This window comes from Lontra canadensis, unplaced genomic scaffold (genome assembly GCF_010015895.1).
Source record: "Lontra canadensis isolate GAN:19392208 unplaced genomic scaffold, GSC_riverotter_1.0 scaffold94, whole genome shotgun sequence".
Taxonomy (NCBI): domain Eukaryota; kingdom Metazoa; phylum Chordata; class Mammalia; order Carnivora; family Mustelidae; genus Lontra; species Lontra canadensis.
In genome coordinates, this window is record NW_022631088.1 from 5,099,133 (window position 1) to 5,383,559 (window position 284,427).

General features: G+C 49.7%; 4 protein-coding genes across 5 annotated transcripts in view; 3 read left to right on the top strand and 1 right to left on the bottom strand.

The window, feature by feature from the left end:
- The window catches only part of ADAMTSL3 (ADAMTS like 3), a 333,555-nt gene extending 256,602 nt beyond the window's left edge, over positions 1 to 76,953 (top strand). The window contains exons 20-30 of the mRNA XM_032836843.1: positions 1,491 to 1,644; positions 13,532 to 14,603; positions 19,442 to 19,569; positions 21,665 to 21,793; positions 53,740 to 53,922; positions 56,143 to 56,259; positions 62,769 to 62,952; positions 65,924 to 66,128; positions 70,726 to 70,826; positions 75,556 to 75,770; positions 76,757 to 76,953. Of these exons, the coding sequence (XP_032692734.1) occupies positions 1,491 to 1,644; positions 13,532 to 14,603; positions 19,442 to 19,569; positions 21,665 to 21,793; positions 53,740 to 53,922; positions 56,143 to 56,259; positions 62,769 to 62,952; positions 65,924 to 66,128; positions 70,726 to 70,826; positions 75,556 to 75,770; positions 76,757 to 76,863 (2,595 nt within the window). The 3' untranslated portion in view covers positions 76,864 to 76,953. The remainder of the gene's footprint in view (positions 1 to 1,490; positions 1,645 to 13,531; positions 14,604 to 19,441; positions 19,570 to 21,664; positions 21,794 to 53,739; positions 53,923 to 56,142; positions 56,260 to 62,768; positions 62,953 to 65,923; positions 66,129 to 70,725; positions 70,827 to 75,555; positions 75,771 to 76,756) is intronic.
- Positions 76,954 to 86,871: 9,918 nt separating this feature from the next.
- On the bottom strand, positions 86,872 to 102,317 carry SAXO2 (stabilizer of axonemal microtubules 2). Of its 2 annotated transcripts, XM_032836889.1 has the most exons (4): positions 102,199 to 102,317; positions 99,554 to 99,733; positions 94,159 to 94,361; positions 86,872 to 87,868 (listed from the first exon to the last, which is right to left on the bottom strand). In XM_032836889.1, exons 1-4 carry the CDS (start codon positions 102,234 to 102,236, stop codon positions 86,925 to 86,927), a joined length of 1,365 nt encoding a protein of 454 aa, XP_032692780.1. In that variant the 5' UTR covers positions 102,237 to 102,317; the 3' UTR covers positions 86,872 to 86,924. The 2 variants fall into 2 exon arrangements, with proteins under 2 accessions (XP_032692780.1, XP_032692781.1); XM_032836890.1 differs by lacking the exons at positions 99,554 to 99,733; positions 102,199 to 102,317 and adding an exon at positions 92,892 to 93,027 and having other exon boundaries at positions 94,159 to 94,195.
- Positions 102,318 to 102,486: 169 nt separating this feature from the next.
- On the top strand, positions 102,487 to 217,851 carry EFL1 (elongation factor like GTPase 1). Its single transcript, XM_032836777.1, has 20 exons — positions 102,487 to 102,532; positions 103,303 to 103,412; positions 106,283 to 106,350; positions 111,674 to 111,758; positions 122,482 to 122,615; positions 123,787 to 123,924; positions 125,366 to 125,580; positions 132,255 to 132,369; positions 133,752 to 133,828; positions 134,495 to 134,631; positions 135,582 to 135,704; positions 137,644 to 137,743; positions 143,328 to 143,479; positions 143,713 to 143,879; positions 148,385 to 148,523; positions 187,022 to 187,153; positions 190,823 to 190,970; positions 199,453 to 200,435; positions 209,640 to 209,824; positions 217,640 to 217,851. The coding sequence occupies exons 2-20, from the start codon at positions 103,322 to 103,324 to the stop codon at positions 217,826 to 217,828; spliced, it is 3,378 nt and encodes a 1,125-aa protein (XP_032692668.1). The 5' UTR covers positions 102,487 to 102,532; positions 103,303 to 103,321; the 3' UTR covers positions 217,829 to 217,851.
- A 59,159-nt stretch (positions 217,852 to 277,010) lies between these two features.
- On the top strand, positions 277,011 to 280,770 carry MEX3B (mex-3 RNA binding family member B). Its single transcript, XM_032836907.1, has 2 exons — positions 277,011 to 278,423; positions 279,251 to 280,770. Exons 1-2 carry the CDS (start codon positions 278,141 to 278,143, stop codon positions 280,699 to 280,701), a joined length of 1,734 nt encoding a protein of 577 aa, XP_032692798.1. The 5' UTR covers positions 277,011 to 278,140; the 3' UTR covers positions 280,702 to 280,770.
- Positions 280,771 to 284,427: the final 3,657 nt, after the last annotated feature.

The following is a 284,427-nucleotide window of genomic DNA, read 5'->3' on the forward strand; positions in this document are numbered from 1 at the left end:
ATGCCTGGGTAGCTCAGTCGTTAAGCGTCTGCCTTCGGCTCAGGTCATGATCTCAGGGTTCTGGGATCGAGTGCCGCATCAGGCTTCCTGCTCAGGGGAAGCCTGCTTCTCCCCCTCCTGCTCCCCCTGGTTGTGTTCCCCCACCCCCATCTCTCTTCTCTGTCAAACAAATACATTAAATCTTTAAAAGAAAGAAAGAAAGAAAGACAGAAAGAAAGAGAAAGAAAGAAAGAAGGAAGGAAGGAAGGAAGGAAGGAAGGAAAGAAAGAAAGAAAGAAAGAAAGAAAGAAAGAAAGAAAGAAAGAAAGAGAAAAGAAAAGAAAATATGTGTCCATAAGCCCACGCCACAATCCTGCAGGACCAAGATGACTCAGCATAAATGCAGAGACGCTGATGAAAACAGTGGAGAAAGAGTAATGGATGCATTTGTGCACAGGGTTAACAGTAATCAGAATAGCACCTCAGAACAGACCGCAAACATCAGAAACCCTGACCTCACCTAAATGGTATCACGGAGGCTAACTGGAGGGTTGGGCGGTGGGGGACTGAATGGTCTTATGTCTGTGTCCCTCTTAGCAGGGGGCCAGTAGCTACTCCCCTAAGTCAAAACAGGTCATTAAAAACAACCATCTAAATCTGCTCTTGGTTTCTTCATTAACATTACAGGGTTCTTTAGGGAATTAATTGTTAGGGCGGAAAAAAAAAAACCTCAGCTATTCAACAACTCCTTTAATTCTACTTCAGTTCCCTTTTTTCTGATATACCTAATAAAACTGCATTATGTTTTTAAAATTAAAACTGCATGTACACAAAATGATTATCAAATACCAACATTATGCACACATTGAAGATCAAATATTAGTGTTATTTTATGTAGTTCGAGTGGTTTTTAAAACTTTCCTAATACTTTTCTGTTTCTTGAAGTCTTGGTTGTGGGTGTGTATCTTTTTTTAATGCAATTATTTTAGTATATAAATACACAACTAAAAAATCAGATATCAGTTACACTGCCAAAAAAATCCCATGACAGTAAATTACTGGAAATTAATTACTGTCTCAGAAAGGGGGAAGGAAGGGAGAGAGGCAGGGAGGGAAGAAGGAAACTCCCTGTATTATAAAAGATAAGTAAAAAAAAAAAAAAAAGACAGGTCACAGGGATGAAAAGTACAGGGTGGGGATACAATCAGTAATACTGTAATGATGTTGGTTGGTGACCGGTGGTGACAGTGACCGCGGTGAGCACTGGGTACTGTGTAGACCTGGCCAATCACGGTGTTGTACACCTGAAGCTAATGTCACATTGTGTGTCCTGTATACTTGAAATAAAGACATAAGTTATCAATAAGAAGTAAGAGGGGTTCAAGCCTAGGAAATGGCTTCCGAACGGGCACAGCCACACGTGCGACCCCTCTCTGCGCCATCAGGGACTTGGCTGTTGGCTGCGTTGTCTGCGGAAGCCCCGTGTGACGGGCGCACGATTCTCATTGCAGTGTTCCGTCAGTTGTGGTGTTGGAACCCAGCGGAGAAAGCAGGTGTGTCAGAGGCTGACAGCCAAAGGCCGGCGCGTTCCCCTCGGTGAGATGATGTGCCGAGACCTTCCAGGGCCCCCTCTCGTAAGACCTTGCCAGATGCCTACGTGCACTAGTAAGTATGTCCAGGCCGTTCTCCAGCGGAAACACTCATTCGGTTCCTCTCGTCCCAATGGCTTTACCTCCCATGAAGCAGCACGTTCCTAACCTGGGCAAATGCATCTGTTCAGGCCCCTTGCTTCCGTTTGTACTTCCTTCTACCCTTCCCGTGGCCGTGATTTCTTCCACTAACAATTCGGGAGTGTTTCTTGTAGAAGTTAAGCCAGACTGCTTTCCGGCTTACTTTGCCCGTGATACATTTGGATGTACAGTAAGAGTAGAAGAGCTGAGTATTTTAAAATATTCAGGTATCTGTTCTTGTGTAAAATCTAAAACCAGCAAGGATGAAAACATAAATTGTCGTTCTTTTTAATGGTAGTTCGGGCACTTTTTCCATTAATTCTAAATAACAAGCTTAGTATAGAGAGTTAAGAGTATGACTTCATTATATCTAAAAGCTAGTATGCATGTCGGACTCCTCTGTATTTTCAGTGTACATTAACAGAATGTATGTTTGCACATATATATGTGTGTTTTACGTAGGAAGGTGGGTGACAATGCATGAAAATAAGGCAGCAGAGGGCCACCTGGGTGGCTCAGTTGGTTAAGCATCTGCCTTTAGCTCAGGTTATGATCCTGGGATCCTGGGTCAAACCCTGCATTGGGCTCCCTGCTCTGTGGGGAGTTTGCTTTTCCCTCTCCCTGTACCCTGCTCATGCTCTCTCTCTCTGTCTCTCAAATGAATAAATAAAATCTTTAAAAGAAAAAAAGAATAAGGCAGCAGAGTAGTGGGGGGAGGTGGGGTTTGGAGCAAGAGGAAAGGCATACTAGGACTGCACAGCTTCTTGGTCTGTCCCCTGCTTTCTTTTTCACGGTCTTTATTCACCTGTAAAGTGAATTCACCTATTAAGTACTTCAGGTACCCTCCTGAGCTTATGGTAAGAAAACAAAAATCAGAAATTTATTATGTTAATGCTGCTTAAGAAAAAAAACCCGAGATATAAAATCCAAAAATACCAACAACTTTCCTGGAGAAACTCATAAAACAAAGCAAAGCAAACAAACCGTTATAAGTTGAAAAAAAAAAAGTAGTAGCTTTTTTTTTTTTTTACTATTTATTGCATTCATTATGTGGTTTCCTTGCCTGCATTAAGTCCTTTAGTCCCCAGCAACTCGTGAGACAGACATTACCCCCATTTAGAGACAAGAACCCCAAGACTAGAGAATGTACGAGACTTGACCAGAGATCCGCAGTGCCAGTTGCACGCCGTGGCCTGTGTGATCACGGGTCCGTCTGACTCTTGAGTCCACGCTTCAGTCCCCTCTTTATGCTGATTCATGGACAACGTCAACTTTTCTCCTTGGGAATTCTTCGAGAACACTTTTCCAAAATCTTGAGATTCCAAAACTTTGAGATTCCAAGTTTCCTTGTGTCCTGGAACTCAAGAAAGCCTGTGGCACATGGCACCGTGTCATGCTTCAAAATGCTTATCTGTCTGATTTTTATTAATTGCGGATGGCTGCGTAGCAATGCAGTTAGGCTGTGAACTGCCTTCCAGGGGTGGGAGATTAAAGCGTGCGGGAACTTCCTCTAAGATAACCACAGAACGGCGTGCGGAAGTATATCGTGGTTGTTAGGTATACAGCATGGTGCAGATTAAATGATAAACCATTACCGCACAAAGCAGAGAACAGAATTATAAGCTTTAGGGAGGCCCAAGGAACAAGAAAAAAATCCAGTAATATTTCTTCTTTCCCCACCCCATTCCCTAGCTTGCCAAACATGTGGGTCATGGAAACAGAGAAGAGAGGGGAACGCCTGCTCCCAGCCCTGCCAGATCACCCTGAGCTGGGCCTCCATTCCCGCTGTAGCCTGGCTCATGCCCTCACCTTTGCTCAGTGGCCCTGGCGTGCTGAAATGCAGCTTCTCCCTTTGCGCCGTGTTGTGGCATCCTCTTTTCCCCACCACCATCTCCCAGAGCCGAGTGATGCACTTGGCGTTCCTCTGTCCTCCCGACCCCTGCTGTCTCGCACCGGTTCCCCACTGCCGTCATGCACTCAGCGCTAACACTGGCCCTCGCACACCTTTGGGTATCACACGGGGACCTACAGCCACCAACTCCCTTTTCCCAGCACACACTACCACCAGGCCCATTCTTCCTCGCTGGTGACCAACATCCATGTCCATGACCTTTCTAACACCTCGATCCCTATCTCCTTCCATCATTGACCTCCCTGACCCCTGCCCCATCACCCTGGCGTGGTCACACTTGCTCAGACGTGGCCCTCAGAAGTGGCTTCCTGCTGTCCCTCCCCCACCCCATGCCGCTCCTGCTTGTGCGGTGAGAGCCTCACTGTAGACACTCTTGCCTTTCCTTCCACCCCTGCCTTGACCACCTGCTCTCTTCAAACCTGGGGTCACTTTTCAGGTGATAAAGATTCAGGTTGTTTGCCTTTTGGTTCCCTGGCCTGAGCTACTGGGATTCACTGAAGGAAATCATGTCACCATCCTTCGTGTTCATGCTCTCTGATTTACCTGCGCATCGCGTGTTTTTCCCTAGTTCCTAAGAATCCCCTAAAAATTCACCATCATAGCTCTCTACCCCGCAGGAGCTCCGATTCCCTTTCTCTGTGGCTGCTCGTGACTTTCCTTCCACTGGGACTGTTAAGGCCTGTATGGCATAATGTCCTCTGACTTTCCTCGCCTCTTCACCCCACTTCTGCCTGCCCCGTGTGAGCCCCAGACTGGACATGTGTGGTCTTCATTGTAGGCCTGGCCCTTGCGTCGTTGCAGGGGGTCTGAACACAAGAAAGACCAAGCCCACTTGTGCTGTGACCGTTAGTCCCTCTCAAGCCTCCACTTCTAGATAAGTCTTCTGACGGGTGCCTTGGGTTGAAGTAAGACCCATCCTTGTTGGAGGAGTGAGTTTTGCTGGTCTTCATTCTGACCATTTTGACATGCAGGGGTGGAGGGCGGGTGGGAGAGATGTCTTGAGCACCCCTCGGTCCAGTTCTGCCCCTGCCTGCGTCCCCCCCTCCATGCCCTGCCTTGCCCCACGAAGACATTGACCCCTTGCTTGAATTCTTTCTGCTGCCATATCTAGTGACTGGCATTCTTATTCCTGAAAGACCATTGCTAGCCCTGCCTTCCCCAGTCACCTTTTTGGTTATACTAATCTCTGGAAGATAATCCGACATTGCGGCTAAACTAATGACTTGAGTTACAATCCCAGTGTTCCAATCCCTTGTCCTACTCTCTGCCAGCCTCAGTTTCCTCCTCTGTAAAATGGGAATAGTGGTTGTATCTACCTCACAGGAATGTCCTGAGAAATAATACCTACAACGTGCTTAGAAACAATGCCAGCCCTGTGAAAAAGCCTCAAAAAAGTTGGTTATTTTTAATGCCATCCTTTTAATTCCTATTATAGCTTTAAGAAAGGATAAAATGCCGTAGAGCAACTTGTGCTGTGTCTTGTGTCCCCTGAGGGTGAGAGCTTGTATGGGGTGGGTTCTCAGTAGCCCTGGAGTCTTCTCCACATAGGCCCCCGGAAGTGCTTATCACGATGACTTAGACCCACAGAAATGCTTTTGAAATATGTCAGACTTGAATTGTCCTCATATTGCTGTTAGAAGTCTGCCTGGCTTGGTTACTTTTTGTTGTTGTTGTTTTTAAGATTTATTTGAGTGAGGGAGAGCAAGCGTGCGCATGGCGGGGGGAGGGGCAGAGGGAGAGAGAGGGGAACACAGGCACATTCCGTGCTGAGAACAGAGTCCGACGTAGGGCTTGGTCTCATGACCCTGAGATCAGACCTGATCCTAAACCAAGAGTAGGACATTCATCCGACTCTGCCACTCAGGTGTCCCTCCCTGTCTTGGTGTCTAATTAGGGATCTGAAGAAAAAAAAGTAACAGAAAGTAATGTTTGATTTTAGGTTTTTTAAATGATAGCTCTAGGCTTTTAGGTTTCCTGAGATTTGGTGAAGAATTCTTATTTTTTGTCAAAGTACTGAGATCAAGGGGCACCTGGGTGGCTCAGTGGGTTAAGCCTCTGCCTTCAGCTCGGGTCATGATCTCAGGGTCCTGGAATCAAGTCCTGTATCAGGCTCCCTTCTCAGTGGGGAGCCTGCTTCCCCTCTCCCTCTGCCTCCCTCTCTGCCTGCTTGTGATCTCTCTCTCTGTCAAATAAATAAATAAAATCTTTAAAAAAAAAAAAAGTACTGAGATCAAGATGGTTGAGGGAAGGGAGGCACCCAGGTAGGCACTAGGTTATTGAAATGTCAAAAAAAAAGATATGCCTTGCCAGGGGTTATCTCGAACACACTCACTTCTCTGGTGAAGTGAGCTCTTGGTGTGCAGCTCTTGGTCTGCCTTTTGGTTCCAACCCCGTATCTGCCTCGTTAGCTCTCCCACCTCCTACACACGCCTTGCTCTTCAGAACCCGCCTCCACTCTCCCTGTAGCTTCTCAGTTCCAGTGACGCGCACCCCGCCTGACATAGCTGCAGCCTTTGGAAACCGGGGGCGGGGGGCACAGGCCCACCGTGGCACACCCCCTCGGGGTTGGCTCATCTGTCCTGCAGCATCCAAGGGCGCACACTCAGTCATTCATTCATTCGATAAAGAGTAAGACCTTAGTCTGTACCCGGCGCTCTGCTGTGCCCTCAGGGTAGAGACGATCACTCGTCCTGGACATCTGTGGTCTGCAGTGTCAGGCGATACGATTTCCTTATTAATTCTTTCTGCGGTCCTTTACCGGTGCTACCGTGTTTTAGGTGTTTGGACACAAAACGGAAAAGATGCATTCTCTTGTCTTAAGCTCTCAGAGTCCAGTGGGGGAGAAATACACACACAGAAATGAGAATAGTGCATGCCACAGGTGCCATGACGGGATGCAGAGGGCAGCGGTCAAAGCCCCTGGGGGAGGGGGAGGTGAGGAAAATTTCACAGGGAGGTTTCCTTGGGCAGAGTTCTGGAAGATCAGTGTCCATTCTCCAGGCTCATGTGGAGGAGGACGCAGTAGAATCTGGAGAGCAGTGTGGACAAAGGTAGAGGGTGTCCAATGGAGTCCTGTGTCCGGAGAAACCGCCAGAAATGCCACAGGCTTAGAACATAGGTTCAAAGTTATGACAAAAGAGAAAGCTTGAGAATTTAGTTGTAGAGGATATTAACTCCAGGTTAAGGAGTTTAGGTTTTATCCAAGAAGGAGATGACACAGTCAGATTTTATTTTGGTCTATTTACTCTGACAGCTCTGTGGACACATCAGACTGTGGCAGTATCTAGGTGAGAGAGCATCGCAGTGGACTCTCAGAATGTTTCAAATATCCCACCTAAGTACCTCAAGCTGGGAGCTAAGGTATAGGGACGGGGTGTGCTTATCAGTGTTTAACAACCAGCTCTGGGGTCTACGGATGGTGAGGAGGGAGGGTAGCTACTATTTGCTTCTTTTGCTGATTTCTGTGGTGTAAGTTCGCCTATCATGGCCAGCTTTGGGTGACCGATGTGACATGGTTGAATGCAAGGTTGGGGACAGGTACTAACAACCTCAGTGATCCAAGAGCTGGTGAGAGGTAGGGCCAGATGCCAGACACCACTGAACAAGGAGGAATCATGATGACTTTCTGCTTTCTGGCTTGGGGTAATTGGGAGAAAGTGATGCCATTAACTCGGGGAATACAGGAAGAGGAGGATACTTGGGATGGGATGGGAGGCAAACATAATGTGTTTAGAGTATAATATTTTTAATTTGAAGTACCAGGAAGAGATTTCTGATAACCAGTGGATAATTAGATCTGGAGCCCCAGAGAGAGGTCCAGGCTAGACAGATAAAGTAGACTAGATAAACTAGACCAGATAATCTAGACAGATAAACTAGACCTGATAAACTAGGCCAGATAAACTAGGTCTAGATAAACTGGACCAGGTAAACTAGACCAGGTAAACTAGGATGACAGACTAGTCTAGGTAAACTAGGCCAAGTAACCTAGACAGATAAACAGACTAGATAAACTAGGCAGATGAACTAGACAGATAAACTAGACTAGATAAACTAGTCTAGATAAACTAGATCTGATAAACTAAACCTGAGGAACTAGACCAGATAAACTAGATAAACTAGACCCGATAAAGTAGACTGATAAACTAGACTAGATAAACTAGACTTGATAAATTCAATTAAATTAGACTAGGTAAACAAGACAGATAAATTAGACTTCATAAACTAGAGCAGGTAAACTAGAAAGATAAACTACACTAGATAAACTAGACCAAATAAACTAGACCAGAAAATCTAGATAGATAAACTAGACTAGATAAACTAGGCCAGATAAACTGGACCAGGTAAACTAGACCTGATAAACCAGATCAGATAAACTACACAGATAAGCTAGATCAGGTAAACTAGAATGATAAACTATACTGATAAACTAGACCAGATATTCTAGACAGATAAACTAGGCCAGATAATCTAGATAAACTAGACTAGATAAATTAGACCAGGTAAACTAAACAATGTAAACTAGGCCAGGTAAACTAGAACAATAAACTAGGCCAAGTAACCCACACAGATAAAGAGACTAGACAAACTAGGCAGATAAACTAGACCAGATAGACTAGACCAGATAAACTAGATAAACTAGACCTAGTAAACTAGACTGGTAAACTAGACTAGGTAAACTAGACTTGATAAATTCAATTAAACTAGACTAGGTAACTAGACAGATAAATTAGGCTTCATGAACTAGACCAGGTAAACTAGACCAGATAAACTAGGCTAGATGAACTAGACTGATAGACCAGAACTGATAGCCGGGACAAGATCAAGCAGGTCAGATACGTTAGCCGGCCGCGAGGCGCTCAGGACACCTGCAGGGTCGCCCAATGGGAAGGGCAGAGTGCAAAGTGACACCAGGGGCCCCGGAGTGCGCGGAGCAGCGTCAATGAGCTGCGGTCGGAAAGGCCCCCGTGAGGCTGAGAACGTGAGCGGAGGGACTTTCCGGAGAAGCGAGTGATTCAGGGGGCCGTGTGGCCTAGAACGGCTACTATGAACGTGGAAGGGAGACTTTGCATGTGTCACTGGCCGGACGGACCGCGGTGGCCTTTCCCAGGGATCGTTGAGCGGGGAGCTTCGAGCGAGGCCAGACGGCATCTGGCTGGAAAGCGCCGAGCGGCAGTAAACAGAAGCCACTGTCAGGCTGACGTGGCAGCTGCGGCAGCGGCCTCCCGGGGCCACTGGGCCGTCCTGGCTCCTTTAGCAAGTCTGACCCGAGGCGCCCCCCTGCCCCCCTCAGCTCCCATGCCTCTACCGTCAGCGGAGTCTGGCAAGAGTCCAGCGTGCGCAGGTCCTTGCCTGGGCTCCAGGGAGCCTGCCAGCTCTTCTGTGCTCGAGGAGGGACCCGGAGCCAGCGCCAGCCCCGCGGCCACACTTGGGGGCCTCCAATGGTGCTGGGTGGTTCTAGAAGGCTAAGAGGCAGCATCGCAGCTGAAGCCCCCTTGGGCGTGGCCAGAGGCCTCTGCTGGCCAGAGCAAGTGTACATACCCAACCCCGATGGCTTGGGGCAGGAAGCTGGCCTGGCACCAAGGCTTTGAGTTCTGGCAGGGACAGGACTGGAATTAGGGCAGGATGCAGGCAAGCAAGGAGCTGAGACACAGTTGCTGTGGGCAGTCTCGTGTTCCCAGGCTGGGTAGGGCAGGCTGGCACAGGACCAGAAGGAAGACCTCTAGAAGAAGACCTTTTCTAGAAAAGCCAGAAGATGTGGCATTTCTCACATCCCGCACAGCGGAGAGGTGGGGGGAGGGGCAGGACCCTGCACAGGCCACAGCCGCTCCAGGAGGAAGCCGCGGGCTCCTGGCCACTCTCTGCTGAGTAGATGATGGCCTCCCGGGTCAGGCTGAGCCGTGCGGCCGTCCAGGGGCAGGAGGAGGCGGTCACCCAAAAACAGACTGGTTCTTGCCTAACTGTGTCCAGCGAGGTCATGCTCCGGGCACTTCTCCAAAGGAACCCAGAGGCGTCCCAAGAGAAGAACGGCCCACGCTGTGGAACCCGGCAGCCTGGCAGAGCCCGCACCCTGGATCACGCCCCAGGCACGCCTGCCAACTCACCTGCTCTACCCAGCACGGGCGCTTGTGAAAGCCGGGCTGGGAAGGGAGCCTGCCGGGCTGACCTTCCAGCGACTGGGCATGCGGCCAGAGGGAGCAGACGCCCGCTCATGTGGCTCACCCAGCCCGTGGGCAGCTTCCTCGCCGAGGCTCCACACTGCCCCTCCCCTTTAGACTCCCCAGCTGCCTTGGAAGGAGTCAAGGCCCCGTCTGGTTTAAGCCTCAGCCTTAACTGAGGAACATCTGGCTACCGTCGGACCAACAGGTAATTAGAACCCACGTCCCTGGTCACGTCTAGGGCACCAAGATGCTGTGTGGACCTCTTCCGGCCTCAGGTCATCCCCTGCTGGAAACATTCAGCTAGAGCCGTGTGCTGCATTGCCCACATGGGCTTCTGTCTCCCAGTAAGTAGAGGAATGTTCCAGCGACGGCCTCATCCTTCGCAGCATGCTGACCCCGAAGTAGCCCATCTCCTCACGTGCCTCAGTTGCACAAATTCAAAAGCCGGAGTTTCGCCCAGTTTGTGTCGTGACCTTGAAGCTGTCCATGTGCACATCCGTCCTTCCACTGTCGGCCGCCAAGGGACCCATGACCAGACGGGGCGTTCACCGAGATCCTTGTGCGTAACCGGGAGGGCTCTGTCCAGGGAGGGAGGCACGCGTCTGTGTAGATGCTCAGGTGTGTGCATGGACACACGGGCGCACGCATCATGCCTTGACACAATGATAGGCCACTTGGAACTAGTTATACGATGCAACTAGGTGAGTAAAATTAGAAGTAGGTGGGGAACGAGAAAGGAAAACAAATGAGGTGAATACATGGTTCGGTCTGAAATTGTGTCCTCCTCTCGCGTGTGGGCACAGGTTTGGCTCCGAACTTGCCAACACGGCTGCGATCTTGAAGAGGCAGCTGGGTCAGTGACACAGTTCGGCGTGCACTGGCTGGGAAACGAGCTCATTACTCAGGGTAAGATGATCCCTGAGGCCGAGCCCAGAAAGAAATCCTCCTTCGGTCTTCTTCCAGAAGACACCACATGCCACACAGACTTTGGGCGGGTTCGCACCAGAATGCAGATGCTGATTCCTTATTCTCCCTTCTCTCTTGACCAGTGACATCCCATCACATTGCCTTTCAGTAAAATAAATGGGGTCACGAACACCTTTCTCTGCTGCTTTGGTTTAATCCGGCGGTACGCTTGGTCGGGGGGAGGCAAGTGCTCTCAAACTTGGCTGCAGGTTTTGGACACCCTGAGAACTTAACCAAATTCTGACACCCAGGCCGCACCCCATAAGTCAGAATTTCTGGGAATGGGACCCAGGACATTGAGATGAACAAATAGTGATTCAGTAATACCTTCTAACAGGCAGCACAGTTGGAGAGCCGCGGCTTTAGTTGGTACTGAATCCCCCCATACCAGTCATTAACATCTGGACATATTGGAGCCCTGGTGGCTCCTTGATTAAGCATCTGACTTTGACTGCAGCTCAGGTCATGATCTCAGAGTCGTGAGATGGAACCCTGCATCAGAGCAGAGCCTGCCTAAGATTCTCTCTCTCTCTCAAAAAGAGAAAAAATGTGGACATACTTCCCAAATAGTTGGTAACTAGCCTCTGTCTGCACACCACATGGCAGAGCCCGCACCCTGGATCACGCCCCAGGCACACCTGCCAACTCACCTGCTCTACCCAGCACGGGCACTTGTGCTCGTGCCGTGCATGCTGCAAAGTCTTTCAGATGGCATCGCGGCCTGTAACAACGGATAAACTACACACAGGCCGGGGAATCCCAAAGTTTTCTTCCTGCCTTTGAACGTGTGACCGTACGTTCCATGTCCTGTGCTGCTGAGCGAGAGACCATCTGTACGCCTCAGCCGGCGGCGTGAACTTGACCTCCGCGGAGACTGAACCCCGCAGGCAAGTGCGTGTGTGTGGCACGTCACCCAGCTCCTCTTGGAGATGGGCCGAGGAACATCGCGGGCAGAACCCCACACAGGAGTCGGACCTACCAATCGCGACTCTGCAGACTCACGCGGGTCCTTCACCGAGAACATCTACTGTGAACCTTATGGGTTCAGCCCTGTGGTTTTCCTGGATGCACTGGTACCGCCCCACCCCAGCAAGCAGCTCCACCCTATGGGAATCATAGCCACACAAGAGGTCTCCTGGAGTTGTTCTGGAAAAACAGGGTCTTGGTAGACCCACCATAGCTACTGCCGCAGGCTGGAGAGGGCCGTCTAAGTGGGGACTCAGTCTGATTCTTCCCCTGGTGTGTCCTTGCACGCGCCTGAGCTGGAGGGCCTATAACCAGGATCCTCCAAGCTAGTGAGGCCCCCGATGCCATGACCTCCTGAGTCTAGCAATACCTCAGATAGGCGTCCATTTCCCCTCTGTCACCCCGTGCTTCTTCTAGTCCTCCAGGTCCGTATGGACCTGGACCTAAGGACCAGGTTTCCACCCAGGCCATGCCTCCCCCTACCTTCGGAATCACTCCGGGGCTCAGCAAGGCCTTCCCGCAGGTTCCTCTTCCAAAAGAGAGACCTAAGGTGCGTCCTCTTTGGGCCGAGGCCATCTACTGGAGCCCATGTCCCGGAACCAGCTAGAGCCAGCCGCACCTCTCCGGGGTAAGGGGGTCCTCTCGGACCTCCCTTTTTCACTTCTTGGGGTCTTGGAGGTTGTGTGTATCAAGTGCTCACTGCTGGGCTGTACACTTGGTATAAACGTCCAACCAGGCTTTTACACTCCCCCGATGAAGGCACTAGCATTCCCCGCATTTCCTAGGCAGGAATCCGGAGGCTCAGAGAGATCAGGTGACTTGTCCGAGGGGCAGAGCTAAGGTCCAAACTCAGGTCTGTCTGGCTGGCTTCAGCAGGCCTGTTCTCCCTTTTCTTCTGGGATCACATGCCCCTTCAGGCCCTGCTGCTTTGACTGACTTGCTCTGGTTACCGGCACCCTCTGGCACCTCGTCCTCACCTCCAGGTCCTTCGAATGCTTGTGCTCACACCCCTGCTTCTGCTTTCCCCCCGAGAGCTGCTGTGCCTCCAACTGAGTCGTATCAGCAAGGGGGCGTCTGGTATTGGGGGCGTCCGCCAACGTCAGACACCCCTTACTGATATAAACATGTCACCTCACCTCCCCTCTAAACCAGGGCTTTGCAAAATAATTCACACACGTTATGCCCTTCATTCAGATTTCCATTCTTCACTGCTAATGTTCTAGGCAGGTGTGAGAGGTACCTCAATCTACAGATATACGGCATACTGTTGTTTATCTTGTCATTGTCGGCTAGTTTTTTTTTTTTTAATTTAAATTCAATTAGCCAACATACAGTACATCATTAATTTCAGATGCAGTGTTCAGTGATTCATTACTGGCCATAACACCCAGTGCTCCTCACCTCACGTGGCCTCAATGCCCATCCCCCAGTTACCCCATCCTCCCACCCACCTCCCTTTCCACAACCCTCCATTTGTTTCCCGGAGCCCAGAGTCTCTCATGGTTTGGCTTCCTCTCTGATTTCTTCCCATTCAGTTTCCCCTCCATGCCCCCACGATCCCCTGTGTTATTTCTTATATCCTACATATGAGTGAACCATATAATTGTCTTTCTCTGATTTATTTCATTCGGCACAGCACCCTCCAGTTCCATCTGCACTGATGTAAGTCGGTTTGGTGGCTGAGTAATATTCCGTTATATATGGGGAGCTGTTTTAAAAGATACATTTGTTGACTCGCATCGGCCTTGGAAGACTACTGTCAGAAAGCTTATATTATGGAGATATTTGTTCACATTTTCTTTCCTTCCCCCCTGCAGAAGCGAAACCAGAGACGAAGACACGGTCTGGGGAGCAGGGGCCCCAGATCCTCGGGGTCCAGAGAGTCTACATCCAGACGAGGGAGGAGAAGCGCATTAACCTGACTGTGGGGGGCAGAGCCTATTTGCTGCCTAACACTTCGGTGATCATTAAATGCCCAGTACGCCGATTCCAGAAATCCCTGATCCAGTGGGAGAAGGATGGCCATTGTCTGCAGAACTCCAAGCGGCTTGGCGTCACCAAGTCAGGTTCCCTAAAAATCCACAGCCTGGCGGCCCCAGATATCGGCACATACCGCTGCGTGGCTGGCCCCGCGTGGGAGACCGCGGTTCTCAAGCTCATCGGCACGGACAACCGGCTCATTGCGCCCCCAGCGCTCTCGGAGAGTGCGACGCCATATCTGGGGATGGACCACAAGGACGCCAACGGCTTGGGAGCCACGTGGCAGAAAATGAGGCAGCTGTGGGGTAACAAAAATGAGCTGTATCCGGAGGACGGCCAAGTGGCTAAGCAGCCTTTCTGGAGGGCTCTGTTGGGTCCCTGCAGTAATTCTGCAGGAAACCCTCACTCCTGGGAGTTTAAGAATAAGCAGTTTGAAGCAGCACTTAAACACGGAGCGTACAGCATGGAGACGGCCCAGTTTGAGGAGCTGATCAGAAACATGAGTCAGCTCATGGAGACCGGAGAGGTCAGTGATGACCTGGCGTCCCAGGTGATCTACCAGCTGGTGGCCGAGTTAGCCAGGGTGCAGCCAGCACTGGCCCCCTGGAGGGGTGCCCAGGAAGGGGTGCCTCTTGCCGCCCAGCTGAGGGGGGAAGCAAGAAGGAGGCCTCAAGCCTCGGAGGTGGAGAACTCAGGCAAGCTGACCTTCAGGCCCAGGGGACCTGTTCTCAGAAGGCAAAGCGAGCCCACCTTGATTTCATTTAACAAAACAATAAATTCAAGAATTGGAAATACAGTGTACATCACGAAAAGGACGGAGGTCATCAATATACTGTGTGAGCTCATTACCCCCAGTCAGGCCACCTACACGTGGACCAAGGATGGGACTTCGTTACAACCCTCAGAAAAGTAAGTAAAAGAAGGATACAGTGTTCCCTATGTCATACCTTCTTAATGGGCATTCCAGTTTTCTTGAAAAGACTTTCAAATTCTTTCTTCTGAGAATGTGTTTCCAACAGGATTCTTTAGGGAAAAAAAAAAAGGTTAGGATGTGTTTTTCACATACGCACTGGAATTTTAAAAATTAAACCCTTACCATCCCCATCATTACCAAGACTGGGTACAGTCAGACTGAGCTTAAGCATGCATAGCCTTTCTCTTTGCAGAGCACTTAACATTCACAAATAAAATCTACAGAAGGCCTCAAAAAAAGCAATCATCTTTGCAGTAATCCCACACCAGGTGGGAACTGCAAATCAGAATTTATCTATGGTGCGCTTCTATATCTGGGAGACATGGTATCTCCTTGGTGTTCACGTTGGCCCCGAGAGTTAGTAGCTTTCTGATGAAGTCACCAAGAGACAGAATCCCAAGACTAATTCACAGGCCATCCAGAACCAGGGACCCTATCTCCTGAACACCACCAGGGATGTGTGGACGTCACACAAATGACAGCCTCAGTAGAAAGACCAAGTATCTGAACCACTTTTCTGTATCATCCCAAGTGTTAGGTCATGAGATACTAGAATAAGGATCAAAATTTTTGAGATGTTCACAACACAATATTAAGCCAGAGTTTTATCATGATCTGCGTGTCCGTACGAAAATAGTGCATTTCATTTACTTCACATGAAACAGCAGGGAATAACAAGTAGTAATTCATTTTTGTATCTTTCCATGTCTCTAAGTCTTGCTGTTTGTACACACAGGACTGGAGATGGTCTGCTTCCCTTTAGCTTGCCTTCAGAGAGTCCAAGCTGCCTCCTGGGATTGTTAAGAGGAACAGAGCAGCAGATGTTAAATTGCTTTGCAGACCTTATTGTACTTAAAAAATGCAAATTTTATTTTTACCACGTCTGTTAGTGCATTTGAGCCTAATGCGTGAAACAGTGGAAGAAATCTAGGTAAAACTCAATTTTTTTGTGATACATGATTAGGCTGTACCTTAGAGTGAGAAGATAGAACAAATCTAACTTCTTCATTTTTTGCCCTGGAACTCTGAACACAAGGGTCGAAAGAAGTTTTCCCAGTGAAATAAACCTTCCAGATCAACTAGCTTAGCAGTTCGCAAATCTTTTGGCCTTGGGACCCTTTTGAACCTTAAAAAAAAAAAAACAAAAAACAAAAAACAAAAACCCACCCCAAAACTTTAAAAGCTTCTCCAAGAAGCCTAAAGAGCTTTTGTTCATGTGAGTTATAGCTATCGATATTTACCATATTAGAAATTGAAACAAAACATTGAACATGTCTATTTACTAATCCATTTAGAAATAACAGTAAGAAGCCCATCACATATTCGCATAAATAACGCTTTTTGAAAAAGCCATCTTTAAAGAAAAGGACTGATAACCATGGCACTGTTTTATATCTTTGCAAATCTCTTTAATGTCTGGCTTAATAAAACACAGCTGCATTCTCATAAATGCTTCTCCGTTAAGTACGTTGTGATATGCTGTTGTAAGTAAGTTCATAGGGAAAGTTCGGCCTCACCCAGATATGAGAGTTGGAAAAAGGAGGACATTTTTCACAGCCTCTTCAGATAATCATGGCTATTTTTTACGACTACAGTAGCTTCTGAAATTCCAGTCAGCTGGAATGTGGACTCTTAAGCCATATTCATGACATTTTATTCTTCCCTTATGGAAAAGTATTGCCTTATCTTGTGCTCGGAATGGATCTTTTACCTACAAGTGATTTTGTAATATCACACAGTGCTCGTTTGCAAAATACTGGCTCCCCAAGTTACAGCGATCTTCCCGCTGTTGGCCCGTTTCCTTGGACAATGTAAAGAACACACACATTCTGAAACGTCACTACCCAGCGCATCAGGAAAGTCTTTGAGTTTTGGAACGCTGTCAGGCTCACCATGGAGGATACTAATTTTCCTAAAATTTTAATTTTCATGTGAAAGTCTGTGAAAATTCAACACCATCAGTTGCTCTCCTTGAATGGGTCTGCTCCTTTCAGTTAATTTTTTAAAACAGCTGCCACATACCCCAGGCTGAATAATTATAATTTAGCCATTCTTTCGAGTAAAAATGGTGTTCCATGGAAAAAACGGGGGCGTGGGGCGCTCATTCAGCTTGCAGATCAGACATGTGGGGCTTTGGGTGTGTTTCCCGTTCTGTATACAGAACATGAAAAATATACATGCTTGAAGGTTAAAATTTGATAAAAAAAAAAAAACAGTTAAGTCGCATGGCTGTGTGAAGGACATTCCTAAGGGAAACTGGCATTTTTGCTTTCATAGCAAGTGCGTGATAGCCGAGAAACAGGGACACCTGGTGCACATGGGCTATCCATGCAAATGTCAACTCAGCAAGAAAGGCAGATAATGGCTTAGCGTCATTATGAAAATGGTTTGAGCTCAGGAACCTCTGGGGTCCTTGGACTGCCCCTTGAGGACGGCTCAGCAATTTTTCATTTTATAAGAAGCAGAGGCTGAGTGAGTGACTGATTGATTCACCTGTGGCCGTGTCCACAGGGCGGGGGTCATGGGAGAGCGTGGTCAGTTTACGTAAGTGTTTGTGGGGTTGGTTTCAAATAGCTTGCGTTGACCGCGTGGAATTAACAGGAGCTCCTGAGCCTGAGACTCGTGGAGGTCATATGAAGACAGGTTTTGACTCAGTACATCCGGCTCAAGTGGGTTTTTCTGCACTTTAAGGTTCAACCGTTGGATGCCGAAGCGATTCCGTATGGCTATTAAAAGTTTTCGCTTTTCCATTGTTAAGAGAATAAAAAAATAAGATCCTTTCTTACTTCCATTTTCTTCCTCAAACTTACCTAATGAGTTTGTTCTCCGTACATTTCATTTCCTTGATGCAAAAAAGGTTCTCACCTGTAGATACATTTTTCTGAATCTCACATGTCTTTTCAGTCCAGGTAACTCCAAAATGCAATGACGTTTCTGAGAGCTTCTACCCAAGGGGAGGAAAGTGCGTAGGGGTGTAAGGGTTTAGATGCTATCTGGGTAAGAATTGTCAGCCAGAAAGGGCAGACAGTGGTAGATTTGCTGGGGCTGATGCCTGTGGAAAGATCGGCTTTGTCACAAGTAAGGCTGTCCAGCAGAGACCAAGGTCACATCCCTTATGGAGCCTTACCCGCTGCTCCCCAGTCCAGGGACTGACCCAGGCCGGATGCCGTGATTTCTCACTGTGCTGCTGAGACCTACAGAACCAAGGGATGCTTTGAAGATCTCCGAACCCTATGAACATGTATATGGAATAATTGAGGAAAACATTTTAGTGTATTTGTTTTTCAAATGTAGTTACTCATTCTGTTGTTGTTCTTAATCGACGATTCCGTAATAGGGATTTTAGATTTTAGATGCAGATGTTAGCATGAAGTCTGGCCCTACTAGTAACTAGGTCTGTCGTGCTCCTGATTCTGGTCCGGGCAACTCCGAGGTTGTGTTTCTGCCCGCTTTTGTGGATTTCACATGTGTGTTGTGGGGGGCTTTGTGTCCTGCTGCTACGCACACTCTGGCCATGGTTCTCTTGTATTCTGACCTTTTGCCCATTTAGTCGTCGGAGGATTCTGAGAACTTTCTCTACGAAAGTTGCGGTGTTCGGCACTGTCGATGCGCAGCTGTGAGTAGGATTTGGTCCCTGCTTTTGAAAAGATCACAATCTGGCGGGAAGAAATAGATATTTCATCAAACAAATACACAAACCAGAGCAGAAGGAGCCCAGAGGGGGAGAAGATAACTCTAGGAGGATTGGGGAGAGCTTTACAGGGAAAATTATATTTGATCCAGGGTTCAGTGGGTAAGTCAGAGTTTGCCAGAATGGGGGCTGGGGGGGAAGGGCATTCCAAACGCAGTGAACGACATATGCACACGCTCGGGGTTATGAAAGATCATGGAATGTTCTGGAAACTGTTAGAGGCTCATTATGGCTGGAGCACAGTGAGAGCACCATGAAGTGACAGGAAATGGAGAAGTGGCCCCAGCTCAGTTCACGAAGAAACACACAGCCTTTAGTGGTCAGAATCGTCCCTGTTGCTGGGATCTGGAAAGTGGGAGGCAGCCGGGGGAAAAAAAAAACAGTATACGGACCACTGATGCAGGTGATCAAGAAGCAGCTTCAAATTGTTAGGAAAAAATTAAAATAAAAGCAGAACAAGCACCTTTTTCTCTTCCCCGAGTCATTACGTCATCTGCCAGGATACACCTGACCAGCTCTGGTTCTCAGGGTCACGTACCTGCTGGCGGTGACAGCTGTCCATAGCCGGGAAACCGTACGGAGCTCATTCGGGTCAGCCCAGATTCTCAGCAGGCTGCTACGAGGCCAGTATAATGCAGTCTTGGCACCACTGACTCCTCTGACTTCTTCCTACAGTCACAGTGAGGTGACAGCCAGAGCCAAGTCCCTTTGACTGATGGCCCGCTCACTTCCCGTGTGAAAACCCGAACCGAAAAATCCATTCCTGCTGTCTGTGAGGAAGGATTTGGCCACAAAATGGGGGGTTAACATCCTTCCAGCCAACGCTTCCTAGCTTGTCTTTGTGAGACAAGCATCGAGTCCATCCACAAAAGTCTCCTCTCGTGCAAAGGGAGGCAGGAAGCCTGGCTCTCCAGGCACCGTCCAGGAACCCGGTCTCTGAACTCAAGCCCAGGAGGAAGACTTTTCCACCCTCCCATCTTCCGGGCGGGACCCTTGCCAGCCCAGGGTCTGATTCTGCAGTCCTCTCACCTGGGACGTGCCGTGGGCCCAGGCAGTGAATCACCCTTTCTCTCTGTCCCACAGAATCATCTTGGCTGGAAGGGGGAAAATGCAGATACGGAACCCCACAAAGAAGGAACAAGGAACATATGGATGCTCGGTAGCTAACGATCTCGGCTCGGACGTGGGGAGTTCTCCGGTGCTCTATGCAGGTAATGCCCGTTGCTGACACCCGGAATGCCCGGAATGTCTTCCAGGAGTTGCCCCTGTGGGGCGGGGCCACCGGGCCAGCCTTTCTCTTCAGTCACATCATGTGGATGCAAGGAAGCCAGGAGTACAGGACAGGTTTTCTTGATGATTAGGGTTTTAATTTCGTTTTTATTGCGCCTGACAAAATACAGTTATCTGATGGTTCTTCAATTATGTTATTTTAATAAAATAAATTAAATGTAGAAAAAAAAAAAAGTCTGGGGTTCTCTAGAGCAGCCGTTCCCAGAGGTCAGCACAAAGCAGCGGAAACCCCCGAGGGGAAGGTCAGAACACAGATTTCTAGACCCCATTCCTGGAGCTTCTGACTCAGTGGGTCTGGGATGGACCAAATTCCGAGTTTGCGCTTTTAACCCGGTCCCAAGTCACACCGACGCTGCCGGCCTGCGGACCCGATCTTGGAAACGCCTGCCTTAGAGCTCGCTTTCCAAGAACCGGGAGGGAATGAGACAGTTTCACCGCAGCTTTGACAGGGCGGACTTCTCCTTTTTTAAGGGCCACCAGCCGATGCCAGAGAATAATTCTCCTCTAAAGGGGGCTCTCTGCCTCCCAAGGCATACCCACCCATCCTTAGAAACACTTTCAGGAGGTTGTAACTGTGAATTAGCATCTGTCTTCCCAGGAGGCAGATGGTGTCATTTTCATAAGGAAAATGGGCTTAATTACGAAGGAACAGTTTTAGGTGGTGAGTCGTAAGCAGCGCTTCGTCGTGGCGAGCTCCGGCTCTGGGATGAAAAATAAACCACGCGCTCCCTCCTCCAGTTCTCCACTCTGTGGTTTCTGGTGTCCGTGGCTCACAGGGACTGAGAGGAGGGGAGGAACCATACCGGGGGTTAGAATCCAGCATTTGGACAACTGAGCGTTGAGCTTGGTGCCAGGGATCCCCTATCCACATGCTCTGAGCAGGTTGGACCGGGGGATTATGAAAGCTCCCCAAGCTTGTCCCCTCACCGCATTCCCAAGGTAGGGCTTTCAGGCCTTGATTTTCTGTGCTTTGACCCTCCTGTGAGCATCAACCCTTTCCCCGAAAATGCCAGTCCCCAGGTTTGGACATTCCTGGGGGGAATGGGGTCATCGAGGACCATCCAGATTCCTGGAAGGGCTGGAACACCATGTCCCCTGGTCCCTGAGTACGTGGATACAGAGTGGTCGGCCGACACGCCTTAGTTCTGCGTGGCCGGTGCATAGACGAAACAGGCCTCACTCTCCAGCTGCTCACGAGCTAATGGTGGAGTAAATGCCATCACGGCAGTCGCCCTCCATGAAGGGACGCCCTGCCAACACCCTTAATGGGATGTTGCCTCCCCTGACCCTCACAGGCTACTGGCAGACTCCTGGGCAACCAGCACCTTCTTCTGTCCCAGCGGCCACCAGCCCCTGGGAGACGGTGTCCCCCACCAGTCGGAGTGGCTTGAGGGCAACGATGGCCGTTTTCCCCTCACTGAGCCCAGGCACACAGTGTATTTCCTGACTGAGTGAACGAATGAATCCATTGAAAGTCCACGTTTCTCAAAATCCAGGGAAAGAAAAGTCCCTGATTAGGTTCTCGATCCTCCGTGACTTTGTTGTTATGGTCATTTTTCTGTGCAAGGTTTAGGTGGGTTTGTTTCAAGGCCTCCTTGCAGGGAAAGAGTCAGTGGCTCCCAAGCCCCCGGTGTGTTGGATCCCTCTTCAGTTCCTCCAAGGGGACGCCTGGCCCCGCTTCTTGGCTTCTCGTGAGCTTTGGTAATCCTTCTTTTTCGATTTATCAAAGAAGGATTTATCCTCGGTTTTGGTTATAAAACCAGAATAACCTCAGAGCCTAGCTCTGCTTTGTGCAGACCACCCCGTGGGTGTCTCTCTGAACGCGTACATCCATCTGTCCACCCGCCTGTGCGTCCAGGCACTAAAGAGCCCCTGGCTGTGTATGTGTCAGCCCTAAGGGGGGCACCGTGAGGGATGCAGAGACAGCCACTTGCTGCGCCAAGTTTACCAAATGCGGCTGGTTTCCCAGAGCAAAAGCCCGAACCTAACATCGTTTCCTGTTCCTTTTCCATGAAGAGGCGCCGGCCATCTTGTCCACTGAGAGAAATATCAGCCGACTGGGACACAGTCACCTGTCCGTCGTGGTTGGAAGTGTCGTGGAGGCAGCCTTGGGAGCCAACGTGACGATCCGATGTCCTGTAAAAGGCAAGTCTGGCGTTTCTGGGGTCAGGGTGGGGGACCGTGTCGTGCCCGGTGTTGCCAGGAAGTGGCAGCTCTCAGACCTCAGCCTGACCAGCTTAACCATCTGAGTTTCCAGCCCTCTGACGGTGGCTGTCCCTCTCAAGGATGAGACTGACTCATGGGACCAGGGTGTAAAACAAAATGCCCATGTCTCCATTTCCCGTGAGGACTGGGACGGCCTCGCACACTTGCGTGCTCAGGCATGACCAGGATACCGTGTCGCTGTGGGCAGACCGACATGACAGGCCACCTTCTAGTCCTGTGGTTGCCTGATGAGCAGAGCATCAGGGAGGGGGTTTGTTGGAAATTCTTGGAGGTGTGCTCCAGCTGGGCAAAGCCCGGTCCGGGAGTGGGAATCTCGGGGTCTCCCCGGCCCACGCTGTCTCCATCCTGGACTGTCCCAAACCAGCATGACCAGTCTGTGCCTCAGTGGATCGCTCTGCTTCGTTCGCCCTGAGAGAGAAGCCTTCTTTCTAACGGCTCCTTCCGTTAATAGGAATAACACTTCCAGTTCGACCTCACCTTAATGTCAGGCCATTCTTGCTCTTGAAATCACAGATTTTTCCATCTTACCCAGGGCCCGCGCATCCCTCCACTGGATCAACATTATAGCCGGCACACGTGTCCGTTGGGGGTTAGGTGTGCCGTATGAATGACTTTGATCAGTTTCTCAGGGAGCCTTGGGACCTCGTCATGGTTCAGATCTGTTTTAAGGGGACGGAGCGTGCGCCCGTGATTTACCGTGCATTGATTGACGGTGGGGATGACGGCGTCTCTCTCGTTTCCAGCTAATGGGGCCCCTGTAAGTGGCAGCCGCTTGGGACGAATCTCACCTGGGCCTCGGCCCGGAGGAGCAGGGGACCCAGGGAGTCCTTGCGCTGCCATCGGTAACACAGTGACCATGCGTGTAGCAAAGGGAGCCCAGGACAGCGCTGTCCACCTTCCAGGCACTCCCTCCCTGTAGTGGTCGCTTTCTTGCCGTGTTTCCAGAGCTGCACCTTTGGCTCCCCAGGCCGTGGAAATTTGCTAACCCCCAAGGTATTATTTTTCACCCCTTGGACGTCCCTGCAGCGTTTGGCCTACACAGACTTGCAGACTCCCTCCAGCCTCCCAACGTCTCCACCCACAAGAATGTGAGTTTTCTGGCAAAGTGCTATACCCACCCTTACAGAACAGGCCACGTTCCCTGGCCCAGCCGAGCAGAAAAGCAGAACGGAACTTGGCGGCCGCCAAGCCCCAAGTGGCTGGAGTTTCTAGAGCCCTACACCTGCAGGCGATTCTGCAAAACAGATCTGCCTTCTACGAGGACAAACCTCAACTTCTAACGTTAGTCCTGCGTTTCTTGCTTCCACAAGAGTTTAAAACCAGGCGTTTGGGGAGTGGGGATGACCCCCTGAAAGGCTCGTGGTGTATTATTTGCTGTCATAAGTCAGCGGCTGGATTCGGTGGCAAATGGTTCAGTGGGGGAAGCCTCCAGCAAAGACCGTTAAATGCGTCTGGGTTTTATTCTCTGGGCCAGGCCCTGCTGGCACGTGGGCCATCTCTGGCCTGGGCCTGACTCCCACAGCCCCCGTGCCCCTGCTCCCCTGGGCCCTGGAGGGAGCTCAGTGTTGGGGGCGTTTCTCCTCCTTCTCATCCCTCCATCCTCCCACCAGACGCTGCCCCACAGGCTTCTGTCTCCTTACCTGGCCTCCATCCCCTGTGGACAAGCCCACGGGGACTCATCGGGACCTTTTCTTCTCACAAATAACCCCGTCTCATTTTGAGTTATGTGTCGTTTTAAATAAACCTGGCGTGAACTTACTGTGTTTTCGTATAGGCAGAATCTATACGGACGTAGCTTTTTCTGGAGATCTGTCTTTTTAAAGACAGTTAGGGAAGTTGGGGAAGGGTCAGCAAACTTGGGTTTTAGACACGGTTCTGTCACGAGCTCGTGTGGGACCTTCCTGCCCGCGTCTCGGCAGTGGGAAGTATACCACTTAAACACCAGGGGAAGGAGGGACTTTGGATGTTCAGCTAATCCGGCCCCTCACTTATGGACGGGGATGGCAGATCATTTATAGACTTGAACGCCGTGTCGCAAAATTATATTTTCATGTTGCACACGGAGCTTATGTCTGTGAATCGGTGGCATGTGTAAATTTGTTTTTTACTTTTCAGTTGCCCTTAAAATATTTTCCAGTAACTATAATGAGCTCATCTATTCATACCTTTTAGACAGATTCATACTTTCTTGGTATGGCCAAATATGTTTTATTTAATGCAGATATCAAAAGTGATTGTCTCTGGTCTCCCTTAGGTGATATTTCTCATGACTGTATTACCTAATAAAACCTCCAAATCTGTATGTTTAAAAGTTAGAAGCTTTAAGTTGCAAGAGACTTTTGCTTTGCTCTTTAAAAAATAATTTTATTTTCTTTTAAAAATGGGGGAAGAAGAGTTTCAGCTGTATCCTCTCTGCCACCTTCTGGTGAGAAAGGAAAGCTCATCTGAGAGGAATGACCGATACATCTTAACAGCTGTGTGTTTTGTTTGATTTATTTATTTTTTGTAGTGTTAATGCTTAGTAAGGTCATCATTTATTTTATAATTTCCTGCTACAGGTGTATTCTGTGTTGCTTGTGTTCCTTCCTCAAGCTCATTAGAAGCGCAGCTAACCTGAGTGTCTGTCATGACCTGGTCTTGCGTGGGGCTCCTCTGGATGCCCCAACCCAGAAATTCGACTTACGGGGGTTGCCCTTTGCGCAAGGCAAAGAGACAGTGCATACTTGCTTGTGCACTGGGGGTGGCGGTGGTGGGGGTGGTAATAAATGAAGAGAGAAAGAAAAAAAAAGATGCACAAGAAACAGCCTCAATCTCTGTGAGCAAGAGAAGGCACGCACGGAGATCTGCTCATCTCCTGGAATCCTGCGTGGTCGTCAGAGGAGTAAATTAGAGACACCAGCATCAGCGCAGGTCCATCTTGAAAACATCATCTTTCAAGAAGGGCACTACGGAGACTCGAGGTCGGGGAGAGCGTCGTCTCTTCCACAGATGGTGCTGGTCCCAGCGCATATCCACCCGTAAGAGAGTAAAGTGGAACTCCAGCCTCACGTCATATACAAAACGTGATGCACAGTGAGCCAAAAGCCTACATTTAAAAGTCTGTTAGCTTTCATGACGCCCTTAAAAGAAAACAGGCACAATTCTTTGTCACCTTGGGTTAAGCAATAATTTCTTTCTTTGTTTAAAAAGATATTTATTTGGGGCGCCTGGGTGGCTCAGTGGGTTGGGCTGCTGCCTTCGGCTCAGGTCATGATCTCAGGGTCCTGGGATCGAGCCCCGCATCGGGCTCTCTGCTCAGCAGGGAGCCTGCTTCCCTCTCTCTCTGCCTGCCTCTCTGCCTGCTTTGTGATCTCTGTCTGTCAAATAAATAAATAAAATCTTTAAAAAATAAATAAATAAAAATAAAAAATAAAAAATAAAAAGAATTTATTTAAAGATTGTAGTTATTTATTTGTCAGAAAGAGAGAGAGAGCACAAGCAGGGAGAGCAGCAGCAGAGGGGGAAGCAGGCTCCCCGCTGAGCAGGGAGCCCGATGTGGGGCTGGATCCCAGGACCCCGAGATCATGACCTGAGCCGAAGGCAGAGGCTTAACTAACTGAGCCACCCAGGTGCCCCGTCTTTCTTCTTTGAAAAAAAAAAAAAAGATTTATTTATTTGTTTGAGAGAGAGAGCATGAGTGCGAGCAGGAGGGGGGCAGAGGGAGAAAGAGAGAAACAATCTTAGGCAGGCTTCACGCTCATCACAGAGCCTGATGTGAGGGTTGATCTCACGACCCTGAAACTGTGACCTGAGTCAAAATCAGGAGTCCGAGGTTTACCTGACTGAGCCACCCGGGCACCCCAGGCAATAATTTCTTAGCTGGGGCACAAGCGCCAAAAGGAACAGTGGATGAACGAGCTTCTTCAAACTGAAAAATTTTTGTTCTGCCAAGGACACTGTCAGGAAAGTCTAAGAAAAACTCACAGAACAGGTGAACATTTTCTGGAAATCATATATTCGGTAAGAGAGTGTCCAAAATATAAAAGGACCTCTTAGAACTCAGCAATAAAAGGACAAGCTCATTTAAAACAGACAAATGATCTGAGTGGACATCTCTCCAAAAAAATGGTACAAGTGACTAATGAGCCCATAAAAAGATGCTCAACATCGTTAGTCATCAGGAAAGTGTAAGTCAGAACCACAATGAGATGACTCTTTTTTCTTTTTTTGTTTATTTTATTAAAATCAGTTGGTTAGCATTTGGTGAACTATTAGTTTCAGAGGTATAGTTTAGTGATTCATCGGTTGCCTACAGCGCCCAGGACCAAGATGCCACTTCCCACACTGGGACGGCTGTAATCAGAGAGACGGAGGACAGAAGCGTGGAGAATGTAGAGAAGTCAGAAAACCGTCTTGCACTGCGGGTGGGAATTTAAAATCGCGCCGCTGATTTGGAAGACAGTCTGATGGTTCCCCCAGAAGTGAAACCCAGCCATCCCACTCCTAGGTATATATACCTAAGACGAATGAAAACACACGTCCCCTCAAAAACGTATACAGAGAGGCCCACAGCAAAGAGTAGGACGACTTCCATGTCCGTCCGCTGACGAGTGGATAAAGAAAATGTGGGATATCCGTGCCATAGAATTTTCTTTGGCCATAAAAAGGAAGGAAGGACTGTTTCCACGCTGAGACACGGATGGATCTTGAAAAATTACAGTGAGTGAACGAAGCCAGATGCAGCAGGTCACAGATTGTGTGATTACATTTCCATGAAATGTCTAGGACAGGCAAATCCGCAGAGACAGATAAGAGGCTGCGGGTGACTAAGAGACTGGAAAACCGGTGGGATGACTAACGGGTACACATTTCTTGGGGGGGATGAGAATGTTCCGGAATTACAGTCGGGATGGTTGCACGGCTTTATGAGTGTGCTAAAGAAATCACAGAACTGTACCCTCAGAAGAGTGAATTGTACTGTGTATACAGTGTATCTCATTAAAAAATCATAATCCTAATACCCACAATAGGACAATGCTGCAAAGTTTTTTTTTTCTTTAAGATCTTCTATTTATCTATTTGACAGATGGAGGTCACAAGAAGGCAGAAAGGCAGACAGAGAGAGAGGAAGGGAAGCAGCCTCCTTGCTGAGCAGAGAGCCCGATGTAGGGCTCGATCCCAGGACCCTGAGATCATGACCTGAGCCGAAGGCAGAGGCTTAACCCACTGAGCCACCCAGGCGTCCCGCTACAAAGTTTTAAAACCTACAATGCAACCATAGATATTACTTGTCAGCATATAATTATATGGCAAAAATACACAGATATTCACAGGAAGGTTGGACCCCAGTGACAGGATGGTCACTACTCCCGGGAGAAAAGGAGGGGGAGTGGGGAAGGAATGTCAACCTAGATGTGATGCTTCATTGCTTAACCAAGATCTAAAGCAAATAGAGTCCAGTGTGAATGGGCACTAATTCTGCATGACAGACCTGTGGTTATCTGCTACACTGGTTTTTTCAGTTCCCATCTCAGCCCTGCTTCTGCTGTGCTATGAGACACTGGGCCTGTAGCGGACCCACCTTGACCTGTGGTTTTCTACTACAGAATAAGGGATTAGAGGTGGATGACCAGCCCTAAAATTCTGTCCTGGAGCCCTGGTCTTTTGTAGGAATCTGGGACAAATGGAAGTAAAAGTAGGAAGAATGCTTGAGCTAAGGCATCTGCCCAGTCTGGGTTAGAACTGAGTGCCAGCAATGTTCTCACGTAAGATCGGGGAGACTGAGAGGGAACCCAGAGAGAAAATCTCTCTCTAGATGGCTGGAGGGGATATGGATTGGGGGATGGGGATGTGGGTGGAGGGGATGAAGAGATACCAACTTCCAGTTACAGAGTAAAGAAGTCACGGGGATGATAAGTTCAGCACAGGGAATTGGAGTCAATAATATCGTAATGCGTTTGTTGTAGCGAGCAATTTGTGATGTGCGTAATTGAATCCTTGTGATATACACTTGAAACTAAATATTATATATCAACTCTACTTCGGTGAAAAAATGTTTAATGGGGGAAGAAAATGTCGATACGATGTCCTTCTCAAGGAGCTACTTGGAGCCCATGAAACCCCCAGCCCATGAAAAACCCACTTACCTATATTAAGACCCAGGCACTAGCGTTGTAATGAAAAAGAAGGAACCAGATTTGAAAAATGTCTTTCCTTGATTTAAAAGCTGATGTTTAAGGCAAATCAGGTTAACTGGAGGGCAGCACATTCAGAAGGTTATTTGAAGTAATGTGCGTGGAAACTATCCAGGTGTGGTCTTGGGAGTTGAACACGGAGGGACCTTTGACATCCATGCGTCCTGCCCTTACGTTTTGAAAATAAGACTGGGAGAGGAGAGACCTGACCAAAGCGATGAACACAGTCCACAGAAGGGCTGAGTTCACTGCCTCTGAATCTGGCAGTCCTTCGCTCCCAAGGCATCCCCTTTGTTCTGTTTTCTTGTCTCATTATAAAAAGTAATGCATCTCATTATAAAATCATTAGAAAGCATAGCAAAGTATTACGAAGCAAAGAAACTCCCATAATCTCACCACCAAGACACAGCCAGCGTTTCCACTTTGTTACATCCTGTGACCTTTTCTCATTAAGCCAAAGAATTTTCTCATGGTGCTAAAAAATAATCATAAATAACATTTAATTGCTGTATAGATTCTATGAATGTAGCACAACTAAGCCATTCCCTTATTTAGGGAAACTTAAGCTGCTTGTTTTCTACAGTTACATCTAGCAGTGTAAGGGACATTTTTGTGCATAGAACTTTTTTGTGTTGTTGGGATTAGGTTTTTTTTTAAAGATTAACAGGATTGGAATGACTAGGTCACAGATCAGTCAATGTTGTTATAACGTCGTAAGGCATTACAATTTCTGTAAGTCAGAATATGTATCACAAATTGCCTTCTTGGAAGTGAAACCTGCCTGTGGTGTGTGTTTAAGCCCTCCATCCCTCTCCCTGTTATGCTGCCCAATGATAGGAGAGGATAGGGAGACAAGGAGAAATAAGTTATGGGATTAATACCCCACGGAGTATGGACAAGCAGTTGACAGGAAGCAAGTGTGACCGGGGGGCAGGTGGGGTGCTTCGTCCTCCAAATAAGTGTAGAGGGAAGGAGAGCCTTCTATGTCTAAGGGATTGGTGGTCAGGACATAGGACAGGATTTGGAAAGTATTTTCTTCATCATGGGATTTTTTTAAGGATTAAAAGTCTGTGGCGTACACCTAAAGTTTTATCAATGTCTAATGGAATTACTAGCTTTTATTTTTTTTAACTGGGTTTAATAATTTCCCTTACAGGGAGGATTTTGAGGACATTTTTGTGGTGCAGCAAGATTATGTGGTTAAATTCCTATACGGAGTTCATCTCTCTGACAAGTATTTTCCCCTATCAACCATCGGTTTATATTACATAGTATGGAGTCCGATGGTAGTGATGTAACATCTTTAAATCACAAATCTCTTTGAACCTCTCCAAAAAAAAAAAAAAAAGAAAGAAAGAAAGGAAGGAAGGAAGGAAAGAAGAACCCTTGCCCCAGAAAAATACATTTACCCACAAAATGTTGCATGTAATTTTCAGAATACTTACAAAGAAAACCTGGGGATCATCTCCTTGCTCCTATTTTATGAACTAAACATTGTGTTGCTTTTGGCCATATTAAAGCTAATTTTTGTGTTTTTTGAAATGTATTCCCTCTTCTATATTATGCTTGCCTCTCTTTGAAACCATATACAATCTTTAAACTTGTTAAAATTATTTTTAAGTATATTGAAAACCTTTGCTCCCACTCAGAAAGGCTACCCATCCCTCGTTTTTCCTACTTCTGCCTGTGATACAGAAATCTTCCCAGCATCCTCCTCCCTTAAGGCCATATTCAACCGAACAGTCAATCATGAGTGACTGGAAGTTCCACTCTTTGTTCTATCCATTCAGCAAGCATTCGCTCAGCATCTGCTAAGCCCAGTCTAGTTCTTCAGTGCACAGAGACAAATTAGCCCTGGTACCTGCAGCTTGATAGACAAGGAAACTATGATACCACAGATGCAGAAATCTAAGTGTGGTTGAGTGCGTCCAACGCAGGAGAGGAGAGTTAAGGCTTCTCAAGGCTTAGAGGTTTGCCAAACAGATGACGTTACAACCAGGCCACTTGGAACGAAAAGGAAGCCATTGGAAGCAAGAAACCGCATATATGCAAAAGCACAGAAACGCAAAAGTCCCTGGCTTATTTGCAAAACCACAGTCAGATCCGTGTGACTTAAAGCAGAGGGTGTGAAGGAGAGTGGGAAGAGGGGGCTTTGGAAGTTTCAGTTGGGACCAGGTTGTAAAGGGTGTTTAATGTCAGGCTAAAACCCTTGGACTTCATTGCCTTGGCATGGGAGGCAAGAAAAGCTTTAAGTAGAGTAGTGGTGTGAGCTGCTCTGTGTTTTAGAAAGAGCCTTCTGCCTACGGTGTGGAAGAAATGTTAGAGGGGAAAGAAAGTCAGAGCCAGAATCTGAAACCAGTGGAATTGTAATATGGTCACTGATTGGTCATTGATTGTTGGATGAGTTACTCAAGACATTACATGGTTCTGCTTCATCCAAGAGGTAGAGAAGGCATATGTAGCCTTCAGCAACCCACGTGTTGTTAACTGGGGATCTGGGACATAGGTGTCCCTGGCCCAGCCCAGAGCGCCGGCACACAGCCGTAGAGTCGAACATGGAGAGACAGTACGTTGCAAACCACAAAGGACACGGATGGGAGCATCCCATATGGTGCGCGTTGACAGTCCATCAAAACCCATCATCAAACATAAGAATAACTTGGGGTGCCTGGGTGGCTCAGTGGGTTAAGCCTCTGCCTTCGGCTCAGGTCATGATCTCAGGGTCCTGGGATCGAGCCCCGCATCGGGCTCTCTGCTCAGCAGGGAGCCTGCTTCCCCCTCTCTCTCTGCCTGCCTCTCTGCCTACTTGTGATCTCTCTCCGTCAAATAAATAAATAGAATCTTAAAAAAATAAGAATAACTTGATGGGTCCGAGTTGTAACAGCCTACAAGGCGGGTCTGATTATTGTCTTTGTTTTGTTAATGTGTAAACGGCTCCGGCACCTGTAATTACAGGCCGTGTCCGTATACCTACTGAGGGGTGAGTTAAGATTTAATCCCAAATCTGGGTGACCCCAAAGGAACTGGATGGAGAAGGAGCATCTGGACTTGCGACAGAAGAATGGGAACCCCAGAGTGCTGACCAGAGAGAATGGTGTCAAAACAGAGGCCTGACAGGGGAATTAGGAAGCACCACAGCTTGGGGACAGGGGTCAGAGGCTTAGGTATAGGCAACAAGCAGGCCCCAGCATCATCTGTGGAAGTGTCCCATGGTATGAGATGAAGGGTCCAGGGTGCGTACACAGAAAGGCTGGCTCTTGCTCACTGGCGAGATGCCAGCCGGCGTTAGTTAGGTCAGGGGTCTGCCGGAGCGAGCTGGGTCAGTGCCCAGGTTGGTGGAATCCCTACCCAGACATGTGTTCCCCCCATTCCTGCAGCAACGGGAAAGGGATGTGGCAAATCATGGGCTGTCTGACCCCCCACTCCCTCACCTGAACCTTCATAGGCTTGCCCCAGACCTCTTTGCATTCATATTTGGATTATTGAGTTAGTGGATTAAAAAGCCTCGTTTGTGGGCACCTGGGTGGCTCAGTTGGTTAAGCAACTGCCTTCTGCTCAGGTCATGATCCCGGGGTACCAGGATCGAGTCCCACATCGGTTCCCAGCTCCACAGGGAGTCTGCTTCTCCCTCTGACCTTCTCTTCTCTCTTGTTGTCTCTCACTGCCTCTCTCTCAAATAGATAAATAAAATCTTTAAAAAAAAAAAAGCCTCATTTGCAAAACCATTTTCTGTTCTTTAGCGATCTGCTGAAGCTCTATTCTCAGAGCTCCTTGAGCGGTGATTTTCCTCCTCATCTCTGATCCACACCAGTTTCCCAAGTGGAGAAAACACGAGTCTACCCAATCAAGAAGTAGCGAGAAATGCTAGGATAATGGAATTATTGCCGAATATGGAAGATGAAACACAGAAAGGGCTATTCAGGAACCTATCAAATTTCATACTTATTGGGAAAAGCCTCGTGCTTGGGTGTGTATGTCTGTGGGTACTGAGTCATGCCGTGTCTTCTGGCTGCTAGACCACAGCTGTTGTGTTGGTCCTGTCATCAACAACACCTGTTGGTCCTGTTATCAACAACACCACTTTCATCCTCAAGTGTCTACACCCCACTTCTGTCTTCAGTCCTACCAGTATGTCTGTCTGTCCCCCAAACCTCACAGACATCCAGCTCCACTTTAATCTTTGTCCTTGTCAAGGACCCCAGTCTTACTTTTCTACACTACCTATCCTCTCCCCCAAATACAGTTCAACTAAAAGACCTCCATGTTTTATAGTTTTATAAATTGGACTTTCTTCTACCAAAAAAAAATTTAAATTGGTTCTGCTACTAACAGTGTTTGAGAGCCACTGGTTGGAACACTGAAGTGGGGTCAAGACCCATGTCAAGTTTCTGCTCCCAAAATAACATATAACCTTTCCACAATTATATCTTATTTCAGATTTAAAATAACTTTTACCTCATTTTTTTTTTCATCATCATGTTTCTGATGTGAAGATTGATTAATCCCACCTAACTTTTAAGGTTAATAAAATGGCCCTGGCTTGGTCCTGTTTGAGCCTGTTGATCTGTTGTTGACAGACCTGAGGTGATCCAGAAAGGCAGGAACTGGGATCGTCCTCTCTGCTTCCAGACTTCAGGTGTTCTCTTGGTGGTTTTCTGAAGCTCAGGTTTCTAAAGAAATAAGTTGCTTCAATTCCATGAGTGCCTGTGTGGTGGCTTTAGGCTGGCCCTGTGTTCTCCTGGTTCCTCAGAAGGCTGCGGGGACAGGAGCCAGAGCAGCAAGCAGAGTTCTCCCGACTTCTATGAGATGCACTTGTAAACCATTGGGAGGCTTTCCTTAAAAGGCAGTAAGAGCCAGCATCCAACCTCTCACATCTACTTATCCTACGAGAAAGGATCTCACTTGTTCTGTATCCCCCAAGAGACTCGGCTTCTCACTGTGAATGCTGTGAGACCCACATAGATGGTGACAGAGGGCACAGGATAGCCTTGCAGGTTGGAGGAATACCTATGGTGTAAAACACATGGAATTAGGGAAAGCCCTCCAACCACCCGTACATCTGCTCTCTCTCCTTTGCCCCAGCTGTGCCTTCCTACAGTAGGCCCTGCGGGACCCACACAGGGTACAGACTGAGAGAGAGAAAATCTTGTTGGAATTCAACTCCCAGAAATAATAAAGCATGAGGGCTTCTTGGTATAGTCTGCAAAAGGCATTCAGGACCCGGTGATGGAAAAAAAATACCCCCCGTGGGGAACACACCATGGAATCTGAAGAGAATTTCAGCATTTGCACTAACATCCAGGCCTCGGTGTCCCTCTGTCTTTTCTTATCTTTTCACTGATTTCCTTTATCTTTTCATTTATCTCCCCTGTTATATATTTGCAAATGCTACCCCCATGTATTCATTTTCATGACTGACGTGAGGTATACTAAAGTCTTTTTATTACAGACAGGCCTTGACATCACCTCCCACCCACCCACCCTACCCCAGAGAGTCCGACTCAATTTATCTCTAGTCCAGCCAGAGAACGTTGGGTGGTTTAAGTCCCCCAGGCAATTCTAATGTGTATCCAAGGTTAATAACTAATGCATTAGCCAGTAAATGGAGCCAAAGATTTTCCTGGGACTTAGACTCACCTCAAATGTTATTTCAAAATGAGAGACATCCTCAGGAAACGGTGGGTAGCAAGGAGTGAAGGGGAAGCTGGGCTATATGGGGCAGGGCCTGTGTCCACACTCTGGGCTCATTCTGAAGGTGGAGTCAGGCCTGTCAACAGCTGAGAGCTCAGTGTTTGAAGGTCCACAGAGGAGGAATCAGCTTCAGCGTCAGAGAGAGTCAGTGAAGAGAGGGCCAACAATGGATCTTTAAGAAGGAGCAGAAACTGGGGCGCCCGGGTGGCTCAGTCTGTTAAGTGTCTGCCTTTGGCTCAGGTCATGACCCGGAGGTCCTGGGATCAGGCCCCGTGTCAGGTTCCCTGCTCAGCAGGGAATCTGCTTCTCTCTGTCTCTCTCTCCCTCAGCCCCTCCATACCAGTCATTCTCTCTCTCTCTCTCAAATAAATAAAATCTTAAAAAAAAGAATGAGCAGAAAATTTCCAAGTGGTACAAGAGAATAGCAAATAATCTGCAGAAGAGAGAAGAGCACATGGAAAATCTTAGCATTTCACAGTTTGGAAAGCAGTGAGGTCCCCAACACTGGAGGGTGAGCTCTTGTTAGCAGTTGGTACCCACAGATTAAAAGGGCTTTTGTGCCCTAATCCTCCAAGAAGAGTATAAGCTTTGGAGCTAGGAAAACTGAATCTTACTCCCCCCCATTTCTAGGGATAAAGGAGCCATTTTATAGGGTAAGTGGGGGCAACTTGGAAAAGCAAGAAAGAGCCAGAACCTTGAGGGAGGTGGAAAGGGAGCCTTGGGGTGTCATTCCAGCCTTGAGATGTCACCTCAGGAGCTCCACTGATGGTTCAGGTTTGCTGGTGACGGCAACAAGACCAACTTGAAGATCATGGGGCATGACTTCCAAATAGGCAATATTTTCAGTGCAGCCTTTGAGGACCATATCATAGCTATTTGTTCCTCCAAATCCCGATGTTACATCGATCAATGATCAAAATTGCTGTTGATCAGAAAGGGTCTCCAGAAAGTCCAAAGCTGTCCACATTTGAGCCGCTGTTCCAGATTTCTCTGTACCGGAGTGAGAGGCTTACGCCGCTTGGCTAGCTCCAGCCTGTGTGCGCCATGCTTGATTTATATCAGATTTGACGTTGAGTCTTATTCTCCAAGGAACTACTGGGGGTTTTGGTGTGGAGACAATACGTGGAATAACTCTCATGGGCCCTTTCTAGCCTCTGAGCAAGGCCCTGGAGGACAGTACCCATAGTGCACTCCCTAGCGCTCATGAGATCTGACCGGTGGACTTACCGAGAACTGTCCAGTCCTGAGCAAAGCAGAAGTCAGGGATGACCACGCCAGCAGGAGACTTATCAACACCATTCCTCCATGTCAGAAGAAACACATTTTGAAAGACTCTTGAATATAGAACTGGGGATAGATGCTGTGACCCAGATTATCTCTAGTTCCTCAGATCAAACTACTGGGGACCTGATTATTCAATCTGTTAACATCATTTTGTTTGAGAAGAGAAAGTACTTTAGCAGCTGTTCAAGGGAGCTCTGTGGTTGGTTAAAGCCATAGCCTGATATTTGGAGGAAGTTCTGGCTATGGCATCGTTGATGGAGAGTCCTTTATAGCCAAAAGGCATAGATTATGTATTGCCAAAAAGAGCAGAAGGGTATGCAGTTAACTCGAAATGAGAGTGTTTCGTACAATATTTCCTACCTTGTGAAGATTGACCCCGCTGTCAAGAAGAGTTTAGCTACTCTTTGCTCTGATACTGTTGAGGATTTTTTTTTTCTCTGACTCTGAAACTGTGGGCTCTTGTTTGTTTATTAGTAATGACTCCCCTTGTGGTTTGTCTACACTGTGTTCAATTTGCCTCTTATCCTGTAAATGGACACCACCATTTCTTCAGAGCCCCTGGAACTAACTAATGGTAGCTTCAGCTTTCAATTGTCATGTGTGGAAAAAAAAAAAAAGCAGAATATTGTATGAGTGTTGAGTAGTTGGAGGAAACAAAGAAATGAACAAGAACCTACAGGTATAATATATGTGACACAGTGATATAAGAAAACCAACTTTCCGAGCAGTCTGGAATTGGCCAAGGATTCTGCAATGTGGAATGTTTCATGGGCCTTTCAAGGATGAAGGATGTTTGTTTTTAAAACAGTGACTGTTCTAAAGACGTCCAGAGGTGCTGGCTTTCTGCAACACATGCTTTACAACCCTCCAGATCTGAACTTTTTTCCCACAACATTTGCCTTCCAAAAACCATTTCAGCATTGTGGAAGCAGAACGTTGAATATTTCAGAGCTCTGTGTCTTAGGGGAAATAGCCTGTCTTTGAGGTTAGATAAATAAGTTTAAAGTCTTTCTGACATATTGTAGCTGTTTGAACAGAGCAAACATTTGTTATTTTGAAAGACCATAAAGAACAGGAGTATAAGAATCCCATCTGAATTTCCTCTGGCTTCTTCTGTTCTTTGAAAATGTCCACATGCGTAGCGATGCTTCTAGGTGCCGAGTTGCGGTGGAGACCTTCCCTCCTCTTCCCTCCACAGGGGAGCCCTTCGTGTCTCCTTTCGCATCTCCAGAACTTGCCAAGTTCTGTTTTTATCTCCGAACTTTCTGGTATACGTGGAATATCACTGTGTGTATAAACTCGCTGTCATACCCTTGCCCTTCTGAGGTGGTGGTTTAAGTGAAGTTATCTCTGACCCCTCTCCGTTCCAGAGACTGGAAATTCAGAGAACTTGTGGAACTGACTTCTGACAGTTCTTGGGGTCTTACCCTGGTGTGGACACTCTGCCTCTGGCTCCCTCTTGCACTGGCCTCGTATGCTCTCTTGCCCTCCATCGACCGGGATACAAAACTCACTTCCTTGACTGGTTTCTACTCCCAGCAAGACACCCATTAATACCAGGCATTTGGCAGCTTTTCAAAGCAAAGCTGAAGGTTGAGGACTTGTGGCAAAGGCATCCTGGCACCTGGCTCCTCTTCTCCCTATTCTCTCTCCCATCCTTCCTCTGCTTACTCCAACCCCGAGGACTGTCGCAGGAACCCCAAATTCTTCTCTCCCTGTCATGTGGCTCTTGTCTACAAATGCATACATGGAAATCTGGCAAAATGTCCCTAAGAAAAGCATCCAGCTTCTTTAGAAGACAGCTGGAGTTGTAGAGAACAAAACCACTTCTCCAACCTGTATGTTCTGTTGAGTTTACTTCGATAAGCCTGCTGTGTGTAATGCACTGCTGGGGGCTCCCGAGGTGTGGCCGCTTGTCTCAGCACAGAGGGAGCTCAGGAGGGAAAGAGGCTGCCTCCTGAGGGATGTCGTCCCTTTCCTTCCCTCCTGAAAGCCTAAAGGCTGCAGAAGTTGATGTGTCAGAAAGGCTAGGCTCTCAGGAGCTGGCAGAGTCCTGGCACACAGCAGGCACTTACAGAATACTCACTCGATGAATAAATTTGTGACGAATCGAAGGTGTAGGGGATTTGGGGGGAAGGGAGGAGGATGGTCTGAGTTGCATTTATATTGTCCCCTACACCAAGTGATGTAAGCAAAGGCGTGGGGGACTTAATGCATCTAGGGCGTAACCATACCTCAGAATAACTAATCACCCAAATGGACTAAAAAAAAATCGTGTGGGAGAGCCTTTCTTTTTTTAAACAAAAATGTGTACCACAAGGCACTGCGGGCAGGTGAGTCCTATGACAGGCAACAGGCCCAAAGCCAAATCCTCCCCTGATAAGGCTCAGACTGATAAAATACCATAGAGAGGGGCTTTAACAACAAACATCTGTTTCTCAGTTACAGTGGCTAAGATGTCCAAGATCAAGGTGCCAGGAGCCTTGATGTGTGGGAAGGGCCCCTCTCTGGCTCACAAAGGGCATCTTCTTACTGCTTCTGCACAGGGAAAGAGGGGATGGGGCAGGGGAGGGGAGGGGAGGGGAGGGAGAAGGAGGCAAAGAGAGAGAGAGGGAGAGAGGGAGGAGAGGGAGAGAGCCGCTCTGGTTTCTTCTTCTTCTTATAAAGGGCATTAATCCCGTCACAAGGTCTCCACCCTCCTCACCTCCGCTGGACCTGATTACCTTCCAAAAGCCCTTGCTCCAAATACCACCACACTGGGGGTGAGGGCTTCTGCATACAGATTTGGTAGTGGGGAGCAGGGGAGGGACATACACATCCATGCAAGAACCACAAACACTTTCAACTCAGCCGACTGGATGAGCACCTGCTGCGTGCCCAGCTGACGACAAGGAGCTCCCAGGAGGCTGTAGTACTGACCGTGAGACAATGTTGCAAACATGATAGTGTCTGAATGAGTCTCTGTAGGAACTGGGAGGGGAGTACAAGCACCTCAGTGGCAGAGGCACCCCCAGGGCTATCCGTGAAGAGGAGTGGACCAAGGCCAGAAGGTGGGAACACTGCAGAGGAGTGGAGGGCGTGAGTGAGTAAGGGCGGACCTGTGGACAGAGCACTGAACTGACCACAGTGCATGGTCTGCGGCAGGAGGGACGTGGCTGGACGGTTAGGAGGTGGGACTGGGAGTGTGGTTAGAGCCAGGCTTCCCAGGCGGGCCATGTGCTTCTGGAGGCGGGCAGGGGCCAGCGCTCTGTTCCCTCTGACCTCACATGAAGAGACGGTTTGAGAGTAGGGAAGCCAGCCGAGAGGTTGTTTCCGCCATTAAGGGAAGAATTATGGTCCTGAGCTACAGCAGTGACATGGCCATGGGCGAGAGGAGACAGGATCCAAAGGAGTTCTGAGTTAGAAATGATTTTTACAAACTTGGTGGCAAATTACCCGTGGAGAGTAAGAAGGCAGGAGCCAGGAGTGGCTCTGAGGTCCAAGGTGGGCGACCAGTTGGATGGGGTGCTGTGATGATGATGGGAGGCGGAGAAGGCATTGGTCTAGGATGTGTGGGATTTGAGCAACGTGGGGTCCATGCTGATGGCAAAGGTCCAGGAAGACCATCAGTTTTTGTTTTTTTTTTAACAGTGCTGTATTAGTTTCAGGTGTACAATATAGTGACTCAACAATTCTGCTCATTACTCAGTGCTCATCGTGACGAGTGTGCTCTGCATCCCCTTCACCTTTTCCCGATCTCTCCCCCCACCCCCTCACCTCCACTCTGGTGACCACCAGCTTGTTCTCTAGCTCAGAGTCTGCTTTTTGGTTTCTATCTCTTTCTCCCTCTCTGTCTTCTTTTAAAGCTTTGTTCATTTGTTTCTTAAATTCCACATATGACTGAGAGCATATACATTTGTCTTTCTCCAGCTGACTTACTTCACTGAGCATGATACGGACTAGCTCCATCCATGTTGTTACAAATGGCACAATGTCATTCTTTTCCGTGGCTGAGCAATAACCATATGTAAACCACATCTTTATCCAGTCCTTTACTGATGGGCACTTGGGCTGCCTCCATAGTTTGGCTGTTGTAGAGAATGTTGCTATGAACATCGGGGTGCATGTATTCCTTTGAATTAGTTTTTTTTTTTAAATTCTTTGGGTAAATTCCCAGTAGTGTGATTGCTGGATCCTATGGCAGTTCTATTTTTAATTTTTTGAGAGACCTCCATACTGTTTTTCAGAGTGGCTGCACCAGCTTGCGTTCCCACCCACAGCGCACAAGGGTTCTCCGTCCTCCACGTCCTCGCCAACAACTGCTGTTGCTTGTCTTTGTGATTTTAGCCCTTCTGACAGTGATTGCATTTCCACCAGCATTTATTCCCTCCTTCTGGAAATACTTTCTTCTTGGTTTCTGGGAAACCACTCTCCATTCTACTCTCCACGCTGTGTCACCTGTTTCTTTTCAGTCTCCTGTGCTGGTTTCCCCTCATCTCTCTGGTCTGTACGATGAAGTGCCCCAGGGCTAGTCCCAGACATTTTCCGTTCTCCATCTGTCCTCACTCCCTTATCAACCTCAACCGCGCTCAGGGACTCACACGACATCGATACGCCGGCAACTCCCAAGTTTGTGTTTCCAGCCCAGACCTCTCCTCTAAGCTCTAGCTGAACAGATCCAAGTGCCTCCCCAGCGTCTCTCTATGACTATCAGATGTTGCAGACCTAACAAATTTAAATTGAATTCCTGAGTTTTGCTCCCAAATGGGCTGCTGTCATAGACTTTCTTACCTTAGAGAATGCCAACGCCCTTATATCAGGTGCTCGGACCATTCTTGATGTGTGTTTCTCTCTCACATACCCCTCTATCTGTCAGCAACCCCCATTCCTTTGTCAGCTTCTTCAAAATATTTCCACCTTCAAAGTGTATCTAGAATCTGACCATTTCTAACCACCTCCATTGCGACCACACTGGTCCATGCCGCCATCATCTCTCGGCTGGATTGTGATAACAGCCTCCTCCGTGGTCCCCCCCACCTCTGTCCTTGTGCAATCAAAGCAGTTCCTCGAAAGACTTCCTGTCATTCCTCAAAGCCTTTAGAATAAAAGCCAAATCTTCCCAGTGACCTGCAGAGCTGAGATCATCTGAGCCCTCTCCCCAACCTGCCTCTTCTCTGCCCTTGTCTCCTAGTGCACCTCCCTCACTCCAACCTCTGCAGCCCCAGTGTTCTTTCTTGCCCCTCCGAAGTAGCAGGAGAGTGCTGAGGAAGCCTACAGAGCTGCCTCTCAGAAGAGTATTTCCAAATGCAGAAAATAAAATACATCCTGTTATAAAGAAAACCAACTATCAAATTCCAGACATGAAAATGTTGATTTATCAAAAGTATGATCTAATATTATAAATACTTCTTTCCAGTGATGCACTCAACTCAAAATCTAGCATCAGGTCCAATAACTACCATAATCTCGAAGTAGTGGTGGCATAAAAGATATTTTGAGGTATCCATACAATGGTCACGTGGAATGGAAATATTTATCCGTGGTTTCCATTAGCAGCAGAATCAAAAGTACTGCTGCCTTGGTTTGTTGCTTATGTTCATAGTTGATGGAAATGCTTAATGTCAGCTAGAGTTAGCGGGAAGGTCATGGAACCTTGACTTCCATCTGTGAACCCGGCTGAGGTTAATGGACCCCACGGGAAGAACGTGCTTCTGGGCCGAGGCACCTGCTGTCCCCTCCTCCTGAGTGAGAGCCCCACGTGACCTCCTCAGCCTGGCTAAAGGCCTCGAGTAAACATCCTTTCAAGTTAGAATTGACAGCACTGTTGCTTCCATGCTTTTTACCATAGAGGCGTAATGAAGAAGCCAATGTATCCGAAATGCTTCAGGATCTCTCCCTGGAAGAGGTTTTATAACTTGAGAAAAACCTCATTTACTTAAACTAATTAATTACAGGAGGTAAGTCTGAATTAAGATCCTTGAATTATAATATTTTCAAACTTCTGTATTGCTTTCAAAAATGCTTAGTCACGAATTACTCAATAGGAGTTCTTAAAGGAATCTCCTTGAATTAGTAAATAATTTAAATTCACATATATGGAGGCTGGTGAAGGGTTTGAAGAGATTTTTTTGAAATGATTTTCGCTTTTTTAATCAAAATATTTAAGGAGGTTATTTTCTTCTTAGCTAGTACAACCCTTCACTAAATTACCATGGATCCCAAAATAGTTGTGCGTGAAGGTATGAAGATCTCACCACAGAGTCCGTATTTTATTACCTTCTCTGTTTGGGAGAGAACATTGCCTAATAACCAAAAAGTATCTTGGAGATATAATGATTTTCATCTGGTGGATCCATTCCCTTGTTCAACTCATTTCTGCATTTGGCAAATATTCCTGTATTTATTTACTCTGCCAGACGCTGTCCTCATAGCCTGCTGGGGAGGCCTGAGATTAATGCAGTAATGATGTTCTGAAAGAGTGCTGCTTGTAGACGGCCCCTAAAAAACATGAGTTGAGTAAGTATATAGAAGGAAGGGTGAGTGGACAAATGAATGAATGGATCTCATGAGTATCTGAGAGCTGGGGGGGATCCCAAGAGATAGTGTAACCCAGTCTCTTGCCCTCAGTCTTGTCAGTTTTGAGCAATATGGTCTAAGACCTTCAGGAGACCACAAATCCACTACTGTGGTCTTTAGGCAGAAAATTGGTCCCTCCTAATGTTACCATTTGAAATAATAATAAAGCGTGCAAAAGACGCCAAACATTGACAGCATTGGGAGCCCAAGCGTCCATTTGGACCTGGATGAGGCAACGAGGAATTTCTGCTCATTAGAGCTCGGAGTCAGAATGACGAGGTTGTGCAGCAAAAATGATGTTGCACACTCGAGAGACACACGAAGCATATCCACTGTATGAAAAGAGTAAATGTTAGGTTGCACATGTGTTGTGTCTCCCCCAAACTCTAGAAAGGCAAGATGAAAACAAAGAGAAATTAAAAAAAAAATAAAACTGTTGGTTTATTTGCTAGTTTATTTAACTGAAATTTGCTAAGAGAGGGGATCTTAAAGGTACCTACCTCAAAAAATTAATGGTAACCATGTGACATGATTCAGGTGTTAGCTAATGAAGAGGTGGTATCAGTCATTTTGCAACATACAAGTGTATCAAAGCAACATGTTGCGCACGCCAGATATGCAAAGTGTTCTGTGTCCACCATAGTTCAGTAGAGTGACGGGGGCAGGGGGGGACCAGCTAGGAGAGAGACAGAAATAAAAATAGGGCTAGAAAGCATTTTAAAAATCAATGAGAAGTAAAGCCAGAATTAGAAGCAGAAAATAAAACACTCAAAATAAAATGAAAGGGGGCGCCTGGGTGGCTCAGTGAGTTAAGCCTCTGCCTTCGGCTCGGGTCATGATCTCAGGGTCCTGGGATTGAGCCCCGAGTCATGCTCTCTGCTCAGCAGGGAGCCTGCTTCCTCCTCTCTCTCTGCCTCTCTGCCTACTTGTGGTGTCTGTCAAATAAATAAATAAAATCTTTAAAAAATATAAAATGAAAGGAGTGAAGTAGGAGCAAGGTCGGGCTTGCTTGCAGAAAGCCAAGGGAAGGAGCAGGGAGCTAAAAACCATGGTGCCTGGTGACGGATTGGAGGAGAGAGAGTTACCACCTAATTGGTGTTCCTGAGCAAGAGATGGAGCCAAAGGAACAGACATAGAGCTTAGAGAGAGGAGAGAGAGGGGGAGAGGAGAGAAGAGGAGAGGAGAGGAGAAGGTTTTACTGAGTGGAAACAAGGACTGTTTTACAGACAGAATGCCCCAGAGTGTTCTAGGCAAAATTGGTGAACGAGTAATACTATCTCCTGATCATATCCAGGGAAAAGTTTTGAAAATTTTGGTCATAGAAAGAATCCTGAAGGAATCCAAAAAGAAAGAAGGAACCAACAACAGATTGCTGTATTTATTTATTTTTTTAAAGATTTTATTTATTTGACAGAGATCACAAGTAGGCAGAGAGGCAGGCAGAGAGAGAGGGCGAAGCAGGCTCCCTGCTGAGCAGGGAGCCCGACGCGGGCCTCGATCCCAGGACCCTGAGATCATGACCTGAGCCAAAGGCAGTGGCTTAACCCACTGAGCCACCCAGGCATCCCCAGATTCCTTTAAGAATAATAAAAAGTCGGCTTGCCTCAGACTCCCTTCCCAGTGAAACCCCAGATGACAAAGGGCAGCAGGAGCAGTGAGGAGGAAAGTGTGCTGTGACACTCCAGTTCTGTTGGAAGCTAAGCTGATCTTAGTGAGGAGAAGAGAGAACGTTCTCGCCCACTCAAGGCTTCATAATCCATCCTACCCGCTGACCTACCTTTGTGGGGAAACATACTCCTAAGATGCAGCCTTGTCAAGCAAGAAATGCATCTTAATTATGATCGTGGAAACACTGCAGTATAAAAACAACTGTAACAAAACACTGGAACAGTTTAAATACAGAATTTAAGAGTTTATTTTAGTGACTTGAAAATCAGTTGCAAATCTCAAAAAAAATCTTTAAAAGAAGATATATAATGATAAGAAGATATATATATAATGAGAAGATTATATAATATAATAATATAAAATGACCTGAATTTCAAATCCCATTTTATGTTAGAAGAAAGGAAAAGGATGGGGGAAAGATGCGGGAAGGAAAACTTCACCTCTCCTCATCCTAGAAGGAAAATTAGGGATCTAGGAGATGTCATTTGTGTTGTTTAATTAACTTTTTAAAATTTGGGGCTAGGTAAGGCATTCAAAGGACTCATACAATGAAAAGTCCCTTGTTCCCACTCCCTTGTTCACCCCGCCCCCCGCTTGCACCAGTACCCCACACACCCAGGTGAGCACCCGCATTAGATTTTTACGTCTCCTTGCAGAGCTTTTCTACGTGAGTATGAGTACATTTTTTTCTCTGTCTTGTAGAAAAGTTAGTACATTCAACATCCCATTCTATACCTTGTATATTTCAACTGAGAACACTTCTTTTTTCTAAACAGTGTCATTGAAATGTGATCGAGTACAAAAAATTGCATATACTTCATATATACAATTTGATGAGGTTGGATACATGCATATGCTCATTCACCATCCCCACAGGGAAGTCGATACACATATCCATCACCTTCAAAACTTAACTGTGTAGTCCTTTTTTTGTGGTAAGAACTCTTAACATGAGGTCTACTCTCAATACATTTTTAAGTGCATAATTCAGTACTGGTGACAATAGCCACTATGCTGTGCAGTAGAATGAATTAGAACTAATTCCTTCTGCTTTCATTGAAACTTCATAGAATTGAACATTTCTCCTTTCTCCTGGCCCGTGGTAACCACTATTCCGTGCTTCTGTGAACTTGACTATTTTGGTCATTTGAGTGGACCATGCCCTGTTTGCCCCTCTGTGACTGGCTTGTTACAGTTACCATGTTCTCCAGGTTCATCCATACTGTCACAAATGGCAGGGCGTCATTTTTCAAGGCTGTAGAGTAGTCCACTGTGTGTATACACCATGTTTTCGTTATCCCTTCACCTGTCAATACATACGTGGGTTGTTTTCTTATCTTGGCTCTTGGGAACAATGCCGCAGTGAATGTGGGAGCGCAGAGACCATTGGCAATCCAATTTCAATTCTGTTCGATATATACTATATCCAGAAGTAGGATTGCTGGATCACGTGGTAGTTCAATTTTTTTTCAATTTTTTTAGGAAACTCCATACTGCTTTCCAAAACTGCTATACCATTTTACATTTCTGCCAACAGTGTAGGAGGGTTCCAGTTTCTCCACAATCTCACCAACACTTGTTATCTTTTGTATTTTTGAGAACAGACATCATAACCTGTATGAGGTTCTATCTCCTCATGCTTTTGATTTCCCTGGTGATGATCCCTGATGATGAGTGAGGTTGGGCATCTTTTCACATACCTATTGGCCGTCTTTACTGGAGAAATGTCTGTTCAAGTCCTTTGCCCATTTTTAAATTGGGTTATTTGTTTATTTGTCATTGAGTTCTAGGACTTCCTCATATATTCTGGATATGGACCTCTCATTAGATAATTGGCCTACAAATATTTTCTCAGATTTTGTAGGTTGCCTTTACATTTTGTGGTTTCCTTTGCTGTGCAGAAACTTTTTAGTTTGATATAATCCCACTTGTCTGTTTTTGCTTCTGTTTCCTTGCTTTTGGTGATCCAGGAAATCATTGCCAGACCAATCTCAAGAAGAATCTATTCTCCTGTATTTTCTTCTAAGAGTTTTACAGTTTCAAGTCTTAAGTTTGCCTTTAATCCATTTTATTTTAAATATATATACATGTGTATATATATATATATATATTTTAAATGACTATGTGGTTTTTATTATTCATTCTGATAATGTGGTTTGTCACATTAATTAATTTGCATGTGTCCCAGGGATAAATCCCAATTGGTGATGTTAGATGATCCTTTTCATGTGTTGCTGAATTCAGTTTGCTATTTTTTTTAGGTTTTTTTTTTTGTTGTTTTGTTTTGTTTTAGTATTTTTACATCTGTTTTCATCAGAGATATTGACCTATAGTTCTCTTTTCTTATAGAGCTTTTTCCGGCTTTGGTGTCAGAGCAATGCTGGCCTCATAAAATGAGTTTAGAAGTATTTCTTCCTCCAAATGTTTTGGAGGAATTTAGGAAGGATTGTATTAATTCATCTTTAAAAGTTTGGTGTAATTCTCCAGTGAAGTCATCTGATCCTGGATTTTGGTTTGTTGGAAGGTTTTGGATTACTGATTCAATTTTCTTGTACATTATTCACATCCATTGAACTTCTCTTTATGATTCGGTCTTGGTAGTTTGTATGTTTCTGTGAATATATCCATTTCTTCTAGGTTTGGTGTATAATTATCCAGAATAGTTTCTTGTGATCCTTTTGGTTTCTGTGTCATAAGGCTTTTTTCCCTAAGTTTTTATTTATTTGAGAGAGAGCGAGCACAAGCAGAGGGAAGTGGCAGAGGGAGAGAGAGAAGCAGACTCCTTGCTGGGCAAGAAGTCTGATGCGGGACTTGATCCTGGGATCCTGAGATCCTGACCTGAGCTAAAGGCAGATGCTTAACTGACTGAGCCACCCAGGTGCCCTCTGTGTCATCAGACTTATTGTCTCCTTTTTCATTTTTTATTTATTTGAATTCTCTTGTGATTTTTTAGTAAGTTTAGATAAAGGTTTGTCAGTTTAGTTTATCTTTTCAAAAAACCAACTCTTATTTTTGTTAATATTTTCTATTGTTTTTTTTTCTTCTTCCTTATTTTGCTTATTTGTATTCTAATCTTTGGGTTTTTTTCCTTCATTCTAATTTTGGTTTCAGCTTGTTCATCTCTTTCTAGTTCCTTGAAGGGTAAAGCTAGGTTATTTGAGATCTTCCTTCTTTTGGAACATTGGTGTTTAATGCTATAAACTTCCTTTCTAGTACTGCTTTTGTTGCCTCCCACAGGTCTTGCCATGTTGTATGTTTATTTTCATTTGTATTAGGTATTTTCTAATTTCCCTTTTCATTTCTTCTTTGACTCAGTGGTTGCTCAAGACTGTCTTGGTTAATTTCTACATATCTGAATTTTCCAATTTTCCTTCTGGTGCTGATTTCTAGTTTTATGCCCTTGTGGTTGGAAAAGTGCTTGGTGTAGTTTCAGCCTTATTAAATTTGTTGAGACTTGTTTTGTGGCCTAATATGTGATCTCCCTTGGAGAATGTCTCCTGTGCGCTTGAAAAGAATGTATATCATGCTATCGATGGGTGGCATATCGATGTTAGAGCTCTTTGGTTAATAGTGCAGTTCAAGTCTACTGTTTCCTTATTAATTTTCTGTCTGGGCATCCTGTCCATTGTTGAAAGTGGGATATGGAAGTCCCCAGCTACTATTGTATTGCTATGTGTTTCTATTTACAGATCTGTCAGTGTTAGTTTTATGTATTTAGGTGCTCCAATACTTAGAGCATATATAGTTATGATTGTTGTATATTTATGATTGTTATAGTTTCCTGAAGAATTGACTCTCTTATCAATATATACAATCTTTACATCTTGTAACAGTTTTTTTAAATTTAATTTTATTTTTTCAGTGTTCCAAGATTCATTGTTTGTGCATCACACCCAGTGCTCCATGCAATACGTGCTCTCCTTAGTACCCACCACCAGGCTTACCCAACCCCTCACTGCTCTCCCCTCCAAACCCTCAGTTTTGTAACAGTTTTGACTTGAAGTTATTTTGTCTAGGGTAAATACAGATGCCCCTGCTCTCATCTGGTTACCATTTGCATGGAGTATCTTTTTCCATCCCTCCACTCTCAGTCTATGTCTGTAAGTCTTTTTTGGAGGCAGCTTATAGTTGGATCTTTTCTTTAAATCAATTCAGCCACTCTGTGCCTTTGATTGAAGAGCTTAATCCATTTATGTTTAAAGTAATTATTGACAGATAAGGACTTAGTCTTGTCACTTTGTTCATTTTTTTTCTGTCTTATCTGTGGTCCTTTCATCTCTTTTCCTCTACTCCTGTCTTCCTTTCGATTTGTCGGTTATTTTAATAGTGACATGCTTCAGGGTTTTCTTTTGCGTATCTACTGTAGATACAGTTTTTGTGCGGTTACCGTGGGGTTACATAAATCATCTAATAGTTATAATTGATTATTTTAAGGTGATAACAATCTAATACAAAAAGTCTACACTTTGTACTTCTCCATCTTCCCACTTTATGTTACACTTACATGTTTTTACATTGAGTATCCATTGACAAATTTTCACATTTATAGTCTTATACCTTTTGTCTTTTAACTTTTATACTAGAGCTAAAAGTGATTTGTCCTGCTCCATTAGTATTATGGTATTCTGTGTTTGTGAATATATTTACCTTTTCTCGTGAGTTTTATACTTTCATATGCTTTTGTGTTATTGTTTTGTGTCCTTTCATTTCAACGTGCAGAACTCTCTAGCATTTCTTTTTTTTTAAGATTTTACTTATTTATTTGAGAGAGAGAGAGAATAAGAGAGAGAGAGAGCATGAGAGGAGAGACGTCAGCAGGAGAAGCAGACTCCCTGCTGAGCAGGGAGCCCGATGCAGGACTCGATCCTGGGACCTCAGGATCATGACATGAGCCAAAAGCAGTGGTTTAACCAACTGAGTCACCCAGGTGCCCCTCTCTAGCATTTCTTATGCAGCTGGTCTAGTGATGATGAACCCACTTGGCTTTTGTTTGTCTGGGAAGGTTTTTATTCCTCTTCCATTTCTAAAGGACAGTTTTGTTAGGTGTACTATTGGTTGACCACTTTTTCTTTCAGTAATTTGAATATATCATCAATATTTCATTGCATTGATATACTGTAAGTTAGTTAATGGGTCCCTGTTGTTGGAGATGTGACTTGTTTCCAATCTTTTGCTTTTATACAGCTGCATAAATAGAACATTTTTGTATGCAGGCATATTGATTGCATTAATCCCTAGAAAAGGGGATTACTAGTTTAGGGGATAAATGCAATTGTAATTTTGGAATTTTGCTAAACTGCTGTCAATCAGTTTATTTTTTTAAGTAAATTGTAACATTAGTAGAACTTAAAATACAGCATTTAATTTCCACTTTACGCGACAAAAGGGAACAAAGAAAGGATAACCAAAAGTCAAAGACCCATAAAATCAGAAAGCATCGGACAATGAAAAGGTAAACCCAGACATATCTGTAATTACCCTAAATATTAATAGCGTTAACATTGCTCTTAAAAGCAAAGGCTCTTAGATTGGATTTCCAAATAAAACCTAATGATACACTATTACAAGAGACATTCCCAAAATAGATTTATACAGAAAATTGTAAAAATTGTACAAAACAGATTAAGCAGAAGCAAACAGAAACAGAATAACTAGCAGTCATAATAGTAAAATCAGGCAAGACAGGATGGAAGACCCTTAAAAAAGATAAAAAGACAACCATTAAAGAAATGAAATCCACAGTAACCTGTAGTCAGCACGAACAGTCATGTGCTAGGTAAGATATAATGCATAAAAACAAAACAAAACAAAAAAACATAAGGAAAAACTGTGATGAACAGAGATGGGAGCACTTTTTTTCGAACAGGAGAGCTCAGGGAAAAGCAAGTTAATAAGGATTACTAAAATAATATAAGACTTAATCATAAATATTTGGACTTTTCACCCTAAAAAATTAATATGCTTCCAAGAATATATAGAATTCAAGAATATATAGAACACTTACTGAAAAAAAAAAAGGATTGTATATTATGCCACAAATACACCTTAGAAATTTCAAGAAACAGAAGTTGTGTGGACTGCATTTTCTGATTACAGCACTAAAGGCACAACTCCCTTGCAGAAGGTCAGGTGATTAAAATGCCAACAAGTTGGAAATTTTACAGTTCCTTCCCAAGTAAGATGCGAACCAAAGAGAAAATCACATGCGGTTACCAACCATGAAAATCCTCCTGTCCCACAGATTTTATCCTGCAGCCTCGTCTACGCTCACTTCATGCATTTCCCTGTAATCATCTCATCGAATTCCAGTATTCCAGTCCTCATTTCTGGGTTAACACTCACATCCCCAGTCTAGATGTCTCTCCCGGGCTCCAAATCCAGTCACTTGCGCTCGGATATCATCCAGCTCTCTCAGTCTCAACACACTTACAGAAATTTCTCAAGTACTCCGAGCTGATCTGCCCTTCCTCAGGTTTTCCTGTTTCAGTTAATGGCACCACCCTCTATCTGCATGTCATCCTTACGTCCTTCTCTCCTTCACTTCCCCCTGTAAAGTCATTCACTGTGTCCTGTGGGTGTTTTCCTCCGTGATACACAGGAAGCTGACCTGTGCCTCTCTAGACCCACTGCTCCGGCCTCCATGTCCCACCTTTGTCTCTCGCCTCAGGTGCTTTTATAACCACCCACATGGTCCTCCTGACCCTTGGACCCCATCTTCCTTGTTTTACATCACATCCAGGCCGAAATTAATTAATTAATTTTTCCTTCCTTCCCCTCTTTCCTTCCTCTTTCCCTCCTTCCCTCCTTCTTTCTTTCTTTCTCCCTCCCTTCCTTCCCCCTTTCTTTCTCCCTCCCTTCCTTCCCCTTCCTTCTTTCCTTCCTTCCTTCCTTTCTCCTTCCCTTCCTTCGCCTTTCTTCCTTCCTTCCTTCCTTTTCCTTCCTTCCTTCCTTCCTTCCTTCCTTCCTTCCTCTTTCTTTTTAGAGAGAGGGAGTGAGAGTGCAAGCAGGGAGGAGAAGGAGAGAAAGAGGATCTTAAACAGGTTCCATTTCCAGCATGGATGGAGCCCAGTGCAGGACCCAGTCTCACGACCCTGAGATCACGACCGGAGCCAAAACTCAAGAGTCTGATGGTTAACCGACTGAGCCACCCAAGCGGATACTGCTCAAGCACCAATCTGATATTTTCAGATTGTTTAACATGATCATTGCTTAAAATAGTTACATTGTTTCCCATTTCCCTTAAAACAAATTCAACCTAATTCCTTACCGTGCATAGTAAATTTGCATTTATGGCCACCTGCTCACCTCTCATCTCATCTTTCCTCACTCCTTGTCCATGTCCTTTAAGCTCCGGTCATAACAAAACTCCTCAGTTCCCCAAAGTCACTCTATTTCACTTTGTGTCTAGGACTTAATGCCTGCTGTTCCCTGGGCTTCAAACAATCTGTCCACCACTGATCTCCCTTTCACTTGACGTGTTCCTCCTCGTCCTGAGGTATTAGGCTAGGTGTTCCTTCGTGTGGGGAATCTTCCCAACTCCTCAGTTTGCATTAAGAGCAGTTGCTAGGTGATGGCCTCCATGTTTACCTTTATCATAAGCCCTTACCTCCTTTTACTGCAATCACCTGTTTCCCTCCATAGCCATCTCTTAAAATTAAGTTTTTTTTTTCCTTTTTTTTTTAAATTAAGTTTCTTGTGGAGCTTAGTTCACCATCATACCCTTAACCCAGCATTAAGCCTCACGTGAAGTAGGTAGTTCAGAAGCATTTTTTGAATGAATGAATGGTGATAATTGTATTGCATTTCAAAATGCAAGATATATAGTCAAAGCTGTACTCAAAAGGAAATTAATAGCTTTAAATGTTTTAATTTTAAAATTATGCTGAGTGAAATAAGTCAAGCAGAGAGAGTCAATTATCATATGGTTTCACTTATTTGTGGAGCATAACACATAGCATGGAGGACATGGGGAGTTAGGAGAAGGGAGTTGGGGGAAATTGGAAGGGGAGGTGAACCATGAGAGACTATGGACTCTGAAAAACAATCTGAAGGGTTTGAAGAGGTGGGGGGGTGGGAGGTTGGGGGAACCAGGTGGTGGGTATTAGAGAGGGCACAGATTGCATGGAGTACTGGGTGTGGTACAAAAACAATGAATACTGTTATGCTGAAAATAAATTAAAAATATGATAAATAATAAAATAAAATAAGAAAATTAAAATTAACTCAGGATCAACTCAGAGACTTAGAAATCTCCATGTAAGCTAGAAATAAAAGGAAATTTCTTTGAGTTGACAACAACTATCAGACACTAAAAGCAAATATCATGCTTCAGGAGGAAGCTTTAGTAATATTCCCTTTAAAGTTAGAAATAAGACAATTATACTTGTTGTAACTGCCCCAATTCTGCATGTTTTAGAGACATTAGTCAATGCAATGCAATAGTTAGAAATAATAGGTACAAACATTGGAAAAGGAGAGATAAGATTATCAGTGTGTAGGTATGATTGCTTTTTATTTAATTTGTATGTGTGTATGTATTTATTTATTATTTTTTTTAGAGAGAGAGAGAGAGAGCATGAGCAGCAGGGGAAGTGCAGAGGGAGAGGGAGGGAGAGAGAATCTTAAGCAGGCTCCGTGCCCAGCACAGAGCCCAATATGGGGCTTGATCTCACAACTCTGAGATCATGACCTGAACCAAAATAGTTAGACATTTGACCAACTGAGCCACCCAGGCGCATCTGGTTGTTTACCTTTAAAAAACACCACACAGATCAACTGAAAACTATTCAAAATGCAGTTGATCCTTGAATGACACAAGTTTGAACTGTGTAGGCCCACCTTTAAGTGGATTTTTAAAAAATAAATGCAATGCAGTCCTGTAAATGCGTTTTCTGTTCCTCATGGTTTTCTTAATAACATTTTTCTCTCGCTGACTGTAGTGTAAGAATACAGGCTTCAATGCATATAACACACAACATATGTGTAGTTGACTGTGTGTGCTATTGGTAAGGCTTCTGTTCAACGGCAGACTGTCAGTAGTTAAGTTTGGGGGAGTCAAACTCACACATGGAATTCTGACTGTGGGGGAGAGGAATCAGCATCCCTAGTCCCCACGTTGTTCAAGCGTCAGCTGAAATGAAGTTCAGGGAGATGATAATACAAGAGAAATGCACAAGTGTTCACAGCTTCCCATAGCTTTATTGTCAGCAACAGACCATCATAAAACATATTTTTTAGAAGTCTGCTTACTTTGGCAATAAACACCCGGTGCCTAGGAATGAGTTCATCAAGAATATGCAAGACCTACCTACGTTATGGGTAAGAGATCCTTTCCGGAATAAACCGTGTGGGTGTGAATCTTGGCTCCAATGTGTTTTAGCTGGCGACCTCAGGAGAGTCCGACATCTCCGTGTGTATGTGTTTGTAGATGTAACTAGGAAGGCAGATGCATGTGTGATAGCACTTCTCTGAGTGTTCAGGCTCCAGCCCACTGTTGACTTGCCCAGCTTCCTCAGCTGTAACCTGGAGCCCACCAGACCTGCTTCCCAGGGCAGGGAACAGCTGTGGCACTCAGTGTCACAGCCTTCACAGGGCATGCATTTTGCCTACGATCAGGAACATTGCAAATGTCTCGATGAGAGCTGTGACACCTGCTTCTTGGCATAAAACCTCACCAGGCCTGCACAGTCCCTCTAAGCAGAGCCCCGAGGAGGAGGGCATGTTGCCAAAAGCACTTACCTATGGCTGGATCTCGGGTCTTCTGAGGCTGCCCCAGCTCTTCAGAACCAAGAGAGGTTCTTCTGAGTTTTGCATTTCATACCCCATCAAAATGCTAAGACTTCTCAAGATGGCAGGGGACGAAATTCTATTTCTCATGCTTCTCTCTCTGTCCAGAGGTGTTGCTTACAATCTCCGTGCCTCACTATGTCAACCCAGACTCAAAACTCAACACTTTGTGTTCCCTGAAATTATCCTCCTACCAAAGGATCGATAACCAAGTTTTTTTTTCCCCTAAGGATTTTATATTTTTTTCTGAAGGAGGGATATTTTGTGGTCGATGTACAAGCGTTAAAGATTCGTGTTAGATATTTTTGCTTTCCGGAGACTTCTTTGTGATAACTCAGCCCTGGGCGTTTCTCTCTGTCTCTGCCTCCAACTCCACCAACTCCTCTTTTCAACTGCCCTCCTGCTACCCCCACTCAGCTTTGTATTTCTTCCTTTTTCCAATATGGAGCCATCCCACCCTCTTTGGCTCCTGTTGACTTACAGACATACCCCAGCCAGGTGCATCATAGACCAAAACCTGTTGCATTAATGGAACTCCCTACCTGCCCTGGACGATCTGTAGAACTAGAAATAGCCATCTGTCCTGTTATATGTAGTTAAGCCCATTCGCTAACTTGTGGTTAAAATGCTAAATGGTATTTGTCCTGTGGTTCTGTGGCCCTATTCTTAAAGGAATTTGCCTTTGTCATATTTGTTTTTATTCCAAAGGTGTCCCTCAGCCTAATATAACTTGGTTGAAGAGAGGAGGATCTCTGAGTGACAATGTTTCCTTGCTTTTCAATGGATCCCTGTTGTTGCAGAATGTTTCCCTTGAACATGAAGGAACCTATGTCTGCACAGCCACCAATGCTCTTGGAAAGGCAGTGGCAACATCTGTGCTCCACCTGCTGGGTAAGTTCAAATGCTTTGGGTTTAAGGGCTTCCTGTAACATGTACAAAGCAGGACCCAGTTTTGTGGATTCTGGAGCTGAGGATGGACATTAGATGGTTTTGACCATGGCTTGCCTCTGCCCACTTACAAACGAGCACTAAATCCAGTATTTTGTCCTACCAGTTCTTCTCTTGGAAAACTGTGACTTTCTTGCTAATATTTCTCTGCCCAAGAACTGGCATATAAGGTTTTCTGCCCAGAATCAAGACCCTTCATGTATTGCCTCTATATTTGCTTATCTGTTGACCCCAACCCCCATTCCAAGCTACCAATGAGCTCTGTCCTAGTCCACATGGTTTCCTGCCCTGTGGTCCAACAGACTCCCTCCTCCCATGCTGTTTCCATAGAAGTATGACCTCTAGGAACACTGCTCTCCAAAGAAGTGTCCTTCACTGCCTTTCTCTTTGGAGAAATGTAGGGCCAACTTCTGTCTCTTACAGAAGAGTTCCTATCTCCTGTGTGAATCCCCTGGATTTTGTTTGACCTCTTTTCTCTGGTCTAACCATTTGGTCTCTGATTAAGTGCCAACACACACTGCTCTCCGATTGTTTTCCCTTTTAACTTATATTTCCTCAGCTAAATTGCAGGTCCTTTAATTATAGAGACCATGTGTGATTTTTTTTTTTGCACTCCTGAGTATATAATATAGTATAAGGCACACACTAGGTACTTAGTAAATACTAATCAATTGAGTCTTAAGACACCTTACAGTTGGGTCAGTAATGTCATTTGGAGAAGTTCATTACAATGTGCTCTTGGCCCAGGATAATAAGCTGCTTCTGTTTCTGCTCTCTGTAGCGATAATTTCTGGAGTTCAAAAAATTCTGATCACCAAAATGGGCTTTAAATTGTTGAGGTTTTAGGACTCAGTGAATAATACTCCTCTGCCCCATCAGAGTTTGGAACCAATTGAGAGTTGATGACAGGAGTCAATCAGATGGACATTAGGAATCATTTGTTATTCCTCTTTGTCTCACCAGCACCTAAGACAGGTGTAGTGAGTGTTAATTAAGTGTTTCACAGATGAATGAAACTGAGTTGTTGGCAGACCTGGTATGATATTATTATAGAATCCACTGTGGAACCAAGAGGATGATGGAAAAGAGCCTTCTCCGTGGCTTTTCTTGTTGGCAGTTAGAGACACCTGGGGACATGCACAGGTGGTAGATGGCAATGTGGGGAGTTAGAACACTTGTCATGCCCAAAACACTTCTGTGTTCATTAACTCTTCTGATATTTGCAAGAGCACAGGGTTATGGTGGTCATTTTTAATCCCACTGCATGAATGAGGAGATCTAAAACTCACAGAAAGTTTCCCTGGAGCCCAAATATATAGCCTTCTCTTTGAGCATTCTTCTTACAACCCCCTGTGGACCATCATCACTGATCAGTAAGGCTCTGGTGTACCTCCATGTGGCCCTTCCCAAAGAGCCCCCATGGTCTTCTGGGATCTTGGAATGAAGATTTTCAACTGATGGGCTTGGCCAAGGCTGTCGGATTCTTGAATGCCTTTCCCGTGCTCTGAGAAGTGCCAGCCTCGTTCCTTGCTTCTGCTCTCCTCTCCACTCATGAAGCTGTGTGGCCGTCTCAGCCACACCCCAAATACCTCTTCTCTCAGGACTCCCTCCCACCAAGCTCATGCCTTTGCTTAACTTGACTGAGGAATTAAGAACGTCTTACACGACACAGTGCATGGCATTCCTCCACCTCCCTGCTCTTAAAGCTTCACGGCCTTCCTGAAAGCCCACACTCCCACCACGTGAGGTCCGCCATGAGACCTCGCTCGTTCTCTTGTTCCTGTTCTCTGTTCCTGTTCCTGTTCTCTTGCTCCTGTTGAGTGGAGGAACTCTGCAAGTCTCAGCTGCCACCTCCAGTCCCTTCTGAAATTTTGGTGAATCCATTTTTTCCTGCCTTATCAGGCTATAAACCCTGAAAACATGCAGAGACATCCTGTGTTAGCAGAGTTACTCTAACTAAACCCCTACAGCACCCCCCCACACCCAAACCCACATGTAACTCCCAGATCTGTGGGAGCCCAAGCCCCCAGGACAGAGCATTTCTTTGGAAAGAGCTGACTTCCCAGTAGTTGTCTTCTTTAAGAACACCCAAGCTGGGACAAGAATGAGATATTGTTTAACTGGAAAACAAGGGCTCCTTTTTACTTTCTTTCTTTTTCTCAGAACAAAGACATTCGGACAGTAAAAGTGTATTTCCCAAGGACCGTAAAAAGCATATGCTCCAGATGTCCAATGCTGGAACTGACAGCAGTGACCCAACAGGAGAACCCCTACCTCCAGGTTAGAGCTTTTGACTTTTTAAGGATTTACCATTTGTGAGGAGTTGCAAAGAAAAGGATTTAGCTACGAGACTCCATGTTTTACACTTCTCAACAAGTAAAATTATTCCTAGGCATTAGGCCAGCTTTCCCCTTGCCCTCAGACTTCTGTGGTTCAACTTGTTCCTTCCATATTGAAACATTTTTTATAAAGAAATCATTCCTGAGGAAGCCTGCAGAGCTCATATCCCAAACACACTTCATTATTTGTGATACAACAGGGATTGGCTTTCCTGTTTTAAAACGATTGCCAACTTGGTAAATATTCACAGAGGGAAGATTTGCTAAGAATTCTGGAACCAATTCTTTCATTTTTCTCTTTTCATAAGTTTTTTCCCTATACTTACTAACTTTGTTATGCATCACTGTTTGGTCAGGAGAACCCAATCTAAGTTTTCAAGCTTGCAAAACTCTTTAGGAGGCCAAGGGAGAGAGGTAGAGTTAAGAGAATCAGAAATGCTGGAATCACAGGAAAAAGGTACTGATGATCTCAGATTCCTATGACTCAGAAGCGAGTAAATCCGGAAGTCACGGAAGGATGTGGAGAAGCTACTATTCTGCTTCTGCTTTATTATACCTCCTACACAGGAATAATACTGGCTACATTGTTTCAGCCTTTTAAATCTTGAGCAAATGCCTCTGGTTTGCAGAACACATCCCAGAGGATAACTCTGTAGGTAGGGATTCTAGAACTGTAGTTCTTAGGCTCCCCCATCTCAGATGTAGAGAGGGCATCGAAGAGGAAAATGGTGTTAGGACACCAATCAAATAACCCAACTCATGATATTTATGACATCATTCTCCAGAACTCTTTATGTATTTCTTCTCCTCTTTCAGACATAATACTCCCATTGTAAAATGCACTATTATCCACTCATTCCGCATTTGTCTTAGTCTGATTGGGCTGCTCTAACAAAAACCATAGACTGGGTGACTTACTGACAATAGACATTTATTGCTCCCAGTTCTGGAGCCTGCAAAGCCCAAGACCGGGTGTCTGGTGAGGGCCCACTTGTGTGTCCTTATGTGGCAGAAGGGGTGAAGAAGATCCCTGCATCCTCTCCTGTAAGGGCACTAATTGCGTTCATGGGGGTCCCACCCTCATGACCTCCTCACTTCCTGAGGGCCCCACCACCTAAGACCATTTCATTGGATGTTAGGATTTGATGTCTGAATACTGGAGAGACGCAAACATTCGGTCTACAGGAACATGCAACAAGTGGTTGCCAGTGCCTACTCTTGCCAGGCTGGGGATACAGAGGTGACTTAGCCCTTGGGAAGCTCATAGTCTATACAGGGAGGCAGTCATGTAAACAGGTATTTGGAAGCAGGGGGACAAGTGCTGGAAGAGAAGGATGACCAAGTACACTGTCAGCACTAAGGACGGGGCTCTAACTCTCTGTGGGGAAGGCAACCACATTTTCATGTAGGCCGTGATGTTTGTTCTGGGAAGAGGAAGAAGAACATTCCAGGCAGAGAAACAGATGGACAAAGGCAGATAGGAATTCCACGTGGAAGGGAACATGAACTCAAGGAACTCCCTCAAATCAACTAATTTAAAGATTGAGTATTCATGAGGCCAAAACTGCTGGGAAAATTAGTCTTTGGAATATTTAAACATTTTGTTTATCAAAACTGCCTTCCTTGTTTGACCACCACACACACACACACACACACACACACACTCACACACACACACACACACAAACACACGTGCACATACATGTGCACACATTCTGGAATATGCCAGTTCTTCAATGGATCCTCACCTTAGCATTTCGAAGAGACTCACTTATTAATTGAACAAATACTGCTTGAGTATCCAGTATATAACATTCCCTGTCCTGGCGGTGGACAGGACGGAAGAGCTCCCCACCCTCATGGGCTTGGCTTTCCAGTAGGAGAGATGGACAACAAACAAGGAAACAAACACATATTTTCCTGTGGTAAGTGCTACGAAGGAAATAAAATAGGGTGATAGATAGCACAGTGATTCACAGAGCCACTTTGGAGGAGAAAGTCAGGACCAGCCCTCTAAGGAGGTGGTAGTTGAGCCCAGGCCTAAACAATGAGATAGAGTCATCCATGCACAAAGATAAGGAAGGAGCATTTCTGGCAGTGGAAATAGTGAGTTCAAGGACCATAAACTGGGAACAAGCTTTCCAGTGTTTCAAGAAACACAAAAAAAGTTCATGTGATCGGGGAAAATTGGGGGTAGAGGAAGGGGAAAGGAAATGAAGTTGGAAGATGGCTGAGAACCAAATCATTCAGGGCTTGAAGGTCAAGGTAAAGACTAGAGTTTATTCCTGTTTTCCCAGCACCATTGGTTGAAGAGACTGTCTTTTCCCCATTGTATATTCTGGCCTCCTTTGTCATAGGATAATGGACCATATAAGCATGGGTTTATTTCTGGGCTTTCTATTCTGGTCTATTGATCCAGCTGTCTATTTTTGTGCCAGTATCGTACAATGAATGCAAAGAATGAAACGGGACCATGCACTTACACCATACATAAAATAAACTCAAAATGGATTAAAGACCTAATTGTAAAACCTGAAACCATAAAAATTCTAGAAGAGAGCACAAGCAGTCGTCTCTATGACATTGTCTGTAGAAATATTTTTCTAGATATGTATCCTTAGGCAAAGGAAACAAAAGCAAAAATAAACTATTAGGACTACATCAAAATAAAAAACTTTTGCACAGTGAAGGAGATAATCAACAAAACAAAAAGATAATCTAGAATAGGAGAAGGTATTTGCAGATGAAATATCTGATAAGGGGTTAGTATGCAAAATATATAAAGAACTTACACAGCTCAACACCAAAATAACAGTCTAATTAAAAATGGGCCAAGGACCTGAGCAGACATTTGTCCAAGGAAGACATCCACATGGCCAACAGACACGTGAAAAGATGCTCAACCTCACTCATCATCAGGGAAATGGAAATCAAAACCACAATAAGGTATCACTGCACACTTGTCAGAATGGCTAGAATCAGAAAGACAAGAAATAGCAAGTATTGGCAAGAATGTGGAGAAAAAGGAACTTCAGTGTACCGTGGGTGGGGATATTGGTAAATTGATAGAGCCACTACGGAAAACACTATGGAATTTCCTCAAAACCCTACAAACAGAACTACCATATGGTCTGGTAATTCCTCTATTGGGTAATTCCTCTATTGGGTATATTTATGAAAATACTCATTTGAAAATGTATATGCACCTGTGTGTTTATAGCAGCATTATTTACAATAGGCCAGATGTGGAAGCAGCCCAGGTATCCATCAATAGATGACTGGATAAAGAAGATGTGGCATATATATATAATGGAGTGTTACTCAGCCATAAAAAGAATGAAACTTCGCCATTTGCAGCAACATGGATGGACCTAGAGGGCATAATGCTAAGTGAAATAGACAGAAAGACAAATACCATATGATCTCACTCGCACATCTAATTTAAGAAACACATGAACAAAGAAATAACAAAAGTGGTTTAAAAAACCACTCTTCAATACAGAGAGCAAATGGAGGGTTGCCAGAGGGGAGGTGGGTGGAGGATGGGTGAGATAGAGGAAGGGGATCAAGAGTGAACATATCACGATGAGCACTGAGTAATGTATAGAATTATTGGATCACTGAAACGAATGCAACACTCTATGTTCATTATACTTTAAAAGAAAAAAAGACTATAGAGTTTATTTCTAACATATGTGAAGCATTGAGAAGTCTTTTATGGAAATGAATATGATCTCCTTTTCAAATGCTCTTGTTTCCAAAATCATTAACCATTAGACAAAAAATTATCAAATTAAACCTCATCGTAATTATTAAAATCTTCTCATCGAGGACACCATTAAGAATACGAACAGATAAACCATAGGCTGGGAGAGAGATAGGCCAAACATATGTCTGTTGAGAAAGTTACATCTAGAGTATATAAAGAACTCCTACAAATTAACAATGAACTCTCCCCTCTCCCCCCAAAACAACGGGCAAAACACTTGCACAGACAGCTCACAAAAGAAGATACACGATGGCATCAGGGAAATGACAGTTAAACCCACAAAGACATAATGATTCTACACTTTATGGAATGGTGAAAACAAAAAGACTGACCATGCCAGATTTGGGTAAGGATGTGAAGCTACTGGAACTCGTAGGCATTGGTGGTGAAGTGCGCAATCTGGTACAACCACTCTGGAAAACTGCATGGTCGTTTCTTTTTTATTTTTTTTTTTTTAAGATTTTATTTATTTATTTGATAGAGATTACAAGTAGAGAGGCAGGCAGGGAGAGAGGAGGAAGCAGGCTCCCCACTGAGCAGAGAGTGTGATGCAGGGCTCGATCCCAGGACCCTGAGACCATGACCTGAGCCAAAGGTAGAGGCTTTAGCCCACTGAGCCACCCAGGTGCCCCTGAGTGGTAGTTTCTAAGAGAGCTAAGCCTACATCAACATTTGACCCAGCAATTCTGCTCACAGGCAGTTATCCAAGAAAAGTGAAAACATGTTCACAAACAAATTTGTGCAGGAATGTTCACAGCAGCCCTCACTTCCTCATGGCCCCCAGAAGGAGACAAGATAAACTGTGGTATATTCATATGATAGAATATTATTCAACAGTAAACTATGCGCAGCAATACAGATGAATCTCAGAAATGGTATGGAAAGCCAGTGCCAAAGAGCACATGAATGAAAGCCCAGGGCAGGTGACACTCACAGTGAATCTGATGGAAATGAACATGTAATTGTCTGGGTGGGGGAGGAAGATTGACCAAAATAATTCAGATTAAAATAATTGATTGAAATATTTGAAGATTAGGGCACCTGGGTAGCTCAGTGGGTTAAAGCCTCTGCCTTCAGCTCAGGTCATGATCCCAGGGTCCTGGGATCGAACCCCGCATCGGGCTCTCTGCTCAGTGGGGATCCTGCTTCCTCCTCTCTCCCTACCTGCCTCTCTGCCTACTTGTGATCTCTGACAAATAAATAAATAAAATCTTTAAAAAAATAACAATTTGAAGATTAAAGTTAGTTTAAAAATTTAAAGTTAATTTAAAGATCAAATTAGGAGGAAACTCTTTGGGTGATGAATTGTTTGTATCTTATAACTGAATTGTTTTATATCTGGATCATGGTTGCAAAAGTGCATACAGGTGTGAAAACTCACGAAACTGCACACCGGATTTCTGAGCATTTATTGTATGTGAATGACACCTCGATTAAAAAAAAAAAAACCCACCCATGGTTTTAAAGAGGTAGATGTGCTTCCTGCCTTGAAGCATCAAGGTGTCTTCATGAAGTATGGCGTAGGAGAAAGTGTTAGGTGTCGGGTCTGACAGACTTGGGCTCTAGATGAAGGACCTTGAGCAACTCACTTCACTTTTTCCCTCTTTTGCAAATGAAACTGATCTAGTTCACAGGATGGCCGTAAGGATTAAGGGACAAACTGATGGCCAGGTGTCTAATTCAGTACCCTCACCCGGGAGGTTCTCCATAAACCTGGCTATTTTACAAAATTATTTTGAATAAACTGTCATCCTGGGGGCCAACTAAAAATATGTACGATTCTGCTTTGCAGAGGTTGCCATATGCAACTTCAGACAAAAATTCAAAAATCAGAGGGAAAATCTGGAAAACAATAAGTTAAAGAAACCATTCTGCTCTGGGAGGGAGTCTGTGGACACAGCTGGTAGCTATCAATTACTTATGATTGTGACAGGAAAATCTGGCACTTTCCGTGGCCACATACAAATCTGTCATCATCATATTGTACCTCATCTTTTTACCAAGTGTCAGAAAGGAAGGGAAAGGCTGTTTGGAATGAGGCTAAAATTAAAAAGCCATAATTACTGGAGGGAGTCGGCTTCAACTTTGCTAAAGGAAACTCCCATTTTTACCTTTCCAGATGTCTCCCTGACAAATTATTTCTGCAGTTCCAAGAGTAAGCTGAAGTTTAGATAAGAATTAATGGAAAAGTAAGAATGGAATGAAATGCATTTTTAACCTGACTGCTTAATCCCTGGTCCCTGCAAAACGGTCTTTCATTTCTCCGCCTGGCCCACATTTGAGAAATGGAGCCGGTGAGAGTATCCTCCCGAGACGCCCTCCTCTTGGCCAGGCTCGGAGGAAGCCGAGGAGCCAGCCCACTGCACAGAGCACTTTCTCCCTCACTCTGGGACTTTTCTGGCAGGTCTAGCTGGCCTCCAATAGCGCCTCTCCCAGGCTGCAGTCCAGAGGCCCGGTGCTGGCCACCGTTCCCACCAGTGAGTACAGTAAGTCAGCGGAGGAAGCCTGGAATGTGAAGGAGGCCCGCCACCAGGTGACGGCGTACTCTCCGAGTGCTTCTCAAAGCAGCAGTTGGGCAATCTACCAGAAAACAGCTCTTGGTGGTCTGTGGCCGTGTCCTCTCCAGCCCTATCATCATATCTCATTCGAAGCTGTCATGACATTTCACTTCCTTTCCACAGAGCCTTTTTGGGAGCTGGGTAACTGGACGCATTGTTCTGCCACCTGCGGCCACTTGGGAGCCCGAGTCCAGAGACCCCGGTGTGTGCTGGCAGACGGGCAGGAAGTGAGCGAGGCCCTTTGCCAACACCTCCCGAAGCCGCTGGCCGGGTTTCAGCGCTGTAATATCTGGGACTGCCCCTCAAGGTATGTGTTGTCAACTCTTCGTATCAGTACCAGGTTTTGGCTTGGGGTGGAAGGCGTGGTGACTTATATTTCCTAGTGCCTTTACGTCGATGGGCTGAGCCTGTACCCTGCGCCCGGCGTTCCGCTGAGTGCTCGAGTGGACCAGTTCGCCGTCACCTTGGAGGGAGACGTTGTTAGTTTCTCAGATTTCACAGATGGGAAAGCACCCCCGAGGCCCTCCAGGTACAAGGGCCAGAATTCAAATCGAGAGGATCCGTGTTCAGAGCCTCTACTCTTGACCCCTACCCAAATCTGCCTCCTGCGCTCATGGGGCTATGTGGTCCTTAGCAGAGCCAGTCCAGTGGGTTTGCCTGGAGGGAGCGCCGCGGGCCCGCATCCCTGGAGGTCCTGTTCCAAGTGCCGTTCCCTAGGTTCCACCCTGGGGGTCAAAACCATTCATAACCTTTCTAGGTAATAGCTAGAAATCAGTCCTTTAAAAATGTCCAAAATCAAACTCGTGATCTCTACCAAACCCGGTCCCCTCCAGGCTTCCAGACACAGTGACTGCATCCAGACCCCTGTGTCTGTCACCTCCATCCGTTCTTGTCCAGTTCCCCCACGCCCCCCGGAGCTCACGCCATCAATGTCCCTCACGTGGATGGCCCAGAATCCTCCTGATTCTTGTCTCCCTCCCAGGAGTGCTCTCCCCATGCGTGAGCAGAATCATTTTTAAGACACAATTCATCACGATGCCTCTTTGTTTAAAGCCCTTCAAACACCTCTTGTGGTTCTTAAGACCAAGGCCCAAATCCCTAACTCTGGGAGCGTGTCTGTCTTACTCATTTTGTTCACCCTGATGTCTACACCAGTCACCAGTCACACCAGTGCCCAGTAAGTATTTGCTGCCTGACTGAATACAGGAGTGAGAGAACAAGTCCCTCCATGCTTGTGCCTCGGGCTGCCCCCTCTGTCTGTCACAGCCTGGTTATCTGATCTCCACTCCACACTCTTTTTGTCTCTGAGACGTGCCTTTCTTCTGACTCAGAGGCTCCACACATGCTGTTCCCTTTGCCTGGAACACCGTTCCCTCTCTTTGAGTTTAGTTATTTCTGTTCATTTCTTTTTAGGGAAACTCTCCCTTACCTTCCCCCCCAAGCTCAGCCAGGCCCCTGCGCTGTATATGTTTCCTATTTTGTTATCACTCATGTCCATGGTTCTTATTATGGTCTGTCTCCTGCAAGAGTGTCCACCCCAGGAGGGTAAACACACAGCTGTTTGCAGAACACTTTGTTCCCGGCACTTAGCACAATGTCTGCCCCCATTATGAGCCCTCCACGGATATGTGTGGAGTGAATGAATGAATGATTGAATCACAGAGTCCCTAGAAGTAACTGACCAACTGGCACCAGAATCCCCAGTAAAACAAAATAAATAAGTAAGATAAAATAAAATAAAATAAAATAAAATAAAATAAAATAAAATAAAATAGCAATAGCACTTACGGAGCACGACTGGAGATGGACACTTTGTTAGAGTTCACCACCCTCGCACAAGTGCCTACCCGGATCCTCTGAGCTGGGCCTGGAAAGGGAGCGGGAGGCAGGGTCCACTGGCAAACAAAGCAGATGCCTGGGAACGTGTTCTTGCAGGGCTGTGGCTGTCAGTGGCCGACGTGGCTCTCGGCACCCACCGTGTTCTTGGGAGGAGGGTCTTGTGCTGAGTCATCTGTCCCTCAGGAAGTATCAAACTGATGCTCCAGGAACTTGGGGGCAGCTGGTTGGGCCAAATCTTGATTCTTATAAAGTGGAAAGAAATGTATCAGCCACGGTGCTTGTTACATGTTCTCTAGCCTGTGCAAGTTCCTAGGATAAGCGGCCGTCCTCTTTCACACTTACGAGAGACGCCTCAAGGTCTCGTAACCCAAGGGCTCTCACACGGAGGGCCTTTCCTCACTCTGTGCCGTGGATGCCTCTGGTCGTCTGGAGAAGCCTGGGGATCCCTTCTCAGGACGAGGGTTTTAAATCTATAAAATAGAATACACTCGATCACAAAGGAAACCACTAACATTGATATAGAGTATTAACATGTTAAAAATGGTGATACAGTAGTAGACTTGCTTCTCTGTTAAGACACTAACACTAGCAGTGCCTTAATCGTGAAGTGGTGGGTGGTGAGTGTAAAGGATATTTTGAGATACCTGCCGCAGTCGTAATGCCTTGTGAAAATATCTGTGGTTTCCCTTGGTAATGAAATCACCGGCAGTTCTAATACTGCTATACTTTGCAGCTGGCATCTTTATAACTAAAGGGGCACTAATTCCAGTTGTAGCTCAGTGACCACGATGAGGTTTTGCCCGGCCAGGTCCGTGGTCTCTTGGAGCCTCCTAGAGCCCAGCTTAGGTGGGACTCCCCGGAGCCTGAGCATCCGCAGTGACCCAGCACTCAGTCTCCCAATGGTGTCCGGCTCCGAGTGTCCTATGAAAGTGTGAACTTAGGGTCAGATGAACCTAGAATCCAACCCCAGCTCTGCTGGTTTATGGTTATGTGGCCGTAACTGAGACACTTACCCCTTTGGACGTTGGTGTCTTCCCCACAAAGAATGGGAGATGTGAATATCTCCCAAAGCAAATAGCACATATGTGCTTTAAAACTATTTTCTCCCCTTTGGTTTCAGTGAGTTGAAATCCACCTTTTTGAAATTTCCACCTCAATTTTCCCTAGCTGTGCTGTCTGGGGCCAGGCGAGTTCCAGCTCTCGTACCCTTGCAGACCCCCGTGTTCCTTGTCTCTCCTTATCTCTCCTGGTCCCTCTGTCACTCCCCTGAACAAAAGGGAAGTCTGAGCGGAGAGCCAGGAGTCATCTGAGCAGAGACTCATTCCCCTAGAGAGACGCGACGGCCCCCAGACGGTCAGTGTTAGGGTCGATGTTCAAGGCTCTCGCGGCAGGGGCTGACCTTCCAGTCCTCACTAAGCTGCTGTAGTTTTTACTTCCAGGTGGTTCACGAGCCCATGGTCAGAGTGCTCTGTGTCCTGCGGAGAAGGATTCCACAGTCGCCAGGTGACCTGCAAACGCACCAAAGCCAACGGGACCACGCAGCTGATGTCCCCGGGAGCGTGTGTTCCCAAAGAGAGGCCTCTGGGTAGAAGGCCGTGTTCCGGTCATCCTTGCGGCCAGTGGGTCGTTGAACCAGGGGGCCAGGTACAGCTGACAGATCTAGTGCTGTGACAATAATGTAATCATTGCTTTGCTTCTCATACATTTTTTTTTTTAATTTGGGGGAAAACATCTGATTGCTCTCTAAGGCTAGTGTATGTGTCCGTGTCAGGGATTAGATTTGGAAATCAGGGAGTCACTGTCTTCCAGTATAAAGGAGAATCAGAGTTGGATTCTTTGAATAGAGTAGGTCAGGGACAGAAGTTCTAAGACTGGCTGGTCCGGGGCAGCCGGGGTGCGAGCAGGCTTCGAGAAAGGGAGCCGAGGAGCAGTGCGTGAAAGTCTCATGGCCCGGATCCCAAACAGCACCTTGAACAATGTTTTAAATTAAAAATACTTGGGGCAAAAAAAAGTTTAAAGAAATGTCGAGGAACCTAATTCGTCTGCGAGGGCTGCTTTAACAAAATACTGCAGACCAGGTGCCGGAGAGAGCAGAAGCTTATTTTCCCAAAGTTCTGGAGGCTGGAAGTCCACAGTCAAGGTTCTGTCAGGGTTGGTTTTGTGGGACCTCACTCTCCTGCTTCAAGACAGTGTCTTTTCGGTGGGTCCTCATGTAGCCCCTTCTCTGTGCAGAGAGAGAGGGAGAGAGAGACACATTTCTTGTGCCTCTTCCTCTTTTTCTAAGGGCACAGTCCTAGCAGATAAAGGCCCGACCCTATGGCTTCATTTCACCTTTAATACCACCTTGTAGACCCGTCTCCAAATACAGTTACACTGGGGGCTTAGGGCTACCACATACAGATGTTGAGGGGACACAGTTTGGTCCATAACATTCTACCCTCTGCCCCCATCCCCAAATTCATGTCCTTCTTGTGCACAAAGTACATTCATCCCATCCCAATATCCTTAGAAGTCTTGGCCCATTCTGTCCTCGATTCAAACCCAAAGTCTCACCAAACATCACCTAAAGTAGGAATGGGTAAGAAGTGAGCCATCCTGGCGCAGAATTCCTCTCCCCGGTGAAGCCGGGAAGGCAGACAAGTTACGTACTTCCAAACTACAGTGATGTGACAGGCATAGGATAGATGTTCCCTTTCCAAATGAGAGAAATCAGAAAAGGAAACAGGCCACGGGTCCCCGTCAAGTCCCAAATCTAGCAGGGCTAATTCCATTAGATCCTGGCACTCGAGAATAATCTTTGGCTTGGTGCTCTGCTCTCCAGACCCCCCAGGGCCCTAGACTGCAGCCTCCCACATGGCTCTTTGGAAGCACTAGGTAGGGTCAGTGGGGGGCCCCAGAAATCGAGGAAACAGCCTCCCCGCACTGCTCCCCCCCCCCCCCCCCCCCGCCAGGCCTGTCATGGGAGCGGGAGCCCTGGTGAGCTCGTTCTTTCCTCTTCTTGAAGGATAAAGCACGTTTGCCGCTGCGCGGTTTTATCCCATCCTGTAGAATCCACAGCTTCTAAAGCCTTCCTTAACTGTCCCTTCATGGTCTCACCTTGCACCATCCCGTCTCTGTTCCTGGCTTCTGCGGGGTTGGCTCACGAACTCCTGGGGGAGTCTCCTTAAGGAGGGATTGTCCAGCTGCACCTTTATTGTTCCTTCTAGAATGTACTTCCTCATTCTTCAAAATACAGATGGACTGAGAATTTTCTGGCTCCTTCAGTTATGATTCCTTTTTCGCTTAATGATTCCTTCAGTTTATCTGTCCACTCACATTCTGCTCCAAGCACTAAGGGGAAGCCAGGTGCCACCCTGAGCTCTTGGCTTAGAAGTCTCCTAGCGGAATATCTGATTTCATTACTTGAAAGTTCTATCATCCACAAAACACTAGAACTCAAATCAGCCATTTTATTTTTTTAAGCTTTATTTATTTATTAGAGAGAGAGAGTGTGTGTGTGTGAATGAGGGGCGGGGGGCAGAGGGAGAAAGAGAATCTCAGGCAGACTCCCCAGTGAGCACGAAGCCCAACCCTGAGATCCGATCTGAGCCGAAACCGAAAGTCAGACGCTTATCCGGCTGAGCCACCCACGTGCCCCAAGTGCCCCATTTGAGAATGACGATTGCCTTTCCTCTAGTTTCCAGAAGCGTGTTCCTGACTTCCACCTGAATCCTCATCAGAGTCCTCTTAAATGTCCCTGTGTCTAACAACGTGCCCTTCAAGGCAGTCTAGCTTCTTTCTTCTGGCATGTACCTCAGAACTTTCCCAGCCTCTACCCATCACCCGGTTCCAGAACCACTCCCACAGGTGTAGACACTTGTTATAGCAGCACCCCACCTCTCGGGACCCAAATCTATATGTCCACGTTAACCAGGGTCCTCCAGGGAAACAGAACCAAAAGGGTGTGTGTGTGCATGTGTGTGTGCATGTGTGTGCGCATGTGTGCGCATGCATGAATTGAGTTAATGCAGTTCTGGAGGTTGACAAGTCCCGAGAGCTGCAGGGTGAGTCGGGAAGCTGGAAGACCCAGGACCACCGATAGTGTCATTCTAGCCCAGAAGCCAGTGAAATACAGACCCCGGAAGAGCCAGCATTTGAGTTCGAGTCCAAAAGCAGGAAAAAGCCAACAGCCCAGTTCAAAGACAGTCAGGAGGAATTCCCTCTTACCTGGAGGAGGGTCAGGGGTTTTGTTGTCCTGGCCGTCCATCAACTGATTGGGTGAGGCCCACCCACACTGGAGAAAACCATCCGCTTTCCTTTGAGTACTGATTTAGAGGTTAATCTCCTCCAGAAACATCCTCCCAGAAGCACTTGGAATACCACTTGGCCAAAGACCTGGGAACACCATGGCCCAGCCAAGCTGACACATACAATTAACCAAAACAAAACCCCGTAAAGAAAAGTAGAACACGCTGTTGAAACACATAAAGGAGAAGTAGGACAAACAGCAGTATTCTCCATACTGTAAAGACGTCTACGTCTGCTCCCTTAAATGAACTGAAACACATAATATAATTCCAACAAAGACTACAATAGAATTCTTTTTTGGAACTTAAGGGAATTCTGACATTCATATGGGAGAACAAATGAGCACAGGAAATTTTTAGGAAAAACAACTTATTGGACGGGTGGACAGACCTTCTTTAGCTGGTGTTATCTGATGTAAGTAAAATAATGCAGCATTCATGTAGGAGTGAGCCCGAGTCATGCAGTGGAATGAGAGGACAGACCCATGTTAAGTGGCTTTAAAGTTCCAAGGTAATTAACCATAGCAGAAGAATGGTTTAAAAAAAAAAAAACTTAAACTACAAGAGGTTCTTTTAGGAGATGAGAGAAGATCTAAATGAACAGAAAGTCATCCCATATTTATGGATCAGAACACTTAATGTTAAGCTGACCATGCTTTACAAATTTATCTGCATATTCAGGACAACCCCCATAAAAATCCCAGCTGGCGTCTCTGTAGAAATTGACAAGCTGATCCTAAAATTCATATGGAGAGGGTGCCTGGGTGGCTCAGTGGGTTAAGCCTCTGCCTTCAGCTCACGTCATGATCCCAGGGTCCTGGGATTGAGCCCCGCATTGGGCTCTGTGCTCAGCAGGGAGCCTGCTTCCTCCTCTCTCTCTGCCTGCCCCTCTGCCTACTTGTGATCTCTCCCCATCTGTTGAATGAATAAATAAATTCCTAAAATTCACATGGAAATATAAAGGACCCAGAATAACCAAATCAATCTGGAAACAAGAACAAGGTTGGAGGGCTCAAACTTGTTGGTTTCAAAACTTACTACAAACCGTAGCAATCAAAACAGCATGTTACTGACAGAGGATAAACATACAGATTGCCAGAATAGAATTCACGATCCAGAGAGAAATTTCTAGACCTGTGATAGTTGGATTCCTACAAGGGGAACAAGACCATTCAATGGTCTGTGACAAATAGTGCCGCACACCTGGGTATCCACACACACAGAAAACTGAAGTTGGACCCCTGGCTTCTGCCGTAAGCAAAAAAGTTAACTCAAAGTGGATCAAAGACCTAAATTTAAGAGCTAACCCTATAAAGCTCTTGGAAGAAATGTAGACATAAATCAGCATGCCTTGGGTTAGGAAATTTCTTTTTAGAGATGACACCAAAAACACAAGCTACAACAACAAAAACAGATAACATTGGGCAATGTAGAAATCGAAAACTTTTGTGGTATGGAGGACATGACCAGGAAGGTGAAGGGAAATAGAACCAGAGTGATGGAAGGGCCTTTTCAAGCATAAAACAGAGTATAAGGAAAAATTAATATGTATTATGAGTACAGGAAAATTAAGAACCTCATCAGAAAAGAATTTTTTTTCCATAATTGAACTCACCTTCACCCAGAAGCCTCCACTTCTGCTCAGAGCAGGAAAACCCAAATTTGGCAGTTGCTCATGGTTTTAAGCAATGTCATTATTGGGCCTGAGCCCTGTCAGTTACAGACTGGCCCCCTCCTTCTTCCTTCTCCCCAGAGGTGGTCTACGTTTCTGGGGCGGGTTGGGGGTGTATAGAGGAGGAGGAAGATGCTGAGGGAAGGCTGTCTGGCCCCAGAGCCGAGCTCCCATCCTCCCTGACTTCCCCTGGGGACCCGCAGCCCCGTCTCAATGCATGGTCTTGGCACCACGGCACGCATAGGCTCACAGTGGTGTCTTCTGCTTTGTGCTTCTGTTCCAGTGTCCTGCACGTTGCCTGGGTCGCATGGGGAGGCTGCAGCAGCAACACGAAGTCTGTCAACAGCACAACAGCTCTGACCCCCTCTGTGATGACAGAAGGAGGTACTGACCTGCCCCGGGGCCACACGAACCCTCTCCTGCCCCAGTCCGTGGCTGTGATTTCCTGGCAGTGGAATGACCCTCCCGTCCACTACCTCTTATAACCGACTAGCAGTGAAGCTCTCTTACAGTGCCGTCCCCGACAGCGTGTGTGAGGCTGGAAGAGTCTCTAGTATCTGCTCTTCTAATTACACGTGATGTCGACATGAAACATATTTGGAGAGGGACACCCCAAAGAGAAAAAAAAAAAAAAAGAGTAGCATTGAGGACAGGCATTTTTCCCTCCATCGCCAAAGTTGGTCAAGCCCAATGATATTTCATTGAAGTTTACAGCTTAAATCTTGCAGTGTTTGCCGCGGACTGTGTATTCCTCTGCTGGGAAACTTCAGGCGAGGAGGCTAGCACAGTGGTGCCCCAGAAGGAAACAAGTTTTTACCTTGCGAAGGGGCTTAAACACGAAACGAGTTTGCTTTTGTCTTGTGTAGGAGTCAAAGCTGGTGCTCAGTTTGGGGTAGAGGGGCGCTGTTCCATGAGGTCACCCCGAGACCTGGGCTCCTTCTGCCTGGTGACTCCATCGTCCCGGAGGAGCGCGCCCCAGCCAGTGCGAAATGGAGGGAGAGCCAGAAAGCGCGCTAAGGAGGGAATGTGGGATTCTCCCGCTCTCTTCCTGGATGACCCAGGTCACCCAGGGTCCTGATCTACACACTGGGGTATTACCGTCCATGCAAAACTATGGTTGCGAGGTTTCGAGTAATTGGCTTAGTCTGAAACATCTATGCACCCTGGGTCATAGAGGATGCTCAGAATATGACTCCCTCTCTCTCCTCCCCACCCTGAGTGTTGCCGGAGAAAATGAGATGACCTTGACAGTTGGCTCAGTGTCCATTCTGAGCCTTCAGTAAGGTTTGGCAATGTAGAATCCGCTGTGTTTCCTGTTCCCCACAGCACAACCCCAGCCAGACCTGCATTCCTCAAGTGGAAAATGTTCAGAACAGCTGCCCTCCCTCTCAACACACAACCTAGCTTTGTCTTTTGCTGGGCAGTTGGAGACCACACACAGACCCACACAGATCACCCCAGATGTCTCATTTGGCATTCTCAAGGACAGACGGATGACACAAACGTGTACACGCGTTGAGCTTTCTTTTTTAACGCACCTGATGTACTTTACTGAAACTTGCTTTTTCTTCTTATCCGTACATTATAGACTTTCCCTGATCTTAGTACGTAAGATTCCCTTTGCTCTTTTCCATTGCTGTATTTAACATTTTTATCTCATTCCATTGCTGATGGACATTTGTGTGTTTCAGATTTTGGGTTTTTATTTTGTTTTGCTTTTGTTTTTTGGTTTGTTTTTTGTTTTTTGTTTTTTGTTTTTTTTTTTTTTTATTCCAAACAAATGCTGTAGTAAACATCCTAGAACATATATCTTTATCCACTAACAGCTATGTTTTGGGTACAGCCTGGGATTGAATTGACAGGCATGTTCATTCTGATACTGCTAAGTTACCATCAGAACGTCTCTACCAAGAGTGCATGAGGGTTCCCCCTTTTCATGAACATTATATGGGTTTTCAGTCTTTAAAAATTTTGCCAATCTGATGGGTGAAAAATCACATCCTGTTGTAATTTGTATTTTTCAGATTACTTTTTTTCTTTTGTAGAGTGAGTGAGAGAGAGAGAGAGAGCACATGTACGTGCCCGCAAGCAGAGGGAAGGGGCAGAGACAGAGGGAGAGAGAGAATATTAAGCAAGCTCCCCACAGGCTCGATCTCACAACCCTGAGATCATGACATGAGCTGAAGGCAGAGGCTTAACCCACTGAGCCACCCAGGCGCCCCTCTAATAAGTTTTTATATACGTTTTTGTTCCTTGTATTATGTTCTCGAACCCATCTCTGCCATGATGGCCCATAGCCGAGCCATCCCACGAGTCCCCCTCCGCCTGTTGGTCCTTCCCTGCCCAGTCCCCACCCTGCAGCCTGAGCGGTCCTTTCCAAAGTCAAATCTGATCGCACCACCTCGGCACCCCACCTCCCGGACAGATTAAAGCCACTCTAGAGACCTCACTCGCTCTTAGCAAGAAGGGTGACCAAAGTCTGCAGTGTGGCCTAGAAAACGCCACACGGTCAACTCCTCCCTCCCTTTATTTATTTATTATTTTTTTGAAGACTGATTTATTTTTGGAGAGCGAGATACGGGGTAGCGGGGACAAGGGGGGGGGGCAGAGGGAGAGAGAAAGAATCTCAGGCAGATTCCCTGTTGAGCAGGGGGCCGGATGTAGGGCTCGATCCCATGACCCCAAGATCACCACCTGAGCTGAAATCAAGAACCCAGGTGCCCCTTTCCCTCCCTTTACAGCCTCACCCCAAACCTCACACCCGCCTCTCTTGGCGCTCCAGCCACGGCCTCCTTCCTTCAGGACACACTGTGGATGTGCCAGAGCTTTCCAACCAAGGGCAGCAAAAACAGGAGGTAGAAACATAGCAGAAGGCATGGGAGGATCTCTCAGGGGCTCAATATACGGTCAAATGGGGCTTTAGAGGAAAAGGTGTGGGGGCGTCTGTCTGTCTCAGTTGGTTGAGCATCTGCCTTCGGCCCAGGTGGTGATCCTGGGGTCCTGGGACCGAGTCCCGCATCTGGCTTCCTGCTCAGCGGGGGTCCTGCTTCTCCCTCTGCCCTTCCCCCCTGCTCTTGTGCTCTCTCTCTCTCTCTCTCTCTCTCTCAAATAATAAAAATCTTTTTTAAAAAAGAAAAAGAGATGCGGAGCTGAACAGGAAACGTGGAAGTGTGCGAAAGAGCGAGCCCGTGGTTGCATGTGGCTGATGGTGAAGGGTTGTGTGAGGTAGGGGAGGAGCTCGACTGAACAGGGTCGAGACATTGGGGAACTCTAGTGGCAACAGGGTGACTTTGTGATTTCCTGCCACACAGGAGAGCACTGAGCTGCCCGTGCACACGTGTGTGTCGCGCCAGTGCCCAGACTGCATCCCTCTAGCTGGGGCAGCCCCGTCCCCTGTCCTGTCCCTGGCCCCAAGGATGTGGGCTGAGCCGTGCTGGGCCCACCTTTCCTTCACATGACCTCAGGGACCAGCCCCTGGACCTACGGCTGCCGCGTGGCTCTCTGGCTCCCTGCGTCCTCTCACGTTGTAAGCCCTGGGGCTCCTTCTGCCTTCCCGCCGGCCCTGCCTTCCGTCAGAGCAGAGGTGGCTGTGTGGTAGGGTTCTTGGGGCTGGAAACAGCAAAAGTCAACTCGGAATGACTTATGCGAGAAAAGTGGGCGATTTCTTATTAAGACGGGACCACCCAACATTCGTGCACAATTTGGCGTCCTTTTAAAATACGTTTTTGGTGTTTTCTGTGAATATTTACCTTTTTTCGGTAGAAAGAGCTCATCTCTGCATGGGGGGTACGGCCAGGAGTACTGGGTCTATGCCCGGTTGTCCGAAGCAACTACCCTTTTGCCCCCTAGGATTCACACCCACTGGGGGGAAATAAGCCCTGTAATAAACGGGATACCCTCCTCTCTTCCCTGTAAAACCTTAGTGTGGTGTGACCCTGTTGTTCCAACAAACCTTTTGATGGAGTCTCCCCCTACGGGCCACTCGGAGTACTGCTTCCAGCTCTGTAACACTCGGGCCGGGAGCCAGTCAGGTCATCCCAATTTCTCCATCTTCCTCCATTTCCAGCGGCGATCCTGCACTCCTTTTAGATCCCTTGTGCTGGTAAGGAGCCTCTTACAGGAATACGAAAATGCCTCAGGAATTCAAAGGGCGGATGCCGTCAGACCCCAGGAAGCACTGAGACCACGAAATGAGAAGTCATTGGGGTTTCTTCTCTTCTAGCCTCTACAGCTCTTGGTGTTTCGCGTCCTTCTTTGTTATTTTCCTGAATTTTCTTTTTCTGGTTCTCTGGCCCATGCGGCAGAATATGGCTTTCGTGATCTCTGGACGTCGTGATTACAGGTCTTATTCCAGCACCTTCCACATTCCTGGAACAAGGACTGTCATTGAGGCAGCTCGGTGAAGCTGAGGTTCTCTCCTGGTCGCCTGTGGGGTGGGAGAGAGTTCCGTGTAGGGGCGCGCTATCACCCAGGACCCCTGCTACGGGGAACAAGGTCACGTACCCCAAAGTGTGTCCACCAAGCTGGCTGTCTCTTCTAGGCTAGATAACTTCCAGAGTCGAGGGCGCCAGCTCTCTGTCCTGTTTGCCAGTGTAAGGAACCAGAGACAGATCCTTGTCCCCAGACGGTCCGTGTTAAATCTGACTACAAGTCACCGTGTGGCCAACTCTGAGTGCCGTCCCTTAGCAGACCAGCTCGCTCCCACACTCGGGACACTCATACCCGAACCTCCCCGACGTCTTTTGATAAGCACAACCGTCTGTGTGTCGTTTGCACATCCAAAGTGGCTGATTGTGAGTCATTCCTCCCTTCCTTGCCGGAACTGACCTGCCCCAGCTTCTCGAGACAGCCCGTCCTTTGAGACGCGTGTCCTGACTCGGTGTGGGAAGTGAATGGACACGTGTGCTTGGCTTCCCTGTCCTGGTCACGCGCGCGCCACCCGCCACACACCCTGCAAATCACACACCTGACGAGTACGGTCCTAATCCCGAAACCTTCCTGGATCGGAGATCGAGTACACGGAAAGGCTTGTCCCAGTGGGGAGTGACTCCCCGCCCCTCCCATTTCCACTCTCTGTTTCTTTCCCTTGTCTTTTCCCTTCTTTCTCTTTCAGACCCATGTTGAGGAGGAACTGCTCATTGGGGGCTTGCGACGTGTGCTGGCGCCCGGGCCCCTGGAGGCCCTGCACGGCGGCCTGCGGCCGGGGCTTCCAGTCCCGGAAGGTCGAGTGTGTCCACTCCCGGAGCTGCAGACCCATGGCGGAGAGACACTGTGTGCAGAAGAAGAAACCGGCTTCCTGGCGGCACTGTCTGGGGCCTTCCTGTGAGAGTACGTACCCCTCTCAGGTACCACCGCCGGCCAGCAGCCTAGTCCCAGCCAGACCTGGGCGAGGGGTGGAGGGGGAGGCGGGGGGCAGCCTTGTTGGTGTCCCCGCTGACCGGCCATGCGGGATGCAGGTGGCATCCTGGATGTTAGGAGATGAGCGCCTTTGCTGCAGGTGCGACTCAGCGTTCCTTTGAGAACCGTAGAATCCGTGGGTGTCGGCGGCATTGGCTATGATGGATGTGTCCCCACGTCCGACCGCCTCACCACACTCCCCATCTGCCCGGAGGGAGGTCTCCTCAGCTAGGACGGGGATTCTTGGCATAGATTATCTTGGCTTACATTATTATTATATTATATATACATTATATTGTTTTAATACTATATATGTTCATAGACACACATGTTTTTGTATTATGTATATTATAATTGTTATATCATTTTTATAAAACTTCATCATAAATATATTTTGCTAGGGAGCAGGTCCATCCCATTTATCCATTTTCCAAGAGTCCACACCCCTGCTGTTCTCAGCACTGAGAGGAAGAGCGTGGGCCAGAAGGGCTGGGAGGCCCCAGAGAGCAGGGTGAGGCTACGTGGCCTGGATGAGAAGTGAGCCCCGTGAGTTTCTGGCTCTCGTGTATGGCCATGCCTCTAACCCAAGCTTAGTGGGGTTGCTTTTCAGTTATCTGAGTCCGGCTGATGTACAAGCTTGCACAGTTTCCGATGTAGGATGTAGTGATCGAACAGTTCTATCCGTGCCGCTGGGCTCCCCACAAATGCAGCTGCCACCTGTCCCCACCTGGTGCTGTCACAGTGCCCGTGACTCTCTTCCCCGGGCCGCGAACCCAAGCTCAGTTTTCTCCAGCTCGCTCCATGATCGCAGTATTAGGCTTGTCATAAACTCAAAGGGTTTTATTTTTTCATTTTTTGTAACTCTTCTCTGGTGAGCTGTGTGATCAGTGGGTATCTCTGTTTTCCCTTTTCTGCAGGAGACTGCTCAGACACGACTCACTACTGTGTGTTCGTGAAGCATCTCGGCTTGTGTTCGCTCGATCTCTACAAGCAGAGGTGCTGTCAGTCGTGTCAAGAAGGGTAAACGTGTGGCGGGGTCGGAATGCTGCTGTGAAGACAGAACCCAAACGGAAAAGCTCTTTCCTCTGACGCAGCTGGTTCAGAAGCATGTTATTTCTTTCAAAACTCTAGATTCTGCATTCAGGGGTCGATGCAAACTCACCACTGGTGGGATGTCCTATTGTTTTCCCAGTGGCCGGTTTTTGATCCCAGCTCTTTGATATGATCTGTTCCGGGATGATCAAACACACCGTGGCAGGTGTGCCCTTGCACTTGGGACCCTCCCCATGCCCTCCTAGTAGGGAAATTGCCCAGATCCCCAGTGCGATGTCACAGACTGCTTTTTCCTGTACGTGTAGACTCGTGGAGGGTAGGACGTCCTAGAGACGTGATGGGCACGCGGCAACTGATGACCTCCCCTTCTCTCGAGTTTTAGGGTTTCAGCCTGTTTATAAGGCATCTACACTTTGGAACCCCCGGCCAGTAGTTGTTGAGATGGCATGAGCAGTGCTGGTGGCATTTTGATGGGTCCTTAAGTCTAATCTGTGAAGAAGAGGTGGTTCCTGTGGCCAAGCTCATGGCACCAACTGATCCAAGGACCCTGGGAGTGGGGGGGGGGTGGCATCTTGTCTTTGCTCTTACAGAACCCGGGGACGAAAGCCCAGAGTAGACGTTGCCACCAATTTCACAACTATGGAGATCTGTGACCAGATGAGGCATCTCTGAAATCAAAGGAGAGGGCAAGTTCACCTTTTCTACTGATTTTGAAATGTATTCAAAGCTTTCTTTTAAGAGCTGTGAATGAGACTTTTTCTGAGCGCTCTTCTCTTGCACACAAACAAAAAATCAAAGCCTTATTAGACCTAATTTATGCCTAGAATCGTACTCCTAAGGATTTTCTATTTCAGGGTTTTTATTTCTTATAATCCTGAAGGTTCTAAGAAAGTAATCCAAATAGCAAACATGGTGATTGAAAAGAATTATCGTGAATAAGTGTTTTAATTCAGACCGATCTGTCGGTAAATCCAAAGGGAATTTGGGTTGGGCCAGAAGTTCCAGTAGGGCTAGGGGTCAGAGTTAGGATTTGGTGGGTAAGTGTAGGGTTCATTTTAGTCTTAGGATTGGGTGAGGTGAGAGGGGAAGGTATGTTAGGGTTAAGGCTAGAGTTGGCGTTGGGGGTTAGCGAGAGGCCGAGCTGGGTTGCGTTGGGTTGTGTTCAGACTGGCGCCGGTGCTGGTGTTGGTGATGGTGCCTGGGTGGAGAGTAAATTGGGACTAAATTGTTTCTGTCGAAGGAGTCTGGGGCTTGCGTGAAGTTGTGACGCTCTGACGCTGATTCAGTTCTGGGGTGCTTTCCCCAACATCCCCAGCGGTTCTGGCTTTGGATGACCCACGGCCCCAAGGACGCAGCCATCCTCCCTCGGTCAGGGAGGCCCATTGGCCACGGTGTCACCTAAAGCAGGTCGTGCGGGACCAAGGCCCTGATCACAAAGAAGTGAACAGCGCGTTTGGGCTTTGGATCTGTCCGTGGGCAAGCTTGCTGGTCTTTCTGCCGCATATTCTGAGCACCAGCTGTCGTGTTCTAACTTCAGCCTCGCTGACACTGACAATGAGCACTACTGTATGTGGAGGGTTTGGTGGCCGGGAAGGATGGGGACGTGAAGGGCACACACAGCCCGTGGGGCACTGGTCATCAGTCACACTTGGTTGTCGAAGGTTTTTAAATTAAAAGAAAGATCGTTTGTAAGATACTCTTTGTACATATTTATTATATGACTTAAAGGTGCAATATTTTATTTTGTACAGTATGTAATAAAGAACGTGGGACATATATTTTTTTCTTATCAACAAAATTTCCTATTAAATTGCTTCTCCTTTGTATTTAAAGTCGCTATTTTTTGTTGGCTCTCGTACTGTTGTCTTGGTATCGTTCAAGTGACATTCCTGTGTACTGTATTTTACTACTGTTCCTATAACATAAGAGTTAATGTTTCTTTCATGACTCCCTACGTGATTCAGAAATAAATCTACTTTGATTATGCAGTGGAATCCTTATACATGTGGATGGCTTATTTGTGTTGTTTCTGGAAGCCTTGACCGTTGTCACCTTGGCTGCCTCCTTGGGAGTCCAGGAGCAGACCTGATGGGCTCCCTGCTCTGGGCTGTCCTGTGAAGTGTGGTGACGAAAGATTCAGGACCGATCACACAGGAGTTCCCTCTGAGTCCCTTAACCCAATCACGTACGCCCTATGGACTGTCGTTTATGTCAAGGGCAGAAGGGCCGGAAACAAGCCCTCATGGACAACTGAGACAGTGTAGGAGTGGCTGGTGGTAGGAGAGCAGGAGGCGGCAATACCCTCTTATTTTTGGCCACGATGAGTAGCTGAGGGACTGGCGTGAGATGTTGGTGCCTGAAGACGTTTTGGCAGCACGAGGCGACTTCCTCTGTGTCCCGGCTGTGGGCACAGGGCTTCGGGATCGGCAGGGAGTCTCTACAGGCAGGATTCACATTGTTGAACTTGAGATGCCCTCCATTTGCCTTGGGCCTTGGGGTTTCTGAGGTTATGTGTTGAAGAAAAATCAATCATTGTGCGGTAACTTGTGAGACCCCGTTAACCTCATGAGGCCGAGCTACATGGGAGATAAGCCGTTGGACACCCCTGATGTCTACAAGTGTAGTTTTGTCTTCCCTCCTCTTTCCCTCCCTCCCCTTTCCCCTCCCTCCCTTCCTTCCTCCCTTCCTTTTCTTTTTCTTTCTTTCTTTCTCTCCCCTCCCTCCTTTCTCTTCACTTTTCTCTTCTTTTCTTCCCTTCCCTTTGTTCTCTCTCTCTCAAACTAAGGCCATGTACATGGGTTACAAGGAGTGGAGAGCATTACAAGGAAGGAGAGGAAATGTGGGACGTGTCCTTTCCAACTCAGACAGTGAGGGAACCCTTCACTGTCTTCTTGGCCGTCGGAACTACGTCATGATCCTCAGTAACTGTACAAGAATACGGAGAAATCCAGATTCTGCAGTCTAAGCCCTGCTGGGAGGCTTGGGTCCTCTCACGTACAATGTGATGAAGTCAATACCCCAAAATGTTCTTTCTTACAAATCAACTAGGAAAAGGGTGAAAAAGTCATTCTAGGAAAACATAAGGAGAGATCATTGTTGGACTTTTCTTTGTGATGAGCAAAGGATAGGAGAAGTTTGCAACAAGCCCTAACAAGCCTTCCCAAGTGCAAAGACAGGAAAGGTTTCATCACGCCAGGGATCCCAGCGTGGCTCCTCAATTCAGGATGGTTCCCTCGTCAGGCTTTGGACCCCACGCCACAGCTCTCTGCTGAACCCGGAGCCTTGCCAAGGCAGGGGCGTGAGCAGGTCCCTGGTGTCAAACGTGTTGTCAGGTGCCTAGAATGACCTCAGAAATTATAAGCCAACTTGCTGATAGACTGGTGGGTGGCTGGAGGTGAAAAGACAAAACTAATGAGCCTGGTAGAAGAAACCAAACTATTTTTTTAACTTTTTTATATTAAGGTGACTAAGATGTATGGCGTGGTTACAAAAACACTGCAAGGAATTCTGGTACACCCTTCATCTAACTTCCCTCAATGGCAACGTTGTACATAACCAGATATGCTGATCGAAACTAAGAAATTGCGCCTGGCACAGAAATAGACACACAGATCAATGCAACAGAACAGAACACCCAGAAATGGGCCGACAACTGTACGATCAACTCGCCTTTGACAAAGCAGGAAAGACTCTCCAGTAGGGAAAAAGACCATCTCTTCAACAAACGGGGAACACCGGGAACACTGGACAGCCACGTGCAGAAGAAAGAAACTTTGTTTGCTTTCTTCTGTTTGTATGAAACGTACAAAAACATACAAAACATACAAAACAAATTCAAATGGATAAAAGACCTATATAAGACGCTTGAAACTATTAAAATCCTAGAAGAGAACACAGGCAGTAACTTCTTGGATGTTGGCCACAGCAGAAAACATACATACAAAACAAAATTTTGTACATACATAACAAAAACAAATTCAAATGGATACATACAAAAACAAATTCAAATGGATAAAACAAACAAAAACAAATTCAAATGGATACATACAAAAACAAATTCAAATGGATAAAAGACCTATATAAGACACTTGAAACTATTAAAATCCTAGAAGAGAACACAGGCAGTAACTTCTTGGATGTTGGTCACAGCAGCTTCTTTCTAGATATGTCTCCTGAGGTAAGGAAACAAAAGCAAAATAAATTAATGGGACTTGATCCAAATAAAAAGCTTTTGTACAGTGAAGGAAATAATCAACAAGACTAAAAGGCAACCTGTAGAATAGGAGAAGATATTTGCACATGACGTTATCTGATAAAGGGTTAGTGTATGAAATACGTAAAGAACTTATAAAAACTCAACATCCCGAAAAAGAATAATGTGGTTACAAAATGGTCAGAAGAAATGAACAGACATTTCTCCTAAGAAGACATCCAGATGGCCAACAGACACGTGAAAAGATGCTCAGCATTACTTATCATCGGGAAAACACAAATCAAAACCACAATGAGATATCACCTTGCACCTGTCAAAATGGCTAAAATCAACAACACAAGAAACAGTAAATGTTGGTGAGGATGAGGAGAAAGGGGAATCCTCTGGCACTCTTGGTGGGAATACAACTGGTGCGGCCCCCATGGAAAACAGTACAGAGGTTCCTCAGAAAGTTAAAATTAGAGCTACCCTATGATCCAGCAAATGTACTATTAGGTATTTACCCAAAGAATACAGAAATACTCATTCAAATGGGTCACATGCACCCCAATGATTATAGCATCAGTATCTATAATAGCCGAATTTTGGAAATAGCCCAAGAGTCTGTGGACTGATGAAAAGAAGGTGTGGCTTATATAGACAATGGAATATTACTCAGCCATCAAAAAGAATGACATCCCGCCACTTACAAGAACATGGATGCAGCTAGAGAGTATTACGCGAAGTGAAATGTCAATCAGAGAAAGACAAATCCCATATGATCTCACTCATGTGTGGAACTTAAGTAACCAATGAGCAAAGGACTGAAAAAGAGGGGGAGAGGGAGGCAAGCCCAGAAATAGAAATAGACTCTTCACTAGAGAACACACTGCTGGTGACCATAGAGGAGGGGTGGTTGGGGGAAATGGGCGATGGGGGGCGAAGGAGGGCAGTTGTCATGACGAGAGCTGGGTTATGATGGAAGTGATGAGTCACCACATTGCACACCTGAAACTGATATTATGCTGCATGTGAACTAACTGGAATTTAAATAAAAACTTTAAAAACTGCCCCAAGAAATCGACACTGGTATACACTGGTATACACTATAACACTATTAACTGCAAACTTTAATGGGATTTCACCATTTTCTCACTGTTGTCCTCCCTTCTGCCCTGGGTTCTGATCCACGATCCCGCAATGCCATGCCTCTTTAAGGCTCCAAACCGTGGTGCTTCCGTTTTCTTGTCTCTCATGACCCTGGGAAGTGTGACCGTGACACTGGCCAGGGATTTTGCTGAGTGCCCCTCTGTTGGAGGTGATCTGGTATTTTCTCAGGATTAGAGTCAGCTATGCACGGTTGCCCCTTTCCCGTGCGGCATCAGAAGGACATGCTGTCGACATGTCCTCTTACTGGTCATGTTTACCTTGGTCCTTGGTTAAGGTGGCTCCTGCCGGGTTTCTTCTCTACTAGGTCACTGTTTCCCTCTTTGTAATTAATATATTTGTATTTTGGAGACAATACCTAGAGACTGTGCAAATACTCTGTTTCTCCTTAAAGTTTTGTCCCCTGGTTTTATAGCATCTTATGGGTTGTGCCTATAGTAATGATTGTGATGATGTTCCAGTGGTGAGTTTCTCTTTTCTTCATTCTTTTACTAATTGGAATCCTGTAAGGAAGGGATGTGTCTTCTCTCCCATTTATGTATTTATTTATATCAGTATGGACTCTAGGAGATAGATAGATCTATATGTATCTAAATCAATCTTTCTCTCTCTCTCTCTCTATATATATATAACAACAGTTTGGATTTTAACTCAAAGTAACTTTGAGTAAAAATGCCAACTGTCGTTATTTTGTTGCTCAGATCATTCCAGCTTTGTTCACTGGGAGGTTTCTTAGGTTGACTGCACATCCGTACTAACCCGTGCAAACGCGCATGTGTGTGCGCGCACACACACACACACACACACACCTGTTTATTTCTGCATCTGTGAGTTCATCCTGAGACGTCAGGTCAGGTGTCAGTTCACACCATATGGTCATTACTACAGTCAATGCCTTTTTCTTTCTTTTTTTCCTTTTTTTCCTTTTTTTTTTTTTTTTTTTTAGCTCAAGTCTTTAAAGGTTTTCATGTAAGAACAACTCAAGATGACCATTATCAAGTTAATCAGGAGGTTGAAGATTTCCAGGGAGGATTTTTGAGACGGCTCCATCAAAGGTCAATATTTTACTGAGAAGCGTTTGCTACTCAAATTCTCAGTAAGTGTGGGTAAACAGAGGTGGTATTTGTTTTTAATTAGTATTTTTTATTTTGTTATGTTTGTCACCAAATGCCTTTTTCTTCTTTGTAGTTTCTGTGACCGTGGGAAGCGTGGCTCTCACGATCTGCAGTCTTCTTCTCGGTTTCCCGTAACCCTGGGACAGGAGGACAGTTTAGCAGCCGGACTGCAGTGTTTGTGTGGGAGCCTTTTTATCTATAGCTATAGAGTGTTCAGTAGGAACGCTCTTTCTCGGTATCTCTTAGGTAATCCCCTCTCCTCCTGCCCTCTTCTGTGTGCTCAGGTGATGTGCTTCTAGGACACTTAGACTCACCCGCCACGGTCTGCATTCCTTCCCGGCTTCTCCTCGCATCCTGGGGAGCCGTGTCTGTGATGTTACGGGCAGTAAGACCGACTCTGTGGTTTCCAGTTCTTAGTTTCTACGAATTCAGAGAGTTGTTTACCCACACAGTTTCCTACCAAACACTTCTGTCACCCCCTGAAATTCCGACGTCCTGCTTCTCTGTGACCCTGTGATATGTACGTGTATGTTTACCTTTATAAACTGTCAAAAGATGTTCCAAAATGCCTGGTGTGTGTGTGTGTGTGTGTGTGTGTGTGTGTGTGTGTGTTATCATTTTAGCCCTGGATATGTATGTCATGATATCTCATTGTAGTTTTAAGTTGAATTTCCCTAATGACTAATGATACTACCTTTCACCTGCTTATTTGACATTTCTTGTGGGTTGAATTGTGTTCTCCTCCTCAAAAAGCTTCTAACTCCCAGAATATGACCTTATTTGGAAACAAGGTCTTTGCAGATGATCAAGTTAGGATGGGATCGCTGGGGTAGGTGACATTAGGGAAAGTCGCATGTCTGTGAATTCCAGTACGACTGGTATTGTTATTAAACGGGGAGATTTGGAGACGGGTGCTTGGACACGGGGAGAATGCCATGTGAAGAGGAAGGCAGACATTTATAAGCTGGGCAACATGAGATTGCTGGCAAAACTCCAGAAGCTAGAAAAGAGAAACAGAACAGGTTCTCCCACGCAGGCCTCTGAAGGAGCCAACTCGGCTGACACCACCTGGGCTTCCAGCCTCCAGAACTATGAGACCGTGAATGTCTGTTGTCTAAGCCCGCCCCCCCCCATCCAAGTCTGGGGTACTTTGTCCTTGTAGCCTTAGCAAACTAATACACCATCTATAGAGAGTCTGGTGAAGTATCTGTTTAGATCTTCGACCCGTTTTTTTTCCTGTTCTTGAGTTTTATATTCTTTAAATATTCCAGGTACACATCCTTTGAAGTCAGTTTTGTAGATGAAGAAATGGGTTCAGAGAGGGAAAATAATTTGTGCAAGGTCACATATGCTAGTCTATAGAAGAAGATGTCATTACAGCTCAAGGGTCAGCTCAGCTGTCCTCTCCTTAAGGGAGATTTTCCTGAACTCCCAGGCTAAGTGGCCCATGTACCCCCTGTTCCAATCTCTTATTCCCATCTGTTACATTGAGTGTTAGATGATAGGAACACACCATTATTCATCTTTGTGTCCTCAGCTCAAGTCACATTGCCTTGGGAAATCCCAGGATGTATCTTACTAAGGGGTAACCTTTGCCCAGGGGGTAGACCACCCCTATCAGATTGCAGAGGAAGTTGAATGTCTAGCTCAGAAAATGGCCAGGTTGAGAGTGTTACCATACTCTCAAATGTTTCATTTTGACTCAAAATGTTTCATTTTGAGTCTATAATCATGTTTTCTATGGAAAAGGCAAGAGTAGTTATATACAGGTTAACCTAGATAAGACTTAATTTAAAAAGTTCCCTTTTCCAGAGAAAATTTGATACAGAAATGATTTCATGAAAATTCATTCATTTTATTGATGCTTTATTAATGTTGCCTAGATAAATAATTCTACATATCATAATTTTCACTAATAGATACAAATGTAAATAAAAACAAGCTACTTTTAAATATTAAAAATGTTTTAGCCAAATATTGGTGCACTTATTCTCAAGTGAGCATGTTGTTTGAGACAACTTTAAAGCTACAGAAGATCAAACTTTGTGCTACACTAAATCATACTCTTCCATAATACAATCATTTATCAAAGAAAAAGAAACAATAGGAATGTGATTCATTAGGACATTTTCAGCGTTCATAAATGCAACGTGTTCTTTCTGGTTCACTTACTAGGATCATTCCTCCCCTCCCTTCTTAGCACTTAGTTCACTCTGGAGAAGAAGGACGTATGTAACTTTGCCCCACCCTGAGCCTGCCCCTGCTTCTGAACCCTGACTCCGGGCATGGCCATTAGGTACGTCCTTACCCAAGGTTATCCAGAAGATTCTTCACCGCTGTCAGTCATTTCTAAAACTACTCTAACAAATACCTTTTTCCTTCCCGTAAGTACTGTCTTTCAAACCATGTTCTTCTCTGCATCCAAGCGCTCCATTCTCTGGAACGAGCTCTCCGGCGCTTGTGGGGCTGGAGAGGACAAGACTCTTCAGGAATCAAACCACTCCTAAGCTCAGAGCAAATTCGGTCATTTTACAATCCTTGCCTCAGGCCAGAAAATGAGTAGTGAGTAGGTTAGTTACCTTACTTTGAAAATGGAGAAAACAGGTACAAAATGAGATTAAGGAACTTAGTGTGAATGCCTGACATTTGCTTAGCACTTTTGCTTTTGGGTTACAATGAATCGTATGATCTGATGCTCAAAACGCAGTATTTGTGAACTAAGCAGAGCAAATGTCCTTTTAAGAGTGGAGATACTGGGGCTCGAAGACGTGAGTCATTGGCCCAGGGTGAGGTCATCGGGACCCCAACCTCAGAGCCTTGACTCCCAGCCCACAGACCCCTTGCTGGTTGCACCACAGTTCCTCTTATGAACTTGAACATGGTGAGGGGCAGTGTGACCGCCCTCGGCACCACCAACCACAGTGCACTGCGTAGATGCCCTGAAGTCTGAGGACATGAAGACCACTGTCTTGGATGAGGAATCCATGCATCATTTTCAGAGGTGGGCTAGACAGTCCTGATGTCCTTGATACATGAAAACTGTATGCGAGTAACTGTGTAGTTGCCATAATTAAAAATGTACAGGTACATGATAATAGGAGGCAAGCAACCAAACAGTAGGTTGGGGATTAAAGTAGTTCAGTTGGGAATGTCCATGATTCAACTTTCAGAATAGCATATTAAAGGACAATCTTGGTAAAAGAGCAATACAAAATGGATTTTAAGGTTCTTATTTCTTATAATTAATTTTGCAAATTCACTTTGAAAGATTTAAAAATGATTTGTTTTAGCTCTCCCATAAATTATTTTGACTATATAAAATTGGCTTTGGGGCGCCTGGGTGGCCCCGTTGGTCAAGCGTCCAAGTCTCAATTTCAGCTCAGGTCATGATCTCAGGATTGTGAGATTGAGCCCCATGTCAGCTCTGTGTTGGGCTTGGAGCCTGCATAAGATTCTCTCTCTCCCTCTTCCCCTCCCCTCTTAAAAAAAAAAACAAACTCTGGCTTTTCCCTTAGAAAACTAATATCTGTTAGCTTCCTTTTAAACATGATTTGATGATTAGTAGGCCTCCACTATGGGCGTGACCTTGCGGAAGAATTTATGACCTTGAGAATTTGTATTTTCAAAGATATAGCCTGGAGGAGAAGGATAGCTAGCAGGGCAGACTTCCTGTTTCTTCTGTGTGTACTCTGTAGAGTACATGGTGGTGTCGTCGAACGGAGCAGAACTCTGAAACAGAGCATGCGCGGGTTTGCAGCTCTCCGTCCGAATCAGCTCGTGGGGCACATAGTGAGACCTGAAAGTGCTCCAACCATCGAATCTTCCAGATGGGTTGGAAATCTGCTGCTGCTGCTTAATAAGACCTTGACGACAGCATTCCCAGGCTGGAAAATCTTCCTTTGTGGTGCTTTTTCCTTGAAAAGGGACATTGTTAAATTTTTTCTGAGAAACTGGCCTGATGGGACTAACACGTTTGGTCTGATAGGGAACATAGTCCAGATGGCTTGTGCTGTTTAGCTGCATGGTACCTGCAGGCGGGACATACTCCTGTGGTTTCTTGACTTCGGGTGGTGGGATTTCCCATGGTTGGAAGCTTTCGCGGAATTCCGTGCTTCCTTCAAAATGAGCATTTTGGGTCACTCTGGTGTATGGAGGTCGGCAGATTTTTGCAGTTTCTCCAGGAAGACCCTGAAAGTCATATCGGTGAGTTGTGAGATCCTCAAAGGGTTGACTGGTTGGCTTGTACACTTCTTTTGGCCTTGCAAACTTGAATTCTAGCTGATAAGGTACGTAATCAAGGCGATGACTTGTATCACCATTAAAAGGGACTGTAGAACGTTTGACCACGGGACTGGGTTTAAAGCTTTGCCTGGGCTTTATCTCCTGAGGAACATAGTCATCCTGAAATGTGGTTGAATTTCCAAATTTCATGGTGGGGGGGTGGTAAGCTTGTTCTGGTTTATAAAGGTCAATTTTCTGAATGTCCCAAGCTCTATAATCATCTTGAAAATAAAAAAAGAGAGCATTTAAATACTGCATAAAACAACCATCTTCTAAAAATCATGACTTACTTCCCTCATTGCCAAACATCCTTCCATTTCCTTCAGAAATCTGAACACTAATCAAGTCTGAAGTTGCTCAGATTCCCCTGATTTGTGTTTTCTTCATATCCACCTTCCTCTTCCTATCTCCCCACATTAGTGCATAGAATTTCTACTTCTAGATTTACCTGAATACACAACAAGGGAATGGAACATCTGAGCTTGGATTGTTGATAGTTTTTGAAAGCCTATATTTTGGGTAAAGTCAGAGTTTAGGAGATTATGGTTGCATTTTCCAGGAACTGGTTGGGATTTTCACCATAACACATGAAATGAAAAGAAACCACTTATTTGTGGAGCATAAGAAATAACACGGAGGACATGGGGAGATGGAGAGGAGAAGGGAGTTGAGGGAAATTGGAAGGGGAGATGAACCATGAGAGACTATGGACTCTAAAAAAACAATCAGGGTTTTGAAGGGGCAAGGGGTGGGAAGTTGGGTGAGCCTGGTGGTGGGTATTATGGAGGGCATATGCTGCATGGAGCACTGGTTGTGGTGCATAAACAATGAATTCTGGTACACTGAAAAGAAATTAAGAAAATAAAAAATAATTTAAAAAAAGAAAAGAAACCATAAAATCTACTGATTAACATAAAATCAAAGGCCCTGATGTGTGGGCAAAAGTGATGGGGATATTATTCTTTGCCTTGGAGGGACTCCTCAAATGAAAGAGAATTTCAACCCATTATACTGTAGGAAAGCCTACCAGATTCCCTGAACAAACCTACAGAATAACTTGTACTATCCCAGAAAGATCATTGCCTTCAACTTCAGCTTTTCAGAAAATGGACTTCAAGATATCATCAAAAGACAGAGGGCCATCTAGAGGCCAGAGGCCTGAACTGAGTGCTTTTAAACATACCAGAAATTGTATGTAGAATTTAGAAGTGAATACCAGAGCTAAGTCTAAGATTTAGGGTTAAATACCTTAATTCTGCTTCTTGTGGCATACATAGACCATGGATGGAAAACTGAAGTACTTATATTTCAACCAAGCGTTATTTAGTTTTTTTATTTCTAGATGAGAAAGGTAGAAAGCTAAGAAATACAGTGGAATTGACTTCACCCAAAGAGATGTACACCAAAGGTTAATTTATAAAAGAAGTTATACAAGATGTTTTAGAGTCTAAAGTCCATGTAATGTCTATTGGAAAGACCAAAACTCAAATGCTTTTTACGTGGATTTACTCTCTCCTTTGGAGAGAAAAATCCCTCACTCACAGACATTTCTGCCCCAATGACCAAGTTGTGGAGCAAATGGTTACCTCTACCTCATCAATCTACTGATGTTCATATGAGAGTGGATGTGTGGACCAAGAGAAGACAATCTTCAGGCCAGTAGAGACAGACAAAACAGCCTGGCAAGAAGAGATGAGCTGGGTAAGCCATTCTTGTTCTTGTGAACCCAAATTTGAAAATATGGAAACAGGTAAAAGTAGGAAATGAATCTAAAGTATGCCATGATGTTGTAGTTTGCTCTCATTTGAACAGCTTTAAGCCCATGAGGTGTCTGGATGTGTTTGCTCACCATGAATGTCTGTATGCAGACCTCCATCCCCATCCTTATATAATGAGCTGTTCGAGGTTCCTCTTTGAAGACAAAAGTCTTGAGTTGCACATGTTAGTTCTCTTCCTTGATATTTGGAACTTGTTCCCTGTGACATCTTATAGCACCAAGCCAGGGGGCTCCATCCTGGGGATTTCTTTCTCAATCTATATCTCATCAAACAATCCCCATGGTTTTAATACTACCTGTAAGCTGATGGCTTCCAAAGGTTGAATCTCCATTCCAGACTTCCTTTTGAACACCAACCCCCCATACATATCTTCCTACTAGGTATCTCTATTTCAAGAGGCAAACTGACACTTTGTATGCTCCAAATGAATTATCAATCTTGGAGTTCTAATTGAAATTTTTATTTCATTTACATTTAATGTAATGACTGATCTAGTTGAGTTTAAGTTGACTATATTGCTATTTGCTTCTTTCCAAATGTTTTTTGTTCCCTTACTCCTTATTTTCTGCCTTCTTTTGGATAAAGGGTATTTTTATTATTCCATTTTCTCTGTTAGCATTTTAATTAGAACTTATTTTAGAATAAAAATGCATTTTTGACTAATTAGGGTATATTTTTGGCCTACTTGAATTTAAATTGGTATTTTTACCACTTTTAGAGCAGTGTAAGAAACTTTCAACAGTGTAATTCCATTTACACCTTCCTGTCTTCTGTGCTATTATAATTACCTCTATATTTATGTAAAAATATATAATTATTCTTGTGACTCTAAGAAGTCAATATTCTTTTATATGTACCTATAAAGTTACTCTTTCTGTGTGTTTCTTTCCTTCTGGATTTCATGCTGCCCTCTGGAATCATCTTCCTTCAACCTGAAGAACTTCCTTTACTACTTTTTGTAGTATGGGTTGGTTAATTACAAATTCTCTGGGGTTTTTGTTTGTTTGTTTGTTCCTGGAAACATTTTTATTTATTTTTTGAAGGATATTTTCACTAGACATAAAATTCTTGGATTTGTTGGGTTTAAAGTTCTAGGTTTTTGTTTTGTTTTGCTTTGTTTTGTTTTTACCCTTTCAACACTTTAAATATGTCATTGCATTATCTTTGGGCTTCCGTGGCTTCAGATGAAAAGTTAGGTATATTTCTAATTTTTCTTTTCATAATTAATGCGTAGTTTTTCTCTTACTGCTTTTGAGAATTCACCTTCACTTGGTTTTTGAATTTTGATGAAAGTTGCCTAAGTGTGGTATTCTTTGTATTTATCTGTTTGGGGATTTGTTGAGCTTCTTGAATCTGTGGCCTGATTCAGTCATCAGTTTTGGAAATTTCTTGACCATCAGCTCTCCAGATATTTCCTGACTCTTCATTGGTCTCCTATTTTACCAGATGCTGGGGGTCATGTATAAGTAAACCATAGACATTAAAATCAATGTTATTTTCAATAGGAGAAAGCTTGGTCTTTCCAATTTAGATCACCCTGATCCAATCAGGAGTTGAGCTAGGCTGGTACTCAGGGGCACTTTTAGTTAGACATAATCTTCCTCTGGTTGAAAGGACAAAAGTTGTGGTGTGTTTGTGGTAGAGCCCTCATTCTGTGGGAATTTCCCTTCTAAGCGAGAAGAAAGCTGTACTTACTCCCAAGTACAGCTGTGGGATCCTTCTGGCCCAGTCTCCTAGGCCATCATACCCCCTACACGCTCAGCAAACATCCTACAAGGAAGACCAGCTATACACCTGGAGGACTGATAGGTTCCAGTGTATCATACCAGTCCACATATCACGTGATCCACTCATTTCTCTTTACCCAGGAGAGTCTCTCTGCTTCTGCCATGCTCAGTTTTCCACCAAGGCCCCGGTGTGACCAGTGCTCCGGAGAAGTAAACAGCTGGCTATCGTAGCTTGCAGTCTTGGCAAGTTTATTTGCTTCCACAGCTGTCTAATGCCATTAAAGAGATTTCGTACACTTTAAAAAATTATACATATTTTTAGCTATTGCCGCAGAAATAATGGCTTTCTGCCATTTACTATATCCTCCCTGGAAACAGAACTCAAGCATTTTTAGCAGCTATGAGAAAAACGTTAAGCACTTCAGTCTGGTAATCAGTGCTTCACAGTCTGATCTCTACCTGCATTTATAGAATTATACCCCAATCTCTCAGTTCCTGAAATCCTCTGTTTACAGAACAACCCCTTTATTTTTCTGGCTCTGTGCATTTTTGCTCATTTCATCCTAGTTTTTGTGTTGTCCCTCCCTCTCCTATAGATTAATACTTACTGGTCTCTGATACACTCCCAGGCTGGCCTGAATCTTGTTCAGTCTAAATTTTTGAAACATGACTTGTTCCATTAACTTTCTAGTGAATTATCCTCCTCCCTAATGATAACACATTTATTTATTGCTACTATGGTTAATTTTTTTGCTACTATTGCTTCTTTCCTCAACCATAAAGTATGTTAATACCCACGCTCAGTTCAGATCTCTGTATTCCCTACAGTGCCTAGCACAGAGCAGAGTATCCCTTAAAACATTTACCAACTCCAGTGCTGGTCTGTTCTCATCATCTACATTTCAGTATAAATGACTTTCTAACCTGAGGCTGCTGGGAGCAGATGGGTTTCTGTCTAAGATTAACCTGTCTCATAGAACTGCGCCTCCACAGTCTAGATGCTACCTTCTCACCACAGCCCTACAGGGTTTCCTCTTCCTTTCTCTTTATCATATCCCCTCTGTCTTTCCTCTGTTCTCTGATTCTCGGTAGTTAGTGAGAGTCTCTTCTCATCGTGAGTTCTCACCAGTTACTGACCTGTCCTTAAATAGTTATCTACAAAACCTAGATCGTCACACAGAATGAGTACTGCCTTGGCTCTTAAGATCTCATCTCATGCTTCCATACCTGGCAATATTTCCTCACTAGGAAAGGTCAGAAGCGAGAAAGCCAGAGGGACCCCAGGAACACTGGATTATGGGGGTGGAAGTGTGGAAATCTACAGGAAACCCAGGTAATGAGAAGCTAGAATGTGTGTGTGATGTGTAATTGTCACAGCATCAGGACAATATTACTGATATTTTTTGATAGATTTTGTAGGACAAAAAAGAAAAGAAATTCCTACTGTGGTTGTTAAAATACCCAGTTGTTTTCACCAAACAACTTTATGTCAAGTTGTTATTTTATGTCAAGTTGTTATAGGAGTATCTGACCTCCTCTGCATACCAGGAGATACAGACCTGTAATTGTTTTATGCTAAATTGCATTATAACAATATACTTGTTGACTGTATACATTGTCTTAAAACTTTGCTCCTTGTGTAGCACCTTATGTGCTCACAGCCAAAAAGATGAAAGCACAGTGCTCCCGACCACCCTACTTCTAGGTCATAGCGAACTGGTAAACATGTGTTTGCTTACCCATTGAACTGGTAAGGGCGATATTTGAAGAATACACACGTGTTCAGCTGCTGTCTATTTAAACTATAAACCACTGCTTTTATTGTGGGTGACATCAATTTTATAAAAGGGCTTTATATGAGGACATACCACTCAGCTGTATCACATAATGAAAAGGATACAAACTTAAATATGCAATTACATTATTAACAAAAAATAATAGGTACTAATAAGATGCCTTTAAAAAAAAAAAAAGGTCCTACTCTCCAAGAGCAATAGGGTATTTTAAAATCAGGTTGATTTTTGGAAAGAAACTAGCCTTACATTGTCCAACCCCTGGCCCTTCCGAGTCAGCTGCCGACAGGGAGAAGGTATTTGCCTGCTTCTTCCACGCTGGAAATCTTAGAGGAGCCGGTCTCCTAAGTGGTGCTCCAACATTGTCATTGTGGATAAGCCTCTTTTATTCTGAGTTCAGTATCGGGAAGGACCTGCTTTATCCTTCACCCTAGTCTTTATCACTATAAAGGGAGTATTTGGTTCTCTGACTGCTAACACTTTTGCTGTATCAGTTGGTTCAGAACTTAAATGGTTAAGAGGGTTGCTATTTATTTGACCTTCTGAAAGACTCCAGTACACTCAGTAGAGTTCCAACTTGTTCTGGAACAGAGAGGAAGGAACAGTGCCAAATCAATGTGGCGTAATGTGACATAATGCTTGTCCAATGGCATCCTTTGTGTTTACGGGTGACCCTTTGAACAACACAGAAGTTAGGGGCCCTGATCCCCTGTGTAGTCAAAAATCTGTACAGAACTTTGACTCCCCAAAACTACCACTGGCCTGCTGTTGGCTAGACACTTCAACAGTAGCATAACGGTCAACATATATTTTGTATGTTATACGTATGGTATGCTGTATTCTTACAGCGAAGTAAGCTAGAGAAAAGAAAAGGTTATGAAAATCATAAGGAAGAGAAAATACATTTACAGGACTGGACTATATTTATCGAAAAGAATCTACACATATGCAGGTCAAACCACATTGTGGGTCAACTGTGTATGTTTTTAGGTAGAGAAAATGAATTATGTGGCTAAATTTGGATAGAAATCCAGGTCTTTGAACTCTCAATCAAGCAAATGGTATTTTTTTCACTATACTATGTTGACCAAAACAAAAAAAGTTTTCCTAAGCCATGAGAGCTAAGTTTGGCAACACACCAAATTATGACTGGACATTGGATGGAAGTGAGCCTTAGTTTTTGGGCTCCTTCACTTCTGAAATGGCAAGTTACCTTTATAGGTTGGGACAGTGTCCACCTTTCCTTGTTTAACTCGTTGTCTTTCCAGAGGCCGGACTATGGCCACAGGCTGCACTTTGTAAGAATTAAAGTCCTGTTTGTAGGTAGTGCCGAGATCCATCTCCCCCTGCTTCGGTTTGTATTCTTCTGGCACGTGGCGAGGCTGTTTGACTATCTCATAAGGACGATAATCCGATCTGAAATATATAAGTTTGAAACATAGCCTCACAGGTTTTTATTTCTAATTATCCCAAAGCAGTATTGAAATTTTCAAGGTTTATTTCAGTTGAAAAGTCCAAGAAGATAGTAAAATGGTGATAGTTGTTAAACTACTGAAAAGAAGTCATTTAATTCCTTTATGTCCTGTCTAGTGACTAACGTCTTAAGAAATACGTCAAAAATCCTAGTTTTCAAACATCATTAGGATGTGGATCTTCAGCTGATTGGATCTTACGTAAATAACATCTTTTTTTTTTTTTAAGATTTTATTTATTTATTTGACAGATGGAGATCGCAAGTAGGCAGAGAGGCAGGCAGAGAGAGAGGGAGAAGCAGGCTCCCCGCCAAGCAGAGAGCCCAATGTGGGGCTCGATCCCAGGACCCTGAGATCATGACCTGAGCTGAAGGCAGAGGCTTAACACACTGAGCCACCCAGGTGCCCACATAAATAACATCTTTAAGTAACTCAGTTTTTTCCTAACATGGAAGGAAATCTTAGGTGAAAGATTTCATGAGTCTAAGGAAAAAAATTTAAAATATAACCCCTGGGTCTACTTTGTCAAAATCCTTATTCATCCTAATTAAAAACTAAGCTCTTTGGGCATGCTCTCCTCTTACTGAAATCATGCCATCTTCCTGTTTATTATTAAAAGAATCAATTAAATAAATTATTAACATCTAAACTCAGGCCTTCAGTCGTAAATCACATTCATTATATGGATGTGATTCTGACTCATCTTGGGACCTGCGAGAAGCCCTTGCCATGGATGAGAGCCATAGCGCAGTCCAGCCACCGTGGGCATGCTAGAACATTCTGTGATGGAAATGGTGCTGCAGACACTGGGGCTGTCTGCTGGGGTACAGACCCAGAGTGACCAGATGGCCTGGGTCCAAATCCTGGCTCTGTCGTTCACTGGATGGATGACCTTGGGCAACTTAGTTAACCTGGCCAGGCCTCCGTTTCCTTCTACGAATGAGGACAATCGTGTCATCTAGCTCATGGGGCTGTTTTATGGATGGGCGCACACACACACACGTGAGCACATGTGTACGAGAGCTTGGTACACAGTAAGGGCAACATGTCAGCTACTGCTGTTATGACTACACGTCTTCAAAACTGTGTTTTTTCTGGTGAACTCTACTGACCGTGTCCCTCATTTTATTGGTTTAAGTCACCTTGTATTAATCACTATTCTCAATTTATGTCCCCAAGCTCCTGAAACCAAAAGACTCGCTGACTCCCTTCTCCTTCTCAGGATGTGATTTTCTAGACTTGGCTCCTTTTCCTCAGCCCCATCCACCCATGTCAGGCCGGGGTCCAGCGCTGCCTGACGGGTCACAGTGACTTCTCTGTGACTGAGTCCCTTGGACGTCTGTCGTCCTCCTCCCCGATGGGCATTGCTGCCCACTCCCTGTCTCCAGGAGACTCTCTCCTCCTGCCTCCCTGCTGGTTTCTCCTGAGTCTCTGATGCAGCTTCATCCCCATCTCCTCGGCCACGAACCGCCGGGGGTTTCTCAGCACTTGGGCCTGTAGTCGGTCCTCTTCTCCTGCAGTGCTCCCCCCCGAAGACAGCTCTACTCCCACAACTTCCATCCCTCCCGAAACAGAAATGACGCACCAATTTCTCTCTTCGCTCAGACCCTTCTCTGAGCTCCCTACCTGCACTTGCAGAACCTCACATGCCCCCAGCCGACCTGGTCCGTTTGCTGGTGCCCATCGTAGCCAAGGGCATCACCACAGGGACCCCGATCTCGTCCCTCACACCGCGGCTCCTTCCTGTAGCTGCCCCTTCGTCAACTGCCATCACCTTCGCCTCCTCTCAAATCTCACCGTTGTCTCTGTCATTACCACAACAGTCCAAACTCCCACAATAGCTCATTCGAATCAAATCAACAATTCCTAAACTCATTTATCTGCGTCCACTCCAGCTTCTCTCTGTCTTTCCTCATCTGGTGCCCAAAGGGATCCTTTCACATGCAAATTGGACACGTCCTTCCTGCCCTGAGCGGCCAGGCCTCTTCCTTAACCCCCTTCTCCACCCCCTCAAAATACAAGCAGGCAGGCAGACAAATGAGCAGGAAAAGGAACCTTCAGTGGCCTCTTACTGCTCTAAGGACACAGAAACACCACACATGGCCCCTTCGCTGGTCCCTTCTTCTTGCTTTCTGCGATTTCCTTTCCTATTTCCTGCAGTCAACTGCTTCACACCCTTCAGGATTCCACACATGAATCCATCAGAATCCGAGAACACAGGCAGTAACCTCTTCAACACCGGCCACACCAACTTCTTTCAAGGTATGTCTCCAAAAGCAAAGGAAACAAAAGCGAAAATGAACTTTGGGGACTTCATCAAGATCATTTCCCTGATAAAGTCAAATCTTTTATTCGGCCTCTCAAGTCACCTCGTGCCTATCCTTCATGGATTTTCTCCCCAGAGCGATTTTGTGTTTATTTTGAGGGACACCTTGCCCCCCTGACTAGAGCGCAGGGCCCGTGAGCACAGCCACCGGGATCCCCTGACCGCTCTATCCCCGGGGCTCAGCACCGTGCCTGACACTTAACAAGCACTTACTAAGTATTATTTAAGAGATAAATAGTAGAAATCACATACCTCTTATTCTCAAGACATCTGAGTTGTTCTTTGTTCTTCCCGAATACCAGCTAGAGGGACAGAGGCTAAAATGCAATCAGGGAGTGCAAGAATCGGGGGGGAGGACAGAGAGAAAGCTTAGAAGTCTTGGTTTCCCTGGTGAGAGTAAATGTTAGGAAGTGTACCGCCACACCCAAAGCAGCTTTCTGTGGAGGAGGGTAATGGGTAAATACACTCTTAGTCATCGGATGTGTCCCCAAACACAGGACACGTCCATAGCCATCCTTCCAGGGCAGGCTCCCCGCCAACTCTGGCGGTCCTCGAACCGCACTGAACATACTAATGTGCGTCCAGACATCTGGAGTCTTGTCCTCTAGTCTAGGGAAGCATCCAATGACCCTTTATTCTCCGTGCAGGTGCATCGGCTTCCTGCTGCCTGGTCAGCACAGCGGACAGGAGGGAGTGAAGGAAGGGCTCCAGCCCCCCGGCGTGAGGCTCCGGGAAATACTGCAGTTCCCCGGTCTAAATACAAAGAAAAGATGCAATATTTTCCTCGGTGAAGAGATGATGATTTAAGAAACGGAAATTTTAGTTTTATTGGCATAATTGGACTTTTTGGGAGTTGGGAGACCCTTTTCTTTCTTTTGGTGTTGTTCGTTTGGCTGGTTGTTTTTTGTCTTTTGGTTGTTGTTTTTTTTTTTTTTTTTAAACTATGAAGGGATACTGAACAAGTCAACTGACAAACCCAGAATGGAAAAGCAAGTACCTTTTTAAATAAGGATATGGCACATTATACTTTCCCAATTTCTATATTTAGAACTAGTTAAATGCAAAATAGTAAAAAATGTGAAATCTCCATGGAGCCATTAAGGCACGGAGGCAGAATGAACGGTTCGGAGACGAAAAAGGAGCAACCACGCCCGTTTGCTCATCTCAGGCACTCAGTCTCTTTATCTCATGTGCTTTCATGTGTCTTGTTTACTTATCTGCAGTTTTGTTTTCCAACTGCCACTCCCACAGGGCCGCGAGCCACAGCAGGGCACAGTCCTTCTTTATGTCCCAAGTCCCACCAACGGTCAGTACTAGTACTTGACCCTTTTCACTGGGAGATGGCGACAGAATGGCCAGCGATGCTGGTTAAAAAAGCAGATTCCTGGGGTCCGCTCGGTTATCTATTGACTGTTTTAGGTGGAACTCTGGAATCTGCAATTTTAACCCTTCCGGATGATTCTACAGCACACCAAGTCCGAGGGCTGTGGAAGATTTTCAGGTCTGTGGGCGAGCTGCACACCTACAGAAGTCAAGCCGTCAGCAAGGCCCTGTTACTATAAGAGCCGCCTGGACCGTGAAAGGTAGAAGCATCGGACTAGAAGTGGGAAGGTTTCAACCTTTGCTCATGCAAGTAGAATAAGCTCCATCTAAATGATATGAAAACTTGTAATGCAGCAAATTAAAGTTATTATAGAGCATTGTAAACCCCCAATTATAGAAATCTGATGTATGCATTCCTTGAAAGCAGAAACCTCTATTTATTGATCTTTTTGTACTTAACATGTAAGACTGGCCCTTGAATATGGTACGTACATTAACAGAATTAGGAAAAGAATTAACCCATTGATGAACATATGAAACAATTACAAAAAATAAAAAATAAAAAGAGCTAAGTCCAAATGAGGAGTTTAGGCTTAGGAGGATTTTTTGGGTCTATAATCCACTGAATAAATATTGAGTACCTATGAGGTGCTAGCAGGCATCGTACTAGGTTTCTGGAAGTAGAAAGCTCAGATAAGAACAGACACAGTCCCTGCTTGTGTGGGCCTCTGGAGTGGATCCATGATGAACAGTAGGAAGATGTTTTGAGCGCTTACACAGGGGACTGTTACCCAGCCTGAGAACTGGATACACGTGTGTCAGAGGCTTTCAGAGTGATAACTGAGTTAAGATCTATAGGTTACATGGACATTAAGTGGGGTGAAATTTCCAAGTAAGTAAAATAGTATATTAGAAGGCTCCATAGCAAGGGAATCCTGATATTTTCAAGAAAAGAAAAATGTCCTATGGGATGTGAGCATTAAAGAGCACAGTGAAAATAAATTAGAAAAGCAATTAAGGACAAAACCATGAAGGGATTTTGGTATATATTAAATACAGTGGGCAAGTAGAAATATTTTAAGCAAGGAGGTGATTCGGATTGGAACTGCATTTCAAAAAGATCATCTCTGCAGGCTGAAGTATAGGAAACAGATCAGAGATGTAAAAACTCGAGCAGAGACAGAAAAAACAGGAGGTTCCTGTATTTCTCTAGTTGGAGATGACAGTATAAAGCAGAAAAAAGAGATTTTAAGTATTTTAAAAAAATCAATAAAACTTTTCATTTCCCTTTTCCCTTCTTGCTTTCTGTCATTCTAACTTAATTTTTGTCTTTCTGTTTTTCTCAAGTTGAGACTGGACTAGTTCCTTGCTTCTTGAATTCGTTCAACTTCGATCAACTTAATAGTTCACTTTAAAGAGTTAAAAAACTTTATTAAGACCAGAAGAGTTGGGAGAGAAGTAGGTAAAGCAGTTAGTTTAATATTTACTTAAATGTTGTTATTCCTTCCATTTTACCACGGCCTGCTCGGAATTCTTGCTTGGGTTTAAGACTCTGAGGTGGAGGAACATTGCCATACGTAGGGTATTTTTCCAAATATTCAGTGGTGGGGCAAGATATGCCAGAATTTTCATAAATCCTTGAGGCTCCACGTGGACAGTGATGTCGCCTGTGCAAACACAAATAAACTGAAAGATTATTCTGACTTCCCAAAATATTTTAGGATAATTGTATCTTAATCAGAGAGATCTTCAATACACACAGACTCTCTAAATGTAAAAGCAGTTTTCCTAAAACACAAACACAAAATACCTTCTGTATATTCTGCAATGGTATTTATCAAAACAAGAAAAATTGATGTTATATCCTTTGTGGTGGAGACTCTGGTTTCCTCTGACAAAGATTTGGAGGGTCTCTTGTACTAAGAAGCTGAAAAGCTCACGAGCACGGCTCCCGGGGCCCCCGCCCGCAGGTTCCACGCAATTTGGCTTTCACCTGTTGGACATTCACCTGCTACTCTGACTCAGACAGTGCTATCTAGGGAGGGGGGAGCGCGCAGCCCCGCTGCTGGCAGCATTGTGGGGGTGGGACAGAGGCTGGAGCCCTAGGTGTCCGGAAGCATTCAGGTTTCCAAGGTGCCTTCCCGACCCACCGGCAGCTCCCTGACCTTGGCGGTAAGGGGTGGTTCTGAGGCCTACAGCTCAGCTGCAGTTTCCTGGTTGTTGGCCGAGGCAGGGGCTCCCTTAGCAACCCAGGGCTGAGGTGAGATTTTGGGGAATTTTTCCTGAAAAGTTTATTTTGGAAACTGTTTCTTCGGTTCTTCCAACAATTCTGTGAGCCACACATACTCCTTAGTAAGTTCTTTTATTTCTGGGCTAGGCCGCAGTAGATGATATTGTCCATAACGCGGAGTCCTGACCAATATATCATAAAAGCTGACAGCGCACAGTGGTTGCAGACAATGGGGTTCACCATTAGGTGTGGCCGTTGCAAGATGCAGAAATTGTAAACAGTGAAAAAGTGGGTTGTAGAGTATAGTATGATGGTATGCTGTTTCTCCGTTTCCTTTCGGAGGACTTGTAAAGCAAGTCTTAAAGAACATTTATGGTGGGGACTATGATTATGAGGGATTTTCACTATATTGTACATTTTTTGCCTTGCATTTTCATACCATGCCTCATGTATATTCATTTCATACTCAGAAAAAAAAAAAAGAAAAAGAAAAACTTCTTAACAAGACAGAAAAACCCAAGCAAACAACAGAAAAGTAACATCCCACAATGCTGAAATAGGAGGTCAGCTTCTCAGATCCGATGTCATTTGGGGACCCGAGCTATGTGCTAGGGCTAATAGTACAAGCCCAGGGAAGGCTGGATTTGAAGAAAATGCATATGCTGTGCCGATGCAATCAGAACTGGCGAGGGGATCGGAACTCAGTGAACCCTCAGGAAGAACACAAGAGATTAGCTGCTCTGCTTGGAGGGTTCTGGACAAGCAGAACTGCGGCTTAGAGGAGAGGGAAAACACCGTGTCGCGGCTCTTCAGGAAAATTCCAAGTCAGAGGGGTCGAGAGATTCGGGATTGCTGGCTGGCCGCTGAGGCTTTGGGAAAGTCCTGAAGTGACTTAGCGCCACACCTGATCTCTTGGGAAGCCCAGGGACAGGGTGATTAGGTCATGCATGGAGGTCCTGCTAGGGGTGCACCGGGTTACGAGAATCAAGTCGAGCGAGGCACTGGAGTTTCTCGTCGTTCTTAGTTTTATTTTCCAGCAAAGGCATACGTTCACCTTATAACAAAACAAAAACACTGAAAAGCTTATAAAGGAAAGCAAAAGTCTCCTGTCCCAACGTTTCCCGTCTCTAGAAAAGAAAAAAAACTTTCCGACGATCTCTCCTTTTTAGTTTTTCTGGAGGCTGCGTCGGCTGGTTAATTTTTTTCCGTGCTTTGAACATCTTGATTGATCCGCTTAAATGACCTCCCAGACACGAGACGGACTTGGCGGACACCACCGCACTCACTTCCCGCTGTCCCGGGGTCGGTCGTTCGTTCCGCGGCACCCACGCGCTCCTGGCACGGACTCAGCAGTGACCCGTCCCGGGGCCAGCCGGAGGCTGCGGGAGGACACCGCGTTTACAGGCGTGGGAGGCTGTCAGGCGGGCACAGGCGCCCAGTCCCGGTTTCAGGCCGCAGCCACGCCCCTCTCCGTCGGGCGGATCCCGAAGGGAGCCCCGCCTGGAGCAGACCCGGCCGCGGTCGGGCTCGGGGGAAGAGCGGCAGGCGGAAGGACGCACCGCACGGGCTCAAAGCCCATGCACTGGCCCTGCGTCCTCCTCCTCCCTCGTTCCCCCGAGATGTCCGGAGCGTCCACTGTCCCGCCGGGATCCGATCGCACCCCCGGGCAGCCGGAGGACCGGCGGCTCCGGCGCTCGCAGCCCCCGCCCGACCCGCGGGCGCTCAGCCGGCGGGCGGCCGGGGGTCTAAGAGCTGGGGAGGCTCGGCTCCGGAGCCGGGCCCGTAGGAGGGGCGGGCGGAGGCTGCGGAGCGGGCGTCCGCGTCGCTTCATCTCCGGGGGCGGCTGCGACGAGGCTCCGGCCACCCGCACCCCGGCCCGCCGTCGCGCTGGCCGTTCCTTACCCGCAGGTGCAGATCTGACACAGACACCGGCTCCTCATGCTCTCGGCGGGCGGCTGCCGCCCCGCGGGCCCTCAGCACTCGCGGCTCCGCGCGGCCGAAGCGCCCGCGGTCGTCAGGGCAACCGCAGGCGCCAGGGAGACCGACGCGGCGCCGGCTTCCGGCGCGTCAGAGGCGCGCGCGGGTCAGAGGTCGTGCGCCCGCCGGCTCCGCCCCCCCCAGCGCGCGCGTCCGGGACCGCAGGGCAGTCGGCGCCTGCGACGCGTGCGGTGCGGCCGAGCGAGGGCTGAGCGGAGCCGAGTAGGACGGAGCTGGACGGGCGGCGCGGCCGCAGCCGGTGAGTGTGAGCGCGGGTCCGCGCTGGCGGCCGGCGCCCTCCTCGGCAGGCTGCGGGCGGCGGCGGGCCGGGGGTGCCGGGTGCCGGGAGCCGGGGCGAGCGCGGGCTGGGAGCGGCTGCCGCCCAGAGCCGTCGGGTCGCCCCGGGGGCCCGGGACCGCCGCCTCTGTGAGTGTGTGGACGCGCGATCCCGGGGACAGCGAACGCGGGTCCCAGGGAGGGGAAGGGACTGGGCGGGGGGCCGACCTTCCTTTCCGGAGCCCGGTGGTGCACCTGCCTGGTGAGGGAGCGTGTGAGCCGGGACTTTCTTGGGGCGCCGCGGGCGGTGCTGGAGCCGGGAGTTTGGTCTCGGGTGAGCGCGGGCGAGAGTGCCAGAACGACGGTCCTGGGGGACGATCGCGGGGCGGAAGGGAGAGCTGTCCGCGTCTTCCCTCTCTCCTGCAGACGACCCTTCCCACGGGGGACAGTTGCCTGGGAAGGGCCTGTCTGGCGGCAGTTACTGGTGTCCCCGCCCCGGCGGGCTCCCGGATCCCGCGCGCCCGCCCAGCCCCAGAGCGTGAGCGAGCTGCGTGATGCCGGCGTGCTGTGGCCTGCGATTCCGAGCGCGGACTGGACTTGGGCCTGGGTGGGTGTGTCCCCTTCCGCAGACGTTCCTTGGGTTCCCAGCTTCAGGGACCTGACAAGTCCTGTCAGCTCCTGCGTGAGAGGAAGAAAAGTGTCAGGCCCTGCTCTTAGGGCGTGCGCCATGTGTGACGCTTCCCTGATGTTTAGTCACAGGAAATAAGGGACCATGGTGCTCGGCGGTTTGGATAAGATGATTCACCTGCAGAAAAACACTGCTCACATCAGGAACATCTGCGTTTTGGCTCACGTTGACCATGGTAAGACTCCTTTCTAAATGGGCTGTTTTCAGTAATTAAGGGGGTGTGACTCCACATGTGTCAGAAGCCAGTATGACTGTAGGAGTTTAATGACTTTAGGGACGCTGGCCATAAAGCATTTCAAGCGAACACAGCTAACTGGTGATTAGCATTCTTTATATGCTGGATTTCATTGCTTCAAATTTTTTAAATTTTATTTTTAAAGATTTCTATTGATTTACGTATTTGAGAGAGAGCCAGGGGAGGGGGAGGGGGAGAGACTCTCAAGGGGACTCCCCGCTGAGCAGGGGAGCAGGGGTCCCGACTCCCAGATCCAGAGGTGGGGCTCAGTCCCATGACCCTGAGATCATGACCTGAGCTGAAACCAACAGTTGGAGGCTCAACCGACTGAGCTCCAGTGTCCCCGTATCATTGCTTTTTTAAAATGAGGACTTGAGTTTTTGTTGAAGTGAACATTTCTGAAGTGGATTTGTAGTATAAAGAGTCGTAGTCTCGACATGAGGTCTTCAGAGCCTGTGTTAGGTGACTCTGTTCAGCTCATCAGGTCTGTACTGAACATCTGTTAAATTCAAGTTATTTTGCTCCGTGTGTCAGAAGGTGGGAACTTACAAAGAGGGCAACAGTCGAGCTCTAGAGGAGATTTGGGGGTTGAAGCAGCCCAAGACGAGGGGCAGACAGGGGACTCTGAGGGGTGGGAGAACTGGGGGATTGGGAAGGCAGGAATCGGTTAGGAAGAGGCTTCACGCTGTATTTAGTATTAAAGGTGACCCTTGAAGGGAGACTCAAGCTGACAGGTGGGGCACACGTCCCAAGTGGGAGTAGCATCGGTAGGGAAGAAGGAAATGTGGGTGACGGGAGCACAGTTCCTGGGAAGGGGGGAGATAGCTAATGGGGGATGTGTGTGCTTCTGACACACTGCTCTCACACCATCACATTGCTTCCTGCCCTTGATTTCAAACTCCTTCTTAGCTTGGGTACCCACAAGGTGATAGGAGGGCGTGTGTGAAGTGAGATCTCTTTCCCGAGAGGCAGGCTGGGTCAGGGCCCCTAGAGCCCTTCATGTCAGCTGGGCACCAGGCTTAGGGTTAAGGGCTCCAGCCCTGGAGTTGGACAGCCTGAGTTCAGACTCCATTTCAAGCCACTTCACCTTTCTGAGCTTCAGTAAGCAACGCCTAGACTGGGCTGTAGATCCTACCCACCTTACAGGATTGTGGGGGATGAAATGAGGTGATCATGAGAAGCCGTTGGCCAATACACGCTTTATTGTGAAGGCAATCATTTACAGTTATTATTAGGTTGTAGGGAGCCATTGGGAGAACGAAACAAAGCAGGACTGTTGTAACCAGCACATTAGGAAGACGAGTCTGGTGGACCTGTTCATGTGCATGAGAGGCAGAGATGAGGTTAGTGAGGCGGCTGTTGCCACTGAGGCAGGAGCTGCGGGCTAGTGTGGGGACTGCGGGAAGGAGAAGTGGTGGCTCACGAGGTCACCGAAGCCAGCTGAGAGTGCGTGGTACGTACAGTTCCATCACTGACCCTCTGCCCTCTTGAGTTTTCATAATGACTCTGCTCACATTTTGAGGACCTGTGGTCTGACAAAAGCATTTGTTCTTTTGCTTTGTGAATTAAATCACGTGGTTTCTGGTCCTAGGGATACAGGACCTAGGGATACAGGAAAGAGAGTGCAGAAAGATAGTGCTTTCTGGGCTCTTAACCCTCCAGGGGGTACATGCTTGCCATACTGAGAATGAGTTCTACTCCATCGGATCATAGGGAAGTGGCCCCCTGGGATTGTGCGGACACGCAAGATGTCCATGCCCAGCGGACGACACGTTAAAGCCCTTCAGTGCTCCCTTGGTTGCCTTCTGGTTTGTACTATTACAGATTCATAGCTTTGCTCAAGTCCCCAGAGTGTTCCAGGACTCACTGGTTGTAAAGAAAAGCCCCTCCTTTTGGTGCTGCAGCCCAGCTGCGGTAACTGTGTAAGCAGCACTCTCGGAACAAAGTTATCTGCCACTTCAAGTTGTGTGGACGTCATAAAACCTTCATGAAACTCTGGGTGTGTACTTGAGTATGCAGAGGCTTTTTTACTACATGGTGGCTCCCTGGCTTCTGTTTGGCTTCCAGGTAACTGGGAGTAGCTCAGTTTAGCTGGTGCCCTCACAGTAGGAGCTTAGGGCACATTTCCTGAATTTCTTTGCTAAGTATTTTCTTAGTTTAACTGGCAAACACCAGCCAAGGCAATACGTGGGGAAATACGGCAGAAGATTATGTTCTGTTTCTTGGCTGTGGTTTACCCAGGATGCCGTTGAGAGATGAAAACGAGTGCTCTGCTGTGCCGTTGCTGTTCTAGGCTGCCAGGAGTGTAAGGTAGTAGCATGATCACTGTTACGGATATCAGATGAGTAATAATTAAGATGAGCAAGGTCAGATTCTTGTAGGACAGAGATTTACTAACTACGTAAACGCTGTTTATCAGATGATCTCTTTTGATTGGCATGGTGGCTTCTCTCATCACCTGGGAGTCTGCATTTGAATCTACACATGATGCCTCTGTTTAGAAAAAAAAAAAAAAAATTTTACCCTAGGGGGGAAAAAAGTCACTTGACAACTTTTCAGGTGAGGGCGATGGGCTCCCTTGGGATGGAGGTACAGATTACAGCACTTTGAGCGCTCGAGTCTGTGTCCATCCAGATGGTGTTCTGTTGCGAAGCCTGAGTGCTCCTTAGGTCTTGCTGCGCTCTGTGTAGGTAAATAGAAAATCTCTGTGAAACCAGTTCTCACGGTCAGAAGGTAGCTCTGTAAGTGCGGTACATCTCCCTCCCTGTTTAGAAAAAGAGAGATTCGAATCAATGTTGTTGTTTTAACAGGAAAAACTACTCTGGCTGACTGTCTTATATCCAGCAATGGAATCATCTCCAGCCGCCTGGCAGGCAAGGTAAGTTGTTCTATTTGATGAATACTTGTCGTCTTTCAGTAAGCATTAGCTGTCTACAATGTGACGTGTTCTTAGAGATCCCAAAAAAGTACAGCTTATGTGTCTAAGAAGCTGCTGATCTATTTAGCAAGATAAAATAGATGTTGGGAAAAAGTTCATCTTATATTGCTTTCTATGAACATCTTACAAATGCAAAATGGGTTTTTGCAAGAAGTCCAGTGATAGCCTGGCACAATTGTGGAAGATTCCACAGAGGACGAGGTTCTTCCTGGGGATGAGCTGTGTGGATTGAAGAGAAGGCGGAGAATGTCCGGTGGGGGGATAGGTGGGTGAAGGCGATCGGGGATAATTGGTGTGTTGTGCTTGATTTGAGTGGAGCGTTTGCCAGGAGACTACCACAGAGGAAAAATCAGGGGTGGAGAGGATGTGTTGGGTCATAGAAGAACTTGAAGGCAAACTCAAGTACCAAGGGAGGGCTCCCGAAATCTGAGTGTCATGATGAAAATAGTGTTTTAGGGAATGAAATTAAAGAGATACTGTTTCTAGCTGTGAGTGAAAGGACATGGACTAAGTTACTGGCAGTAGAGAAATGGAGGTGTTCCTTCCTTTAAAGCATTTAGGACACAATGCGCAGAATTTATCAGGTGACTGGGAACGGAGAGGAGAGCAGGTAGAGAAGCAGAAATGAATAGGAAGGTAGCTGTAGGAGACCGGTGTCGGAATCGCGCATTGGAGGCAGGTGGCGTGGGGACTGGCCTAAAGGGGCCACGCGGAGGGAGTGAGGAAACCAGGCTGCGCGAGATAAGGAACCGCTTGTGTTTTCTCTACCTGAGAAGTTTGCAAAGTGCAGTAGCTCTAGAGTAGACAGAAGGAAGTAATAAAGCACATGTTAATGAAGTAGAAAACATATTTTATAGAAAAGGTCAATGAAGCCGGAGTCAGTTCTTGGAAAAGATTGACATAACCAACACCTATGGTACAGTAAAGGTAGACACAGGTCATTATACACGTAAAGAGGAGCCCTAACGTGAGCTAGGGACCTCAGTTCACAGTGGTGTTCGATGCGGGTTCGTGAAGTGGAACGTGCTCCACGCCAGCACTGACACAAGGTGGGGATCGTAGGGAAACTGCGTGTGTTGGGGTGGTGTTTGAGAGCCTCTGTACTCTGATCAATTCTGTGAACTTAACATTTCTCTGGGAAGGTAGTCTTTTAAAAACTATTAGCAATACAGACAGTTTCTGGTCTTTTAACATGAGTGATAAGTATCTCGCAAAACTGATCAAGAAGAGAGGCGAGGAGGAGGACGCCCAAGCTGCTAGGGGAGAAAGAGCGGGCGGGATAGGGAAGGTGCGGGAGGGACAGGACAGGCCACTGCCCAGCACCAGGCTTGGAGATGGGGAGCTGGGACTCCCTGCGTGAGGTCAGGAAGAAAGAGGAAATAGACGCTCCAGAAACGGAATTTGTTGGCCAAAATCTTTCCGCAAAATCCAGATGGTTTAGCTCTCTCATTCTGCCACACATTCGGAGAACAAGCGCTCTCGGTTCACTCACCCATTCCAGAGCACAGCAGGGAGGAAGCAGGGAGGACTCTGCAGCTCCGCACCTTGATAGCCGAGGTCGGCAAGGGTAGTAATGCCGGATGGCGCAGTCGCGTGACGCCGTGCGATGGGAGAGGCAACAGTACAACTGTTACTAAGAAACAGAATCTGGAATTGTATGAAGAGCTAGTTTTTCATAGCTGGATAGTTTATCACGAAGAGTTTGGGATTGCTTTAACACATTTCACCATGTTAACAGGTGAAAGGTAGGAAAATTACGATCATTTCAGGAGATGCAGAAAACATAATAGAATTTAATATCCTTTTTGATAAAACCTCTTAGCGAAGTAGGCATAGAAGGGAATTTCTGCAGTGTGATATGGAGTACTTAGAAAAAAATCATTCTGGGGCGCCTGGGTGGCTCAGTGGGTTAAGCCTCTGCCTTTGGCTCAGGTTATGATCCTAGGGTCCTGGAATCGAGCCCCGCATCGGGCTCTGCTCAGTGGGGAGTCTGCTTCCCCCTCTCTCTCTGCCTGCCTCTCTGCCTACTTGTGATCTCTGTCAAATAAATAAATAAGATCTTTAAGAAAAAAAACTATGGAAACTACAGAAAAACTATAGGAAAAAAAATCATTCTGTATCCTTAATGATGCAGTGTTGACATTTTTGCATTTCTTTCAGGAATAAGGCAAGAGCAGCTGTTTCTCCCTTCTGCTCATTGCGTTACAGCTTCTGCTCTCTGCTGCAACAGTAAAGCAAAAAAAAAAAAAAAAAGTTTTAGAAGGGGTGATAAAACTTTGTAGAAAATTCAGAAGAGTATACAGATAAATTGCTCGGATATTAATAAGAATTTAGGAGCCTTCACGGTACAAAAGTCGTTGAAAAGAGTGTACATGAGCAGCACACAGGAAATACAGCGCTTACACAGCATAAAAAATGGACCTGTGAGGTATTGGGGAAAACGTGAATGGACGGAGAGCTAGCTAGACCATGCTCACAGATTGTTGGGCTCAGTATTTTTAAAATGACAGTTTTTTTTAATGTTAACTTACAAGCAGTTCTTGTTTTTATTTTTTTTTTAATTTTATTTTTTAAACAGGTATTTTATTTTGAGTGAGAATAATATGTAGCCATATCTTCAAGAGACAGTCTTTTCCCAACATTCTTCTGGTTCTTCAAGCTTCTTTTTCTCTTACTTTTTATTTTTATTTTAAATTTATTTTTTAAATTTCTTTTCAGTGTAAAAATTTCAAGTTTTATAACATTTAAGTGTGACATGCTGGTTCTAAAATACTGGAGAACAAAGGGCCAGTAATGACTTGTCTGTAAAGACATGTCTCAAGAGTAGGGTGTGCAGTGCATCTTACTGGAGAGCAGGACTTACTAGGAAGTAAGTCATTATAGCAATAGCTCGTGGTTTGCAGTTGGCTGAGGGGTAAAATTGACCGATGGTCCAGAATAGTAGGTCTGCAAACGGGTCCTGACTTATCGCAGAGCTGGCATTTCTGATCTGTGGGGAAAAGACGAGCCTCTCCCCATGTTGTTCTTGGACGGTTGGTTATCTGTGTGGAAAGTACATAAAATTGGACATGTGCCTAATACTGCACACAAAAATCAGTAGCTTGTCATTTAAAATACTTATATGTGAGAGGCAAAATTATAAAACTTGTAGAAAGAAATACAGGGCAATACTTTTATGACCTTAAGAGGAGATTTCTTCTATAAGACAAAGAAGTACAGACCGTTATGTAATACCACTTGAACAACTCAACTACATTAAAACTAAGAACCATCTATTTTTCAGGGAGACCCCATAAAGAAAGTGAAAAGATAGGCCTGGTACCCCGGGGGAGACTAACGACACATAATTGACCAAGGTCTAATAATCAGAGACTATAAATAACTTACCCAAAACAGAACAGATCTGTCGTGTAGCCCCTTAAAAAGATGGAGAAACATCTTGAACAGGAAACTCCCAATAAAACCCCACTGATAATTGGAGAGATGTAAATTAGAAAGATACTGTCATCCGTGTGATTTAAAAAACAGGCTGCCCGCTGCCGGTGCTGTCGAGGTGGCAGAGCGGGAGAGGCTCCAACCCGCTCCTCGGAGTGTGGGGCGGTTCTTCGCAAAACAACGTGGAAACAGCTAGAAGCGTCGAAGATGTGTGCACTTAATAACTCAGAAGTTCCGCTTCTTGGTGGACATCCACCCAGAAGAGACAGGTGTCCAACTGTTAATGACAGCTTAGTGGTAGTTTAAAAAACTAGAATCCGTCCACCCGTCCCAGGGCTTTGTGTGGTGGAATCCTGCGGTAATGGAAATGGAAGAACGGGGACTCCATCCGTCAGTATGGACGAATCTCAGGGACGGGATACTGAGCAGAGACCAAGTGACGGTACCGTATGCGTGTGTGGTGCGTGTGCGTATGTAGGGTACGATTCTGTTCGTCCGAGGACTAAAACCTGCAACTCTTAATGATACGTTGCTTGGTGAGTCACATTTTTAAAAATTAGAAAGAAAGCAACTGAGTGAACAGGGTAAAATTTAGGGTAGTAGTTACCTGTGAGCCAGGAGCACAGGGGGATGTGAAAAGTAAGGTAAATCTTTGTTTTCCTTCTTAAATAGGATGGCCCACACATGGGTGTTCACTGTATTGGGACTGTTTGTGCTGTACACGTGTTTTCCCTCAACTCAGTGCTTAAAAACACGTGGAGAAGAATGAGCAGGGACCGAGACTTTGGAGGGAGGCCTCAGAGGTCCGAGAGGTGAAGGGGGGCCAGCAGACCATCTCTGGAGAGCTAGGAAGGGAGCTAGGTGATTGCAGACTTCTGGAAGGATCTCGTGTGTGTGTGTGTACGCACACCCGCACACAAGGCTCCGTAGCGGTGCCGGTCTGGGGCCACACTGACGTCAGGAAGACGGAAGAGCAGAGAGGATGACTGGGTTTGGCCGGAGGTCACTGGAGCTTCCAGGAGTTTGGCTTAGTTCGGGCGTGGACGGCTGTCAGCCGATGAAGGGGTTGATGTGGGGTGAGTCAGCGCGCCAGGCCCACATCAGTAAGTTACTCCCAGAGCGTTTGAACGAGAGAAGTGAGTCCATGTAAAGACGAAGAATTTTTCAAACCCAGTGGCGAGAAGTGAGGCAGGGCAAGGGACGGCAGCCTGCAGAGGGAGGGAGTCAGTAGGTGCGCAGGGCCGCGGGCGTGCAGAGAGGAGCGGTGGCTCCGTAGGTCAAGCCCCGTCGGTGTCCACGTGCTGCGGTGCCCCGAGAGTGAGGTGCGGGCCCTCGTTCGTGGCTTTACACTGATGAAAGCCATCGACTAAGTGGTCATGTCAGAAATACCTTCCAGTATATCAGTCTTTTTCTAAAAACATGTTTAAAACCTGCTGATCTGGGGAAAGGAGTGAAGGCTCCTCATGCTTCTAGAGACCTTCTGTTTAGTCTTTGCCGGGACTTTGTCAAGCGACCGAGGAGTCAGGAAGGACCAGCTCTGGTCTGGACGTGCAGAAGGAACCGCCGCCAAGTCCTGCCTTCTGGGACTTGATCGCGGAGTACCTGCTCTTTCCTGCCCGGGTGTGAATGAGCCGCCCTCGGGGGCGGGGGGTGCGGTACTGGGACACATCAGAGAGTTCTCTGGCGCTTTCCCATTTGTAAAACATACGGAGAGCTTTTAGTGTAAAAATGGTGTGTTTAAATTAAATCAAAAGTCCAGCTCGGTCCATTTTAGTGATAAGGTTCTGATTCACTGGGAAGTAAGGATGCGTATGTCGTGTTTCCACAGTTAAGGTACATGGACAGCCGAGAAGACGAGCAGGTTCGAGGGATCACTATGAAATCCAGTGCCATTTCCCTGCACTACGCGACAGGTAAATTGTGTTTTAAAGAAAAAAATCGCTCTGTATCGTCAGTGTCCTTCTTTCTCTTTCAGAGTTAATTGTGTGCCTCAGTTTCTTTGCTTTATATTCCACACATTTCATTCTGGCCTCCAGATGACCTGTTGTCAGAGACAGGCTGCCTAGACTGGGATGCAGATGGGGACCTCTGACGGGCTCGAGGGCGAAGAACGGGCAGTTCCCACCTGCTCCCACCCACCCAGGCGACTGTGTGGTTTTCTTCCCAAGGATGGCGGGGAGTCTCAGGACTTTGCTGGCTCAGCCGTAGTGTTCCATTTCCTGGCGGGATCCTTATTCTGTCCTGTGGCCTCAGGGTTGGATTTAGAATCTGACCTGATTGGGTCACCATGACCCTTACAGCTTCCTGTGCCCAAATCAGGATGCCATTTTCATGGTAATTTCACGGAATTTACGCAACAGAAATAGTCTTACAAGCCTGTGAGGCATATAGTCAGTGATGTTCACCAAAAAGTTTGTATTAGTTCAGAAAAATGCTAGCAACCTTTATGTCTGTCTTTGGAAAGAGTAAGTATGCTGATGCATCCTTCCCGTGAAAAGCATGCGGCTGTCAAACACCTGTTTGATCTGTATGTGATAAGACAGGAAAAATATGTCGAGACAAAAAGCAAGTCTCAGAGTAAATACTTGTATGATAAGAGTGTGTTTGGTAATAAAATATTACGTGTGTAGGTAGATGTCTGGAAGGGTACACACTAAAACCTCAACTCCAGTTATCTCCAGGGGCTGAGTTGTGTGAAACTTACATTTTCTAAAATATTTATTTTTGTACTCCTTGGAAATTTTACACCAAGTGTGTATTTTTATAATTAGAGGGAAATAATAAAGATGTATCTCGTTTCCCTAAGTGACTGATCTGTGGTTCATCTTTTACGGTGCCCTCTCTCTGGCACCGGCACCAGGGAACCTTCTGCACAAGGGACAACTCTCTTCTCTTTGACGTCCATCTGCCAAATATTTTTGTACTAAACCAGTTTTGAAGCTCTTCCTAATGTTTAATGTTTAAAGTAATGCCTTATCTTTTTAAAACTACCGCGCATGTTTTAAGGGGCGTGTCCCCCTTGTGCGGCGTGGGTCAGTGCTCTGCTTACTTAGGTCTCCCCTTACTTCTTACAGATGTGGAGAGGTTCGTAGCCTTCCTCTCCACACTCATGCCATCAGTCTGTTTCTCTTTGACAATTCCTCTAGTTGTCAGTTTTCGTTGTTGCCTCTGAGTTTTGTCTGCAGTTTTGCCACCCCCTTTTTAACCATTTTATTAAGGTTTATGTTATATCACATAACGCCCATTCCAATTCACTTGTCTTTCTGGCATAGTGTTTGTAGGAGGATGGCTGTAAGACCCTGGGAATGGAATAGTCTCACCTCTGCTTTGTTGACCTCTAACCTTGGGCACCTTGTTCTCAGAATGTTTTAGATAATGCTTATGTATGTATGTATGTATGTATGTATTTGACAGACAGAGATCACAAGTAGGCAGAGAGGCAGGCAGAAAGAGAGAGGAGGAAACAGGCTCCATGCCGAGCAGAGAGCCCGATATGGGGCTCGATCCCAGGACCCTGAGATCATGACCTGAGCCGGAGGCAGAGGCTTTAACCCGCTGAGCCACCCAGGCGCCCCCCACTTTTTTTTAGAAGATTTTATTTATTTATTTGACAGAGATCACAAGTAGGCAGAGAGGCAGGCAGCCGGGGGTGGGGAGGAAGCAGGCTCCCTCCGGAGCAGAGAGCCCGATGCAGGGCTCGATCCCAGGATCCTAAGATCATTACCTGGGCCAAAGGCAGAGGTGTAACTCACTGAACCACCCAGGCACCCCTAGATATGCTTTCTTGACTGCACAGAACCAAGACTTCAGCTCGCTTGTGCTGGCTTAGAATGGCTTATTGACAGCCTCTGTGAACTACAGTGTTGGAGACAGTGTTCATGAAAACCAGGAAAAACAGGAGCATCATTGAGTGGCAGCGCATAGAAATTGGAGCTGGATGTTGATTCTGGATCCAAGATGGCCCTAGAAACCACCAGAATAAGTTAATATTCTTCTCTCTGGAACCGCACTTTTATCCCTGGGTCTTGTTCTCTGTCCTTGTCTCCATTACTCTGTAAGTCTGTCTTTATTTCATAGCTTTTTCCTACTCTTAGTGTCCCCATCTTCATAAACTAACTTTGTCCTGACCTCGCATCTCAACTCCTGTCTCTTTTTTTTCACCGTATTTCCATTGCTTACTGCTGCTTTGCCTTGTGTTTCTGGTCACACGTTCTCAGGAGCAGGATGTGGCGCAGCTTATTTAATGCCGGGCCCTGGTAGAGGTTGTGCCTACGGATTGGCCACCCTTGGCTTGGATGGTCACCTGCTAGTCTGGTGTGTGGTGCCTGCAGTGGAGTCACAGTGTATCAGCTGTGTCTGTGAACGTGGCTGCCTAGAGGGGCTTGGACGTAGGCAGCTGCCACACCTGACCATTGGTGCAAAGCCTTCCTTTCCCACCTGCAGAATGGGAGTAGAAGTTGGAGGTGCTGAACAAGGCACATGCTGTCGGGATGCCTCTGAGATAAGAACATTCTTACCTGTATCTCGGTGCTCATTCTCTGCAAGACGGTATCCCTGCTGTGAAGGTGGGATGACCCCAAGGGGACTCTTCCTGGAGGAGGCGGACCTGTTGGTTGAAGAAACTCCACACATGGTTTTTACTTCCCTGTGTCTTCCCCTTCCCACCCCCTGCCAAATCACCTCTTCGTTAGGAATCTCTGCATTAAATGTTAATTAAGTCTGTTCTGGTTCTGACTCTTGATTTAACTGGCTATCAAAAATTTTTTCAAATCCTTATTTGGATTGAAAGAGAGGGTATTTTTCTAGTTTAAAGTAAGCATACTTAACCAGGGATCTTAGACAAATGGTGAGGAAACCCCAGGTATATTGTAGAAGGTGCTACTTAGCATTTTCCAGGGACCTGGTTCTTCCTTGAGAACATGGAGCCGCTCATGTTTACCTCTGTGACTAAAATTTGCTACAAATGTTGGACCTGCATTATTAAACCTTGTTATTTCCTTGTCTCTTAGCTCTCTTTGTCCTTCCCACAAGGATACTATCTACTTATCTAGTCATTTCAAGAGTTAGGAAATACTGTACATAGTACATTGTATAAAAAAGAAAAAAATCCTAAGGGAATGTAATTCCTTTGAATCCGTTAGCCCAGAATTCAGATAAAGATGAGAGAAATGTCTTTAAATGGGTCACATAACTTGAAACTCATGGCGTGTTCTTCGAGTAGTCTCACGGCATATCTCTGCTCTTCCACTGTGTGGCCCTTCTTTGTGCCTGCAAATACCTATTACTATGGCAAGAACTTCTGAAATGAAGTGTGTGTTCTAACTCCTCTTTTTAAGAATTCTAAATGCATTTATAAATTTATATCTATTATAGAAAACTCAGTGTATTATAGAACCTACAGGAAAACACAAGAATGAAATAAAAATCACCCATACTTTTTCCGCATTATGTTTTCAGTTTCTGTATCTAATCCAACCACCATTTTGTGTGTGTGCGGTCGTGCACACAATCAGAGGGAAGCGTCTAACTTAATTTTCCCCCAGATCATTAACTACTTCTCACAGCCCCAGTCAAATGTGATTATTAAGTCGTATGTTACTAGTTCTCGACGTGGTGTTGGTGTTGACACCTCCACCTGAGCAGACAGGCTAGAGGGTGAATTAATTGTACCCAGCCCTGAAGTACCCTCTCTCCAAGCCCGCAGGTGGGGGCAGACACCATTCAGCTCCGCTGACTGATGCTCTGTAGGAATCTGCTTTTTTCAAGAGAAGTTGGCATCGAGCTTTTGGTAAAATCTTCCAGGTTTTAAGCGATTGGCAGCTTCTTTACAAGTTCATGAAACCCCCCGTGGAAGAAATTGCCGCGGGTTCTAACTTACAGGCTTTCGGTTTGTAACGTGAGGCTCATGGGCCCACTGCCGGCTGGGTTCGGTGAGACACTCAGCATTTATCCACGAGGAGCCGCGTGGAGCTTGGAGGCCAAGGACAGCTTCTGTGCAGGCTCCTGGGTCTTAATCTGCAGAGACGGGGCCACTGGGAGATGGAGTCCTGCCACCCACACTCAGGCCAGGCCAGTGTGTGCGGGAAAGTCTTCTTCCTGAGACACTGTAGCTTCCCTTTCCTTCTGGAACTGTGAGCGGCGACCCATGGTCCCAGTTGCTGTCCTGGTTTGTGGGACTGAGGCTAGGAGGGAGGGGTTCCATCGTCTGTTCCTTGTTTGACTGAAGGTCAGACTGTTTTCTCTTAAGATAATGCTTTTCTTTGCGAAGCATTCCGTTGGTGCTGGGTGTAAGAACAGGGGTGCGTGATGGTTTGGTTCTAAGCCGAGGCCTCATGCACGTGATTTCGTGGGCAGTCCTCACAGCAGCCCCGTGAGATGGATGCTACCCTCCTTTTACACACATCCAGAGTGGGTTCAGGGACTTTCAGAAACGTTCCCATGGACAGAGGGCTTGGCATGTTGGCAGTGGTCCTGGGAACCAGATGATTCTGTTTCCAGCTGTTCACTTGGACCAGGAGTCTCTCGGAGGTCAGTCAGTCCAGACCATGGCTGATGGCTCTTGACCTGTGCCTCTGTCCTGTCCACGAGGGATTGCTGGGGCTGCGTACAGACATCTGGCAGCTGCATTGCCCACATCCCTGCTGTCCTTGGTCGCCGCCCAAGATGGGAACCTCTTCAGCCGTCTCTTCCTCATGTGTGTCTGTGATGTTCACACCCTCCCTCAACCTCCTGCTGTTCCCTTCCTTCCCCAAACCTACTCTGTACATGTTCCAAAAGAAACAAGCTTCTCTGTAGCCTCCGCGTCTTTCTGTTGATGTCCTCTCCGCCGCCAGCCTGGCAGTTTTCCCAGGATGCTGCCCTCCCTGGACGCATTCTTCCTCGCTCTGTCCGTCGCCGGGTTCAGATACGGGGTTGCCATTCTCTTCGTTCCTTGGTTCTAGTTCAAAGCTTCGTTCTTCTAGCCTTGTTTTAAAACCCTCCTCTCTTTTGAGATTCATATGGTCTAACTGTTCTCTTTCTTGTCCTTGTCAGCTTCTGAGGACGGTGCAAGCTCTTTAGTGACGTGGGCACCTGGCTTTGTCATTTTCCTTTTTACCCAAATCTGCCCAGGTAGCTTTTACCACTCCTGACAACGAGCCCTCTGAGGGCGTGCGGCGGCCGTGTGTAGATCACTTTGCCCGCTCGCTGTCACACTCCTTTCTGCCTGTTAGCCTTGCCTGGAACCGCCCAACTTGGTCATTGCAGGCTGGAGAACTCCCTTCCCCGCAGTCTCCACCCTCCTGCTCTCTCACCTGTGGGGTGAAGTTCCCATTCTTCGACTTCATCAAGTTCTCCAGCCCTGTCCGTGTCCTGCATTCAGTGCCCACCTCTGGCAGCCCAGACCGGTCACCTCCCTAACGGTCCCTCCAGGAGCCTCAGTTTCTTTGCCTTCTGTCGTCTTTCCCCGAGCAAAACTATAACCCTGGGCAGAGCTAGCGCTCCGGTTCCTCCTTCCTCCCCTGGGCTGGTCCCCCGGGTGCTGGCAGACTTCCCTCTGCTGGATCTGGTGTTCTCTCCGGCAGGTCATTTAACACTCCTTCTGACCCAGCTCACCTCCGTCCCCCTCCCTCACGATCCCAGCAGACATCTCCCCACGGGCTGGTTTTAGATCTCTGCTTGTCTCCTGTCAGCGTGGAAGACGTGTGCCCTGGACATGGCTCCTTCTCTCCTGTATCTTCACTGACACTTGGCCATCAGCATTCAAGGATGCTCCCTGCAGTCTGTCTTACCTTGAGAACAGATGCTCATTCGTCCTTCTAGCTGCACGTGCCCCTGCCCCGTCTTGGTCGGGGGCGTGCTGCTGTCACTCTTCCAGCGGCTCTGGCATCGGACCTGCACCTTAGAGTGATGACGTGTACGGGCTGTATGAAATTGAGTAAAAGATAGCCCTTGGTCTCTGACTTTCTCTCCAGAACACAGATTCTGAGCAGGTTGCCAAGGTTTGGAACCCTGACGTAGGTTCCAAGAAATGAACGTCAACCTTTTTTATTTTTTTACACAAGTCTTCTTTATTCTGCTTCTTATTATATCCTTATAGGCAAAAATGCCAGTAAGTAGAAAGGTCAAGATAGTGTAGACGTGTAATTGCTAGATTCCCTACCCACGCAACAGGATTTCAAAGGTGGTGAGGTTCCTAGTGATGGCGAGTTCGGGGAGTGGCCAGCGTGGATGGGCCTGGGGAAAAAAACCACCAGCCAGTGAGGACGACCATAGTCAGAGGTGGCCCATGTGTGGTTTTCGTTTCATGTCGGTGGAGGGTCTGGAGAGGACTTGGGGGATGGGGCCGTGCAGCAGGAAACGTTTGTTCGCCATTCATGCTTGTCTGTAGGTCATGGTCTCGCTCCTCCCTGAACCACCTCATTTCTGACACTTCTACCATCAGATCAACCACCCACTGCTTCTTCTTGTAACACCTACTCATGGGGACCCACTCAGCTCTCCTGCCAAGACCTCTTACTGTGTCGGCAAATACGAAATAAGACGTGTCGTCCAGTTCTGTGAAATAATGAGCCACATCTGTGGATTTACAATAATCTTATATACTACCTTAAAACGGAAAGGGATGGAAGTAGCATTTCCTGTGGAAACTTCCTGTGGAAACTCCTGCGGTTGCCACATAATTGGGGCCTAACTTGTGTCCGTAAATGTCGTGTGTTCTGTAAGTACCGTGCTGGGGAACACGTTCTCATGTGGCTCGGGTTTTGTCTGTGTTCCTGACGCCGTGATCGTGCGGCGCGGCGCTCTCCTAGCGCGCCGAAGCAGAAGAGACCCTTGCACGAGGTGCGGGTCTTCGTCCGGGACTGGGGGGACAGCTCTCTGTTTGAAGGCACGTTGTCTCCCGTCGGCTTTCCATGTACGCGCGCTAGCCAGCATCTCCCGTGTTCGGAAATTTAACTTGACCTCACGTGAAGTTTTCCTCTTCACAGAGGAGACCTTCAGCAGGCACTGGTGACAGGTGTGCACCTTCCATGACACAGTTGCCTGGGGCCTCCTAATCCTGGAGGACTCATGGGCCAGGGAGGGATGCTTTTCCCCTAACTCTGGGAGCAGATACTGGAGGATCCCTGCCTCAGTTAACTTCAGGGCTCCCAACTTCCTCTTTTCCCCAGTCACATGGAGTGTGGGAAAAAAAAATTGGATTGGTGCTCTGCTGATTAGATCAGTCCCTGAAATGAAGAGCTGTGTTTTGGAATGTCGGGGAAGGATGGCTTAATGCCTTAGCAAGTGTCAATCCCATAAGCACCTTAGGACCGTGTGGCAAATCAGAAAGGCCATTTTGCATGCCTCGAAATTATAGTTTCCCGTGGCAGGAGTAGTGATATCTAATGTGATAAACGCCACGCTTGTTTGTTTTTTAAAATATTTGTGTGTGTGTGTGTGTGTGTGTGTGTGTGTGTTTGATCCTTAGGTACATAGTGGTAGATGGCATTCAGGGAAACACATCTTAAAGAGGCATGGTGTGGTGAAGACGGCAGAAGAGTTGGGTTTATGGGCTTTTTTTTTTTTTCCCCCTCTGCTGGATATTGGACTTCTTTCCCCTACCTTTGAAATTTAGTTTGAAGTTATATGGAAAGAGGGAAGATAAAACCGGTGAAAGCCAGAGACTGGCTGTGTGCTGAGCTCTGTGCTTACCAGCTGTGTGAGTCACCGCCGCCTGAAGCCCTTCCCTCCATCAGGTCCATTTGGGAAGTCAGACAGGCTTCTTTATTATAGACCTTTTCGGAGCCTTTAGTACATATGTGTGTCGTGCACCTCTTCCTCACCCTGAGCCCCCCTCCACTGCATTTCCCAAAAGTTTTCAATCACGCAGTCTTACTTTTCACTTTGCCCATTTGTAGGTGAAAACACTTGGTGTGTCACTAGCTTTCTGTTGTCTTTTGAGATCTGAACTTGTTGTCCTTGAATGAATTTCAAGGGGTCTAGAATTGGATACTTAATTAGAGGAGGGTAGATGGGGGATGGATAGGTGGACTGGTGGGTAAGAATGTTTGTTTTTCTGGGTGCCATCTAAAGGGGGGGCGCCTGGGTGGCTCAGTGGGTTAAGGCCTCTGCCTTTGGCTCAGGTCATGATCTAAGGGTCCTGGGATCCAGCCCCGCATCAGGCTCTCCACTCAGTGGGGAGCCTGCTTCCCTCTCTCTCTCTGCCTGCCTCTCTGCCTACTTGTGGTCTCTGTGTGTCCAATAAATAAATAAAATCTTTAAAAAAATTAAAAAAAAAAATAAAGGGTCTGTAACCCCAGTAAAAGGCAAAAGAACTGTTGTGTAGGAAGCCCGAAGTTTCTCTGTGGATGCTTCTTACTTTCTGTAGAGGGCCTGACAGCAGACACAGGCTCTGGAAGTTCTGTCTTAGGCCCCGCTGTTGTCAGACAGGGTGGGAGAGCGCTTACAGTTCTCCTGCACTGGCATCTGGACGTCATCCCCATGAGTGAGCAAGTGGTGTTTCCCCAGCTGCAAAGTCTAGAGGAATCCGACTCCTCCTGGTGTGACCTTGCGTATATCTCTTCCCTCTGGGGGCATGTTTCTCTATGAAGTGAAGGGTTAGGCTGGGAAAATGTGGAGAGATTTTAGGAATCTCACGGCTTCTCTATTTTAAAACGTGACAGGAGCTGGTGGGACCTTGGGCCCTGCTCGTGCTGCTCCTTTTCCTTTGGCTTATTTGGTAGAGAGCAGTGGGCTTATTCAAAAGGGCACTGTGAGCCCTGGCAGTAAAAGGCTCCACTGAGGCCCAGGGGCCACCATCCCAGGGCACTGGGTCTTTGACGTCTTTGGTTTTCCCTGGAGATGTCCACAGTCCTCTCTGGTTGGAGCCTTCCCCGGTGGGCCCAGCAGAGCCATGATTCCTTATAACGCAACTTGCATGAGAAGACCTGGGACAGGTTGGGGGGAGGTGGTTGGTGTGTAAGAAGCAGCCCGCTGCTCATTGGTGGCATTCTCTGCCACTGAGCCCCAGTGCACTTTGGAATCTTTAACCTCATGTTTAGGAATTCACTCCCAGTGGACTCTTGACATGTGAGATGAACTTGATGCCATGTTGAGTGGCGTGGTTTAAGGTATATTTTTGGAGTTAGATGGGTTTGAACTTCTCTACCATTTTGAATGGTTTGATCTCAGGCAGTTTACTTCGGAGTTGGGTTACGGTTTAGATGTTCTCGAGAAACTTTCGTTTGCCCCAGTTTTTCTGCTCTGAAATCGTGCTAATGGTACTAGTAACCACAGAAGGCTCCTCGTGAACAAAACCCAGGGTCTGCAGAATGCTTGGTGCAGTGCCAGGTACAGAGCGCACAGATGTGACCTCTGGCTGTGGTTACTGTGGTCTTTTCTCAGTGTCACTGTCACCTAGGGCACAAGGCAAGTCATCAGCTGGTGCAGATGGCACTGGGGCAGATCCTCTCAGTGGCCTGCAACATGTACTATCTAGTCGTTGGGTCCTGGAGGAGCTCTGGAGCACAGGGAAGTAGAAAAACACAGAGTTAGGAGGGCGAGCACAAGTAAAGTGTGTGTGGGGGAGTCTGAGCCTTCAGTGAACGCTTTGCCTTTAAAAGAGAACTGTGGGGCGCCTGGGTGGCTCACGGTGAAGCGTCTACCTTTAGCTCAGGTCATGATCCCAGGGTTCTGGTATCGAGTCCCATGTTGGGCTCCCTGCTCAGTGGGGAGCCTGCTTCTCCCTCTCCCTCTGCCCCTCAACCTGCTCGTGCTCTTTCTTCTCTCTCAAATAAATAAATAAACAAATAAATATTTTTAAAGAAATCTGTATCAAGTTTAATGAATGGGGAATGAGTGTAGGCATCTAATGAATTACTGTTCTCCTGCATGGCTTCCTTCATTATGTTCCAGCAGAAGTGTGTGTAACTGAGGGCGGCTTATTGTTGGCTCTTGTGGGACTGACCTAGGAGTTAATGGGATGTGGGACTGACTTCAGGGTTTGATGAGATGTGGGGCTCTCAGTGCTTGGGACAACCGCTGGAGTTACCATCCTATTAAAGGCTCAATACTCATTTGTCAAGAGGATAGAAGGAGGTAAATTTGTGTGCGAGCATGTAGCCCACGGCTTGGCACAGAGTGCCTCCCCCTTGCGTGTTTGGAGAATTGGGTCTACATCTCAGGCTCACAGCCTGCTCTCCGAGAGCTTGTGGGGACCTAGGGGCCAAATGCTGTGTGTCTTTTTAATTTGGCATTTCTCATTTTGGCCCCCGTGAACAGCTTTTATGCTCTGGCATTGGTTTCTTTGAGTCTCAACCTGGAATCTGTAGAGCGAAATAGTAACATTTATGTCCTCTCGTCGGGCTACTGTAAGGGCTCAGGAAGGTGTGACTGGCACACGAGCGTGTTTGGCGCAGTGCCGGCTCACAGTTGGCTCTTGGGGAGTGGGAACTTGGAGAACAGTAAAGTCGTTCAGCATTTTCGACAGATGCTCCTTGGAATCAAGGGTTCCATCGGCGGGAATTCCTCGATTGGAATGACAGCTGTTGAGTGCGCTTTTGTGGCTGCTTTACCTTTATTCAGCCATTTCTTAGCTCCTTCCTCGTTCTAGGACGCCTGTGGGGGATCTCGAGTACCTGCACAACTGAAAAGGCATGTTTTCAAATTCCGCTCTAGGTAACGAGGAGTACCTGATTAACCTGATAGACTCTCCAGGACACGTGGACTTCTCCTCGGAAGTGTCCACTGCCGTGCGCATCTGTGACGGCTGCATCATCGTGGTCGACGCCGTGGAGGGGGTCTGTCCACAGGTAGGAGGTCATCCCGTGGAACTACGTACCTGGTCAGATAGAGAAGGTGGGGAAGACGGGAGGGACTGGCCGCTGATGGCTCCAGGCCACGTTATGTCCGAAAGTCGGTCTTACATTTCATTCGATCACGTTCTGGTCTGTGATGGCATTATGTCACCCACACCTGGAAGGGGTCGTAGCAGGGATGACTTTAAGTACTTGGAAGCATCTGTGATGGCCCCTTGCAGAGAAGGCCTGGGCCAGAGTTGAGAGATGCTGAATTTGGGGAGGATTCTGAACCGGGAGAGGTGCTTGATGGCAAGACACTGAGCCAGTTCTCCCTAGCGGGAAACTCTCTCTTGTGTTGGCTTCTCAGGCTACACGGATGCCTCTGTCCACCTACACACCCACTCCTGGCCCCCACCCCTTCTGTATCTCTCTCCTCTGTGCCCTCGTGCTTGTGTTTCTCCTTTGCACCAAAGGTGGAAAAGTTCACCAGGGTGATGTGCCAGGTGTGGACTGTGGCATGGCTTTCCATGCTCGGTTTTTTACAAGGACTTGTTTGGAGGCCTCATGTTTTATCTCAAAAAAATGTTGTCACCCTTGTATCCCACTTCTTAGCATACCCTTGTTTGTTGTAATGTTTTTAAAAAAGAATGATAAAAGCTTTAAATTACTCAAATGGAGGAAATTTGATAATTCCAAGAAGTTGTGCCCTAACTGTCCTGTCCCGTCCCGTCCGGTTTCCCCTGAGGGCGCGGGTCCCCCAGCACGAGAATCACGGCCTTAGTGTCTGTCCTGACAAGATAACACCGTTGGTACGTTTGACTCCAGAAGAGCAGCTGGAGGGGAATGCTGGCGGAGAGTGCGGTCAGCAAGGTGCACGCGGGGCCTTCTGGGGGATGTTCTGGTTCTCCGGCCCGTGTGCTGGCGGCCACCGAGTGTTTGTCTTCTGCTTGTTGAGTAAACTCTGCACGGGTTTATTTATCCTTCTCAAATGACTTGTCAGTTCCATCAAGTCAAGGGCGTTTCTTGTCCATTACTTTCCTTCCGTGATGCAGGCCTCATGAGTGTTTGGGGGGCACCTGTTGTGGTACAAGAGAATGGAAATGAGGGGTCATGACTCAGGGTTTTCTCATGTGCTTTAAGTATTTCCGACCGTGCGTTTTACCTTTGCCTTTGTTTCCCCCAGACACAAGCCGTTCTGCGCCAGGCCTGGCTGGAAAACATCCGTCCGGTGCTGGTGATCAACAAGATAGACCGCTTGATAGTGGAGCTGAAGTTCACTCCGCAGGAGGCCTACGCGCACCTCAAGAACATCTTAGAGCAGGTATTTCTGCCTTTGCTTCGGGGCTTTAGAAATCGGGGCTCCAAGAAGAGTTGTGAGGAAGCTGGTAAGTCGGCACAGAGCCTCGAATCTGTAGAGCCCATGATTGCCGTGTGCTGGGACAGGTCTCCCCTCGGGAGCCCCCTCCGTTCCCGGAAGCACCCTTGAGTACGAAGCTTGGGCAATAGGTTTTGATGCTCTTATTAAAAAGCTTGGCGCTTGCCCTAAAGTGAGGCAGTATTTAGAGGCTTCCTGGTTTTGGATCGCGTGCCTTCAGAGGACAGTTTGCCCAACCATTTCTGTGGTTTTCCAGCAGACATTTACATAGCTGTATGTCGAGTGAATGAATTTTGGGATGTCCACTGTGTGCTGGGGACTGTGAATGTACAAACAGGTCAGATCCCTGTCTTCAGAGATGTCGCAGTGTGGTGGGGAGACCTTGAAAGAGATCTTCGGAGAGCAGCGAGAGGCTGTGGGTGTGGTTGGAGACATGGATGTGGACTGCCTCACCCTGACCGGGTCCAGAGGGAGGAGACTTGGGAAGAGTCATGGGACAGAAGCCTTGAGATGGAAAAAGGTCGGGAGTTATGGCCAGGGCATTCAGGAGAGAAGGAATAAGATATACAAAGTAAACGCCAGAAAAAGCATTGTAGGGTGTTCGTTCAGAGAGCCGCGTGGGACTTGCTGTCACTGAGGAACGAGATGGCGGGAAGCAGAAGCAGGAGGCGGGGGTGGGAGGGAACATAGAGGGCGTTGATTACGGGGGATGTCATGTGGCACGTGTGAAGGTTTGGACTTTCTTCAAGACAGTGGGGCAGGGCACCCTGAGGAGACCCGTTGAGAATGGTTCTTTGCTGAAGGGAGGGAAGGAGGAAAGTAGAGCAGCGAGAAAGCCTGGATCGATGGGTCTAGTTCCCTGTAGAGCCAGATGGGGAGGGGCCCCAGGGAGGCAGAAGAAGAGGGGCCCGCGGTGTCTGCAGGCAGATACGGGCTGATCGGTTGGAGTCTGGGAGCTTGCAGGATTTCTGAATAATAGGTTCCATTTCTCTCTGGTAGGAAATAAGGCCACTTACTTGGGAGGGAAATAGTTGAGGACCGGCAGGCAGGGGAGGGGCCTGAGGAGAGTGGTGACAAGTCCGGCTATGAGAACGGGCGAGGGAATTGTGAACTAGGGCTCAGGCTGTGAACTAGGGTCATGGGGTCGTGAGTTCCCAGTATCGCGGATGCCACTCCTCAGGTCACAAAATGACCTCACAGAAGCCCTACAGTATAGTCTTGCTGGGTATGGAAGGAATGGGTTGAAAACGTGTCCGTTCATTATCGTCGTGAATGCCAGCTCCATCCGTGCAGCCCAGACTGACTGGCTCCATCCGTGATCCCAGACGGCGTGTCTCCCATGTCTCCAGCCTCTAGTGACGTTCTGCCATCTCCCCCTCTCTCCTAGATCAATGCGCTTACGGGAACTCTCTTCACTTCTAAAGTCCTAGAAGAAAGAGCAGAGAGAGAGACTGAATCCCAAGCGAATCCCAGTTCTGACCCAGGAGAACAAGTGTACGACTGGAGCACTGGCTTGGAGGACACGGACGACTCTCACCTGTACTTCTCTCCGGATCAGGGCAATGTGGCGTTTACGAGCGCAATAGACGGGTGGGGCTTTGGGTAAGTCTGCTCCGATCTCCTTGGATCTCCTCGTGGCCGTCGATAAAATTGATTTCTTTAATGAAACTTGCGGTTGTTGAGATGATGACTGAGTGCTACAGGGTTGTGAGAAGGAACAGCGTTCTCTTGTCCCCTTTACTCAGGGTCCCCCCAGGGCTACCATCTTGCAGAGCTGGAGCACGACGTCACAGCCGGAGTATTGACGTTGATGGCGTCCGTCCCAGCGAAGACCCTTCCCTAATACATCCACCTGCTTCCCTCCAGCCCCCTGGAGCCATGGGGGTCCTCTGGTTGCATAATTTGTTGTCTTGACAATGTTATTTAGGAAAGCAGAATCAAACATTATGCAATCTTTTCTGGATTGGCTTGTTTTCCCTCTCTGGAGAGGGAACCCAGTTGTTGGGTGAATCGGCCGTGGTTCCTTTCTGTGGCTGAGCAGTGTGCCCTGGGGTGGCTGTGCCACAGATTCACTGTTCGTGCGCGGAGCCACATCTGGGTTTTCCCTGTTTGGGGCTGTCCTGAGCGAGACTGCCACAAACATTCACGTATACGTTTTTCCATGAATGTAGGTTCTCTTGTCCCGGGGATGAACGCGTGGGACCACATTTGCTGGGTCATGTGGCGGTTGTAGGGTTACTGCGTCGGTTTTCCAGAGGGGGTGCTGTTTTACACCCCCACCCACCACGTGGGGGTGATCTGGTCCATCCACATCGTCACCGCTGTTTGGTGGCGTCCCTTTCTTTTAGCCATCCCAACAGGTGTGTATTGTTAGGTTATTGTGGTCTTAATTGCATTTTCCTGACTGCTGGGGCTGTGGAACCTCGCTCCCTGGGCCCATTTGTCCTGTGTGTCCTTGGGTGAGACATCTCTTCGTGACCTCGCCTCATTTTCTTTCCTTTTCTCTATCTTTTTTCATTGAGGGATGAATGGCACAGAATATTGAATTAGTTTTAAGTGTACCGCAGAACGATTCCGTATTTGTATAGACTGTGACGTGACCACACTGGTAAGTGTAGTTTCCCACACGCTGGTACAGAATAAGTTTGTTTCCTGTATAAGGACTTTGACGATTTTGACATCTTGACTACGTTGTACCTTCTAATCCATAAACACTGTGTTTCTCAGTTTTTTTCAGATTTTCTTTGATTTCTTTCATTAGCATTTTGTAGTTTTCACCATAAAGTACTGTACACATTATATTGGATTTGCACCTAATTTTTCATTGTTTCTGATCAATTAGACATGGTATTATATTTTTAGTTTTGGTGCTCCCATATTCATTCCTACTTTTTGAAAATACAGTTAACGGGTTTTTGTATGTCCATCTTGTCCACTGTGACCTTGCTAAACTCACTTATCGAGTTCTTGGTAGGTTCCTTGGGGTTCTCTACGAGGCAGTCATGTCACCTGCCGTCAGGGGCAGCTTTCTTCCCTCTTTTACTTTGCCACTTTCTTTCCTCTTCTTGCCTTACTGCTCTGCCAGGAGCTTCCAGGACTGTTTGAATAAGAGCAGAGAGAGTGGACATTCTGGCCTTGTTCTGATCTTAGGGGGAAAGCACTGAGTCTTTCACCATTAGGTATAAGGTCAGCTCTAGGTTATTTGTAAATGTTCTTTATCAATTTGAGGAAGTTCCCTGTATTCCTTTTTTTTTTTTTTTCCCCAGAGTCCTTTTTATGAATGGGTGTCAAATTTTGTCAGATGCTTTTCCTGCATCAGTTAATATGATCATATGATTTTTCTTCTTTAACTTTTTAAAATAGTGGATTACATTGATTGATTTTTGAATATTGAACCAGTCTTGCATCTTTTTGTAGGTTTTATGTAAAAATGCTTTGTTTAGAACTTTATTCTTTGAATAAATCTAAAAATCAAAATGTACAAAATGTGTCCACGAGAGACCATGAGAAATCTCCCTGCCCCTTGGGTTTTCAGTTCATCCCCCCACAGGAAGCTGGAGCGTCCTGGCAGTTTCTTGCACACTCCGGAGGCTGTTGGTGTGTTTGAGCAAATACACTCTGTTAACTTTATTGTCCGCACGAGCAGTATGGAAAGAGGCCACCTTTATTCGGTTGTGCCCATGCTGGATGTTAGGCTAGTTTGCTGAGATGATCTCATTGAGTTCTTAGGACAGTCCTTTCGAATAGGTACTCTTATGTTTTATGCAAGGCTCGGAGACATTCGGTGCATGTTTAATGTTACTCAGCCTTGAGGTAGAGGAGCCGATACGAATGTTACAGTCCGCTCGGCACCGAAGTATACGCTTTCTGCCAGTGGGGCTTCCGCGGGCTCTGCGCTCTGGGAGGCGGGGACCCTTGTTCCTTCCGGATGTGCACGTGCGGGCCAAGGACTGGTGACGTCAGTGCTTCCCGGGTGGTGGGCATTTGATTACCTTCCTGAACCACAACAATTACTGACTTGTGGAATCAGAAAACCCACATACAATTAAAGAATTATTACTTCTCGAAGAATGTCTTGAGCTTGGATGAACAGTTGTGGGACGACAGTGAGATGGACTTTAGCCGTGGGCTGCATCCTGCGTCTGTAGCCGCGTAACAGAACCAGACATACCGCACCAGGGGAAAACGGAGCCTGTTGATGAAACATCTTGAAACATAATTTGCAAATGGGAAGGAAGAAAGGATCAGAAATTGAGCAGAGAGCGTGGCCTGGGAGGAGCCCAGCCAGTCGTGGCTGTTCTGTCCTCCTTTTACAGGAACTTGATCTTCACTCCCTTTTCACCAAACAGATTTTGCCTTGACAGGATAATAAATTACAATACCATGGTTTTTCCTTGTCAGTGTGTCATCAGTTGTAGAGACCGCAGTCCGCTTGGTGCCCGTGAAGGTCCCAGCGGAAGTCAGAGAACGAACGTAGAATGAAAACAGAAAGTACCGACCTGCAGAGAATGTGCCCTTCACCCGCTGGCTGATGACTTGTCATGGTCACCATTTGGGGCCTCAGTGTCCTCCCCTGAACACTAAGAACGTTGGGCTCAGATGATTTCTGAGAACGTCTTCAAGCTACAGAGTACAGTGATTCATTCCGTCCTATAACCGGGTCAGGCCCGTTAGTTTCCTCATCTGTCAGCATTTTGCTGGTGGGGGGGGTGCTCGTCCTTTGCTTGGAATGATTTCTATAAATCATGGAATGTTTCAGGCAGATTTGAGTCTGAATCTCAGAACTTGGTGTCCGTTGTATCGTGGAAGGAGAAGGGATGAACAGAGGCTTGCACGGATGGCTTCGGGTCCTCACGACTCTGAACGCTTTGATGTGCTTTCAGTCAGCAAGCGAATCCCCTGCCTTAGGCAAGGCTGCATTTAGAGTTCGTCAGTGCCTGTTGCTGACTGGCGGGCGTGCTCATTTGCGGGGGGCTGGTGGTGGGGACTGGCGGGCGTGCTCATTTATGGGGGGCTGGTGGCGGGGAAGAAAGCACTGGAGATGCTTTCCTGTCAGCCTCCCTCTGACGGGTGAGTGACCAGGGAAAGGGGGTGACTTCCTGTGTCCCAAAGGATGGGAAAGGAGCACATTTCAGAATTTGGAGGATGGTTTAAACTCTCATGCCGGGGGACAGGAGGAAGGAGTGTGACTCGAGGCTGACCCTTTGGGTATGGCCTCAGTCTGTCCTGTTGCAGATGTGAATCTGGGAGAGTCTGCTGACTTGGCTAGGTCAGGGTCCAGCTCAGGTTTTAGATAAGCGCAGCTGAGTTCCTAACCCCATGAAACAGGGACAGGAGTCCTCCCTAGAGCAGTTTCCTTGGTCTTTGTACACCAGCGTTCTCAGATCCTGCCATTAACGTCGGCCCACTGGGCGGCTTGGACGCACAAGGATACCCTGTAGCCTCCCCCTTGGCTCCGTTGTGGTTCAGGAAGATAGGCCAGATGGATGGGTCCACAGGTCAGTGGGTCCTCCTGAGAATCCCGTTTGAAGGTACTCTATGGAGGAAGTAAATTAAGACAGAATCTAAAAGTGGAGAAATTGTCATAGTTTTAAAATTACAACTAATGACAGACAAAGAGCGCGAAGCAGTAGTGGGGGAAGGGTTGATGTTAAGCAAGTTTTATGACAACTGTGGGTAGAAAAAGAATGGAAAGGATAAAAACCAGGATTTTGGAAGTTTTCTGTGCCTATATGTGTAAATGAATGGTGGACAGGAAAGGATTTGAGGCCCGTCGGCTGAGCAGATGGACAGGTGCCTTACTGTGCTATCATTTATGATTCTGATGGAGGTTTGAGTTTGTGGAAACCCACCACTTTTTTGAAATTAAAAACAGGACATGTATCTGACACAGGGTTGTGCAAGGCTAAGAAAACACAAAAGTCTGGGTACCACAAATCAGCATATTAAAGACATCCTGGACGCATGAGCAGAAATCATAGTAGAAATCCCCCTGACCAGAACAGTTAGGGCACTGACTGCACGAAGTACCCCATGGAGGAGATAGCTTTTTAAAAGACGGCAATTCCATTATAAAAACAAACCACCACCAACAAAAAAACTCCAAAGGTTTGCTACGTAAAATAGATAAACGGAAAGCATCTTAGCCAAGGGGTAAATACCAAAGCTTTGGCTCAATATGTCAATCAGATATGAGCCAAAAGGAAGGCAGTTTGGCAGTATTGATGAACAAGGCAGAATTTATAGAAATATGTTGTTGTATAAGGATCCTTTTTAATGGATAACGGACAGAGATTACCTCTGCATCAGTACCTCTGATCGTAGCGAAGTGCATGAGGCAAAAATAGAAGTATAAGTGGAAATCTGTATGGTTTGGAGATTTTATATCGCAGACTGTTGATAAATCAAACAGAAACACAAGCCATCTGGATAGTGTAATAAGTAAAGTCAGAATGTGTCAGTGAAGAATATACAAAAATTGGTCCTATGTCAGGCAAAAAAAAAAAGCAATTTCAAAAAATACAAAATACTAAAATATTGGAAGTTTGGTGTGCTAATCACTCAGTCATTCCCTTCAGTTTTAGCCACATAAGACTAGACCCAACTTGCCCATATGTCCACCAGCGGGTCCTCTGTATTCGCTGAGGCCCTTGCAGGCATCCAGGTAAAGGTGGGGGCTCTCGGGGAAGGTTGGGCTGGAGAACGTCCCCGGGACCTCCGGCCACGCTGCTTGCCCTCTGTTGTCCCCCTCGCATAGGTCCTGGAATGGATCTGCCCCTCTGCACGGAGGTTGGTACCGTGCCTGGCAGAACCGGGGGTTAGCAGCAGAAGCCGCAGGGAGATGCGGTGTGCTGACCTGCGTCCGGAGGGGAGCTTCTGGGCCTTGCTCTGGGCGTGCTGCACTGGAGCGGGAGGGAAACCGGTCATGCTCCTTTCAGCCCCTGAGGCAGAGGCTGTTGGTCTGTGGACTGAACTGGGACTTGGTGCAGAGAAGGGATCCCTCCTTCAAAAATGTAACAGTTATAAGGTAATCATATGTGGTGTATGTAGAAAGCATATAAAATTTTATGTATAATGAATATAAACAAAAGAATAATAGAAACTAATATTTGGGAAAATTAAAACAAAACAAAACAAAACACAAACCCCACCTGAACAAGTCACTGTGGGGTCAAACGGGAAGTGCGGCCAATCATAGCGAGTCCCTTCGAGGTCATGGACCCTCGAGGCCGGGCCCGGAATGCCCGCGGCCTGTAACTGCAGACTTTGGATTTTAGTTCCTGGTCGGGTGTCTTCTCTCCCTCCATCCGCAGTGAGAGGGGACGTGGGACCCTACCTCCAGCACTCTCCGTGCTGCCTCCTCTTGATGCCCGCCGTGAACTTGCCCTCCTCTGGCTTCCTCTTGCTCCCACCGGGCTTTGTTACCGCAAGAGAGCATCAGCTCGTTGGACTGGGTTGTAGTGAACCCTGGATCCTGGCCAGAGCACGCTTGCCGACCGATAGGGTACAAACCGGTCCGAGTATGTTACTTTTGGAGTCTGCGCAGTGGACTAAAGGGCAGGCATCTTCCCAGATGCTGGCGCTTGGAGAGTTGGATTCACACTGTACTTGCATCATGCTGTTCCCTGCCCGAAAGGGGTTTTTCCCAGGTCTTTGATCCAGACGGTGCAGATGCTCCCCGTGGCGCCCCGATGTGTCAGGGGACTACTGTCCTGTGGCTGGGGTTTGCAGTAGAGCAGACTGGAGCTGACTGGCTGCTCTGAGGGCTGAGGAGAGCTACGGAAGCGTGCCTCTGTTTCCTGTTGAACCCAGGAGGCTAAGAAGCCCTATTCTGGCAGGTGCTGGCTCTGGAGCCTTCCCTTCGGGGGCACCAGGCGCCTCTAGCGGTGATGGGCTGGGATGAAGTTTGTTGCTGGCAGAGCTGCAGAAGGCCGCTTCAGATCCCAGCAGCCCTTTTTCCTGGTGCTTCGTTTTGCACAGGCGGAGTTAAGAGAGGGAGCACAAGTGTGAATCCTAATTGGTACGGACACAAGCTATTGATAAGAGCGTGGGCTCTGCACCCGGACTCCTTGGGTGTGAGTCCAGCCTCGTGTACTCGCTGTGCGATATCTCGGGGCACGTAGCCTCTTCTGTTCGCGGGGAGGTCACGAGCAGCAGCCCGTCGGACAGCTGAAGCGACGGCGTCTGGTTGCGCACTCAGCTCTGCACGGTGTGTGACACTGACACCCCCCGCTTACTGCTGTTACTCATAACACCGACACTTGCTTTTCTTTCAGAGTTGAGCACTTTGCCAAAATCTACAGTCAAAAAATCGGCATCAAAAAGGAAGTTCTTTTGAAAACCTTGTGGGGAGATTACGCCATCAACATGAAGGCCAAGAAGATCGTGAAGGTGGGTCGGGGGATGGGGCATCTGTCCCTCGGGCGTGTGGCTCACGGGCCTGCCCCACTCCGAGTTGTACTGCAGCACCTTTAACCCATGTGATCTGGCTTTGGGGAAAGTGGCTCAGTTCTTGGCGGGCTCACGGTCACGGGCGCACTTCCAGGATTGCTTGCGTGGAGTTCTCACGCACACGGAACAAAGGACGGCTTTGTGTTTGTTTCCTTTCTCTGTCCGAGAGGAGCCGCACTCTCAGACCCTGTGCACCTGAAGACGTATTTTGGATCCTGCTTTTGTGTCCCCTTCACTGTAGAGAGACGGCTCTTCCCGAGCACGCTGTGTTCCTGGGCTCAGCTCAGGCTTCTCTTGGTGAATGGGGACACCAGGCCCGCTGATGGGAAGGAGGTGGCAGGTGCTCCCGGAGCCCTTCCTTCTTCTCGGCCTGCGGAGGCCCAGAGCCTCAAAGGATACTTGACACTGTTTTGCTGTTGTTATTTTTTTAATGTAAAATTCAGGATTTTATTAATTTATTCTCATGGAGGGGCATATAGATTCCTTTTAGGATATATTTATAAATATAAAGACATTAAAAAAAAAAAAAGGAACAGAAGCCAACACAGCTAATACTGTGGTTTTAATTTTTTTTATTCTTTCGGGATTGAGACGTCCATCCCTCAGTTGAGCGTGTGTTGTTCATATAATAGTGTAGCTGGTTTTTTGCTTGACATCGAATCATGAACGTCCTCCCTTTCAGAAGGCTCCTGAAGGAGGAGCTGGTGTAGTGAGGTGGCCAAGAGCCCGGGTTGAGAGTCCGAGTCTGTGTGTGCGTCTTGGCTACCCTGCTCACCGGCCCCGCCGACTTCCATCTGGAAAGTTCTTCCATCTGGAAACGGGAGATGGTCAGAGTCAGGCGGGGGTGGGGCGGCCGTGTGTGGGACAGTGTCCTTCTCCAGGTGCCATTATTTTGTGTATAGAATTGGTAGAGCTTTTTTTTTTTTCTTTTTGGTTTTTTACTATCCCCTTCCTTGAAGGTGAACAGTTTTCGTGTTTAAGAACATTGCTTAGAAGAAGTCTGTGGAGGGGACCTGCACACCCAGCACTCAGCGTGGGTGTCGTGTGTCTCTCTGATGACAGAGGTGGGGCATTTGTGGTGGCACGCCCCACAGTCGGTCTTGTTGTCGCGCCCCTGGTTCCCAGAGGAAGGCGAGTGGTGTGTTACCGACTGCGCATTGTTGGCTGTCCAGTGCATTCTTACGACCGTCTCCCACTAGATCCTGTTAAGCAAAAATTTTCTAGAAGGAATGAGACCTACTGTTCACAGAACACGTCTGTGTGTGAGCACGTGAGGCCTGCTACATATTCAGAAACTTAAGGGCGCATGTTCTTGTTCACAGGCTAAAGGGAAGAAACCTTTATTTGTGCAGCTGATCCTGGAGAATATATGGAGTTTGTATGATGCCGTCTTGAAGAAGTAAGACTGCCATAAAACTGTGTGTCTTTGGGCGGTGTGACCTGCCTCCCCTTCCCGTGTGATGTGTCCTGCCTCAGAAAGCCGAGACAGACCCAGGAAGTGAAGGGGCCTTTGCAGGCCAGTTGTTCCCAGGCATTGCCTGCGAACAGTGGGGAAGAGGGTGTGTAACCAGGTCAAGGGTAGCAGGAGGGACAGCAGTCAGGGTTTTGAGTGCACAGAGGAAGGGGCAGACGGATGGAGAGAAACACCGGATCTTTGTTTTTGCAAACCCAGCTTAAGCAAAATTGGAATTGCTGTAGAAGGGGTGTTGGATATCCAGGATCATTAATGGGGAACTTGGGAACATCCTTGCCTAATACACGTAGAAAAGGAAGTTTGCTTCAGTAAATTGACTTTTTTCAAAGTTATCCCAGAGTCGGAATCACGACCTTGAGTGCTCACAGGTCAGGCTGCTTCACTGGTCCCCACATCTCGCCTCCGGGGTCTGGGAGGGTGCCCCCTGGGAGCCCTGCAAGAGGGGGCCTCAGGGAGTGGAGACCCTGCGGGAGCCCCTCTGGGCACGTTCAGTCTCTTGTAAAGGAGATACCTTGGGACTAAGCGTGTCGAAAAATGTGGAGCTCCTTCCTATCTGTGTGTGACCTCCCCCCCCTTGTATGCTTACTACAGGGACAGAGAAAAAATTGATAAAATAGTGACTTCTTTAGGATTGAAAATTGGAGCCCGGGAGGCACGACATTCAGACCCTAAAGTTCAGATCAATGCCATCTGCGGCCAGTGGCTGCCCATCTCCCATGCTGTGCTGGGTATCCTTTGTCTTGATGGTTTGTAGTGAAATGAGAGTTCGGCCAAAGCAAGAGGAATCCACGTGTTACTGGCAATCTGGAAAGCCTCTGGGGAGAACGCGTTTCCACCCAGAGTAGGTGTTCTGTGGTTCACTAGTGTTCTGCCCTGCGACCGTGTTTACTGCTTTGGCAGGAGAGCATTCTGGTTCATCGTGGTCTCACGGGTCGCAGTTCAAACGCGTGTTCTCGCAAGAAGGCGCATCTTTAGTTTTGTTCAGGAGTCTGTAAAAACGAAAGAGTTTATTTTACTACGATTTAAGTCGATAATTTAGGTGGTTATGTTGAATCAGGGTTTCATTTTAGTGCCATATTTTCTTACCTGATTGATATTTCCTGTCATGTTAGTGATTCCCAGAGGACTTGACCTGAGATGGTTCACATTAATTAAGACAATTTTATGGCTGAATTTAAACGGTCGTCTTCTCATTGACATGCGTGTCCCATGCAGTCCCCACGTGGAGGGCCGTGAGCGCAGTGTCCTGGGTGCGGGCTGGCAGGGGCACCTCAGCCCTCCCGTGACATGGGCTGTGGTAGGGGACGTTTCGGTACCCTAGCCTGTGGCTGATGGTGGTTTATGAAAGGTTAGATGCACCGGAAGCAGGTGAGGAAATGGTAGCAATCGACAGTCCCCGGAGGCCCAGCTGCCAAGCGGTGCTGTGCTCACTTGTTCCCGGGGCCATCAGCGTCCTGGAATGTCTACGTCAGGGACATCGTCCCTATATCAGGGAGTCCATGAACTCCCCGAAAGCGTGTCTGTGTTCCGAGCTGTGTGACCGTTTCACAGCCTGGGCATGTTCTGTGGGGACCGACGTGTCACCTCGGTCCCTAGTGCGTGCGGGGAGTCTGCGTGGGGACGTGCCGTGGTGGAGGGCACATGTTCGCGGTTGTGAGTCCTTAACAGCAGGCGTCAGCGATGGTGTGTCAGAAGCTTCCTAGCCCCCTGGATATGACAGCCGAGAGGGTGGAGAGACTGATGTGCACGGGATCGCAGACGTTCGACTCTCTTCCGCCCGAAACCCAGGCCCTGAAAGCAGGTGAGGTAAAGGGGCCTCAGCAGGGGCCGTGCTTGGACCGTCCTCAGTCAAGGCTGCTCCACACCAGTCGCCAAATGCCAGTTTGCTGAATGGCCAATCCCACAAAAGGCCGTTTTGCCAAGAGTTTTAGTGTTGCTGTAGCCGTTTTGTTTGCCCCTTGGTGGGAGACCAGAGACTCTGAGCCCCCTCCCTTCTGCCTTGATCTCATCTCAGAAGCTCCCACGGACCCTGTGTCCCAGCCCCTGCACAGCCAAGAATGTGTCCCAGAGCTGCTGTGTCGGGACCGTGGAAAGGGGTTCCAGGGCTGGACTGCCCGCGGAGCCCCACTGCTCCCCGCAAGAGGGGAACTGCCCGCTCCAGGCTCTGCCAGCTCTGTGGAGCTCATCTGTATGTACTCACTGTCTCCGCTGCTCTTCCCCCTGTGCTGTTGAATGTGAGAGCCCCATCCCCAAAACCACTTGGCTGCTGTTCTCAGGGCCCCTGTTGACTGTCCTTTGCTAATCATCCGACCAGATCTGTCACTAGCATTGGACACAGCAGGCCACTCCTTCCTGTGTTCCTCTCGTCTCCTCTCCCCAGCTCCTTCTTCCTCCTGTTTGTCCCTCGTCCCTTTCCCTCCAGTTCCTCGCTCTGTCACTGTGGGAGGACCCAAGCAGGGCCTGCGCTCCCTGTCCTGGCTGTGTCACCCATCTCAAGGCTTGTCACCACAGCAGTGGGCTCACGACTCCCACAACTGTGTCTCAGAGCCTGTCTGTCTGCCCCTTGGCTCTAGACTCGGGTACCCGCCGCATCTCTCTCTGCTTGGCTCTCCGAGAAGCATCCGAACCCTCACGTGTCCTCCGCCAGGCTTCTCCCTTTCTCCCTCAGCCTGCTGCTCCTAGCTCTTCCCAGCTCAGCCAGACGAGACTCCATCCTTCCATGTGCTCACGCCGAAAAGCTCGGCATCCTGTGGCTCACCTGTGTACTCCCACCCCTGTGTCCAGTCCCTTTGCATATCCTACATACTCTTTGCTCAAAATCTGTGCAGCTTTCGGCTTCTTCCCAGCATTTCTGCTTCTGCCTCCTGGGGCCAAGCCACCGGGTCTCTTGCCTGGGTGTTAGTACAGCTTTTCACTCGCGTGAAAAGGCTTGCCCTCGGCTTCCCTCGGTACTCACTCCTGCGTGTGGCCGGAGCGGTCCCAGGACAGCATGGGTCAGGGCCCACCACGCGGCCCCTCACCCCTCACACCCGCGTCCCCGGTAAGACGTCTGCCGTGCCCTTGCTTTTGACTTCTGTCGTCTTGCTCTGGTTTCGGTGTTACTCTGGAATTCTTTTATTTAGGTAGCTGTTATTTTGGCGGGGGGTTATTTTTTAAGGGAAAAAACCCCCTCATCAGTGGTTTTGTGTATACCTCCAGTAAGGTGAAGGGAAATGTCAACATGTTGATGTGAAATCGTGTTAGCATGTGTAGATTCAGAGAAAACGGACATCTTTATAATACCAAGTCTCTGTTTCTAAGTGTTTTGTTCCTGGCGTGATGGGATATTCTGGCCCATTTTCTAACCTGTGTAACTTGTGTGTATTTGATTAACAAGCTGCCTTGTTGACGGTTGACTTGGCATTTGTTTTAGCCCTTCTGCTCTGGGTATAGGGCAGGATCTCTGGGGCCTGAGAGTGGGGCGGGGGTGGGGGTGCCCCGTTCGTGGGCCTCAGCGGCCAGCCCTCCTGCCCTGCTCATTTTGCCTTTCTTCTCCCATGCCTGCCAGTTCTGCTTGTTCTTGCTCTACGGTGTTCTAGCAATTTTACACTTTCCTACAGAGAATTTTTACCGCGGTCAGAAAAGATTATAGGCCACTTACGCATTAAGATGAGGCCGTGTTCTAAACGTCTTGTGTTTTAGAAGTCTGCCTTTCTGGTCATGGCAAAAGCGAGTGACCTTTTTCCTTCTTGTTTTTGTAGCTTTCATGAAGTGTGGAAGCGAGGACACGGATCCGGTTATTATCTTTGTTTCCAAAATGTTCGCCGTTGATGCCAAGGCTCTGCCCCAGAACAGGCCCAGGTAAGGGTGAGGGGGGTGGGGCCTGGCCAGGGAAACCACGTGTGTGGGGGGCGCAGAGGCGGTGTGCGTGGGAGTGCGTAGACTCGGCCTTCGCCGTCCCGCGGGATGGGTGCGAGCACCGCCACGGCAGCAGACGCCCTGCCTGGCGCTATCTTTCCCCGAAGGCGCGGAGGAGAGTTGTGAGATCAGCTCCGGGTGACGGATTTGAACTGATGTGAATTCAAGAAGAGCAGTAAGCAGAGGGGCCGCGGTTCACGTGTGTGGTGCACCCGCACGTTCTCCAGGCCTGCCCGCTGACCCCCGGGGAGACCCACGACTGTGGGAGCGTGTCTGCTGCTCCGCGTGGGTCGGGGTGCGGCCAGGCGCTGGGGATACGGGGTGTTTCTCATGTTTCCCGCGTCTTAGAGAATCTCTTCCGCATCATCTGTGTTTTTCACATGTGTCCCCCCACCCCCTTCCTGGCTCCGCTGCCTCCCCGTCTGGTCAGACCCTGATGGGTTCCTGTGAGGATGAGGGCAGCCTCGGCCTGGCTGGTCCCCTGCCGCTGTGCATGGCTCTGCTGAGCCACGCGCTGTCCGTCCCGCACCGGGATCTGGGCATCTGGAACGGAGACCCGCTGTGGGTGCCTCCGAGCTCGGCTCCTGTAGGGCCCGTGTCTATGCCAGCTGCGTTTAGCAGGGGTGTTTGGAGCAGCCCGAGAGAAGTGAGGTGGGTAGTACTGCTTCAGCGCGTCTGGTGCCTCGGGGCACCTGTCCTGTGAAGAACAGTGGCAGTGACACTGGTCACCGGCCGCTGGCCGCAGAGCTCCTACGGTGTTCGTGGCCCCCGTCCACAGGCCATTGAGATCTGACAGCCCTTCTCCAGCGGAAGGAGTCAGGCTGTCACCTTTACCTGTGACGAGAACAAGGAGCCTGAGAAAGCGTTAAGTGAGGGGCTGCAGGTCGCAGCTGGGGAGGCCAGCAGCGTCCGAACCTGGGTCTCATCAGTTCCCTGCGGGGACTCTGGCCTGGCTCATCCGGTGTCTCTTGTCTGTCTTTTCTTCTTTCCTGCATTTATGGTAGAGTTTGCTCCTCATTTAGCTTTGAAAACAGCGCTGTTGTTGAATATTGAAGCAAGAGCAGTAGAGAACACCTGGGGGCTTCGTCAGTGAAGCCTCTGCCCTCAGCTCAGGGCATGGTCCCGGGGTCCAGGGATCGAGTCCTGCATCGGGCTCCCCGCTCGTCAGGGAGCCTGCTTCCCCCTCTGCCCGCCGCTCCCCCTGCTCGTGCTCTCTCTCCCTCTCTGACAAGTGATCGCACCCCTGAGTCGTGGGCTCTGATTACAGCCCTTCGTGCAGCCGCTCACATCAAGGGCGAGCGGTAGGGTTAACCCCCGGCCCCAGCGAGTTCTGACACTGAGCGCCGCCCCGGGATGACGCGTGTCAGCCTCACGTGCGTGTCCCTGGTAACAGTGGCCTCAAGGCCCCGGGTCTGGCTGGCCCGTTTCTTCAGTCCCGCCCCACCTCCAGGCAGGTAGGATTCGGGGAGGGCTCATCAGGGGTGAGAAAGCTGTTCCCGGGAAAGTTTACCCTAAATCCAGTGACTAGGCGACCCTTTGCACGTGGTCTACAATGAATGGGCGTGAGTGACTTCCTTCAGCACACACGGGACATGGCCGTGCTTGGCAATCTAGCCTGGGTGACAGGTGATGTCCATGGCTCGGTCGTCTAGAGCAGGGCCAGGCCCTGAACTCGCACAGTGCGGCAGCTGGCTGTACGTCCACACACGGAGAGGCCGCCTCGCCGACGATAGTCGGCACAGTCCTTCTGATAGTATTGGAAGCAGCGATCCTATCTGCTGGCTCCAGCCCTGGCTCTCGGTCTCCTTCACCTGGAATGTTGTCTTCCGGCCACCTTTCATGACTTTGTCAACATGGACTTCTAGAATCTTCTCTCAAGCGGTCTTCCTTCCGTCGTAGCTTTCCCATCTGTCTTTAGTTCCCCGTGGCCCTGGCCCTCTGCACACAGACTAAATGTGCTGAGCCGTTCCAGGTGCCACCTGAGGAACTCCCCCCGGTCCGGTGCCTCTGCCGTCGGGACAACACGCCGCCGCTCCTCCTACCACCCCGCCCTCGGGTTTGCTCTGCGGGAAAGCTAGTTTTCCTGTGGCACTGTTACCTGGTCTCTAAGGTAGGTCTCTTACCTCCTTTCTCTCTGCACTCTTCCTCGTCCTCCGGAAGCCATTGCGGACCTGTCCCTGGAGAGCCGGGACCGCCACCAGCTCCACCTTCTTGAGCTGCTGCTCCTCCTTTGTCCTCTTCGCCCGCTTGTCCCTTGTCGTCGCACCGCAGAGCACTTTGCAAGCCTGACTAGTCTATTCGAATTCACACCAGGGGGGTGCTTCAGGGCCAGCGTTTAGAAGCTTTTTCCAGTTCTGCCTGGTGGAGTCGGGTTTGACCCCCAAAGCATAGTGAGTGGTTTCTTGCACCGTCTTGTGCAGCCGGTGGACAGGCCAGTGCGGGGGCGGGAAGGAGCGTGCACTGGGTGGTTAGGGCAGCTGCTGCTCCTCGGCTTCTCACCGAGTGTTCCGGAAAGTTCCACCCGGGAGGCTTATCAGCCCCCACCCCTAAATCTAGGCTGGCAGCCGGCCGCCCTTTGAATTCCGGGCCTTTGTTTTTGCTGTTCTCAACCAGTTTATCACAAATTCTTACCAGCAGCGCTTGGTCTAATGCCTGTTAAGTAACGTTTTACGGAGGGTTTTCAGGCAGTCCCTCTGCCCCTGAATCTTCGAGGTTGTGCGTTGCTCTTGCTTTCTTCTTGAGAACCCGCTCCTTCTGGTAACAAGGTGCTGTCTTCAGACAAGCCACTCTTCTGGGTCTGTCTCTTCCCACCGTCTCTGCTGCCTCTGGTAGCCGCTGCGGCCAGCCTTCCGGCATGTTCCGCGCCGACCAGAGCGTGCGCATTCCGCCCGCAATCCGGAGGACGCATGGATGTGTGTCCTCGCCTCCTCTCCCTCCCCTCCACACGTGCCTCCCGGCCTTCCAGTCAGCGCGCTCGCCTCGGGCCGCCTTCCTCTCTGCTGCTGGTGCCTGCCAGCCCTTCAGGAAGTGCTAGCCCGGCCACAGCCTGAAGAACTCATCCCCCACGGCCGTGCCTCGGCTGGTGGACCTCCATTTTCTTGTAGATCAATTCCTCTTCGTCCTCCGCAAACGCGGGGTACGCGGTGGGTGCCTCCCTGGCTGATTTCCGTCCGTCTGTCCGCTCCATTTCCCTGCGCCAGCACTCCCAGCCCACGGCAGTGCCGGCACGGAGGGGCATTCCCTGGATGGGCGGGTGGACGCTCGACGGGCAGCAGGCTTCCGCACAGCAGATGCTACCCTGATGAGTACGGACGCTCGCTTATTCCAGACCGGGTCACGAATTTAGGTGGAATGAGGATGTAATTTATGTGAATAAATATGTGTCTTTCTTAACCGAAGTTAAAATGATTTACTTAATGTGATGATGAGTTTATCATCTTTAAGTCCTTCTAAGTGGGAGACATCCTGGGGTAACGAGTAGGGTTTGGGGTCCGATCTGGATTTGAATTTCAGCTCCTCCATTTATTTTCCGGGGGACTTTGCGTTAGGTTAAATTTCCTAAGCCTCTGCTTTCTCATCTGTAAAATAGGGGTGATGGTATCTATTTCATTTAATTGTTGGAATAGGTATGTACTGTAATTACATAAAGTGTTTAAGACGATGTCGAGATCCTAGCGGTAAACTCATTGAAAGAGACTTTCCCCTGCTATGCGAACAGGTGTCTCACATTTTCTCCTCCCTGTTCTTAGGATAGTGTTACATCCTGCATTGGTGTTTTAACTTGCACTTTTCAGATACTCGTATATGCAGTTTTACCAAAAGTTTAGAAACATGTTGTTGATTGAAGGGACAGCTGGGGTGTTGGGCCTGGAGCAGAGCGGGGGAAGGGCCTGAGTGCCAGCCATCGCAAGGATGGGGGGAAGTGGATTTACTGGCTGTCACTCCAGAGGAAGCCGTTCCCATCCCATACTTGAAAGGGCTCCCAGTGCTTGGAGCTTACAGGAGAGGGGACTGGTCTCTTGCCTTACGGCCCCTGGCCAAGCCATTCTCAAAGATCGGTCTCTCAGGTTCCTGTGTCCTGGGACACAGCCCTGCAACGACGGGTCTGACTAGAAGGGGACAGCTCCGAGAACCAAACTCAGCCATTCTGAGGGGGCAGGTGCCAAGGGAGGTAGAACTAGTGTCCGGTCCTGGTGGGGGGCCTTGTCCAGCAGGTAGGAGTGTGAAGAGGATAGCAGTGGACAGTCAGTGGTGGGAGCAGTCACCTTCCAGGCTCACCCAGATGAAGTAAGATAGAAGAAGGGTTTTAGGGCTCTTGGCATCAGAGCTCCAAGAGTATGTGGTCGTTTGGGATGCACAAGAACGGTGTACATGCAGCAGGGTTATCTGAATGGTTTCCAGTGCTTCGGGGAGATGGAGAGCGGGGCGGGGGGGCAGCATGGCAGCGTGGGGTGAGATTACCTGTCAGGTGTCCAGTCTGAGAGCCAGGAGAAGAGCAGCAATCACAGGGCCTAAGGGGAGGGAGAGGAGGGAGGCACGGGGTCACAGGGCCAGGCCCCGGCGCTCAGCTTCCAGAGCTGGGGCAGAAAGCCGGGAGCAGACCGTTAGCTTGCGGATCCTGATGCTCGGTCCCAGTGTGCGGGGCCGAGAGGCCCCGGTGCTGCTGACTCCAGGGCAGCTGTTGTTCTCGCTGTGTTGGGGTGGAGGGCGTAGGAGGGTGTAGGAAGGCCCGTACGTGGGAAAGGAGCCAAACCCTGGGAATTAGTGTACCTGCCCCGTTTCTGCCTTCCAACAGAATACTCATTTTTATTCAACTTAGCACTCCCCTTTTGTACAGAGCTTTGTTATTAAAGCCGTGTGTGCCATTTTTGTGGCCTGCTAGACCTGAGGATAACTCTTCAGGAAGAACGACTGAACCCCCTACCCCATGCCAACCAAGACTAACCCCCAGCAGACACACAGACACACCCACGCACTGCCTTTTCCGTGGTGCTGCTGGGGTCTAACACAGTGTGACCTTTCAGCCCCACTGAATCACCGTCCTTCAGCTTGACCTTGAAACCCTACCTCTGGGACCCCAGTTCTCCATGAAGATCTATTTTTGTGCTTGTGGAGAAAACCTCCGTTTCCTATTGAGGTCTTTTGCTTGCTTCTCCACAGGGAGCTCTGAGCCCTGGTATCGGCCACTCATTTCCCTCCCTTCCCTGTTCTCCTCATCTGGAAGGAATGTAGGCATTTCCGAACGGCTCGATGCTGGTGTGGACGGCTCTGTGGGGGGGCGTGGGCTCTCGCATACCACTCCAGAATCTCAGAAGAGCTGGGCACAGAGCATTCTAGAAAGCCTGAGAGGCCTTCTCTCCTGTCACCGTAGCTAGGGGCAGAGCTTACAGAAACCTTTTGCCTGCAGGGGACCTGGGACCCATCATCGTCTTACCCAGCCACGTTAATTTAGTGGCCGTTTCCCTGCTGCAGTGACTGAGAGATGCTTGGTGTTGCCAGAAGTTAACATAGCTGTGATCTCCTGTAGACTTCTCACGCAGGAAGAAATTGCTCAGAGGCGAGAGCGTGCAAGACAGAGGCATGCGGAGAAGCTCGCCGCGATGCAGGGGCAGCCACCCGCGGAGCCCCCCCAGGACGGGAGCACCCTTGAAACAAGTCCAAAGGGAGAAAAACCAAAAGGTACAGCTTTCCGAAATAGGTTTGGTGCAGAATAGTTTTTTTGACTTATCTTAGGACACTCATCCTCTCGCTGTTGAGCTTGGCTTTATAACTGTAGCTTCCGTTGGTTCTTGTCTTTCTTGGTGTTCTTCCCTGAAACTGGGCCAGCTGTATCATATTCACTGTTTCTGTTTCTAGGCGGGTCCTGGGTTAGAGACCGCGTCTGGCGCTCATGATCCTTTTGTGTCCTGCAGGTGATGAGCCACGGGCGGAGAGCGCGGCCCTTAGATCGCCGCCCCAGGACGGAGACGGCCAAGAGTCTTTCATTGCTTTCGCTCGTGTCTTCAGTGGTGTGGCTCGAAGAGGAAAGAAGATTTTTGTCTTGGGGCCCAAGTACAGTCCTGTTGAGTTTTTGCGGCGGGTAAGAATGGGAAGTAAAACATTAGTGTATTGTTCCAAAATCCTTGTATCTTTCGGATTGGTTCAGATCACCTTATTTTTTCTCTAGATGAGCACCTTCAGGCGAATGCATGTGTCTCCTCTTACGTCACTCTGGTGACACTTGGTAGCTCGGTCTTGGCGGCATTTGGAAAATGAAACCAGTATGTTGAACTCAGTGTTCAGGCCTTACTTAGTTAATTGTGGGACTTCTCAAGGCCAGAGAAAAGAACTTGGGGCACAGTTGTGCTGGAGCCAGGGCAGTGGCAGACCGTCAGGAAATACAGAGATCCAAGAGCGGGGTGGCGCAGGCCAAAGGCCTGGGCAGAGAGCAGGTGACAGACCACAGTTGCATGGCACGTGGGTCCCAGAAATTGATCAGGAAGGTCTGGAAGCAGGTGAACAGCCAGCATCCAAAGACACCTGAGCCGGAGAGCGAAAAAGAAACCACAGCTCCCTCATCATTTTTGGACATAAGCAAGGTGTTTCCATAGTAGGTAAGTTATAAAGGTCGTCGGACGACGGAGGTGCCAGACGTCCAGGGAGTGAGTCAGGACCAGCGAGAAACGGCGAGGAAGAACTTGGAAGGCGTGCTGCATCGTAAGCGGGAGAACACCTGCTCCCCTCCTCGCAGGGAAGCCTGGAAGCTGCTGGACTTGGCAGCAAGTGGCGGGTGGGGCGGTGGGGGGACAGTTGGAGGGGGTCTGCCCTCAGCGTGCCTCGAATGCTTATTCTGTCAGTTTGAGGAGTTTAATCCCAGGGATCAGGGTGCTGGGTGGGGCCAGGCCGCCTGTGCTGGGCGGTGGTGCGTTCAGCCTCGGCAGGAGGGAGCGCAGCAGCTGTGTGCGGGGCTGTAGCTCACGGGGCCGGGGGCGCTGTGACGGCACAGATGAGAGCCCGGTTGTGAGTTGTGCTAGACATGGCTGGTAGTTTGTTATTTCTCAGTAAGCGTCAGGCAGTGGCGAATTGTTTTCTTTTTTGTTCTTTCCATTGTCAAGGTGAGTAAGAAATTGTTAGGTGCCGTAGCACAGATTTATTGAGCATTACAGATCCCGGGAGCGTTCCAGTTCATCTTTACGTGCTGTGTCTTTGCTTCCGTGGGGCTGGAGGTTGACGTTACTCCGTGTGTGTCAAGTCACTAGCGGTGCAGTGACGAAATGAACGGACGGTTGCACGTGACTCCACACTCCAGTAGTCGGGGCCCATAACATCTCGTTCCCGCTTCCTTTAAAAACAAGGGGAAATATATCACACATGCCCCAAGACATACTACCGTACTTGGACTTGCGTGTCCATCCGTTAGGTTGCTGCGCGTTCTAGACTCCTGCAAATTCAGCCAGCAAGGATGACACACATTCTGTCATCTCACGGTTTCTGCGGGTTGGAGTCTGAGCGTGGCTCAGCCTCACAAAGCTGCAGCCAGCGTCAGCGTCAGCCAGCTGGTGTGCTCTTCTGGAGGCTCCTTTGGGAAAGGGTCTGTGTCCAGGCTTACTGAGGTTGTTGGCAGGAGTCACATCCTGGTGCCTGTAGGGCCGAGGGCTCCACGTTCCTGCTGGCTGTCGGCCGCCCTGAGCGCCTGGAAGCTGCCTGCGGCTTCCTGTCCCGTGGACTTCCCAGCTTGGCTGCTCTCCTTCCAGCCCGCAAGGTGGGTCCAGGCTGAATGTGTTGGCAAGACAGTCTTGCGTGATGTTACCGGATCATGAGAGTGACATCCCACAGCCTTTGCCTGTGCCATTGATGAGAAGAAGTAAGCTACGGGCCCCTTTCCCACCCAGGAGAGGGGACTGCGTGAGGGCATGAACAGGAAGCAGGGGTCATGGGGGCCTACCTTTCATCTGTCTACTCCATCCTTCTGCTCTTCTCTGTGGCTTTACCACTCACGTACGCGCTGTGGAAGGATGTATAGTCTTACGCAGCCTCCCCAGAAGGTGTTACTGTCGGTTTAATTTTTGCCAATGAGATGCGTCCGATATGCTCTTTTCAAGAGGTTTTAGTTTATATTTTCTTTATTACTCGTTTAATATGCTCATTGACCAATGAGCATATTCATGTCTTTTCCTGTGACGCTATCTTTGGGTCTTCTGCCTATTTTTCACTTGTGCTATACACACACATTTTTTAATACTGGTTTTTCGATGTTCTTTGTAGGAGCTGCATACTAATTCCTTGTCACTCTTAAGTTTTGCAAATTATTCTCCAGTTTGGGATGTGTCACATTTTCTATTTAGTATCTTTTAATGTACAGAAGTTCTTGATTTTAATGTAGTTTAATTTATCAGTCGTTTCCATTATGGGTTTTGCCTTTTGTATCTTATTTAAGAAAATTAAAATTGTGACTGGACCAAAGGCAACATTTTCGCCTGTGGTTCCTTCTAAAGTTTAAAGTTTTGCCTTTCATATTTTAAATGTTTAATTCAGTGTTCATATATGATAGGAAGATGGGATCCAATCTTATTTTCCCCATACAAATACCAGTTCCAAAACCGCTCAGAGAATGCGCTTCTCTCTGCCCACTGCACAGCCAGCTCGGTCATAAGTCAAAGTTCGTATGTGAATTGGGCTATTTCGGGACGATTAGACTTCCTTATTCTGTTTATCACTGTCTCTATTCAGTGCTGACTTCACTTCTAAAGGTTTAGGTGTTTAAAAGTCCACGTCCTCTAGCTTTTTTTTTTCTTTTGGTGAGCACCTTGCTTATTCCTCTTTCCTCTTCCATGTAAGTTTTTGGTCAGCTTGTTAGGTTCCGTGAAAAGCTCTGTTGAGATTCTGATTGCTTTCGATCAGTACATGTATTTGGCATGAATCAGCATTTGCAGTATATTTGTATACTGTATTTGCAGTATATATATATATATATATATATATATATATATACTGTATTTGCAAATACTATATTTGCAGTATATTTGCAGTAAATCGATGAGGCCTATCTTTCTATTTATTTAGGTTATTTTCAGTGTTTTTCATTAAAGTTTTATAATTTTCTCCATTTTAATCACTTTTAGACTTATTCTAGCTAATATTTTGTTGCCACTCTAAAAGTTACTATATAAAAACATATTTTGGGGGGCACCTGGGTGGCTCGTGGGTATAAAGCCTCTGCCTTCGGCTCAGGTCATGATCTCAGGGTTCTGGGATCCCAGGGTCCTGGGATCGAGCCCCGCATCGGGCTCTCTGCTCGGTGGGGAGCCTGCTTCCTCCTCTCTCTGCCTGTCTCTCTGCCTACTTGTGGTCTCTGTCTGTCAAATAAATAAATAAAATCTTTGAAAACAAAACAAAACAAAAAACAACATATTTTTTTCCTCTTGCTGATGTAGACAGTTAACTTTTGTATACTGTCCTTGTGTCTAGCCTCCTTGCTAAACTGTCTTACTAATTCTAATTTATGTGTGGTTTAAGTGGATAATCCTGTTATCTGTGGCTAACTCTGTTTCTGTTTCATCCTTCTCCTTTGTGTGTTTCCGGGGTGTCTCTCCAGCTACCCTGGAGAGCTGCCGCTGAAATGTGGCATGTGCCTGCAAGGCCAGCATTCTTGTGCGGTTTCCACGTCTTCCTGAACACAACAGCATCTCCCTCCTCTGGGTTTTTATGAATTTACTTGCCTCTAGTGCTTTTTGGTCACTCACTCTGTGATGTTAGTTATGTTTATATGTGCGTTTAACTTCATGTTTTTTGCAGTTGGGCCCAGGGGCACCAGAGACAAGTTCAGGGTACTTGCATTTATATGGGGGTTGCTGAATGATTCAAGGCAATACCTTGAATGCGTTTCAAGATCTTGAATAATTCTTGACAGAGGTACATAATTTGAGACGGTGTCTCTCTTAAGAACAAATGTGACACGAGGTGAGCTCATCAGTCGTTACGCTGGCAGCCAGGTTCGGCTGTGTCTTTGCTGGGTCTTCTCATCGTGTCCCCAGCATCTCTCAGCTGCTCCCTTGCAGATTCTCAGCATGAGCGTAGACTAGCTGTTGTGTGGCCATTCCCATGCCATTTTGTATCACATCTGGCCACTCTTCTTAAGTTCTCTTCCTGTGGGACTGAGCACCAGGTCCTGCTCTTGCTGGATGCCCGAAGGGCAGTGTAATCCGATGAAAACGATTGTGAGTGACGAGAGGAATGACACGTGTGGCGATCACAGCATGGTCACCACTGGAACTGGTGTGTGACGTGGTGCACGTAAATACTGGCAAGGGGCTGTGGGGGGTGTGTTTATTGGCTAATTTGGTGGGACAGGTCACAGGTCACCGCGGAATTCATATTCCTGAGCCATAAAGCTTATGACTCTGTCGAATTCTTGACAGATTTTAAGTATCTGAGAAGTTTCACCACTTTAGATTCTGTACTGTACCGTTTCAGACTTCCATATTTCAGGTTTACGTGAAGTGTGACTGCACCATCTCGCCTCTGAATAGGAGTAACTTACAGATTCTAAGTCATGTCTGCATTTAATGCCTCCTAACTTCTCTTCAACCATGTTTCTTCGCCCAGGTGCCATTGGGCTTCTCCACTCCACTAGAAGACCTTCCCCCGATCCCCCACATGGCGTGCTGCACCCTAGAAAACCTGTATCTGCTGATGGGCAGGGAACTGGAAGACCTAGAGGAGGTCCCTCCAGGAAATGTGCTAGGTAAGGCGGTGCCCTGCCCTGGGTCTCTGTATCTGCCCTCCGGCCGAGAGCTCACCCAGCACGCTGCATGCACGTAGTGAACTCTTGGAAAGAGATGACTCTGATCTCTGTTTTAGTTTTCTGCCCCCCTCCCCCCGCCCCCAGTGTCCTTAGACTTGAACCTACCGCATCTGAGCAGTTAGCATGTGGATTGGTAACTTGCTGTGAGGTACAGTAGTTCTGTTTCCAAAAGCCCTGCTTAAGTAGTTTGGGAACGCTCGACGTGGGGGTTCTATCTGGTTGGGAACAAGAAAGGGGATTCCTGTGTAAAAGTCTAGATGAGTGAGACACTTCTGGTTCTAAATTATTGGAGACTGTTCTGATGTAAAGGTCTGTTGAACTCATTTCTTTTCTCCCTGTATTTTTAACCCATTGAATGTTGCTTTGCTGATAGTGACCAGCTTACATCTGTAAATACTGCTTGTCAAGCCCATAATGTTCATTGGCTTCTGCTTCTGTGTGCAGAATCCACTTTTTGAGGTCCTTAGAGCAACCCGGAAGTCCCAGACTGAGGACCTTCCCTTGAAGCGGCCCAGGGGCCCCGCGCATGTGTGGGGCACCGTGTCCCCTGTACCTCTGGTTTCTGAGTCCTTAGGTGCTCATCAGCCCTAAAGCTATTTCTTGGGTAATTGCTTGGGCTGGGAATTCTCTCCATGTTTTCAAGAAATGGTCCAGACTTCTGGGCCAGGACAGCTCATGATTTCTTTGGATTGGGTGAACTCGAGTCCATGAAATTTGCCTCAACATTTTGCCATTCCCTCACAGAGATCCATTCTTTTCTTTAGAATTCTTTTCCTTTTCTTTTTTCTTTTTGGTGGAGGGCCACAGAGTTAGTAGAATCCTAGCTTTTCATCCGTGTCGCCCGTTCTCGTCTATCCCTTTGGAGGATATGTTGAACGTTGACAGCTGATGGAGCTCTGAACTGCCGTAGCCAACTTGATCAGGAAGGACGTGCGGGAGAAGGATGGAAAACACTGTCTTTGGTTATGACACTACTGTTTTGCTCAGACTCGGTCCATTTTGTTTCTTAAATGGAAGGTAAGGCAGAAGATCTCAAACACCACACTCAAGCGAAAGAGAAGGTGTTTGTAGAGTGAATGGTTTTTGTCCTGTTTCCTCCAACTAAGGCTAGCATTGGCAGTCTTTCCCCGGTAGAGGCTGGGGACCTGACGAGCAGTGGTTTCCGGATCTCCACGTGCTGTCCAGGGCCAAGGCTACGCGGTTTATAAGGAGGAAAACCACCTGTCTTTCATCTGCTGCCCGGGGCAACCCTCCACCTGCCATCTGCTGCAGGAGACCTCTTATAAGCTGAAACTGTCTTCCTCTTGGAGAAAAGAGGTGTGCCTCGTTCCCGTTTACTGCTGTTTGAGAATAATGGTGGGGGGCTTGGTAGGAGGGTGATGGTGCCAGTGATGAAATGTTTGTTCACCAAATTTAGCTGTGTAGAAATAACACAGATGGACACACTTTGGGACAAAGCAGATGAAGGAAGAAAGCCACATTTATTTTGCCTAAGAGTTAGGGCTGTACATAGCTGTAGGTAACCATAAACCGACTGCGGAGATTTGAATTTCACTCAACAGGAAGCCTGAGGATAGGTAGGGCCAGAGTGATGGCCCTCCTGGGGCTGGAAGGAGCCTGGTTCCTTCTGTCTGCCTCTTTGCAATTCTCAGCCTGCGGCCTTTGCCCTCGGGGAACCACGACAGCTTCAGCATCCCAAGGAATCACTCCCACGGTCCTGGCAGGAAGACTTCTCACAGCACTGCTGTTTTCATTTGGGAAGAAATGCCCACTTAGTGATGTTTCTCTCTTGAGATCCTCATTGTTTGTGACTTCTGTCCCATGGTCAGCCCTAGTTGCGGGAGAGGCGAGGGACTGAGTGTTTTACTCTTGCCTCTGCGGTTAAGGCAGGGGGTCCTGGGTTGTGAGTAACCTTCATAGCCTTTGACTAGCCAATCCTTGCTGTCAGCGCCCTCATCCCACCCACGCCTGGCCCCGCCTGGGGCCCTCCTGGGAGATTCTTTGTACGTTAAGGAGGAAAATAGTCACCAGGAGGATTAGGAATGTAACATTGAAGGGGTGGGAATCCAGCCAACCACTTTGATTTGCCTTTGGAATTGAAACTAAAATCATTGTTTTCCTTTTATTAATCCAAATCTAATTGCGCACAGGCAAGACAGGAAAACATGAGTACACCAAAATTCTGGTCCTGGTTTTGCCACCAACTAGTTGTCTGGCCTCCGGCCAGTTGTATAACCTTTCTGGACTTCAGTTTCCCCGAATGATTGGGACTAGAGCAGTGACTGCTAACATTTCTTACGGTAAAAATAGAGCAGCCACTTTAATTTTTTTTCTAGTGAGACTATTTGTGGGTTCCCAGGGCTGCTTTTGTTATATTTATCACGTACTGTTAGATTTGTCATACATTCTAAATGTTAAGGACGAAGTATTCAATACCATTACATGGAGGACATTTTATTGCTGTAGCTAGGAAGTGCATACAAAATTCTACTCTGTACATTTCCTTGGTAAGACAGGGATGGCCTTGGAGTTTCAAGTTGCCACTGTCTTATTGGAGGTGGACATTTCAGTGAGGATGGAGCAAAGTAAAAATTCTTAGTACTTGTGTCATGAAGACCGCCCATGGGTTATGTCAGTTTATCACTGGTGGAAAAAAGTCCTAAGCTTGAGTATCTCTCAGGTCCCTTCCAGCTTTAACTTCTCAGGCGTGTGCTTCTTAGAGAAAAAAAAAGTTATTTCAAGCAATGAGGCTTTTTCCCTTCCTACTGTCCACTGAGGAAAACAGTGGGTTTCCGGAACGGTTACTCAGTTGGGTTGATAACCCATTTATATGGCTTCATGGAAATGTCCTAAGCGTCATTACCAGTGCTGGAGTCAGAGCGACACTTTCAGGCAAATCCCACTTGTCCATTGATCAAAAAATGGGAGCACATGGCGCGGGGCCGCAGTTTCACGAGCGGGGGTTAGTGAGGACTTTCTGAGGCTACGAGTGGGTTTCAGGCAGCACAAACGAGTGGGCCAAGGCTCCTGGCCTGCCGAGTGCTGGGAGCCACACGGCCCAGGAGAAAGCTCGCTCCCAGCCAGGGCACCGGCTGGGACCACCACCACCAGGCTGCCCCGGGAGCCAACCGAGAGCGGGTGTGCAGCACAGGTGGGTTTTGTCTGTTCGCTGGTTTGCGTTCTTGGGGAGATGGGAAGTTTGAAGAAAGTAAGACGGTGGCTGAATCTGGTTGAGCTGATGTACACGTTGCCGTTATCGTTGCTGCCTCCCAAAGCACCGAAGCCCAAAGACAGCCTGTGGTTTTTCCCACATCTGCGGTTCGGGCGCCGTTTGCTGGGACACCTGGTCTCCGTGCCCCGGGGTGTCTGCTTGGGATTGCCAGGCCTGGGTGCTGGAGTTCGAGGAGGCCGCTGCTGGCCAGCTGGGGCCTTGCCTGGGGGTGGGACTGGGGCCAGCACACGCGGCCTTCCCATCAGGCGGTGCTGGGATCTGCGGGTGAGCCTCTAGGAGGACAAGCCCGGAGAAGCTGTGTCCGCTCTACGACCTGGCTTCCCCCGGTTTCGAGCTCATTTGTAGCAGAAGCGAGTCACCACGGCCGGCCCGTACTCGGAGGGAGGAGACGGACTCCACCTTCTGGTGGCACACATGTCAAAGAATTTGTGCACATGTTTTAAAATGACCACACCATGAACCATAGATAATTTCTTGTTTGCTTTTCGACTACAGCAGGCCTGTGACAGGACGCATATTACAAATTAAGACATAGCAAAGTTTATAGTGATCAGGGCAAACCTATAAATCCCGTCTATTTTGCTCCTGTTAACTTAGAGAAAAGGTTGTAATTCCTGTTTAATAAGGACATAATAGAGAATGCTATGACGGATACCCATGTGCTTTTCATCAGAGATGGTGCGGAGTCGGATTGATCAAATGCAGATGAAACTTTCTTTTGGAGAAGGAAATGAAAACTTCTGTGGCATTTTTTTAACAAGTCGGAGCATATGTAGAGTCTGAAGGAAAGTTCCTTCACTGGCACTTGGAAGACGCTGATTTCGCATTTGAACTCCGTTATAACTCACTCGGAGAACTGACGTTGACCGATAAGTGTGGAGTAGAGTTTGTGGTCTGGAAATAGTTGATTTAAAGTTTAAAATCACTTAATTCCAACCTGATGTTTAAAAAACTTGGATAGATGGGACCAGAGAGACCTCCCCTTGTTTAACACACAATAGCCCTTTGTTCAGTCCATACCAGGAACGTCTCTTAAAATAAATGTTTGCTACAGGCTCCTATTAAAATGTGAGGGGAAATTGAATTAGGATTCCAAATCTCTAGCCATTTCTTATGCACTTTCAGAACTCTTCCATATGGTTAAGTCTTCAACATTTCAAGGGCATATTCTGAGGGGAAACATGATATTCCTCTTTTCACAACAGGAGGAAAATAACATTAATTAGCTTTTTTCTGAGCTGGTTTTAGTTCTGCCACGGTGGATTACTGGGTGTTGGGAAGTCGGTGGAGATTGAATGAAAGGTGTGTGTGTGTCCGTCCGTCCGCCTGTCCGTCTGTCCTTCGTCATGTGGGGTACTTGAGGAACCAGAGCCTTTGGCATTATACGCAGAATTGATTTTGTTGTTTCCAAGGAAATCACAACAGTTTGTGACTCTTAAGTCTTTGTGGTACTCTTTGTAATACACTGAATTCACTTACTAGTGAGTTTCTTTTAAATACACCTTTTTATCAACATTTTCACTTGGAATCTATTTTAATCAGTAAATAATAAGTAGCCTTACTGGTCACTTCTAGGATTAATTTTCAGCTGGTTTTAATAGTTTTTCTTTTACAGATGATAGTGATCTTATTGTGTCCTTATCATGTGTCCTGTTTCTTATTTTTAAATCGTCTCCAGAAATAGGATAGGTGCTCGTTACAGCTCTCCTGTTCTGTCTGGTTCCTTCCTAACTTTAATGAAAACACTCCTTTTAGTTTTGGGCTTGCCAAGGCTGTGGGTTCACTTCTCTGATGTGTCATGCTAGCAAAGTATGCTTTTTTTAAAACCAGGAATAGATATTAAATTTCACTGATGTGTTCCCAGTATCTGAAGACAGAGTTCTAGAGCTTTTCTGCTTGCTGTAATTGATGTCATGGATTGCATTTAATTATTTTCTGATTGTTCAGTTGTCCTTCCATTCCTAGAAGGGAAAAAAAAGGCAGGCTAGCGCTCGATCATTGCACATTCTCGCGGTATACCCTTTGGTTCTATTTACTAGCATTTTGTCCAGAATTTTCTTGGCTACTAAGTAAGTTTGGCCTTTATTTTCTTGGTATTTCCAAAATGGGAAGCGTCCTTTCTTCAACCTTCTGGAGCCGTGCTTTGTGATGATAGCCACTGGCCCTATATGCGTATCTACACAGGCTGGTACCAAACAGCATTAAACGTTGACTCCCTCAGATGCGCTTGTCACATTTCAAGTGTTTGGTAACCACGTGTCCCTTGTGGCTGCCATATTGGACAAGGCTGTTCTAGGGCAATTTCTATCGACTGTGATAATTATCTTCTCTTTGAAAGTTTGGAAACTATTCACTCGCAAGATCGTCTGGGCTAGCTACATAAGATGTTTGATTCTTTCAATCTGGTTTATTATCTTTCTCATGACCAGTTCTCACTTTGTGTTTTCTTGCTTTGTTTCTTTATTTTTAAAGTTTATCTATTTTATTTTGGTGTTATAGCTCTTCTATATGAATGCTAAGTGTGATGTTTTAAGGCCTCTTTAAAAGATAATTTTCAGTATCGTGTAGGCCATACTATAGGTGCATTGGAGAAAAGCAGATAGGCCGAGTAAGAGTTACCTCTTATCATAGGGGTGACCACCAGTCCCTTTATACGCACATGTGAGCACACTGTTCCTTAAAATTGTGGTAAAAAAATATAATAATGTAAAATTTGCCATCTTAACCATGTTTAAGTGTATTCCTGAATAGTATATATTTAATACAAAAATAATCATGTTTTCTAACCTGTATATATTTCTCCTAGAGATGATCTCTTCTCATATTTAGAGCTTTTTGTTTCAGTGCATTTGCTCTAACTCCCAGGATGGTAATAAATGGCGGTGCAGTCGTGGGGTCTCATTCCCGACATGGGAGCAGTTCTGACAGACGGTGTACTGGGTTATAGAGCAGATCTGATCCACATGGTCTTTATAACGACATAGTGACTGTAACGACTGTTTCTGCTTACTAGATTAATTTTTTAAATGCAGATAGATGTTGACTTTTATGAAATGGTCTTTCCTGTACCTTTCAGGCAACAGATGCTGTTTTTTTCTTTTTTGAGCCGTTTTATGCCTTAAATCTCAGTAACACGTTTCTTAATATCCATGAGTCACATATTCCTGGATTAGGCTAAAAGTGAATGTATTTCAGTATGTTAATAGAGCAGTGAATTGAATTTGTTGGTGTTTTTTTCATGTAAAATATTTATAGGTTTGGCTGATCTGCGTCTTTTATATACGTGTTTATTTTGTACTCAGGGAGGATGGGCAAGAGCATTGTGCTGGCCACTTGAAACGAACAAGAACTGAGGGACAATTTTCACTGTTTTTTATTTTATGGGACAATTTAAATGGCACAAGAATTTTATGCTCCTTAAGCAGTTTGATGTTAACACCCGTGCAACCGACTCTACCTGGTTGGTCGTCAAGGTTGTGATTTGAAAGTTTTATCAACTGTGATTCTCCCTTTCAGGTTTTCTGGGTTTTTTTGTTTGTTTTGTTTTGTTTTGTTTTGTTTCACTGTTCCCTACATTGATTGTGGCACTTCATGCTCTCATAGGGAATCACGTATTTCAGATTGGTTATTCAGTTCATTTGCATGGATACGGGTATCGATATTGGTTATAATAATGACATGAGAAAGGAGCATCTTTTGGTGTTTCCCGTGGGCCGGGAGCTGCTGCGGATTCAGGGGCGAGGATCTGATCTGCTCCCTGCCGGATGAGACGGATGCATTTTACAGCTGGGAAAACTGAGGCTTGTGAAGGTTGCAGTCATCTGTAGAGCAAGCTGGGAGGTTTGTCTTCCTGTGTATCTTGTGTTCTTTCACCTTCTGTTTCTGCGTTAATTGGGGTTTGGTTTGGTTTTGTTTTGTTTCCCCTTTTCTCTGTTAAGTCTTGCTTGGTGGTGGTTTGTTACATGGCATTTTTACTTCTGTCCTTAATTGATTCCTCATCTATTATAGGTTCTTAATACATTGATTGAGTGCCCTGAGGAGACCTTCTGTCCTATGTATCAGATATTGTTTTATTTCATTTATTTTTTTAGAAGAATTGGTTCACTTTTTTTCTCTTCTTCTAATGAATGTGTTTATGGCCTGAATCTTCATATAGCCTTGTCTGGATTTCTTTAGAGTTTTATACATTGTTTTCTTTATCATCGAGGTTTTCTGGGTACCTCCCAGCCAGTGGACCGCAGCCGCACGGCTACAAATGCGGGGCCTCACATGGAATGTATCCAGGTCCTCACATGGAATGGTTAGCCTGTGCTTTGGCAAAATGCTTATCGCACAAGTTAAGTTAGTGTGTCTGTTAGTCCTTTCTTCACAGACTGAAGTAATCGTTGTAACTATGTAATTTCTTTTGAAAATTATTACATGTTTGTAACCACAGCATCTCGGAATAGGACTTTTCCTTTCTTCCTGTTAAGGGGCACTGACAAGGTAGAGGGCAGATTTGACCTCTCTTCTTGGTATTTTTAATGCATGGCAATGGGGAGGTCCTTTGACTTTTGTAAATGGTTTAATGAAGGTGGGAAGATGTCCTTGATGATTGATACAATAGTCTTCTTGTTGACAAGGTGAAATTTGACTTTTTTCCAGTAGACAATCAGCTGATTGTCAAAAGTCCTGAAAAATGTGCTCTCTTAGACCCCTAAACTGAACACGTGGCCCCACGATGCAGCAGCTCCGCTTGCAGGTGTGCACGTCGGAGAAGCTTCGAGTGCGCTCTGAAGGCCACGGGTGTGAGAGTGTTCGTAACAGCGCTGGTGCTGAGAGCCGGAAGAACAGCTGGTAACTGCCTAAATATCCATGGGCAGCAGAATGGATGGTAAGTTACGGCGCAGCCGTACTGGGGAGGAATGTTACAACCGAGCGAGAGTGAAGGGCTTCACACCACCAGCCATCGGCTGGGGTTGGGCTCGCAAATGCAGTGGATTTAGACAACAAGCGAGTTGGCAAGCATTTTATAGAGGTTGAAAACATGTAAATACCATGTGTCATTGAGGGACGGATGCGTGTGTGATGCATAAAGCCGGGAAAGGTAGACTGTGAGTTCGAGGTAGTAGCTCTCTGGAGAGAGGACTCGGGTGAGGAGGAAGGTCCGCTGATCTGCGGAATGTCTCCTTTCTGCAGATGCCTGGTGGGCCCTCCATTGTCTGTGCTATTTTTCTTTTTAAGTTTTTTATATCTTGAATGTCATCTCCTGTATTTTTTAAGTTCAGAGGAGAGTTGGTGTTAATATCTCTCCTTGACGTCCTCGGTGCTGTCTTACAGAACTTGTCCCTGAGGACTGAGTTGGGAGATGGGACGTGTATGGGTTGGGGCTGGGATACTCTGGGTTACATTCCCGCTGAGCAGCTTTTAGCTTTGCGGCCTTAGGTGGGGTGCTTAACCTCTCTGCTCCTTAGTTCCGTCTTGTAGATGAGGATAGCAGAAGGCGGTGGGTGGTAGCCTTTATTTTGTTTCTAAAAATATCGAAGGGCAGAATGTTAATTAAGTAATGAGGTAATTACCATTGATTTCCACGGGAAATATCATTAATTGGCAAAAGTCACACATATAAAGAAAATAAATCCCGAGTGAAACCCTTAATTATGAAGATTAAAGAACACTTTTCTCATCTAACATGTCATTTATTTAAGTGAAGTTCTTTTTATCTAATGAAAAAAAACCCGAGTAGGCCATCGTCAGCATTTCAGTCCACCCCTTATTGTAGCAAAGCGCACCTGAGAAACGTCTTCCCGCAGGATGTAGGAGAGAAGTCAGGTGCCCTGGCTGTGACCGAAACTGCTTTGACTCATCCTTACTCCCAGTTACTGAGTGACAAAGGATGGACACTTGGGTTAGCTTCCCCAGGAGAAAGCTCTGGGTAGCAGAGATGGCCGGGAATTAGTCTCCCAGAGAAGCAAGGCGGAAGGGGCGACCCGGTGAAGCCCGAGCATGGGCAGCACTGATGGAGCTCCACTCCAGACCTTGGGTTGGAGCCTGACTCCAGGCGTATGCACGTGGAGAAGGAGTGGCCGCCTGGCCCAGCTCTGGCTTGCCGGCCACTGTTGCCTGCAGGACCCGTTTGAAGCCCCGTTCCCGGGTCCTGAGCTCAAGGTGCTCCCCCAGCAGGCAGGACCCCATGGCCTCCTGGCCTAGGGAGCACGTCTGCCCCTACTTGTTATTTGTGCGGTATTCTCAGGAGCGTGGTTTGAGAGACCTCGGCTCTGCTGACACTTGCCCACCTTTCTTCTCCATTCATCGTCCTGTTCTCTACCAGGTCCTCTGTACACTCACAGTGCTCTTTGGATGTTTCATGTTCTATAGATCCCGTGCGCTCATTTAAGCTCTTCTGGGGCAGGGACTAGGTTACCTGTAAAGTACATACTCGGGCTTTTTCCCCAGACGCACAGCTCTTGTGCCAGCACAGTTTAGGAAGTAAGCCTCACCCACCCCTGAGTTTTGCTCCCGCTTCTGTCATTAAATTTCCACCGATGCTGTAGTCTGTTACTGTGTTCTGCTTTCTGTCCTGATGGATTTCCCAGTCTATATTGTTTGGTTTCAGTGGTTTCAACGATTCATTTGTTAATCTCATTTTATCACTATTTATTTCAGTAAGTTTTTAGCTGTTCTTGGACATTTCTTCTTCCATGTGAACTTGAGATCATTTTAGCTCATTCCAGTACATTAAATATCTATATTAAGACATTGTATTTATGAAAGTGAATCATGGGGGCACCTGGGTGGCTCAGTCAGTTACACATCTGCCTTCAGCTCAGGTCATGATCCCAGGGTTTTGGGATGGAGCTCTGCATTGGGCTCTCTGCTTAGCAGGGAGTCTGCTTGTCCCTCTACCTCTGCCTCTGCGCTCTCTCTCAAATAAATAAAATCTTAAAAAAAAAAAGTGAATCATGATCGTCTTTTACTATGAAGCTTATAATACAGAAAAACTAGGTAAATGATCATTGTAGGTACTACCAGTGTAATGTGTTTTCTTCCAGATTTCTGTCTGTAAACACACATCCATATGTACACCTGCTTCTATAAAAGGAACTCATTTTATTGTGTGAGGTTATAAATTCATTTGGGAAGAACTGACATCTTTATCTTCTTGAGCCTTTTTTGCCGATACAGAGCTAAGGAAGGGCCGTGATTTATACCCAGATCTGCATTGTATCCGTCTCCCAACTTTATTACCAAATCATGTGAACAATTAAAATCATTCCGGTACTGGTCTCTTTGGGGAAGAAGCCCTTTCCTTTTTCACGTGGCGTCTTGTGTTGTGGGCCCCAGACCTACCTCCCTCAAACTGAGCCAGTTGACGGTTGCCAGAATTACTTCTTCTGCCCCAGGGTCTTACCTAAGACAGGGACTTCTGGTATTGGTGAGGTCTGGGATCTCTTATGTTTAATTCCTGGAGAGAGCAGTTTCTCTCTTAGTGGCACAAGTTAATTCTGGTATGCCTGGGTGACTTATAGTCTAGTTCTGCTTTTCAAAGTTTAGATTTGGTTTGCCCAAGCATTGGATGAGACCTTTTTCTGTGTTGCCATCGATTTTCTATACTTTTTACCTTTCTTGAGACATTTCACTTGAGATTTGGGGTGGAGTGATTTGGGGAAGGGGGAAGGGATACCAGTGTTTCTGAAGAGCCTTTCTTTCTCAGGATCCAAAGTCTCTTTAAAGAAAAATAAAATACTTTTTTTTTTTTTTTTAACATGTAGTGAACTGTTTGCTCTGAAAAGACAAACCTTTGCTAACTTTCATAGACTAATCATTCTCTCACATTCAGGCATTTCGTGTTTGCTATACATTCGACTCTGTACTAGGTTGGACTTTTCATGCTGGGTGCTTAGATTTAATCTTCCAGATTATTTACAGACCTTTCACAGTTTTGCTCCCAGACTAACATAGCCCTGGGTTTGTCGGTTGAGATCGCTGGCAAGTTGGCCACACCCATGGACCTGAATCTGTGAATCTGTATCCGAATAAAATAAGGTTGTGTCACGTGATGTCTTACGGCCTTTCTTTGTCTCTTAGCTGCTTTTCCAAGAACCTCCCCACTGTCCTAGACCTGGTTTCCATCTGTTTCAGTTGCTTTGCGGGGCTCAGCATGCCCCTTGCCCTCCTCTCTCTCTGTGGATTGCTCTAGCCGACGCTCAGAAACCCACAGGTGCAGGTGCCATTTGGCGTCAGATTAGGAGCCGCACCCCCCACCCCCCAGAGCTCTTCTCATAACCAGGAGCTTTAAAAAAGCAGCCTTCATCCTGATTGGATGCGCAGGACCGTGCCCCGAGAGAGGTCTGGAATGGCTGGCTCGGACTTGAGCCAAGTCAGAAGCGTTGGCACCTTCTCTGATCCTCATTTACACCAGCCTTGATTTCGGGGCTGAGGCTGAGCGGCTACGCCTGTTTTGGGAAGCCACGCAGCCCGGCGGGGGAAACGCAGCTGGTTGGTCCTGCTCTAGCAGGGGCCGCAGCTGCGCACAAGAGGGCAGCCTTTTCCACGGATTTCCATCCTGTCTGAGGCCGGACAAACAAAGGAGGGTGTCTCTGAGCGCTGGCCAGAGCCCACGTGGGGAACTTGTAACTGCTGACTGTGTCTATAAAGAGTGTCAGGCGGTCGGATGAAGGGGGTGTGTGTGTGTGTGTGGAGTGGGACCGAAGTGTGTGTCCATCTGGGGGCCCGAAACGGTGCGCTGTTGCCCAGCCCAGGCTCCTGCACATGGCGGGCAGGCCTGTCTTATCACTGGAGGGTTAGAGACGTCGGAGTCCTTGGGACAGAGCAGTCGCTCGTGGATGCGGATTTGCTGTTGGAGCCTGAGGACCAACTTCGTAGCTGTCCCTGAAACTTACTGTGGTGCCTGCTTGCTCTCGCTGTCTTCCTTTCTTTCTCTTGCCCCTCCCACCTCTCTTCCCGGTGCTAAAGGCATCGTTTCAGTTGTATACTTGTTTCTTCCCTTGGTTTCCTTCTCACCTTCCAAATTGTTAGGACTCCTTTGGTTGTCTGCGCGGAGGAAGCATCGTTAGGGAAACACATGCTGTTGGTAGGCATGTTGGAAGCAGAATAGAAAACATTGCTGACACCGTGCTGTCCTGTGCAATTAGAAGCACGTCGTCCCTGGTTTTGTTTTACGGCTCCCAGGTGACTGTTAATTTACAGCAGCTCGGCACGTAAACGCATTGACGGTCGTATTTCAAAGGATCGGGGTCTTCTGGCTCAAGCGCACATTTAAGGCAAGAGTTGCTGTTCCTTCACCGTTGGAGCTGAACGTGTCCTACGATTTGCCTCTGTAAAAGCTTCAAGAAATCAGATACACCTTGAAAATCAAAGGCCAAGCCCCTCTCCTCTGGGGGTGGCAGTGTGATAGGGGCATGTTTTCTTTCAGGTTTCTACAAAAACAGCAATTAGTAGATTTACTGCGGAATAGTTGTTTCTCTTCAAAGCCGCGAGCCTCCAGTTTTTCCAAAATGACCATCATTGTCTCATTTTCCAAACAGTTTGTATTTGCAGATCTTCTGTTAACTGACACACCGAGAGATGCCCCATTTATGAATGTACTTGGATGAGGTCTCAAGCGACTTAACCCGCACTTGCTGCGCACCAAGGGCATGCCGGGTGTTCAGTGAGTCCCTGTCATTTACATTTGTTTATGGCCGTGGTAAACTGATCATGTCGCTTTGCCGACGAGCAAATAGAGACCGGGAAGTTGGACCTCAGACGAATGACACTGTCCCGGCCACCCCTTTTTATGTGCACCTTGTTCCCTGCACAGTTGTGCGGCCAAGGTTAATGTAAACCCTACACCAGGTTCTCCTCACTCCCTCTGCTCGTGGCGATGCAGAAGTGCTGGGCCTTGTGACATCTGCCTGCGGAGTCCTTGACTTTCAACCTTCTGTCGTCCAGTCCTTTCCTCCTGTAACGGGGGGATCTGAGACTCAGAGACTTGATCTTTTCTGAGCTTGGTTGAGGAGACTTGAACTGGGATCCCATCTTTCCTTTTATAAGGGAGAAAACCCTAGGGAAGGACAGGAGGGGAAATAGCCCGGTTCCCCGCAGAAGGGAGAAGAGAGAAGCTGACCAACTAGAATTTGTCAGTTTTGCCTGGTTTACAAAGAGGCTCTGTATACAGGGGTGAACTAGTGAGACTCCCGTCCCCAAGGGGCAGTCTTTTCCAGCGGCCCCTATACTTCCCCGCAGCAGCCTGGACTTCCTCTTGTGTGCACGCCTCCTAGACCCTTCGCTGTCTGTCTGCTGCTTCCCTCCTTGGACCCTTTACTTCAGCTCTCACCACTCCCGAATATGTCAGGGTTGTTAAGGATTTATTTTTATTGTGACATAATTGACATACGACAACGTCTAAATTTAAGGTGTACAGCGTGTGGCCTTGAATTATTTATTTACTGCGGTATGATTACCCCTGTAGTATTAGCTTATATCTTTATCACATCACATAATCATTTCTTGGGGGGAGCGCGTGAGATCTCGTCTTTAGTTTTGACGTTTATAATACGGTTTTGTCTCTGGAATCGTGCTTGTATTAGATCTCCAAGACGTATTTATATGCTACTTTCGAGTCCATACCCGTCAGTGCCCCTAGATTCCCCCAGCCTCTGGTAACCAGCACTTTACTCTCTGAATTTGGCGATTTCAGATTCTGTATGTAGGGGAGCGCATGCAGTGTTTGTTTGACTGGCTGGTCAGATGGTAGCTCCGTCCGTGTTCTCTGAGGGAGGGCTCTCCGTGTTGCTGCCCGGCGGCCGCACCGTGTGCATTCCCACCAGCTGTGTGCACGCCAGGGCTCTGCTCCCCACCTGTTTGAGCACACACTGTCTTCTCCTCCACTCATCCTTTTCCCCGTGCTGCCTGGTGAGCGCAGGCACGAGACCCAACTCAGATGCCACCTCTCTGAAAGCCTTCTCCAGCGGCTCCAGGAGACCCACCGGCACCTTACTTCAGGTTCCTATACCTCTTTCAGTACATCTGTCTTAGAACATTTGTTCCTTGGACCTGTTACCCAGCGGGGGTGTATTTCCAGGGCACAGTGTGGGTGTGTGGACAGACATGTGTGTACTCCCCTCCCAGTGCTCCTTCTGAGCACAGGGGTGGAACGGAATTTTGAGCCAGAATAAGAATAGAGTCTGGAAATCCTGGGAGATATCATGACGGTTATTCTTTGGTTTACTGACATTCCCTCTGGAGTATCTGTGGGGAAACCGAGGTGCCACAGGTGGGAAAGGGAGAGCGGAGGGGCACCTGGGCGGCTCAGTGGGTGAAGCGTCTGCCTTCCACTCAGGTCTTGATTTCAGGGTCCTGGGATCGAGTCCCGCGTCGGTCTCCTTGCTCAGCAGAGTCTGCTTCCTCCTCTCTCTGTCTGCTGCTCCCCCTGCTTGTGCTTTGTCTCTCTCTCTGTCTCTCTAATACAAATAAATAAAATCTTTAAAAAAAAAAAAAAAAGGGAAGAAATCTAAGGGGAGTGAGGGCCCAGCTTACTGGGCACTTGAGTTTCCAGCCTCTGGCCACCAGCCATGTGTCTGGTCTGCTTCTCTGCCGCTTCTGATGTTCAGTGTGTTAACCAGAAATTAGTTTGTCCTAAGAGTCGACATTAGTTGGCTCATGCGGAACGTGAGCCCACTAGGCTGGGTGTGCGCACGCGTGGTGGGGTGTCTTTCATACGTGGGTATATGACTCTGCCCAGACGTGACGTGCACCGCCTGAAATGCCAGAGCTGTAAGAGATGACGAGTAGTCGAACCTTGGTCTTCCCTGGAATTTTCAGATTAGCTTCGCTTTTTGAGTAACTGTTTTCTGGATTTGTTTGGCCCATAAAAGTCTAATATATTCATAGTTATTTAGATACTAAATTTGGAAAACAGTCCCCTTTATGAGGTTAGACAAGTTTAAAACTGAAACCAGGTGTGTTACCCTGTATTAAAATATAAAAGTGTTGGGGCGCCTGGGTGGCTCAGTGGGTTAAAGCCTCTGTTTTCGGCTCAGGTCATGATCCTAGGGTCCTGGGATCGAGCCCCGCATCGGGCTCTCTGCTCAGCAGGGAGCCTGCTTCCTCCTCTCTCTCTCTGCCTGCCTCTCTGCCTACTTGTGATCTCTGTCAAAAAAATAAAAAAAAATAAAATAAAATAAAATATAAAAGTATCTTTAAAAAAAAAAAGCCCAGTATTTCCAAAACTCACATTATGACCAAATTTAAATTTAGTTTTAAATATAACAAGTCTGTAGCTTTGTTCTTTGCAAACATCATGAAATATTTGTGTGTGTGTGAATCCTTTTTTGTTTTCCGTTTGTTTTGTATGCCTCTCTGACTTTCAGATTCTGAAAGCAGGACTGTGGGGACGAGGGATGTGGGCAGGAAAAGTGAGTGCTAGAGCCTATGACTTGATCTCCCTTCCTTGGTCAGGCGAGCTGTTTATTTTTATACGGGCTGCGACCTCCCAGCCTGGCTTGTCCACGGCACCTGGTTTATTATGCCTGTTGTCTTGGAGAAGGCTTTGTGACCCCTTTCACTCCTGAAAATCCTAGTTTGGATGTTGAATTCTGTGGTCCGCTCTAGTTATGACTGAAGTATTTGTCCTTGATTATTTTATACTTTGGTCTTAATGTATCTTTTATGCATTTTTTTTACTATACTTTTGTGTGTTTTGTGCATTTTTTTTTAAATTTTTTTACTATGCTTTTATTTATTGTTGGATTCCATAATGTTTTGGAAGGCATATCCTACTTTTAATTCCATAAATCATTGCCTTTTATGTTTTTCAAATCATTCTTTAAATGTCAGCTTCAACTCCAAAATGCTGTCCTATATGTCGCACCAATTTAAGACAGACACTTACAGATACTTTCAGGATGGCACCTGGCTCATCTTTGTCTCCCACAGTGTCTGGTGATATGCTTTGAACTAGGTGAGAGCTAAAGGAACTTTCTGGAATGAATCTTGGGGGAAACCGTTGGGCCATGTGGAATGAGGCATGGAGTTGGGTCTGGTCTGAGGCTGGTGTCAGGTCGCGTGGATGAAGGAGCCGGACTAAGCTGGGGCCAAGGAGCCGGTGAGCCCCACAGCACCGCTGACCGAACCCAGTTGTGGAAGAGGTGCCGTTCGTCGTATTCTGTTAACCGGGGGATCCCGAAGAAGTCCTCAGGGAACTGTCTTTCAGTTAGGGTTCTTTTGCAGAGATGACAGAGACAAAGGAATTTCCCAGTGCCCAAGCGGAGAGCAGCTTGATCTGGCCACCGTGAATGCCAGGAGTGTTGGCAACAGCACCATGTCGAGGCTGAGGAGAGTGGGGCCCCAAGTTAGGCGGGAGAGGCCCCGTGGGACAGTCATTGAAGAGCCGGGCAAGGAGATCGTGGAAGAGGCCACAGACTTTTGTGGGCATATCCGACTGATTGAACCACGGGTGTTTCTAAAGAATGGGTTTGGCTTTTTAATATGAAAGGTCAGTGTATTTGGTAACAATCAGTTATGAGCCGGAGGAGGGAATAACGCCCTTTTAAAGAATTTAATTTGCAAAATATGCCTCGTACTTTGATAGGGATTTTATACCAACAACAACCAAAAAGAAAAAAATAGTTCTTTTAAAGGCTTTGCCAAATTTTATTCTAGCCAAGTGCCTCCACATTTAAGGAGAATATGGACAAACATAACTCTTTTTACATGTAATAATGCTGTACGTAGACTCTCTTGAATAAAAACCTTGACAATGATAAAGTACAGAAATCTTGGACTTTGTGTTCAGAGTGTGAGGGTTGCTTATCTGCAAAGCTAGGAGGGGGTGTAATTGAGTACAGAAGGAAAGCTGTGGATAAGTCGAGTGCAGATGCTAAGTCCTAAGTCATCAGCTAACTGTTCAAACCATGAGGATCGAGGGTCAGTAAATACGCAGCGAGTTGAATTTTTTTCACTACGCCGTTTTCAGGATCCAGTGGCCACAGACCAGAGCACAATCCAAGGGCGTTTCCATTTTTGTTTAAATGTGTGAGAGAGTGTGTGTGTATAAGTGTGTGTCTATAAAACTGGAACTGTTTTCTGTTTTGAAAGTTGGCAGCGTTAACCGATGTGGTTTTATTTTTATTTCACTTATTTGGCTCACACAGGTGGCACGTGCTGATACACTCTGTGGCCACTCTTCTGACGTTACTGTTGGCGACAAATTGGGGTGTATCCTCCCATAGGTTTTCCTTATACAGCACGCACAGATACACACACACACAAGCGCGCACGTACACACAGAGTTTTCGCCTCTCTGTTTTGTAGACTTGGCACTGAATCTGTGCTGACTTTGGTGCAGTTCAGCGGACGGTTCTGGACTCTCCGTGTCAGGAGGGGCTGTGCACTGTGGGTGTGTGTATAATTTACCACATTCCCTTCTGGCCCAGTTTCAGGTTCGTTTGTTGTTAATTTCTTTATCCCATGAGGACTTTGCACCTGACAGAGTCGTGAAGCCCAGAGGAGGAGACGTGTATGAAAACCCCTCGTTAGGCACGAAGCAGCAGGCTCTGACCACGATGATTGCTCGGAATTATTTATGAATAGCTCTGGTTTCTGTAATTCCTACAGGACAGGATGGTACATCTGCTTGTATTTTAATTACTGCAGTAGGTTCCAGACGTGTCCACACCTGGTCTTACTTACTGCGTTTGTTGCTTTCAGACACAGTGCGCTGAGCCTTTTTTTTCCCCTCCAAGATGCTAAAAATCCCTTTAGTTCGTATCTCCAGTAGCCCCTTCCTGCACAGCTCCGGCTGGCGCTCAGCCGTGTGTTTCTGGGCAGGCGAGTGCGACGCTGTAAATTTCCCTCAGCCAGCACGTTGTGTGCAAGAGTCAGATTTTTCACAGCTGGTATTGCGTGTCCATTTTCCTTGTGACAATTTTACCACCGCCTAATTAGTTACAGCCAGAAATTGTCACTTTGCTGCAAACACAGAGCTCTTCTTTGACAGGAAGACAAAATGCTGCTCCTGAAAAGTTACTTTCAAATTTGGTCCCGTAATTAGCAAATGTCCTCCGAGAAAGTAAGCATGATGAGTTTGAGTGAAAACCGGGGACACTTGACCGAAACCTGTTTGTCTCTAATCACATAGGGGCGGGATGTAATTTGACTGGAGTTGATCGGCCCGGAATGACCCCAGTGAGATGCAGAATCGGGTCTGGATTAAAATCTCACTGTTCTCTGCCCTTGCCCAAGGCTTAACGGAATCATTGAAATGAATGAGTTTGGGATTTCACGTCCAAATCCATTTTTAATACCACCACCTTATGTTTTTATAGCACTGTATGCTTTTCAGAGTGCTTTTATCTGTAGTATTTGATCTGTCCAGTCTGCTCCCAGCTTCTATATTTCAAAGGCCAGTAATGGTTAGGTTGGAAGTAATACCTATTAGAATAGTGACTTTGAAAACTTTGAAATCATTTCCAGGTGTTTCAGATAGGCTGCATTTGAATGATGAAACTTTAAACTTGCTTTTCTGTAAAAGAAAACTTCACTGGTTTAGGTAATCTTAGAAATTAGCAACCTCAAAGATTTCCATTCTGTTGTTGTTTTTCTTCTTCTTTACAGTGAGTATATGTAATTGACCGAGATGTGAATAGTGAGTAATATGTGTACGGAAAGTTCTGGATGTAGCTGGGGGAGAATACGGGGTGAAGAAAACTGACAGTTTTCCTTTAATACTTAAGGTGCTGGAGATGGATTTTAAATAATTTTCATTGTAGAAAATCCTTTAAATCACAGTAGGGATGCAAGCTAAGATGGAAAAAATCCATGGAGAATCAGAAAAATAAAAGAATAGCTGTGCCATATATATTTTGGAGACTTCATTCAGATTTTACTTGTGACTTAGTGTCCCTTTTAAAAAATATTCCACAGATATTGGGGCGCCAGGGTGGCCCAGTCTCTTAAGCATCCAACCCCTGATCTCAGCTCAGGTCTTGATCTCAGGATTGTGAGTTCAAGCCCTGTCTTGGGCTCCCAGGGTGAAGCCTACTTTAAAAAAAAAAAAAAAAGTCCCACAGACATTAAAGATAAGGTGTGCCCACGCACGCACACACACCTATATTCAACCAGTATTATTGCTTATATTACTCAAGACAGTGAAACAACTTATTTGAGGCAAAAGGAAAGCCCCCTGCTCTGATTTCAGTTGCCAACCCTTTCTGTACCGTAGAGATGATGACATCACCAAGATGGCAAATGTGCAGTAAGTCCCCGACTCTCCCTCCTCTTTCCGTGAAGACTAAAGATTCAGACGGAAGCCGAGTACTCGGGCACAGCTCCCCACCACTCACAAAGCAGCCGCTTCCCTCTCCTACAGCGAACCCGGGAAGAAGACCAGTTTGACCCACAGAAGCGATAGGACGGTCCGAGACAGGCTTCTGCCAAGAACTGGAGGGATCTCAGAAAAGTGAATTATCATCCCACGTAAGATGAGGAGGCTGCAGCATCGATGAGAGCCAGAGCAGATACTCAAGAAGAACACGTGAACTGAGAACAGACACATGACTGGAGACGACAAACCTGGCTGTAGGGTTTTAACACGGAGCCATGGAGGAGCAGACCCAGGGCCGCGGAGCCCCGAGCCCGTGAATGAGAAGGCGGCAGCTCTCCAGCAACTCCAGCAGAGCTCAGACCCAGGCCGGAAAGCTGGCACGTGGGAGACAGACTCGGCGAGTTCGGTGTCAGTGGACGTGTGTACTGACGGGCCTGTGTGTGTGTGTCTTCACACCAGAAAAAAGTCACGGGAGGAAAGCATCCAGGGACGTGTGTCCTTGAGTGGAACACACGCCCTAAGGAACAGATGCAGTTAGGGATGGGCAGGAGTGTGAGAGAGATATCCTGATCAGAAATCTGAAGAATTTCAAAGATAAAGATGTGTGTGTGTGTGTGTGTGTGTGTGTGTGTGCACATTCCAGAACATTCACATAGTTGAAAGCAGGGATACCCACAAGAAGAAATTAGGGTCAGCATCAGGCTTCTTTTCCCATCCCCAGAATTCTGAGAAGGGAAAGCTGTGATTCTTGAATTCTCTGCCCTTCTGGGTCCATCTCTTTCCCTCATTAGAACATAAGCTCAATTCAGCATGTGCATAGAAAACATTGTTCCCTATGTGTAAATTAAATTTAAAAACCGGATTCTAGAGTATAGGTCAGATCTTGATAAAGTCCCTAAAATATAAACTGCAAGGCATTTTCATATTGTAAGATAAACTAAAGATCACAGTTAGTAATAAAACTAATTCAAAATACTTCTCACCAGCTAGATATTAAAATACAACCTCTCAAGTCATGTTTAGAGCAGAGTAGAAATTAAATCTGCATCTACCGGATATAGTAATCTCTTGGTTTAAAATGCTTGAATTTCATTTTAACCAAATAGTGGAAGTTACACCCATTTCACAGTACTTTTTCCCTACTCTTGGAAGAAAAAGTGGAACTTGGACTGTAAATGTGTATCACTGTGTTGGCTCCTTTGCTCACTGGCAAGTGTGTCCTTCATACAAAACCATGGTGTTTGTCATGGTGGTGGTGTTTGTCACCCCTGCTAACGTCCTCTGTAGGGTGACAAGTAACAGAGAGCATTGGTGAGGTCACACCCGAGATAGATCAAAGATAGCTCACACAAGAAGGTTCAACAAAATACCCTCCGCGTAGGGTGATTGGGGAGCCCAGGGTTGAAGGGGATGGTAAGCAGTGTCACTCTAGAGTAGCTAAAATCAGTGCAGGCGGAGGTCCCGGGGTGGGGGGGGGCAACTTGCTCAGAGCACAGAGAGCCCCTCAGCCACGGGAACTAGTCGCAGGCCACTGTGGGGTGTCGGTCGCCAGGGCTCTGCACAAACAGCAGCACCAGCCTCTGTCTCCAGGGAGGATGCACATGCCGTGAAGGTCATGAAGGTCATGAAGGTCGCTTCTGCAGAACAGGAGCCTCCAGAAAGTTGGAACAGAAGACTCAAGTCTGGAAAGCGTGTCATAGGCCCTGCAAGATGTGGAAAAAAGGAAACCGCCGAGCTCAAGAGAGCCAAGTGTTAAAACCATTTTGCTAAACCAGTTGTTAAACTCAGCCATTATCCTAAGTTAAATTGTAAGGGAGGTGGGTGGGGGGATGGGCTAGATGGGGGGTAGGCATCAAGGAGGGCAGCTGGGGGTAATCACTGAGTTCTACTCCAGGAACCAATAGCACGCTGTATTACAAAATGTAGTTTAAAATTGCAAAATTTAAATAAAAATAAACACATTGTATAAACACATTGTATAATCCAGCTAGATTATCAAAATTAAAGGTAATAAATAATCAGAAAAAGCATCCAAAAGTAAGTGTGTGGTTCTTCTGGCGTTAGCAAAGTGCAGTGAAGCTGGACCACCTGGTAACTGGAAGTGGTTCGGTTCAGCCTGATGTGGTGTTCCGCTGCTGAAGCAGACTTTCCTCCGACGTCCTATGTGGAGAGAACTCACTTTTGTGCTGGGCTTTGCCAGAGTCAGACCACACAGGACCATTCCGGAGAATATTTCTGTGCTCTGTTAATGGCCTCGTACCTCTTGCCCAGTGCCTTGCACTTTATGGATATTATTTTTTTTATTATTTACTTTAAAGATTTTATTTATTATTTGACGGAGAGAGACACAGCAAGAGAGAGGGAACACAGGCAGGGGGAGTGGGGGAGGGAGAAGCTGGCTTCCTGCGGAGCAGGGAGCCCGACGCGGGGCTTGATCCCAGGATCATGACCTGAGTCCAAAGCAGACACCCAACAACTGAGCCACCCGTGCACCCCTGGATATTATTTGAAGGTAGAAGGGAGGGCGCCTACGTGGATTCTGAAGTTGACAGAAGTAAGATTCTACATATCAAACCCTGGAGCTGTGGTTCTGAAACGGAGTCTAAAACCTAGCTTCTTGCTTTTATTACATCATAAGAAAAAAAATCAGCAAGTGGTTGCACCGAGGGACTCCGAGAAAGAGCACCCACCAGCAAGTGCATCACCGGGAGAGCTGGTGGGCGCGCACACACTGGAATTGGGAAAGAGCAGATGTGTTTGAAGTGATCAGTCTAAGGGTAGCGTTCTCCTTGTGTGGCGGGGGTGGGGGGCAAGCCTGCATTAGGGAGTGCGTGGGAACAGAGGTGGGAACAGAGGTGTCTCAGGGTAAGAGAGCCCTGTCCACTCTTCCCGGCTGAGCTGTCAGGTCCGAGAGCCCTGCGTTTGTGTCAGTCCGCGCAGTTCTGAGTTCTCATTGGAATTTGTGTGTATTTTGCCAGGCGGAACGCTCCGTGTAAATTGGCCCCCCGTGTTACTTCTTTTGAATTGCTCCTTTGGCTCCACTTTTAAATTTGACTGTATTTTACTCATTTTCTCATTTTTTTTAGTGGAAAGCGTTATACGTGTGGAGGCTGCTCCTCTTTGTTCCGCTCTATACTTTATGTAGTTTTTTACAGTTTTTGGTTTGCCTTTTCACTTTTCGTTTTTGCCATAGAGAAGTTTTTCACATTTTTAGGCAAAGATGTACTTTTTCCTCCCCCCGCCCCTCCCCGCAGTTTCTCTGAGGCAGTTGAAACTGTTGTTGTTTTTCATTCACTTTCTGTACTTCCTTCCGTCTCTCTCCATTTTCAAGTACGCACGTTGATGAATCCAGCCGGTCTGGCCTGTGGAGCAGAGTTCTGGCCCCCCCCTTCTCTGAGGAGCCCCCGTCTCCAGGGTGCTCCTTGTGGGGCTCACACAGACAAGACCGAGTCCCTGCCTCACTTTCCACCCCCACCCCTGCCTTTCCACCTAGGCCGCCCGCGCGAGGTGTACATATAATTTTAGCTCCGAGTCTTTATTTTTGGAACTAGGTGGCCCGATGTCCTGGCCCTGTTGAGGGACGGAGGCCAGAGACACATCTGTGCTCCTAGGAGTCCTACGACTTGTGGACAGGGCAGGCCTGTGGTCTGTCTGTCCTGGAGTCTGTCTGTGCCGACATCAGAACTCACGCTGGCTCTGTCTGACAGAGGTCATTGTCCCCACCGACTTGGAGGCCAGTTTCTTTTCCTCCCTGAAGCATCCGCTGCAGGTTAGCCCTGCGTGTGACATGAGGGTGTCCTGACTTTCTCGTCCAGCGGCGGACTTCTCGTCCAGCGGCGGACTTCTCGTCCAGCCCGCTCTGACTCGTTCTCATCCAGCCAGCCTTCCGGGGTAAACGCTTATGACAGTGACCTTCCTAACAATATCAGGGTCAAATCTCTGGATGAGAAAGAATTATTCCCCGCTGGTTCTCAGGATGGCCAGAAGACTGAGTCACTTTTCTCGGCCTCTGTGCTGGCCTGCTTCATGACTCTCCTCACCTTGGCGGTCTTGGAGCGCCACAGCCCCACAGCGAGTAAACCAGGCCCTTGGGGAGGAGGGCACGGCCCACTCTAGCCTCCCTGAAACGTGAGCCCTCATTAATAATAGGTACCGATCGAGAGTTCTGCTCTTGGGCTCCTAAGATAGTCTGACATCCTTCTGGGCAGGCTTCCCGGTACTTTGCACTTTTTAGGGAATCCTGTGCTCGGTTTTGTTTTAACGTTGGCTTCAGTACCTCCCTAAGATATGCAGCCGGCTGCCAGCCTACCCAGCTCACAGACCGAGAACACAAGGGCCTATTGTGCACCCGGTGATAATATTCAAAATGGCCAGAAACTCAGTACCGCGGAGCCATAGAGTACGTTTTCCTGGACCCTCCCTAGAACCTTGTTATGATTGTGTTTCTTCCCGCTCCTTCTATCAGATCTAGGGAGGGCGGGGTCCTCGCCAGACCTGCTCGCCTCAGCTGGCCTCCGCGGCCGTCCAGGGGGGTCAGTGCGGCGGGCTCGGGAGCGCAGGGACTCAGGGCCGGCGACTGCTCACCGGACAGGGCGCCCTCGGGGGTGACGTGACCCCACGCCCGGAGGAGGCAGGAGCGACCCCTGCAGCGCGGGGAGAGGAATGCAGGGAAGGAGCCGGCGAGCGCTGCGTACCAGGAAGCCAGCCTCCCTGCGGAACCGTTCTTACTCCCGGGTCTCGAGACTCGGGCGCACACCCGGGCGTAGCCAGCACTTGGTGTTACTAAAGAAGGGACAGAATGACTATAAAACGTGATGATCAACCTTTCTTTCTCCCCACATTTGAGAAATTGATCCTTTCGGGCCTCGCCTAGAATTCAGCTGAAGTGCTTCTCTGTCCAGTAAATTCCCGGGACAGGCCCCACTTGGGGCTGCCTCTTCCCCTACAGACCTTGCGTGCGCCTTACCTGGGCTGCACCAGGCTCCCGCCCCCACCGGGTGATCGTGGCCACCCGCAGACCTCACTGATGGCCTTTCTGGCCTGTGCCCTTTAAAAGTGCCCTGTGCCTGGGAGCTGCAGCCCAGACGTGGGGGTGGGTGCCCGGCTCCCCTCCCGCGTGGGCTGGCCCTGCCGTCACTGGGTGACTGCTCTGTTCCTTAAACCTGACCTCACACCACGTCTTGGCTCCTTGTCCTTCGTACCCACAAAAGATGCCGTCCTCTTCTGCCACCTCTGGATGGACTCGGTCCTTGCTTCTGCTGACAGAATAATCCTTTGGATACGGGTGACCCTGGTGGGAACCCGCTCGCTTGTGAGCCACCCTGTGCTTCGTGGGGGAGAGGCCACCTCAGACCGCTGGCTCCTGGCGGACCCGTGCTCAGCACAAGCCGGGCACCTTTTCACACAAACAACAGCCTAGAAGTGGGCCCGGAAGCGGAGAGAGTTGGGTGTTTCGAGCGGGGGTTCTGAAGACAGAGGTGCTGGGAGGACGTGACAGCCAGCTCCCTGGTGTGGGGAGGCTTGTGTGACTCCGGAAGGGAAAGTAGAGGCAGCGGCGTTACTGAGGAGGAGTGCGATCTGAGTACAACCCGAGAAGCCAGGGAGAGCCCAACACGCGGAGGCCGTGTGACATCCGTGTGCGTGTCAAGCCCCGGGTGTTTGTGACGAAGCCAGGAACTACGCACACTCACACGAGTTAGAAGCCCCGCTCATTGGCGGGGACGCGGGCTGCTGTGAGTGCCCCGTCCCCGGGATGGTTCAGAGGAGGCACCACGTGCAGCAGGTTGTTTGGAAGCACAGAGGCCGTCGAGGTCCCTCTGCGCCTGCATGTGCCATGATTCCCTGCGACTTTCTGTGTTGTCAGGGAGGAGGCGCGGTCTGACGGTTGTCGGGAAACTGACATGAAGCAGGCGGTCATTTCCTTCCTGTGTTCAGGTAGAGTCACAGACTGTATCTGAAATGATGTTCAGTGGCTTTAAGAATGGTTTTCCTGGCCTTGATGCATAATGCAGGAAAGCAGATTAACTTGGAGTCTTCTTGGTCACCTGGAGATCATTCTGTCACATCCTTTAAATTCAGGGCAAAATCTAGTGCTGAGTTTGTGTCGAGTCGGCCATTTATGAATGAACAGAAACCTGCCGGTGGGGTCTGGTTATGGCTCATCTGACCCCGCTCGTGGGCAGGAAGGCCTGAGAGTGGTTTGCACAAGTCCGTCCCAGGAAGGCTTCTTCACAGACGTTCCATCAGCACTTCTGCGAGGCGGTGCCGAGGAACTGTCTGGTTGGTAACGGGGTTCACTAGGGATAGGGCCTGTTGGTAAGTCAGAAGGACACTTGTGGTGGTTTGAGAAAACACACCGGGGCCCTGGTAGAGGAAGGGAGGTTCCCCTGACATCCTTTTTTATGGGTCTCCTCTTTGGGGTCAGTTAGAAGCGATCGTCGTACTCACAGTGGTACTGCTGGGGTCTTTGTCCGGAGACCCCCATACACAAGGCCATCATGGACCATATGACAGAAATAATCCACTTGAAATGACTTTCACATTATTTTGCTGACCTACTTTCTGCAGCACTTTTTCTGTTTTTCTTGGAGCCAAAGAAATGCTTGCCATGATGTAACTGAGATCGTCTTACTCTAATGGTGTCTAGATGTCAGCACTGGTAGCTGGGGAGAGCGGAAGGAGATGCTCGGAAATTCTTTGGGTAACATGTTGGATGTTTTTTATAAATAGAGGTAGAGAAGCATGTGATGTTTGCTAGGAATTGTCTTGTTTTCCTGAAAAATAAAACAGACCAAAACCCAAAGAATAGTTTTCAAAGCTGTTTTGAGCAGCTACCAATGGGAATCCAGAAGGACCAGCCTCCGCATGGACCACAGAGGGTCAGGAGCCAGAGGGTAGACATAGACATAGTGTCAGTGGTAGCCAGAGGGTAGACAGACGGCCACAGCCAGAGGCTGCTCCGATTGGAATAAGGAAGTCATCTGCTCAAGGACAGAGTCCAGAGTCTGTGTAAGAACGTTGCACCGGGACACGCATTTCACTGGTCATTGGACGATGTGGCGGGAAGAGGGACGAGGCGACAGGCCATGTGTTCTTTCTGCGGCGGCTGGTTCCTTTGTGACGGCTCTGAAATGGTTTATCCTCACCAGCTGAGTTGTGGCATCCCTGGAAGACTCAGAAGCACCTGCGGTACCCATAATTTGTGTCAAATAACGTCTTTAAGTAAATCTTCCTGGGTGCATCACAGGCACAGAGGAAACCACAGCTTGATAGGTGTTCCTAAACGGCACACGTGCCAGTGCTACTAGCTTCCAGATTGAGGCAGGGAACACCACCGGCATCCCAGAAGCCGAGTGACCGTCCAATTCCTGCCCACCCCCCCCGCCACACCCACCCCTAGGGGTAGCTGCCGTCCTGGCTTCTCACGTCATAGATTCATTTTACCTGCTGTTAAGCGTCGTGAAGGTGAACCGTAGAGCGTGTCCTTGTGCGTCCGGCCTGTTGGTGGTGAGCGTCGCCGGGTCTGTCCTTGCTGTCTGCTGGGACTGCGGAGGCGCGCGCCCCCTCTTCGGCTGGTGGATGGCGAGTTTGGCTCCAGCGTGTGGCTCTGCGGGATGCTGTTGCTTTGAACATTCCCTGCACGTCTCCTCCTGGATACTGGATCACCTGTGTTGGGAAGGAAGTTGCTGTGTCGTCGGGTGGGCGTAGGCACAGACTTGGTGAGGGTACCGGTTTCTGCTTCCGCCAGGAGCTCACTGAACACTCCGGTGGCTCCTGCCTTTGCCAGCATCTGTTTTGTCTCTCACCGAGCCACTCTGGTGTGTGTGGGGGAGTATCTTATGTCGTTCCCCGATGACTAGTGAATTTCAGTTCCTTTTCATTTATTTATTGACCATTGATTTTTACCCACTTATGAAATGCCTGTTAAGTGCTGCTTTTTTTAAGGTTCTCTCCTTTTATATTGATTTGTACGCATTCTTTATATATCTGCATGAAAGTCCCTGCTTGGATGTATTTATTGGAGATATTTTTTCCCGCTTGGGGAGTGACCTTCTGCTCTCTAACAGTGTCTTTTGGCAAACCACAGTTTCTAACTTTAATATAGTGTAATACTTATCAATTTTTTATGATTACTGCTTTTTGTGCCCTTTTCCAGAAATCTGCTTGCTCCAAAGTCGTGGGAAATTCTGTCTTATTTTTCTATAAGTTTCTTTGTTCTATTTATGAGATTAAGACTTGTGATCCATCTGCAGTTGGTTGTAAAATGTGTGAGGCGGGAGCCAGATGGGTTGTTTCTTTCAGGGCGGATAGGCCAGTGACTAGAGTCATTACGAGACCCTCCCTCAGTGCCTCGCGGTGTCCCCTCTGCCTTACATCAGTTTATATGGTTTATGTTGACTTTATTCTGTTAATGACAGCTCTTAAGAAAACAAAAAACAAAAACATCTCCAAAGTTCTTGTGGCCTGTGTCTAAAAACTTTTCATGGTAAAATTACAATCTTTTCTTTTTTAAAATAATCATTCATAATTCGAATGATGCTACTACTCCAGGTTTCATCTTTAGTTATATTTTCTCTTCTGTTCATATCATCTTTTCTGCATAGGATTTTGTATTCCGCTCTATCTGGGTCTAAGTGGTCTTCAGAATTCGATTTCTCGTATGGTATTTTATTGCCAAAAACAGTGTGATTAGCATATTGCTAGACGTGTGGGATGTTCTTACCAGTGATGAAAACTGCTACGTCGTGGAGATTTTACTGACCTCTCGTTTACAGGAGAGCAGCAAATGAGAAACGGTGCATCAGTTTGGGGCCCCATCTTTACTTACTTCCACTTCTTTTTCAGCTGAGTCGCCTATCAATCCAGCCTCCAGTACCGATTCCTTGGTCCTTGTTGGGGGAGTTGATGCCACACCAGTACTAACCAACTGCTTTCATTTCTTGTAAACTTAAATCCCGCTACTACTATAATGTGAGCCTCACTAACGTTTAAAGTGACACATTCTTCTTTCATTCATCCATGAAGGGATCAGTCCACGGGCACAGCAGCTTTGAAAGCTGCGTGAACTGGCAGAAGTACTGGCTTGTGCTCGGATGACCCGTGCTTGCTTAAAGTCTAGTTAAGTTCCAGTGTTTTCCTTTTCTTCTTAGGAATGACCTTTCTTCTGGCGTCTGGTGGGTTGATTCTGTGCCCTGGTAACCATGTTTCCTCAGGATGTGGACACGTAGCCGTAGTCTCCAGCGTCCCAGACTCCAGGGCTGAGGGACTGGATAAAGTGACTGAGCTTTCAGAATGCTCTAGGGGCACCTACGGGAACAAAACGTGAGAAGACTGAATGTGGGATCTTGGTCTTCGTTTCTTTCTCCTCGTGGTGGCCAACACAGACCTGCAAACCTAAGTGGTCAACAGATGCTTGTTGACATAAGTCTAAAGTGCACAGGAATTATATGGGACATTCCTTTCCCAACTGTGTTGAGCTCTCCTCCTAAATAAATCACGATGCATGAGATTGTAAGGTTCTGTGGGACCCTCTAAATTCTACAGTTACTAAATTGACTTTGAAGAAAATATTAACCACTGGAAAGGTGATCATGACGAATGGTAGAGGACACGGGGGTGGGGTCCGGTGACGCAGGCCCACATCTAATGCCGGGATGGCCCGTGAGGGGATCTGGAGATGAGGGTCTTCGTGGAACTAAGAGTGAACAGGGGCCTTCACTGCACAGCTGTCAGATGCCTCGCTCTCAGAACCTTGATTAACCTCAAGAAGCATTCCAGCCCCCGATCAGATAGGAATCCAAAACTCCCTCAGCGGACACCAGGCACCAGGGAAATCCAAGTCTGGTGGTCTGGGGGTGAGAGCACGGTTTTAGTTTCTAGTGTCTAAGCCATCTGATGCCGATGTAACACATATGCAGGGTAATCGCAAGGCCTCTTGCTGTGTGGTCAAACAGGGCAAGCATTCAAGGCACAAAAGCAACTGAAGGCTGTTTTTGTTTTTGTTTTTTTAATCTTCTGATTGAAAAAAAATTATATTCATAAAAAGAACATACAATGTAATGAACATCCACCTAGAAATGAAATTCAAAGATAATCTCCCTGCTTACCTAATTTAAAAAACATCAGTAGTTACCTTTGCTGTGATGGGAAGATAAATAAAAGAGAAATGATCCGCAGTGATGTTAAGTACATTGCAGCGTGCAAATGCTCCGGCTCAGCACACCAATGGTGTCCGCAAGTCAGCGGCTCGCAATCACCGGGAGCGTGGCGGCAGCAGGTGCGGCTGGAGGCAGGCGGGGCTGGAGGGAGGCGCGTGTGTGCTACTGATGACTTAGGCCGCGAGTGGCTGTCACTGATATGGTGAACAGCTCATTTTCAGAACAGAATTCCTGAAAACTTGAAGTATATTTAATTGTGAAGAAAGTACTTTGTTATTAAAAGGGAGTTAGATTTAAGCGCAGATCATTAGAAACAGGTGTGTCCAGCAGAACACTCAGAAGCTGTGCGACCTGGGGGAATTCCTTGAGGGGGATGTTTGTGCACATTCCCCCGACCCTGCCCGCTGAATGCCAGCAGTAGGCCCCAGCCAGAAGTGTGTCCAGGAGAGGCCAAATTGCCTGGCTGTGTCCCCCTGGAGTCGTATTACTGCTTGTGGGACGCTGCGGGTGCACCGGTGTGCCTGTTGCCAGCGCTGGGCGGGGGTCTACAGCTGGCGTCAGGCTGGCGAGTTGCACCGTCCAGCTGTCCTTTGCTGAACGTGCACAGTTGTTCTCCCGAGGGTCGTGACCATCATTTCTGTCTTCCAGTGTAGAAGACCTACCCTTTCTGCACTTCTTTACTAAACCCAGGCTCTCTTTGGACTTACACAACACTTGTATTGGTGTGAAATACCATCTCTTTGCCCTAATTTGCATTTACCTTGTTATTACTTAGATTAAGATTCTTTTTTATACGTTTTCCTACTGTTCGGGGCTTCCTTTTCTTTTGATCTTCTCTTGGAACTGCTGGTGTTTCTTGCCCGTATTGCTAAGGGGTTGCCTGTCCTTCTCATTGATTTGTACTAGTTCTTTATATATTATGTTTACTAATCCTTTGTTTTTCAAACACTGAAAATATTTTGTAACCTTTAATTTTTGGCATTTTTGTGATACGGCGCTAATACTAATAGTTGCCCATCTTCGTGTGTCGTCTTGTGATTTGTGCTGTCGGTTTTTGTTTTATCCTCAGCTCTTTGATCCCTGTGAAATTTGTTACTGTGCGTGCTGCATGGTAGAGGCGTGTGTACTGTCGTTTCCGGGTCATTAGCTAATTGTCGCAGTGGTCCCTCCCTCTCCCAGTGCTGCCCCTCAGTCACTTCTGGGTTCCCACATACATGGTTCTGGGCTCTTCATGTGTTTTCTCTGCCGTGTAATCAGACACACCGCCGTGGCTGCACTGTCTGTACCTTTGTTTTCCTCCAGTTGCGTTACTGTCCCGAGAAAGGAGATAGGAGCGGACCCTTGCTTACTATCTTTAATGTGACCCGCAGTACAGAGCTAGGGTCGCTGTTTTCTGGCCTCACATGCGTCCTGGCTGTCCCCCATTTTCTTCCCTGGATCATTTCAACCAGGATCTGTTGTGCGCCTGTGACACAGTTGCCATTTCATCCAATGTGACTCCACTTCCTGCCTTTAATTGGAAATATTTCGAGTTTAAATATAAAAAGAAATCTGGTTTTGGGGCGCCTGGGTGGCTCAGTGGGTTAAGCCGCTGCCTTCAGCTCAGGTCATGATCTCGGAGTCCTGGGATGGAGCCCCGCATCGGGCTCTCTGCTCAGCGGGGAGCCTGCTTCCTCCTCTCTCTCTGCCTGCCTCTCTGCCTGCTTGTGATCTCTCAGTCAAATAAATAAATAAATAAAATCTTAAAAAAAAAAAAAGATTCTTAAAAAAAAAAAAAAAAAAGAAATCTGGTTTTAACTTCCTGGTTGTGTAAAGCTGTATCTCTTTTCTTTCTTTTAACCTGGAAACATTTCCAGTGTTTTAAACTCTGCTAGCCATTTTGTGCTTTGTGCTTTACTTAAATCATTTGAGTTGAAACGTATCTCAGAGGAGCAGCCTTAAAACTGTATTACTATGTAAAATACAAATGTAGGTCATCGGGCCAGGATACAAAGCTCATACGTGCATCTGACTGTGAATATGATTTTTGTGCCTCCAAGGGATCTTTACAGTTAACCAGCTAGTAGTATATATACAAAATTAAGTAAGCAATTCATACCATACACCAAAAACCCCTCGAATTGGTCACCAACTTTATTAATAAAACAACTACCATAAACACTTTGCAGGGTCCCTGAGGCTGAAAATGAAAATGGCTGTGCCGTTCTACTGGCCCGCAGGGCCTCTGTGGGTGGTGACCACTCCCCCATGCCCGGGCAGCTCCTCTCTCTCTCTCTCTCTCTCTCTGATGAACAGACCTCCTACTTCTCTCCTTGTGATGCTTATCTCCATGTATTGTCATGGCTTCCTTTGTCCCTATCCGGATTTTAAGCTCTGAGGACAGAACTGTGTTCATGGTCACGTGTTCATTGAAAAAACTTCAGGAAGTGCCTGCTTGTGCCCTGCCCTTAAAATAAAATCATCAAAAAGAAAGTTGAATCATCAATAGAGAGTTAATAAATATTTATTAGTTTTTGGAAAGCACAACTTTTCTACGCTTTTAATCTTAGATCGCCATACAAAAAAGGCTCAGAAAAGGTATTAGAAAAAAAGAGACACAAAATGGAAAGAGAAACCACAGTCTGCAGGGGAAAATGTGATGAATCACAGGGTTTATCCCATGAAGAACATATACGATTGACAGGAACACTTGGGAACCCGAAAGGAGGGTAGAGAAATGCTTTGAACAGGTAATCCTCTGCTGAGTTGTCCAAGTCTGAAATCCGGATCTGAAATCTCGATCTTAGCTCCGTCCCTTCTTCATGGCTCCGAGGTCACGGCCAAGGCTGCCGGCTCCGCTTTGGGTCTGGCTCACCCGCATATGCCCTCCGTGGAAAGTCCAGGCGTGACGTGGCACCTGAGTCCCCAGATGCCCTGTGTATGTCCCATTGGCCTCCTTTCTGCCCTGCCCACTGTCCTCGTCGTCCCCTGTGCTGCAACCGCCCTGCATGTCCCCCAGCTCCCAGAACACTCTGGGGCTTTGTGCGCTGGGTCCTGGGCCTGGGATTCCTCTCCCCACTGTCCTGTTCTCCTCAGCCCTTCACATCAACTTCTGCTCCAGTAGAAAACATTATTTTTTAATAAATTAATTATGTGGGGCGCCTGGGTGGCTCAGTGGATTAAGCCTCTGCCTTTGGCTCAGGTCATGATCCCAGGGTCCTGGGATCAAGCCCCGCATCGGGCTCTCTGCTCAGCAGGGAGCCTGCTTCCCCTCTCTCTCTCTGCCTGCCTCTCTGCCTACTTGTGATCTCTGTCAAATAAATAAATAAAATCTTTTTTAAAAAATTAATTAATTAATTAATTATGTGCTGCCTCCTTTGCCTAGGGCTAGCCTCTGGACACTCCTTTTTGTCCCGTATGACACACCAAAAGATAACCGAAGGGCCTTTTTTTTTTTTTTTTTTTTTTTAACTTTTTATTTGCTCTGAGGTAGGAAATTAGGCAGCATTTAGTGATCTGTTCTACTTCCAGGCCCAAGATGGAATTTCTTCCACTATTTTATTTTTTCTTTTTTTAAAGATTTTATTTATTTATTTATTAGAGAGGAAAAAAACCCACAAGTGGGGGAGGGGAGCAGAGGGGGAGAGAGAGAAGCAGGCTCCGCGCTGAGCAGGGAGCCCGATGCGGGGCTCGATCCCAGGACTGTGGGATCATGACCTGAGCCGAAAGCAGAGGTTTAACTCACTGAGCCACCAGGCACCCCTTCTTCTCTTATTTAATCCTGGACCTCCCTGCCCATGTCATTCCCTGGGTGAAAGCCAGGCTGTACGGTGTTGTCTATTCCTGCAGGAGCAGAGGTGGTCTGGCTCCGTTAGGACTGCTTCTTGGGGCGTAATTTGAGACTCCGTCCCGACACCCCGTTGTCACTGCTGCTGGACGCAGAGCACTGCAGGGCAGGTTCCCCCCTGTTCTCTAGCACCGGCAAGGACAGCAAGCCCACACATCCCCAAAATAAGTATTTTTGATTCCTCTTATAATTCGTTTTTCTCCTTACTGTAGTCTCTCTTCTGAGAATAAGGCCCTTGTCTTGATGTAACTTGCCTAAGAACTATTATTAACAGGTTATGAGCTCCATTGTGCCTGTGAGAAGAAAAAATTCTGACCCAGTAATGTCACTGTTGTAAGATTTTCCCCGGGGCCTCTTGTAGCACCAAGAAGGTAAAGGGCAGTGGATTTAATGGATTGTGTAGCGCACCGGGGAAACCTGACCGATCTCTGAAAACCTCAGCTACGCAATATTGGCCCACGTCGGAGCTGTTTATTTTATCAGCCCAGGAGGCCTGGGAAAGGCGTGTGATTCTATTTTGCATTCATGTACCTAAGTGCCCACGTCCCTCCGTGATAAGTCACGAAGTGCGTGATGCCCTGTGATGGCCTCCGTAGTTGAGACAAAGGGGGCGGTGTCAGAGTTCTGCTGAGAGATACGAGATCAGGGCAGCAGACTTCAGGCAGACGAGATGGCTTCGGTGTCCAGAGACAGGCCTGGCTTAGAAGGTGGGCTTCCAAAACGGGGGCTTCTCTAGACTCGCGCCGCTCTGGAAACCTGTACTTGAAAAAAAATTTTATCCATTTGATCCTTGAACAATACAGGTTTGCACTGTGTGGGTCTACTTCTAGGTGGACTTTTTCCAGTAAATGAAGCACGGTGCTGTGAATATATTTTCTCTTATGGTTTTCTTAGTGACCTTTTCTCTGGCTCACTCTCGTGTGGGAATACGGTGTGGAACACACGGAACACATGTTCATCAGCTGACCGCGTTCCCTGTGGGGCTTCTGGCCCACAGCGGGCTGCTAGTGGTTACGTTTGGGGAGCAGTCCCGAGTCACATGTGGATCTTCAGCCGCGCAGGGGCTGGTGCCCCGAACCCTGTGCTGTTCAAGGCTCAGCGGCACGGCTCTGAACCCTTGGGTCCCTCCGGAGGTCACATCCACGGCTCTGACAGGCCTGAGGCTCTGCCGGCGTCCGCGGTGTAGAACTCGCCTTTACCGCGGGGTTTGAAGGAAGCTGTTCCGTCAGGCGGAGTCAGCAGATGAGGAGGACAAGGTGGTGGTGGTTCCTGAGCAGTGAGGTTAACGTTGGCTTGAAATGAAACCGTGGCAGTTAGGAGACCGTATTCGAGCTAGAGCATTGACATGTGTTCCCACAAAGTGTGTGTATGTGTATGTGCATGTGTGCGCTTGCGCGTGTGTGTGTGTTTTAAGTTCCAGTACCATCTTTATACCAGCATCGAAAGTGCATGTTAGAATCTAGACTTCCCGGAGCATAGAGCCGTCCAGATGGGCGGAGGGCTCAGTCCGCAGGCCTCGATGCGGGGGGCTCCACGACAGTTTCTCCATCTACCCGGCTGCCGTTGTGCCTCGGCCTAGACGCGTTCAGCCTGTGCACTTGGGGAGTTGTTCAGAGTAGAACATTGTCAGCAAAGGGCCCTTCTGTCTCTTAGGCTCCGTATTTCCAGTCTCAGATCCTAAAAGCTGCTCCTTGATACTGTTTCTGAAATACTTTCTAAAGGGAACATTAGAGAGAGACTGGGAAAAAATTGGGTCCCACCAGTGTTTGTACAGTGCTGCTGTTTGAGGAAGGAGACTTTGAGGGGGTGCCGGGCCGGCCAGGCGAAGGCGTGCGGACACGGTGCGGGGCTCAGCATTTTCTTGGGTGTGGTTACCCGTTACTACAGCCTGGGAGCCAGAGCTCACCCGCTCCCATATCTGAGCGCGCTTGTGGAGGGAAGAGTGAGGACCAGAGAGGGCTTGGATCATTTCTCTCGTTCCTATAGAAATAAGCTGGCGTTCCAGGTGCTATGGCGTGTTCCTGTTTCCTCAGCCTGGTTTTCCCTCTCTCTCATATTTAGATCTCGAGCCTTTTTCAAAAAATACTAAAAAAAAAAAGCTTGTCCTCTTCTTAGTCTTTCAACCAAATCGATGGCATGCTAATTTCTGATTTTTTTTTTTTCCAAACTGTTACTTGTTCTGTCCCAGAAATTCTGAAATGAGTGTCTTGAGGGAACATGTCCTTTACCCCCCTCAGTCCCACTTGAAAAATGCCTTAGCAGACGTCTTTTTTGTGAAGACACTGTTCCTCCATAATTGTTATTAACGTGACTAGAGCCACAGAAGTAAAAGAGAAAGGATAAGAGTTCTGTGGAGGAGCGCCTGGGTGGCTCGGTGGGTTAATTTAAGCCTCTGCCTTCGGCTCAGGTCATGGTCTCAGGGTCCTGGGATGGAGCCCCGCATCAGGCTCTCTGCTCAGCAGGGAACCTGCTTCCCTTCCTCTCTCTCTCTGCCTGCCTCTCTGCCTACTTGTGATTTCTGTCTGTCAAATAAATAAATAAATTAAAAAAAAAAAAAGTTCTGTGGATGTTGTGACGGTAAATTATGTGTGGCTGTGGGGGCGGGTTAAGAGGGAAATACATCAAAATGGAAACAGTGAGTCTTAGGACAGTGTGATTCTGGGTGTACTTTAAAAAAAAAAATTATACTTCATAGCATTTGAGAACAAAAAAGCTTTTAAACTGTGTTTTGCATAAATACATAAATATTAGGTTGTATGCTTAGTAATTATCTGATAGTATTTCAAGAAATTCTCAAAGTGATTTTTAAATCTTTTTTTTTTTTGTGATTCACCCAAATAACCTCAATGTTTCCTTTCTTAGATTTTAAGATTATTTTTTGAAATAAGTGAAAATGGTGACACGTAGTGCAGGTGATAGATTTTTTTACTCTCTTTAGAACGTTGCTTTTTCTAGAAATCCTTAATCTTGACTAGGAATACCGTGGTATTGACTTTTTTCTGTTTTCAGGGGAGTTATAATCATGTTGACAAATCTGGATGTACCTAAGTAGCAAGAACAGATTTGGTAATTGGACTAGCGGAACGTAGCCCAGACGTCCAGACAGACAGTGTTCCTGACATGCTGACCGTCTGCAGCCCACATTCCTGGTGAGAGAGAGGACGGACTGGCCTCTCTTACCCCGTTGAAACCACATGCGATGTGTGCAAGAAAGACGTGTGTGCTGGTCGGACGGAATGTAGGGTCTGGCCTCAGGGGAGATGATGTTATTCCTAGTGGACTTAGAGGAAACTAGGGTAGCCCTGGATCTGTTCTGTCGTCATGTACCAGTGGGGGGAGGTAGCAAGAAGCCAGGGCTAGTATAGACCTTTCTGGGTGCTGGGCCAAGAGGCGTGGTGATGAAGTTACACCTTGACCGAATAAAAACACAGAAGCGCAGGGACTGAATTTCATACCTTGGAAACCTCAGTCTGGGGAGGGTCCCCTGCACAAGAAAGGTCTAGAAATCATGTCAAGCTGAACAGTTAAAGGAGCTAATGATGTTTAGTGTGAGGCTCCGACAGATGGCTTCAGACTCCTGAGGGCAGTCAGCGAACGTGGAGGTGCATCTTGGGAGGACCTTCTGGAGAGCCGAACTGGGCACGTGTGGCCATGGGCTAAAGACCGGTGTCAGCGTGACGGAAGGAAGGTTTCCTTGTGGTTGGAGCTCGCCCTTAGCGCGGTCAGGTGGTGAATTCTGGAGGTGTTCAGTGGGCGACGGCGGAGGTCCATCCACGCTGTGTGGTCGCAGCAGGAGACCTGGCCGCGGCCTCCTGAGCTTGTGTGCCGGAAGCTTCTGTTTCAGTTCCCCTCCCGGGCAGAGCGCTGGGTTGTGTGGCGTCCATCACCCAGGTACCTTTACATCAGGGTGTCAGCCGAAGGCAGCAGCGTTGTTTCCTTGTTTCCTTTCCTTAGTTGTTTCTGAGTTCAAAATGGACATGTGGAATGCTGATTGAATGTCCCCTTCCCCTTGAGTGGACAGCCTCCCCTGACATGCCCTCCCCAATCTTTACCTTAGCTCAGAAGCACAAAAAATGGCTTCATGTGTGTTACTTGATGTCTTCTAAAACGTTGTCTGCCCGTACTGTGGGAGCGCGGCTCGGTGTGCGCCTTTGGCTCTCCTGTGCTCCCATCCGCTCAGAGACTGGAGCCTTCCTGGAGGGTCTTAGGCAGCCGTCTTCAGGAGCCTGCAGTGGGGAGGGGCAGGAGGGAGGCCAATGTCCTCTTCTAACATAGGGGTGGTATGAAGGGTGGTTTGGGTGGGGTACCCTGGAGCAGCCTCAAACTTGACATCTCTAAATGCCCTTGACATCTATGCGAGTATTTGGGGAAAAGAGAGATTCATTTTCATCAAACTCATGTATTTTTTTAAAATATTTTATTTATTTATTTGACAGACAGAGATCACAAGTAGGCAGAGAAGCAGGCAGAGAGAGAGGAGGAAGCAGGCTCCCTGCCGAGCAGGGAGCCCGATGGGGGCTCGATCCCAGGACCCTGAGATCATGACCTGAGCCAAAGGCAGAGGCTTTAACCCACTGAGCCGCCCAGGCGCCCCCAAACTCATGTATTTTAAAAAATGAGAGTTACAATTTAAAAATAAGATTTTCAGACACACGTATACATGCTCACTTCTGTGATCAAAGTCGGGCTGTGTTAGCCCAGTTCGGTGTAACCATGTGAAACCATAGGCCACAGAATTCCTGTCTTTTTAACGGCAACGAAATAGCACCCAGGGGTGCAGGTCTGCCTCATTCCTTGCCACATTTGCAAGTGTTTTTCCTCCATGACATGTACGCTGAGTTGATGGTCTTATTTTTCTAACGTAAATTCCGAGTTGATCACCCATTACTGACCACCCAGATCTTTTCCTTCCTGCAGGCATAGGGGGCCTTCAGGACTTCGTGCTCAAGTCGGCGACTCTGTGCAGCGTGCCGTCCTGCCCACCGTTCATACCGCTCAACTTCGAGGCCACCCCGATCGTGAGGGTCGCTATTGAACCAAAACACCCAAGTAAGGCGACTTCAGTTTTCAGAGCCCGTGATATTCATGACACCGTGTCCGTGTGTGCGTTTCGTACTTGGTTCCTCACTGTCTACACCAGCAGTGTGCGGCGGGTTTTCATCCGGGTGTGAGGGAGCGATCTCCCCGCCAGGAGTCGCTGCATACCACCCGCTCGCCAGAGGGAGTCTGAGCTTGCCTTAGGAGCAGGGGTAGTTAGGCCCCTGTGCTCCCTGGGAAGCTGGGTCCTTGTTCAGGGCAGAGACCAGGGCCTCTCTGCCTCCCCCACAGCCCTGGCACGGGGTGGTCCCCCAGCAAAGCTCCTGTTTCATGTGATGGTTTTAGGATCTTAGCTCAAGCTTCTTGCTTCAGAATCACACGCTGTCCCCTGCAGGTTTGCTGGGTTATGTAGACACGGAGCATTTCCGGCCATTTCAGGAAGCACTTGCTGCCTCACCCCCATGCGGCCCATCATGTAGCAACCGGTTCCTCGTCTTCTCTGTGCACTGTCTGCCTCACCAGTCCCCGGTGATTCTTGTATGTCGCTTCCCGAGACAGTGCTAACCTGTATCCTCAGTGCTCACTGGTAGGTCCGTGAACCACTGCCAGCCTTGCTTCCAGGGACCCAGAGGACAGCTCTGCCAGGCGGTGGTCCTCTGCCGGGACAGAGGATGGCCCCGTTATCCTTGCATGCAGATACTCCTTCTCGCCCCGGAGCTGGGGCTCTCCGATAGCTGGTCTCGACCTCATGTTCTGCCAGATGGCCTCAGCGCTGAGGCTCCCTGGGCCCCTAGAGCAGACACTCGGAGGACCGCATCTCTGACCTTTGGGCTCAGTCCTGGCCGGCAGCCACCTCCGCTGGGCCCCGGAGCCAGGCGTCCTCAGTGGCCGCCGCCATAGACTCCGGCGCCTGGTGGCTGCATTGGTTCACGCCGTTTGCTCTGACGCTGGCTTCCTGTCTAGGCTCGTCCAGATCCGGGTCCTCCTGGCGTGCTCTTGCCTTGCTCTGCCGGCCGGGCTCTGGCCGTCGCCAGCTGCTTCCAGCCCTCGGAAGTATGCACAGTACAGGGAGTTCAGATGAGCTGGAGTTTTGACCTTTGGGTCTGGCAACCATAGCTCATTCTTAGGCCTTTCTAGTAGGACTTAATTCTTCTCTATTCCATGTAGATCTTAACGTTTAAAACAGAGAGTAAAGAAAGAATTGCTCATTCAGACCACAGTGTTTTCATAGAAATGTGCAAGTTTTGAGCTCGGGCAGTTGTGTGCTGCCCTGTGCTGCTGGCCCAGCCACGGGGACTTCTCCCCAGCTGTGGCGGCAGGAGAGGGGTCCCGGGGCCCTGGCCCAGCCCGGCCCATAGCAGACTCTCAGTAAGGCTGACTTCCTCTTCTTACATGAGGCGATGTGCTAAGGAGGACTTGGGCTGATCCCTTGGATGCCAGAGTGTTCCTCATGTGTGTTTCATTAGAATGTTCTGAACTTTGTAAAAAATAAGTTAAAATGATTTAGAAGGGGCACCCAGTTCACTTCATAATTTTAAAAAGAGTGCTGTTCCTTTTTCCCACCAGATACATTGTTTTTGCTAGATTTACTGTGCGTGTTCTGGACGGTACTCTTGCGGGCCCCGCTCCCACGTCTGCGTCTGAACTTTACACGTAGTTCTGTCTTCTTGTGTCGCTGTGAGGTCTGTTGTGGTGCGCACCGAGAATGTCTGGGAATACTTCTAACGCTGTGCTGGCTCCTGGGAGCCCTCAGCGGGTGGTTACTGCGAGTTTGCTCTGCCCTGGTCCCTTGTGCCCCTGCCCACTGAGGGCAGAGCCCCGCTCTCCGTGGATGCCGTGTCTGCCGACCGCAGGGGTGGCCACCCTCCGGGACTCAGGCTTCTTAGTGCCCCGCCCCCGAGCGCCACTGGGTGGACATGGCCTTTGCTAGATCACAGCTCCCATCTTCAAACCCAGTTGCCAGTTTATATACCAAGGTTTCCTGAAATCCAGATGGTGAGTGTTTGTCATGATCTCAGTCTTTCTTACATTATTAAAAGATGTTGATTTTTTATCTTCAACGGATCATTTGGTAGAGTTTTAGGCAGGTTAGGAAGATCAGCTTCCAGATTTAATAAGAGGTTAAATAGAGGCCGTTTCTGCCAGCAAAATGACTATCATTATAAATAAACATTTTCAAACATTTAATTTCAAAACATTGTCTCTGTATTCCAGGTTTTGTTTTAAGAAAGTTTCTCTTTTGTGTGTTGTTGAACTGTCACCTTTCCCATGGAGAGAGAGATTTAAGTGTGTATGCCTTTTTATTTTTTTTTAAGGACTTGGTAATTTAGTAAATGGGGAGCTGGCAAAAAAGCTTTTTCATTTATTTTATTGTTCCCTTTGTGCTTTGTGTTACTCATGTTACCAGTGGTCTTTTTGCACAAATGCTTTTCAGCCATGTTAAAATTTCTGTGAAGGTTAAGTTCATTAACGCTGGGTAGTATCTGTAAATCCACTTAATGAGGCAAAGGAAGACCCCACTATGCTGAAAGGGAGCAAATGAGACCGCCCGTGGCCGCCCCACAGGCCGGGGCGGGGGGTCCTCTGATCCTGTGCAGCCCACGTGTGGCTCGTGGCTGCCTGAGCCATGTGGGCGCTGACCCCCGTCCTGCACGCACCAAAGCCAGCAACGCCCTGACCTTGCACAAGTCCTCAGCTTCTCCGTACCTGTGTCCTCATCTATAAAACAAGAACATTCATCCAGCCGCGTCATTAACGCGTTCCTACCGGTGAAGTACTTGCTGGCATGTCGCTAGCTGATACAAAGTGTTAGTTGTCACCAGAGAAGCCTTATTTCAGACCCGAGTAGGTACGGATGAACAAATCGATCTGGAGTTCGAAACCCTGATGGCAGAGAGTTCCTGTGGCTTTGTTTGGCCTGTTGAGAGCCAAGCGTTGAGGATGGTGGGGCCTTCAAATGCCGACGTGAAACCAGGCTGCACAGAAAGGCCTTCAGGGCCGGGTCTCTGCTGATGCATCAAGGAGAGACGTGCTCTGCCCGAGTGGACGGGAGCTGCGGAGCGCACGGGAAGGCGTGGAGAAGCAGCCGAGCTCGAGACGCGGGCCGCAGACTGTAGCAAGAAGCAGCCGCGTGCCGGCAGCAAGGGCAGACAAGAGTGTGGAAGGTTCCAGAAGCACATGCGCACAGTGGCCCTGGCCCGGAGGGCAGCTTTCTCCAGAAACACGCAGGTCCCTGAAGCAGTCTCGCGAGATTCTTTTAAACGTGTTTCTTCAAGTAAATACCACGGGAAGTGGTTTTTTTGTCTTTACTCGTTGATTTGTTGGTTTTAACTCTTCTCTGGGGGAGGGTTCTGTTACGTTTATAGGTACAGAACATGGACGTTTGTGGTAAAATTAGGTGGATTCTCACATACGATGGTGGTAGTTTGTATTTGCCCAGTGTTTGACAAAGCGGCGTGGACCACCTTTGGGGCCCCGACGGTGAGTGCTGAGGGTCCCGTGTTCGCTCTGTGGCCTCGTGAGTCAGCAGGAGACCATTCTCCTCTCGGGGCTGCACGATCGGGAGGAGCTGTTCTAGGACTTCCGTTCCCTGTATTTTTCCCCTTGGTGGCCACGGGCGTCGTCTGGGCGTTTGACCCGTCCGCTCGCTGTGCCGAGCCAGCCTTCTTCTCGTTGACCTAGGTGAGGTGCCTCAGCTCGTCCAAGGGATGAGACTGCTCAACCAGGCCGACCCGTGCGTCCAGGTTCTGATTCAAGAGACGGGAGAGCACGTTTTAGTCGCGGCCGGGGAGGTCCACCTCCAGCGATGCCTGGACGACCTGACAGAAAGGTAGGTTGGCGGCAGACGGAGCTGTCGCGGCCCCCAGGGTGGGGGGGGGGGGGGGCGGGGCCCGGGGGGGGGGGGGGGGGGGGTCGGCGTGACCAGTGGAGCGTAGACCGTGGATTGTTTTTGGAGCAGAACGAAAGGGCCTGTCTCGGGCATGAGCTGTTACGGTGCTGTTGGCCGTAGATTCAGTTTCTGACGACCGGCAGTTCAGTCCTGTGCTGGAATAATGACACATGTTTAAGCTCGAGTCCTGAAATAGCTTCCCGTGCGAGCATCTTCCTGTGAGCCTATACACACGCGGGTCAGCGGAGCAGAGTCCTACGTTGTAGGAGCGGCTGCGGCAGACTTCTGTCCCTCCCGAGGTTACCTCCACAAGGCACGCCTTTGCGAGATCTTTCCATTTCTCCATCTTGCTGACGGGGACCTGTCACGAAACAGGCATCCCAGATCAGGTTTTGTCGATAACGCCCGCCCACTTTATTCCCAAGCTGCTGTGTGTTTATTGTAGCAATTAGGAGGCTACAGAAGGGTGAGAGGAGCCATTCAGTGACAGCGCAGAGATCACGTCCGTGACTGTGGGCTCGCGGACCCGCAGCCTGCTCCGTGCACGCTCCGCACACACGGACCCTGCGCGGGGGCGGCGCAGTGGCTCAACACGGGCCATGTATTGCTGGCACAGTTTTTAGGCTTATGAGTTATATTATCCTTAAGAAAGGCCCGTACGGCTTACCCCTGCAAAGAGTATTTAAAAGTGCTTCTTTTCTCAAATTTTGCCAGCCCTGTTTGTTATTTTAACAAACTCCCCCCGCCTGGAAGGCAACAGGTGTTCATAAACACATTTTCTGTGCTTACTAGTGAAACATTTCTTTCTGTGTTTATTTGGCCATTCATTTGTCTCCTTTGGTGAATTGCCTTGTAATGGCCTTCCTTCCTCTTATTTTAAAATTTTGGGGGACCATAGTAATTATAATCGTCATTATAAATAACCAACATAGTTATATACTAAATATGACATACCAGTCACTGTGTTAAATGGTATTTGTCTCATGTAATCCTTATGATGAGTCAGATATGTTGGTAATAGTACTACCAAGTAGTACTCCTGCTGCAATACTTCTGCAGTACTCTTGATGCAGTACTTGTGTACAGTACTCCTGCTGCAATACTCCTGCTACAGTACTTGTGCTGTAGTACTCCTGATGCACTACTCATGCTGCAGTACTCTGCTACAGTACTCCTGCTACAATACTGCTACAGTACTCATGCTGTAATACTCCTGCTACAGTACTCATGCTGCAGTACTCCTGCTACAGTACTCCTGCTGTGGTACTTGTGCTACAATACTCCTGCTACACTACTGGTGCTATACTCCTGCTGAATACTCCTGCTACAGTGCTCCTGTAGCTGCTGCTGATAATGGATTAGCATGAGAACAGCTCCCCAACAGTACCGTCCTTGGAATGTTATAGACACTCCTGCCGGAAGGGGAGTTTTCTGAGCTCTGTGCTTCAGTTTGAAATGACATTGTGTTTTATTCCTCCTTTAAATGTCTTGTAGCCATGATTAGTGCAAAACTGGACGGCAGCTCTTCCGTCTCCTCCATGTTTGACACCATTTTCTTACAATTTCTGAAGGTTATAATATTGGTTAGAGAGTAATACTAATTGAATAATTTTTAAGGTATATTTTAAAATAAGAACAGTTCTCAAGAGGATTTTTTAAAAACCATTGAAATGTTATGTTAGTTTTTGGGGTCTTTGAACTAAATTACTTTCTCTCTTTTCACACTCTGCTGCCAATTAAAATCCATGTTAAATAACCTTATATTTCTCGGGCCATTAACTCCTCTTTAAAAAGATGCTTTTTGGCACTTAGAATTACATTTCACATAATGCTTTCCCATTAACCTAAAATTGATTTTAATTGATTACTACTTATTTGTATGTTTGTTTCGTCTTTTTCATTTTTTCCTCGTGGCTTTCATTATGGGTACTTTTTTCTCTCAGGAGGAAGAAAACTATAGTGTATATATAATAAAAGAAACTAGTTTTTTAGAAATATGTTCTTAACATAGCGCTAAAATATTTTAATAAATCAGTTTATTTTGGGAATTACTCTGTGTAAACCTTTTTAGAGAATAGCCTATCCAAATACCTGAAAATAATTTAGACTTACATTGAATGAGGCTAACAAGAGCAAAAACCTGTCTGCTTTTCAAAAATATATATACTGCTCAAGAAGATACTTGGTAAATTCTGAAGTGTTTGTTATTTGCTTTTCCTATAAATTCCAGTTTCTAAAAGTGAGGATGCCTTCCCCTTCAACACAAAACAAAAATAACAATTCCTTTGCGTTGTGACCTGGTGCAACAGAAGTGACCTCACGTTCAAGCACGCCGCTCTCTTTCCGTGTCAGAGAAGAGACCTGGAGGCCACAGAGGGAGGAACCCCCTCTTCCCCAGGCGTGGGCAGTTAGCTGGGGAGGCTGCTGGACCAAGCGTGGAAGAGGAGGGTGGACAGGCCCATTGGGACCCAGTTAGCCAGTGTTATATCACATGCTGTACGGTGACCCTGAGGCAGCCACATCAGCTGGTGTGGACAAAAAGTCATTGCATTCTCAAGTGCCCTGATGGCATGTCGGAGTTCGGGGCACCTTAATGAACTAGGTGCCAGGTAGCTTGTCCTGGGTCAGGAAACAAGAGAATATCATAAGCAGTTTCATATTGATAAATTTTAAAGGAAATGGACAAAGTCCTTAAAAATCTGACCAGTGGGAAAATAGAAAGCCTGATAGTCCTATAACTATCAAAAGAATTCAAAGTTGGAATAACATTAAAAAAAATCAGGGTGCCTGGGTGGCTCAGTTGGTTAAGTGTCTGCCTTCAGCTCGGGTCATGATCCTGGGGTCCTGGGGTTGAGTCCCGTGTTGGGCTCCCCTGCTCAGCGGGGCGTCTGCTTCTCCCTCTGCCCTTCTCCCTGCTCATGCTTGCTCTCTCTCTCAAATACATAAAATCTTTATTAAAAATATATATACCAATGTACCTTTACCAGATTAACAGAAAGAGGAGAGAAATCATCTCAGTGGACAAAGGAAAAGGCATTTAATAAAATTCAGCATTCATGCGTGCTCAAAACTCCTAGCAAACTAAGAATAGAAGGGAATTTCCTTAAACTGATAAAGCGTATCTTCAGAATAACTCTAGCAAACATGTACTTACTGGGTGAAATGTTTGAGAGCTCTCTTTTGCGATCAGAAATAAAACAAAGGTACCCCCAGTACAGGTTCTGTGGAGTGCTGTACTCTCGGTTTTGGACAGCACTATAAAGAATAAAAAATAAAGGATGTGGGAATCAAAAAGGAAAAATTAAAACCACCACCGTTTGCACATGATTATGTACGAAGAATCCAGAAGAATCTATAGAAACTGTTAGGATTAGTAAGTAAATTCAACAGGGTTGCTTTATTCAAGATTAATAGGCAAAATGGATTGCATTTCTGTACATTCTGTACATGCATTAGCAAACATGAAACAAAAATTATTTTAAGGTGACCATTTACAGTAACAGAAATATCAAATATCCAGGAATAAAACTTACTCATTTGTGGGTCTTCTGTGAAAAAAACTATAAAACACAAAAGACGGTATGTACCATCTTTATGGCTTTAAAAATTTAGTATTAAAATGATGTCAGCTTTTCCCAAACTGATTGTACATTCAGAGCAGTCCCAGTCAAAGTTGCAGAGCCTGACAAGTTGATTCTAAAATTTGTGTGGAAATGCAAAGGGCCAGTAATGACCAAAACCCATTAAGAAAGTAGAACAAGGTGGAGGTTCTTACTGCACTAGAAATCAAAGCCTGTTACGAAGCTACAGGAGTCGGCCACGTGCCGTGGACACAAGGCTAGACAGGTGAGCGGACTTGTGCGGGGAGCTCAGATGTAAGAGGTGCTGTGGAACAGCGGGGAGGGCCAGCCTCTCCGCAGACGGTGTTGGCAGCTCGGACCTCTGTCCCGAAAGCCTCGACCTCATCCCGAACTCAGAAATCTATTCCAGGTGTACTGTCAAGCGTAGAGGGCAAAATCATAAAGCACCTAGAAGGTAACAGGAGAATATCTTTGAGACCTCCGGATAAGGCGGGCTTCTTAAATAGGGTGTGAAACGTGTGAGTGACAAAGTCAAGTTTGATCATGGAAGACACCGTGAAGAGTCAGAAGGCAAGCCACGGGGTCAGAGAGCCCATTTTGTAATACGTACAGTAACCAAAGGACCTAGAACCCCGATATGCAGGAAATTCCTACAAGTGAACGAGAGGCAGCCATCCCTAGAAAATGGAGTAAAGACTTGAACAGGTGCTTTACATAACAGAAGCCTAAGACCAATAAATGCATGATTTATTCAACTTATTAATCAATGAAAGGAAATTAAAACCAAAGTGAGATACCTCTACGTACCCACCAGAGCGGTTGAAATTTACAAGTGACGGTATCAGCTGGTGGCGGAGATAGGCGGTAGAAGTCCACCTACAGAACTAGTGGGAATGTGAATTTCTGCAACTACTTCGGAATCTCATTCCATACGACCTGCCCAGGTAGGAGGTAGGTGCTTCCTCTGGCTTGGCAGGTCGACTCCCCTTTCTCAGCTAAAGATACTTAACACAAAGCGTGACAAATGTGCATCGTGGATACTCACAGCAACAAACATTTAAATAGCCTCAAACTGGAAACCACTCAGACAGTGTAGTGGATAGACAAATAAATCACGATATGTCCTTACCATGAAACTCTGTTGAGTCATCTTGTGAGCAAGCTAGCTGTTCGAACATGGAGAAATCTCACAACATAATACTGAGCAAAAGAACCCAGCAGAAAAAGCAAGGTTTGAGGGCGCGTGGGTGGCTCAGTGGGTTAAAGCCTCTGCCTTTGGCTCAGGGCATGATCTCAGGGTCCTGGGATCAAGCCCCGCATCAGGCTCCCTGCTTCTCTCTCCCTACCTCTCTGCCTGCTTGTGATCTCTCTCTCTCCCTGTCAAATAAATAAATTTAAAAAAAAAAAAACAAAAAAACAAGGTTTGATTCTGTTGCTCTATACAGTACAGAAAGCAGACCAGACTGAGCTGTAGCATATAGGGGTATAGGTTTAGGGGATAAAAGGAATTTTGAAGAAGGGACTCCAGTCAAAGTCAGGATGGGCTTGGGGGAAGGCCTGGCGGGTCCTTCTGAGGGCCAGTGGCTGACTCAGGTGACCGTGTACGTGGGCGTTCACTGTGTGGTAAGCTACAGATGGGTTGATTTTTGGTTTGTCACCTGTCCTGTAGAATTTTATAGCTAAACCTATTGAAAAGTATACATAACATTGTAGAGTTCTTTAGCTTTCTTGGAACAGAACCTTTCTGTTCACAAGCTTCCTTTCCAGCTCTCACACACGTTCAGGAATATGTCATGTGCAGGAGAAGGAGGTAGGGGAGAGCCTGTTGTCCCAGCCAGAGAGACTGTCACGGCTCTTTGTGTCCAGATCTCATGAAGTACTGGCCAGGGACGGCAGGACCTCCGGGTGGTGGTGGTCAGGAATGGCAGGGAGCCACTGGGGTGGCCAGGGTAGCCAGTCTCCTGCATGCTCTTGGAAGTCAGTGCGGGCTCTGCGTTCCCGGGAGTTTTAGAGCCTCTGGTCCCGAGGCACCCTGCAGGTGCGACGGTCATGGGCACGCTCCCCCTGCCATGGCGAGGAGCGGCTTCCATTCATCTCCGAAGTGATTATCGCAGGGGACTTCTCGGGAGCCTCAGGAAGTTGAAGGGCTGGGGAGGTGCACAACTCTTTTCACCTTTAGGACACGAGGAAAGGGGGCCGGTGTCCTAGATGGAGCCATCAGAGGCTCACAGCTCTGCAGCTGGTTTTCTTGAGTGTTCTGAGAACATGGGTGTGTTTTCTCAACAGAACGATAATTCAGAAATGCTTGCTATTGCTGAGATTTCTAAATGCTTTCCCTTTTTAAAAATCAGGAAAGGGTATTAAATTTTATTGAACGCTAATCCGTTTTACAGATGTTACACAGATTGATTACTTTATTTGACATTTTTAATGTGCTATAGTATTTTAACAGATCTCTTAATACAAATAAATTTTTATACCCCGTGATAAAAGCTGTTTTGGTGTCACGGTGAGGTGTTCCTTTGATGTGCTGTTTGAGTTTTCAGGGTGGCAGAACCGGAAAAAGAACAGATTCTGAGGTCAGATCTAAATTTGAGTCCTGGCTTCTCCACTAAATCTGTGACTTTGGGGGCGTGCCTCAATCTTTCTTACTAGGTTTTCTCCTCTAGAAAATGAGGCTAATACTAAAGACATAACGTGTGAAACACTTAGCACAGTGCCTCATACACAATAAGTAAAAAGAGAAAATACACAGTTTTTTTTCTCTTCGTAATTTTAGATTTTATATCTGAATTACTCAGTAAGATTGAACTGTGGGTTTGTGTGTGCTGTCTTTGTCAAGTCAAGCAGTAAAGTATATTTTATTATTTTCTAATACCTAAAAATGTAGAGGGCATGTCCCATTGTGTGTAGTGGGCACCAAATACATGTTGATGATGACTTTAGCTGTCACTTTGGTGATTAGTCACAACACCTTGAATAAAGTAGTGATTTTTTTAAATTAAGTTTTTTTTTTTTTTTTTTTTAAATTCCAGCACAGTTAATCCTCAGCATTCTGCCAGTTCCCAGTGTGCAGTACAGTGGTTCGGCAGTTCCATACGTTACCCAGAGCTCGTCCTGTGTGTTCTCTTAATCCCATCACCTGTTCCACCAAGCATGTATACTTTTTTTTTTTTTTAAGCTTTTTTTTAGAGAGATGGACAAGAAGAGAGAGAGAATCCCAAGCAGGCTGTACTGTTAATGCAAAGCCCGACACAGGGCTCGATCTCACAACCCTAAGATCCTGACCTGAGCCGAAATTAGGAGTCGGCTGCTTAACTGACTGAGCCATCCAGACGCCCCTCACAAAGTCTGTTTTAAATGAATACAGTGTAAGAAAAGATCCCTCTGTGTCTTCTGTAACGGTAACAGCAATGAACCATAACAGCACTGAACTACGCTGACCCTTGAAAGTGAACACACTCACTGGCGAAACCAAAACCTTTCCTGGAAATAATGTTTTTTTCATGTTCTTTTCTTCCACACATGATGGTGTATTTAGGTTCCATATTAAAGTCAGTTAGGTTCAATTTTACCAATTTTGGTAGCATGCTATTTTTTAGGAAACCATCCGCTTACTGAGTTTTCAGATTTAATCAAAAAGCATAAAATCGGATAAACTAGATACCTGCCCAGGCCCACAGAATGTTCTACAGAAACCAGAAATCTAGAATCAAATGTAAGTATTTCGAAAACTGAGTATTGGGTTCCCTTACTGAGTAACATTTCTCAGAGCAAGGCATTGTTCTCCGGTCCCAAAGTGTCACATACAGCGTACCTGTGAACACACACGCACACCTGTATGTGTATTCAGACATAAATCCATCACGGCAGTGGCAGATGGGGAGCAGCCAGAGCCCTGGTATTACCTGGGAGTGAGCTGGACAGAAAATAAGAGAGAGCGTGCGTGGTTTCCTTGTGCTCACAATCCGTCCACACCAGTTCCCCGAATCCACCTTCCGTGAACTCCGTTCACTTGTGAGAAAATGCAGCGTGAAACTAAACCTGATAACACGTGGAAAAGGGGACTTCTGAATGTGGTACTGGACCACAGTTCGAGACCCGTATACAGTACAGGAGCCACAGGCCATGTGTGGCTATTTCACATTAAAGTAAAAAACTTCGGTTCCTCAGCCACACCAGCCACATATCACATGCTCAGTCGCTCCATGTGCCTCTTTAAATTCAATTAAATAATTAAAGTTTCCCCGGTTACACTAGCCACGTGTCGGGGACCCGGTGATGACAGTGCGGACAGAGCCTCTCCATCACTGGGGGATGTTCTTTCGGAAAGTGTTGCTCAGACGCACTCCTGCATCATGCTGGCCTCGCCAGGAGCCTCATGATCGAAGCCAAGTCCATTGTCAGCCCTTGATGAGGGGTCCGGAGGTTCTGTGATTCTTCCTCTGTTTAGAGCGATAACCGTGGAGCTTTTCTTCTCCAGGTTCTGAAATTGGCAAATAGTATTTTAAAGAATTCATATGTCAGGTCTTATTAAAATATTTATTTTCCACTCAAAACATTTTTATCTGAGTAGATGGTTTATTTATTCTGAGAGTGAACAAAGCAGTGAAATTCGTATCTTTACAGAGAGCTCCCTGAAGGGGTGTTCCTGTTAGAGATAGTCCTTTCAATCCGAAATGAAAGTGGTCTTTGAATTCTGATATAATGTACAGTACCGATCTTTCCTAGTAAAATCACTTTTATGTCCTGTGTTTTTGCAGAATCTCCGTTGTGTGGTAGTTCTGCATAGGAGTTTCGATGCCAAATAACCTTGTTGTTTCTCTTGAATTTGTCTGTAGGTTTGCAAAGATTCAAATCAGTGTATCTGAACCCATTATTCCATTCAGAGAAACAATCACAAAACCACCCAAAGTCGACATGGTCAATGAAGAAATAGGCAAACAGCAAAAAGTCGCAGTTATCCACCAAACTAAAGAAGATCAGAGCAAGATCCCTGAAGGGATCCAGGTTGACGCTGATGGGCTTATCACCATAACAACCCCAAATAAGCTTGCCACACTCAGTGTTCGAGCCATGCCCCTTCCGGAAGAAGTCACACAGATTCTGGAAGAAAATAGTGATCTGATTCGTTCTCTGGAACAGCTGACGTCTTCTGTGAACGAGGGCAGACATACTCAGCTGATCCACCAGAAGACCCAAGAGAAGATTCGCGAATTCAAAGGAAAACTAGAGCGATACCTGACAGGGCGGAAATGGAGGAACACTGTTGACCAAATCTGGTCATTTGGCCCAAGAAAATGTGGGCCCAACATATTAGTTAATAAAAGTGAAGACTTTCAGAACTCAGTATGGACAGGCCCAGCCATCAAAGCTTCAAAAGAGGCCAGTAGGTACCGAGATTTGGGCAACAGCATCGTGAGTGGTTTCCAGCTAGCAACCCTCTCTGGCCCCATGTGTGAGGAGCCTCTCATGGGCGTCTGCTTCGTTCTGGAAAGATGGGACCTGAGTAAGCTGGAGGAACAAGGGTCAGGTGGCAGACACAGTCAAGAGCAAAGGGATGTGGTGCAGGATGCCCAGGGGGAAGGAGAGGTCTGTGCTGGGGGCGTCGAACAGCCAGGGCTCCAAGATGGCGGCTCTGAGCCCTCGGAGAAGAAGACCTCCCAGAAAGGAGAGCCCTCACCCACTGACTGCTATGGACCCTTCTCAGGACAGCTCATCGCCACCATGAAGGAGGCATGTCGCTACGCCCTGCAGGTGAAGCCCCAGCGTCTGATGGCAGCGATGTACACGTGTGACATCATGGCCACCGGCGACGTTCTCGGTAAGAAGGGTGAGGACAGCGAGAAGTGCCAGGGGTGACCCTGAGGTCCCCAAGGTCAGAAAACTCAAACACACTTACTGTGTGTTTTATAGAAGCTGCACCAGCATCTAGTTACTAAGAACTAAGATCTTTGAAAGCCGGTGCTTTAAACATTAAATCATGACGGGTTGTGGGGGGAGGAAACTCGTCACCAGAGGTCTTCCCCTTGCAGCAAACAGACTGTTTTGTGATGAGAGCTGTGGTGGACGAGGTGTAAACTGCCCGTTCGTGTTACCCCCCAAACCTTTGCGGCGTTCTCTCTCTCAGTCAGTCTAGTACCCAGAGCCCTTCTGGAAGCAGTCAAGGAGGGAGGGGACATTCTCACACACCTGATACAACAGGGCTTCTGGAAGACCGTTATGGGGGCTTTATTCGTCCCTGACCATTACGTCAGATCCTTCTCTGACCCTCCTCTCTCCGGAAGAGGATCCTCTGGGATCCCTCGAGACTTGTAGCCCTGGCATTTAGTAGCTGCTGACAGTTAGTCCTTGCCGCTGAGATGTCTTTCCCTTCCCCTGTGAGAAGGACGTTCTCACTCAGCGTTCAGGGAAGATCAACACGAGAGCCCGAGCCCGGGGCTGGGAGCCGAGCCCAGCGCGGGCGACTCTCCCGCAGGCCCAGGAGCTCAGAAGGGCGGCTGAGCAGTGGTTGAGAGAGTGGACCCCGGTGACCCAGTTTCCTCTAGCGCGGAGGCCCTTTGAGTCGATACGTGGTTGTTCTACATTCATTTTAGTAAGGTTCTTTTACTGATTCATTCCTAAAAGCAGATACCTAAATTGTTGGGGTGTTTCTCCCCCAAAGAAATTCAGGCCTGCCTCTGTGGCAGGGCCCTGAGGATAGGGACGGAGCGGCCGCAGCAGCGTGTCGGGAACAGCTGGGTGGACCAGCCCCATGGGTTTGGTGATGTGGGACCGCTCAGAGCCCGTGTGTGCTTGAGGGACACCTGCCGGGAGGGGGGCACGGGTCCTCTGCAGGGGTCTCAGCCTTATTTGGATGCAGCATATCGTTCACGGCTTGTGGGACCCATAGATGAGTTTGAGGAAACCAATCAAGACCATTCCCAGCTGTTGCCCATCGTCAGTGAGAACTTTCCCGACTCATGAAGGCAGAGGTGGAGTTAGGGTCAGGGAACCATGAAGGAGACCCTGACAGGTGCCACCTCCCCCCAAACACCTCCATTGACGGGCAGCTCACAGGCTCTCGGTGACGAGGTGTCACCGTGCCTCTCTTGGGCGAGAATCTTGTCTCCTACCCGTTTCCAGCCATGTGGGCCCCATCCGTCCCTCCTACGAGCGGTGGCCCACCCTGTGCCCGAGGAGTACATCTGTTCTCTAGTGTGTGTCCAGCAGGGAACTCTCTGGAGCCCTCGGCTCTGCTTCACGGTGGGGTCTTTTGTGCCCTTTCGCTGCTGTGTCGCTGTCCCTTGGGCCATACCTTTCTCAGCGTCCCGCTTCAAGCAGCCGTTCGTGGACAGAGCCCTGCAGGTGTCCTGACCAGCGCGGAGCCCAGACGCGCTCTCACCTCCCGGGTGTGGCTGTGCTGTCCTCCTGGCGTTTGGCGATTGCATCCTGTCTCTGACTCACAGCGCGTCAGGAGCGGCATCATTTCTTTTGTACATAAGTTCCATCTTCCACTTGCCCCCCGGGAGGCAGAATCCAAATTTTGGTGATTGACTAGACTACAGAAATTTGTGTGTCGTCCCACAAACGCCTCCATGACGTATGAGTAAACCGGGTCTGTGTGATTCCTCGTTTCCCTCGGGTTTTATGTAGATACACAATAGGACAGGAAGGCTTTTTTGTGGGGTTTTTTGGTTTTTTTTTGTTTTGTTTTTTTGTAATACCAAGAGAAAGTCCCATCACCACAATCTTAACACACGGATTCTTTTTTCATTTTTTTCGTGTCTTTCCTTGCCTGGTGAGACCCGAAACTCTGTGAGCAGCGAGCGGACTGTTTCAATGGAGGGAGGCTCCTTCTCTGTGTGCGTCCCCCGATGATCCGTGTTACCCACCGCACGGGAGAAGTAAGCGTAGGTTGATGAGATGTTGTGTCAGAAACGCCACGCATCACCAGAGGCCTAAATCATGCTTGTATAAATATGTACAAATCTTTAATATTTTCTTAAAACTGTAGGAAATTACCATATGGCTTCTGAGTCTGCAATTTCTAGAACCTGGGGTTATTTTTTGCCCCAGAAGTTCTCTTGTTGGCAGAGATTACCCATGATTTCTTAGAAGGACAAGTTTCGTGAGGACCGTGAGGTACAGGCTCCGGCCCCAGAGACGGAACCCGCGTACGAGGTCAGGGACCTGCTCATCTGCGTCTCGGCTGTCTTGAACGCGGGTATCCTCTCTCCAGTGTTTGCTCCCGGGCCACGGTCTGTTCCCTGATCTCCTCACTGAGGACAGTGCAAGACACACGTGGGAGGGACCCTGGCCTCCCGGCTCTTTTCTATTGACTCTGCCCACGTTTGTCCACAGTGTGGGCATGTCTCATCCTTACCTCGAAACGAACGGAGAAGATCCTTTCTGGTGTCATTAGTTGTCATTAGTTGGCCCTTTAATTCGGGTAGAGTCAGCGTAACACCCTGCACGCTCTCCTGACGCCTTTTCTTCTTCCGTCTGCTGTGTGTGTCCCTCTGGAGCAGCGTGAGGATGCAGCAGCCTGCCTTCCTTGGCCCAACAGATTCGTGTTGGAGCTCCTGTTCTATTTTGGGGACAGGGAGGATCTCTGCTCTTTTTTCTCTCACTGGGACCATTTGTGGTTGATATTTCAGACTCTTGTTATTCCTGGATGGAATTGCATCTTCGAGTGTGTTGTCCTAAAACTTGTTCTGTTTCTTCTCCTTTATGTGGTTGAAATGGTCCTTCTGAAAATCGTGGGTCCCGTACATCTGTGCCTGTCCTTCCCTCTCCTGCGCTCCTGGGGGATTGACGGGAACACAGGTCTCCTGCCCGAACTGCCGGCTCCCGGGCGTTTTCTGTTGGGAGGGGCACTCGTCCTTGGCTCTCGGAGAAGGCAGATGTCCCACCTACCACAGGAAGCCAGGATCGGCTCCGCATTTGTCAGACCCAAACTCCAGGCAGACTGCTGAATCATCCCTGCTGAGTCAGTGCTCCGTGCCCGCTTTCCCGTTTCCAGTAGGAAATCAGCACCAGGCCCCTGCACGTGACCGGGCAGCCCTAGGACAGTCCCTCAAAACACCCCTGTGATCCTGTCCCTTTCTCCAACCTGGCTGTGCACCTGGCGCGTCCCAGGAAGAGACACGTATCTCGATCAGGGGGATTTCCCTCTTCTCTCTTAGGAGCAAAGTCGGTCTTTTCCTGGCCTGCTCCCGGCACACGGTCCATGGTGCGGGGCCTCTGATCCCGCGACGTGGCACCCGTGTGGGGGTTGGTTCGTGCGTGGCCTCCATACTGTGGCCACTGGCCGGCCTTCTTAATACCTTTCTGGAACCTGTGCCATACCCTCCGCCTTTGATGTGCTCTGGAATCGTTCCCTCCTGAGCAGGTGTCAAGCCCTCATCCGTGTGAAGCTGCTTAGAGACGTGGGTCTTCTCTTCCGTCCGTTTTCTTATTGCTTTGAGAGGTTCTTCTGTAGCGATGGCCACGTTCTAGCACCCAAGGTCCACACGGCCAGCTGCTCACTTTCTCTGTTTTCCTTCTTCTTTCTAAATCCCCACCTTCATCTGGAACAAGAAACGAGGCAGCTTCTATGTTCCCAAGGCCTTCGCTTCCTGCCTAGATATTCAGGGATCTTCCAGGCTTTGCTGGCGAATGCTCTGATTTCTCCAAGAATTGGCACAAGTAAAAAGACAAGTTTAGGTCTTTTTTATTGGGCCAAATGACTGTCCTTGGTCTGTTTTAAAAACTTAATTCTTTCTATGCAGACTTAAAGCAAGAAATCCTTTTGTAAGTGGATGGAATTGCTCACAGTCAGGTTGGGACATTCTGCGGAAAAAGAGTCCTCTCAAAATCGCTTTACCTGGGGAAATGACGCCAAGAAGACGGCTTTCTTTATGCATGAATTCTGCTTTCTGAAAGGTGTGGTTCTGTTCTCATTTTCTACCCATGAAAATTACCTTTGAAGATAGATTTTTTTCCCATGTAGAATGCAACTTTTAACTTTTTTTAAGTTTTTTAAAAAAATTCTATTTATTTACTTATTTGAGAGAGAGCATGAGCAGGAGGGGCAGAGGGACAGGGAGAGGGAGAGGGAGGATCTTGGGCAGACTCTGCGTTGAGTGCGGAACCTGACACGGGACTCGGTCTCACGACCCTGAGCTCACGACCTGAGCTGCAGCCGAGAGCTGGACGCTCAGCCGGGCATCACGCGGGCACCTTTGCCTGTAACTTTCAGCAGCGGACACTGGAATTCGTTTGCGTTTGTGATTGTCCCCTGAGGAGCCAGCTGTCTGTGTATTCCCTCTTCTAACTGGACAGCTTCTTTCATTCCCGGCTCCTCATGGTTTTCATCTTTGGCAGCAACTTCATGTATGAAAAATAACTTTTCCTGCTAGTTCTAGAGTTTCCAACGCCGCGTGGGCTACAGCGGTCCTCCCTGTGTTTTTACCCACAGGGATAAATGCTCGCGTTGGGAGAACACACGTGCCTCACCGCTCAGGAACAGCCTCAAGAAGAGTCACCCTTTACTGTTAAAAACCTCTCTCTCCCAAATGCAGGTTCTTTTTCGATTTCATCAGCATCTCATAATTCATTTCAACAGAAATGTATGGACATGTAGAGATGCCTGCGCTGTGTTAAGCATAATTCCTGCTTTGAGAGGTGAGTTAGCCGACAAAGCCTAATTATGTAAACCAGAAGCACAGCAGAGCTGAAACAAGTGAATAAATGTGGTCTTCCAGTGAAATTTTATGAGAAATTGGGATTAGCAAAATTCGGAACAGGGTAGACTTTTTGAAAGTGATGGTTCTTTGAAATGGGCTGTGCTGGCCGGGATGATCTGGAGTTGAGCAGCTAAGTGTGAAATTGGCTCTGTCTGTAGCTCAGCACTGAGGACTGCGAGGGGCGTAGAGAGGACATGTTCCTACTTGGTTTTCTAGGAGCTTCTGCTCAGCATGACCTCTAGCCCTGGATGGCTGGTTGGTTGAAGGACGCTGTGCAACCTTGCGCTGACTCACAGGAACCCGTATTGTTGAATGTGGGTCCTCGCCTCGTCACCCTGATTCTGTCCCGGTATTGATTAGCCTCCTGTCCACCTCGGATCTGATCATCCTTCTGCACCCGTGCACGGCCGGCAGTCATCGGAGGGGCCCAGCACTGCAGTCGGGGCGCGGACCCGTCGTGCCGGCAGGGGGTGGGGGGCAACTTGCTGACACACTTCCTGCACACTCTCCTGTAGAGGAGCCCCCACTCCCCGCCGTGTCCACAGCACACTGTGGCCCCCGTTCGGTGGAGGCCCATCTGCATCCTGTCGACCACAGCTGCCTGATTTAGCAGTCCGCTTGCTCTTTGACACGAGGGAGAGGGGTTGGTGTGACCTGATTTATAAGAATTGCCAGTGCCCACCGATTTCTCTGCGTGTGTGTGTTCATTGAAGTTACACCGCAAGGGTTACCAGCAGTAACAGAAACCACAAGACGAAAGCAAAATCTTCCTTCTTGGAAATCACTGTGTCGTTTTCCACTTTCTTTTGCAATCTTTGCCCATTAACAGTACCTTTTGCATAGCTGTAACGGTAGAAGGAGTGTGATGTTTTGCTTTTTACATTTATTTCTTTTATAAGCTGCCTCCATTTGGCTACTTAGTATTCGCAGAGTTCATTTTAACCTCTGCATAACGTCCCATCCACTCGTTGTGCTGTAATTTACTTCCCATCATCCCCAAATTGGAAATCTGTATTGTTTCCTGTAAGAGAAAACATTGCTGTGAACAGCTGCTGCTTTTCCTAAATTCTGGGGGGGATAAAAAAATCATACCTTTAACTACCAACCTTCCAGCTCGAACGGCTGGGGTCTCGCTCCCTATTACAGGCGGAGGAAACACACACTCGAGAATGTGTAATGCCGCCCCGGAGCAGAGCAGGTTCGGTGACGCCAGATGGCGAAGAGATGGTTTTGATCGTAGGATCCCACAGCAGACCCGGTGGGGCAGGTGACTGAGCGGCTGTGAGTCCTGAGCAGCTCGCCGCTGTGCATGGGACTGGGCGTGCCGTGGGGTGGCGGACGCTGCGCAGGGACCTCGGATGCGAGCCGCGGCAGTGAGCGCCCCCATGTGGCTGGGTGCACAGCGTCTGTGCTGACTTCCCTGTCCTGGGGTGGCTGCCGGGGTCCCTTGATCACGTTCAGGCCCTGAGTTCGGGCTGGGACATTTGTGGCGCGGTCTTTCAAAGGCCAGCCCTCACCAAGCTGTTCCCATCGGTGCGCCTCTTGGTTGCCATGTTTTCCCCAGATGGGTGCTTGCTCTTGGGACCTCGGCTGCAGTACAGTGGGCCACACGCGATCTTTGGGCGCACGGACAGGAGCACATGTGGGTTGAAGGGGGATTGGAGGAATCGCAGAGGCCACGTGCTCATGGGTCCTCCCAGCTGCGGCTGCCACAGCGTCTCCGGGAGTGGACGCGTCTGTCTCGAAAGCCACGTGCATTTGGAAGGTTCTGATTGGAGCCGTTTTCCTCTGTTCGGTGACCCATCACTGTGCCCCAGTTTTAGGACTTCGTGGAATTCAAATTGTGTGGCTCCAAATGACACGATTGATTGCACTCAGCCTCCACTGCAATTACTGATCCGCGCCCGCTGGCCTGACCCCTGAAGGAAGGGGAGGAGCTGCGGCCGTGGTGGCACAGCCCGGGGCTCATCCCCGCCGGTCCAGACCGCTGCTTCCTGCTCCGCAAGCTCGCGGGGTCAAGGGGACTCGTTCACACATGCCGGCTGCTCTTCTAAGGCTTCCTCCCTCCGAGGAACTGCAGGCGCATGCGTACGGCCCGCGGGAGACAGACTGTCACTGTGCTTGTCTCCGAGCTTCCGGACTGTACCCAGAGTGTCGTGTTCCGTTCTGGGCGCTGCATACCAAGAGCGGGGAGAGCAGGTCACAGTGGCCCGGGTAGGAAAGGGTCAGGGTAGAACAGGGAGTGAAGGGCCTGTCACGGAAAGGCGGGGGGTGTTCGGGGCAGAGGAGAGAAAGCCAGATAGCCGTCTTCGAGGAGCTGACAGGCTGCTCTGTGCCACAGGGATGACACTCGTCCCGTGTGATGGAAACTAGAACTGACAAACTAAAGGGGAGAAGATCTGGGGCTGGCGAGTGGCCCAGCGGGGAGAGTGGCCCTGACCTGGCCTGGGCCACGCAGGACAGGTGAGCTGGAGCCGGGCCCGCAGGATCCCTCCGTGATGGATCTTGGTGACCCTTCTGACCCTCCGTTCGGTTACTGTAATGCAGACTTCCGGTCCGGACAGCGGGCAGGGCTGGTGTTTCATCTCGGGGGTGCTGTGTTGGAGGGGTCAGGCTGCATGGTGGGGGTGCCCAGGCAGCCGTGGCCAGCATGGGGCTGGAGGGTGATGGGGGCTGGCGGGGGCAGGTGTACAGACAGGCTTGGCAGCCCAGGTGTGGCCTCCGTCGTTGGGACACACACAAATGATCACCAATTCAGCTCTCCGCAGGGAGAGTTCAGAGAAGCAGACAGAGCCTCGGCGAGTGCTTGGGGGGGACATTGGTACTGAGCAGTTGCTGCTGATGGTCAGAGGACCAGGGTCCGAGGGGGGCGATGCTGATGCCGGGAGAGCCAGCAGCGGCATTGGTCAGTGGCTTCGCGGCCACACAGAAATCATGAGCGGATGGGAGGACACTGACCGTCTGAAAGTGATGGGGCCGGTCAGCGAGGCAGGTCACTTGAGCCGGGTCCGTGGCAGAGCCCCGGTGTTGCAGTGAGGACCTGAGCACTGGGGAGATGGAAGAAGGGTGCAGAACGTGTGGGAGCGAAGGGGAAGGCTGTGCCTTTCAGCACTGCCAGAATTGCGATCTGTGTGGTTTTCAGCTAAGCCTGGAGGTGAGTTTGACCCATTAGAGTTTTTAGGGTTTTTTATTCTAAGGCTGCCCCATGACACAATGGGCCTCCTGCCTTTTGTTTGCCTGGGTCCTTCCTGATCCCCACCACCAGGGGGACGTCTGAGTCGGAGGAGCCCGCAGTCAGAAGGCTGGCTCCGGGTCCCCAATTTCCTCGTTGGAAACAAGCAGCCCTGGGTGGGCGCAGGTACCCCGCGTCATGCCCCCGGCACCCAGGAAGGGAGAGCCGGGGGGCCCGTGCTGGTACGCAGAGGAGGGGTCTGCTCTGCTCAGCCGCAGTATGTAAACCTTGAAGGACGTGTTCCTAGATCAGCTGTGCAAAAGAGCCACTTTTTCTAAGTGGCCTGTGAACTGGGAGGCTTTAATGAGAGTGTGTGTGGGCCCAGCCAGTCCTCACAGCCCTGGGCAATGCTCAGTGTCTGTTCACAGAGTCTGTCCTGCGTACAGGTTAGAAGGAGCCTTGTGCCCCGAGGTGCTTCTATGGGAGCATCAGGGAAAACCTCTCCCTTCCCAAGGTCAGCCAGCCTTAGGCCGAAGGACGGAGTACAGGTACCAGCCGAGAGGATTTTCTGGCCTTCCTGTGACGTGGCAGGAGATGTTATTACCAGACCTAAAAGATACCGAAGACCATCCGTTTTCGGGGAAATTAAATACTTACGCCACTTACATATTAGCAGTTTTTAAAAACATGAGCACGCATTTCTGTATGTGGTTTTCATTTCTGATACAAAAATGTCACTGTGCCCATTGCTTGCTTCCTGGGCCCACATAGCCTTACGCCATCAACGTCATATTAATAACATCTCATAGTGATGAAAATATTTCAGTATTTACAAAGTGCAGTCACACTCATCTCCCTGATTTCGTGCCCAGAGACTGCTCATGGGTGACACTGGATCCGAGGGTCCTTTTCACAGGCTCCGGCTTCTTGTGCCGTGTTGGGGGGTTGCCTTTTGGGTCAGGCCGCTTGGAGTGGTCTCACTCCTTGTTACCTTTAGGTCTCTAATTTTTTGTAGATTTACTTTTAAATACTTAAAAATCATTCCTGCTTTTGTAAACCAAAATGGTTAACCGAGTCACTAGTGGTTTGTTCTGGGGTGTGCATACTCTCGGCTCTGTGTGAATTTAAGAGTTGTCTGGCTTTGCAGGTCGGGTCTATGCTGTCTTGTCGAAGAGAGAAGGTCGGGTGCTTCAAGAAGAGATGAAAGAAGGGACGGACATGTTCATCATCAAGGCTGTGCTGCCCGTTGCTGAGAGCTTTGGCTTTGCGGATGAGATCAGGAAGCGGACGAGTGGCCTGGCCAGCCCACAGCTGGTGTTCAGCCACTGGGAGGTAACAGCGCGAATCCCTGCCCCTGCTCATCGGTCCCCGCGTGCGGCCTACGCTCGACACCAGGCCGAGTAAACACCTTCCCGCGCCGGCTCGCTTTCCTGGGGCTCTGGTCCCTTGGGGGTGCAGAAGCCTGCGGCTGCTTCTCATCCAGGGTGAATGATCCTCAGGTCACAGGCAGCCTGTAATACGCACGCACGCGCGCACACACATTCGTCCTTTCTTTTTACGGCATGCAACGTTCAATCCTATGTTTCCCTTCGAAGATAGATTTTTTTTCCATGTAGAATGCAACTTTTAATATTTTTTTATTTTTATTTTTTATTATGTTCAGCTAGCCAGCGTATAGGACATCATTAGTTTTTGATGTAGTGTTCAACGATTAGCTGCGTATAACACCCAGTGCTCATCGCAGCACGTGCCCTCCTTAATGCCCGTCCCCTGGTTACCCCATGCCCTCACCCTCCTCCCCTCTGAAGCCCTCAGTTTGTTCTCTGGAGTCCAGAGTCTCTCATGGTTTATCTCCCCCCTCTGATTTCTTCCCATTCCCTCCCTTACCCTATGGTTCTCCGCTCTAGTCCTTACTGTGCACATATGAGTGAAACCATATGATAATTGACTTTCTCTGCTTGACTTACTTCACTTAGCATAATCTCCTCCAGTCCCGTCCATGTTGATGCAAAAGTTGGGTATTTATCCTTTCTGGTGGCTGCGTAATATTCCATTGTGTATATGGACCACATCTTCCTTATCCATTCGTCGTTGAAGGGCATCTTGGTTCTTTCCACAGTTTGGCGACTGTGGCCATTGCTGCTGTGAACATTGGGGTACAGATGGCCCTTCCTTTCACTACATCAGTATCTTTAGGGTAAATATCCAGTAGTGCGATTTCTGGGTCATAGGGTAGCTCTGTTTTCAACATCTTGAGGAACCTCCACACTGTTCTCCAGAGCGTCTGCACCAGCTTGCATTCCCACCAGTAGTGCAAGAGGGTTCCCCTTTTTCCACATCCTCACCAGACCTCGAAGATAAATTTTTAAAGGAAAATCACAGACATTTTAGAAGTGAAGCTCTCAGGAACTTTGCTCCAGGGAAATACTTGTGGTGTTTAGAGGGGACAGATCCGCTTCTTGCCGGGGACAGCCTTCAGTTCCTGTGTGTCCCCTCGTCCGCAGCCCCTGTTGTGGGGGCTCAGGCTTTCTCTGGCTTTCGTGTGTGGTGGGATGAAGTAGCTCATGAGAGCCCCTCACTGTCAGCGTGGGCACAGGTAGTTGAAGAGCAAAGCTTATCCCTAATTAACACCACAAATGTCGATCGCGCGAGGACATTGTTTTCTCACCGGGGGAGAGCAGGAACCGGGGGAGAGCAGGAACCGGGGAGGGTGGGGAGGTCAGAGCAGGCTTCCTGAAGCATCCCTGGAGGGAGACCGTGCAGAGCTGAGACCAGAGGCTGGCGCAGCCGGAGGAGCAGCGAGCAGGGAGTGTAGGGCGCGGGCCAGGAGCCACTGTTATGTTTCAAGATGCGGCCTCAGGTCTGGAGTAGAATTCCAGAGACAGAGACAGAGAGCGCAAGCATGGGCGGGGGGGGGGGGGGGGGGGGGGGCGGTTGGGAGAAGCAGGCTCCCTGCTGAGCAAGGAGCCAGACACTGGATCCAGGACCCTGGGATCACAACCTGAGCTAAAGGCAGACGCTTAACCCACTGAGCCCCCAGGTGCCCCCGGAATAGAATTTGTTAACTACTGCATATAAGGAAAAAGGCCAGGGTAAGAAAGCAGTGTCTTTCGTCACTTTACAGGGAGTAGAAGTAACGTCACAGCATCCACTTTTCCCCTGGAGGTTCATGGTTTGGTGGGTCTGGTGTGGGACACTCCTGGTTTCGGGTATCACTTTGCACTGACTGGGGCTGACCGTGGAGCCTGCTGAGTTTGTCCCCGCTGAGATAAAGCGTGTGGAGTGGGGGACCTGGGGGCCGACGCCGTGGGCGGGGCTGGTGCGTGCTCACCTGGGCTTGCTCTCGGCCCCGTGGCCCAGCCTGGGCTCTCTCCCTTCAGCGCTGCTCCAGCCAGACCCCCGCCCCAGGTTCTCTCATCTCCGTCAGTCGGAGGGCTCCCATTTCAAAGCAGGTCACAAAGGGGAGTACAGTAAGTGAGGGAGAACCTCCTTTCTAAAATGAATTCTAGGGTACCTGGGTGGCTCAGTGGGTTAAAGCCTCTGCCTTTGGCTCAGGTCATGATCTCAGGGTCCTGGGATTGAGCCCCACATGGGGCTCTCTGCTCCGCAGGGAGCCTGCTTCTCCCTCTCTCTCTGCCTGCCTCTCTGCCTGCTTGTGATCTCTTTCTGTCAAATAAATAAGTAAAGTCTTTTAAAAAAAATTAAAATGAATTCTATAGTCAAGTCAGTCAGCGAAGTAGAGAAAGGGGACACTTGAGAGAAACAGATTTGACAGGGCAGTTTGTCATGGGCAGTTCGTGTCACCCGAATGGAGGCCAGCGAAGCTGCTAAACCAGGACTCACACGTGTGACTCACGTCCTTAAAGCTCGACAGTAGCACCGTCACTCTTGTTCTCATTTAGGTTTATTTTTTATGTATCTTTTTTTTGCCGGCACAATTTTCATCCTAACAGAGATTTACTGTGAACTTTTTCTTGCATTTTGTATCTTTGTCTAGAAACGAAGTGAAGTGTTGGTGGTTTTATTGGTTTATATCTGAATAGGTGTCATTGCTCTGTTTGATTATGTAGAAAACAGGAGCTCTGAGACATTCACCGCACTGGTTCCTTTCTTTTTTTTTTTTTTTTTTTAAAGATTTTATTTATTTATTTGACAGAGAGAGATCACAAGTAGATGGAGAGGCAGGCAGAGAGAGAGAGAGAGGGAAGCAGGCCCCCTGCCGAGCAGAGAGCCCGATGCGGGACTCGATCCCAGGACCCCGAGATCACGACCTGAGCCGAAGGCAGCGGCTTTACCACTGAGCCACCCAGGCGCCCGCACTGGTTCCTTTCTGCACGTAAGCGGTAGTCATTCCCCTCAGCCCCGCTCCCAGCTCTCTGGCCCTGGCTGAAAGCTTCTGAGCTTCTACTTCCAGGAGCGGGTGGGTCACAGCAGCTTCTGAGGAACCCCAGCTCTGGTGTAAAGGCGTTCATGATGCTCTTAATGAAACACATCGCGACAGTCCTCTGCCCGCGTTCTAGGGAGCAAACGTGTGATTACGGGGCGAGGCGGCCAAACAATACTCACGACCAAAGAGGAATTTGTGCCCCTTCACTGCAGTGACACTTTCGTCATCAGTGCTGCCATCACTGAAAACTGCTTCTAGAGCCTGCAGCTCACGCTTGGAGTATCTTGGAGGTGATTAGTCATCGTCTCGGGACGATGGCCTTGATGCGCGTTGGTGACGAGAGCAGGTTGTCCTGTGTTTGGTTGGAACAGAGAGAGCGCAGTTAGCCGTCCCCCGGGTTCTCGGCTCTGAAGGGCCAAAGCAGGTGTTCGCGGCAGGTGTAATGGCCTCACGACTGGAGAACTCGGATGTTTGAATTCCCACGGTCTGTTGTTTGTTAGAAATATGTCATCATCTTAGGTCGGGCTGAACCCTGACAGGGGGTTTATAAAATGCATTTTTACAAATCTGTCAAATTTCTATTATTTCGTCATCGCAAATAGGCAGGTAAGGCTGCTCTGTGCAAAGCATTTTGGGGTGGAGTGGCAGAGGTAAGGCAGAGGCTCTCTGGCTTGTCTGGGGCAGCCACCAGAGGCGGTGGGGGCTCGCAGGGAGGAGCCCGTCCTCTGTTTGCTGCCTTTCTCAGCATTTGGCTTCTGCCCCCCACCAGCCCGTACCCTTGCATTCCAGCATTGCAGCCGGGAAACAGGGGTGTGCCCTCCCCGTGGGGACACACATGGGGTTCTGCATGTGTCCCATTGCCTGCAGTCAGTCTTTGGCCACATCTGGTCCTGCCACCGAACAAGGAGGTTGGGAAATGTCGTCTTTGACTGGACCAGGACTCAGCAAAGTACGGCCTGTGACCTGTTTGGGTAAATAAAGCCACCGGCCTGCGGCCGTTCCCGCTCCCATGCACACTTCCTGTGGCGTCTTTCACGCCGAGCTGAGCGGCTGCCCCACACACCGTGCGGCTGCCCTCCAAGCTGTTTCCTGTCTGGCTCCTCACAGAGCTGTGCCCCCTCGTGCCGAGCCTGCAGATGCCCCCCCCCCCGAAACACCTTTTGGCCCACTTCCATCCAGGAACCAGTATTTAGGAACAACTAGTGTAACAGCGTCCAGGCCTTACCGAATGGGCAGATTTTGTTGATGTAAAAACCATGATGGTTTTTTTTCAGTCTCCTTTCCCTCTTGATAAGGGAAAAAAAAAAAAAAAAAGGCCAGAAATCTTACATACTTAATAATAGTGGTTTGTTTTTTTTTTTTCATCTGATACTTTCTGGCTTCGTTAGTTTGTTATTAACAATCAGTCTCTTAATAACTTTAAAGCAGAACATACTCAAGACTTTAGTGCCGTCCTCTGTCATCCCCCTGCCACCTGTCCTGGTCCTCTTCCCAAAAGCGTCACATCTTTGAAAGTCTTGAAAACGATGTTGTAATTAAATGTCATTGATCTGATAGTTTCTGGCTGTCTTGGTTTTCCCCCCATAGCCGGGTTTAGAAATAACACAGTTGTTGAAATCTGGCTTCTCCCTCCAAGGCACTTTCTTTCCTTTGTGTTCTGTCACACCATATAATTTACAATCAAGAGCTTTTGAGAGAAAGTGCTTCAAAAAATAGAGGAGATAAGATTACAGGCATTTTCCACGAGGAAACCTTTGAAGTCAGCAATCCCATAATTTCTCTTTCTATGTTTTGCCCCTTCTATGAAAAAGGAAGAAAAGGAGCTAATAACAGGCACAGAAAGGAAAATAGCCCAGCCAGTGCGGTGGTACACGCGTGTCGGCACGGGCCCGGGATTGGCTGCGGGAGCCTGAGCCCACCCCGCGGGGCGGGCCAGGGTTCACCCGCGGTGAGGACCGTCAGCTCCGATCACAAGAGCGCCTGGCGAGTGTTTCCCACCTGCCAGCCGTGATCCTGGTGGCGGCTGGCACAGGACCGCCGTGGAGCTCCCCAGGCTTTCCTCCCGGGCTCTTTTTCTTCTTCTTCCTTTAGATACCCAGGACAGCAGCGAGAATTTGGGTGCCTGCCTTCCCGTGAACTAGAAAATGCCATTCCCTTCAGGCTGTGGGGTTGCAAAAAATATCCTTGCAGTGGGCACATAGACGAATTCCGGGTGAAGCGGTTAGGAAACAGCATCTTTTCTTCCAAACCCATGGCTCGAGGATGCTGTTCTGTAGGGCACAGCACCGTGTGGGCACCGGAGCCAGCTGGGGAGGGGTGGGCTGGAGCAGGTCTCCAGAGGAGGCCTCCAGCAGACAGAAGTGAGGGGAGAAGGCTTGGAGTCTTGGCCCGCAAGCTGAGCAAACCTCGGAAGGCCTGAGGCCCACACAAAATGAGATCTTTGGAAACTCCTGGTCTTACATTTTTGAAACAAGGACTCTGGTCTGAAGTTGGCCAGTCCGAGTCGATGTCTCTCAACTAGTAGCTCATTTCTTGCTGTTTATAAAATTTGTCGCTTTTTTAGCAGGATTAACGACTCACTCACCCCTGCCCGCCAGACCTGCTAGGAACATACAGCTTCTCTATGCTCTGTGATGGGTTCCTCATCCCGCCGGGGAAAGCAGGGCGCCAGTAACCAGCCTAACAGGAGCCTGCAGTGTAGATGGTCTTTGGGCAAGGTGGCTCGTGGGACTGTTCGTTTCCCAGCCGCCTCCCCTTGCCCCTGAGGACAGGCCTTTGTGGCTGTGGGTGGGGAGGAAGGGGGGCCTCCGATCCGCTCGCCCTCCGCGTCCTCCATTGCCTTTGGCGATGTGTCTAGGAAGAAGTTGCTGCGGCTGAGGTCGAAGAGGTTGCTGCCTGTGTTCTCCTCGAGGATTTGGATGGATTCCTGTCTCACATTGAGGTCCTTCATCCATTTTGAGTCTATTTTTGTGTGTGGTGTAAGGAAACGGTCCGGTGTCATGCTTCTGCACGTGGCTGCATGTGACCATTTGCTGAAGAGACTGTCTTTTTTCCACTGGACGTTCTTTCCTGCTTTGTCGAAGATTAGTTGACCATGGAGTTGAGGGTCCATTTCTGGGCTCTCTGTTCTGTTCCACTGATCTCTGTGTCTGTTTTTGTGCCAGTACCACACTGTCTTGATGATGACAGCTTTGTACTAGAGCTGGAAGTCCGCAATTGTGATGCCGCCAGCTTTGGTTTTCTTTTTCAACGTTCTTCTGGCTATTCGGGGTCTTTTCTGGTTCCATATAATTTTAGATGATTTGTTCCAGCTCTGTGAAACATGCCGATGGTATTTTGATAACAAGTGCATCGAATGGGCACGTTGCTCTGGGCGGCACAGACATTTTCCCAGTATTCATTCTTCCAGCCCGTAAGCATGGGGCGTTTCCTCCATCTCTTTCCGAAGTGCTCTGTAGTCTCTAGAGTACAGACCCTTTACCTCTTTGGTTAGGCTTATTCCCAGGTATCTGATGGTTTTTGGTGCTATTGAATGGAAGACCAACTATTTTAAAATACAGTTTTCTTTCATTTCTGTATTTTACGCTGGAAAGTGTTAGGATTTGAGGCCACTTAATAAATACCACTCCTTTCTTCCCCTAATTGAGAAATGAGAGAAAACAATAACAAAAAGAACCAGGCACATTAATGTCAGACTGTCACCTTCATTGCCGATCACGCTGGCCGTGGAGAACGTAGTGTTGGCCACGGGTGGTCCTGAGCCCCCAGTACTGTGCTCCCGAGGGAGACCCGCTGGATGGCAGGGCTCCTACCACAGGGGCAGGGCAGGGCGGCCAGTGTCAGTGTCCCAGAGGGACAGGGCAGGCTCTGTGCCTCCTGGGGCAGCTTCTAGTGGATGGGGGAAGAAGCCCCACTCCCGAAGTCTGTTTCCTCCTCTCACACTTACCAGCCAGATTCTGTGCTGAGGGGCAGAGAGAGGCCATGAGGGTCAGTCTTGTGGAGCTTTCTCTGCCTGAAGGAATCTTCGGGAGTGGAAACTGTCCCCTACTTTTCTGCGCTGTCCTGGAAGTCAGTCCCTTGGACATGGACCTCAGGAAAGTCCATGTCCATGGTCATCACCTTCATGGGCATCACGGCCTGGCTGCTGGTCGACACAGAGTGACAGAGCCCCCCGCCTCGGCGGCTTCCCCCTGCCCGAGCTCTGCCCTCTCCCTCCCCCCAGCCGTAACCTCGGAGAGCAAGTGTCCTCAGCGTGCCCGCCCCTGGACTTGTCTTCCTCGCTGTGGGGTGGCGAACAGCCCAGAGAAAAGAGGGAAGGAGGTGCCTCTGTCTGCCTCTTGTCTGGGCAAAATTGGTGAACCAAGCGGTCTGGCTCACCAGGCGTGCCACAGAGTTTTGGAGCAGAAGGCTCAGAATCCTCAAGGACAGGTTTACAGGTGTCGGTCTTCGCTGGGGACAAAAGACTTGATGCAGAGAGACTAGTTCCCAGATAGATCCTAGCGAAAGGGATTTTTTTTATGACATTATTCCAGATGAAGTTTCCCTCGTTCCTTAGTGGGAGGTGGTGGCTCTGGGGTGTGTGCTCCCAGCTCTGTCCGTCCTGCATCCTTCGTTCCCGCCTCCCGCCATTCCTCCGGTCTCTTCCCGTTTCCAGCGCGTCGTGCCCGGCTCCGCTGTCGCCCTGCAGCGGAGACCGAAAGGCGGGCTCCATGAAAGCGTGGTGGCCCGACCCAGCACGTTCTGTCGCCTTCTCTTACAAGGTCGTCCCCAGCGACCCCTTCTGGGTGCCGACCACCGAGGAGGAGTACTTGCACTTCGGGGAGAAGGCCGACTCCGAGAACCAGGCCCGCAAGTATGTGAACGCCGTGCGCAAGAGGAAGGGCCTGTCCGTGGAGGAGAAGATCGTGGAGCGCGCGGAGAAGCAGAGGACCCTCAGCAAAAATAAGTGACCGCTGCGCCCGGTGCGGCTGCTGGGACGCCCCTCCATGCTGCCGTCGCGCCGCGCTCCCTTTCAATAAAGCCGATCCCTAGAAATGTTTTAAAGAGGCCGTCGGAGAGCGTGTTTCCAGAGCGTGTGTTTGATCGATCCCGGTGTGCGGGGAGACCCTGTATAGACGACGCGGCGGCGGCCTCCGCCCCGAGCGGCCCTCGTTCACGGCGGCTTCCCGCATCCCCGCGTGCAGTCTCCTCCGTCCCTTGGAAGAGACACGTGCTCCAGGGGCCACCTGCCTTTTAGCTGGTGAACCAGGCACGGTCACAGCGACCCTTCCTCCAGTGGGTCCGTCTGGGAAACCGGTGTCCTGCACGAGTGCTGCCGGCCTCAGCCCTCGGGTTGCGTGACGCGCACCAGGGACACTGCCCCTGCTCATTGCCCGTAGCTGTTAGTGACAGTTAAGCCCCACACCTTTTCTTTAGACAAAAAAAATAATTTCAGTAATTTCCTTGACAGCTTCCTCTTAGTCTTAAGGGACATTAGCTCACGTGACGAGATCATTGCCTTGATTGCAAATACTTTTCTTAAATCGCCTCGGCTGTGTCTTTCAGGGAGATCGCCATAGAAGGAGCAAATGCGATTCAGCCAGAAATAGATTTTGTAATTTTTGATGTTGTACGAATAATTTTTATTGCCACTTAAAGGAAGGATTCTTTTTCAAAACTCATAAAATTATCAGGCCAGACTTTTATTTCAAAATGATTTTAATGTTTTTTTTCCCCCAGCAAACTAAGTCAATAAACCAGGTCTTAATGCTAGTTCGAGATGTTACCTTTAGTCTTCGAGCTCTGGGCTAGTCGGGCGAGTCTGGTTGACCCCGACGTTGGAGAAGGTGTGACCAGGTGGTTGACTCTGTTTAAGCACAGCAGGTACTGATGCTTGAAGTAACTTAAGAGCGTTGTCCCCACGCGGGCTCATCTTGAAAACCCCGGTGGCGCGGGAAGAGCTGACACATCGATGTCTCGCGTTTGTAAATACCATCCTTCCCACTGCCGTATGCGCTGGAAGGAGGATTCTTAGACTCTGCCCTCTCCCAGCACGTGCGGCGTGTGATGGAGGGAAGAGGCACGGCCCGGAAGACTGGGAGCTGTTTCCGCACGTCCTTTGGCCCCGCGGCTGTGTGGGTGCGGGGACAGAGGCAGGCCCGGCCAACAGGTCCCCTCCTTTCTCCACGCTTGAGGGGGACGGGCCAGCCAAGGGATAAGCTGAGCTGCCAGGTGAGTCATCTCTGTGGTTCGTGGGGGGACCCCGGTCTCTGAAAGCCCGTACAGCGGTGTCCCTGTCCCGGCGCCATGCCCGCACCTGCCCGCGTGGGAGTGTGCCCGTCGCTGTTCTCACTCATGGATGCACTGGTTTCCGGCCCTCGTTCATATAGAAGGGCCTCCGGGGCCGTGAGGAAGCCCCAAAACCAGGACCCTCACTCCTGGAGGTCCAGAGGCAGCCGTCCTTCTGCTCGGGAGACATCAGCGTAAGCCTTCTCCCTGCCACCCCTGGAGCCCAGGCGGGAAGGCGAGAGGGGGCGTGCTTCTCGGGTCAGAGTTTTCAGAGATCTGAGGCAACATACCCAGATCCCAGTATGATCCTTGGGACACGGTATAAACACACACACACACACACACACACACTTGATTCTCACACACGTTGGATGGAGTAGGAACAGGGAAGTCCCTCGCGGCCTGGGAGGGGCTGAGTGCACAGCCTGTGATCCCAGTCTGCCCTGTCCCCAGGGCATCACAGGCAGAGTCCAGGGACTGTCCCCTGATTGGGGATGGGATCACCGGTAGAAGCTGGAGCCTCACTGTGGTAGAGGGGAACACAGGGGCGCCTTTGTGTTTATGACATTTATATTCTGTCTCAATATGTATTTTCTGTGTATACTCTGTGGCTCAGTTTATGGCTGGCAAGTTTAGAAAGAGAACTGATTTCAGAAATTAGGTGACCTTGTGCACTTGGAAGTGCGCACCGGGACCCAGTTAGGGAACAGCCCTCCTCTCCTGTCCTACACCGAGCAGGTGAGGCTTAGGGCCCCAGGCAGCTCTTTGCAGAGCCAGAGCCCTCCGGGGAATAGATGATTAAACCGGGGAATTAGAAGGGGTTCCATTGTGAAGCAGTCAAGTTAACCCTTGCTTTTTAAGGCAAAATGCATTCTAAACTTTCTGAGCTAGACAAAAACTGGTAAGATTAATAAAAGCCAAGAATTTCGATAGATCCTAAAAGCAAGATCGTGAAGGCCGACCAAAGCACTGGAACCAGAGCTGGAGGCCACGGAACCTTTATTTTGATCCCTTCGGTACACAGAGCCGGCAGCCCTGAGAGTGTCTCCTGATGCCCCAGGAGTGAGAGGGGAAGGTGCCCACCTGCGCTGTCCCTGCCGCAGACTTAGGAGAGACGGAGGAGCTCCTACCAGAGGAGCCCCAGCAGGAGGGGGCGAGGGCTTCCCCAGAAGGGCAGAGAGGAGAGGAAGCGTCTGGGCCTCTCCCTACTTGGGCCTTCCTGGCCTGGGGCTGGACGGAGGCTTGATAGTGAGAAGGGGATGGTGTGTCTTCCAACACACGTGTCCCCTTCCTCTGGGCCTGGCAATCCTAAGGAAGTCCCAGGTGGCCCGGTGGCCATGTTCACCCCACGGGGCCCTCCCCTGGCTCACCTCAGCCTCTCAGGGTAGAAACTTCTGGGTTGGGGATTACTTCATTAGCCCGTTGGCTTTGCATGTCCCTGCCCGGTCTCTGGGTCTGGCTGAGATGGTCTTCTACCTTATAATCAAGAAGTTCTTCGGTCTTAAAAAAAAAAAAAAATTAAAAATAGAGATGCAAAGAAAAAATAGTATCTTTTTTTTCAACGATGAGTTGTACAAAATTTATAGACTTGAGTTTCTGCTGTAATAAAATCCTAATGATCATTTCAAAAAAAAAAATCTTGAGTCTTTCCACATGTGCATGCTGTTATTTTAGGATTGAGATATGAAAGGTCAGAGGATAGAACCAACCAAAAAGTTTGATTTGAGAAAGAGCATCCACGTTCACTCCGGACAGAACACTGCTCCACGGAGGAAGGAGCTCGGGGCCTTTCAGGCCCAGCAGGAGCCAAAGAAGGGAGGAACCAGCCGGGGGATCTGGGGCACCTATAAATGTGCTTTTAAGGGGCAATGGTTGGATCACACCGGACGGAGTCGTTTGAACAGCAGATTTAGAGGTTTCTTTTTTTATTTGCCCTATTTCTAGGGAAAAAAAAAGAAAAAAAAAACTGACCTTATGAGAGGTCTGGTTATGAATGTTTACTCCCTTTCTTTTCTTTTTTTGTTTTTTTGTTTTTGTTTTTGTTTTTCAAGTATATCTAGAAAATTCAGAGCTGGGGACGTTTTCTGTTTTGCCCATCCCATGAGATCACTGACAATACACACTTGCCATCTTACATGCTCCCTTTCCCAAAGTCATTTTATTTTATGAAAACAAGTTCACTTTTGAGAATGTCACCTGGAGGTGAATTCACTTGGCTGTTTGCAGCAGCTTTGGGGCCCCTTTTTGAAATGAGCATCTCCCTCCCCACTCAGTCCTTCCAAGTAAATAATATTTCACATTTGGAATGGAGTTGGATACAGAAAATGTGGTGCTTCCTGGTCAAATATCTCTCCGAACCCGGCAGAAGCACCCCGAAGTCTGAGACTATCCCCGGCCTTCTCTCTTTGAGAGCCGGTTCCCTGCCCCCAGAAAAAGTGGATATTCCTGAGGTCATGTGCACGGAGCCCTTGTCCGCCCCGCCCGTGGGGAGCTCCCCAGCGGCTCCCCCCCTGGCCAACACTGCAGGGACTCCTCAGGCCCTGGGTCAGACCCATGTTCTCTGGGTCCCCGGCTCCCCAGGCCCCCAGCCCGCTACCGCCACCGCCATTCCCTGGGCCCCTGCCAGAACCGTAGAGCTGGATTTTATTTCTTTTCTGTCTTTCCCTCTTTGTGTTGTCCTGTTGGAAAGATCTCAAGGCAGTGGGCCTTTATGTCTTGGGGTTTTATGGAGTCGTGAGTAAATCAGCTCCTTGGCACCCAGTTGGCCGCAGGACCAGACAATGTCCCCGAGGCCTGGCTTTGGGCTGGATTCCAATGGCCGTCACCAGTGGACTCAGAATTATTACCTCCTCCTGTTACTCAACCCATCGTGTTTGCTGCCTTCTTGTTATGGTATTTTTCTCCACAAGAAAGTTCCCCAGAGTCCCCTACAAGTAGCTGGGTCTGTTCGCTTCTCATACCCGAGCTACTAAGGAGAAGCCCCCCCCATTGCTGCCATTATGTTGTGGGCCACCACACTTTCGTGGAGCCCACGCACAGCTGGCCACACCACGGCACCAGCAGGGAAACGGCCACCCCGTGGCCACTGCAGACTGAGCTGGACAAGCCACTCTGAGACGTGGCCCTGCCTGGTTTGGGAGTACGTGCTAGAAGGTACAGTGGGCATACAGGTAGCCCGGGCATCTTTCTAGAAACTTCTCCCACAGAAACATCTGCACGAGGCTGTGGGTAACAGACCCCAAAGGGAGGAATGCCAGCGTCCCTCGTCACACCAGCGGTGGCTCCAGAGACCAGCAGGGTCACCGACAGCCAACCCTGGACGTTTGAAGACCCAAGGTTCTCTACTTCACCTGAATCCGCTTTTATCACATGTCTATAACGTTTGTGTGTGGTGTTCACACTCAGAACAAACCTGGAGACCCAGCCACAGAGCTGCTCCATCTCTCCCCTCTATGGCCGTCATTACCTGGTGCTTTTCCTTTCTGCGCTGGGATTTCTATCAAGCTTTCCTGTGGCAGATCCAGTGGGGTTTCCTTTGGTGGTCAGAAAAGGGTAATTCCAGGAGCTGAAATAGCTTCTTCTGTTGTCCTGCCCAGTCACTTGGGCCACTGTGGTCTGGTTGCTGGGGGCTTGAGTGGCCCGATGTCCACAGATAATGGGGGTACTGGGGAGGGACATAGTTGGTGCTGCATGGAGAGCCTCACAGGCTGAGTGGAACGCTCTAGATCCCCCGTGACCTCAGGTGGGACATGTCTGATGCCGGGTCACCCCATAGGGCAACCACCAGGCCTGTGGCCCCCACCGCCCCCCACAGCTTCTGTTGAGGAAGGGCCTGGGATGCACCTGTTCCAGGAGTGGGCCTGTTCCAAACCCTGTGTCTGCCCCCGCAGGTCAAGGATGTAGACACGATGATGCTGGGGCCCCCAGGAATTTGAACAGGGACTATGGAGATTAGCGGCAGCTGGAGAAGACTGGAGGGGTAGACAAGAGCCCTTGAGAGTTCATAGGAGGAGGAGGGGCTGTGAAGTCACCAGAGCTCTGTGCTCCGCTCCTGAGATGGGGGTGGGGAAGGCGGGGGGGGGGGCCCTCGGGTCTCCTGGGACCCTAGCCACATTTCAGTTCTGCCTCCCCTCGACCTGGCCATGGGGCACGCCCAGTCCTGAGGCCTGACTGCACAGCCGCGGTCTTGTCCTGCTTCCGGGTGCACCTCTCCTCCATAGGGAATCCTAAGGGCACCGACTGCTCACCCCAAAGTGTGCAGGTATGGAGTGCTCCCAGCCCTGGGGTCCCCTGCCCTCCTTTAGCCAGAGCGCGCTCTCCAGAAGAAAGCCAGTGTGAGCAATCCGAGGGGCCTTCCTGATGGCAGGCAGGAGGGGGCGGCAAGGGGAGGAGGGAGGAAGAGAAGCCTCCGACCTGACCCCGAGAGCACGCGGCAGCTCCCGGCAGGCTCCATGCCACTCCGAGGGGTCAGAGGAGCACATCTGAGATCCCACAGCTGTAGGTCCCGCTCGGGCAACACACCCTGTGTCCCCCGCACACCCCAGCCCCCTTGCCAGCTCCCAGAGTTGCACACGTGCACACCATATCCAGTTCCCCGCCACCAGCCGCTGCTGACTTGCCAACCGAGCTCCCAGCATCTGCAAGCAAGGGGGGAACTGAGGTGACTTAGCTGCGCGTGTCCCCCGCACCCAAGGCTCCTGGTCCAGAAGGACGGGCTGGGCAGACACTTTAACTCAGTAGCGAGGCCCTGGATCGGGGGTTCTCAGAGAGCGGGGCCCACACCCGCCGCCGCAGCCTAGCCCAGGGATGAGTCAGAAACGCGAATTCTCAGGCCCACCGGAGACCGTCCAAATCAGAACCCGGGGGCGGCCCCCCTCATCTTAGTAGCGCTTCTCCCGCACTCTGCGGCTTGAGGACCACTGCCCCGGACGGTGGCAAGGAAGGGAGCAGCTCTGAGTTCTGAGATCTGCTCTTCAGATGTGTCTCCTGGACTAGCCTCCCACGACCCCACCGCAGGTCCGAGTGAACCTCAAAGAAGCTGCCTTGCCTGATCTCTCAGGCCGAGTGGGGGGCGGGGGGAGGTGGGGACAGTGTGGTCCCTTCCCTCCTGCTGCAAAGGGTGGCATGGGAGGAAGCAGAGACCCCTCGCCCCGTGCTGCCCAGAATGCCGCTCGGGCTCGGCACACGGGGCTCCCGGAGTACGGCTGCGGGCACGCCCCTCGGGGCTGCTCCCAGGGAGCTTCAAGGAAAAATCGGGGGCCCCTTTCCAAGAGCCAAGCATCTCACGCAAGCAGAGGGACCGGAGTCCTGTTCCTCCACAACGGTTTGGCCTGGTGAAGCGCCCTTGGATACAAATGGTACATTTTCCAAATACAGGCTCTGGGGCGCACATGCACACGTGCACACACACACACGCATGCACACTGATCGCTGATTCTTTCACCGGATGCAGCGACCCTCGGTCACCTTCCCTCTGGGTTTTTACATGATTTATGTACCGGAAATATGGGTCTCAGAGCTCAGACGCCCTCACACAGTTCTTGGTTCTGCACGGGCGACACGGAAGGAGCCCACGGACGTTACGGAGCACCGTCGGGCCGGGATTCTTCCTGAGATGGGGGCCTGCCTTGTACATAATACACTCACTCCTTCCCAAGACGATTCAGCATTTTTATGACAATACCAGGAGTTATGGGAAGAAATACTATTTTTTGAGCCCCAACCACGTGCTGGACCCCATCGGAGCACGTTCTGTGACTGCCCCCGTTAAACCCCACCGTGACTCCCAGACAGCGCCTTCTTATGGATGAGGAAACTGGGCAGACTGGCGAAAAGACCTTGCCCAGTCATCACACAGATGTTGGCACGCAGTGGATTAAATCACGAACCAGAGGGACCTGAGATGTCTCCTCGCCGTGCTCGTGTAAGAGGGAAGGCCGCGTGCCCGCCGTGCTCACGGCCGTCGGCCCGTGGATGTACTCTCCGGCGCTCCGACGCACGGAGGTGACCAGAGGCAGTGCGGGCACAGATGCTCGGATCCGGAGTGCCCCTAGAGGGGCCTCAGCCATGCACAGCCCAGCCTTGGACCTCCCTTCCTGCGGGTCATGACTCGAGGACCACCGTGTTTCCCCAAACAGGAAGCTGCCAGCCACGCCCCCCTACTTACAACGTCTCCTTGTCAACTGGAAAACACGTGCCCACTTGGAATCAAGCACGGGCCAGCATTACTGACCGTGTCAGCATCGGTTTTGCTCTGTTTATCTCCATCCCCGCAGCTGGACTTTGAAAACTGGAGTAGATCATCATTCCTGTCGCCGCCACTGGCTTTTCCACTCGGCCGTCTCGGAGTTTGGGTGTCCCAGGGCTGGAGGGAGGGCCGAGGAGGTGGAGGACGATGGAGGGGACCAAAGGCCAACTGCCGGCCGAGGCATAAAGGGGCGGACTCCAAACGCCGCGGCTGCCCCCGCTCTCAGCAAGTCGGGGACTCATTCCACTCCTGGCAGCTGCCGTGCACCGAGCCCTGCGGTGCCGGGCGCCGCGCCAAGCACTCTACGACGAGTCCTCCTGAACCATTAAGCATTTAGTCCGGGCCGGGCGTTCTGCTGCCTCTCCACCGCTGTCTGCGGCAGGTCCTCGTCTTCCACATGCGGGGACCTGGACGTGGAGGGATGAAGCTGGCTGCCCGAGCCCCCTCCCCTCCCCCGCCCACAGCAGGCAGAGCTGGGATTCGAACCCAGGCCCCAGACTGCCTTCTCCCGAACACTGCGCTAGGCTGCCCCCAACCGAGCGAGATACGTACCAGCCACGTTTCCATTTACGGGGCTGAGCTAGGGATCCCGGAGCTCAAGCTCCCTTTAAAAGTCGACAGCTAATCGGGGGCGGAACGGAGCCTCAGAGTCAGGGGGCTGATCCCTGAGTCTCTGCCTTCCCCTCTCCCCACGGTATGTCCACAGGCTGTCCTGCTGGGGGAGCCTAGGAAAGGCCGAGAGCCCCCTCCAGCTGGGCGCACTCAGACCAGAAGACCCACTTCGTGTCCTTCATAAGAAACGGTGTTTCCAAGAGAGTTCCCCGGTCTAGCGGCGGTAGACGGACACGCCAACCCGCTCTGGGATTGGCCCCGTGCGCTCCCGGGCTGGCCCCGCGGCCGTGCAGGCTCTTGGGCCCGTTTGCAATGGGAGGGCCCAGCTGGGCGTGTGGTGACGGGGACGGAGGTTCACAGGGTCCACCTCGCAGACTCTTGGGTGTTCAGTGGGCTGTGGGGTGCGGGCAGGGGGGAGGGGAGGTGGTTCACTGAGAATGGAGGCTCGAGAGGGAGATTCGTTCAGCTAAGAAGCAGGTACTGAGGTCCAGCCAAGGCCCAGGTGTGTGGCGGGTGCTTGGGAGACGCTGGTGGGGGAAGCGGGGCGTCCTCAGTGCGGGAGGAAGGCATGCCAGCGGGGGAGGGCAAGTGCCTTTGAGGGAAGGACTTTAGGCTCCAGGCCCTGACCTCCTGGGGGTCAGAAAAGCTTCTACTGAGAAAGGACCTTTGGGCGTGGCCAGGCCCGGACGGGTGAGCCCTCTGCTCTGAGGACCACAGGGGCCACCCTCCCCGCGTACCCGGCTGAGTGAGCAGATCTGCTTGCGCATGACCTCCTGGGTCCTTCAAGCCTCGTCCTTCTATTGCCACCCCTTCTCCTCCGTGGGCGGTCTGCCCTCACCCTCCGGTGGAGCAATGAGGGAGGAGGGAGGGGGACATCCCACCGGGCCCTCCAGGAGTGCCTGCGGGCACCATGCTGACCCTTTCGCTCGACTCCAGTGTTCCCTACGCCGGGGAGCTGGGTGGGCCAGGCCTTGGGGTCTCCTGTCAGTCCCTGCGATGCTGCCCTCCGGGGACCAGAGGGAAGGAGGTGACAGCAGCAAGCATGGTGGGGGCCATTCTAGTTGAGGTCAGTGCTGGGCTTGAGGGGGCAGAGGCCTAGGCCTACACTGAGGGTGGGGTTGAGGGTGGGAGGGGGAAGGGGACGAGTGGGGGAGTGGGTGCCACTGGGGGGCCTCCAGGAAGGAGTCAAGGGCCAGCACTTCCAGGAGGAAAATGCCACATTGGTCCTCTCAGCGACAGTGTTGCTGACTGAGGCCGGGCTAGGGCACAGATGGAGGGACCCTGGGGCCAGGACAGACCTGGCCAGGCGGCCACCATGTGTCTCCCCCATCAGTGAGCAGGTGCCCCCCAGCCCCTAAGCCCCCCTGAAACTCCTGGTTTGAGGTTCTCCCAAAGCTAAACACTCTGAGCTCCTGTACCTGGTTCTGGAGCGTTTCTGGCTCTTTAAACTGGTCGCTTGTGTCAGACCTAGAACAGGAGTCCTGCGCTGAGGATGGTGCTGGCCCCCGGGGGACACTCACAGACACCACTGGCGTCCCATGGGGATGGGCCTGTTGCTCCACAGCCGGCAGCTCACAGCGCAGGCCCCACAGCAAAGGAGTTTCTGGTCCCCAGCGGGGGCCTGTGAGCCAGGTCCTTTTTGTCCCAAGGCAATGTGAAAACCACAAAACTCCCATCGAGATACACAGACAAAAAATGCTCATAGGCACAGCCTGCTCATGTGTCCGCCCCTGCCCTTTCCCCAAGCAGTGTGGGGACACACGCCCACGTGCATGGTGGCCCAGAACGCGGGAAGGACTTTACTGCCCCAGTGGATGGCTTTTCAAGGATCGCCCCAGGGCTGTCTCCTGGGACCCGCCGGGGCCAGTGCTGTCCTGAGTGGGGACAGGAGTTCTCCCGGCAGGCTCAGGATCCTTTAGAGAAAGAAAATACTTTCCCTGTGGCTCATAGATCTGCTCCTCTGGGCCGTGAGCTGTGGCCTCTCCGTGCAGCTTCCTTGGGCTTCTGGAATGTACGGGGGGCCGGAGGCCACGCAGCTACCCATTCCTGGCCGCACATGGCCGGCCAGAGCGAGGCAGCTCTGAGGAAGGCCCAGGGTTGCAGAGATGTGAACAGAAGGCGTCTGGCTCTCTCCCTTCTCCACGTTGGTAAACATATGGTCTGAATTATGACATTTGAGATGGTTTTCAAAACACGCTGCTCCGTGTGAGCCCTTTGATTGGATCCTGGGCCCAGGGGACCGAGCACAGGAGACATTTTGGAGACTTCTGGGGCAATCTGAGTGCAGCCTGAGTAGAAGTTGATAAAGAAATCAGGGTTCATCCTACGAGCTGTGCTAACAGTATTTTGGTTCTGCAGAGCAGAGCAGGGTCCTTATTTTCTAGCAATGCAAACAAGTATCTGTCTCTAAGTTGGGGTGATACCTGTAGTTGCCTTATAATCTGTGGTGGAGGCAGGTGTTGGGCAAGGAGCCCCCAAGATAAGTGTATAGTTACAAGCAAATAAGATGATAAGGGCTAGAGAAGAGGGTGTGGAAGAGGGGCGAGTGACTGAGCCAGGAAGACCTACAGAGCCGAGTTTGAGGGGCGGGGGGGTGGGATGTGCAAAGGCCCTGGGGCTTGGCTGGAGGAAGCGCAGCAGCGCGGGGAGGCCAGTGCGGCTGCTCAGAGGGAAGATGGGAAAGGGAACAGGAGAGGAAGATAGAGGCGCAGGTGAGGATGCTTGGTCCATGGGCTACTTCAGCGGCCGTCCCTGGGTCACGGTGATTAACTCAGTTTGTTTCCCGTGCTGGCGGCTGACTTGCCCCACCGCAGCTCTCCACGGTTCTGCATGGCTTCTGGGAGTCAGATGCACCTTCCACGTGACCCCTCCTGAAATGTACCCTGTGTGGCCTTTGCGGGGCGGGGGGGTGGGAGTCCCCTCACCCTTTCCAGGCCAGGTCCCTGCGTCTCAACCGGAGGTCCTCATGCTCTTGCTCTCTGGTCACTAGCTGGCCGAGGGAGAGCCGGGCAGCCCCATCTCCGGGCTCGGCTCTCCCTTCCCACACGGAGCCTCCGTGTCCACTCGGTGTGACTGTTCCATGTCAACGTGAAGGGCTCCCTGCAAGGAAGACTCTTCCCAGAGTCACAACCCAAAGGCAGGGCGCTGGCCTCAGCCCACTTCCCAGCGACCCCCACCACCACATCCTGAGGAGGCCAGGACACATGGGTCCGAGCCGCTGCTTCTCCTCTCCTGTCTCTCTTCCTTCCCTGGCCCATCGAGAGGAAATAGCAGGAGTTCCATTTCCTCTTCCTGTCTGGAGGAGTTTCCTCGTCCCTGCCCAGGCCCTAAACCCCACGGGGTATCTAGGGCTGTTTTCCCCACATCCCAGAACACGCCCATGACCTGCGTCTACTGGGTTTGGCACGAGACATTATCACAGATGAGAGTATATTGGTTTGAGATGCTCCAAATAACGCCCTTACTACAGCAGCACGTTCGATGAGTAGTTGTTTCTGAGAGGGTTTCCTTCGAGACCCTTCTGCAGGCCAAGAGCCATCCCGGGCTTGTTGAGGTCTCTGCCTCTGGAGTCTTTGGTTTGGGGACACCAGCTCCTAAGTGCTAGACACCGTCAGGCTGTGATGACGGAGCCTGGAAGGGGCTTCCCTGAGCCCCCAGGGTGCCTGCCGGACCTTCCCGCTGTGGAGGCATACCCGGCCCAGCCCCTGGATCTGGCTCTCTGCTCCCCTCTGGTGGAGCCCTGCCACAGCCCTGCCGGTCCCTGCTTGGCTTCTGCTGGCCGGGCCACTGTGGCTGCTCCTGCTGTGTGGCCCCGTACGAGAAGCGTGCGCCGCGAACACCCCAGACAAGCTGGGCCTTAGCCTAGACCGGACAGAGGTGTTTTCCCCACTAGGTGATGGAAGGATAGAAATCAGGGAAGGGTACAAACCCAATACACAGCGAGTCCCTGTTAGACGCCAGGCCCTTCCTGGACCGCGATTTCCCCCTGCACGGGAGGGCCGTGGGGCCCGAGATCGCGCTCACGGAGCCAGGAAAGGAGCGTTTCAGTGGCTGGCCCAAGTTAGGACGTGCGTGAGCAGCAGAGCCGGGATCCCAGCACAGGACCAGAGCACGCTGCTTCCTCTAGGACACAGAGGTAGCATTGGGCAGAGAGAGGACAGAGGGGAAGCTGAAGCACCCAACTGCTTTGCATCCAGAAGGAGGCAAGACTGTCGGCAGAGGGCACAGAGCCTCTTGCAGTCCCCGAAGTTGCCAGCAGGGGTGCACGGGACGCTCTCCCCCAGCTCAGGAAGGGACCTCAGGCTAAGCCGGGAGCTTCTCCACCTTGCCTCCGCTCTGCACCTGCTCACCACCTACAGATCAACACCTGTCGCCTCTAGGCCCCACCATGCCAGGTCGGTGAGCTCGGGAGCAAACAGTCGTGGCTGTGCTTATTTGCGTGGGTCCTGTATCCCGTGGCACACCAGCCCCAGGCTTCGGTGGGATCCTACCTGGTCCCTGATCCAAGTGTTCTGACTTTTTACTGTTAGCTAGTGGGAATTGGATTTAATTAGGCAGATCAGGATTTAAATTCTAACTCTGCCTTTACCACTCAGGAGAAGCTGGGACACTAAGGTGGCCTCTCAGTTTTTTTTTTTTAGTTTTAACATTTATAAAAATGGAAACCATAACAGTGTGCAGGTCACATGCTAGTTGTGGGAATTAAATGAGACAAAATATATAAAGTGCATAGCCCAGCTCTTATCACATAGTAAGTGCTCAGTAAATGGTAGCTGGTAGTGTTAGAATAAAGACCACTTCTCTCTCTCTCTCTCAAGCTCTAGCTGTTTTTGGTCATATCTGCAAGAATTGCATAGATCTAAACCCGTCATCACTTCTAATATAAGTACACCATGGGGCGCCTCGACGGCTCTGTTAGTTAAGCCCCCGACTCTCGATTTCCGCTCAGGTCGGGATCTTTGGGGTGTGAGATGGGAGCCCCACGTGGGACTCCACGTGCTCAGCACAGGGTCAGGGTGAGATTTTCTCCCCCTGCCCCTCCCCATGCCTGCACACTCTCTCTTTAAATAAATAAATAAATAAATAAATATGTTTCACAATTTTCTCCCTTTACATTGGTTTGATTATATTTCACTTATAAAAGATTGGTGTCTCTGCTGTTAATTTTGTTCCTTTGTGTCTTCTTTGCCTGCAAGCCTGAGAAATGTCTCAGTCCTCCACACACGTCTGATACATCCCTCCTTCCTATTCTCTGTCTTGAAGGCACAGTGACATAAAAGTGAGCAAGTGGTGGACGGAGCTGGGAAACGCAAAGAGCTGGTTTTCCCAGCCATATCACGGGGGGCCTCCGCTGGCCGGTCTTCTTGCGGAGCTATGAACATTCTTAGAATATTCTCTGAAACTTCGATGAGCCGCTGAATTCCATAAAATGTATGAAAATTAATCACCAGACGTGCTCACCGGCTAATGATGAAAGATTCATTTGCCAAATATTTATTAGTGACTAACTACGTTACGCAAGGCCTGGGCTTCTCGTGGATCCAGGAGGCGATTCTCACCTGGGCTCTCCTGTCTGGGACTTCAGTGCAGGGATGGCAGCCGTGTGCTCCTCTTCCCAAGGCCACAGTTCCCGTCAAGTGACCCTCTCCCGACTCCTCCTGCTTCCAGTAACAACTTCACCTTGTCCCTCACAGTATTCATGGCTTCTAGCAATTGTAGCCCTGGGGGTCTTCACCATCCTTGTTAGTCTCCTTTAATCCTGCCCACATCTTTGTAAATAATCTCTTTGATTACACTCTCTTCCAAGGACTTTCGAGCATGCTTGACTGGAAGGCATGTATTTAAAATAGCTGTCAATGGAAAAAGAAACTAAGCGGCCACAGAGAGACCCACAGTGCTGAGAGCGGCCGGCCGTGGCGGAAACATTCTTTCCACTTGGGCATCAGAGAGGGCTTAGTGGAGGACCTGGCATTTGAGGGTGATGCGAGGGGTGCACGGGGGCAGAAGCAGCAGCCTGGGGACAGGATCAGAGGTGAAGAGAGTTTGGCGTAGGATAGTGGTTCTCAGAGTGTGGTCCCCAGATGAACAGCATCACCCGGACAAATGCAAATTCTGCAGCCCAGGTCCAGAACTACAGAATCAAACACTGGGGCTGGAGCCCAGGAACCCGTGTTTGAACAGGTCCTCCTGGATGTTCTGGGACAGAGTCCGGCTTGGGAGTCACTGGGACAGGGACTGCAGCTCAGAGACTGGAGGGAGATGGGGACAAAAGCAGAATGGCAGGTGGGCCCAGGGTGTGCACAGCTTGAGATCATCGGTAGAGTTTGGACTGTAGGTGAGTGCTGTGTGTGTGTGCGCGCGTGCCTGTGTGTGCAGATAACTTTTGTCGGGGAGGGGGGCCCCCATCCTACCCACAACAGGATATTTACCATCATCATGGGCTCTACCCACTAGATGCCAGTAGGCTCCCCAGTTGTGCCGGGCAAAAATGTTTCTCCGGATATTGTCAACTGTTCCCGGAAGGGCAAAACCGCCCAGGGTGGGGCCCACCAGGCTGACCACTGTCCTAAGGCTTCTGTCTTACTGTGGCAGTGGGGCAGGACGCCCAGGTTATCAAGGCCATAAAATCAGTTGTGTGCAGCCGCTGGCTGGAGCAGAAGGCCTGCGTGGGTGTAGGTGACCGATGGGGGAGCAGTCGGACTGAGGATCTCATCGAAAATGGCTCATTAGAAATTAAACATTGATCTGTTTGGGCAAAGTGCTTTCAGGAATTTTTCCTGGTGTTCACTTTGTTCCAGTGACACTGTTCCTGAAGACGGCTGCTTTGGGAGATCTAGAAGCACCGAGTGAACCAGGCAGGGGCCCGCCTGGCTGGGCTGCGACATGAGCTCTAGAAATAGTCTCCACCTTCTGCCTGCTTCTCCTCCCTCCTCTCCATCTGGTGTCAACCACCTCCCCCACACCTTGGCAGGGTTGCCCCAATGCTCTCCACTCTATCTGGAGGGTGACCATTACAGAGACTTGTCCTTTGGAGAATGAGCTTCCCACCTCCATGCCCTCCAGCTGGGCCACACTCTCTGGATGCTCAGAGCTTGGAGGATAGGTCATTCCAGCGACTGCTGGCCGCATGCTGGACCTGGGAAGAAAGGTTCGGTGCTGGAGATTCTTAAACTGCACCGCACCCCAGAATCAGCCAGAGGACTTGGTAAGACGCAGAGCAGCGGAGCCCCAGGGTTCCTGATTCAGTGAGGCTGGGTGGGGCCTGGGGATTTGCGGGCCCCACAAGCCCCCAGGGACTCCACATGCCCACGGATGGGTGCAAGCACCTGCTGGGCCAGCCTGGGAGGGACCAGGCCGCGTGCTCCAAGCTGGACAGCTGCAGAGCAGGCTGGGCCGCCCCTTGGTTTCTCACCAGGTGGCCCCAGGTAAGAGCAGGGACGGCTCAGATTCAGGCTTGGGTGTGGGCCGAGGTGTCTCCCGGGACGCAGGACTTCGAGCGCAGCACCTGGAAAACTCCGGGACAAACCTCCCAGCGTGCTGCTGCCACCGGGCAAGGATCCCGGCTGCCACGGCCGCACCGGTGGGCGTGTACAGCACCACAGTCCCGCCCCCTTGCCTATCCAGTCAGAGCTCTTGAGCCTTGGGCCAGCCTATCGGGAAGGGGCCGGAAGATGCGGTGCGGCGACAAACCAGCCAATGGAAAGCCAAGAGGAAGGGGCTCTTGTTCCAGCTCCACCAATCAGCGGTGACGTAAGCTCGGCCTGCGACGGCGGCTTCTTTGGCGGGGAGCCTGCGCGCCTTCCTCTGTAGCTGCGGGGCGCGGATGCGGGGCGCGGATGCGGGGCGCGGATGCGGGGCGCGGATGCGGGGCGCGGATGCGGGGCGCGGATGCGGGGCGGCTGTGTTCCCGCGTCGGAATGACAAGACCTGGCTGCTGGGGTGAGCGTTCCGCCGCCGGATCCTGACGTGGCCGCTTGCGGGCTGGCGGGGCTTGGCGCCCTCGAGCTGGCTGGGCCCCGCGCGCCTCATCTGTAGAAGGGGCGTCGTGCCCGGTGCGCGGGGCGGGCAGCGCGGGGCCGCGGTGCGCGCGGAGCCGTTAGGCCAGCGCCCGTCTTCTTACTGCAGTCGCTGTTGCTCCCGCCTGCGTGCGCCCGAGGGGACCCGAGGTTGGCCCGCCTGTGGGCAGCGGGCAGCGGGCTGTGGAACCCCGATTCCGAGGTTGAAACCGAGTTTCTGTCCCAGCTGGACGCCCCTGGGCGGAGATGGGGTCCCCAAGGTGGAGCCCCTGGGGATGGGGTTAGCGTGCTTCTAACAGAGACCCCAGACAGCTCGTGGGGAGGGTCCCCATGTGGGGTCCAGCTGGGAGAACCAGAAGAAGGCCTTACCAGACACCTCGATGCCGGAGTCCCAAGGGGCTCGCTGTGCCCCAAGCCGCCCCGTCTGTGGCATCGATTTCCAGCAGCCCGTGGGGGTTCGTTCACAAGACCTCCCTCAGCCCGAGCCCACCCAACTTGGGGTCACTCCTGAGAGAGGATGGCCCTGGGGTGCTGAGATGGGACAGGAGCTCAGACGTGCAGCTCCCCAGGACCTCGAGTGGTAGACTTCCCGAGGGTGGCTGGTGATGGGGGGCGTGAACAAGAGACAAGGATCTTGGAGGACAGGGATCACGCTTCGGCATCTCTGTCCAGATCATTACTGGGGCCCTTCGCAGGTGGTCAGAGGAGCACCCCACCGCCCCTCATCCCCTCTCCCATGAGCTCTGCTCTTCCCGGCTCTCCCATGCCCGGTTCACCCTGGAGTACCTGTGTGTCCATCGGTTCCTCCGTCTCTAAATCCAGCTCTGGTCGGCCTTGGACTCCCACCCCCCTCTCCCCCCGCTTTCAAGTCTCCTCTTTTTCTTTGTACACAGACTGTCCGTCCTTTTCCACATCAGATCAGGTGATCAATTTCCCCTCTGCAAGATCAGATGGTGTTTTGTCAGGAGAGACACTAAGGAACCACTAGAGAGCAGCCCCGGGATGGCCCAGCAGAGGGGAGGGGACCGGGCCAGGGATGAGGCTTGTGTGGTTAGGCTGTGGGAGGGGGAGATAGCGCAGCCACATCTGGCAATACTTTTTTTTTTATACTTTCTGATAAGCTTGTTATTTTTATCTATTTATTTAGAATTTGTCGTTGTCGAGATAGGACCAAAGTCAAATGAACGTTTCCATTAAGTGTCAGTGGCATTACTGAGAGGCAGGCCGCCCCAGCAAGAGAGGATCCCTCACTCCCATTTTCAGATTTCTTCTCCTTGGCTCTTGCCTGTGCCCCACGGTCTCTGTTCCACACTCTCGTCTACATGTCCTGAAAATAAAAGGAGCGGCGAGTAAACCCCGGGCAGCCTGGGAGCAGGACACGTGCGTTTGTGTGAGTGTGGTCAGGGGGCGAGGAGTATGTGGACAGGAAATACCGGAGTTTTGTCCCTTCCGGGCAGTGGGGCAAATCCTTCCGCTCAGTGGGGCACACCTGCAGCTCAGAGCAATGCTAAGGGAAACAGACACAGCCAAGCGTCCCCAGGCAGAAATGCCATTCTCAGGAAGGAAGCATCCTTTAAGGCCACGCTGTCCATGTTGAGGCTTCTGACAAATTCTTGAGATGGGACATTAGCGGGTCCTTAAAAATCTCAGGACCGAAGCTTGATTTCTGCTGTTGCAGCCCAGGAGCGGATGAGCTCTTTGCTGACCTCGCGGCCACAGGGGACACTCGGAGGACGTCAGGATGGGTCAGAGCTGCTGGAGGCACGGAGCAGCAGAGGAACGGGAGAGCAGGTAGGAGATGCCCCACTGTGGCTGAGCGGTGAGTTCATTTATTGCCACATAGGCAGGGATTGTGATTTGATCTCCTTGGGCCCAGGTCCTCCCTCCCACAACAGATCTGTGTGGGAAAGGACCCCCAAGGGGTGGGGGGCCTATGTCTTGAGGGCACTGCTGCCGACACCCCTGCAAAAGGGGCTGGGGCTGCCCCGGCCGGCGGCCCGCCATGCTCTGGGCACAAGGCTTTGCTCCTGACTCTTTAGCGAGTCTCTGACTAGGAGAGAGCTTGGCTATTTCCTCTCTTTTACATCAGAAGACAGGACTGTGGCTAGGTAGTTAGAAACTTGGGGTTTTTACCTCTGCTGGGCCACAGGACCGAATTGCTCCCATTCTGAGCATGGGCCGTTCCTGGGCTGTTTCCCAAGTTCTGACACGTTCCGTATTTGTCTTGGCGATGGCACCGTTGGTGGTGGTGAATGTGCCATTGTCCGTGAAGGTCTCCTGCTGTTTCCTTTAATCGGCCTCGTGAGGCTGCAAAGACTTCAGCCCCTCTCCCAATGACGCGCTGCTGGGGTCTGCCAATGAGTTCACTCGTAGAGCCAAGCGAGAAGCGGGGCGTGCAGGGAGCAGGGAGAGATTGGAGCTTAGGCAGGGGCACCTAGCCGGGGGGAGCTTAGCCTGGGAAGCAAGTCAGGTGCCGAGAGGCAGAGGGTTGGAGACCCTTCCGAGCGCCCTGGCGCATTCCTTCCTCGGGCACCTGCTGTCTCCTGTGTTGGTTCCTGTAGGTGCACGGATATGTCAAGAGTGTGAGCTTTCAAGGGTAGGCAATTATGCAAAATCCCATATGATAGAATTCCAGATGTTTGAGTTGGGAAAAGGCCCTTTGAGGGCAAGTTATCCCCCAAACCATCATTTAGTGGAGGAGGAGAGAGAAGGAATGAACAGAACCACAGTGGGCCCCGGGCTGCCAGCTCGTGCTTCTGAGAAGGGCGGGGAGGAGGAGGGAGGGAGGAGGAGGAAAGGAAGCGGTTTGGGTCAGCTCTCTACCTCTGCCATGTGCGGGCGCTGGGCTCAGTGTTTTCCTAGTCCGTCATTCCCTCGGGGGCACACAAGGACTTACTGACTCAGGTTAAGACGCCAAGCCAGTGGCCGGGGCATGTACGCCCACGGACCGTAAGTAGCTGGTGGATGTCACCAAGGGACAGACCTCTGTGCAGCATAGAAAAGTGAGCCCTGAGAGACAGCTGCTTGTCCTGTCAGATGCTCTGACCTTGAGCCTGGAAGGGTTCGGGGCGGCCAAGGTCAGAGGTAGAACAAGGCTCTGAGCTCGCCCTCCCTTGGACCTCTCTCCGAGCCCTGCTCCTCGTCCCGGAAGCAGCACACTATCTTCCCACACTGTCCTGGACAGTCCGAGCCTTGGGGTCGGTTCTCGGGAGGCTGGGTTACAGCACACCAATAACCACAAAGCCCCACATTCTCTGAGCACCAGGGACCAGAGATTTCACACACTCTCTGTCATCTTCACCCAAGCCCTGCTGTTACCTCCTCGTTTATACATGAGAAAATGAAAGACCCATCCAGAGTCACCCCGAGTAGACGGGACTCTACAACACCAGGTCAGCCTGACCCCGAAGCTGATGAGCTTAACCACGGACCATAATGCTTCCAGGCCCTGCTTTTTACCCAGAAGACATACACCACACACTCATCCCTAGCAGAGCGATGACTTACGACTACATTTACAAATGTGTCAAAGAAATTATGAATACGAGTACAAATGTACTCTGTTTGCAAATAGAGTAATGGAAATGCTGTTTGGAAGTTTAGAAAAACACATGCTAAGGGGAAAAAAAAAACAACCCAAAATTGAATTTACAAATCATTCATACAACAGTAACAACGAGAACTATATATTATGACAAAGATGAAAACTCAGCAGAAAAACTAGCAAAGGGTGTGATTAGGAAGCTGAAGAAAGTTGCACAAATGGCCCAAAATAAACGGGAAAAGGTTCAGATTTTCTAACTAAAGAAAGAGAACCTGGAGCAAGAAAGGGTTTTGGAAAATGACAAAACCCTCTGTTGGAAATGCTGTAGGGAGAGGGATGGTGAGGAGGACACTTTGCTATGCTTTGATGGGGAGTGTAAATGCTTTTGAGGACAAGGCGCCCCCCCTTTTTTTTTAAAGATTTTATTTATTTATTTGACAGACATAGATCACAAGTAGGCAGAAATGCAGGCAGAGAGAGAGGAGGAAGCAGGTTCCCTGCTGAGCAGAGAGCCCGATGCAGGCTCGATCCCAGGACCCTTGGATCATGACCTGAGGCGAAGGCAGAGGCTTTAACCCACTGAGCCACCCAGGCACCCAAGGACAAGGCCCTTTTAATGGCATCTTTTAGCCTTAAAAATATGTATGACCCTTGACTGTTAATTTCAGTTCTAGGGATTTGTCTTCAGGAGATAATCTTTGATGTGTATAAAGAATTATTAAAATGGCAATAAAATTAGCAAAAAATTGGCAAAATGTTGAAATTTAGCACAAAGTAGGAATTATAATAAGTAAATATGATGTGCATAGAATGGGAAACTATGTACCTATTACAAGGGTGCTGTCTAAGAAGATTGAAAACATAGCAAACATCTGTAATGGGTTGTTTGGTGAAAAAGCACTTTATAAAATAGGCTATCCAGTGTAATTCCAGTTTTCCTAAACAACACCTGACCTTCGCCAGGTGATGAGTGTTAACATCACGGAGAGTGGGATGCGCCCATTTCCTTCGCATCCTGATGGGATGTACTGGGAACACACAGCCCGCCTGGGGTATCCATACCCTGAACCACGAGGAAGCATCACCTACCCCCCTGCCGCAGGACAGCCTGTAGCATGCCTGGCCTTCTTCAAAAAGTGCCTAGGCCACTGGCCGGGCCGCTGAGTCGGGAAAGCGAGTGCTGTGAGGAACAGCATTGGGACAGTTGATGTCATCCGAATATGGACTGTGCGCTGGATATCAGTAGATGTTGGTGTTGGTGTTGTACTGTGGTTCTCTCGGGAAACAGACACGGAAATGCCCCAGGGTAAGGGAGCCTCCAGCTTACTGCAGATTGTTCAAAAAATCAACATCTGTCTGTAATGCAGATGTATGTTGTTAAAAATCAGTATTTTACCTTTCACCATCACACTGGATACATTTAACATTATAACAGCAATTCTGCCTACACATGTCTCCATGCACATGGAGACGGAAGACGGCGAGAGCCCGTGGGAGCTCCTCACACCCTCGTCACGACTTTTCTGCGAGTTCGAATGACGTCAGGATTACAAGTAACAAGAGCTACATTAGAGACTGGAGTGTTACTGCCCAAAACATCAATAATACTTTTTCGTTGGTGGTGGGATCCTGCTTGATTTTTATTTCCATCTTTCTGCAGACAAGTTGTTTTCTAAAATTGTCTGCTGTAAACATCTACCGTGGCGTAACTGGTTCATTGTGTGGTGTGAACTCAGCAGAACTGCCTTAAAAAGAAAAATCCCAACTGCAGCTGTGCGTTCCTCTCAGGTCCTTGATGTCATCTCAGAAAGATCTGGAAACTTTCCAGTCACCTGTAAATGTGAAAAAAAACTCTGGCCCGGATTAAGACGTCTATCCCCATCTCCACCTGCGAGCCCATCCTCTTGTCCTAACACTGGCCTGGCCTTGGCCTGAAGGAGGTGGGGCTGGGAGGGGGCCCCCTTTTCTTCTGGTCTCCAGGGTCAGGACAGGACAGAAGGCGGGAGGAAAGGAGCATCATGCTTTTGCTGACCTGGTCTGCTGAAATTCCCCTGTGGGCTGGGACCCCTCGCCCCTCCGGTAGCTGGAGCCCCAGGGCTGCTCCCACCCTGCGTGTCCCTATTTGAGCTCTTCAGGAGGCCTTGAAGGGGGCTTCCCCGCCCTGGCTGCTGTCCACAGCCTTACGCTGCTCTGGGCCCCTCACCAGCAAGCTCTTCATCCCAGCACACACCGAAGTCCCACAAAGTCAAAATGTCCAACACTGACTCCGCATTCCCCTCCTCCCAGCACCCCCCCAAACCGGGTCCTCTTCCAGCACTTCCCACATCAGTGCACGGTACCACCTTCCACCGAAGTCATTCCTCCCACATCCCCCCACGTCTTGTCTAGTCTGTTCCTGAATATTTTCCCCAAGCCAGTCAGTCTTTCCACCTTATTTTTGGATGAAGCTCCAGTCACCCGCAATCAGTCCCAGTGTCTGCAACATGGAGGCGACCTCCAGCCTCCAGCTCGTTAGATGTGTCTTCCGATATATCCCTCCCCGTCCCTTGACCCTCTTTGCCTGGCCTGGCTGACTCTTGTTGAAGCTTCTGGTCCTGTGGGCGCATGACTTGGAGGGAGGTCATCGGTGGCACGGGTTATACGGATGGGGTGCTGAGTCTGTTGGAAGTCCTGAAGGAAGGTGGGAAGCCATCCCGGCCCCACCCCAGTTAGGAAGGAAGGGATTTACGACGGAAGCCTTTTAGGCCGTGTTGGCACACTGGCCGCTCAGAGGTCAGGCACCCGGGGTGCCTCCCTGGGGCACCCTGTCTCCAAAGCCCTGTCCATATTTGCGCAGGCTCCTCTGTCCCTCGTCACAAAGACAGTCCCATCAGAGGTGGTTTCGAAGATGGAATGGAGATGCCTTTGTTCAGTTGAGGTGGGTCAAGTTTTGTGGGGTGGGAAGCTCATACTTGAGGGGATCCTCTTTGGGAAAACACACATTTACACATTCCCAGTGCAGAACCTTGGGGTCCCTGCAAGCATGGTTGCCTTAGCTTCCTGCGACGTGGGCTCTTCTGGTCTGAGGCTAACTCTGGGGACAGCGACAGCAGAGTCCCAGGGCCCCCGTTGTCAGCACAGTTCTGAGGTCCTCCCAGGCTGCGGCAGCGCTAGGACCACGGACTCTGGAGTCTGGCGGCCCCGGGGTCCTGTCTGTGCACTTTTTTGCCAGGCCACACAGTAGCTCTTGACCTTCTCCCGGCATGCACGTGGCCCCCAGTGGACGTGCTAGCAGCCGAGGGTTTGAGCGAGAGAAAGCTGACGGAACCGTTGACGTCATTCTTGACGACCTTACCCCCCTGGGAGGTAGCACTTCTGTGAGCCATTCTACAGGGGTTCCTAGTTGTTGGAATACCGGACAGAATGAGGAGGTGAAATTTGAAATGGGGCCGAGCAGACAAAGATCACTTTTGGAACAAAAGAAAGGGAGGCCAGTTCCACCCAGAGCTGGATCTCTGGTTTCATCATGTCTCCCCTTTCCTCTCCCTGTCAGATCCTCGTGTTCTCTGAGTATCCCAAGTCCTTCCCCAGACAGAGGGAGGCAGCAGGGGACAGAGCAGGGCAGAGGTCGTTCACAGGTGCGGTTTCATGCACAAGCCAGATGTCCTCTTGTGAGATGTTGGCCTCGAGGACAGAGGACAGAGGACCAGGGTAAGAGTTAGGGGACAGGAGAGCCCCATGCCGGGTGGCCTGCAACGTGACTTCAGAATCTCTTTTGGCTTTGAGCCATGGTATGAGCTGTTCAAAGTTGCTTTTCAGAAAGGCCAGTCTCCAGCGATCAGGTCTGCTGAGCGGGTTAAGGGACAGTGGAGTCCAAAGAGCCAAGCGTGGTTGTCCCAGGGAAGCAGCTGCAGGCAAGGAGTTTCTGTGGGATTCCAGGGAAACACAGCTACTTGGGGCAGGGAGGGTGTTAGGATGTCTGTCCTATGAGTGATGGTCCTAAGATACTGATGCCAGGGGACAGACGGACAGGTCCGTGAGACCGAGTGGGGATACCACTTAGCCTCGGCTCAAAGGCCCCACAGCCTGCCCCGCTTGCGGTTCTGCCCTCTGTCGTGTGTCTTTGTTCGTAGAACTATTCCTGAGTGAATGTTTCCTGCGGGTACTTTCCGAAAGGAGGGATTAATGGATCAAAGATATGTGCCTACTAATTCCTGAAAGGTTCCACCAAGCATTCTGTAATGCTAAGTCCCATTTGGTGAGAATAGGGAGAAACAGACTTTCTCCTCTATTCCTGGTAGGACTGAAAGATGCTGCACCTTCTCTGGAAAGGAATGTAGCCATTTAGCAGTCTTTAAAATTAACCATTAATTTAAAATTAATCTTCGGTGTGCCTATCGAGCATTTCCATCTGGAGTTTGTCCTAAGGAAACAGACCAATGGACAAAGGTGTCTTCATGAGACTCTGGGCAGCACTATGTCTTGTAGTGAAAATCTAGAGAAAAATTCCAAAGTTCTGGGATTAGGGGATCGATGAGATAAAATATGACTCATTGTACCCCAGTGTGCCCTTCAGCAGGCTATCGTAGAAGTGTATTTACGGACAGAGATGGTCTCGAGAGAGCGTGTGTTACAAAAAGCTGTTTGCGGAACAGCGAGTGAGGCTCCGTGGGGTAAAGATGCGCTTGCTGCCCTCAGCTCTGGACTCCTGTTGACTTTCTGAGTCAAGGTCAGTAGCGGGGCTCCCCTGGGTCCCTGCACTGCCTCTCTGGGCTGGACTGACCTCCACGAGGGATGAGTGATGGCTGGGTATCTTTCTCCTCGGCTCCCTTTGGCTCCCTTTCCCTGGATTTTTGGGGAACTCCCTAGTTGTTCCCAGCACTAACATGGACTCTCTGTGGCTACGTCCATGTGGACGTGTGGGTCCTGGGGAGGGAGAGACTGGAGGCTTTAGGCTCAGTAGCAGCATCTAGGAATGGATGTCAGGGCCCGACCCCATCGTGGGCACTCCCAGCAGCCTATCTGCTGATTTCCATGGGAATACCTGCTTTTTCCCCTCTCGCTAGGATTGATGGACACTCAATGGTCAGAATTTTATCCTTATGTTCTTATCTCTACAACACTTTTCCTAACCATGGGATTGGGACCATGTCTAAAACCCCTCTTTTTTTTTTCTTTTGTTTCTGAGGATGTCTTGAAATTTTCTTTTGAAATGGAAGGAAATCAGCAATGCCTAGTACCCTCGCTACTCAGGGTTGGAGACTTTCGGAGACACATGGAGCTTCAGGGGCCGGAGGGAGGGAGACGTGCTTGGAGCAGAGAGTGGGACTGGTGCCTGGGCTGTGGGCTCCCCGACCTTGCATCCCTCCCACATACCGGGCCGGTGGGCCTGGGGTCTCTGATCTATGCGCATCTCTCCCCTTCCTCTGGCCTGCCATCCTTGGCTCACATGTGCAAGCCCGATCTTGCAGCATCATTGAGGTGAGGGTTGGGAAAACCTAAGGGAGTTTCCTTCTCTCGCAGAGGTAGAATGCACCCCCCACCCCCGCTGGATGAGAACTTTAGAATTTGCCCACCATGAATAAAGCACACCATAATCGACCTGATAGGAAGCTGGAATTTTTCTTGTTATAGAAAGATTTGTATTGCGAGCACAAGTGGTATAATAGACTTGATTGTATTGAAATAATAGTAATAATGCTAATACTCATTGCTGTGTCGGGGCACATACATGTAGTGTGTTTTCTGTTATATATCATGTAGCCTGTGTTATATGCTCCGTGTATGTTTGTATTATCGTAGGTTATGTTTTACCTCTTATTTATAACATGCTGGAGTCGGAGACAAGAGCGCTTGGACTCCTAGTGCCTGAGCTTTCCTTCTTGCCAACCCACACCCAAACGTTGAGTGGTTGGGTTTTGGGGGGATGAGGGTGAGTGGTGATGGCGCCCGCGCTCTAGCCATCAATTTCCAGTGACCCATTAGGGTTTTGTAATCCCCTTCAGGATGGGAAAGGCAAGAAAGTAGTCCGTCCCGGGGCCTGGAAAGACTAGTGATGACGTCGAGTGGTTGGGTTGGTGGAGGACCCCCAGGCCAGGGCTGGGCCTGGGGCTGTGCGCGCAGGGGACAGTCGGAAAAAGGGCTGGGAGCGGCCTTGCTGAGACCTGCCTGTAGCCGTGGGCCTGGCTGCCAGCGCCTGTCATCGCAGCAGCGCGCCAGCCCGGGGCCCCTCCTTGCTCGGGAGTCGGAGTTGTTAGCGCCCACCCTAGTGGTGCAGATTCTCTTTGACGGCCAGCGGGGAGAGTTCAGTTTCCCTGAGGGCTGGATGAGACAGGAGGTGACAGAGTTCGGGTCCAGGAAAATCTCAGTGGGTCTGAGTGTGACCCTCCTGCTGACCTGCTGACCCCTGCGTGGCCACCAGCACTGGGTCCTGGCCAGGTGTCCGGCGCAGGTATGAGTGGGAGTTGGTGGGGAGGGGGTTGTGCTCCCGCAGAGGAGAAAGGGCCTGAGCACTACTCATGACCCAGATCCTGGCCTGCGGGGCATGGTGGGGGCCGTGAGACCCCACTTGGGTTTGTGCTTGGCTCCGAGCTCCCCGAATGCCCCCTTTCTCAGCCCCCTGGGGACCCTCTCCCCTCATCCCTGCCCACTTTCATTCCCACTGGCTCTACCCAGTTGGTTCCAGATCCTTCTCGGCCTCCTTGTCCTGCCCCCGGCCCCACCGGGTCCACCTCCGATGCTCTGCTGCGCCTTCCTTCCCAGAGCCCTCGGCAGGGCCTCCTTGTGCCCAGCTTGGGAGCATCAGTGTGCGGCCCCTGCCACCTCCCACCCCGGCTCCCAATGACAGGAGCCACTGCATCACCAGCTGTCCTGGGCCGTGTGGGGAGATGCGGGTGGAGGGGGAGATTTTAAATGAAGCCGCTCTTGGCTGTGCCACTCCCCAGCCCACCAACACATGCGCTCACTCTCTCAGTTTAGCTCTACAGGGATTTCTGTTTCCAAATATCCCCCAGAAAGAAGAAAAACAGATGTTTCCCGGGGGGTGCTAATGGGTGAATGGTGTGCTGATGGTTACCCGTGAGAGCCGGTTGTTTGCAGTGGAGCAGAGACGCACCCAGAGGGAGGGAGCGGCCCGCCCCGTGTTCTGTCACCACGCTTGGCCCGCATGTCAGGCCTAGCTGTCCTGTGACAGGAACTGGCGTGTGCGGAAGACCTGGGAGGTGTGGTCCCCGTGTTGAGAACTTGCCATCTGCAAGCTCTGGGCCCCTGTCTCCCCCGGGAAGGCCCCGGGACACTTGCTCGGATACGGCGCGCCGGCCCTGCCGGTCACAGGGACCAGGCCACCTCATAAGTTCTCCAGCGCGGAGCTGGAGTTCCACAGCCCCCATGTCAGCTGGTATCTCCCGGCTCTTGGCATCCCCGAGGAGATGCTGGCTCACGTCCCTGGTCCACGCAGACCTTCCCGGGAGGGATGCATGGAAATCTCCACTCTCTGAGATCTCTGGGGAGGAAGGGAGAGGAGTTGCTCCCACGGCCAGCTGCCCACACTGACTGAGTTTTTGCCTCCTGCTCCGTGCCTTGCAGGTGCTTCCTTGTCCCACTTGAGCGATACCCAGACAGACGCTCAGCCTTGTTTCTCTGCCAGGGAAGCAGGCCAAGATGTCCCCGGCCATTGCTTTAGCAGAACTTCTGCAGGCCGGGCGGGTGGGGGTCACCAGGAGTTCCCACTACAGAGGTACGTGCAGACCACATTCCTGTTAGAGAAGTCCTTTGGGCCGGCGCACCACTTTGCCCGATGTAGCTCTTGGCCTCTGCCATGGAGCTGACACTTCTCTCTGTCCTCGTGACCCCTTCTCTCCCTTCCGTCCCCTTCTGAACTCACCTCTGGCATAGCTAAAGCCATAGAAGTGTTTGGCGGAACGAAGGGTCTTCCTAGGACAGGGTGCCTTTTCCTTACAAGGCTGTTGTGCTTATAAATAGCACAGAAAGGGCCTTCCTTTACAGAATCAGGTTTAACGAACCCAGAATCCCCTACCTCTTGTGCTGATGCTGAATTCCAGACACCTGGACAGCCTGGTCATTGATGGGGACTCCGTCCCCTGACTGCCCTTGGAAGTGTGCGCACCTCCCCACACACCTGGGCACGCGAGGCTGCCTCGTGTCCCCCATCTGGGTCCTCCCCATGCTGGGTCAGCCCTGTATGCAGGCATGCACTAAGAATTCTCTTTTCTCCTCCTCCTCCTTTGTTTAATCAGTGGACTCCATTTTTTTTTTAACAGAACAGTTTTATATTTACAGAAAAATCGAGTGTGTAGTATGGAGAGTTCCCACATACGGTTCCAGTCCCTGTATGAAATTTCTCCTGTACTGTCATCATCTCACCTGGCCAGTAGGAGCTGTTTGTCAGAATTAGGGGAGCAGTATCGGTACATTTTTATATGTACCCACGCAGTGGGTTCGGACTTGCTAGGTTTTTACTTAGGGCTTAAGATCCCACATGGGCCACCACGTTGCATGAGGCGCCGTATGTCTCCCCGGGCTCCTCTCGGCTGGTGTCTCAGACAATCCTTGTTTTCGATGAGCGTGGCCATTCTGGGGAGTTAGTTGTTCTGTGAGATGTCCCTCTGCGGGGGGACCTTCTGTGCTGTGTTGCTCATGGTTAGAGCAGTGCTCTAGGTTTTGGGAGGAAGGGTCCCGGGGTGAAGCCCCACTCTCGTCAGATCCCAGCAGCGGCAGCACTCATGATCAGCGGGATGTCCGGCTGCTGATGTGGGTTCGGATCTCCTGACCAAGGAGAGGGGGTCCGGTTCCTCCCGACCCAAGAGGTCACTCCCCCTTGCCCGTCGTCCCACCCTTGGTCTTGGAAGGAAGCGAGGGCACAGCCCACACTCCTGGGATGCAGAGTCACCTGCTCGAGGGCAGACCACTGGCATAAATGACTTGGAATTCTTCTGCGTGGGAGAGTTGTCTCGTGTCTCCTGTTAATCCATTTGATCGTTTACGTCTACCAGCATGGACTCAAGTGGCTTTGTTTTCTACTTTGGTGTACGATCCAGTGCTCCTTTCTTGATTCTGTCGCCCTGAGTGCCCCAGCTAGGGCGACACAGGCTCCTGCCACTGGGCTCCCAGCCCTTTGACAATCCCCATCTGTGGGCGCGCTGTCACTGTCTTTGTGACAAGGAGACGCTCTCTTTTTTTAAAAAAAAAAGCCTCAGCTGCCCTGGGGCCACACATCCAGCATCCAGCCTTGTCCCACAGGTGGCCGTGAATGTGCCGCCCCTTCCTGGCTGGGGGTGGGCATGTGTTCATTCATTCAGTTACTCCTACACGTGCCCCCCCACCCCGTGGCCGTCCTCCTGGTCCCTGCAGGCTGACCTGGACAGGCGAAGTGTGGGGGGCAGACGCACACAGGGCGGGGTGTGAGATGGGAGCCCAAGCCTTCCCCCACGTGGTGCAGCCCCCCACCCTCTGCCCGGAGCACCCCTGAGCAGACGCACACCCCCACCCTTGGCTTCTCGTGGAGAGACACTGCTGTGGGCCCTTTGGCCCCGTCGCCACCCAGCCCCCAGCTCTGCATGTGTGGGGGGTTGGAAATGCACCTCCCGCCACGTAATGGGCATGCATGACTGTGGGTGACTTCCGCGACAACCCACCGTGGCCCAGGACGCGGTTCTGAGCTCTGCTCCCCCGACTGAATTGTCTGCTGTGAGCGGGGAAATGTGTGACCAGCGCAGAGCTGACTTTACTCACCGCAGGACGGCTTGTGGTGGGTTTTCAATGACATTCAACAATGGGAAAAAAGTAACACCAACCTAAACCGGTCTATGTTTACGAGAGGGCATGCACATTTATATGTCAGTCTCATAGTTAAATGTTCCAGTTTGGGCTATGGTTTTTTGAAAAAGTACTATTTTTTTTCCTTTTTATAGAAACAAAGTTCACTTTGAATTGTGGCAGGTTTTCTTTGTTTGTTTGGTTAAAGAAAAGGCTGCATTTGAACTTGAGAAGTAAAAGAGTGTCTGGTCTGTAGCAACCACATAAGCCCGATTTCAGGCACTGCCGTGGGACCCTCCCAGAACTGGAACGGCGCGGCTGGGGGCTGTTGCTCATGGTCGAACGTCATTGTCACTGGGGCCTGTGGTCCTGACCACAGACATGTGACCAAGGACACAGATGAAGCAGAGCTGAGTCAGATCTTCTGGCCGCCTGGGCGCTGGCTCCGCAGAAAGCAGAGGCCACAGAAACGCCAGCCCAGCCGTCACCGGGCCCCTCCCACCTGCCCGGCCAGTGCCCCCACCTGGGGCCAGGGCTGTGGTCCCGGAAGCCGACTGCACAGGGTCTGACTCCTGGGGTGGGCGGTGCCGAAAGCGGCAGAGCGTGGCTAGGGAGTGTGGCTGGAAGTGTGGCCACATGTGACTGAGCCCAGCGGGTACACGGAGGAGCCTGGCTCGCTGCTGCCCGGAGGGTCCTTTGTGGGCCCTGGTGAAAGTCAGGTCCAGCAGGAGGACGTGCTGTACATTCTCTCCCTCGCTCCAGTGCTGGCCCAGAGCCTGGCTTGCATGTAGCTCTGGAGGGCAGATGAATTCAGCTCTTTGGATGCTGGGAGGTGCAGGGGGAACGAAAACACTCCGTGGAAATCCACGTTCCACTGACTGGCTCAGGTCGTGCTCTCAGATTCACTACAGGACGGGGCCCACCGGTCACTTTATTATTAAGTAAACGGAGTCACCGAGCGGCTCTGTGCACCAGGCACGGTCTGCGTGATCCCACCCGAGCCTCGCCATGTCCCTGTGAGAAGGTGGACTCGCTTATCCTCAGTTCACAGATGGCAGAGCAGAGGCCCGGGGAGGCTGGCGAGCATGGATCCAACCGCGGGGCTTGGGCAGCTGGGCTGAGCATGTCTCCGTCTCTGATCCCCGATTCTACCTGGCACATAATGTCAGGGGTTCTGAAGGTATTGAAATGACGCGTCCCTGTTGCCAGTGGGGACAGAGCCTCCGTACAAAAGGCCCACTCCCTTTGAGTGTCCTTGTCCCTCCTTGTGGCACTTGATGCTCTTGAGGCAAACCGTATACGTATCATCACAGGGACAGCCTGGCTCGAGGCTGGAGGCTTGAGGCTCGAGCCGATCAGGGGGAGGCTCCTTGCCTGACCCGCCAAACCTCCCACTCCGTCAGTCCTGACAGGACGTGAGGCTGGGAGGAGGTCACCCAGTCCCCAAAGCAGACCGTCCTCCTCCGTTACCCCTCACTTCCCTCGGACCCCATCCCTCCTCAGCGGTTCTGGATTTATCTCCAGCAGCCTCTGCCTCTGCCCCTGCCCCTGCCCGGCTCCCACCGTCTGACCGCCAGGAACGCCTGTTCAAGCTGCCCTTCTTTGCCTACAGTCTGTGGGGGCCCAAGCATCCCGCCCCTTTGAGGGCAGCCCCATCATCCAAGCCTGTTGCCTTCCCCAGCCAGTCCTGCCTCCCCCATACTTTCACCTGCCCTGGGCCAGCTCATGGGGCCCCCACCAGCCCTGCTCCCCACTTTGCTTGCCCCGTCCCTCCCTCGGAACTTGGTTTGGGTAAACCTCTTCCAGAAAACTTCTGTGCCCATCAACTCTGCTTGGGAGAGCTTGTCCTTGGACTCCCCGAGTGTCCCCCTTGCACCCCCTACTTCACTCCACGGGGGCAGGGACTGGGTAGGGACAGGTCATGGTGCCTGGCTCGCACCGGGCAGAAGGAATGCGCTCAGCTCCCCGCGGAGTGAGTGACAGCGGGGTCGGGCGCCCGCATCGTTGTGTGACTGGTTCTCGAGGTTGTTGAGCACCTGGGCGGACCCTGCTCCTGTGCCCCTGGCCCCCACTGCTCCGTGCTCCCCAAGGCGTCCGTGGTGCTCCACCTCCCTCAGGGCACCCCACCCCGAGACTCCCACCTGTCGCCGCAGTGAGAGGACAGGTGGCGCCCCTGAACGGTGGAAGTGGGAGGTGCGGGAGTGCAGGGCTCGCCCCCCGGGAGGCGGAGCTGGCTCTCCTGCTCCCCACAGAGTCAGGGGAGTCCCCATTCCTGGCCAGTGAAGCAGTGGGAGAAACCAGCTTCAAACTCATCTGCTCCCTCCAGGCGGAGAAGCACCGCAGGTTGGCCTGCTCAGTTATCTAAGGAAACATCGAATCGGCTCAGAATGAAATCTGAAAGTGCGCCGTCCTGCGCCGGGGGTCGCTGCCGCAGCGACGCACGCTGAGATTCTCGCGGCAGATTCGCCTCCCAACAGAGGTGCCAGGAACGAAGAACCGCAGCCACGGTACCTGCAACCGGAATCATCCTGGGATCGGGGAGGAGGGAGAGGACAGACGGGAGTGCAGGGCCTTCTGGTCTACCTGCCCCGGCAACTCTGTGGCCACTTGCTACGAGCAAAAGCCAGTCCCGTTTCCTGCCGCAGAGTCATGAGGAACACAGGTGCGGGACGGGGGCAGGGCCCACGTGCATTCACAGGCAGAAAGGTAATTCTTATGGAACGAAAGCAAACAAACAGTCTCAGCAAAATTCTCTGCAGTCTAGAATCTTCTGGGAAGGTGTTGCCCTAAATTACGGAGTCTGTTTATCAAGATGAAAGTTTATGTCTCAAGACATAATTATTATTTTAACCATTGTGGAAGGAAAGGGTTCTCCCTGAAGCCGGAGCTCCTCGAAGGCGGAGTTGGATCGGAATCTCTGCGTGGCTCCGGTGCTGGCTGTGACATTTGTCTGCCCAGCACGTCCTTCTCATTTCGTTCTTACTGCCAGAAGCTCTGTGTTGTCAGGGGCCATGGTGGGAACCTTCACTTCCCATCTTCTTGCGCACTGGGATCGTCAGTGAGATAGAAGCAAAGTCAAGTAAAGCTTACATGAACGGTGTTTCAGAGAAGTCGGTTCAGATGCAAAGTGTGTCTTTTCCCTCCCCATTGACTGGGATGTAGATGTGATGGCTGGAATTGCGGAAGTCATCTTGCGATCATGAGGTGCCTCTGAGGCTGGAAGCCACGTGCTGAGAATGGTGAAGGTTACTAAGGAAATCAGGAGCCATCTCAGTCTGACTCCTACCCCTGGGTTTCTTGGTATGTGGAAGAAAAACACGCTCCCTGGCTTGGTTCAACCAGTTTTATTTTGGGTCCCTGTAGCTAGTGGCCAAAAGCAGTGGCTAGCTCATATGCTAGCTCAGAGTCTGGTGTAGAGTACGGGCTTGGTAATAAGCCTCCAGACCTTGGGGGATGCAAGGCTATTTGCCTTCCAGTGTCATGGCCCAGATTTTGCACCCCCTCCTTGCTTACTGTCTTCCTCAGTAGGACCCTCCACCCTGTCAGGTGTCACTTTCTGTTGTTCTGGTACATTCCACTATCTGCTTCTGGTTTGTTACCTCTGATCTGCTGTTAGTTTGGAAGCCCCACATCTGGCCCTGTTGGAATTGCGTGCTGAGTGAGAGCACACGGGAGCAAGATGGAGAGGCTGCTGCTTCCGTGGGTGAACGGGGTTTCATTTGGGCTGCTCGGAAGCCTTCGTACTCACTTCCACCCTTGGCCACATTTTAAACACACCAGCTTGCTGCAGAGCGAGCTCTAAAAGGGTGTGAACACGAGAGCTACAGCTTGGGGTTCTAGGGACTCTTGCGCAGGGAGCTGAGTGACAACGCCTTGGGGAGGCAACCCCTGTGTACAACCAGGCGTATACTTTCTGGCCCATCCCTGGGCGGACACACACAGACACACACAGGCAGCATGGATGGTCCCGTATATACCTTAGTCCATGACTAAAGAAACTGCGGGCTCTCCTGGTTCTCTCTCCACATTGATACATGTATGTTTAACTCATTCCTTTTGTCCCGTCTATCATAGCCCATTGTATGGATGTTGGGTAATTTGTCTAGTAATTCCTTATCAAAAAGCATTAGCATGGTCTCCAGGGTCCCACTATTAAAAAAAAACAAAAACAAATCAACAACCTGCTGGGCCGTGAGATGAGCAGTGAGATGGAGGGCGGGCTTCTGTAGGGCACCGTCCTAGAGTAGGACTGCCAGGTCAGCGGGCATCCTGTCTACCCGTGATCGACAGCTCCTGTCCAGGTTCCCTCCCCAGAGTGTCCATGCTTTTGCTCCAATAAGCACATGTAACCATGAACAAGGCTGAGGGCCTGTGCCGTGTGCTGAGTGCCGTCCCCTGTCCATCCCCTCTCTGTCCCCTGTGCTCACTGTGAGCTGACAGGGCGACCTTTGCAATCAACATCCAGAGCCACCCATGCAAGGTGACATGTCTGAGCCACTTAGGCCGCGTGCCTGAAGTTCCACGTCCTCTGTGTCCAAGGTGACTGTGCCCGGAATGCCCTCCCCATGTCGCCTGCCACTCAGGCTCCTCCTGAGCACCGTCGTCGACACACCTGCCAGCCCCCGCCAGCCCCCGCCAACCCCCACTGCCAACCCCCACCGCCGTCACCTGCCAAACCCGCTGAGTTCTGCTCACCCCCTGCGGCCCCCCACCAACCCTTGTGCTAGCCCATTGTGCTTGGGGTCCACTGTTGAACAATCAGGTGGTGATTTCTGGTTCATGTTGGTGGTTTTCTGAACACCCCCAGCCCACCCGGAGCCTAGTAGGCGTCCAGGCCGTAACTGGGTGATTTGTTCAGTCGTTCTCCACGAGAGGGGAAACAGGTCACACAGAGGCATGTGGGATCAAGGGGCGGCGCGGGGCTGGGCAGGTGGGTCGGTGGGTGTCGGGTGGGCCTCGTCCGTGGGGAGAGGATTGTTGGAACCACATGGGCGTGCGGGTTCCATGGACGGCGGGGAGAAGAGGTCACGGGGAGGGAACCTGACAGGAAAGGCGACATCTGAGAGAGAGGTCAGAGGTCAGGGGCTCCCGGTGTCATCAGGGGAACTTCCCGGAGGCAGGGCACTGGGGTGTCCGGCAGGTGCAGGTTTAAGTCACCAGTGCTGCCACTTCCAAGCTGTGTGCCCTTGAGCTTGATACGCAATAAGCAGCTTCCATCCCCTGCTCGGTCCCCCAAGCAGTGAGAAGAGAGTGGGAACGTCTGTTTTCTCTGCTCAGCTCCCTGTTCGGAATAGTAACGTGTAAGGAACGTTGTTTATCTGCTCTCTCTTCGAGGAGGGACCCTTTAGAGATTTGTAGAGACGCGTGGGTACTGCCGGCACTCTTCCCCCAGATGTGGCATGCCCAGCGCATAATGCCTGTGTCACGCTCTGAGCCCCTCCTGACGGGGGTCCTTGGGGGGCAGCGCCGGTGTCCAGCGTCATCCGGGTGCCGCTAACGGCAGAGAGCGGTTAGTCCCTCCCGCTCTCCCCTTCTCCTTCCTGGGTGTTTGCAGTCTTACTTTCAATACTCCAGTCACTCCGCTTACCTTATAATGAGGTCGTGGACATCAGAAACTCTTGGGCACTGACTTGGACAAATACATTTTTCAGTACCGGATACATTTTTTGTTGCCTGATTTCATCCGTATTAGGTGAGCTCTACCTCTACACTCTCAGCTCGACGGCTTATTTTGAACCCTCCTTCTTCTGTCCAGAGAAATCTCAGCCCAGACAATGTTCTTGGCCATCTCTGCCCCCCTCCTCAGGACTGGAGGCCCGCGGAGGCCCCGGAACGTGTTCCCCGACCCCTACTGTGCACTCTTTCCAGTGCCAAAACATATGGGTCCAGCCCAAGATCGTGGCCGTTCTTGGCTTCTCGGGTATCTGTGTTCAGTGGAATTCCAAGATTTTTCTGTGAACTCTCCCATTCAGAGAAGCAGCAACCGGGAAAACCAAGGCTGCGTGAATTTTTGTGAAGAATCACGTATTGCCCCAGGGATTTCCCTGCCCCACACAGCAACCATTGCTTACTGTTTCCAAAAAGGGAATGGGGCGGGGTTCTGAGCACAGCACTCCCTGGCTCGAAGGGCTGGAGTCAGACATCTCCCCGTGAAAGGAGCGGACCCTCCGCAGGTGACGGATGAGATGGGCTTGAGATCAAGCCCCAGGGACAGGAACACAGCACACTTGAAAATGTCTGTGCAAACACTGCCCGACAGAGGATGTTTTGGAATCGGCAGGGAACGTGCGTGCCCCGCGCGGGCTCTCCAGGCCGGCGTCTGTGGTTATTGCTTTCTGCTTGCTGACCGTCTGCTTTTGGCCCCTTCCCAGCCCTAAATAAATAAGGATGATTTATCACGTGAGACGTAGGACCTTCCCCTCCCAGATCAAAAGTGCAGAATAATGGGGATATAGTGAAAGGCTGATTGTCTGGGAAAGGCAGGAAACGGTCTGACATCACGGCCGTGGGCTCTCCTCCAGCGCTTCCATCTCCAGCAGGGCTCCAAGGAGGGAGTGGAAGGTATCTAGGAGCAAAGGCATGCCCTGTGCCTCTCCAGAACCTTCTCTCTCTCCCTGTATATCTGGGTGCCCTGCTCGTCTGGTGACGCAGCATGACGCAGGCGCTGGGTCTGTGATTGCATTTCATGTTGATGAACATGAACGTAAGTAGCCGCTTGTGGCCAGCAGCAATGGGGTTGGCCGGCGTGACCCTGCACCGCAGAGCTGTGGTCTCGCTCCATGGGCTCTCCCACTCACTCTGTCACTTGTGACTCAGGAGCCGTTCTCGGAGCCACCTCTACCGGCCGGGGGCAGGACTGGAGGGCAGCAGAGGTCACAGCTGGCCCCCGTGCAGAGAGCGTGCGGTCTCTTGGGGCCCAAGGACGAGTATGGGGATGGGTGTGGTGCATGTGGAAGGTGTGCATGAGGCCGGCCCGGACAGCTTTGCAGAGCTCGGTGTGTGAAGGGCTTTTGGAGATGCCTCACCGAAGACGTGGTGTCGCCTAATGCGCGCAGTGGTTATTTCAGGAATCCTGGGCCTCGGGCTCATTTTTAGTAGGAACCCGGATGCTCCGGCTCTAGCCAAGCCTCCCTTTTGCCCCCTTTGGGGCTTTTCATCAACTCCTAAAATCATAAAAACACTTTTCTCTGTTTTGGTGCCACCCACCAGCCCGCGAACGGAGCAGCTCAGGCGGGTAGGAAACGTGCCTTCACCGCAGACGGGCCTCTGCTAGCCCGGCGGCGCGCCCGTCACCGAGAACGCAGACGTCAGGGAGGACAGCGGTTTAGGTGAGAAGGCAAACCTGGTCCCCTCTCACAGACGGAGGCTGGCTCTCACCTGGAGAGTTCTCTGCCCTTCCTCACTTAGCAGCTCATCAGGAGCATTGTGACTTAAGAAGGAGAATGAGTTTGGGCCGTCCGGATGGCAGGAGGCGTGGGGCGAGCGTGCAGCCAGTGACCGCCATGGATGGGAACGCGGTGTTGCCACCTGCTGCAGCACAGAGCAGCCTGGGCAACGGGAGGCGACATGGGAAGAGCCGGGCACAGAGGGGCAGAGTGTAGGGTTCCGCTTCTGGGAAGTGTCCGGGGCAGGTGTGCCTGGAGAGACCGGAGCAGAGCGGTGACCGGCAGGGATGGGGGTCGAACCCAAGCCAGCAAAGGCAGGAAGGAGGACCCGGGCCCGGAGCAGAAGCTCTGTGGACAGGTTCTCCGTACCGATTACTACCCGCAGTGCTGGACAAGTTCCTTTGTTCCTCTGGCCTGTCATGTCCCTAAAGGTCCAAGGACTCCAGGGACGAATAAATGAGAAAGTGCGGGCAGGGTGTTTTATCTCAGGGCCCGCGTGTAGCGAGGATTCAGTGCACGGTGGTTTTTATCGTCGCTCTTTTTATCGTCGCAGAACAACGTGGGCAGATCGTTCCACTCCCACACGTCGACGCCGGAGTCCCCGCAGCCGGCTGCCCAGGCGAGCGCGGTGAGCGGGCACGATGAAGCCCGCACGCGCTCTGCTTGTAAACCAGTACACTTGCTGGGAAGGGCAGCGCGGCCGAGCAGACATAGCAGGAGACTGTAAGCGTGGTCACAGCCCCCAACCCGGGACTCCTGATGACCCCCAGGGGCGCCCAGGAAGATCAGGACTGGAGCCGCACCTCCCCTGTGCATCAGGAGCTGGGAGCGCTGAGTCAGCTTACGAACCCTCACCTGTCCTCCGTCCGTGACACACATCTCACCTGTCCTGGTCCTGGGCCTGGCCCTTCTGGGCGCTGGAGGAGCCCCTGTGGCCCGGTCGGAGGACAGCTCTGCTTTGATCCTCTCCTTAGAATCTCTCTGAAGAAAATCAAGGGGGAGAGTTCAGCAGAATAAAAGAGCTCTGAGGTCTGCATTATAGATGACATCGGACAAAAACAACAGACCCAACCCAATGCCCCAAAGGAGGATGTGTTAAGACAGAGATGGTGAAGCTGTTCAGAGACACAGTCTGTTAGCACCACCGCCACTGGCCAGTATGACAAGCGTACGACCACATGGGGTCACGCACAGATGTAGAACCTTCAGTGAAGCCCATAGCTGTGTCAACATCTGCAGACACCAGGGAAGCCTGGGAGACCATCTGCAGAAATAACAGCCACCCACAGGTGGGTCCCACAGAGAGCTTTTCCTCCCTAGGCTGTCTCTTTCCTGTGTCTGGGGAGAGACAGGGTCATGGTGGGTAAGAGCAGGCTCGCTGCCCCAGTGCATTTGCACACTCTGCTCATGACAGCTAAGATTGGTGGACCTGCTGCCTGCCCCATGGAACTGAGATGGCACTTCAGACAGTCCTGCCCGCTCTGCCCAGTTTGGAGAGGTCCATGAGCCCTCTTCCGCTCTGCGCCTTCTCCCGGGGCCAGCCCACACTGGAAACCCTGTGTGCCGTGCTGGTGGTGGCTTCTCATGGCACTGTCCACTGTGCCTCCTGGATGTTTATCATGTGCCGGGTACCGACTGTGCTGCGTCTCATGGAGTCCTCGCAGCCCTCGCAGGAGAGGGAGTGTGGGCTCTGCCGGGGGCCGATCTTTAAATAAAGCTTTATTGGGACTACAGCCATTCGTATACATTTCTCGCGGCTGCTCTTGCACTATCCCAGCCAGAGCTGAGTAGTTGTGACAGAGACTCTATGACCTGAGAAGCTGAAAATAGCACCTGGTCCTTTACGAGGAGACTGAGGCTGCCCCACACATGGAGAAAGACCACAGGACTAGCTGTTCAGTAGCCGCTGAAGTCAAGAGCTGTCACCTTTTTGTGCAGCTTCTCGTGCCAGATGGTAAGCTTTACTCAGATCCCATGACATCACCGGATGGATTCCCCGAGCAGGGCTGGGATATCAGGTGAAGCCTTCAATTCAGATTCTTACCTTCACACGCAGCAGGGGAGCAGAGCACACGGCCTCTTCAGACCCGAGTCCTAACCAAAGTGGGAAGAGTCTGTTTATAGGCTTTGAATGCTGGAAATACTACCGCGTGCCCACCCCACCTCACCTCACACCGCCGTGTAATTGAAAATACGAAACCATACCAAATGCTAAAATCAGAACACACGAGTTCATCAGGGCTGACTTCCTCCATGGCAATGCCTTGTCTTTCTAAAGTATCAAATTGTTGTCTAAGCACCTTTTCTTGTCCCCACTTTGCTCTACCTTGGTGGTGGTGTGGGGGACTGTGCCCTGATACTGGCTAAAGTCGGTCAGTCTTGATGAGTCCCAAGGGCAGGGCACAGATGATGGTGTGCAAGCTGCTGGCGGGGCTGGAAGGAATGGAGCCCTACTCTTGCCCCAGGGGAGGGTCTGCCCCTGGAGGAGTCCCTTTCTTATTCCAGAAAGCCATGAGAGCACCTGAGCCAAATGCCGGTCAGACCTTCTCTCTCCGATCTGTGTCTCCCTGAGACAATGCATGATCAGAGATGTTCCTTCGAACAAGAAAGATGTGTCAGGGTCCCTCAGTCTTACACCTGTGGCTTCTTGGTGGCCTGGGGTGCTGCAGAATGGCTGGCTGTGGGGTTTCCTCCCCATTCCCCTCCTTTCTAGTCGTGACATTTCCAGGCAACTAATGTGATACTCTGACTCAGTTTCCTTAACTGTAACTACAAAGCCATAACTTTGCATCACAAGTAATGGAAAGTGATTTCAAAATAGTTTATTGTGGTCAGACAAGGTTCATCTAACTCAGCCTTAATTTGAAGCATCCCAGTAAACCTCAAACTTCTAATCCAGATGGGGGAGATAGAGACAGCTGGGCCTGTCCTGGAAACCACATGGGGAAACAACTTCCGTTCTGTTTTCCTCCTGTACCCCTTGGTCTGCGAGGCTGGAGAAGGTGGGCGGAGCCTCTAGAGGAGGCTGGAGGCGGCCAGGGTGCACCTTGTGCGGCTTCTCTACAGACATCCCAGGCGGATCAAGCAGTTCAGTGTGAAACCCACCAAGCAGACCACGCAACAGCGAGAAGGAAAAGCGAAGGCCGCCCAGCCTAGGACGTGAACTGTTCCTGGAACCCCGTCTTCCTTACCCCTTCCCCTCCCGCATCTGTGACCGCTAAGGCCACCGGCCTCACTCCCACCTCCCCAGCTGCCTCCCATGCTGTCTCTCCCTCTGTCCCGACTTCTGCATGGTAGGGACCTCGGGTCGTTTTACTTCTTCTCTTTCATACTTTCTTCCTGTGTGGTCATCAAGGCTCCGGTCTTCGGTGTCATTACTGCTGTCAAGTCCCACCACCATATGTGTGGCTCCAGCCTGCACACCAGCCCACGACATGTAAATGTTCCCCCGAGAGGGCGAGGGCATGTGCACGTCCATGTGCACGTGTAGCCCCTGTGCTCGAAGGAACTCAAAGTCGGAGGCAAACGCCATCAACGGGAAAAGCGTTTGCAGTAAATGTGAAAGACACACAGTTGCTATCTCCTATATAAAGAGTTCGTAGAAACTAACTAGGAAACATGAAGGGACCAAGAATTAGATAGGCAAAAAGCAGGGTCAGAAAATTCCCCCAAAAGAGAAAATGTGGTTAGTTTACAAACAGGGAAACGTTCAGCCTCAGGAGGAGTCAAACCAGCGCGAAATAGAGCGAGGAGATTCAGAGTCCGTTATGAGACAGGTGAAGTCCCAGGGGTGGCGAGGGCGGTCACCGAGGAGGCCAAGGGCAGCAGGTGCCCTCCCCATCGGAGCCGGCAGGCCAGGTGGGAAGCCGTGCGCTGCGTTTGGCCCCATTATACAGTTGTGATGCGCACACAAGGGAAGTCACACCGTCCACCCAAGAGCAGACTTGCTAGAAACCTCCTAACTGGAAGCAGGTGGAGGAGTCCCTGCTAAGCTGGTTAGGATTTGGAATTTCCCCGATCCCCCGATGGTAACGGGCGCTCACCCACTAGCACCGAGTGCGTCCCTCTTCCTGGGATACTGTGATTCAGGCAGGCTGGGACGGTGCCCAGGAACCCGTGTTTCAGAAAGACACTCCGGTGATTCTGATCTTCCGTCAAATTTGGGAAAACACTGACAGAGGAAATAAAATGAGATGCGCCACGGTGTTGCGGAAGCCGACGTTTACAGAGACAACGTGGTCGTACTGAGAGATGCTTGACAGCGCCGGAAACGTCCCGTGCGGTGACAGGCCAGGAAAGCATGCCAGGTGTCCTCTCGTCAGCAAATACTGAACGCCTACTGTGTGCTGGGGAGGAGGGGACAGAACAAAACGGACACCATCTGCTTTCCCAGAGCTTAGAGTCCGGTGGGGAGACGAACAGTGGGAGTAAGTGGACAGGAACCTGAAGAGAAGCCCCCCACCCCCCGTCGAACTACATGCTGCGACCTCCTTCCGTGCGTGTCCCCTTCATGGGGCGGGGTGTCCCCGGGAGCCGCTCGGCTCCTTTGAGCTCCGTGTTAGCTAGCCGGTGCTCACTCTGCGGTATCGAAGCAAAGAGTGTATCCTGTGGGCTTGGCAGAAGAGCAGAAACAGTAGGGCAGGGACGGTCAATAAACGTCCAGAGCGATCCCTGTAGCCTGCAGAGTGGGGCAGGAGAGAGTTCGCCAAACTGAGAGGACTCCCAGTACCTGCGGACCGCGGGGGATGAAGTCCGCTGCGGGGGCAGCGCGTGGGCCTCCAGAAGCCGGCATCCCCACATCCAGGATCAGTAGGGATCTGAGACCAGGACGGAGGCCTGGGACTGGGATAGAGGGCGACGTGACCTGCCTCCCACCCAGGAGGAGCCTCAGATGTACACTTGGGTTTCTCTCCAGATGAGGCTACGGAGACGTCACGGAGCCACAGCACAAGGATGGGAGAAGTACATCTTGCGTTTCCGTGCTGTGTGTCAGGACTGGCCTGCGTTGCTTCTGATGTACCAGGATGCTTTCTTTTAAGATTTTATTTATTTATTAGAGAGATAGAGAGCACAAGCAGGGGGAGCAGCAGAGGGAGAAGCAGGCTCCCTGCTGAGCAAGGAGCCTGGTGCGGGACTCGATCCCAGGATTCCGGGATCATGACCTGACTGAGTCCCCCAGGCGTCCCAGCTAAGATGATGTTTTTGTCATAGATCATGTTGTTACTGGGAACCAGCATGATTCTGTTGCAGTATTTGGGTTGATGTAAACATTTAATGTAGATGTTCTTCCTGTATCAAAGAATACACTGGAGTCCTCAAACACCAGAAATGGTTTAGGTCTCTCTTGACCCTGCGTGGTTATTCCAGGCTAAGAACGCTGCCTGGGCCCTCACAGTGACAAAGGGGGGCTGGAGCTCATTTCCTTAGGCTTATCTTTGTGTAGTTCATCTTTGATGTTAATTTGGTCCTTTTCAACTTCCCAAATTAAACAGGTTCCTAGGGGGCCATTCACAAGAGAGGTTGCTGAGCCAGAGAAGTTTGGGGTCATGTCCCCAAGATCCCCCCAGGGGCATGCCGGATGGGTCAGATTACAGGATGTAGCAGAGCTGGGACTTAGGAGGAGCAGGGGCCCCGTGAATGATCTACGAGTGCCAGTGCTTTCCTCACCCCGGCACTTGGAAGGGATGTTTGTTGGCATGGGGTGGGTGGCTGAGCCCCTGGGACCTGCTGGTCCGGCGGGGGGCAAACTGGCTGGATGAACTGGTCAGCCCCCCACCCTGCCACCATGGGCAACAGGGAAGATGTATGAGTCCTCTGTAGGGGCTGCGGTGGCTGCGCTCACCCTCGAGAAGAGACCCGCTTGTGCGGTGGCGAAAGGACGGGCGCCCGTCCCAGGGCAGCCCCCGACCCCGTGGGTACCTCCAAGCATTCTTCGTTTTTGTTGAGTCCCACAGGTCCTTGGCGCTCTGTCTGTTTTCTTTCCAAACTCCCGTTCCCACCACTGACCTATTTATATAATCCCTGAATTCTGAGTCTTGAAAAGAGCCGCGGGTGCCAGGACTTTCAGCGAGGAGTCCAGGGCTGCATAGAGTGCATTCAGAGAGAGGGAGTCCGCACGCTGCGGTCCTGCGAGGAATCCAGCCCTCGGGAGGGTCTGCTGGGCCCCCTGTGCCCAGCCAGGGTCACTCCTGGGATAGTGAACTCTAGCGTCACCCAAAATTGCCTTAAGCCGAAAAGAGATTCTGGGGTCCACGTGCTACAGGTGCGTTCCGACTGAGTTGCTCCGACCGTGTTGGCCATCATTTCTTCCTGTTTCTCGGCTCTGCTTTTCATCTGTGCTGTCTTCATTCTGGGGGCGAGCCAAGGTGGCCACGGGCAGCTCCAGGCCTACTTTGGCAGCTTCCGCAGGAGGAGGAGACTCCTTCCTCACAGGTCCAGCAGAAAGTTCTAGATGAGGCTGTCCTTGGCCCTGCTCCCTGGCTCCTATGCTTGTCCCCTGGACGTGACCTGCAGTGATGCGCTGCCCAGACAGGTGGGCGGAGTGGGATGTGGCAGCCTCGTCTGAACCAGGTGGACGGTGTGGGGTGAGGGCTATTTCCAAAAGGCAAATGGGGGTTCTGAAGCCGGAAGAAGGAGCAGTCAGTGACGGGGGGGGCAAAACCAGCCGATTTGTCTGGCGATGCTTGCCATGTGGACCAAGAAGTCAGAGGTGGCAGGGACGTGTGCCTGTTTATGGAAGACAGAGCCGGGGTGAGGTGACACAGTGACATGGCGGGGGGATGCCTGCTGGGGGGCCCACCCCAGGACCCGTGGTAGCTAAGGGGACTCACACCGACCCAATCAGATTGTCCCTACAATAAACTCAGAGACTCTGAAAGCTTCCCTCAGGGATTTGGCCTGAGGAGCTCCATGGACAGAAGCAGAGAGAGGTGGTCTGTGAGAGAAAGAGGCAGAAGTGCAGAGCAGGCCAGAGACCCGGCGGCCCCAGAGAGGCAGAAAGACAGACTGAGCCACTGTCTGTCCCGGCAGCCAGTGGCCCCATGAGACAAGACTGCTCTTCCCGCCCTTGCCAGAGCTTCCTGGGTCCTTCCAACTCGCTTTCCTGCAGTGGGTGTGGGTGTGTTTTCAAGCCGGACCGAATAGTGTGCCGTTCCACAAACCCCACACAACAACGCGCAGTAGGAACACGCAGGTTGGAAAAGAACGATGGCTTTCCCTCTACCTGCATGCAAGCAGGCAGGCGCTTCTGGAGAAAGGGGCAGCGCGCTGTGCACGCACACCAGCAAGGCCTGGCCGTGTGTGAGTGTTGGAGGCGTTGGGAGGAGCGTGTGCTGCCGGAGCCCCCAGGAAGGGCTGTGCTCGGCTCATCATCCGCACCCCTGCCCCGACCAAGGTGCGCTGTTGGGGGCCCTCGGGCCACATCTGCGGCAGCTGCCCCTCTGTCTTGTGTAACCTGCGTGCTCCTAGAGTTTCGATAAAACCCGCTGTTATAAACGGAGCCCCATCTCCAGTGCGTGGGGGGAACCTACACTTCGCTCTTAAGTACTCTCAGAAGAAAGCCGTTTGTGCAGTGAAACACAACCCCTCTGTCAGCGTTTGCGGAAGAGAACGTTTCTGAAGCCAGAAAAACAGAAGCGTGATTTTGTTAAAGAGGCCAAGTGAACAGGACACGTAACGTGGACGAACCAAATGTCCGCTCGGTGCTGGTTCCCCTTGTTGCTGCCGGAGCCACGGGCTGGGCCAGGTTAGACGGGCCGGGTTAGAGAGCCGGAGCCACGGCCGGGCTGGGTTAGAGAGCCCCGCTTCCCTTTCCTGAGCAGGTCTGCTCCTGGAAGAGAAGGCGCGAGCACTTACTTTCTGCAACCCGCAGTGTTGTAACAGCTCCAGGGGACGGTGCTGCTGAAAGGCACACTGGGCGAGCGGTGCTCTAAGGAGGGGAACCCCGGGGCCTTCGCATAACCAGCTGCCCCCAGGTCCCTTCCCACCGAGTGTGAGGCGAGGAAACAAACACCCTCTGACAGAGAGGTTCTTGACCAACACCACCTGGGGAGCCGGAGGCCCAAACACAGCCCTGCACCCCCGCCCCCGGCCCGGAGCCAGAGGGGGAGGGGAGAAGGTGGTTCCTGGTGACTCCGATGCCTCCAGCTTCCACTTAAGAACCACAGCAAATGGGGTCTTATTTCAAAGCTAGGGGTTGTGCATTCAGCAAAATCCGTTGCTTTCAAAATGGACCACCTTTAGGGAAGCCAGCACGCAGCATTCCACACCAGGATGTGTTCCCCCCAGGGCGAGAAGGGGTGCTGCGACCTTGCTGTGGCTTCTGGCGCTTACAGGTAATGGGAGGGAAGGGGGGCCTGCCTGACGCCCAGTGACCCAATACTCAGCTAACCAGTGATTTAATTAATTTGACATGCCAGATAACAAAGCTATCGCGGAGGGGAAGTTTTTTTAATTGCAAGTGCGAAAAGAGACTTAAAAAATATTTTCAAAATTATCAGTGATGAGCATTATTAATATTATAGTCGGAGTCTGGCTACCTTGAGCTCTTAAAGGGAGGGCCGGGCTGGCCTGGGGGCCGCAGCTTCACTAGCTCTGTGCTCGCCGCCTCGTGCACTCGCTTGCACCTGCTAGCGCCCCAGTGAGCGGAGGAGGACGTGGTCTGGGGACTCTGTCAGCCGGCAGTGGTTCGGAGAAAGCCTCCCTGCAAATCGCTTGTGCCGGCGCATCTGGGGGACCGTCCGGCCTCCTTTCCTCCCGGCCCAGCCCCCTGGTTTCGAGGCCAGCACCGGGAAGGGATGTGTCGCCTCTTGGTCCCCGATGCCTCGCGTGTATTGTGTCCTCTGCGTGGAATATGGACGGCCTCCCCTCCCCACGCCCTCCTGCTCCTGCCGCCTCCAGATTCCCTCCCATCAGTGGAAAAGTCACCTTCCCATTCTGGGTTCAAATGCGTCCTCTGAAGACACCTCTGACTGAACCTGAAAGGCGGCCTCCTTCTTGGGGATCCTTCTGGGCCCTTGCTGACCGTTGGAGCCGTCTGGGGATTTCTCCCTGCTTTCCCCCGACAGCATGTAGGTCGGCACTACTGAGTGCTTCCACGCATGGACACGGTGCCCATGCGGGACAGCTGTTCCCAGCTTCTGCCAGGGCCCCCACTGCACCGCTCAAGAGACTGAGGCTTGGAGCTCAGAAATCCTCTCTTGTCCGGCAAGAAGAACCCAGGCTCATCCCACCTCTAAGTCTAAGCTCCTCCCTGCAAAGTAACACCAGGGGGAGCAAGGTCAGATTTCCCGCTTATGCCTGAGGTGCCCAGCCCCGCGGACGGCTTGAGGGCTCGCTGCTCAAGGGATGAAGCCCAGTGCCCTTGCCTTGTACGCCTCGTTCCCCAAGGCTCCCTTCGGAGAACAGACGCCGCCCCACCACCCCCCGGCAGGAGGGCTTCCCTGAGAGCGGGCACGTGGCATGACGCGCGCCACGGCGGGCTGCGGGCAGCACGGGGGCTGCATGTGCACGTGTGTGCTCGAGGATTCACTCCAAAAGCTGGGAATTTTAAAATACATAGGACTCTACTCAATCTCTTTGAGATTTCCACCTTTTTGAGTCTTTCATCTTCCTGAACGGAGAAGGTGCTGGCCGTGATGGGCGGCCTCGGAGTAGGACAGCGTGACGAAGGCATTGTCTGCGTGGGGCGTGTCAAGTGGGTCACAGCCTGAGGGCACGTGAGGCAGGATCCCAGTCCTGGGATGTGCGCGTGAGGGGTTCCTGGCTGGAGGGCCGTGGTGTGCTCGCTGACTCCCCGCGGTTTTGGAAAATTGTGTGTGTGTGTGTGTGTGTGTGTGACACAAACATATGAGGAGAGAGAGGGAGAGACTGTGGGGAAGCAAAGGGATGAACAGTAGAGGAATCTGGTAGAGAACAGACGCGTGTTCTTTCTACTCTTACTGCAAGGCTGAGATCAGGAAAAGCTAACAAAAGAGACGACCGCCGAGCTTGGAACAGATGAAGCCCCCAGAGAAGGCGGGGTGAGACGAAGGGGGAGGCGCTGTGAGTGGCCCCTGTGAGGACGGGAGCGCCTCGGGACTGACTGGCCAGGCCGCTTGTCCTTCCCTCTGTGTGTGTCTTGCATCTGTCTCGGGCTCAGCTGGCCTGGTGCTGGGAGAGGCGACTGGGCCCCTGCAGATGTGGCCGAGGCTGCACAGAGCGGCGCCTGTGCCTCGAGCAGGCCCCCGACACGCGCTGGGGTGGCCGCACAGATGGCGGGGGGGCTCCGGCCGCAGATGCTGTGCCCCCTGCTGGGTCGCAGGGCTGCGTGCACAGTAGTCTCTGTGTGGTGCGAGCTCGCCCGCCATCAGTGGGGACAGTCACGGCTCTCTGTGGCCCTCGCATCTGCTGGCTCCATTCACGGCTGCGACGCCGGGCACCCGCCACCGCAGACCCTCTCACCTCAGCCCTGTGCTGCCTCGGCTGCCTTCCAGCGCCCCACGGACACTCTGAGCACCTGCCCTTGACACCACAGCCTTGGTGTGAGGGACTGCGCTGCGCGTTTGCGGTTGCATTTTAATTCCATTTAATTTTATTTATTTGAGAGGCAGAGACACCGCAAGCAGGAGGAGAGGCGGAGGGGGAAGCGGCCTCCCCACTGAGCAGGGAGCCCCACGCAGAACTTGATCCCAGGACCCCGAGATCATGATCTGAGCCGAAGGCAGACGCTTAACTGACTAAGCCACCCAGGTGTCCCCATGTGTAGCGTTTTCTATAATCCCCGTGCTGCCTCCATGCACGTACTGCGATAAGTGGGTATGGCCCCATTCTTTGGAGGTGGACACTGAGACACAGAGGTGATGTCCTGTCTGACCTAACACAGGAAACAGTGCCACCGGGATTTCCCAAATGCGCAGCTCAGCAGGGAGGCGAAGCGCGCCACCAAGAACGCCAACCGTGGACTGAAGGAGAGGGGTGCGCCTGGGAGACCCTCACTCCTGGCAGGAGGCTGAGAATGGGGGGGCTTGAGGGCTTCCCTGGGGGTTGGCGTCTGTGGGGGCCTAACAGGATGAGAAGGGTTATGTGCGGAGAAGAACGTTGTGAAAGATGGTGCCGGAGACAGAGCTGTGGAGAGCCGCGCTGCTGCTGCACGGGGTGGGAGGGGGAGGGAGGCAGCCAGCTCCGCCCGAGCGCTGCCTGTGTGCGAGGCCGTGAAGGGGGCCTGTGCACCCCAGCGTCCCAGAGCGGGTACACGGAGGCGCGGCGGGAGGTCGTCCGCAGCTTTTGTGACAACAAAGCCCATGAGCTGGACAAGAGCGTCGTCATGAGAGCGAAGGGGACGGCAGTGATGGGGGAGGCAGAGAGCGAGGAGGAGGACTGGTGGTGGGGGAGATGCTGGTGTTGCCGGTGGTGATGTCCGTGGTTTGGGGTGAAGTCCTCGAACACTCCAGAGCCTCACTCGGAGTTGGGTTCCTGTCCCACTCTGTCTTAGCCTGGACTGAGCCGGTCCCTCCCCGGCTCTCACTCCCTGCTCGGGCTCACAGAGTCGGAGATGCTCTGCAGACAAGACAGTCTCCCTTCCTCTGCCGTGTCCACATTCCTTTCTGAGCTCTGATTCTGGGATTGGACGTTTTCCCAAATTCTGCCAAGCCCCGGGCACAACAACCTCCACAAACCTATAGATTCCTTGAAGTTTGTGAGTAACTTAGAGGAAATGCATCCCAGCTGGGAATCCCAGGGCAGGACACAACTATCCTCGGGGGCCACTTGGGAGGGATCAGCTCATTCAGGATCCAGCTTGGTCTCTTGTGCACCCAGGGAGACTGTCGGGCCACAGAAGACACTCTAGTGGGGGGCAGGAAGCCCACATCAGTGTATGTCAGTTCCCAAAGACACCCTACAGCCTGGCGCACCTGCCCCAGACCCAAGAAAGGATAAGTAAATGCAGGAAAGTGTGTGCGTACGTGTGTGTGTGTGTAAAACCAATTTCAAAAATAAGGTTTTCCTCTGTAGGAGATGAACATTTTAAAAAGCTGCATTGTTCGGTCTGGGGTGAGGGAGAAGGCGAGGGGAAGATAAGCTGCCTTTGCTTCTTGGGGAATATTTGTCTAACTGACCCTTAAGTATGGTAAAGAGACAGGGGTTCCTTTCCCAAGGCAAACTTCATGGGGCTTTACTTATTCCTTACTGGAAACCAGAACGCCATGGGTGAAAAGAGAGCTCAGTAGGCAGTCAGAAACCCAGCCGGCAGTGCAGGGGCACAGCGGATCTCCCTTCCAGGATTCTGCCCCTCGTCACAAGAGCTGTTTCAAAGTGACATCCTTCTCCGTTTTCTGTGCCTGAGTCCGCACGGAGAATAGTCAGTCGCACGAAAGGAAAAGCTAGAGCCGTCCCTCCTGCTTTCCACCGACCAAGCTTCTGTCTGGTTTTCAGGTGACCACTGCCTGTCCCCCTCGCCATGAGGGTTCCCTTTCTAGAATCATCTGGAGTTAGTAATTGGGAGGACAGACATCATTCATCCCATCTCAGCTCTTCTAGTACATGGTACAGGGACATCAGGAGGGAAGATGGGTTTCCAAGAGCTCCAAGACCCTCTTCCACCCGACCTTTTGCATTTCTGTAAGAATTTGGCATGGGGGCCCCGAAGGAAACCCCCACCTTCTATAATTGGGCCGTTGGCTTTGTAACCCTGCAGGAATGCGTGCCTGTGACATTTGGGGTAAAGTTCTACTCTAGCCGTGAAGCAGTGGAGTGGATCTAATGAGCTTGTGTGCGCGTCGGGAGCACACCCAGTTCTGGGTTGCTGTCTGAAATGCATCCATTCCAAGGTTTGTGAAACTATGTAAGGCCCCTGGCTTTAAGGGAAAAACAGATTTACATTCCTCCCCATCTAGGCGGGAAACCTTAAATCAAAGACCGTCAACAAAATAGCACATGCTTATCTGTCCGTGCCCTTGTCCCAGTCTGTAATTAGACACGCACTTGTGTGGGATCAATGCTCGTCTCCTCATTACCTTGTATGCTGCCTGAGAGCATCTGTCCTGATTACCCTTGAACCCTCGGGCCCAGGCGGCGCCTGGTACACAGGGCGTTCTCTGAATGCTCGCATAGAGCAGGAAGGAAAGGAGGGAAGCGAGAGAGGAAGGCAGGCAGCGGGGAGCAAGGAAGAGGAGAGAGGTTGCCGGGAGACCCAAGTACTTTCACATTTCTATTTTTTAGACTCATTTTATGTGTCCCACGAGAGAGGCTCCTGCCCTGGGCCCCATGCTCTTGAGGGTCCCACTCTCGCTGCCCCCTGGCTGTGCTTTGCCCCAGAACATGAGGTCACAGTGGGACCAGCCCATTCCCAGGGTCTGGGTGGGCCACCTCCCTAACAGTCCCTTAGGTCCCCCACTGACAATGTGTGCACCTTTAGGCCTAAGGTGTGTTTAAGGGAGTGACTGTTCACAGGGCAGGGTGTGATGGGGCTGGGGCATCTACACACGTGTGCTCAAGACCCCATGGTGGTGTGGGATGGAGCCCTGAGCATAGGGCAGAAGTGGGGGGTGGTGGGAGGCATGGATCCTGCCCGAGGCCACCACTCCCTATGTGCCCAAGGTCCAGGGCCCAACCCCGTGGCGGCTGAGAGTTCTGAGTCCTAACCTGGCCTTCTAGCTCCTTGTGAAGGTCTGTGTGTCTAGTTAGGAGGACAGAACATATTTTCTACAACGCTTGGTACCTTGATTTATAATGCTGAAATATTTAGATACACGGTATGTGAGCAAATGTTTGTGTGTGTGTGATTCTAAAATCCTGCTGCCACTGTAGCATAATGGTCAAGAGGGAGAGATGTTTTTTAAGTTCTTTTGCCCATTTTTTAATGGAGTTACTATGTGTGGTTTTGTTGGTTTTTTTTTTTTTTTTGAATTGAGTTGTATGACTTCTTAATATTTTGGACAGTAATCTATAGTCAGATATGTGGCCAATGAACAGCTTCTCCCACTCGGTAGGTGGCCTTTTCGTTCTGTGGAAGGCTTCCTTTGCCGTGTGGAAGGCTTCGAGTTTGATGAGTCCCACTTGTTTGCTCCTGCTTTTGGCAACTCTGCCTTTGGTGTTCTCGCTGTGATTTCATTGCCAAGACCAGGTGAAAAAATGGACAGATGACTTGAAGAGACATTTCTCCACAGAAGACATCCACAAGGCCAAGGGACACATGAAAAGATGGCCTCCACCACTCCTCATTAGGGAAGTTCAAATCCAAACCGCAGGGAGGTCTCACCTTGCGCCGCCAGGATGGCGACTGGAAAGGCAACAAAACAGAGCAGAGGAAGGTATTAGCAGATCTGTGGAGAGTTCGGAAACCTCATGCGCTATTGGATACATGAGAGGTACGGCTGCTCTGGGAAGCAGTCTGGAGGCTTGTCCGCCCCAGAGTGGAGCCGCCATGGGATCCAGCCGTCCCCTTTCTGGGTGGAACCCACAGTCCCGATCTTGGAGACAAGGCTGTACCCCCATGTTCACTGAGCATCGTTCACCATTGCTGAGAAGCAGAAACAACCAAACGTCCACAGACAGATGACTGGAGAGAGGAAAGGTGGTACACACATAAACCAGGGAGCCGGGCTTCCGGAAGGGAGGGACTCTGGCCATTTGTGACAAGGTGGAGGACACTGTGGAGGGAAGTCAGTGCAGCACAGTACCCCGTGACTCCACTCACCGGAGCTATGCCGCGTGGTCAGACCCAGAAGCAGAGAGTAGAGTGCTGATTACGGGGTCGGGGAGGAAGAGACATTGGGGGGGGTGTTCATTTGGCCTCAGGCGTCAGTTACACACGATGAGTAAGTTCCCGATGTCCGCCATACCACAGAGCACCTGTCGTTAATACCACTGAATTGTGTACTCAGAAACGCGAGAGACTAGATGTCATGTTGGCATTCTTATCACGAAAAAAAAAGGGACACCAGGAAACTTCTGGGGGTGATGGATACACCCACTGCCTTGATTGTGCTCATGGGCTTGCAGGTGTGGACCTGTGTGCAAACCCATCAAATTGTACACAGTGTGCTCGGGGTTTTATATCTCGGTTATGTCTCAATAGAGGTATTTAAAAAACAAAAAAGAGGGAGAACTCCGGCTTGGACAGACTGGGTCTGCCTGCCACGTGCTAGCTCAGGCTCGGTTTCCTCTGGGCAAAAACAGAAGTAAGGATGGCGCCCCTTTTGCTGGAGGACGGAGATGCGGCTGTGGCGCCTAATCCTCATGTATCGTACGCGCTCGGAAACTGTTACGGGCTGACAAGTGCTTCTCTCCTTTTTTTCACCTCATGCGTGAACACACTTCCTGATCAATCATGTGTTCTTGGGCCAGAGATCAAGTCGGCTACGTAATAAGAACTGCCAGATCTTACCTGTCACACACTCCACGCACCATGGCCCTGTCCTCTGCTGCGCTTGGGGACGGTTGTCATTTTACACAAATGCCCATCACCTTGTTAATGCTGTCTTCCCTTCCAGACGGTAGGCGGTGCCCGGCACTGCCCGCGTCCCGCCCTGGGTCACCGTGGCCTTCCCATCCCCCAGCCCAGTGCCGGCAGGACGGGAGCGCTGCGCACCTGCCCAGGGATGGGTGTCCGCGCACAGACCTCCAGCATCTTGTGTCTCTTCTCGGCCTCCCCTCCGTTGCACGGAGGCCCCATGCTTTCTGGGATCTTCCAGAAGAACTTGTGAAAGATTTCATAACCCTGCTCCCCATCATAACTCGTGTTTTGATTAGATAGTACAAAGTTCTAATTACAAATTAATCTTTAAAGAATTAGCCTTAATTAGAACATCTTCTCATCCGTAGTTCCCATCTCCAGTCACCCCTCACTGACACAACACCTGCTTTGTACATTTCACCGTAGTTGGGAACCGACTCTAATGGTCTTCATCTCACGTCGTCCATTCTGACTTTTAAAACGCTACAGGCCAACTCTGGCTTCTTCCTTGCATCAATGTCCAGGAATTCCAAGGTTTGATATACGAATACAATTTTATAATATAAGTATGTTTTATTTACAGTAAACATATCGGGGGCTTATCTAGGAACCCCCCAAGGTCACCACTGCTGCCTCACATCTGGTGAGGCCTCTTGTGTAGGATTGTGTCCCACAGTATGGTTTCTCTGTTTTAGGACTCTTTCCCTAAATGATTTCCACTGTGAGGGTCATGCTCAGAAAGCCCTTCTCCTCCTTGAAATGACAAAAACAGCCACCTGTTTCTGTTTAGTTCTTTTATGATTTCCTTTTTCAAGCTGAACTCCATACTCCCCTGGAACTTACTGGAGTCTATGCTATGAGGCAGGAAAAGGTCCAACTTAATACTGTGTTTCGAAACAGCCAGTCCTCTCAGCTCCTCCTGGGGGTGATTTCTGGCCCCATTCATTGGCATTTCTACTTTTGCCACAGAGTCGAGACTCCTGCATTTGGGTCTGTTTCTAAACCTGTAGGATCGTTCCAGGGTTTAGCTCCCCTCTACGCCAGGGTACGTGGTTCTCATGTCTCCTGGCTGCCTGGCACGGCTGACCACAGCCGAGGGTAAGGGGTGCCCCCTTGTCTTCTTTTCCGGAGACCTTCCTGCCAGTTGTGCGGGCAGCGCAGCACCGTAAGCACCGCACGTGTCACTCAGGATGTCAGATGCACATGTGACAGATGAGGAAGCTGAGGACCAAGAGCAAAGACACACATACACTCCAGGTCTCCAAAATACGACGCAGGGCTGGGAGCTCTCGGATGGGGCAGAGCCCAGGGCAGGACCTCCGCAAGGTGCCATCCTACCTGAGAACCCCCCTGTACCTAGGGTGGGTGTGCCACCACCTCATCCTTGTCCTTCCAGCCTGTGGGTATCTGTTTACTGTATGTGCTGGTTTTATACTCTCCTCTGCTTCCTTGTGTTTGGTTTACGCTTTCCACTTAAGAGTGTGCCTTCACGTTTTCCTGCTGGAGACCACATCTTTCTTTTTTCTGAGATATGGAATTCCCATCCCGGCCTCTGTTTGAGTTACTCACGGTGGTGATCGCACTTCCTCAAAGGCATCCTTGCGCTCGTATTTCTTTGCTTGTCAGAGGCTGTGCGTCTTCTCTGTACAGGTGCACACACACGTTACTACAGTGATGACAGCAGAGTTTTAATAAAGTTGTAGATCTGTTTTATTAGCATAAAAATGATCCTATTATTAGCTACCATGTTAGTAGCTTGGTTGACGTGATTTTTATTTTTTTTTAACTGAAACGCATAGGGAAGAAATCATTTTGATCGTGAAGTTACACAGGTGGGTAGTTCGGAGTAAGTCATGACAACATCCTGGCTGTATTTCATTAATTAGTATCTTGACTTTCAGGGCTGATGCTTAAAATACACAAATTCTGTAGGTTATGAAGTTATTTTTTACTTTTTAGAAAAAGTTACAGGACAGAGACGGTGCAGTCATACAAGGTGTTGAGAGAGATTAGAGCTTTGAATACTTTTTCTGCTCAATTTCTATCCCTTTGTAAGTGGCATGAGGCGCCCTTAAGTTCAGGGAGAGGAAGCCGGGAGCCTGGGGAGTGAGACCACCTTCCTTTAGACCCCCTTGCGTGACTGCCCTTTCCTTATTCCCCACTACCTAGACTTGGGGGGCAGTTGTTGCATGACCCCCCCCCTCCCCAGGCTGACACGTGACACAGTGGCTTGTTAGGGGCAGCGCCATGCCCTTACAGCACTTCACCTTGGAAGTTGGGACTTTGGGTCCCAAGCCCTGACCCACCGTCAAGAAGTATTTGCCATCCGCTCAGCCACTTCCTGGCCCTGGCCCTCAGCATGCTACCTGCCAGATGGAGGTTTGGGACAACACCCGCACCGACAACCCGGACCCCGAGGTGCTGGCCCCCCTGAGGCTTTTGTCAGTTCATAGATGGGGCTCCACTGACAGTCTGGGCAAAGTGGGGGATTCACCTGCAGAAAATGCCCCGATTCCACTGATTTTTTTCATGTCTGCATAGGAAGAAAAATGTCACCTCCTTCCCGAAGATCAGTGAGCTTCCAGGCTCTTTGAATTCCTGTGTGTCAGAGATTTCTAAGTCGCCCCCTCCTCTTCCTCTCCCAACACCGCAGACTGGCTGCTTCTGGTTGTCAACCACATGATGTTGGAATTTTAGAAGTCAAGCTACTTAAAGGCCTATTTTACAAAATTTATGAAACTTCCTCTCTACTCTCATAATTCCAAAAGCTTTAATAAATATACATGTGTGCTAGGATTCGCGTTAGGTTTTTTCTTCTCCTCCTCCTACTTCTATCAGGTGCTTTTATTAAGCCCTTTTAGCACTATTTAACTTTTAAGCTAAGCACGCATTACTTTTAAAAACTAATTGAGTAAAGATGTTCAGAACTTGAAACATGGGGAACCCTGAAAATAAAATGTGGGCCCACGACTTAAGTAACCATCGGGAAGATTTTGATGTATTGCTTTCCAGCCTAATCCATTTGCTTCTCCTAATGCTTCCTGAGTGTTTAAAACGTAACACACACACCTCTTAGCTGCTTTTTTGTTCATCCAACATAAGGAGAGCATTTCCTATAGTAAAATATTCTTAAAAACGTGTGTTTCATGTGTTCCATGTGACATATATGTTAACAATACAAAGACTGAACAGGACATCAAAAATCAAGATGCTTCGCGGGGCTCTCACAGGTGATCATTACAGCCCTGTCGCGGGGGGATGGGGGAGCGGAAATACCGCCAGCTTCCAGCTGGGGAATCCCACCGCCCAGGGGCGGGAAGGAGCCTGGGTGCTTATGATCACAGGCTTGGGTATCATTTATCAGCTGTGCCACCTTGAGTGCAACAGCGACTAGGATTTATCGGGCTTATCACGTCAGTGTTGGTGTCCTCAAGGAAAAGAATAAAAATGTGACTCTTGAAAATGTTATTAAAACGTGCAATCTTGTACCTAGATTGCTCTGACCTCCCCCGCAAGGCCATGGAAAGGCCCAGAAGCTTGAGCTGTATTTACCTGCCTCAAGACAATCTGTCCTCGCTTGGGCAAGTGACTTGACTTCCCTTCATCTGTAAATGGGGCCAAGAGAAGACCCGACTTCGGGGTTTGGAGGCTCACACAAGAGGGTGCGCTGCAAAGCATTGGGTAAGCTGCCTGGAGCACAGCGAGGGCTTGATAAATACGGCCTGTGACTCCTCAGAGTCCGGCAGCTGTGGCTGGGGTCACTGGAGCTGCTTCCCAGAGACGCTTACTCACATCCATACTTAAGAAAATTACACCTGCAGCCTCTCCAGCCTACCTCAGTCGTTCATTTAATGAACACCGACTGAGTTCCTACCAGATACCACGCGCCACAGGAGATCCTGGTCTCCATTCTCCCACCTCGTTTCTGAAAGCACAACACAAACGTCCCTGCCTCTGGGAAGTCTTCCTAGGACTCCAGGCAGACTCACTACTGCCCTGCTGTGTAACTGACTTTGGACATGAATGGGGTTCCAGGGGAAAGGACCCCTCCCCACCCACTCGCCATGTTCATTTCTGTATCATCAGTGCTTTCCGGCTGTGTATAATAAAATAAGTAGATTCTCAATGATGTGGAGTTGACTGAAAGTGCGCTTGTTTTCCCATGAGGACGGTAGCTGCCTTCGCCAGCTCTCCAGTTGCCAAAGCAAGCCAGATGTGTGCCAAACAGTTCCAAGTCCTCTGGGAACACGTACAGGGTGGGCTCACTGTCAGTCTCGGTTGTTGTGAGTGACTACTTTGTCTTATTTTATAACAACTGAAATTCTCTATTATGTTACCAGATCACACTCTTCAAGCCCCTCTCTTTTGCTAATAAAAAAAAAAATAGTATGGCCACATTGGGGAAGTCCTTAGGGAACATGTCCTGTATCAGGAAAAGTAGTTAAGCACTGGGATCCTAAAGGAGCCTGGGAAAGTCTAGCCAGAAACTATGGAGTTGGGTTGTATTATCTATATAAAAACAGAACTGGACTTGGCAAGTTTTGTCACATCTTGGCTTATTAAATCCATTCATTGAGAATTAATTTTTCCAGATTGTTACTTCATAATAGCATTGAAGTGTCAGAAAATACCCTGACCAGTCAGTCCTGGATACAGGTCGGGGAGGTAAAGGGTGGCAGGTGAAGAAGCACCCATCTCCCACACGTTTGCTCAGTACTTTGTAATTTACAATGAGGCAGCTTTCACTGTCATTATCCCTCTGCTAAAACAACCCCCCCGAGGCAGGTGGGAAGCCGGATTCTAGCCTCTTTGCATAGGACGGGACACCGAAGCAGGGCTCCACTGGGAATCCGAGCTGTCAAACATCAGACTAGAATGGTCTGCTACCATGGCCATCACCCTCCCAGGATCTCTGGAGGGCCTTGTCTCTTGTGGGTATCTTCAGAAAACGATCCCATCTTTGCATCGGTCTTCCCAGAGCATTCTGGTCTATGGAGTGTGACCCAGGCTACAAGGAATGTCATGGGCACCTGGCATTAGCAGCTTTCCATGAATTCCCAGCGTCATCCTCTTGTGAGCTATGATGTGTGCTTTCACCGGACATGTGGAATTATAGACAGCTTCTGCCTTCATGATCCGGTAGGGGAGAAAGACACCTGTCCCCTATGCAAGGTGTCACGTTCACCTTCCTGGGAAAGGACCCCAGGGATTCTGAAGCATGCAGCCCTCTGAACAAATTTGATTTAACACATCTGAAATCCCAGCACTGCAGACTGGAGGGGGACGCTGTGTGCAGTCCTGTTTCCCACACAAGCAAGCCCCGGGGAGGAGGAGGGCCCATTTACCTATGTACAGGCCTCACCAGCAGTGGACTCTGGCAGCAAATTTACTTCCATCCATCGTGTTATCTGAAAAAAGAAACCTCAGCTGGCCTAATGGGGAGCCTAATACACTCCTACTAGCCTGTTGTGTGGGCAAGATATAAATGGCGAGGCCTTTGGAGTGCTTTTTCTGTCTGCTCTGGTGTTTACAGGCCCCGGGTGAGGCGCCTGGACCAGCCAGGACCCTCTCCTCCCAGAACCTCCATCCTCAAGGCACCCCCTCCTTGTTCACAGATTGCTGGTACTTGAGTCCATAAACCAGGTCAAAGAATTCTCCACCAGAGTTCTAGGTGGTGTCTCTGGGAGGACTGCGCACCCTCCCCCCACCCATCCATCACTCACTCCCTTTGAAGAAACACACCCCAGGGTCAGGAACGCTGACAGAAACATCCTGAGGAAATCACCACTCTAAGTGGCTTCTAAGCCTCATTTCCCCAAGGAGATAATCAGCACCTCTTCCCCAAGACAGCTCCAGGTGAGCGAGAAGGAACACCTTCCTGTCGCGGCGGAAGGCGTTGCCTGGCCGCCTGATCGCCCAGCGCCCTCGCATCTACTGTCACAGTCCTCTGAACCCACGAGGTGGCCGGGGCAGGTACGCCCCCCCCTCCCCATTTGACGCAGGGCACACCGAGGCCCGGGCGCCCGCTCTCCTCGCGGGGTCACCCAGGGAGCAAGCACCGGGGAGCTCTGCCTGCGCGCCCCGAGCTTAACCCGCGGCACCATCAGGTCCCCCGAGTGAGCCCGTCCGCGGCGGCGGCCACATGGCCTCATTGCCCCGGGCGGGCGTCCAGCCGCGCGGACGCGGGCGTTCACGGCAAACCGCAGTCCCGGCCGCTTGCGGAGCGACTCCGCCGGCCGGGCGCGGGGACGCGGCGAGCCTGGGAGTGCCGGCAACAAAGCAGGAGCGCGCGCGGGACCCGAGGGGGCACCGGCCCGGGGGACGGCGCGGCCAGCCCGAGCGCAGGGGGACGGGGCGGCGGCCGGCGAGCAGGCGGCGTGCCCCCGCCCGGCCCTCAAAGCCTCCTTTCTTCTCGCGCGCTGCTAGGCGGCTCCGGGAGATCGGGAGGGGGCGCAGCTCGCCGTCCCCGCCGGCCGGTCCGGGCGCTTCCTCCCTCCGCCGCCAACCCCACCCCGAGAAGCGCACAAAGAGCGGCGGGCCGGCGGGCGCACACCTCCCGTCGGGGCGGGGCCGCGGGAGGGGCCGGCGCGCGCTCGGCCGCGCCCGCCTTAAAGGGCCCGCCTGCTCCCGGCGCGCACCGCGCATGCCCGACCGCGGGGCGGAGGAGGGACGGGACGGCGGCGCGCGCACGCCCGCGCCGCTCGCCGGAGCCATGGCTGGCGTCCCCGCGGTGGCCGCGCGGCGCTCGTGCACGTGTCAGCGCCCGCGGGGGCTCGGCCGGCGCGCGGGGCGGGTGCGGGACCCCCGCGCCGCACATTCCGGAGGTCTAGGGCCGCAGGGCGGGCCGGGCCCCCGCTGGGGCGGGTGTCTGGCTGGCCCGGCCGCAGTTTGAGGGCCAGTTGGACGAAGTGCTGCCCAAGGGGCACAAAGCTGCGGGCGCGCGCGCGCGCGAGAAGCGATGCGGGCGGGCCTCTGCCTTTGTGTCTCCTGCGCTCCCGCGCAGGTGGGCATCCCGCGCCAGGAGCCACTTGGCCCGTGCGCACCGGGACCTCGAATCCCGCTTTTCGGGCCCGAGGGCTCGGGCCGCTCTTTGCGGCAGACAATAGACCCTTCTCCCAGTGGCACCGTGGGCTCTAGGGGTGGTTTATTTGGGGACGCTAACGGGACTTTCTCAGGACCGCTCTCTTAGAGCCCGGCCGCGGGCATCCGAGTTGGCGCGTTTTCTTTTCTCCAACAGGCGAGGGAAGAGAGCTGGGGACAGACTGTCCTCGGCCGATAGGTACGCGCGAGTGTCCCGAGCCTGCCGGTCCCGCATTAGACAACAAAGAGAGGCGTTAGCGGCGGCGGGGGAGGGGCGCGGCCGGGAGGAGGACGGGGCGGGCTGCGGCGAGCGCGGGGGTGGGGGGCGCTCGCTCTCGGCTCGCCCTGACCGCGGCCTCCGCCCGCCCCCGGCCCGGCGCGCGCCAATCGCCTCCCCCAGCGATAGTGTCAGTAGCATTGTAGTGTCAGCTCCCGCCGGTGACGTTGCGCCTCCCTCGTCCCCCTCCGGAGCCGTCTGGCTGCAGAGGCTCAGTCAAGAGGCGGGGAGGAGAGGAGGAAAAAGCGCTGAGTGAGGGCGGGCGGGCGGGAGGGAGGGAGTGGAGGAGCCGGGGAGGGGCTCCTTAAAGAAACGCTGCTGTCGCTCGCCTGCTTGCTTTTCGCTCGGCATTGTGGCCAGCCAGCCGGGCACTCGGGGGGCACGCGCGGCTGCCGCTCGAGCTTTGCCCCCACCCCACCCGCCGGCAGATCTGGGGTGGGGACCCAGGCGGGGGCTCCTGCGGCCACTGCCCGGCGCCGATCGCACCGAGCGACCCACTCCTCCCGGCGCCGAGAAAGGAGCAACGGAGCCCTCTGCAGCCGGCCGGCCTCCCCGCCCCTGACCACTCGCTTCCCGGCTGCCTTTGTGGCCGCAGCTTCTCGCCGCCGAGCCGAGGGCCGGCGGGGGCGCGGCGCGCACGGCCGAGCGATGCCCAGCTCCCTGTTTGCAGACCTGGAGCGCAACGGCAGCGGCGGCGGAGGGGGAGGCGGCGGCGGCGGCGGTGGCGGCGGCGGCGGCGGCGGCGGCGGCGAGACCCTGGATGACCAAAGAGCCCTGCAGCTCGCGCTCGATCAGCTCTCCCTGCTGGGGCTGGACAGTGACGAGGGCGCCTCTCTGTACGACAGTGAGCCGCGCAAGAAGAGCGTGAACATGACCGAGTGCGTGCCGGTGCCCAGTTCCGAGCATGTCGCCGAGATCGTGGGGCGGCAAGGTGGGTCCGGAGGAGATGGGGGGCTGGAGGGGGAGAGGGTCTCGGGCCACCGCCCCGAGGGGGGGCGCGAGTGGGTTCGGGATCCGCGGCGCCCGCGAGCCTGGGGAAGAGAGGAAGAGCCGCGCGATGGGCCGGCGCCCCAGACAAAGAAAGTGCAGGCAGGCTGTCTCCCGGAGCCGCGCCGCTGCCACGGCGGGATGCACTTTATCCTGCTAAAATCACTGCCTTCCCCCTAGCGCCCCCCACCCAGCCCACCCCGGGAAACAGAATTTAAATATAAGATGCTTGGGGGAGGGGGCCTTTGATCGGTCCTTTGGGAGGGGGAGGAGGAGGAGTGAGCATCGGATGGGAGGAGGATTCTGGATTTCTGCAAAGCGGAATGGAGCCCAGAGGAGGAACAATGGGTCCCGGGACTGACCCCCTTCTCATCAGTACCCCAGTTCTGGGGGGCTTCACGGCCCCGGCCCTGTTCCGTGAACCCTTTCGCCGCGCCTTCAGGGCGGACGGCGCGCCCCGCTGGATCCTAGCGGCATCTCCCCAGCTGACTTTTTCTTGGGATTCTCGGGTTTGCTCAGGACGACTGCAGTCACTGGGGGAGGACTGGGCAGCCAATGGGCTGTTCCTCGAGCGCCTCGCGGGTGGAACCCGCTTCCCAGCCCGTGGCGTGGCCCAGGGTCAGTGAGGGAGCCGCCCCCCTTTCCGCCCGAAGCGTGTCCTGCAGCCCCGCAGCCCTGGACGCGGGCGGTCCCAGGTCTCCGCGGTTACCCCGGGATAATGGGCGTGTCTGTCTCTCTCTCCCACTCCCTCCCCTGCACCCTGGCTCCCAGGTTGTAAAATCAAAGCGCTGCGGGCGAAGACCAATACTTACATCAAGACCCCGGTTCGCGGGGAGGAGCCTGTCTTTGTTGTGACGGGCAGGAAGGAGGATGTGGCCATGGCTCGGAGGGAGATCATCTCTGCCGCGGAGCACTTCTCCATGATCCGCGCCTCGCGGAATAAGAACACGGCGCTCAACGGCGCAGTGCCCGGTCCGCCCAACCTGCCTGGACAGACCACCATCCAGGTGCGCGTGCCCTATCGCGTGGTGGGGCTCGTGGTGGGGCCCAAGGGCGCCACGATCAAGCGCATCCAACAACAGACGCACACGTACATCGTGACGCCCAGCCGCGACAAGGAGCCCGTGTTCGAGGTGACTGGCATGCCTGAGAACGTGGACCGAGCTCGCGAGGAGATCGAGGCGCACATCGCCCTGCGCACCGGCGGCATCATCGAGCTCACAGATGAGAACGACTTCCACGCCAACGGCACGGACGTGGGCTTCGATCTGCACCACGGGTCCGGCGGGTCCGGCCCTGGCAGCCTCTGGAGCAAGCCCACCCCCAGCATCACGCCCACCCCCGGCCGCAAGCCGTTCTCTAGCTACCGCAACGACAGCTCCAGCTCGCTCGGCAGCGCGTCCACAGACTCCTACTTCGGCGGGGGGACCGGCGGCAGCACAGCCGCCACCCCGCGCCTGGCGGACTACAGCCCCCCCAGCCCCGCGCTCAGCTTTGCCCACAACGGGAACAACAACAACAACGGCAACGGATACACCTACGCGGCGGGGGAAGCTTCCGTGCCTTCCCCCGACGGCTGTCCCGAGCTGCAGCCCACCTTCGACCCGGCTCCCGCTCCCCCGCCTGGGGCGCCGCTGCTCTGGGCTCAGTTCGAGCGCTCCCCCGGAGGCGGCCCTGCGGCGCCGGTGTCGTCCTCCTGCTCGTCCTCCGCGTCTTCGTCCGCTTCATCGTCCTCCGTGGTCTTTCCCGGGGGCGGCGCCAGCGCGCCGGCCAATGCCAACCTGGGGCTGCTGGTGCACCGCCGGCTGCACCCGGGCGCCAGCTGCCCGCGCCTGTCCCCGCCCTTGCACATGGCGCCGGGGGCGGGCGAGCACCACCTGGCGCGCCGGGTGCGCAGCGACCCGGGCGGAGGGGGCCTGACCTACGCCGCCTATGCCAACGGGCTGGGGGCGCAGCTGCCCGGCCTGCCGCCGTCGGACACCTCCGGCTCCTCGTCGTCGTCCAGCTCCTCGTCCAGCTCCTCCTCCTCGTCGTCGGGGTTGCGGCGAAAGGGCAGCCGCGACTGCTCCGTGTGCTTCGAGAGCGAAGTGATCGCCGCGCTCGTGCCCTGCGGCCACAACCTCTTCTGCATGGAGTGCGCCAACCGCATCTGCGAGAAGAGCGAGCCCGAGTGCCCGGTCTGCCACACCGCGGTCACCCAGGCCATCCGCATCTTTTCCTGAAGGCGGCGCGCCTGCGCGCACCCCGCGGGGGCCGGGGGGGCCCCTCCCCTCCAGCCTCGGACCCCCTCACCCTCGCCGCCGCCGCCTCCACCCGGCCCGCGCCCGCCCGCCGCCTCGGTGCCCCACCCCCTCCTCCCCCACCCCCGCTCACACTCTGAGATCCGAGAGGAGCTTGGGAAGCTGTAGTATCCGCTCGTTTTTTTAAATTTTTAATTTTTAAACAAAGGAACTTGCCAGGATATCTGCATCAAGAGTACTATAGCCCGGGAAGCCCCCGAACCACCTGAAATGCATGCTCTATAAATAATAGGAACGGCGACACTCTAGTAATGATAGTTTGTACACTGTACTTCATAGGAAGCTTCCAAAAGAAGAAAACCCCACAAGTTTTCCATTTTCTTAAAGTAGGAGAAAAAATGAACAATAATTATTATGACAAAGAGGATAATAATAGTGCTTATGGGATGTGTGGACTGTTTTCGTGTGTTCCCCTTTGTGGCTGGGTTCCTACGATGCTTATTCTAGAACACAGTGGATCCTTTTTGAATGTTGTGGAAGGGCCAGGAGTTCCTGTGAAACCAGGATACTGCAGCTTTATAAAAGTTAAACAAACTGTAACATATCTCTTATATATTAAAAACGTTTAAAAGTTTTAAAGAGAAATTGCATTAATACAGATTGAAGTATTTTATTCTTTTTTGACTTGAAAAATTATATTTCATATTGCAAAGATGTTTACAAGTATTTTAATTTAAGTTCAGTGAACTTTTTTGTAGCTGGGTTAAATCTTTTTATTTTAGTATGGCCTTATGGCAAAGAACACTGTATTATTTTAATAACCACACAATCGTGACGGAATTACAAAACCATAAAATGTGTAATGTTTTGAACAGTATTCTGTTGGGATGGAGATTTTATAGGTTCAGACAAATCTAGAAATGCTTCACCCAGCATATTTTCTATTCAGTGATATAAAGCATATTTTATTCTATATTATTACAAAAAAAAAACCACGGAAATGTATAAACATGTCAAAAGGAACTGTTGATGCTTTCTAACATTTGTATAAATAGAATTCAGTGCAAGCTACAAAAATTCTGTTGGGCCACTATAGTTTTAGTATTTCTATTTTAATACATTTGTTTACCACTTGTTTATGTATATGTAGGTGATGTTACTTGAGCTTAAATGTACTTTACTGAGCAAAGTTTAAAAAACAAAGTATATTTTATTTTATGATAAAGGGCCTTTAACCTCATGGTCAAATACTAATATTATATTTGCTGAGACAAGATTTGAAATTGTATCAAGAGTTTTATTTTTCTGACATTTAAAGTTCTACATAATAAAGGTAAAACTTAAGGAATGGTGCTACTTCATTTTTTAAGTATTTCTATATAAATAAAATATTGAAGAAAACCTATCTTGTGTGGTGAGTTGGTTTTGTTTTACGCCCCTTGGAGTCCTTCTGTGTATGTAAATCACTCTTAAGTGACGAGTGAAAATGTATACATTCCGGGCATATGATGTTAGTATTTTATCAATGGAATGAGCTTTCCAGATAGGCTGGAGTTGTGTTGAGTGGGATCTCTAGGCCACGGGCAATGGTATTTTTTTAAAAATTGCAGTTTCCTACTGAATCAGGGCTTGCTTCTCCCTGAGACACAGTGGGCACGGTGCCTGGGGCCCATGATACCTGCTGGGGGTTGATGGGGAGGCCCAGGAAAATGTTTGATTTCTTTTAAAATTAGAAGAAAGAAAGCCCAAAGGAAATGAAATTATTCAAAGGAAATGTTTTAATTTTCAGGTCCACAAGAACCTACTCATTAAAATCTGCCTGAAACACTAAGAGAATAAAATAATTATTAGAGTACTTAAAGTGATATCAAAAATCAATTCAAATATCGATATTATTATGCAAGAAGAAGCCCACGAAAGCGAACGTGCCTGGGGTCCAACAACGTTAGGATCCCACCCCACGTGGCCTCTTCAGAGGGGGCCTCAGGGCTGTGCCTGAGCCACTTCCACTGAGGGCCTCAGGGCTGTGCCCGCTGGCCTCAGTTTCCACTGAGGGTCACTTCCTTCCGGGAAGCCACGCAGTGACCGTCTCTGCTTGCAGAGGGCCTAGCTGGATTTCAGGATCCGTCTTAAGAGGCTTCCGCTGGGAGGGCAGGCTAATTGGTGTTGACAGGCTGAGGGTGTTAACCGTTTGTTGTTGTTTGAGACAAGTTTTTGTTTGCTTTCTGGCAGGCTACACCTGCTCCCTGGCTGTTGGGTTTTGTCAAGCGACAGCGCCGCCAGCTTTCACTTGACCTGAACTCTTGTCTTCTAGAGGGTATTTAGAAATGACCAGAGCATGCTACTGAGTTTCCAGCTCACTCTGCCAGCTGAGCTGCCCCCCGGAGAGCAGTGTCTGCCCTGGAATGTGGCAGGCTTTTGTTTTAATCTGTGCTGATGGGTACCATTTAACAGGTGAGGCCAAACAGTGGGCCACGACCTACATTGGTGGGTGGCGTCTCTTTCCCTTCCATATTAATTTTTGTTTGTCCAGAAGCACAGTCATGTCGTAGCCCCTGATTTGGTTGGTTGAAATGCCGCCGTGTAAAGGCAGGAGCCTGGGATTCAGGGTGGGAAGGGAAAAAGGAGTGGCCCGGCTTGGGAAATTTCTGGCATCATCTCCAACTCTGGAACGTTCCCAGACGGTGTTTACCCCCTTTCTTCTCCCTCAAGGACTGGAGGTTGGCCGAGGCCTGGCGAGCAGCGACATCCTAGTCCAATCCCACCTTTCCTGTGAGCTGTTCGGAAATGCCTAGAACAGAACCAAGATTCTTTTTACACTTACTACTTTAGCAATGTAACTGCTTTTCTGCCTTAGCAGAATGATGACAGAGAAGGCAAGAAGGGAAGAAAAGCTTTGACTTGAGTTTCTCATGGGCTCTTACCCAGAGAGAGATTTTGTGGTCCATATGCTGCTTTGGGAAAAAGACAAAAAAACAAAACAAAACAAAACAAAACAAAAAAACCCGTCAGAACTGGAGGCCGCTGACATCTCCTTGGATGGCCTATATTTCTCTGCGGTGAGAGGTTCCCTTTGTTGACATGAAGTTTGGGGATGTATTATTAATAAACGTTGGTTTCTTAGGAGAAAGAGCTTTCTCTCTTTTAAACTGTTGGCTTTCCCCACAGGGCAGGCCCTTGTCACCCACACAGGATGTGGAAAATGCTAGTGGTATTGGATGGCATTAGCTTCGGATCCAAGACCCGCCTTCTGCTGCGTTCCCTGGGTCCCCCAAAATGATGAGCGTTGGGGTGGCCCCTGGCTGTGGAGCTGACAGCCCTCCAGCTGGGCAGGTGAGAGATGCCACATTCCTGCTACCAAACGGGCAGCCCCTTCTCTTTCTGCTTTTATACCCCCCAAATCTTTCTGCAGCAACAAAATGCCGGCCAACGGGCATCTCTCCCTCCCTCCACCAACCCCCGCCCTCATTTCTTTATGTGTACTGGTAGTACTCAACTGGGGGGTGATTTGGCACCCCCCAATTTAGGCAGTCTCTGGGGACACTTTCGAGTATGACAACTGGGGTTAGTGCTCCTGGTGTCTAGGGGGTGGTGACCAGGGATGTTCTTAAAAGACCTACAAGGCACAGCTAGGAATTATGCCGTCCAGGGTTTGAGAAGCCCCCGATGTAGACAAAGTAAATGTTATCTTTCCTGCTGTTTATTTGC

Coding starts and splice junctions, on each gene's coding strand:
- MEX3B (XM_032836907.1), top strand. CDS start 278,141: ATGCCCAGCTCCCTGTTTGCAGACCTGGAGCGCAACGGCAGCGGCGGC. Junction 278,424..279,250: donor CGAGATCGTGGGGCGGCAAG/GTGGGTCCGGAG, acceptor CCTGGCTCCCAG/GTTGTAAAATCAAAGCGCTG.
- SAXO2 (XM_032836889.1), bottom strand. CDS start 102,236: ATGAGGAGCCGGTGTCTGTGTCAGATCTGCACCTGCGG. Junction 99,734..102,198: donor TGTCAGATCTGCACCTGCGG/GTAAGGAACGGC, acceptor GTGTTTGCACAG/GCGACATCACTGTCCACGTG. Junction 87,869..94,158: donor CACTGTCCCAACCTATAAAG/GTAACTTGCCAT, acceptor TTTATTTTCAAG/ATGATTATAGAGCTTGGGAC.
- EFL1 (XM_032836777.1), top strand. CDS start 103,322: ATGGTGCTCGGCGGTTTGGATAAGATGATTCACCTGCAGAAAAACACT. Junction 122,616..123,786: donor TGGAGGGGGTCTGTCCACAG/GTAGGAGGTCAT, acceptor TGTTTCCCCCAG/ACACAAGCCGTTCTGCGCCA. Junction 200,436..209,639: donor GGCCACCGGCGACGTTCTCG/GTAAGAAGGGTG, acceptor CTGGCTTTGCAG/GTCGGGTCTATGCTGTCTTG.